At 39.2% G+C, this 245,935-nt stretch overlaps 7 protein-coding genes across 12 annotated transcripts; 3 read left to right on the forward strand and 4 right to left on the reverse strand.

Moving 5' to 3' along the window:
* Positions 1-79,499: 79,499 nt before the first annotated feature.
* On the reverse strand, positions 79,500-109,149 carry NLN (neurolysin). Its single transcript, XM_086479535.1, has 13 exons — positions 109,061-109,149; positions 105,138-105,394; positions 102,757-102,905; positions 97,290-97,397; positions 96,318-96,420; positions 95,426-95,586; positions 93,870-94,005; positions 91,321-91,687; positions 89,741-89,942; positions 87,099-87,285; positions 85,672-85,800; positions 85,044-85,180; positions 79,500-79,634 (listed from the first exon to the last, which is right to left on the reverse strand). Exons 1-13 carry the CDS (start codon positions 109,084-109,086, stop codon positions 79,500-79,502), a joined length of 2,097 nt encoding a protein of 698 aa, XP_086335661.1. The 5' UTR covers positions 109,087-109,149.
* An 8,323-nt stretch (positions 109,150-117,472) lies between these two features.
* On the forward strand, positions 117,473-140,180 carry SGTB (small glutamine rich tetratricopeptide repeat co-chaperone beta). Its single transcript, XM_086479693.1, has 10 exons — positions 117,473-117,572; positions 121,183-121,286; positions 125,214-125,283; positions 129,364-129,463; positions 131,801-131,905; positions 134,738-134,876; positions 134,965-135,027; positions 138,199-138,236; positions 138,482-138,565; positions 140,069-140,180. Exons 1-10 carry the CDS (start codon positions 117,473-117,475, stop codon positions 140,178-140,180), a joined length of 915 nt encoding a protein of 304 aa, XP_086335819.1.
* A 4,064-nt stretch (positions 140,181-144,244) lies between these two features.
* On the reverse strand, positions 144,245-169,903 carry TRAPPC13 (trafficking protein particle complex subunit 13). 5 transcript variants are annotated; one of them, XM_086479184.1, is made up of 13 exons: positions 169,800-169,903; positions 163,150-163,218; positions 161,846-161,945; positions 161,190-161,274; positions 160,300-160,427; positions 160,094-160,166; positions 156,990-157,034; positions 153,774-153,788; positions 151,405-151,538; positions 150,053-150,251; positions 146,050-146,150; positions 144,999-145,146; positions 144,245-144,904 (listed from the first exon to the last, which is right to left on the reverse strand). In XM_086479184.1, exons 1-13 carry the CDS (start codon positions 169,843-169,845, stop codon positions 144,800-144,802), a joined length of 1,248 nt encoding a protein of 415 aa, XP_086335310.1. In that variant the 5' UTR covers positions 169,846-169,903; the 3' UTR covers positions 144,245-144,799. The 5 variants fall into 5 exon arrangements, with proteins under 5 accessions (XP_086335310.1, XP_086335309.1, XP_086335311.1 ...); XM_086479183.1 differs by having other exon boundaries at positions 153,771-153,788; XM_086479185.1 differs by having other exon boundaries at positions 144,999-145,149; positions 153,771-153,788.
* On the reverse strand, positions 165,961-169,833 carry SHLD3 (shieldin complex subunit 3). 2 transcript variants are annotated; one of them, XM_086479189.1, is made up of 2 exons: positions 169,800-169,833; positions 165,961-167,632 (listed from the first exon to the last, which is right to left on the reverse strand). In XM_086479189.1, exon 2 carries the CDS (start codon positions 167,495-167,497, stop codon positions 166,748-166,750), a length of 750 nt encoding a protein of 249 aa, XP_086335315.1. In that variant the 5' UTR covers positions 167,498-167,632; positions 169,800-169,833; the 3' UTR covers positions 165,961-166,747. The 2 variants fall into 2 exon arrangements, with proteins under 2 accessions (XP_086335315.1, XP_086335316.1); XM_086479190.1 differs by lacking the exon at positions 169,800-169,833 and adding an exon at positions 169,135-169,159.
* A 457-nt stretch (positions 169,904-170,360) lies between the features above and the next one.
* TRIM23 (tripartite motif containing 23) lies at positions 170,361-197,461 on the forward strand. The gene is made up of 11 exons (XM_086480301.1): positions 170,361-170,462; positions 171,355-171,517; positions 182,031-182,152; positions 183,422-183,700; positions 184,330-184,512; positions 185,056-185,271; positions 186,350-186,484; positions 192,361-192,490; positions 192,608-192,718; positions 194,153-194,277; positions 194,629-197,461. The coding sequence occupies exons 1-11, from the start codon at positions 170,361-170,363 to the stop codon at positions 194,806-194,808; spliced, it is 1,746 nt and encodes a 581-aa protein (XP_086336427.1). The 3' UTR covers positions 194,809-197,461.
* Positions 197,462-198,539: 1,078 nt separating this feature from the next.
* PPWD1 (peptidylprolyl isomerase domain and WD repeat containing 1) lies at positions 198,540-212,452 on the reverse strand. Its single transcript, XM_086479200.1, has 11 exons — positions 212,305-212,452; positions 211,131-211,233; positions 210,385-210,485; positions 208,977-209,097; positions 207,027-207,474; positions 206,260-206,450; positions 205,581-205,770; positions 204,056-204,237; positions 201,271-201,352; positions 200,513-200,695; positions 198,540-199,443 (listed from the first exon to the last, which is right to left on the reverse strand). The coding sequence occupies exons 1-11, from the start codon at positions 212,450-212,452 to the stop codon at positions 199,300-199,302; spliced, it is 1,893 nt and encodes a 630-aa protein (XP_086335326.1). The 3' UTR covers positions 198,540-199,299.
* Positions 212,453-212,607: 155 nt separating this feature from the next.
* CENPK (centromere protein K) lies at positions 212,608-238,547 on the forward strand. Its single transcript, XM_086479663.1, has 10 exons — positions 212,608-212,640; positions 215,212-215,313; positions 217,326-217,382; positions 223,279-223,351; positions 227,679-227,725; positions 229,578-229,660; positions 229,763-229,861; positions 230,194-230,335; positions 234,443-234,496; positions 237,471-238,547. Exons 1-10 carry the CDS (start codon positions 212,638-212,640, stop codon positions 237,627-237,629), a joined length of 819 nt encoding a protein of 272 aa, XP_086335789.1. The 5' UTR covers positions 212,608-212,637; the 3' UTR covers positions 237,630-238,547.
* Positions 238,548-245,935: the final 7,388 nt, after the last annotated feature.

Genomic DNA, 245,935 nt, shown 5'->3' on the forward strand with positions numbered 1-245,935 from the left:
CTACAAAGTTGTTTCATTTCTACTCCATTTGCCACTGCCATATTAAATTATTAAGCCTCTTATATTAGATATCTCTTGCACCTAACTCCAAAGAAAGTTAAGGAAAAAATACATCAGAAATTAACAGAACATGAAAAGAGCATACTTCTGCATCATTAACTTCAGGAATTTTTTAGAAAGTTGCAACACATTTAAAAAGGCTTATCAGATCACTGATGCGATCTTCACTGAAGCAGAACAATTACAAACAAACAAAACCATCCAGCATATTCAAATGAACACATTCAAAATTAGTGGATGGACCTATGGAAAGGATAAACTTTGCCTCCAACAAAGACAGAAGTAGAACATACCTTCCAAAGAATTAAATGTCGCTATGGTCAGACAGATCATCTGAGCATGAAGTCATGTAGCACAGCTAAGAAGCTGAGTCATGCACAGTATAATCTGTCAAATTCGTAGTACCTTGAAAAAAATTTATATTGCAGGGAGCACAGGTAGTAGCTTCATTCAAAGGATTTACCTATAAATGGAACTGTATTTCATTTCTTTCCAATAAAAAGCAGAATCAGGCCATCATAAAATCATCATAAATGTGTCCTCAAAAAAATCCTAAAACAGATTTAAAATCAACATTGTTCCAGGAGGAATGGAAGTTCCTTGGTTTGCGGTAAGAAACAAGCAGCAGTACAATCAAACAACAATGAACTCCTTTGGAAGTCAGCATTACCCCAGCAGGATTGCGCTATAACCAACTTTCATGTGTTTCATGTCCTATTGCTCATTCAGAAGCCACTGCTGCCAGTTTCTGCATTTGTACCAGATCAACTCCACTGCACTATACTGCATAAATCTATTCATTTATTCTCAACAGGACAACCAGAACATTCAAATAGCAAGGGGAAAAATATAGGTAAAAGCAATACTAAAGCCCCAAGGCTTTCAAGCTTCCTGCTGAAAAAAAGCCTCTATCAGTTCAGCCAGCCTCAGAAATACAGAAGAGCAGCACTCAAGACAATAAAAAAGACTAAGAAAGACAGCAAGGATCAAACCAGATTCTGAAACCTGCTGTCTTAGGGGAGAGTCTATCAAATTGCGGTGTCCACATGCTTCTTTCCTTTCCCATAGTGCTTTGCTCCTACAGAAAAACTATTTAATCTCTACAAAAGCTATTCAGAGGCACTGTACACAAGCTCCCAAACAGAAGAAATACAGGTTTGCAATAGCTCTGCTAGGATAAGCAGAATTAATCCAGAGAATACAAGTGCAGGGCTGGATCTGACAGCAGGACAGTCAGGTGATTGTGCCTCTGAAAGAAAAAGACCTAAGGGTCAAGACTTTGCAGGCAGAGCATTCGGACTAGAAAAATGATCAAAGAAATAGCTAGGCCCATAATCATCACAAAAACAATAAACAAAAAGGGACTACTCTTGCATCATTTCCCGACACCTGTTAGGCTGCCTCTGTTGAAATGGCCAGAAGAATAAAATCCAGTGGTAGGGAGCCATTACTAAATCACAAACTGTTTGCAGACTTCCAAACCAAGCACGAGGAACTCATCCGATCCCAACCATCCACAGGAGATAATACAGCAAGTGGGATGTGTGCACACGGGGAGAAGAATACACACCACTACCTGGATATTTCGGGTCATTCTGCTTTGGAGTTTAAGCAGCTATACACCGAACAAAAGACAGCACGTGCAGAATCAGACAGGAACAATCAACTTGCTGCAACTGATGTCAACTTAATGTCCTTGAAACTGCAGCACCAAGTCAGATAAGCCTTCATCAGAAGAGAGCATCTAAGACTGAGTTGTAACTACTACTGTAACCACTGATGAGTCTTCAATAGCAGGAACCTTCAGGCTTCCATACATTCGCATCGCCAGGTCCGGTTTGCAGGAAAGCACAACAAGCTCTCAAAGAAAATAGGCCAAAAAAAAAATTCAGAGGAGCTCAAGTTAGCCATGCACTAGGACCTCAACTAGCTCAGATCACCACTTTCCTACTTGTTTTACAGAAACAGTAACAGGTGCTTTAGATGGCTAGTTATAAATTACCCTCAAAGTAAAAATACCTAATGAAATCTTATTTAACCCTGCTCTAGCACATGGTATCAACCACATCAGACCAAGTCTCAGTATCTGTTAGGTTCCTCCTACCAAAAAGGCACAGCAGAATAGGCTTAGCACTCAGCTTGAAGTGTGGGGAGAGCATTTGGGGAAACTATCACATGTGTTCACTGTGTTCTTACACTTCTTTGTGTATAACCCAAGCACTGCTAGAAAATGCTTGCCATGGACTGCCCATCTGCTTCAGCGCAGCTGATCTGATCACTTCACTGCACCCTGGAGGCTGCTCACATCTCTAAGTATTTCAATGCCAGTTTACCACTGGTTTTAGACAAGTGAGGCCTGCAATTCACTCAAACATCTTTCTTACTATAATTTTCACACAAATACCTTTCACCTCAAATCCTCATTATTCTTTCAATTGCTTATTGGAGGACTTTGACGTACCCAGAACACTAGTGGCAAACTTTCACACAACAGATCAGGAAATAGGATTATAATTAAGTACACTGACATACAATAAGTAACTCCCAAGCAGTTTTTACTTTCTCCAGTCTACTTAAAAAAAAAAAAAAAAAAAAGGAGGGTGGGGAAATCACAACACTTACGCTCTTCATTTAAGGAAGGGTTGGAAACAAATATCTTAAAAACTGCTTGCTCAGAGACATTTCAGGCAGCCTTTGGCCCATGACAAGCATTCTTCTTTTTTAACAGTGAAAACAGTAAAAACAGTGAATTATTTCTTTAAATAATTCCAAGACAGTATTGTAGAAGCCAGATTTATCTATCTTTGCCCTTAAACATCCACGCACATTCAGTGAGAAAGTATATTTAGCTAAAAAGACTTCAGAGTGATCAAGATTATCCATAGCAGAGAGGCACATTAAGCAGAAATAGATCCTATACTGCAGCACTCAAACCCATCTTTTAAACCAGGAATAATTTTTGGGAAATGAGATTAGTTAAATTTTTTCCTTTTGTAATGGGGACTAGAAAGATAAGGGGTTCTGAAGCAAACCAAAGAAGTGCAACTGTATGCTCAATCAGTATCACTGTCCTCCATGAAGCACGTTTTGCCTGCACAAGGATAGTTAATAAAAATATTCTGGTTATGGGTATCAGAGGAGTATATACAGATGTGCATAAGCATTTCATATACAACAACAATAATGATGTCATTAGTCATTTAGTGTCAGTGGTTACTGGCAAGATTCTGATTCAATCACAACCTGATACATAGGTGAGAAATGCGCACTTTACAGTGACATGAATTTGAAAAAAAGAGTAACATATGATCTTTATTGAGGAAATAAAAGATAAACACAGCTGGCAAAATACTGATCTCTAGTCTAGATTGTGTACCTTTTGAAATCAAACAGACATTTCACACCAAGTAGGAAGGTCTACAGATCACAGACAGTTTAGTTAATCTTCAGACTCCCACACTGGGGAACAGGGAGGGGTAACAGGTGAGGACCAGGGAGACACAAAGGATTCAGAAACCATTCTCAAGAAAGAGAGCATCTTGCTTTTCCTGGAAGTAGATGCTGTCACCACGTGTTGCTGTTTCTCATTACTTTGGTGTCTGAATTAAAGCCAGATGTTTAGGGTGAAGCAAAGAAACAATCTCTGCTGCATGGATTGTCTCACTGACAAAAACCCAAGAAGCGGCACTGTCTTTCCACTGGTCTTCAGTGGATGAGTCCAAGATGTTAATTATGATCCACAACCTTAAGCAGCACAAGACTGACCTACTTGAGGACTTTTTTACCTCCCAGTACCAATGCTGTCGCAGCTGCTGACAACCAGAATCCTTCAATGCAGAAAGAGAACAGCTGATGGAGCATTCTCAGTGAGCACGAAGATTCAAACTTGCTATCAGCATGCCCCAAAATAACCTGTATTTGGCAACACTGTTGGTATACTGCAGGGGACATGCAACTGAGAAGCATTACGCCAAGTGATACAGGTATGCTTATCAACAACAATGGAATGGAAAAGGCACTTTCATAGGACTGGCTAACTTGCTAAACAAACTGTATTAAGAGTTTCATTGTTTTGCCAAAGTATCTAGAGAATTTCTAATTATCTTAAGACTGAATGAAATGCCTAGAGGCTAGCAAAATGAAACTTTGCTCATTACTTGCAACACTATTAAACAGTACTTTTGGACAAAACAGTTAAGGGACACACATTTGTACCTGCACCTAGCAGATAAACCAGATCTGCTGAACTTTGCTGTTGACTGCTTTCCATGGGGGAAGATGGTCAAAGATGGGTCTCCAAGGCATAAATGAAGATTGCATTGACCTCATTTTTTTTTTAAGAAACTATTTCCAAATCATTTCTCCCACCTGTGTGAACGTAGCTGCAAAAACTCTCACTGTGTAAGAATTCCGAGTGCGGAAAAAGGTGTGGTTTTGCAACAAACATACAGAGATACAGAAAAATTGCCTGGGGTTCAAAAGCCCCCTTTATAGTAGTGCAATTAGCGCAGATATGGCTGAGTTTGACCTCACCAGTGAAAAACTGCTGTAATGCACATGCACGAGATGGGAGGAGTTTCTCAACTCTTAAAACTACAAGGAATCATTTATAAACTGATATGCCTGCTTCTCAAAGCATAAGCCTCAGCATGAATGCTCTGAAAAGTTCTTCTACAGTAAGAATGAAATACAACCCTGTTATTAATCATAAATATCTATAACACCATCAGAAGTCCTAGACGGGGCAGATAAGTAACCACATTGTGGCTTTTAACTACCTTTAAATCCAATATTCCCCCTAAAAGCAGCAAGACAGAGCACAATTTTCCCTGTTTACCCCAAGTAATTAAAACTGTAGAACAATGGATGCTTGAAGGGACCTTTTCAGGCCATGTGGTCCAACACAACAACACTACGACATTAGGGCCAACTTCAATATTAGAACCGACAAAGTCAAAAGCTACTTTTGAGTTAAGGTCAATGTCAGTATGTACAAAGAAAGCAGGTCGGCTGGCTTTTTGGGAAACATTTCCAGGGGAGAAACTTGAGATTTAGTGTTTTTCGTGAACCATGGAGACACATGTTTCCGTGCTTCCACGCTAGCAAAATTACCTAGTCAACGTAATTGCTATTTGAGATACTCTTTTCCAAGTCTTACTAAAGCAGCTGAATAATCACACATTGATTCAATCATTCATGAATTCATGATAGACAATGCTTCATCTCACAGTAATTCCAGTATCCTTTCCTACCATGGAAATAAAATTGTCAGGAAACCCCTTTTATAGCACCAAAATGGCTTATATCCGTATCCTGGCTTATAATCATATCCTGGGCTGCATCAGAAGCAGCACAGCCAGCAGGTCAAGGGAAGTGATTCTGCCCCTCTGCTCTGCTGAGACCCCACCTCCAGTGCTGTGTCCAGCTCTGGGGGACCCAGCACAAGAAAGACATGGACCTGTTTGAGCGAGTCCAAAGGAGGGCCACAAAAACAACCAGTAGGCTGGAATACCACTCCTATGAGAAAAGGCTGAGAGAACCGGGGTTGTTCAGCCTGGAGAAGAGAAGGATCCAAGGAGACATAGCAGCCTTTCAGTCTTCAAGGGGTCTCTAAGAAAGACAGGGGCAATCTATTTACCAGGACCTGTTGTGATACGACAAGGAGTAATGGTTTTAAACCGAGAGAGGGCAGATTAACTCTAGATACAAGGGAGAATTTTTTTACAATGAGGACGGTGACACATTGGAACAGGTTTCCCAGAGAGGTGGTAGATGCCCTATCCCTGGAAACATTCAAGGTCAGGCTGGATGGAGCTCTAAACAACCAGATCTAGTTGAAGATGTCCCTGCTCACTGTAGGGGCATTGGACTAGATGACCTTTAAAGGTCCCTTCTAACACAAACCATTCTATGATTTTCTATCAATGGACAGAAACAAAATTAGAGAAATCACTATTTAATTGGAAATTATTTCTACTTTACAGGAGGTAACAAATGCATTCACCCAAGCAGGTCCAGTGTTCACAGACTTGCAAATTATTCATTTCTATAAACCAAGAACAGTAAATGTGAGGAGGATTGAATTGTTACTATATACTGTTGCTAATAATTCTGCTTAAGGATTTACTGATGTTTACTGGCTCTATTACTGTGATGCCATTGCACTACCTCAACTAAGCAGAGACCAAGCCAGGAATGAAAATGTAGGAAATAGAGATATGACACTGATTTTATACTCCAAACTTAATGTCAAAAAAAAAAGAATTTTAGGAAGGCTTTAAAACCAAGCATTTGTAATACTAACATACCTGGCACCTTTGAACAACGTATTCATTTAATATAGGCTTTTCTTATGCAAAATAAATAGGTTTAGTGATCTATTTTCATATCAACTTATTCCTTGACTCTGAAGTACACAATACAGCAGTATCTGAACTTCAAAAAAAAAAAAAACAAAACCAAGAAACAAACCATGCAGAACAGAAAACTATACGAGGTCTTCGAACAAGGAGACACAGCTTCCTGGACGACTGAGTTTGACATGTTTAGGGATGCTTAGGGAGAACCAAACCAGTACGTCTCAGATCAGCAACAGTATGCATCCCACACACTATCACAATTCTTTACCAAGTTATTTTTCTCGAAGTGACATTTATGCTAACTCACTGACTAGAAGTAAGTAGCTGTGCCAAGCTGCACACCTAATTAAGCCTGAGGAAGCTTTGTTGTTAGTGGTAACATGAAGAATCCACCTTGACTCAATCTAGGAATTAAAAGGCAAAAAACCCCCATCCTTTCTAAATTACGACAACTCTCACCCAAGCTTCAGCCATTTCAGAGATTCCAACCACTGCTACAGAATTAACAACTTCAGAGAGGACTGGACATACGTACATCACATCAGGAGGCCAATTAGCACCATAAACAACGTGACATGAGCAGCCAGGATAACAAAAGAGGCTGCAAATCCATGAGAAAACTATTTAGGGTGTCCTCACCCTTTGCTCCTATGCAACCTCCTTCCTTTTCACCCTTTTTTCCCCACTCCATTCTTACGAGTTTCCCATCAGCACATGGATCCTAGACAGTGACAGCTCCAAACAGTCAGAGCTTTTTCAGGCCTATTATTGTTAGCCACAGTAAATGTGCTCAGACCTCAGCCTTCTTTCACAGTGGCCCAAGGGAGTCTGATGATGGGAAAGAGGAATGTGGAAAATTTGGGAAACATGACTAAGAGAACAACAAGAAACAGAACACACCAATTTAATTAGTAGTAAGATTTGTAATTAAAAACGTGAAAGAGTCATGCACAAACTACACCAGAACGTATACCACCATTTCTAGAAAGTACACATTTGATCTACATTAAATAGGTGGTTTAACTTGATGCTATTATTACGACTCTTACCTGTTTTTCCCTACTGCCTTTCATCACATAAACCCTTTTCCCTCCTCTACTTCATCACACCCACATCTTCTATTAGATACTTTAGGGAGGGACATATCTAATTTTATTTGCATAGTACTTAGGAAATACAGGACCATGTCTTACAGGGACCATAGGCACGTATAAAATGCTGGTGGCACCCAACATGCACAGTTCTTTGAGCAAGAACTGACTGGCAAATATTGGATTAAGTAGATGCTGACTCGCACAGATAACCTGTTAACTACTTTGTGAGAGGAAGACAGAAGTGATCTAAATAATGAAATGAGTATTACTACCAAGCCTGAAAGAAAGAGAAAACACAGGGAATAAGAACCTTTGGCAAAGATTTTGGGCACAGTATTTAACTGTATATTGAATTCTCCAATAGCAACTTGTGAAACTTAAACAAGAACCCAGATGAGTCATCCATCTGAATGACCCCAAGACTGTCACAGAGTGTTCATTCCTGTCCTAAAATACGAATGACCTGAGATTCAAGTCCTCTTGGACAACATTTAAGTATAGGTTTCCAACACCCCAGATGTACAACCGATTACTCATATCCCCTATTAATAAGAACAATAAAGGTGGTATATTTATCTCCATTTAAAACTTAGGGAGACAGATACACTCTTGATACATCTCCTCTATCAGGCAGATGTTTTGTCAGTTATGCCACAGCTTATGCACAAAATTAGATCCTACAGCTGTTTCAGGTAACTAAAGAAGGCTGTGGATGTGTGCTGCAGCAGAAACCTAGATATAGACAGAATTCAGACTGCAAATTTTACACATTCTGTGAGTATTTGTGGCACTCTAAATGCATGAAATTGTCTTGGGCCTGTGGCCTTCTAGTGCTACTGGCTAGTCCAGGAGATTCTGCAACACAGTTTGAGCTGCTAACCAGCTGAGGCTTTATATTTGAATTTATGAATTTATGCATAAAATACTGAATTGTTAGAACAAATAACCACCTAGTAGTTGTCTGAAATAGGTTAGAAAACAGGTATTAGGAATTGGATGGATCTTTTACATTTTCCATATTTCAGAAACACAATTTTACAGTATAATGGAGATTTCAAATTAAAATTGTTTTTAAAATAGCAGAAACTCACAGCAAACAGTTGCTATAATTGTATACTTAATTACAGATCTCACTCTACAAGCCAAGTCATTGTTAGGGTATGTAAATTCCTGAGTTCCCTTTCCTTCCAGGGCAGAGGTAAGCAGTGCTTGTTAAGCAACACTTAAATCTACCTTTAGATGTGATTTTCCTCACACACATGCACAGGCATAACCTTCCAATTAACAACTGCTATCATGAACCTTCTACTTCTTCCTGCATTTATTTTGCTCCTCACTGCTTTACAAAGTTGAGTTAGGAGACATCACTGACCAGTCGTTACAGATACAATTAGCAATCTGAGAACCTGCTTGTGACATTGCAAAACATTCATAGCTATGAATGAAATTAACCTCAGATGTACTCTTAATGTACAAACTGACACAAAAACAGTAGGGTGTTTTGCTTGCTTGAGCAGGTTTAAAGAAAAATAGAACTGTCAGATACTTTTTACAGCTTCAACTGCCAATTATTGTGCACATAAATTCACTGTCATAACAGTATATCATTAATTCACCCGATATGCACATGATTAAGATCAATTCTTGACTGTCAGTGCTCTCCATAAACAATAACAAAAGATGACACCAGAAGCAACAATACGCTTATATATTCAAAGGAGGAATTTGATAGTGGAGCAGGAATAACGCAGAATCAGAGACATAAATTTTTAAAAATGCACTGATTTGAAGTAGGGATATTCTCTCAAGGCAAGTGTTTGGTGTTAAAACATTTTAGTAAGCTGTGAACGATTGAACAGGTGTCTTACTGGAAGTTGAAGTTTCCCATTTGAACTGATACTAAATTTGTAAGTAACCACAACAGCTACTGACTGTGACTAAACATACAACATCAAACCAAAATGTATTTTTACTCTACAACACTTCACACAGGCATGCACCATCTGCCACTGAGGTATGATCCATTTCTCCGTGACATTATCACATTACTCTTGAAAAGACTAATCCTGCTGCTTAATCTCATGGTTTGAGCCAATTTCTAAATACTAAGCCTTGGCTTGCTGTCAGATCTCCTCACTACCTGCCTGAGAATCAATGATTGAGCAGCAGATTGTCACTTTTTACCATATAATTTAAAGATACCCAACCCCCTGTTGCAAGCTAATTTACATTCTGCAAATACTGTTCTAGAAGTGATTTGTTTCACGAATGGAGCTGTAAAATCTCCCCGGATTTTTACTATGTAACAGGATAACAAACCTCTTCTAACACACAAAAACAATCCAGGACCACAAGCCACCTGAACTAAAATATGAACAGTTCACTGAGGTAAGGATTTCTATAATTCAAAATTGCAGAGCTGCAAGGTAATTAATCCCCAGCTCACAGGAAAATTTAAGGAAATTAGTAGGCCAAATACAACTGATTGGAAAATAGTCCTAGTTTTTTCTGTCTAAAAAAAAACCTTTCTGCAGATTACACTTGAAGTAACCAACGCAAAGATAGCTTCTGAATCTGAAAAAACAGGAACAATTGTTACTTAAAACCCTGGGTAGAAGACTGCTGTGCCTGGAAAAGAACAGGACACAAGTCTGCTGTGTTCCCTCTGATAATGAGGTTATAGTGAGGTTTGCTTTGCCTCAATTCTTAATGGTGTTTTATTAACCTTAATCAAAACTAACACAGCACAAGTGTAACATGCAGAAACTGCTGTTTGTTTGCTAGTAGGCTTTTTCTCATTCCCAATTTCTCATTCTTTGAAGGGCTGTCTTGGAGAAATATACTGCCTGGAGTAATGTGCCCTTGACATCGAGAGAAGTGCTACCAACCTGCATGTCCTAAAATGCATTTTGAAGATTATAATGCAGTTGCCCATTCCAGTTCACAGTATCTTCCAGTAATATGTCAAATGCATTATTAGATCTGATTGCCAAACAATGGAGGTTTGTTGCGTTTTAGATACAGCTCCATCCTCACTTCTAAGTGAAGAAAGAGACAATGGATGTGAGCTCTAAAAACAACCTTACATCTGTTTAATCTAAAATGAGTTCTTCTGGATCTTCCAGATCTTCTCCAACACAATACAAGATCTAAACAAAACCATTGTCTGTATTTAAAGCTTTCATAGCCATAAAGCAATCAAACCTGTTTCCCTGCAGATTATCAAACTCTTAGAAAACCAGACATTTATTAACCTCCATTAGGTGACATCTCTATGCAATACTCTGTCTAACAATACGACACTGCAACTAAAAAAAAAAAAAAAAATCAACCTTTTCCAACAGATTGATTTTTAACATGTCAGTCATCTTTGTTAACAGCTGAAAAACCACTACAATTTTTTCTAGTATGGAAAAGTCTCAGTAGCAGAGATCAGTAGTGAGACTAATGGACTAATTCCATTCTAGATACCAGCTTTCATTTTAATAGCATTAGGGGATCAGAACTGAGACAGACTGATAACATCATGGATAAAATCATTCAACACAGCTTTAATGCATGCACTCTATGACAATGCACATACTCCAGTTTTCCCATAAAACTATATAAACCTAGAAAACGATGCAGTTGAAGTTAACAGTTCTCTGGTGTTCACACCAGTAAGAGACTGGGCTGAGAATAAATGCTACCGTCATGATGTATAAAAACCTGGTCTGTTTCTTTATTGTCCCAAATAGCAGCAAGCAAATATACAAATCAAGTTTGGAAGAAAATAAAATTGGAGCGAAGATATTCACTTCAGTCCTGACTGTCTTCCAACATAACCAGAAGAATGAGCTGTGGGCACCAGCCCACAATTCTACCTTAATATATGCTGACAGCAATGACCAAAGGCAGTAGTTGAGCAATTTCCTTGATAACTGAAAGAAGGTGGAATTTTTTTCCCCTTGTGCTCCAACAAGCTCAGTTACAATTGTAGAAACTACCTTCATGCTTTCATAGAATCATAGAATGGTTTGGGTTGGAAGGGACCTTAAAGACCATCTAGTTCCAACCCGCCTGCCATGGGCAGGGACACCTTCCACTAGACCAGGTTGCTCAAAGCCCCATCCAACCTGGCCTTGGACACTGCCAGGGAGGGGGCAGCCACAGCTGCTCTGGGCAACCTGTGCCAGTGCCTCACCACCCTCATCATAAAGAATTTCTTCCCAATATCTAATCTAAATCTCACCTCTTTCAGTTTGAAAACGTTACCCGTCATCCTATCACTATACTCCCTGATAGAGTCCCTCCCCACCTTTCCTGTAGGCCCCCTTCAAGTGCTGGAAGGCCACTAGAAGGTCTCCCCGGAGCCTTCTCTTCTCCAGGCTGAACAACCCCAACTCTCTCAGCCTGTCCTCACAGGGGAGGTGCTCCAGCCCCCTGATCATCTTCATGGCCCTCCTCTGGACCTGTCTGAGCAGGTCCAAACTTTCAGAGAGTTTTTCATTTGGATTAAAGGGGAAGTATTTCAGCTCCTAAATAAATGAACACATTTGTAACTGTGAATGGAGATTTAGAATATTCCTGGAATACTTTTTACTTGAAGTCTGTATTAGCACAAAAGTAGGGAAGGAATGCAGTACCATCAGTAGCCATATAAGCATCTAAATCGAGTAAGAGAATGGCTTGAGTTCTACATAGCCTAGTACTGGCAAAAAGATCACATAGGCTTCCTCATCCAGCCAAGAACGACAGGCGGATCAAGCAGTTTCATGTCCTCAAACAGCAACAATAACATGCAAAAGATAAGCAGTGCTCCTTTCTCACATATGCAACTAGTTCAAGGAGGAAAGGAAGGGAGAGTAAGAATAAAACATTATTTCACATCATATACTGAGGAAAATATGAATCATTTAACCTAAATCCAGATTGAACCAAATTAATTATAGGACTGTAATCCAATAATTTCCTGAGTGATCAAGAAACTTAAGCGATCCACTTGTCTGTTGAACAAGCCTACAAAGGAGTCAGTTTGATCATCAAGTTCTCCTCAATCTTCTCAGTTATAAAAGTCTCCTATTTTGCCCAGCAACTGAAATATATCTGTTAAGTATAAAAAAACACAGGGTTGGTATATTTATCTCGTTCTAAACCACCTTAGTGGTCCTAACACTAGCATCCAGTATATTTTAGGTGTACTTCCTGCAGTCTTTAGCTTCTAACCCATAACTCATTGCTGTAGCTTTTTTCCCTTCACTTGACTAACAGATGGACACTTTTCACTACTATGACTTTACCCTGCTTTAGATTTGTTGTTTCCTAAGCATCTAATAGAACACCCTTTAACTGATTTCCCTTTAAAACTGGAGTAGAAAAGGAATTTCTATACAGATGATTTTGCTGAATGGCTTCCAAGTGCTCTTTTTAAAATGGAACAAATAAATGCTGATGATTAAACTTTATATTTATTACATACAATCAAAATCAATTCATAGCCATTTATACTTTACCAAACACAAAGAGGTTTTAAAAACGCAGTTTGTCACTTGGCACCTTTCAACGTCAGATGCAACTTCAAATCCTTCCACACTGACTTCTAAGAATATTGTATCCATCATCTTTGTTTAATGAACATTTTAGTATTAGCAGCACAAGGCTACATGCACAAAAAAATTTTCCTGTACTTATGGAGTTAGTCATCCTGTATGTGACTGCAATTTGATGGTCCATAGCAAGCTATTTATGTGGTGGCTTACAAGAGAGAATACCAATTAACAGCTATTAATTTTTTTTGAGTTCTCAAAAGTCAAAAACTTGTAAATAGGTAAAGCTCATTTAATCAAAATAGCGCTATGCTTTTCCCTCACTTTGTCCTTTTTAAACAAAAGAAAAGGAGGAAATCGTCAATGAGGTCTGTGAGTGACACAGAAGCCGCATCTTAACTGAAGAAATAGGGACCAACAATCTTGAATCAGCAAACTGTATTAGCTAAGACCTTCAAAAACAACTGTCAAAGGGAAGTTTACTTGCATACATTAACTAGCACTTAATTCTATCTCCACTGAACTACGTATCTGGAAAAGGAGAGAGGAAAGAGAACAGGAATCCAGAAGGTCCCATGCTATTCAAATAAGTTAGAAGTACTCTCTGCATACTTCTCCTCTGAAACCACCACACACGTTTACAGCACAGCCCAAGTATTTGCTAGTTGCTGAACTGACAAATAGGATTCAAGACTGCTTACGCAACGACAGAGGGAGTTTCCCAATACCTAGCCTTTGCACAGAATTAAACAAATTTGCCTACGATGAACACCATTTTCCTTAGAATACCCAATTGTGGCCATGTGACAACCAGGAAGCTTAGCACACGAGCCAACCCTCTGATAAACTAATCTTGTTTTAGACAGACTGTTAGCAGCGCACACATTTTAAGTGACAAACGAACTGCTATCCTTCATAAGTCCTTAAACTAAAATAACATCCAGCAAAGCAGTCTAAAATATTTTAATGCTGAAATGCCCACGGGCCTGAGAATCATTTCACCTATCAAGGCAGCTTGTCCACACCTCTTCTGTCAGGCTGGTGTTCCCTGTAGTACAGAACGATGAGTTCCCAAAGTTCATTGCCAAGATAAAACACATCTTGTGCCGACTGGAATAACCTTCATAGCTGAACCACCTGCGATACATTTGCGAGGCACTTCGTGCCAGAACTTGTCAATAGAACTAGGAAGGGGGAGATTTGGGCCAGCATTTACTGCTACAAGGAGAAATGAACCATCAAGTCAAGAGGGCTCACAGAGTAAATAGGCAAACCAGAGCTTGTATAAGAAGCTTGGAACTTGTCCAAAACCTATTGAAATAAAGGAGTCACAAGAATACTGAAGGGACAGGATACATGGGGCCCTCTCATGCAATGTTGTTTTCTTTATTCAGGTGGAAGTCTTGATGGCAAGACAATGAAAATAGGATTTTTGTTAACTGACTAAATTACATTCAAAACTGCATCGTTAAATAAAGCAGTCAGAAGACCAAATATACTCCATTGCAAAAGAAGCTGCAATACTCTGTGTAAGTGAGGATTTCAGGGACTTGTCAAATTCACCTATTAGACAGAGTATGGATTAGGAAAAGTGGAAAAAAAAAAAAAAATCGAACAAATTTTAGTATTTAACATTTGATCTTAAGGTTCTTTCATATATTTCAGCCACACAAGTAAAAACTCATTTATGGTCTGTATGTTCACCATGTATTTCAATACCTGTAAATAAACATTGGCACATTACCTTCACATTTGACATAAGAATTCAGCAGTGTACCTGTTATGGATTTAGCACCTTGACAAATCATGGCACCTTTTCCAAAAACCTATTCATTACAAAACTTTGAGAAGCTGGAGAACACACACTCAATTGGCAATAAGAAGCCTCTGATACCTACAGTAAATACTTCATCACAACATGCTTTACAATTAAACTATTCAAGATCCGCCTGCAGCCACAAGCCTATTGCAAAGCCAGCATTTGCTTCCCAAACCTGTTCTTTTTAGCTAGTAGAGATTTTCTTGCCCTAATAAAGGTGCATTAATCACGTCTGCTAATGAACCAACAGTTAGGAGAGAGAAAGGGACTAGACCTAAGAGCAAACTACTGCAAAGCAACAAAAAATAAACTCTAGATTAATCATTCCATTTGAATTATCTTAGTAAGATTTAATAAGCATTTCAATGTGCAAACAAGCAGATCCACAATGTAACTAGGATTATAAAACATGATTCTAATTCAACATAAATTATTCTCAATATTCAAACGTGTATCAGCCTATTCTCTTACACATACTAGGGAATATTATCAAACAATATGAATAGCTTAACAAAGGACAGGAACCTTTCTAAATCCAAGCTGTGCACTGTTGCCTGAATTTCCTGCTTTGTTATTGTTAGCTTGGCAGTAAAGAGGACAGTAATAGCTTCTTAAAAGTCTCAAACTATCCACATGATAAAATCACTTCTGTGAAGATTTCTTCACAGTATCACTCACTAGTCAGAGAACTGTGAAAAAATCTCAAAAGTTTAATAAAGAAAAACGGCATTTTATCCAATTTTCTGTAATCAAGGCTCTAAAGAAAGAAACAATCATTCTGAAGCCCTCACAAAGAATATCAAGTCATTTTAATATAATTAGAATTTTCCTCTCAAAATAAAAACTGTTCCTCAAAATAAATATTCTTGCCTTTCCTCTTTGCTAACCTTTTTTATTAAAACCCACTCTTTTCCCACACACCCATTTATAAGCAGAAAATCCAACACTTGTACTATCATTTCATAATGGTTCCTAATTTAAATCTCACAAGACACCAAGCACATCATTTCTACAATACTATTAAGCATTTTAAACAGCATTTTTTCTATTAAAGTATTTCCCCTCTCAAGAGTCATTCATTTTCTGTGGATAGTTAAATATATTTGTGAGCGTATTCTACCTACATTCTTGAATCAGAGCAAGAGATGGAGAGACCAGAGTGAAAAATGCATTTGCTCAATGGTCCCAATTAGGACTGACAGTATATTAAGATCACATTTATCCTACTGGAGAACCTACTCCAGTATATTAAGATCAACACATACTGCAACCTACAGATCTTTGTGGCACTTCAAACAGGCATACACTTACTAAAAAAAGGCCACATCATTCTGGTTATATTGTCCCCGTAATTCTTTACAAGGAGCTATGTGCATAATTATGGGATTAAAAATGAGTTAAGCAAAAAAACCCCTTCAGTCTCAGCCTCACCAAACATACCACTAACAATGTAACAAGCATACAGAACCAAAACAGTACATGCTTGCAACTGAAAAAAAACCCAAAGCCAAAGCCCCTCAAACCAAACAAAAACAACAAAAGAACCCCCCAATCATATTAAGTTTTCTCTAGCTATGGTAACAGCATTTAAGTCAGCTTACCCAGAGCAGAAGTATTTGTTTGAAACTGCTTTTATTTTTTCAGAGAGCTACCTGAATACATTACCATAAAAGGGGTTACTACCTTGCATGCATTATGTAGCATTCAAAGTAAACAAATAATGCAGAAGCAATGGAAGCCAGGTTGCCTACACACAAGTGTTCTCACAGAGCCACATTAACTTGTTAAAACTGCAGGCACACAGACCATGTCCTGTGACCCAAATGCAACAGACCATGCCGCTGCAGTGAATATCCCTAGTGCTTCCTGACAGAAAGCAATCACAATTCACAGTTCTTATGCATCTTCCCTACAAACTACTGTAATACAAATTCACAATTAAAACAAAAGTTTGTAATTCTTACATGTGAGAGTGAGAGAAGATATTATTAGTACACTGCAGGGTAACTGAAACAGTAAGTGTACCCAAAACATTTCTTTCCCCTTATCTCGTTCAACACATCTGGACAGTCACCTACCCGAATCACTCCACCACTTCCAATTCACACCATAGGAGTCTGAATCAGTTTCTGAACTTGGACCACAGAATCACCAGGACGCAGAACAGAGTTTATTAAACCATCCACATCGATCTGTGAAAAAGAATTAAGAAGAGTTTTCAAGATGACAGGTATAAGGGGCACAAAAAATAAGACAGTTTCAAATCCACATTAACTTTGTTTTAGGCTAGAATTAAACACAGAAGTGGTAGTATGTAACCTACCACCACAACCACCATTCTACAATTACTCATTTTTGTCCTCTGCCAAATCTCAAAGTAATGCAAACAGAGAAAGCAGTCTGCCAAAACACAAGAAAGGTAGAACTGATTATCATCTCCTCCTTCTATGCCAGCCAAGAACAACACACATGCATTGCTACCAAGCTTGAGTTCAAAACAGCTCCCTTTCTGCTACTTGTATGAATGGAGTTTTAATGTAATTATCGGGTTAACAAAATGTAACCAAAACCAACAAGAAGTTATGTGCAGGACCTCAACTGGATGACTTCCTCTTAAAGCACTTCTGTTCTGGTGAGTCTCAAACACATTCTCTGAAAGAGAATGTACACCACCCATACTGTCACAAATACTCCTACAGCCCTCAAGGGGAAATACAATTCCTTGCAACAGATGAGGCTTTAAAAAATCTGCAATTATTTTAATTGGACTTGCCAGCTGCCTTTCATTTAGCTTAACTTGAAGTTTTATTGAAATCTGCAGCCACAGCCATTGGCAAGAGTGGAGACAGTTGCTTACAAGTAAGTTGTATCTATTTCTGAGAAGCTTACTCTGCCTGGTGAGCTTTTGTTGAGTATTGCCATATACTCTCTATGTTGAGGATACAAAGTTTTATTATGTGGTCCTGGCTAGTGGGCTGGAATAATGCAGTAAGCCTAAAATGTATATGGAACACACCTATAGCCCCATCTCGATGACATTTGCTGGAGCGAGTTCAAGTAAGGTGCCAAAATACAGGAGAGGACGACAAATTACAGGAAAATGGTTTTGACATCTGATTTTAAACCAGCAAATACATCCCACCAAAAAAAAAAAAAAAAAAGTCTACGTTTCTAAGTCGATAACCAGAATCTTTCCTGAAAAAAAAAAAAAAAAGATTCTTCAGGAGATCAGATCCTGATTAACATACTAATTTGAAAAGGCATTCAATACACAGCTTTCATGATTCCTGAAGTTTCTAAGACACCAGAGCAGCAACAGAATCGTCATCAATATAACTTTCTGCCACTTCCAGAACACTCTGTGAGACTTAAACTCTGAAATCTCCATACTGATATAATTGTTTAACAGATCTCAGCTACCTTTTCCAAAACGCTGCTGGTATCAGTTCCCCATGGTCCCATGGCCAGCACAGCTACAAACTCTGAAGGATGCCAGAGTTGATAACTATACCGCTAACTTTCCTGGCTTGCACGGGAATAAAAAATTTGTGTTGCTGCCCCTTATAGTGGTGGCTCTGGAAACTTCCTTCTGAAATTTTCCTACTGCTTTCCCACCTATAGCCAAAGTTTTTGCACGGCTGAAAACACCAACATAAGTATCATGCTAAATCAAGTTTCTATCTGGCCAGCAACTCCCTTCACACAAACCCTATTTAGGAACTGCTGCTCTGACGTAAAGACTGAAACAGCTTTCTTAGCTCTTAACTAACTAAGAAGAGCTGAATAACTTCCCTCTCCCTTGTCTTGCAATCTTCCATAAAAGGTTAAACTTCCAGCTCAACTCGAGATAGAAGTGGCATCCTTACAGATAGACAGCAGACTGCTGAACATGCTGACCCCTCCAGATTACACATTCAAGTTTGTGACTACCTCCATCAACCCTTGAATTCTGTGGTACCTTCCATTAGTGCTTCAAACACTGACCCTTCCACCGTATGCAAGGTAGCAAGAATACAGTAACTGTAGGGCTATAAACAACGGACAATTGCACAGACCATTACATAAAAGATGATTATCTAAGCACTACCTAAGGACTGGAAAAGAGAACTGAAACACTCCTCCATCCTCTGTTCTCTTCCCCTACTGACAAGCTAAGATGCTGTTACAGAAGTCTGAAAGACAGACATAGGTTTCACTCCACTGGCAACTGAAATACATTTCCCATGACCATTAACCACCTTCATGTTACTAGGTCAAAAATTCAAGACTTCTTTTCTTCCTTTCATAAAAAAAATTACTACCCTGGCATACACGCTGCAAGTGCTCAGCGTTAAGCTAGATCCCAAAAGTTGAGGGTTGGGGAGGAGCAGAAAAATAAGCATTATACACATCTTTAAAAGAAAGATCTTTTGCTCTCATGCTTATTCCACGAATGCAAGTTTTTCCCACAACACGGTAACTTAGAAATTAAGGAGAACTAAAGCTACAGTCTACTTCTAGATTTTTCACTACCACATACTCCTAATTTTTAATTAAAACACATGCTGCCTAATTAACACCAAGACCCCATTCCAACTCAAACCCCTGACGGGCAGATCACTATGTGAAAAAGCACCCATATTACATTAGTTACAAACTTATTTCAGAAGAGTTATGAACAACCAAGACTGTTCACATAATCACACAGAATGTTAGGGGTTGGAAGGGACCTCAAAAGATCATCTAGTCCAACCCCCTGCTAGAACAGGACCACCTAGAGTAGATCACACAGGAACACGTCCAGGTGGGTTTTGAATGTCTCCAGAGAAGAAGACTTCACAGCCTCTCTGGGCAGCCTGTTCCAGTGCTCTGTCACCCTCACAGTGAAAAAGTTTTTTCTTACATTACTGTGGAACGTTCTATGATCAGAACTAGGCAGATTTGTACCGCTGAATGCACAAATATCATCCCCTGCAGACAACATCTGACAGAGAATAAGTATTTTTGTGGCTGCAAAGACAATTACAGGAATCAACTTGGATTTTACTCCACCACCACACTTGTGAAAAATCATGCTGCATTTCAAAAAGTTGTGAATTAAAAAACAGAAGAAATTTTTTTCTTTGTACTCTCTTTATAGTCCTGTGTTCCTGTTGTTCCTTTTTCTTCAATAGCTCTATGACACGAAAGATCAGGGTCTGCCTAGCTACATGAAATTTTCTTTAGATATTGCAAAGAAGGTGAGGTTAATACTGCTATCAAGCACTTCAGACTTCGAAAGCACATACCCTAGACCCCATGCTTAAATCACTAGTAATAGTACATTACAATCCAAGACCTTCTATCACTTTATTTAGACTTAATGGCAGAAGATGCCAGATGGAACACTAAGAGACGCTACTCTCATTCCATTACACATTCCACACAAAACCAAGAAGCATCATCACACCACTCTTTTAGTAATACAGGTGATAGCAGTGAACAACAGAAACTATCACTAAAAGCAGCAAAATTAATTAGAAATATTCCATTAATAAAGTTTAAATAGGGTCAAAAAGACTATTTATTCATTAGTCAGTTCTACTGAGTCAGTAGATCAATGTACAAAACCGAGCATTTTGCTTTCATGAAGAACAGAAAAAACCCAAACATTTACTACTACGATTCTTACCTTTGCATTTTCTTCATCTACCACGACAAAGTAAAAAGGGATATTTATATTTCTTTTAAGCATAGTTTAAGTGAATCCATAGTCAAAAACAAGGGAAAAATATGAACTTACAAATTCACAAACACAATTACAAGGCGTGCACACACAAAATTGATAATTTCACAGCTACATTAATGCAATCGCATATGAACAGAATAAACAAAATGAGTGTTCTCCACAATTACTTTCTGAAAGCAATTAAACACTTTGTGTATCTGATTTTTTTCCATTAAGTGGGACAGAGGATGCATACAATTACAGATGACACACACAAATTAGCCTAAATTACAAGAAGTTGTTTTGACAGTTGTTTTTAAAAAATCAGGAAGAAGCGCTTAAACATACTCAGCTACTATCCTTCAAAGTGTTAACAAGATAATTTGGTTATACAGAAATTCAGATTGCTAGAAGCTAGGTGAGTGACAGGAGAAGGCATCAATGTGAGTTTAAATACTGGCCACTGAGTAGCTGAACTAGTTTTTACATAACCTAAACAGGTGAATTTGACATTGGATCCTAAATTCTTCTCCAGATGAATGACTTGAGGGGAGGGGAGAGGAGGAAGGGAACCCTCTTCAGCAGCGTATGTTAATCTCACTAAGCTCAGCTTCACTACTGCCTAGAATTTCAGCATGCAAAACTTGCAGTTCATATTCAAGTATAAGGACTGACACCAGAAAACACAGGACCTTAGCAGAGAGTCATTTCTATTTTGGATCTTAAAATAGCTTAAATCTCTTATTTCAAGATACATAGGTATATACATGTATGTCTAAAAAGCAATGTCCAACTTGTATTCTAATTACACAGCAGAAGAAATAAATGTAAAAATATCTACACGGTCATCTTTCATGAACCTTTTCTGCCCAGCATTTTAAGACATGACAGATGCACTGAAACTAGCCTCCAGTCCCTCAAAAGTCTCTCTGACTCTTCCCCAAAAGAGACAACACTACATTGTGGGGAAAAAAAAAAAAAAATCTACTTAATGTTTTAAGTTAGAAAACACCAGAAGATAGATAACTTTAAAAACAGAAAAAATGAATGCAGTTCATAATGTTTCAATCACATACTCACTTGGAAGTGGAGAGAGGAATACAGACATGAGGTTATGCCAAGAAAAGATACACACACCCTCAGGTTCAGAATCAGTTCCAATTTACCAAGCTTTAGATTCTTATTACAGATAGATGTTCACAAATGAAGTAGACACATGAAGGAAACATGAAAAAATGCACAACCATGCCCATCAATGCCACCTCCTCCCTACTCTATTGGCTTGGCCCTTCTGAGAGAAAGAAGAGAGAGATCAGATTTGTCACCTGCACTTCATAAGTGCAGAACAGTCAAATGAAACCACTACACATGGTCATGCATCAGGGTCACACAGCACCTTCACATCCAAGCAGCAAACTTCCCAGAAAATTTTTAGAATGATGAAGATAAATGCCTTCTATTCTTCCATCTCCTGCCCTCTAAATTATGTTGCACTTCTAACCCCTCCATGAATGAAGGTGGTCCTACATTGCCCATCTGAAATAAAAAGTAAAATACAATAATGGCATCCCACACTATCAGTGACAGAATACCTGAGTCCACCATTCTACCAGTGATAATACATAACATATGAATACTAGTCATACTGACTACCCATCACCTGTCAGTTCTCCATTCACACTAGCCTTGGGGTCTAATCTGAAAGCAGAGCATCCCACATTCAAATACTGTTGACCTACACATTTCAATCAAGAGAGGCCTCCAGACAAGGAAAAAATGTAAGGCTACCAGAAATCCCTAGGAACTAAAGAGACTAGGTACAAAAGTCTCAAGAGCAAGTGTTCTGCAAGGTAGCTTTCAGGAGAAAAGGAGTTAATTGCTGCTTCTCCTTTTCCAATTTCAGTTCTTAGCACGGTTAGAAATTTCCCATCCCTGCAGCAATTACAAACCATTTTACAGATAGGCATGAAAATTCCCAGCCTACTCTCCAAAGTCTAGAAGTCAACCTACATATGGCAAAAAAGCAGGAAAGGTAAGACGTGGTACACATCAAATCTGCCCCAAAAGAGATACAATTGGGTAAATATCCCAAGTTTTAACTGCACTTCCGACATTCATGGAATGATTATTGAGGATCAAATCAGCAATGATGAAAGCAACATTTACTGTGATCAAGAGAAAGACTATTACAACCCAGCAACCGGAAATCAAAAGGCAAGTCAATTCCCGTTGTGCTTAATTCAAACTACAGACTGCTAAAGAAAGAGTAAGCCCTGCTCTCCCCTCACAATGGCCTTTTATTAAATCTAGGGTTTGCATATGCACATTGCATATGTCACACCATGAGTCTAATCAGTAACTGACCCAAAAAGCCTAACCCTGCAAGATACTGGGGGGAATTTTCTTCCAATTAGAACACCTTGCTCATCAACTCACTGATCCTCAATACCAATTCTTCACATACGAAGCAAAGGACCTGCACAGGAAGGAAAGAGGAAGCGTACTGTCCACTGTCAGAGGAGATGCAGCAGAATGTAAGAATATACATTCAGTCACAGGCTTTTTAGATCAAGACTCCTTTAAAGTAAAGGTGATAACTTCATTATTACTGGTATTTTTCTCAGTACAAAAAAAAAATGCATCAAAAACCCATATGCAAACATATTTTAATGCTCACAACAGCACATACCGGTAGCAAAATTCATTCATGTGCATCACATTTTACAATTTAGTCTGCCTTGGATTCATAGTTTTGGTGGTTTTCTTCCTAAAAGAATCAACCAGTGAAGACACAAGTTTGGGGAGGGAGCAGGGGGGAATAATTTAAAAAAGAAAAATTAACCATGCCACATATCTCTAAGCAACCAAGAAGCAGCAAAAACACACAGGTCAGTAAATAATTATGGTCCAGACAGTGACTGTGTCAGCAGTTTGTGTTCTACACGCCAAGTTCAGAACTGAAAGAAATATTTACAGAATGTGGTCTTCTTAACTGCAAGACACCCTTGCTCAGCAAGTGCTGCACACGTTTATGTGATAAAGTGACTTACTTGCCCACAAAGCAATGCTTTACATTTATAAAAGGTTTGAGGGAATGAGACTAAAGTATACAAAGCAGACCACCACCCCCGACGTGGTACGTTAAAAATTTATTTACGCTTACTTTCTTTTAACCAAAGAAAAAGCCCTCTTACATTCTGAAGTGACCTATACAAAAAGATGCCTTGTCAAGAAGTGCTCATGATAAAGAGTTTCAGTAAATGTTGAAAAATATTCAATTAATATCAACCTGTAATTCAAACCCTGAATACTGAATAGATTTGTAAAAAGAAAAATTGAGACTTGAAATACATAACAGTGTCACTGATCTCAATGCATCTTTCAGCTGTCCCAGTGCTCTTCAAAAGTAACTGAAGATACATAACATGCTTCCTTCAGCATCAGAAGCTGCCACTTCATAGCAGATGATGCCCATTACTTAGAGCAGAATGCACCCTACTTTCAATCTTAGGAAAGAGTATTTCTTCTGTATGAAGTCCATGTAATAAGACAGTTTGTTAACCTTTAGGTGTTTGGATGTAAAGCAAGTCTAATAATTGGCAGGGATGAAACAAGTCTCTCTGCAGCACACATAAGCTTCTCATCCAAATTCCTCTTCTACTGCCCCTCCTACTAACTGGTTAAGTGCCACCCACATCACATACCTGAAAAACACAATCCTGATAGGAAGAAAAGGAAACAGCGCTCTTTTTTTAATTAAAAAAAACCCCAACTCTTCCATGATTCCGTCTTCTGGTCTGCTCCCAAGTCAACATTATCAGTGTCTTGGTGAGCCTAAGAAGAAGGGACACATTCAGGAAGAAACCACAAAGGATGAAACAAAGCATAACACCCAATATGCTTTTAAAAGTCACATCAATTATATGTCATGGTTAATTAAATCACACACAGCAAAATTAAGTTGCAAAGGACCGTAAAAAAAAAATCAAGACAATTTTTAACGGAGAGGCAACAAGACAGATACTTGGTAAATCCACGAACTTGGTTCTTACAATGCTATCAAAGCACAGAAAGATGTTTGCAGAAAATTTGGAATGAACTCCAAAGATAGGGGAAAAAAAAAAATTAAAAAAAAAATAAATAAAATCGGTAGACTCCATAGCCTTACTTATCTATTTAAACCAGAAATGTCAAGGGCTTTCATGAGAGCTTACAGTGGCCGAACAGTGCAAATATACTGCAATTTGCCACCATTTACAGGTTCTGAAGAGCAAACACCAACCTTGTGTCAAGATTAGGTTTTGGGGAACTGCATTAACATTATGATAGTAGCAGTCCAACCTGAACACAGATGTGTGAACTAATTTCCAAGTTCATTTGAAAATGAATTCCTGTTAGTAGTGGTGAAAAGGCTGAACTGGGAATAAGTTTTAACTTCATACTTCACAGTGAAATGTCAGCAAACCAGGCCAGTCTCTAGAGAAATAACAGGTATCTCTAAGATGGGGGGGAAGAAGGGGACATCCACAGATCCTTGCTATGGTTCACTGGAAGTATATTTCAGAAAAACAGAAGAAAAACATAGACCTGATAGAATATTTCTTTGCGCTACTATTTCTGGTACTTCCTACAATCCAGCAGCTACAGAACAGTGCTGTAGCAACTGATACCTGGGAGACAAGTAGAAACATTGGAATGAATTATGCTCAAGCAGATCGGGCCTCCCTTTGCTAGCAGGACCACTATTCATTCATGAAACACAAAATTTGGTCACTAGAATGAAGATAAATACCACACTTCACAGAAGAACGAAGGCTGAGAAGGAAGAAAGCTCTTGTATACCTGACCACGTCTTCTACAGATTCTCTCATAACTATCCCAAAGAAGGCTGAAACCAGACAAACTAACACACATCACAATAAGGGAAGACACGTGGACTGCCAGAACAAATACAAAAGCACACAAGAACCCAGCTGATGTGGACCTAGACACAAGCAAGTCCAGAAGCTGTTTTGGACTGTATGCCTCATCTCTCAGCAGATGAACACATCCTTAGTTGGTGGTATCATTACCATAGGACACCTAAAAATTTCAGGGAGCATGAAGGGTAGAATTTAAAACAGAAAAAGAAACACCAGCATCTCCTCATTCAATCCAGCAGACAGTAACACATCTAGCTTCCAACTCTGCTTCACAACTGAGCTCTTGATATCACAAAAATAAAGCGTAGGAATGATGGTAATTATGGCCTCTGCTACAGTCAGGCTTCAGATGAAGCTATTTTATTATTAAATGTTTGATTTAAATAAATCCATGCCTTCCACAGCTATGAAAACACTTGCCCTCACTCTCCTATTTTCAGGGACCCACCACTTCTTACACAACACAGAACAACAATAAGGACCTTATGTAAGATAATTCACTGAAGTTAATCTTTAACTGTACATCTAACCATAGTGATGGAAGAGAAAAAAACAAGAGAAAAACAACATTCAGAAAGGACAAGCAAAATTGCTTTAAAGATACATACTTCATTTCCCTGGGTTTAAAACCGCTATAAAATCAATGCTTTCAAATTAATTCAGATAAGAAAAATCTATGCAAATATTTGTTAGAAACCGACCAAACCAGCTTCTAGAAAGACATGTATTTTTCTGTCAATGCAATTTTTAATATCTTTGCCTTCCAACTAGGAGGAATCAAAGCGACTACCACCTCTTCTGCAAACAAGGAAGTAATATGCAACAAAACACACTCTGCTCTGGTCTTGTTTCTTTACCATAATAAAATCCTGTAATATTTGGAGCTATTAGTTGTAAGTGTTTCCACTTCCTGTCTCGAGAACCTGCTGGAATTAAAGTTTGGGCAGAAGCAACACCCTTTGCTGTTCATTTTTGTTTTCATCAGCCCTGGTTTTCTACCTGCAATATCAAGCAATTACATACAACTCTCACAGAGATGTAAAGAAACACAGAAGCTACCAACCTTAAAATGAAAAAAGAAGAAAAAAGCACCCAAACCCCACACCAAAAAAAAAAAGAAAAAACAAAAAACCACACCAAAACATTGTATAGTGCGCACAGGCCTAGATATCCAAGGAGGAAAACATAATACTCTTTTTCCTACACAGCACCCCTATTGATAGCCTCCTTGTTTCAACTGCCATCTATGGCATATGTTAATCAAACTAAAAACAGGGTATGGGGAAACAAACAGCAGTGAAAATGCTGAAAGTGTCAGTCAGTAATTGGTATTTAATACTATTCTCAGTAGAAGTCCTTTTTAACCCCTTAATTCATGAAAGAAATCAGATTTGAAAAACCTAACTACCACATTCTGCTTCACATGAGCGTGATATTTTTATTCATTTGACATATGTTGCTTCCTGAATGGATTCAATGTATTTTGGCATTCCAGAACAAAACTGCTCTCATCGTGTTTGGCACTTCATGTACAATGCAGCCAGGAAACCACTCCTTAGACTATGCAGCCATCTGCAGCAGATGCCAAAGGTTTTTCAACAGGCAAGCTGCACTGCTGTAAATATGTAGTATTTCTATATAGAAAGACAGTTCTCATCTATTAACCAGACTCTGCATCTAATTGTCTGCAGATAAGTTCACACAATCTGCAACACATAACTGCTCAGCATAAATGAAAGGAGAAAAGAAAATAAACTATTTCTTATCAGAAGATTCCTGGTTACTTTATTATTTTGCTTTCTAAATTGTGTGCTCCCTATATTAAAACAAAACAGCCCCCGATGCCCTGTTCTACACACACCCTAAAAAAGTAATGGCCAGAATTCCTAGCTAAAACTAGGATTGATCAAACAACAGAGGTCAGAAGAACACAGCAGGCCCAAAACAATAGGAGACTCTCAGATACAAAGCAAACAGGGGTTGGGTATATGGGTGGAGGAGGAACCATTCAAAACACTCTAGCTAGTCAGATGGATAAACTGCCCAGAAAAACTGCTACTCCAAATCTAGACAGGTTACACAATTCAGTCTGTGGTAACCAGAACACAAGTGGAAACACATTCACAGATCAGAGTTCAAAAAAGAGAAGCACATATGGGTATGCATATTCATTCTCTATTTTGGGAATGTTAGATTTCAAGAAAATATATCCCACCAAAGATGCGGCCCAACACTTAAAACACTATGCAGTGCCCTAATGAAAGTCACTACCTAAATAGCATATACAACTGGATTTCCACTTTAGTTTAGAATACTTCCCTCTCGAAGAACACACCTGTCTCAGTCTTGTGTCACCCACCTTAATAAGACATCTTGTTTCTTGCTTTTTCATTTGTTTAGTTTAATATGCAGTACTAAAACCAGTAAGCTTTTATTTACAATGCAGCTTTAGAAAGAGTTTTACTTTAATACACCTTTTTCACTGCTATGACAAGGAGTAGCCACTATTTCTATACAGAGCAAAAGTTCAAAACCAAAAATCATTTGTATTTGCCAGATTCTAAGCATCTCCTCCTTCTAGTTCACACAATCTATGACACATATTAGCTCAAAATTCTCCTCAGCTGTTTTAAAAGCTACTGTCCTGGGCAAATAAAGGAATCCCTGAACTGTACCTCTGTCTACTGTTTTCTTCTACATTCATTTTACAACTGATAGATAAATCCTGATGCATTCCAGTCAGTTGTTCACAGTTGTGGTGCACAAGAATTACTCGTCTTTGCATTAACCGTGGTTGTAACTACAAGACTCTTCACATCTCCCATGTGGCTAAGCACCATTATTCTTGTCCTCTATTTACTCAGCTCTGCTCTCACAATTCACATTTGATTTTTGACAACTTATTCTCTCTTTTCACTCCCAACACAGTAATGAAACATTTAAGCTAATTCTTTTTGTATTATATTATTTTTCTCTTCAGTGTTGTGTTCCTCTAAGCCAACAGATGATGATCGAAGAAAAAATAAGAGCTGTTATTTTTATTTTACTACATCAAGCATTTCTGAGATCAGAGAAGTAACTGTGGTAAAAAAATTAACAGAAGGCTATTCTTGAATGGTTTCCAAAAGCATTTTTGTCTCTTTAGATGAGGAAGAATGATTACTGCTCACAACAAAAATTTCAATAATTACTTGGAATTTAGACAATTATATTGAAGTACAGTTTCTCTTAAAGTACTGTTATCAACACATAATAATTCACTATCAGAAGTCAAAAACAAGCTTCTTGATGGAGGTTTAAGTAGAACTAAGATTCTTCCCACCCATCACAGTGCAAATTACAGCCTCAAAACTGGATTCAAAGTTGATTTAATAATAACTCAGCTTAAAGTGTTACTTAACTTCTGACATCCTGTGCTTTCTAGCGAGAGAAAAAAAGAGGTACAATACTACTTTGACACTATTGAAGCAAAAAGTGGGACAGGGTCGTGCTGATTTGCTATTAACACGTCAACCTCTTTCTCAGAATAGGCAAATGGAACCAAATAGCACAACGTAGGATTTTTAGAATATTTCATAACTGATTTCCAGAGCATACCTCCCTTCAGACTTTTTAAAGATTAAAAAACAAGTTAATACAAGTTTGGGGAAAATGAGTAACACACTGATTTTGAATGAAGGTTATTCCTCTGTAGATATTTCATACTCTGAAGCTGAAATTGAAAACTTTGTCATGATTTAACACAAGTGGAATGACGGGTGATTCATGGATGTAAAATGAGCAAATATATCTTTGAATTCAGTGGAAACAGGAAGAGGCTCACTCCATCTGGGACATATGAGAGAAAGCAAGCACCATTTTTAAAAGTTTAAGGAACAATTTTTTGGTTCTTGATCAGTTGGTTTACGTAGAGGTAGAAGTAAGAAAGCAGATGAGAAAAAAGTACTGATTAAAGACATGTTTCTCTCCCATCCCATAATACTTTCTTTTAAGCTGCTCCATTGACAGGGCCATCATCTTTGCCTTGAGGCGCCACAGGCTGCTGCTGCAAAACCAATTCATTAACACTAATGACATGAAAGACTACAGGACATTCGAAATCTTGACAATACCTGTCCCACAGATTTCCCACAGGAAAATCCCACAGAAATGTTTGTCTGCTCCACTCTTTCTCTAGTAAAACCAGCATTGCAAAAAGCACACAGGAAGGCCATGATCCTCAGCACTTCCGCTTTGCTTCAGTAAAGCAAGACAAAGTAAGTGTTCTTTGAAAAACAGAGGAGGTCGCACAGATAAACAGAAGCAGAAGAGTAAACTATACTCATCTAAGTCTACTAAAATCTATTTTAAGTCTAGCTTGCCTTTCTAGCACTTGTATTGTTTATATTTTCATTTATTTAGACGAAATCTCTGGTACCAGACCCAAAGCATTAATGTCTAGATCGAGAATAATACACTGGAAAAACAAGGTTTTCTAATAGCCACAAAGCTCTTTCCCTCACAAAACATTGTTCAGAAAAAAAGAGTCTCCTAAAAGAAGACACACAAATAAGATGCACTAGAGTTAAACAACAATATAGTAAAACACTAAAGCACTGGTAGTTTCTCCCTCCACCACATCAACGTTTCTGATCTCATCCATCAGAATCCAGAGCCACACGGCTTGCCAAATTCAGAGCTCTAATTGATTTTCCCCTTCTGTCACATTCCCAGAAAGGATGGAAACGCACAGGTTTAACCATCTTATGCTCCTCCTCCTACTTAAGAGTCCTTAACACAATTGTTACTTTGTTTTTAGCAGTTTCCCAACACCCACGGGTGAACCAACAAAAGTGACCTTAAAGTAAAATTCTAGGTTTGTTCCAGATATTATTTTCTAGCATTTTACACTCAATTCCCTCTGCCTGTAATTCCTTCCAGAGGAGAACTACTAAAGAACTCATTAATTACTTAGAATAAATCATCCTGTGTAAGTTCACTAAAGCTCAACTGAAACAAACAGTATAAAGGCTGGACAGCTACGAATCTGAAAGATGCGAACTTTTCAATTTTCTCCCTCAGTGATGAACTTTATTTCTAACATCCCAAAAATAAAGAGCACTTCAGAAATCAAATGATCTGCAGGTCCAGGGATAACATCACTTGCAACAATGTGATCAGAAGTAACCCAAAATGAGTACGTTCTCCTAAAATGAGCTAACTACCAAGCTGACATTCCAGGTCACCACAGAGTAACCTGCCACAGCAAGCAAACGTAGCAGCAGCAGGGTATCAGTGCACACCAACAGCTGTCTGCACATTCATTTCTTCCTTCAGGTACACCCATCTCATAGGCCAAAGTGGAAACTAAGTAAATTCAATACCTGTGTATTACACTCTGTAGCATGAGCATGGAAGGTGAGTATTTACAGAGCATTTAAGTCATGAAACATTTAGACTGTTATGCTGCCATACTTTTCCGTCTGCTTTTACTGAAAATACAGGCCTCAACCTTGTAAATACAAGCTTTTTGTTTGTTTTAATCACATGCATGTGTAAGCACGTAGAGATTATTAAGCACAACATTTCCACAGAGGAAAAAAATGCTGTAATTTGCGTTAGTATAATTATTTAAGAGTTCTCCGATACCCAGTTTCAAATACAAACCTCCATCCTATCCTCACGGTTCCTGTAAGACAGAAGACCTGCAGCAATTTGATCAAATTTCTGGCAATTGGATTGATCTTCTAAACTACCCCTTCTCCCCTCAGGGAGAGTAATGCCAGGATGACCACAGTCACATGTTGGGGAATAAGCAGCAGTTCTCAAAAAGTTTCTTAGCAGCCTACGAGAAGTGGTCCAGACAAGCCTCAAAACACGTTCCATCATCCAAACACTTAAGATACATCCATAGTCATTTTGGATGACTGAACCTGTGACTGGGAGTCACAGGCATCTGGCATGGCATTTCAGATGTTTGTTCAGATGTTCTGACATAGCTCGAAGAATCTACGCCCTCTCCTCTCCTTCTCAGGAGGTTTGGAAGTTTTGTAAGATCTGCCCTGGTGAGGGCACACCTGGAGTACTGCCCCACTTCAAGAGTCCATCAGAGGGATAAGAAGATGATTAGGGGACTGAAGCATCTCTCTTATCAGGAAAGGCTGAGAGACCTGGGGCTCTTTAGCCTGGAGAAGTGAAGACTGAGAGGGGACTTTGTCAACACTTATGAATATCTAAAGGGTGGGTGTCAAGAGGATGGGGCCAGGCTCTTTTCAGTGGTGCCCAGTGACAGGACAAGGGGCAACAGGCACAAACTGGAGCACAGGAAGTTCTGCCTCAACATGAGGAAAAACTTCTTCACATTCAGGGTAGCAGAGCCCTGGAACAGGCTGCCCAGGGAGGTTGTGGAGTCTCCTTTCCTGGAGATATTCTAAACCCGCCTGGGCACAGCCCTGTGTGACCTGCTCTAGGTGGCTTTAGCAGGCGGGTTGGACTAGATGATTTCCAGAGGTCCCTGCCAACCCCCACCATTCTGTGATTCTAGGATATGTACAGAAACAATTCAAGGACAAGGAGGGCAAGGAAGGCTGAAGAAATAATTTCCACAACTATACTAAACTTAGACTCCGTCTTATGGAACTGAGGACTAAGGAAGAACACGAAACTTTTCTTCCAGAACTGTCTGTGAAGACTGAGGCCCCTACACAGCTGCCCAGGAACCTCTCATGCCAACTAGAGTTGAAAACTGATGAGAAGGCTCCAAAGCCACTAGTAAAATTCAAAGCACAGTACATCAGACATCAAGACCATCCTTCTGCACCTTTAACATACTAACAGAACTCCAAATATTTTCAATTTAGTTATTAAAATTGGAGCTTTCCCCACCAAAGAGAAGGCAGTCCTGGTCACTTCACAGGGAGATATCACCCATTCCAAATTAAGAGTTCAATTATAAGTTTAATTTCAAGTGTTTGTAACTTTTACTAACACTTCAAACCACTTCAGAGCTATTTCTACTCCTAAAGCTAGCCCCAGACAACTGACACATGAAGTAGCCACTAAGCACTAGAAGCTCACAGGAAGACAACTGAATCTTCATCTAAATAAGGGGATCAAAGAATGCAGTTTTACAACAACTTTTAGCAGTTGTTTTACTTTGCATATATAACACAGCCTTATGCTTGCAGAATTAAATTATACAAAAGCATGAAACAAAAGCTTTAGAAACTGTAAAAAAAGTTGTGCATGTTGGAATGATTTACCTTCTTTCTGGTAGCTCTGCTCTTACAGGGACAGAAGGTGTCCTTACTATTATAAGCAATCTTTAATGTTTAACCTGTGCCTCATCATTGGATGGATACAGAACAGAGGAAGGCACAAAGCATTCTCCCTCCTTCCTTAACCGAAGTTGTGTCTCATTACCTAACGTTTTCTTGGTCATGCCAAAAAATAGAAGAGTATGGCCATCCCATACATTATCTACTGAAGTGGATAAAGAGGGGAAGAGAATACATGCTGTCTCATCTAAGATGACCGAGCCTTGAAACACAAGAAGCTCCCTGTAGCCACTGTGTAGGGGGAAGCTCCAAAGGTTAACTTCTGACCTTATTACAACTTCCAGGACAGCTACAGCAACCAAGATCGTTCACATTGTCCTCAGACTCTGCTTTATCATCACTTTTTGCTCCTATGTATAACGATCGCTTAGTATCAAGTATCAACAAATTAGATCCAGATATCTACTTCTCAACTTGAACTACCCTAGGCAAGCTAGTCATAAAGCTGATGTTCTACAACATACATACACCTCAGTTCGACTCCATTTTGACCAAACAAAAAGGTTTCTTTAGATTTATTTCTCAATTGCGCAAAGTCACAATGTATTTTTAAAGGTAGAAGGTGCAATTTAGTGTTGAAATATGCTCCTCTATCACCTATAGGGGAAGTACAGGTGAAGTTAAACAGAGTAATAAGCCAATTACCCATACTGGAATTTAGGCATCAGAGAAAACAGTATCTTAAATAGAACTGGTAACTAATGAGGGAGAGCACCAGAAAAAGCAGAATTATCCCAAGATTACTATAAAATAAAAATATTACCAATTCCAGCATAGTAATGTTCACTTTTTCCATTTTTCTTAGGCAGAGGTCAAGATTTATAAATCTCTCCTAAATCAGCACCCTTCTTTTCAAATATTAATATTTATAAAGTTTTACCCATAACAAATACATGAACATTGTATTCTTAATCAGAAGTGAGGGCTGTATTTCAATAAAGTAATGTTTTTACAACAAAAAATCCATCAAAAAAACTCCATACCCATCTTGCCATTAGAGCAGTCAAGTTTCTCCATATATCACCCAACCCCGTATAATCTTAAACTCAATAGAATTGCTTAGTCATTCATTATTACTAAAGTATACTAGGCAGTGTTATTTAGACCCACAAACTTTTACCGATATTTACTGAGCAGGAGACAAGCACGCCAGCTGTGCTGATACAGTGGGCTCTGCATGCCACCTTCACAGTTGGAAACTGCAGTTGCTCCCCAAGAGATGAAGATAACTGTAAGGACCATGTTTGAAGCTTTCACAAGACCCATCCCATCAAAAAAAGTACTTCTTGTCCAGATGGGGCCAGTCTACCATGCAAGCAGCCACAGAACTGTTCAAAAGTTACCCACAGCATTAAGATATTCCCTACACATTCAAAACATCAAGCTAAACTCTCAAAATCAGTTAAACTTTTAAAAGATGTAACCTATACCTCCTAAGTGTACATTGGACTTCACAGATGTTCCTGAGATGCTAAGCTAGCAATGTGGCAGGTTACCACAAACACTGCACTTTCTGCACATGGCGGGGGGGGGGGGGGGGGGGACACAGGGGGGAGTGTTATCTATGGGCTATTTACTACACAAACTGATAAACATGTTACCTTCAATGTTTTTACTCGTCTGATGTGAAAAGTGTTGTCTGATGTGAAAAGTGTTGTCTGATGTGAAAAGTGTTGTCTGATGTGAAAAGTGTTGTCTGATGTGAAAAGTGTTGTCTGATGTGAAAAGTGTTGTCTGATGTGAAAAGTGTTGTCTGATGTGAAAAGTGTTGTCTGATGTGAAAAGTGTTGTCTGATGTGAAAAGTGTTGTCTGATGTGAAAAGTGTTGTCTGATGTGAAAAGTGTTGTCTGATGTGAAAAGTGTTGTCTGATGTGAAAAGTGTTGTCTGATGTGAAAAGTGTTGTCTGATGTGAAAAGTGTTGTCTGATGTGAAAAGTGTTGTCTGATGTGAAAAGTGTTGTCTGATGTGAAAAGTGTTGTCTGATGTGAAAAGTGTTGTCTGATATACTGTTTTCCTCACTCAAAAGCTGACAAGGTAAAACAGCAATGTTTCTAAATCTTTGTTTTCCAGATAATTCACATTTAACTACCTACATCAACTGTTACCATTAACGTGTGCATGCTCACACAGGAATAGTCTACTATTTCCACATCCGTAAGAGTAGCTTTTCCATCAACTCAAACAGTTACTCATTCAGAAAAGGTTAGATTTGTGATTCCTCTACATGGAGTAAATGGTCAGAGCCTCTTTAGCAGATCAGGTTATTCCACAGGGACAATCTGCTGAAGAGATGACATATCAACCATTTGAGCCTTATGTAACGTTTTCCCTAGAAGATTTTCCTTTTTGCTTGGGAGGCAGGAAGGACAAAAACAAAGCAAGAAAACAAGTGGACAGCTAATGATTCATTATACCCCTACAGGAAGGCCGAGTTGAGGAATTTGCTCCCATCCCCTTCTATTTCTAGAACATACCGCTAACATGCTATGTATAATGTTTGTTACATATGCGCAAGCCTTTCCTTAGCTTTGATGTTCCAAGCATGGCTCTCTATGCCTGGGACTACAGATTCTGAATGAATTCCTCTGAGGAGAAATCATAACACTGTTTTCTTACACCGTCAGCTTAATACACTATGCAACTTTCTATCAATAACTACCTTCCCTGTAGAGCCCCCTCATCAATTCTGTATGAATGAGACATACAAATGGATACCTATAGAGCACTATGTTGATACCAAACATTATCTACTGGACAGCTTATTCATAAGATAAACCTACTCATATTTTTACTTATATGATACTCATCCTAATTATATTCCATAGTAACACGATCAGCTGTAACTTCTAGCTCTTTGATTGCAAGCATAACTACTTAAAATTACCAATGTTTACCTGAGCTTAACTTAATTCATGAGCAAGGAACAGCCAGGTCAAAACAATGTTTCCCCAAGCCATTGACACGTACCTATGAAAGTGTTGTTTCAAGCAACATGAGCTACCGTGTGTATATTTAAATCATTTTATTCATAATATGAGTAACAGTGCCAGCCCGATTTTTAGTTGAGATGGTTGATCTCCAGAAAGAATACACTCCTTCATAACTCTTAAACTATGTTAATGACATGAATGGCATTCTATGATATAACCATTAGCTACAAGCAGTACTGAATTACACTTTCATCACTAAAAAGGGCCTTATCCATAGCTACCATGGTGACAAAACACGATGGTAAAAAAGTTGTGGCTCCACTACAAGGATCTATTCTTCTACATGGCATTGAAAAGTATCAAGTGCATCATGAGAAACACAAAAGGTCTGAAAAGAAGCAAAATTGCATCCATTAGGAACACAGTGGTTTACAACTAAATTTGTCATGCATTGCTACAATTCCCCACCCACACCCCTCCCCAAGAATCTCAAGTCACTATTGGGACCGAAACACTGCTTTGGAAAGTGATCGTTCTTTGTAAAAGGATTACTCTATTTAGACTTCATTGCTTTTTCTGCCAAGCATCAGCCATATAAGGAAACTTAAGTTCACTGCCATTTATTTTGTTCGGCCCTTTATGACGCCTAAGGATAACCCTTTCTGCTGCCTGGAAAGGTAAGTCTACAAATTGCAAGCCAAATCATTTACTTGTTATCAGCCACAGAAGCCACTTCAGGTCAGTTAAATGTTAACATTTTTTCCTCCTAGTATATCAAACAGATGGAGTTGGATGAATAACTTTTTCCTCAAACACTACATACTTTATACCGTTAACAACTACATATGCAGGAGTGTTAAAAATTTTGCATAGAAATTACTTTGGCTAAGCCTCACAAATTCCAATACATCTCAAGACACTTGAGAGACTGAAGCATACACATCCTATCTGACCAAAACGCTGCTTTCAAGTTTGACAAAAAGTAACAAAAATTTAAATAAGCTAGCACAGACCTATGGTTTCTAGTGCATTTTGAACATTCACAATACAAAAAATTCCTTGCCTTCACAAAAGAACTAACCAACATTTGCCTCCTTGAGGCACGTGAAATGAATCTGTGGTAAGCGATACTGCTTTCAGTACATGCAACTAGTTAGCTGATGTAACTTAAGCACCAACACCACAAAACCGTACTCCAAAACTTCACATTCAGTTTCTCCTCCAACAGCTTCAAACGGGACTCCTTTCAAAAATGACAAAGGAGAAAGTGGTCACCAAAATCAAACAAGTCTACATGAACTCGTAGGTTCAACGGCACACGCTTCCAAGAAATCAGACCACTAACAAGCTTTTTTTTTAAAAGGAGGTTCTTAAGGTAAACTTTGCAAGGGTCAAAATTACAATACAGACTTCTCCTATACAAGCTGAAAAATATGCAGTCCAACTCGTCATCTCGAGGACAGAGAGGGGGTGGAGGGGAGGAAGAGAGGTGGCGGCAGCAGCCGAGGGGAAAAACTGCGCCAGCATTTACAGAGGACTACGAGGGCACATCTGTATAAATAAATTTAACAGCTATCTTGAAACAGACCGGCCAGACACTAACAGATGTTCCAGAAAACAAGGTGAAAGACAAACAAGAAGCGGCCGCCGCAGGCAGCGCCGAGCCTCAAGATCTTTCGATTAAATAAAAGATACTACCTCCTTTAGGACTTTCTTATTTCCCGAGAAGTTAATTACACTCGCAGGGTTCCAATCGTTTTGGAAGGGAAGGAGCTGAAGCAGCCGAGTCACGGAGTCGAGCAGTTTCAGTTCAATACCTTCCCCGACCGAACAAAGAAACTTCTGTGCCTGAGAAGCTTAAAAACTTTCGGTCTCCCCAGACTCCTTCCTCAGCCTCCATGAAACCAGCGACTACGTTCATAAAAACAGCATTTAGGTGTGAGGGGGAGAAACACAAAGAACAGCTAAAATACGCAAGGCGGAAAAGACAGAAAAATAAAGGCCAAAAACAGGATATCAAAATGAAGCGTGAACTCCTTCCTTTTTCCCCACCCCCTTCAGCAGAGGAAGGATTTTTCTGTTGTTGTTGCTGCGGCTGCTGCTGCTCCCCAAGCCTTCTCCATTTAATTTACCTTGTCTGTCGGGCGTCTGAACCAGATCCAGTAGGCAGGAGTTTCTTCCGAGCCCAAGGAAATGTATTAAATCCAATCGAGTTTTCTTCTCGTCAAGGAGGAAAGCGGCAGAGGAGAACTGAGGCGAGGAAAGGGGGGGGGAAATGCAACAGCTTTTGACGAGGATGGGGGCGTTCGCGGAGCGCGCGACGTGCGTCTGCACGGGGGGAGGCGGCAGCGGAGCCGGGCTCCTCCCGGCCCCCGCCGGCGGCGGCGGCGCCGGGGTCTGCCCCGCGGGCGGCCCCGAGCCGCGCCGGCCCCGCCCGGCGCCGCGACCGCCCGGCACAAACGACGCCCGGCGGCAAGACCGCAACGCCCCCCGCCACCCAGCCGGCCCCGGCAGCCCAGCCCGGCCCGGCCCGCCGCCGCCCCTCGCCCGCCGGCCTGCCTGCCTGCCTCCGCGGCGCGCTGGGCGCCGCCGCTCCGCCCCTAGCTCCTCACCCGGGGCCGCGCTGCCCGAGAGCGGCCGCCGCCCCACACACCTCCCCCCCCCGCCGCCGCTTCACCGCCAAGGGCAGGAAGGGAGCGGGATGGCCGCCTGCCTCACCTGCCCGCCCGCCGCCGCCCTCTCTCCCCGCCTCCTTTCGCACACTTCCCCCTTCTCCCGCCGCTTCAGCCTCCCGCCCACCCTCCCCGGCCTCGACGGCGAGGGGCCCGGGGGGGCGGCGGAGCTGTGGGGAGAAGGAATGCCCCGGGGGGGGGGGGGCACTCGCCGGGGAGCGGGGGGCGGGAGGTAACGGGGGAGGGGGAGGCCGCCGCGCCCCTGCGGCTGGCGGCGCCGCGCACCGCCGCCCAGGTCGGCGGAGGCACTGCAGCGGCGGGGGGGGGGGGGGCGGGGGCGGAGCGGGAGCCGGGGCCGGGCGGAGGCGGCCGCGGGCAGGCGCAGCCTTCGTGCCCCACTGGCCGTGACGGGAGGGGGGAAGGGACAGTCGGGTCGCGCCGCCGCCGGGCCTCGCTGGTCTCCCCTCCCCCCGCACCGGTGTGGGGCTGAGCGCGGGAGGCCGCGGCGTAGCCAATCGCGAGCCGAGGGCGTCGTGAGGGACGGGCCGGTGCAGCCAATGGGGCTCGGCGGGGGGCGGGAGGGGGCTGTGGAGTAGTGGGGCGCGGTGGGGTCTGGGGGCGCGGGGCGGCCCGGAGGGCGCTCGGAGCGGCGCCCAGCGGAGGGGGCGGGTCCCGCGGCCGCGGAACGAGCCCTCCTGCTTCTGCCCGACGTGCGGCCCGCCCGGGGACCGGGCTGGGGCCTGGCCGCGGGCCGCGGTGGGGGCCGTGCATGGCGCGGCGGCCCTCGGGACTGAGAGGCCCCTGGGGGGGGGGGGGGGGATTTTCCCCGCGGTTTCAGTGCAGTTTGTCTGTGCAGGGGCGAGTTGGTTGCCCAGGCATATTCAATCCCAAATGACAAATGTTTCCTCGGGCATAAGCAGCTCCGCTTCGTAGTTTAATAATCGCACAAATTATGTCCAAATTGCTGAAACGATTGATCACCTATCAGGCGTTTTGTGACTTACGGTCATGGCCGTCCCAGCGGCTGCCGCTCCATTGCGCTGTATGCTCCCTGACTTTCGGTAACCGGGGGGAACAAGCACACCTGGGGGGGAAACTAACAACCTCCACCCAAACGTGCTTTTTGGATGTGTTAAACTCCGAAGCAAACAACAATTAAAATAATGCCACTGATGCAGTCCCTCTGTTCCACATAAACCGCTGGATACAGTTGTATTTTCAAGTATTTCAACACCCTCAGTACAGTACTTGTGTTACTGAAAATGCGGTTTACCCTAACATAGTCGTGTACAAATATGTTTGAAAAGCTGCCAGTGGGTTTACTGTAGGTCACACAACTTCGACGTTGGTGTTCGTTGGATCTCAACAGTACATTGATGGAAATGTGTTTCTGTTTCATTTCCTTGATTGTTTGAAATGGGTACTCGATAGCCTGTTGTGTACACAATATGCCATTTTAACAGTCCTGGAGCCCTGAGTTCTGCTCAGCCCCAAAACCATGCACAAAGCTGACAGCAGGGTGGATTTGTACATGCTGCTCACCTTATGCTCCTTAGTTGTGTTCTGCAGAGACCACGTCTAAGGACAGAGGTAGTTTTATTTTCATGCCCATTTAATCGCTGGCTTCTCTGCTGGGACTGCCACTAACTAAGCTGGGATAGTGTTCTATTGCGATGACCTGTTTGCTAAGAAATGGACAAAGTGACAAAAAATGCCATTTTATGTGAGCCATTGAACAGCAAAGGAAAATGGTACGTCAGGTTAGTATTGACCTGCCCTGGTTTTAGCACACAGCTAGGTATGAGCGGTTCTTTAAACCCTCACCAGTCCCTGAAAGTGACTGCAATTTATATTTCCTGTTCAGCATTGTCAGTTGCTTCATCCAGTTTCTTATGGGGCTTTGGGTGAAGAAGGTTTGATTTTCAGCAACAAACACACAGCTGATGACATTTATAAAAGTCCACGATGTTTAACAATACTGCTATTTATTTAAAACTTCTTGTCTGTGTATGGGATTTGCATGTCCAAGTACACAGTTTGTATCCAGATATGAAAATAAGAATGCATTCCTACTAGGGTAATAATATTCACTTATTGTTTCTTTACTTTTCTGTGAATCCTCTCTCCATCTTTACAGAGCATACAGTCCTCTGCGGGGACTACATCTATGCCTGGATCTAAATAATTAAACTAAATTAAATATAACCATCAGAGTTTTTAAAAAGTAAAATTATATACATATATGTATTAAAAAGTAAAATTATATACATATATGTTTTTCCCAAAACAGTAAATCACTTCCATTTCTTCTTTTTCAGATAAGCCATTTTCTTCAAATGAGTCAGCTTTGGACTAAGGCCAAGTATGAGAATTTCACCCCCACTGACAACAGATTCAGAATTTCTCATTGTAGTGCACTACACTGATGTTACAACAAAATCACCATTTTTTTTATCTCATGCAAACAATTGATCATTCCTGTCTAACAGCCAATAATGTATCCTTACCATGATTAATATGAATGGCTTTCTGTAACTGATGTCCTCCATCATGAACTCTTCAAGGCACCTCATTTATGCATGAATTACATAACTTTTAATGTGAAAATGTTCTTTGGCAATGTTTACTGCAAATTGCTCAATGCATTTATTAATGCAGCAGGGTAATGTGTCAGAGTGTGGGAAATTAATAGCAACTGTTGCTCCTATGTTGAATCTACTGTAGTTGTAGTGTTAGTTTTGATCTAAGATACTACTTAACTTCCAGGTTTAGTCACCAAAAATAAAAGGCTAGCCAAAGTCTGCTGAAACTACATCTAGCTAGAACACAGCTCCTGAAGACATTTTACACAGACATGACACAACTATCTATACAAATTAAGAAAATACCAGGAGTTATCCCAGGGATTTGAAAGTGCTATAAATACCAAGACAGTATTTAGATTACAGCTTCAAGAGAGTCCCCAGCAACATTAATTCCCAGAGTTGGTATCCCAGTTACCAAATAATTACAGCTTAAGTGCACAAAGTACAAAATATAGAGTTACATAATAAGTCTTTCAAGTGAGACTATGCAACTGATCCCACTGAAAGTTTAAACAAATTTATGCACGATTTCACAGTAGACACCAAGCCCAAACTCCACTCATTCAAATTTCTATTTTTATATTTGAACAGGAACACCAGTAAATACTGCAACATGCAGCACAACTGAAAGAACAGTTGGTGAAACAGCCACCTCTATGTTTGTCCCTTTCAAGAGTTCAATAGCCTGAACAATGTGTACATAGTTTTCAGAGTAACAGGGTTTAATTGCTGGTTTTCCCCATTCTTACAACTGTTCATTACATTCGTGTGTTTCCACTTTTCCAGGGGCTAGATTGAAAGGCCTCCAGGGTAAGCGCTTCTGCTTATTAAATGTTCAGGTAGTAACTTGAACAGTGGATTTTAACTTTATCTTAATTGGGGCTTCTGCAATATAAATTGCAGTATTGAAATATAAATATTAAATAATAATTACTGGAAGTAATAACTGCCTGAAAGACATAAAGGGACAATAAGTAATCTTTTCTTTAACAAGCATATATTGAAGTTTATTTTAGGTACTCAATTAATTTAAATTTGCATATGGTCCATTCAAAATGTCTTACTGTAACATTTTCTGAATTGATCTGGTTCACAACTGGGTTAACACTTATGTTACAACATAAACACAGGTTTATGCTGGTGAAATCAACACAAAACTGGTATAATTCAGTGGCAATTAAGTCTTAGAAGTATATTGTTATGAATTCCTAAATGCATAATGCCTATCTACTATATTTAAAGAGAAGCTAAGTAAACAATTTCTGTTGAGTCTTTGGTACAATCCCAAATTTATGCTGGTTAAATATTGTGTTACACCACACAAAGAAGTGTTCTCTGTATTTGGTTGCATTATTTTTTAAATAGTAAAATCACACAGAGCAATGAACATAAATGTATTGTGTGACTACATTTTGGAGCATTATGCAAGTACCAATAGAAAACCCTTGCAACACCACAACCTATTTTGTATATGCTGTGTTCCAGAAATGGTTAGGAATCTTTTAGAGCTATTTTTAAACCTCATATTGTGACTTTTTGTTTGTATTTCTCTTCCTTGGTTACCATGGGTGAGCTCCTGAATTCTGACTGAGGAACAGTTGGCACGGCGTTTCACATGGAGGAGGAAACACGAAAAGGTGGTGTTAAGGCAGCTTTACTCTTCCCTGATTTGGACTGCTTTGCTCCTGGACAGGCTCCTTAAGACTGACTTTAAGCTCTGCTGCAGCCTCTTAGCCTAAGAGTCTGTTTTGACAGCGTGTGCCTGCACATAAATCTTGTGCTGGTCAAAACAAATGCAAAGGAATGAAAATGCAGCCATGCCGTGTGAGGACACGGACATCTGCGGATCGTAACCATCATCCTTTGCTGACAAGCTCTTGCAGAGCTGCTTCTGGCCATGCTGTGGACAAAGAGTTAAATGTAAGGTTGGCAAAAACAGACAACTGTGAAGTTGCCTACAATAAACTACTTGCTTAGTATTTGGTTTTGGACTGCCTTTGGTAAGATTCTTGGATCCAAAAAGGGTAGCAATGAATGCTGCTGAAGATATTCGTATCCAAAAAGCAGTCCTAAAAGAATACTGTACCAACTTCACGTCAGATCTGGAATAGCTTTTCTATAGGAAGTCAGTTACACTAGCTCTATAGTAGCTCAACAGAAGCTCTATACTGGTTATATTGCTCTTCCAAGGTCAGTAATTAGTGCTGAATCCTGCAGGAAAACTATCACTCCTCTCTCTCTGCACTGGTAGGAAAGAATTTCTGTGGCAAGTTTGTTTAAAATTAATTATGGTGGGTTTTTTAAGCTGATGAAGACCCGTGAGAATATGTTCTGGAGTAAGAAGTTGGTGAATAGGTGGAGTGTAAATAGAAACTGTAAATGTTACCATAAATATCATTCTGCAGTTGTTTTATATAGGCACATTTATGATGATGATATCCATCATGCTAATCATTAAATAAATCCAGATTTCTCTAACTGCAGTATGAATCGCATTTGATTTACATTTTATGGCTTTCTTATCTCTATTCTGAACATTAATTTTTCTTACAAGGGGTAACACTGACTATACAAATCTCTCAAGTAGCTATTAGCAACACTGTTGTATTATGTGCATACTTAAATACCTTACTTTGTCATTGATTTTCTCTGAATGATTTCGGTCACATAAAGACTAACAATATGCGAATTCCTGGCTTCAGTGCTGGCTCAATAATATTTAAGGTTGAATTTCTTACGGACTACCGTATTTGGAACCACAGGTTAAATCCTTTTGAAGCAAGGAGAACCAGACAGTCCAGTGAGGTGAACTATCCTGTCTATAGGCCTGTTACACTAACAGATTGTACCTTAAGTAAAGAGGTTTTGATTTGTAGAAAAGCTACTGTGGAACATTTTTAGGAGAGTTTAAAAACCAATCCTTTTGATTGTCCTCCATCTGCAAAATAGGGTTTGTGATAAAAAATTACTTTAGTTTAGGAAAAATAATAACTTTTTTCAGAATCTGTTAAAACAGTTGTAGATTTTTTTCATTACCTAAGAAATTCGATTTAAAGTGTAATTAAACAAGAATCAGTTTGTCTTTGCCATTTCTCTTTATGAAGTCTTCAGTTGTCTTTCTTTAGTTATTTTTTCCCTTTCTTCTCCCCACCCAACAAATATAAATGACATAGTTCTAAGTGCCAAAAAATGTTTTCCTTTTTAAGTATTTATCTGCTCTCCTTCAAACAAAATATAAAAGATCGCTCATGTATGAGCAGTGTAACTGAAAACCATTATAGACATGTTTAATTTTCCTTTGGCAAGAATAGTTTCAGAGTGGCTTTTCAAGATCTAAACCAGACCTTTTTTCAGTTCTATCTGTCCTAAGGCATGGTAGTTGCAAACAATAAAGCTAAAGTGATATTTTTAATGTTTTAGTTTGCAGGTTTCATCTCCTGATGGTTTCTTCCATCAAAAGGATATTTCAGTATAAACCTTATATGGCAGATATGAATAAACATGCTACATCAGTGAGGAAATACTGACTTTCCAGGCCACAAAGTTGGGATAGTTGTGTACTAACTCATTTCCATGCCTGCAAACAAGCAAAAACTTTCAACAGAGAAAGTGGCTTTACCAAGTGCTTTGAGGAGAGCACTTATGTCTAGAGCTGTAATTAGTCTTTATTATGATTTCTATAAATAAAATCTTTTAAATAGTTTACTTTGAAAAACTAAGGTTGTGAAAACGCGTAGATTCCGATTAACCTTGCTACAAGCAACATAGCAGGGTTTACAACTGACCATCGTGACAGCATCAACACATTTTCATGAACATACCCATTCCATTTGCTGTAAAAGTAGGAGAGAAGTGTTTCAATGAAAAGTTTATCTCACTTCTGTGCATTTTGAGAGTACAGTTACGATGGTGTCTATTATACTGTGTGATATGAGTGAGACAAGGTTTGTAGAAGAGGTGCTATCTTTAATTAGACTAATCGAATAGAGCTGGAGAAAACAAACTTTTGGACTTGGCTGACATCCATTAATCAGATCTGACAAGTAGCAAAATCCAAACTAAATACAAGTGGGATGTGATTGTTCTTAGTATAATAACATTTTTTTAATCAGTTAAACCATTGGAGAGAAAACAGTTGCTAACATGAATGTACAGGGATGAATCAGCAAGAAAACTGTAAGCTTTAAAAACAATGTCACTACTGAGTTCACAATTTGTTTATCCACCGTTAAGAATTTAGTTCCCAGGATTATTTTTTAAACATGGCTTATAGGTCCCCTGTGAGCATCTGGACTGTGCAAAGGGTAGAATATTTTCTTTCTGAAAAAAATATTCTCCAATCCTTTGCTGTGTTTCATCCTTGATCAGTTATCTGTGTGAGTTCACCGTAGTGAATGATGGTTGATGAGTTTCTTGCACATAATTCTCAAGCACAATGTGATGTGTTTCGTGTAATATATCACGTGTTTAAAAGTGTATGAAGAAGACCCATAGAAATTAATAGTTCTTTTGGGCACTGACATCAATTATGTTAAATACATCGTTATTCATGAATTTTGATTTGCTGTGCCAACAAGGTTTGGTTCTAGTAAGTGTTTCTTAGTATAGGGGAAACCTGATTTGGATTGTGAGTTTAATACTGGAAGTGTTATTTGAAAAGAGAAGTGGGAAAGGGCTCCAGGAAGAACTTCAAGGGTGTGTTTTAGTAGATGCTGTAATTATTTAACAATTTTCTGTATATATACTGGCATCAAGTGGTATGTAATAGACAGGAAGGTACTGTCAGTGAGGGTTTCCTTTTTCTGTTACCAGATTCATAGATAGTATTTGAGTGATTAATTCAAATACAGAGCCTACTCCTTGCAGGGCAGTTCTAGAGAGGTTTTTTTCTAGTGTGTACTGCATGGTGGATGATTTTCTGAAGAGTTTGTTGATTTGTGGTTTCCTCTACAGGGTAATTTGTAGTATTGTCAGCCATGTTATCTAGAAAGAGGATGTGCATACTCTAGTACAGGGAGGGCAATAAATATTGAATTAGCAGTGGAAATCAGTGGAGAAGTTCAGGTGATAAAAATGTGTATCTTTTAGAGACAGAGTAGGTTTGGTGGTACAGTTCTCTCAAACACCTTCCCATGAATAGTTCATGTAAGTCTGCCGTTACTGTATGCAGGACGCGTTTTAAAGTATTTTCAAACTATGGTTGCCCCACCCTATTGATTTGAACAGTTTTTTACAAGTAGCAGCCACCTCCATCTGAAAACCACTGATTTAGGTGTAAAAGCATTGTATTACATGAGAGAAACAATTGTACTGTTTTTCAGCTTGTTCTTTACCTTTGACAGAAACCATCTTGAATAAAGCTGCTGTACAACCAAGAGGCCTTTGGGAGAGAAATACTCAAAAATGTGAATATTTATAAATTACTTTTGAAGATGTTCACATGTTAAATGGCACTGTCCCTGTCAGGCTATTCTGCATTTCAGATCTGCACAGATGTTTTCTTATGCAAACTCTGAAGAAATAGGAAATTGCCAGGGTATGATTGTGTTCTTTTCCATGACATATCTGTTTTTACTGTATGCACTATTTTGCTTGCAGTTCAGCCATGTATTTATGTTTCAATACAACCATTAATAAATAGAGTTCTGGATATATATATATATATGCACACACATCCATCTGCTAAACCCTAAATCTGAAATATGATATATGAGACATATATGTGTATAAATCATATGTGTTGCATATATATATATATTGCACAAATATTTAAGTGATAAGCATTCACCTTTATAGTGTAAACCACCTGTAGCATTAGTTTAATTAGTCTATAATTTTAAGGCAAATAAAATAAATAAAAATGTACAGACATGAGAGCTATGTGAATCATGTAAGTTTGGGAAAAATTAGTGATGTCACAGGAAGTTAAGTAATTTAACAGGCATGCTGCTGCCACAGAGATTTAAAATATAAGGATTTGCTTTTTCAAATGCAGATATTTTTCATATGAGTAAACTTACTGCCTTCACTGAGCTTGCTAATAGATAGAAATAGAGTTGTACACCTGACTCTAGATCTGTGACCTAAGGGCTTGTTTACACTGAATCAGAAAAGTTTACTAAATCTACGTACATTGAAACACCTTAATTTCATGTGATAGATTTTTAGTACATACTAGCTGTTGAGATAGTGTAAAGCCTATATACCCGTTTGAAGCTTATGAAATGAGAAACGTGTCGTGTTTTACTGAGCTACTGCCTTCCCGCCCTTCCCAAGCTGAGGGCAGCCTGGAGGGGTTAGGAAGTTAAGAAAGCCCCTATTTGCCGCTGAATTCCGCTTCTTCATTACAACAGTGGAGACACACGACACAGCACTGCAAGTGCTTTTCATCTCCTTGCTCTGCAGAAATCAGATACCGGGCTTCAAAGAACACTTATGGACCCTCGTGACAAATGCTCCCCTCATACAATGCAATGTAGAAGGAGCTCAGATATTGTTGAAATGACCCCATCTATCTCTGGCTGCCATAGGCAGCTCACCACACTTGTCGTGCTGCTCTATTTCCATGCCAAATAAAATACAATCCACTGCAGGAGAATAAAGAATAGATAACCAGCAATCCTTTCATTTGCGTATGTTAGGAAAAGCCTGACTGGATTTTGTCACGGAAAGACTATCAAAGTCAGATCGCTGTAGACAGTGTTGACGCTAGTGTACACAGCGAGGACTCTGAGGCTGACACACACTGTTGTGGAAAAGACTCATGTAGAAGGCAGGACCACTTTGCCTGAGTGCCTGTCCGAGAGCTTGAGTGTTGGCTGGAGACATTCAAGAGTACCAGAACAGGTACTCAATTTTCCCGTCTTATGGACTACTTGGGCTGGCAATCCTGGGAAAGGAACATCACCAGTAAATCTCCTTGTTTTGCCTGGTTAATATGTATTAATGTGAAAAGTTGCACGAGAGGTAGCAGTGTTGTAGTTCTCACTTGAGGGATTATGACTTGCAGTGTTGCTGTGGGCATTTTAAATTTCTCTGCTCCTAGGAACCAGCTGCACCTCTGCAGATCTCTTCATTCCCTAGCTGCTCCCTCCAGTTGCCTTCATTTGTATGTTCCAGGCAGTGACCATGCCAGAAGTTTCAAGAGCTATCTAAAAATAATGAGGTCTCAGCAAATATAATGGTTTACGCACTCTCAGCTGTTAGTGGAAAATACTCCTTTCTTTCCCTTGCTGTCCTCTCCCACCTCACGCATTTTCTTTCCTCACTTCCCCCTCAAGTGCTTGAGCTCAGAAGGGAGAAGTCCTGAAAATCTCAGTATTGCAGCAAACAAGTCAAAGCTTTCTGCCATCACCCCTCACCAATAAAAGAAGAGGCAGAAGCCACTCTTAGCTACTGAAATTTTGAATAGCCAAGCTTCACTGGAAACTTGAAACATTTTTTAGGGGAACAAAGTTTGAATTTAAGATGCCAAAAGTATTATTTTACAGCTGTCTTGTCCTCATTCCAACATTGAAAGTGATGCCTTCCCAGTCATATGTGACTATGCTTCCAGAACACATTAAACTGCTTCTGCTCAACCACCTATAGGAAACATCCTGTGAATTCTTTCTTCCTACAATGATTGCATGAAGAGGGAAGTCACCTGGAGTGCAGTGCTGCATTCTGTCTCCTATTTATGGGACTGCAATAAAAAGGGAAGTGTTTAGCCAGTACTGAATACTGAAGACCTTCCTTTCTTCCTGGAGCTGAATTAAGTAGTTCAGCTGACCTTCAGAAAAGGACCGGCTTCAGAAAGGTGAAAAATAGAATGTTAAACAGGGGTGTTTTGGTCCCAGGTGAAGAAGAGTGCTGCCTTGGGAAGAGGAAAGTAAGTCCAGGCGGACCACAGTGGAGTGAGTTGAAAAGGCCAGTTTTATCACATCTGAATATCATGCAGGTGCCCCAACAGTTGCTTTACTTTTTTATGTGTGAAGTAGATGAAAGTACTGGCAAATTTCACTCGTGCTGCCTGTGTATACAGGCTTCTGGAAATAAAAGAGAAAAAGCAGATGTTAGTTCTCTTGTAAAGGAAGGATCAGCACTTTGAAAACTGTGGGAGTGATTCTTTAGGAAAGAAATGCAAGTAAAAATTTGATTAAGAAGGCTTTAGTGTAGGTAGGAGTTGCTGACACTGAGAAACATGAGGAATAATACTTAGGAAGTAATACCTGTTGGTGACTGCAGAGGAAATAGATGTGAGTAGTTAGTGTGTACTCTCAAATTAATGTACAACTGCAAAGAGATGAAGGAGATAAGTGAAAATAAATGTTATTGAATAGAGCAGAAGGATATCCAGTGGTCTTCTCAAAGCCTTGGGAGAACAGAGAAGCAGTTAAAAAAGGAAATGAAAGGAGGTGAACTAATTTTCAAAATTAGCATAGTCACATGTGGCTGGGAAAGTACAGGCACTCTGCAAAATCATTCAGCAGCATAACCAGAGAAATGCAATTAGTTGAACACCATGTGAGGCAGAAAGCTGCCATGTCCGTTTTCTTACTGCAGTGGCAACAGTCATAACACCCTTTCATCAACTAGTCTGTCTCTCTCTTCAAGGTAATTTGCTTTTTTCTCTGATGACTTAGTTGAAGAGCGAAGTGATGGTCTGATGGAAAATGAGGTAAAGACAAACAAAGGACTGGGAGAAGGGAGAAGTCATTAAGTCTGTGGGTGAAGAAGACTACAAAGGAGAGAGAGATTAGTAAATGAAGGGATAGAGAGGAGGGAAGGGTAAGGGGAGGACAGAGGAGAAGGAGAGTTAATAAAATACCCACTCTCAGCCTAGCACATCACTCCAAAAAGAAAACCCCAGACCTATGCAAATATCATACTCCCCTTAATGAAGTAAATGCATATGTAACAACAAGTCTCTGGAACTTCTGGCAACAGATTTAAATGGGATTTCAGTACTTTCCCATTTTCAGCCTTACACTGCTCTGCCAGAGCCTTGTGGTTGTTTACAGCTACTTGAGGATTAAAGACTGAGTATGTATTAGAGACTTTTGAATAAAAGACTAGATCCTAGATCCAATGAACATATTTTGGCATTTAATTCCATTCAGTTTAGGGGAAGTAAGATTCCTAAATACTTGCTCTGATGTGGGCTGGATTTCTTGCTCACAAAAAGGACATTTACAATGGCGGTCCTAGGATTCTGCTAATCTATCCCACTTGATAATCCTCATCACAGATGCAGGAAAAATCAACTATGCCAGCGCCATAGTGCAGCAAACACAACCCATCTACATTGATGACATTTTGCTTGTAGTTAGTAAGATATACTCAGAATATGCTTTGTTAATCCAGTGCCCAGTTTAAAGAATTAAAATTTTAGTTGTTCTCTAATGTGTGAAATTAATTAGTCAGGTGTTAAATACCATGTCTGTTTGCTGGAATTAAAAAGCTGAGGCATCCAAATGAATCATACTGCACACAACCATTTCTTTATGTAACTTGCAGCTTTTTAGGTGACAGAAGTACTAAACATTTTGCAAGTATACTTGTAGTTTTTATGTTTTGTATACTTTTTTCATTTCTCCTTACTTGACTACTGAATAATAAAAATGGTGTTTCAGTTCATGTGAGCTTTGCTGTCTGATTACCTAAATTTTAAACAGATCCAATTTTTTTATATATATAGGGAGGCATTTATTCACTGGTTGTTTTTACACCAAAAAAAAGTGTGGAAATAATCCTTTTTGTTAGTTTTTTTTCTCTGGTTTGTCTTTTAAGCAACATTTTCATATATATTGAAGATGACTGTTATGCCTTTTTTAAAGAACAATAACTTTTTGAAGAAGGCTGCTAATTCTGTGTAGCTGACATAATTGTAAAATCCATCTTTTATACATACTCTGCTTTGACATACTACCACTGCTTGTTAAACTTTTTTGATAAAAATATTAGAAGAGTGGACAAGTCACACTGCAGTTAAATAATTACCTAGAACAATCCACATCTGTCTTACATGATTCCCATTTCCACTGATGGGAATTTACATAACACAAACCTAAATTAAAAGGAATTGCTTGTGCTGTCTTGGGCGTGGCAACACACAGAAATCCTCTCCTGTTTCCCTCTCCCAGACTTAAATATTTTTGCACAGATTTCAGATTTCAGTTACAAGATAACAAAGTAAACACAGCATTTAAAAAGTGAGCTCGATTTAATCAAGCTTAAATAGAGCCTGCCCCCTTCTTTTTTTTTTTCTACAATACACAACCATCATTTTTCAGGTAGGATGTCCCATGGTGAAGAAACACGAGACAAACCTCCTATCTGTGTATTTATAGACTACCTAAAACTAACTTGAATAAAAAGATAGCATTTCTAACGATACTGTTGTGCGAGGTCAATCTTCTGTTTATCTACAGTACAGACTGTTATTTTACAAAAAGTGAAAGAGAAAGCTTTACATCTGTCAAGTGAGTATAGAAAATGGTTACTGCCCTGCACCAGCTTGACAGCATAAGGAAAGAGAAACAAAGATGGAAGTTTAAAAGCTACCAGTTCTGCTAAGCACACTAGAACAAAGGTCAAAGACAGACTTTTACTGTAAGTCTACCTTTCTTTCTCTTAATAATGTTCTTTAAAAAAGTTCTAAAAATGGCAGCCAGATCTCATTAAGAAACAACTACCCCTCCAACACAGCTAGCTTCATATGGGAAAGATGATAGACTGGCCTACTCTCTGACCCACATAACATCATCAGACGATTCTCGTATTTTCCGAAATCCCAGTGAAAAATGGGTTTGGTTACAAAATAAATTCACTGTTATGAGTATTACATCAGACTTGATCCAGAAAACACAAAATCAATATGCCTTAAACTATCATTAATTTAGCTTTTATATCAAACATGAGATTTAAATAATTTTATCTTATATTTTCCAGCATTCAAGATTTTGTTTTGAAAAAGGTATGCTGGATTTTCTCATTTAAACCATGCCTCTCAGATTCTGAGCAGCACTTGTTAGTGCTGGGAATTTCCTGCTGACTTAGACCTCGAATTAAATTGAGAATTAGAGTGATAAGACTCCCTAAACCCTGTTAGTAGTTGGAAAAAGATAGACTTATTTAGATCTCTTACTGAAAAATGGACATGTTTACATTTTAAGTTTACATTGTGAAGAACTATTTTTTTTTAGGTTAGGATGGAGAAGGAATGTGTTTTTTAGTGTAATAAAGTAAGCATGATACGGTGAAAGTACAATTACATTTGGTTAGAGTTCTTTGGCATGACACATTTTGACTGTAAAATACAGGCTAACCATTCAGAAGTTAGAGGTTCTAAATGAGATGCTAAAGGAAGCAGAGGAAATTAATTAATTCCATTCTGATTGTTGGTTTTGTTACACAAGACCCAGTACTATTTTCTCCAGTAAAATATTTTTCTGGATGCATGTACCATTTGAACAATGAAGAAATTAGAAGATAATTCTTTCACATTCGCTAAAGTACAGGTTTTATGACATGTATGCTAATACCACTGAGGTAATGTGGCAAGGATGGGAATTCCTTTTTTGACCAGCGGGAGAAAGAAAGCAGAACATGTAAGGGTTTGGAGGTTTCTTGGTAATTATAAGTAATCTGATTTCATAGGTTATTTAAAAGAACTGTTTAGGACACAGGAAATCATGTTTTAACATTACGATAAACAGACAAAGCCCTGTTCCAAATCTGAAGCCTGTGCAGTAGTTATTCCATGTATCACTTGTGGAAAATGCTTTAAGGAACACCATTATTATGCCATGTCATTGTCACAGATTTAAAAGAGACACTAGAATATTTTTCTTAGTAATTCAGCTCCATTAAAATATTGAAAGATCTCTTACAAATAAATGCTAATATTTATTGGCTTGAAAAATATATATCAGTGGTTTACTACTTCCCTTAGCCTTCAGTTCAGGAAGTACTGCAACACTAAGGTGGGCAGTTCACCATTACTTTTATTACTCCTCTGTCTTTGTGCACTGAGGCTTTTTTTTTTTTCTAAACCATTTTTCTGTTTGATTAACTGCTAAGTGGGATTGTGCTGTTTCCACCATTACCCCCACCGAAGATGCTGCACTTAGCCTCCAAGGAAAAATGCCAGACTTTTGCAGAGGCCTTAGAAATTGAGGAAAACACAGTGATAAACACCCAGGATTACTGGCCATGTTCTAGCCGTATTACACGTGTCACTGGCTTTTGAGAAGAAAAAGATCTCATGGAAGGGGTGTGCTAAAAATGAGCATTCAATAAGCAAATAGCCAATCAGATAAGCAGAATAGTCTGAATATATAACTAAACCAGGCTAAACTGAAGCAGCTGTAAGATTTTCTTGAGTTCCTGGACCTCTTAGGCCCATTGATGTTTTGTTTTTCTAAAATACTCAGGAGGATGCAAATTTTCCAAAGTCGAACTGGTAAATTTATATTTTTAGTGCTCTGCCTATTTGTAATACTCCTACCCCATTGCTTGTTAACCTTAATTACTAAACATTCTTTTTGTAAGAATTTATTGTGAATCTTGACTGTATATACATGTGCTAGATAATTTAAGAAACATATTCTAACTTATTTTAATTTGATAAGTAAGATTAACATCTTATGAAATTCCCACTGAGCGTTGGTCCTGGCATATGTGTTGAGCTCTAAAAATTTTCCATTTTAAATCACTAATATCTTTAAAATAACTAAGGCTTTTCTCCCCAGTGTTCATGCGCCATTTTCCAGGCAGAGAGAATTGAACAAGTGAACTGAAAGTGAAAAAAGACTGATATTCAGGCATGTTTAGACCAAAACACAGTACAGAATTGTCAGACAAATATGTAGTGTAATTTAAGATTCAGTGTTAACACCATGTATAACAATGGTTTGGAAAAGAAGAAAAGAAATTTCATGCCAACGGTTTATCCAGTCATGCAGAATCAGAGTCTCCCCATGCAAATAGTTCTATAATGAGCATAATGAGGTGAGACTTTAAAGGTATATATGCTACATCACAAAATTTCGCACAAGGACTTGGATAGCAGCAGAATCTGTATATTCTTTTCTCTGCAGATTCACAGTTTTCAAAGCTAAGACACCCTGTGAGAATAAAGGAAACTTTTCCAATCCTCCATCGCAGGCAGGCTTTGTGCACGGAGTGTTGTAACAGCAAGAGGAGACTCTTGGCTCCAGACCGACGGCCGTCACCACAATTTATACCCCAGGTGAACAGCGTGCCTGGGACAGAGCAGGCAGCGGGGTCCCAGCTGGTGGGAGTGGGAGTGAGTCAGTGCTGCTGCACAGGCAGACCCTCCGGTGTCACGGTGTGAGGAAAGCAACAGGCATTTTCTCCCTGCTCCTGGCCCCGGCTGCAAGGTTTGCACTTTGGCCCTGACTAAGGCATGGGCCGCGGCATCGCGCACAAGTGACATTGGCTCTTGTTGTTAGCCAACGGGCAGTGACAAGGCATGAGAGAGCCCACGGGGAGGGCTGATGTTTGACAGCTGCTCTGCTGGAGCCTGATCCTGCGACATGTGCAGCAATGTGCTGAGGGCAGTAGGACGATTTGCAAATCTATAAAATCCGTTCCCAGAGTAAGGACATTCCTAAGGCAGTCTAGATACTGTATATTTCTGATTTCAACCTACAGTGGCTTTCATACAGGCAAATTATAAACATCAGGGAAAACTAAGGGAATGATACAATATAGACGTGAATTTAAACACCTAAAAATGGATTTCAATGGGAAAGTGGGAGTTCCTTACTCTGGGACTATGGTAACACTGGGAGATGGCCATTAACCATCAGTATGGCTCTGCTTTCCCTCATCCTCATTGTCTGCCTGAGTTTTGCTGTAAATGCGAGTCATGCTAATAAGCTAAATGATCCAGCAATGCAGTACCACAGAACTGGGCTAGGATGGATTTTTATTATTATTATTAATTTAATTTTGCTGGATAGCATGGATGTTCTTTCTCAATGTTACAAATACTGATGAGAGCGCAGATTCAGTCCTGTAAACTTGTTAAAGATAGTTTTTCCACTGCTCATATTCTTAATATACAAGTTTCAAGCAAACACATCCACAATTAGGTCATGTTTTCTCCCCTCCCTCCTCAAGGCTGTGCTATGCGGTCCTGGCAGCTCCTGGGCGCAGCCACCGTTGTACTCAGAGATCAGCATCTAGAGCGCAGATGAAGTGCCCTGAGACCAGGTCAGGCCAACAGAGCCTTTTAAGGAGGCATTGGAGGAACACATGGACAAAGCTCCTTCCATGGCATGTACTGAATTGAAATCTGACATGATGAAACCCTTCATAGTCTCCACCACATGCTGAGTGCACATCCAGCCATATGACAGGGGACAACCGCTTTTGGCCCCACAAGGGGTACACAAGTACTCACATGGCAGGATGTGCCCCCCCCAACAACACACATGCCAGGCAACGCAACGGGTACGCTGTTGTGTGATGGTCACGGATACCCATCCACCATGTTCTGGGATGAGGAGAGGCACTTGCTTGCCCTGACAGCTCTGTCATCACACTGGAGTGCTGCTGTGGTTTGAGCAAAGTGTGTGGAAAGGAGCACACTGCTCAAAGTCATGCATGTGCTGCAACTTTGTCACACCGGCAAGAACCTTGTCTCAGAGGGACCACTGTTGCTTCATCCTCAGCAGACCCTAAAAAATATAGAGGCTGCAGGTGGCAATATTTTAAGGAAGAAAGAAATGGGTCTGTTGGAAAAGGTGGGGAAGTGGAAGGAATAGGGAAGGACCACCTCTGCTGCAAGAGAAGCTAGGGAAAGCGTGTGGCTGGAATTTTGTGAGACCAGCTTAAGTCTCCTTTGGGTTATGGCCTTCTTTGCCAAAGGTATGTTTTAAACATAAGGTTTGTCTGTGACCTTTTCTTTCCCTGAGACAATTCATTATTTTGGCCTAGCTTTATCTACTATTGCTTGTGTGTAAAGCAATCCTTCATATACACAGGTTGTGAACATCAGGAAAGAGCTTTTAACAGAAATTCAGAGACCAGCCTAAGTGCCCAATACTGGCAACTGCTCTGTGGTGCTGCATGCACCCAGCCCTTTTTAAGGAACCTGGCCCATTAAAACTCTTGTTTATGAAAGACCCACCTGTTCTGTCTGGCTTTCAGTGGCAACTAGGACGTCAGCAGAGCTGTTGATCAGGACAAACTACTGCTTTTAATGCCATTAAGCAGAAGACTTCAGTGTTGCAGCACAGTGTATTTAAGTACTGGGACATCTGCTCTTTCATGGAACAAGTTATTTTAATTATGAAAGTATTCATAATGTCATGGGAGCTATTAAAAATAAAAGACATATCAGTAGTATAGCTTTCAAACAGCCTCGCAACTGACATGTGACTGTATCTGTATGATCAAGGTAGCAGTTTTACAGAGTTGTGGGGGTTTTTTTGTAAGTGTACATGCAATATAAAATCTAAATGCTTTACAGTTCCAGGCGATTTAATGTAACTTAGTTTTTGGGTGGCCTGCTGTTGTCAAAATCTCTCTCAATCTTGTTTTCAGAGTGAAAGGATAATCTTGTTAATTTGCTGATCTAGGATTTAGAAGCTCTGAACTCTGCATCCCAATCTGCCATGGACCACGTGTAGCAGGAGCACTGTAATCTCTCCAGCTTTGGATGGTACACAACCAGGGAGAGGGAACCTCCCTTATTTAGTATTTGCAGTACTCGGTACACCATTGTAATACAAATAATAGGTGTTGCAGTGCGAGAGGAACCTGTCAATCAAAGTTGTTGAACTCTTCTTGGTCGTGTGCCAATATCTGCTGAACCACTGAAGGAAATGTGACTGACAGAAGCAGCTCGGTCACCCAGCACGGGGCTAGGCTGCAGCAGCACGCCAAGCCCAGCCACCGCTTCTGTCGGCAGGGCTGGGCTGTCTGGCGGCCGCTGTGATGTGGCTAGCAGAGTGCGACTGCCCGCAGGGGTACAGTACCTTCAGCTTCTGGGATCTGATGAACAAGTCCTCCAGAACTGCTGGCCAACAGCAGAGCTGCTGTGCTGCCCCCCTCCTGGCTGCTGAAGGCCCCAGGCAAACCACGAACTGCTTACACCTGGCAGGGAAACAAGAAGAGATCAATTGAACTAAAAGGCAGTTCAGCTTGATAAACCGGATAAGTTTCTACACTTGCAGGCTCGTGACATCTAAATATTATGAAAATAGCTTGCCAGCAGGATGGCAAAAAAAAAAGATACGTGTTTTCTTTAGCCATTCAAAACCAGCACGGCCCTTGCGTGGACTTTGGCATGCCACCTGTCTTACAAAAGCCTGCAATGCTGCGCTTCATTGTTCAGGCGTGGTGAAGGGCACAATATGGTCGTGTTTTGCTGGTTTTTTCCCTGTAAGCCAGCCTCAGGCCTATGAGAAACAAATATTTTGCCAATTTAGCCTGCCAATAAGAACAGGTGGTTGCACAGCTTCCTCTAAAAGGTGCAAAAAGCCACACAGCCAAGGAAGCACAAATGGAATAAATAAAATTATGTGGGGACAAGCTCAAGGGCAGAAGCAGCCAAGGTGAATGGTTTTGTCATCAGCACAATACAGCTCCAGGGCCTCATTACTGAAGGTACAAATGAAGGCTAATCCAAACATGGGAAACACGTTTCAGTGGGACACGAGATGCAGTGTGGGCACAGTGGGTTCTCTCTCACCTGTGATCAGTCATAATAGCATTTATTGGTTTGTTTCCGTAAAGTGGACTTAGACACGAGTGCCAATACATGGAAATAGTTCTCCAAAGTGCCAATCTGGGGCATTTGCACCATGTGCTAGGAAAATGTCCTACCTTCTCCCACCCCTTGTGCCTTAAGCTTTTCCTTTTCACTAAAGCACATCCTTATTTGCTTTTCACACGATTCTCTCTCTCCTCCTTTACTTTTTTTCCTTCAGTATCCTCTACTTCTGCTTCATAAGATTTCTGCTTCCAAATATAGAGACTTAGAATTAAGTCAGTGAAATTATTAAATATTTGGTATGTAAATTTTAAATGTCAGACGAAGCAGATCAACTGTCCATTTCACCAACACAGCAGTCTGCAGGCTTGCTGTGTTAGATTCCCCATGTCCAGATGACAGTTTTTTGCCCGCTCTGCAGAATGCAACTGAAGATGAGCAGAGTATATTGTTGTATATGCAGAACAGTTTTTCTTTCAGTTTTTCAGTTTCAGATCATTGCTTCTGTGTAACCCAATTAGGGTAAACATCCTTAACTCTGTCACTTCCTTATGTAGACTTTTGTGAGTACATTATCCCTGGTTTACCCTAGACACTGGGTCCAAAAGTTGTGCTAACTTTCTCTGTGAGGGTAATCTGGATGACAGCCATCTCTCTGCCAGCATGTAAACTAACATCTCATTTAGCCTGCTTGTTTTCCAGCAGTGGAGAACTCTCTGAGTTTTTTGAGAGGTGGGACATCAGGCTCTGCATTCAATCAGACCAGCTACAGAAGAGCCTCTTTGTCTTTGCAGCTGTGGAGATTTATAACGTATCAGTTTTCTCATGTTTGTCTTCTCAGAAGATTTCTTTAGAACACGACAGATACGAGTGAGTGAGATACCTCCTCTGCTTTAGTCCAGCTCCTATGGGGCTGGAACATTTGTCAGAGAGACATGTCCCACATGACAAAGCAATCTGTAGCTAATGTGCAAGTGCAGAAAACACAAGAGTAACACGGTGGCCCTTTAACCCCGAGTGTAAGGACATCAGTAAAATAATAAGAAGCCAAATGAGGACAAGAGGATGGCACAAGATGTCTTCAGCTTCATACTGTTGCCTCCGTGTAAATACAAAATCGAACTTTGATACTCAGTAACATGGTTTGTTTCAGGAAGTGAAAGGATCCAAGAAAAGCACGCAGGCTCTATAGCATAAACACCCTGAGAAGAGAGTACATCTTTCCGTTTGTCCGTAAAATAACAGCAGCACTGTATGAATGTTATTATCAACAATTCTTTCTCTTTCCCCTGGCCCCAAGATTGCTAGCCATCAAAACTACTTTTTATTTTCTTTTTGTCCAAATGGTAAACCTATCAGTTTGAGTTTTGTCCTTTGCTAGTACATTAAGGATTTTGCTGGGTAGAGGACAGTATAGCTTGTAAAGTTGTGAGGTATTTCACCATGGAAAAGCCCTATGAACTTAAATCAGTCTTTCTTTGCTTGAAATTAGGGAAGATGAAACATGCCTAAATATTAACTCATTAGATATGCAGAATTAGAAAACTGATGCTGTGTCATAAAAGCAATGCCAAGAATAAAAGGAAATAAAACAAGTGCAAGTATTTCAGGTACTACATTCTGACATAAGTAACTAAAGTGCCCTAGTCTTCAAACTTGATGATTATCCAGTTCCTCCTTAAATTCTAAGGCTCCATATATTATTTATCTATGTTTTATCTATTGTTCTTATTTATTTTAAATAAACAGGATAGGCATAATCTCACTGTAGACAGCAGACTTGCTCAACAGTGAAATTTAGTATCAATTGCAGACTTGAATAAACTTTATTTAGATTAAATAAAAAGAAATGTATTAGCTAACAATGTATTTTCTTTTGAAATGTATCAGTGCCAACTGCAGAAAAAAATTCTATTTCTAGATATTACTATTTCCAGAAACATGGTAAAGGAATCAATACTACAGAATCCTTATGATCCTTAATTGCATTATGATATTATATTTTAAGTACCCTATGGAGGCACCTGTCTGTAAAGCCAAACATTTTGCTCTCCCTGTTGAAGTGCTCTTGTTGGAGCTTCTTTTGAGCTCTGAAGTTCACCTAGGCAGAAAGTAGGATACCTTATGATTTTCTCTCACTCACAACTCCGCTCAGATCACTTCAGAACTTTTACTCCAGCACTCCAGAGCACAGAAATGTCATGCCTGGTTTTGCTGAGCACATGAATATCCACCCATGACAGTCTGGAATTGTTGCTGCTTCATAAAGAAAATGTGAGTGATTTGCATTTACAACATGTGGGGAAATACCACAGTTACGTGCTAAAAGCCTAAATATCTAGGAGGTTGCTGCAGCTGACGGCGGCCTAAGTTCAATGCTGACTGGGAGTCAGTGACATAAACCACTCCAAATACAGTCTGTTTACCATTTCAGACACGCTCGAAGTGCTGGTGGGAATTTCTTTTTTGAAGTTTGCCTAGCAGACAAAGCCCAAGAGTCAGGAAGTGGCAAAGCTGTTGTTCTCAGCCCAGGAGCCTGCAGAAAAAAAAAATAGTTGCTGAGTCAGACAGAATTTCCCCTGAGGACTCTGGCTGCAGCCCAGCCTTTAGAAGACCTGCCAGCTCACCTAAGGGTAAAATCAAAGCTCTGAAAAAGCCTATACAACTCACAAAGAAGGAATTTGCTTTTTAGGATAGCTATTTCATATTTTAAGCTAGATCTGTAGCAAAGAAATATCTGGAGTCTTGGAAAATCTGCATGCACGGTTTGTATGGTATCTTTCCAACCTCAGCCACCACTGACGTAGCCAAGAGCTGTGAGCTGCTCAGCTGAATGCTGCTGTACCTGCTCCTGTTACCATGGAAATGGACACTGGCAAGAACAGGGCAAAAGCTTTAAAGTAATTACCAATATAATTAGCACTTTCACATTTTTGGAGATTGGGTCCCCCAAAGCCCCCAAATAGTGTCCAATTCAGACTCATCAATGCAGCAGCTAGTGTTTAAAGAGGCATCAGTTAACATGATTGATATGGGAATGACACAAGAAAGGAAGGCATTGTTGGAGCCGAGAAACAGTGGGTTCCTGTGGCCTTCTTTGCTTATTACTAATAAGAAACTTTCCTCCTTCGCTATGAGTCACTGTTCCAGTTTCACCCTTAATTAATTCACAGTCAAGAGAAAGGGCACTAACGTGGAGAGAAGCTCCCAGTGATGGCTCAATAAAGTTTGCAGAAGAGAGGAAGGGTAAAGAAGTCATTCTAGTAACAAATCTTGAGATAATAGAGGAAGAAACCTCAACAGATACGCTGCACACCAGCCATACTGGGAAGTCCAAGTACCAGTGTTTTTCTTTGCTGCAACTGTCTGAATGAAATGCATCAGACAATGAAATCCTCAGCAGCAGCACTACCCAGCCGTCATGCACACCATGAATCTTTCATCCAGGCACCAAGTACATCAGTTAGTACACAGTGATCTGCATCTGTTTCTGCAGCTTCTCAAAAGCCATCAAAGGCCTCTCAGCTTTCCCAGAAACATCTCCTGTACCTACAGAGGAGTCGGAAGGGAATTTTGGTTTCTGGTATATAATTTCACAGTTCTTAGCTAAAAACACAATAGCCTGCTTGTATTCAGGTTGAATACAGAACTCACCTTCAGTAACCAGTGAAGTGACTGCTTGCGTAATTGTTACTGCTTCTAAGAACATTTGGCTGGATACAGCCTGAAAGGTTTTGGCTGCGGTTATCTAGCAGAAAGAAATGCACTTTCAGAAGAAACGGATGAATGCTTTGAAAAAAGTTAGGGCAAGATAGCAGGTAAAATTTTGTAGTCCATTTCTTGGTTTACTAGTGGATTTTGACAATCCTTAAACACACATTGCAATTAAAAAAAAAATATACTAATTACCTCTGTTCCATCTCATGCTATTCTTTCAGGCTTCATGAGGCTGTGGGCTGCCTATGGGCAGGGCTGGGCAATAAAGCCAAGCTCCAGGTAGAGCCATCTGAAATGAAGCTGTGTCCCTGCCAATGTCTTTTGTGCAAGTCCTACTCGCTAGCGTATCCATCCCCCCACCCTTCTTACTTAAGTGCAGCCTAGTCACCGCACAGCAGAACAAACTTTGTACTTCCCACCCCCATCCAAAAGTAGCAACATTCAACAGCACTAGGTAATCTTTCACTTTGTTAGCTAAATACTGGGGTTTTCTGCTTTCAGCTATGTATTGCTGTACAGCCGTTGCTCATGCATCTGAATTTTCGGGACCCTGTAAGCCGACTCTTACTTATTCAGTGCAGGAATTTTTCTTAAAGACACTGAAATCCAAAGTTGCTGTTATTCTTCATCCAAATACTGTTGAGATGAAAGATTATATCATCCAGATGCATTTGTCATAGTCTGTCTCCCTGCCTACCGCCGTTAAGTGTTTTCACATGGGTGTGAGGGTTAGCCTAAGTTCTTCCATTAAGGGCAAAACATCGCTGTGGGTGGAAACTTCTCTGCTTTCACCATGATGACATAGACCTAACTGGCTGGACAGCTTCCTTCCAGTAGAGAGCCCCTTGAGACATTTGCACACGTGAGACATGCACATTTTATCATGTCTTGTTTCAGAGAAGACCAAGGGTTTCTCCCACAAAGAAAGGTAGGTAGGGGCAGGACTGGCGAAGGTCATCCAGACGGAGAGCGCTGGAGGGAACTGTCATGCCATGTGACTCTGGCAGGAGGTACCACGGCTGCTAGGCACCGTGGTTTGCTCCGACACGCAGTTTGGACAATTTCCAAAATGACACTATCTTCTCCAGACGTTCTGAGACACTTCCAAGATTCCTGGGCTCCCTAGCTGCTACCCTGAGCCCTCCTGAATAGCTCTCATTCCCCAGAAAAGCAAGACAGCCAAAGCCCAAAGACAGCTTTACTCTCTTCAAATTCTACTGCCAAATTTCTTCACTAACTAGCTTAAAAAAGTTAAACACACAGAGAAAACCCACTGACGCTTGCATTAACCAAGTAGCTGTCCTTAGCAGTAAGAGGGTCACAGCTGATACAGCCATGGTGTATTTCATCGGCCAGCAGAGGCACACCAGACTGAGTTCCAAGGCAAGCACTCAGAGTTAGGAGGTGCTATAATTAAGGTACATAAGGTTAGGAGGTGCATAATTATGTTCAACCATAATTACACCCACTGGTGACTGTGCCTTATGATATAGTCTTCAATTACATGACCACCTCCTTTCTTCTTTTCCCTATGGGATCTCTGCCTGTGTCAGGACCATCTCCATGGTGCAGCGCTGAAGGATTGACCAAATTGCCATTAAATATGCCATATAGGACACTGGAAAGTACAGTAGGATTTGCATTGTACTCCAGGACAAACAGCCTTCGTGTGAAGTTCGGCGCACGACAGCGATGTCTAAGCCATGAGAAGCCTGAGCTCACAACTTAAAAATGCTCTCATGCAGATTAGCAAAAATTTGCAGACTTGCAATAATTTACAGATTTGCATGTCTGGCTTGCATATTATTAAAGACTGTATTTATAAATTTCTACTGATATGCAGCATCTTTATAAGCTGCTTTCTTAACTATAGGATAAGAAGCTACTTACCAGGACTGAACTTTTTCACACAAAATGCCTTATCCAGCCTCTATTTGTGTGGTAAAATCCTTATTGACTAAAACGGGAGCAGGATCATGCCTCTAGTACCTGCTATCCCACACTGCTCCCAACAAAGCACTGTGCAGTTCAGCCAAACCAACAGGAAAAACCCTACAGGAGTCATTTCTCAATTCATAGCACAAATACATGCACATAGCATGACAGACTGAAAGGCTATTACTGTTGCTTACACTGAAAACGTGAGCTGGTTTTTCAGATATACCTGTCAAATCTTTGTGTGCACGCTGAAAAGCAGAATGGAGCACTCACCTTTTACAGGCACTCACATGTCAGCATCATGAAGAAATATTTACATTGTGAACAGATAATAGCAATCTTTCGTAACTGCTGCTTATTAACATCTCCATACTTTTGAGGCATGGTGGAATCATAGTTTCAGTGATACTTTTGAAATAACTAATGCAATGGCAACACAGAAATTTAACTATTCATAATCTTAGGCTGTCTGTCTGAAATGAGTGTGAATAATCTATTTAGCAATTACATTGGTGGTACCAAAACACAGTACCAAACTACATGCTAACCTAAATCTGATTTTTAAAAAGATACCATTAAACTAGGTATCTCCTTATAATGTAAAACTAGACAACTAAATCATGAAGCCTGGTCTAGAATACAAGTATACTTGAAAATTCAAGAAGATTACATGCACCAGGTGAAGCATTTAAAAAGCAGTATAACTAACCTCTGAAACAGAAAGAACTGAAAAAGAAATTAAAAATACACATCTATCAGACAAATATGCAAAAGTAGTACAAATTTACCAAGGGAGTCCAAACAAGAAGAGACCACAGATTTCAGAATTATTTTATTTTTAATTTGCTGTGACCAACTTGGGAAATGATTCTATGAAGTAACTCAGCGAGGGTACTTGCCTTCCTGCAGCAGACCACTTGGCATGGCATTCTTGTTTAGCACCACAAATTCCACCAATAAAATCTCAGTAAGATTTTTGGCAGCAGGAACAGAACGATTTCAACCTTCCTTTAATCACCCTGGACACCCAGAGCTGTTATGATTTAGTGCCCTCGGAACAACCGGAGAAGGTTATCTGATATACTACATTACACCAGGATAAATAAGATTAAAGATCTTATTACGTATCTGGAAACAAAACCAGTGTTTCCATAAAGTTGTATTCCCTTCCTCCATCTCCTTCCACCACGATAAATATTTTTAACCTCAGTCTCTCATTTATATCCCATTTATAAATACACATTTTTCTTACCAATATCTCATTTACTCTAGTTCATACTCCTGGTGATACCTTTTCATGTTTCCACTTTTAAAAGTTAAAACATCATGATATCAGATTTCACTATCAAGGAAGGATTAACTCTGAAGTTGAAGATTACCGTCACCTTCCTATAATTACTAGTTCTTATGATTACTACTCATTCAAGTGTCATCCCATTTTTAGTTTCAACACATCTTCCAATGAAGTACACATGGTTATTTGGCAAGTTGCTTTCCTGCCCTTGGCTTCTTTCTTAGTGTGTGATGTCTACATTTGCATCTGTCAGCCTGACGTCCCTTTATCCACATCTCCAAGTGTTAGACAGTGAGGAGAAGGCACGTGGACATCTAGCCCATTTTACTTGCAGCAGCAGCCTTGTCAATAGCTGTTCTCACCAGTAACTGCCAGTTCTGGCTATAATGTCATGTGTTATGGGTTCACTTCTGGGAGACAGTTCTAAGTTCTTCATTTGAGCATACCACTGTTTGAAATAATTGCCTTGATCGTTTCCTTAGCTGCGACAGAATATCAGGCTTTTTGCTTTACAGCTCTTTCCACAGTGTGAGATTCCAGGTTTAATTGAGAACCTAGAGGTAGTATTGGTACATGTCAGTTAAATAATATGATGGCTGGAGTAAATCTATCCCTTACACAAAACACAGTATTTTCTCTTTTTAAAGTTAATCAGAAAGTTTCCTTAGCAAACATTTAAACATTTGATGATCCTCACAGTTAATTTATTCTGTTAATGTCACAGCTCACTTAACATAGCTCCACTGACTATTAGCAGACCTGCATCAGTGAAACCCTGCTGAAGATTCACTTCCATACAACAGCCACCTGAAAACACATCTTATGCACGTTGCACTTACCTCTAAACCTGACCATTCTACTAGCATCTCAATTAAAAATTCAGTATTTTTCTGCACTAATATTTCAGTAAAAAGTCTTACGGAGTTTTTCAACAAGTCCTATCACTGACCAGAATCTAAATGATACAAAAACATCTGATGAAATAAATGTTGGAGAAAAAAAATCATGTTATCGAAATCCACAGCTCCAATTAAAAATATATGTCAACATGAAAAATATTAAAACATTTTAACCAGTACCAACTGTGACAAACCACACCAAGAAACTCTTTCTCCACCTTCTTTTATAAATTATCATCTTACACTTACAAGTTACATTCTATACGTGGTAAATTACAGTTTGGGCTTGTAGACCTGCCTGCAAATTAGGTTGCCCAACACTTCCTATTGTAATAGCCTGTTTTCAATTGCTTTTAAATTTGCCAAACTATAACTGTTTGAGCTGAAACTCTCTATGCTGAATATACTCCCAAGGCTGCTTTTGTTGTGGAAAATTTCAGCTGAATTATTTTGGCTGCTTCTGAATCAAAGCAAGGTACTATACATACTGTATCAGTAATGAAAAACATCTGATATCCATGCTTTAGAGTAAGATTTGAAATTTGCCAGAGAAAAATTTTGTTTTGAAATGTCCTTTTTGCTATTCTCATGAAGATACACGTATATTTACCCAGCTTATATACCTCTAAGAATATGCAGTTCAGTGAAAACTTGCTGCAGTCATATACCTAAAAATCTCTGAAATCCCTTGAAATGCTTCAACCTCCCATGGCTTAAGAGCAGGCTCAACTGCAAATGAGATATTTTATCCCACGCAGGAGTTCCCTCCAGGCCACAACCACAGGGCTGAAGTTGGGCAGACTATAATAACAGCTGCTAACCAGCTCAGGCTACAGCAAGATAAACCAGCAGAACTGTGGAAGTGCAGCTTGTCCCTCGTGTGCCCTCAGTGACCGACTTCCTGGCATCACATAAGGAGGTGGGAGGGAGCTCGATGCTAATGCAGAAGGAACAGCTTGCAAGGGGACTGACTGAACAATCTTTCTAGATCTTAAACCTAAGACACAAACTGTAAATTGTGAGCTACGGTAAGCTGTTGCACATAAATCAGTGTTGTAGAAAAGATTATCTAGAAATAGTATCTCATTATTTCCTTTACGTTCTTAGTGGACTGTGCATATATAATTAAAACCCAAAATGTACTTTGTGCCCTGTGTTTCCTAGTGTAACTTAATCATTGTGTCCTTGTGAAATGTATTTGAAACAGGTATTATTTCTCTCCATGTCAGAGACGTTTTTTTTCCCCAAACTGATCGTCTTGTCCCTCAGCGGCAACCACACAACAGTACCAGCATCTACGATCTCTGAAACTAATAGCGTGAATGTCTGTAATGCCCAGCATAAAGGGCCCCAACTCTCTTCACTCAAGCTCATCAGCTTCTTTGCTATAAGAAAATTCAGTGCCATAAGCAATGAATTACAAGGCTTACAATTTAAAGCTCTTTAATCAGCAGAGCATTTGTTCAAGTGCTGTCAAAGTAGGGGTGGACTTGAGCACATGTCGGTATGCATGCTGAATCAGGCAGAAGGCAGGCAAAGTAAATCATTCTTTTCTCAGCAATTCCTTTTGGGTATTTTGGTCACTGAAATTGTACTAGTCAGCATAAAAAAAAATATTGCTGCTTCCCCCATATGAAAATTACTTCAGTACTTCATATGCCTCTTCTTTATAATAGAATACTGACCCTTATTTTATATTTTTGTTATATAATAAATGATGCATTCACATTTTTGTTTTCTGCTGAAAAGTTAGAGCTACACAATCCTTCCAGTGAAAGGAAATTTTATCATCATGTTACTGATCTCTCCCTATTCACATTCACATCTCCTACAGTCACACCAAGTATCTTCTAACTTTTCTGTCTGAACTGGATTCCTCTTTTTTTTTTTTTTTCCCTCCAAATTAAATCTTTGATGGCACCTGAATACAGGGTCTCTAAAGAAAATGGAGATGCCATCATCCCCGATAAGTACAGCATAAGGAGACAGGCATCTTGCTTTTCAAATCTGAGAGACTCGTTGCCAAAATATGCACCTTCTCTAGGTCTCACTTTTTACATGTAGAGCGGGATACTCTTATCCTTGTTACATGCTTTAGACAAAAAATTGTCAGGAAGAGGAGGACAAAAATTTTTAGATCTTAGGCAAGTCACCATAGTATGATTTTCCAGCTCCCTTAACAACGGCTCTCAATAGTTCCTCATTCTCTGAGAACCACATTGACTTAAATAACTAGCCTTGGGCTCTGTGGTTTAACATGTAAAATTGTAGCCATAAAATGCTGTTAATAAATACAGGTTACACATACAGGAGTTAGACTTTGTGCTTGAGGAAAAGCCAAGCAGTTATTTGGATTCACTCCCTCCTCTTCTGCCAGGAGAATGAACGAAGTACTTAAAAGACATTTCAAGGTGGAAGTGGCCACAACACAGACAAAGAGGCTTCACAGAGGCATAACTGCTACCAGAAGACAAGGCATAGCCAGTACTTATGAAAAGACATGAGGGGAACTTGTAACCTTCATGCTCAACCTGTAGTAACAATTTAAGAAGACTTAGGTTCTCTGATGACAACCTGATTAAAAGTGAGTACAGCAATGTTACTTTAAACTACTCTGCATTCTGAAGGCTCTTTTAGATGTATTAAAGACATATCAAAAGAATCATATATTATTCAAAGGTGTGCTGTTGCTTACACTGAGGTATCAATTTGCCAGTCACGTACAGAAAGTTTTCAAGCACTGTCAGAACCATTCCAGAATTCACTAGCCTGAACTCATGATATTGTCCAATTATTGCTAATGCCTCAAAATTAGGTATCATCATACCAGTTAGATGTAAGCTCTGGGATAAAACCCTGAGTGAGATACTCCACACTAGAAATGACAAGAGATTTATTCTCTCACATCTAAAATTTTGCTTCTGAAAATTCCAATTCTGCTGCTGCCTAAATTTATTATCCTTTATTTTTATGTTAACGTCTACCTTCTTATTGTGATGCTTCTGCAGAAAGCCAAAAATGCGTTCTTTGTAATGAAGTCAGCAGCATCTTTACACCTTTGATGCAACTTTCCATTTTAATTAATGTTGTACATAATTAAATAACAGGAAAACTGTATCAGCAACTGAAACATCTTTGTTATCATGAGGAAGTAATCTAGACAGGCATAATTTTTGCCACAGATGTTGGCCAGCAACAATAAAAAAGTTTCAATACCCATTTTTAATATTTTAGGAACTTTGTTCCTAAAACTTTAGAAATTTAGGAACTTTGTTCCTAAAATATGTTCCTAGACAAATTAGGGGTTTATTTGACAAATAATTCTACAGTGGCATAAGAAGTCACACCTGTGCAGCTTCCCACACAATGTACTGAGTTACAGAACTGAGCCCATATTGATGAAATATGCATACCAGGCAAGCAGGACTTCTACTCTCCAAGGCTTCTCCAGCCCAGAAAGCACTTAAGAGAGGCTTGAATTGTCTCTTTTCCTCTTTTTGTTTTGAGATGGTCGGTCTCAGTCTCTGCTTTGGGTGTGGACTCCAAAGCAAAAAATTCTAAACCACAAAGCTACTCTGTCACCTTTTCAGATCAGGGGACCCTATCACCTTCGGACACCAAACAAGAAACGGCACCCCTTCTGCTGCAGAACCAATCTGTCTCTTGGACCCTTGTTAGTCATCTTCTAATTTCAAGGTGCTTAAGGAGATAGTATGTGATATAGCAAATGTAAGTCTTGCCATTTCAACCCAGGCAATTTTTATCATTTGAGAATTTACAATGCCCATACCCTGTCCCAGGCTTTAGACATGCTTTTGCAGAACCCGGATAGGATTTTCCGCTTCAGGCTGAATTTTTTTGCCTTGAAACCTGTTATAGTGGATCTGCTTCTGTCCAGAAGAAAGTCCATGAGATATAGACTAAACTGACTAGATTTTTCTTTGCTGTGCAGATCAATTTTCCCCTTCATTCCCTGTAATGAAGGCCTTGTGCCTTCTGATCCTAGATCATGTCTTGGAATTCATTACCCAGTTCTCTGTGTTTTCTCAGTAATCACCATTAGCCTTCTGTAAAGACTGGTTTTTCTCTATGGCTGGGCTTACCCAGGGTTTACCATGCTTGATGGGAAAGAGAATGAGCATGTCCCTGTAATAACACATAAGGCATAAGCATACTTGGGTATAAGCACATTCATAACGTGAATATGTATACAGACAACATATCTTCACTACCTTTCAATTTCTGATGATTTTCTTTTCCTGTAGAGAATGCGAGCTTATTCATATAAAAATAAAACTTCATTCTAAGGGGCAAATGTTATTAATGCTATTAAGTTTAATTGCACTATATTAATTAATATTTCACAGACAGCTGATTTAAACTGTAATCTCTATGGGTCTTAATTCTGAATTTTCAATAGGATAATATTCTCTTACTTCTTGACTGGGCTTGAAATATAAAAATACACGTTAAAAAAATTATCAAGGTGACTAAAATGTGTTCCTCGCAGTGCATCCTCTCAAAGCACAATGTGCCACACACATGGGCTTTGAGACATTTCTCATTAATATTTTAGGCCAAAGCCCTTTCATGTTTAGAGTATAGATTCAATTAGTCTTTGTAAAAACCTTCTATTACTGACAATATTCATAGCATTTTATACATTATATGGTTGTATAAATCTGACTAGATTTCTGATCTTCTGCCTACTCTTGGTTGCAACTTCTCTTGGATTCTTCAGGTACATAAACAACAAGCAAAAACAGAAGGACAATGTTGGCCCACTGTTAAACACAAGAGGTGAACTAATCACCAACGCTGAAATGGCAGAGGTTCTCAGCACTTTCTTCACCTCTGTCTTTACCAGCACTGTTGGGCCCCAGGGTTTGGGAATAAAAATCCAGGCTGATGCAAACACAGACCCACCACCAGTGAAGGAAGAGATGGTATGTGGACTATGACAGGAGCTTGACACCTACAAACTGATGGGCCCTGACAATATCCACCCAAGCGTGTTAAGAGAGGTGGCTGATGTTGCAAGGCAGCTCTCCGTAGTCTTTGAGAAGTCATGGAGATTGGGGGATGTCCCAGAAGACTAGACAAAAGCTAATGTCACCCCCATCTACAAGAAGGGCTTAAAGGAGGACCGAGGAAATTAGAGGCCCATCAGTCTTACTTCAATCCCTGGGAAAGTTATGGAACGAATCCTCCTGGGGGTTATCACAAGTCAAATGAAGCACATGATTGGGAAAAGCCAGCATGGATTCACCAAGGGCAAATTGTGCTTGACAAGCCTGATCGCCTTTCAACAAAGTAACCCGTGCAGTTGATGGCAGGTGAGCGGTGGACATTGTCTACCTGGATTTCTCCAGGGCTTTCGATACGGTTCCCCACAGCCTCCTCCTACAAAAACTGATGCGTTATGGTCTAGACAAGTGGTCTGTGCAGTGGGTGGGGAACGGGCTGACAGGCTGCACTCGGAGGGTGCTGGTAAATAGCTGGGTTTCATGCTGGCAGCCTGTCACAGGTGGGGTCCCCCAGGGATTGATATTGGGCCCAACACTGTTTATTATCTTCATAAGTGATCTGGATGATGGGCTCAAGTGGACACTGATGGAGTTTGCTGATGACATCAAACTGAATGGAGAAGTGGACACTTTGGAAGAGATAGCCACCTTGCAGGAAGACCTGCACAGGCTGGAAAAGTGAGCTAATAAGAACCTTATGAAGTTCAAGAAGGACAAGTGTAAGGTCTTCCACATGGGAAAACATAATCCAGGAGTCCAGCACAGGCTGGGATCTACCTGGCTGGGGAGCAGCTCTGTGAAAATGCGCCCGGGGGCCCTGGGGGACAACAAACTCAATATGAGTGAACAGTGTGCTGCTGCGGCAAAGAAAGCTGACAGGATGCTGGGTTGCATCAACAAGGGCATCACCAGCAGAGATACAGATGTCATCATCCCACTCTACTCAGCACTTGTCAGGCCACACCTGGAACACTGTGTTCAGTTTTGGTCCCTGCTGTGCAAAAAAGATGTGGACAGGCTGGAGACGTTCCAGAGAAGGGCCCCAAAGATCATCAAAGGACTGAGAAGCCCGACACATGAGGAAAGGCTGAGAGAAATGGGTTTGTTCAGCCTTCAGAAAAGAAGGCTTAGGGGAGACCTTATCACCATGACCCAGTATTTAAAGGATGGCTACCAAGAAGATGGAGACTCCGTTTTTACAAGGAGTCACACGGAAAGGAGGAGAGGTAATGGGTACAAGTTACTCTTGGGGAGATTCCAACTGGACACAAGAGGAAAATTTTTCACAATGAGAACAATCAGCCATTGGAATAATCTCCGCAGGCAAGTGGTGGATTCCCCAACACTGGACACTTTTAAGATTCAGCTGGAGAGGGTGCTGGGCCATCTTGTCTGGATTATGCTTTTCATAGGAAAGGTTGGACCAGGTGATCCTTGAGGACACTTCCAACCTCTTATTCTATGATCCTATGATTCTATGGTAAGTTTTTAGTCTGACAGTGAGTTCAATCAGAAAGCATTAGCTCTGCAAAAAGGAGTAATCCGTGAAAGCCTAACTAAAACGTGGAAATCCAAAAGGACAACTCAAAGAAGAAAAAGCAACTAACTTTGGCTAGTTTAAAATCCTATTAGTAACAATAACTTGGGAACACTACTCAGTTTCTACTTTCTACAGAGAAAAATATGTTCTTCAACCAGAAATCCAAGGATAAGTTTATCCATCATATAGAAAAACATATGTCTGCTCGGTTTTCTTATAAAAGCTTGTAAATCTCACAATTACAGCTAAAGAAAACTACTTCAGGTTAAAATGTCCGCTTTAGAAGTACTTTGTCCATTTGCTTTTGCTTTCCACTAGTGGTTTATAAGGCAAGAAGTCCTCAGCAGTAAATTACATTGGGTAGTTTTACACCTGTGCCCTGCATAAACATGCAACAAATTTTTGCTAAGCTAAGATTTAAGGAATTGTAGAATTTTAAAGGGAAAAAGGCCCATGAAATCAATCTGGTTTGTATATTACCAGCCACTCCATTTCACTCAGTTACTCTGAATGAAGCCTCATACATTGTATTTGGTGAAAGCATATCTGCTAGAAGAGTTTTCACTTTTCTTGGTTTGAAGACATTAAGAACTGACAACTCTACCAATTTTCTGAGCAGTTTGGCCCAACAGTTATTTTTCTTCACTGTTAAAAATGCTGTTATTTTCTCTTTGAAATGACTGGCCTCAGCTTCCTGCTGACATTCTCCCACTAAAGAGCTTTTAATACATAATGGCAATACCTAGAGACTATAATTAAGTCATCACAGAATAATTTTCTTTTTTTGCTAAGCTGAAAAGATAAAGTTTTTAAAAGTCATCCTTTGACAGTTCTCCACCTCTCAGGTAAGCTCTGTGGCAGCTCACTTTCTCAAGTTTCCATACTGGATTAAATAGCAGATTGATCTGATACAGTACCCTATCCCTAGCAGTGACTGAAAGCAGATGCCTAAAAGAACTATGAAAAGGGCTGACATTTATGGTATTTCCTTCAATAGTCTTCTGATCTCCACCCTCTACTTTGCAGGGACTTACTGAAGATGAAAAGGGTTTTATGTGTTTAAATATCCTCCATTGGCTTCTCTTCTAAGACTGGAACTTGTTGAGTCTTATTTTGAAACCACGTAAACCTGTCATCTCCACAATATCCTTGGCAAGGAGGTCTACAGCTTAACTCTATTCTACAGAATTGACTGTATTTATTTGGAATAACAAATCCTACTAGCCCCAGTTAAAAATCAAGACACCAAAATGGCATGCAATTGCTGTGCACATTTTACTGCTATGGTATACAGAAATAGCATCAGTGACCTGCTCTTATGCACTATTCCTGCACTGATCCATCATGAGATTGCTATAATCTCATACCGATTCAGACTGAACTGACTACTCTAACCAGTCTCTAGATACTTTCACAAGCCAGTACTTTCTAGAATACAGTCCACCAAGCTGTACTTTAACCTACATTTTTAGTTACTACAGGCATGTTACATGTTACTTTGCTCATGCTACAGAAATTTTTAGGTTGAAAGCCCAAAGCTTTCAAACAATCCAAAGAATTCTGTGTGACTGCTTATTTTTTTGTCACTTGCTTATAAATTCTGTCACCAGTAATTTTGGCCTCTACTGATCCCTGAAGCGCTTAGATCACTGTACTCTGTTCAATGGTAATTCTACACCAACAAGTACTCTCTGAGGACAGTTAGCTGTTATTAATCCATTTTACATATTCTCTATCAATACCATATAGTGTTATTTCAAATGAAAATATACAGCACTAAGTCAAATACCCATTACATAAATCTCTTTACAATCACCTTCATCAGACTTGTAATGGCCATAAATGATTGTAACAGGCTTGTCTGACAAAACTTGTTTATTATAAAATCACTTGCACTGTATAAATAACACTCATTGTTTAAATCTTCAGCAAGAGAACCGTATTTATTCTTTCCCACTGTTTTGCTGAAGATGAATTTCAAGCTATGTGACCAATAGTCACCTATTTACTCTTTCTGAAGTAAAAACTTCAGAACTCATTAGCACTGTTTTAGCACAATGGCATATGTCTGGTATCCCAAGATTAACAGCACTGGGAAAAAAATCCCTCATCATCAATTCTCGTAGGTCCGTAGATTGCAAGTTACTCAATCCTACTCATGTAAAAATGCTCATTCTTAGTAGGTGCTGCTTAATATCCTCCTCACTTAATAATGGATGGGAAAGTACCCCATTGTTCTCCTATGATAGGATTACATCAAGTTGCTTCTTTCTAAATGCAGAAGAGAAACAGTAATTAAAATTTATCTTTTGTTTGTAATTTGCAATATTAGCATTTCCATCTACTAAAGGGTCTGTAACAGAAATGGGGTTTATTAGTTCTTTATACATTAAGTTACATATCTTATTGGCTATAATCCTTTCAACGATGTTTTTTTTTTCTTGACAGTCTTAGCCTTCTTTGTTGTTTTTAACACTATATAATTCCTCATTTTATAACTATTTCCTACTCCTGAACCCCAATTCTGTTTTGTTTATTTTTAATTTCAGTTTTTACTGATGAACAGATCGGTTCTTAGCCAGAACTGTTCTCAAAAATTTTTAAGTTGCGAAATTGTGGGATGTTGGCCCACTGAATTTTAAAGACATACCATTTCTCATTCACAATTTTTCTTCGAATTATTTTACTCATTGGTTCTCTTTAGCCTTTTTAATTCATCAGGACTACAGTGCAAGCAAGTACTGGTTGAGTCCATCTTCTGTAATCAATAGTGAACAAAATTAGGTCATGATTATTGGTTTCTAGGCAACCACTAACTTCCAACTCATTTAATTAATTTGTCTTTTTCTATCCTAATTAGGTCTAAAATAGATTGATTGTTGTTTGGTACCATGTCTTTCATATCATCTATACTTTTTATAACGGCTAATGATGATTAGCTGGACAGGATTTCCAGCATAGGCCCCACAAACTGAACTTCCCTCATAATATTGGACATGTTTCCTTCCACCATTGGAAAAGATTATTTAAAACATATTAATGAAGAAAATAGTGGTGAGACAAGAATTAATCTCCAGATGTCAGGAAGAAATAAGTACAAGTGTTCAAGCAACAAGCTGGTACATAATGTCATGTACTTTGGTATGCAAATAAAAAGATAAGAAATCTATTCATAGACAAGCATGTCTTGTTTTTAATTCATAAAACAATCAAAAGCATTCAGTAGCCTTTCATAAATCAGTATGCATTAAGCTACTGTCTTTTTCCTGCTATCTGCCTCTGACATCCACTCCAACCCTTCTAGAACTATTGTCAAAACACCCTTCTCCAACTTCCATCTACTGCTTTCCTTCCTTTTCCTTTGACTTGTGCTACCACATAAGCTCCTGATGTCTAGCCTAACCCCTATCAGTAACCACTCGCTATGCAACCAGCTCTACACTCCTAGAAAACTCCTCCATTTAACTCAACTATGCCCCACTATCTCTGAAGGTACTTGGAAATTGTTTAATTTTTTCAGAGAGGAAGCTGAAAATCTTGATCGTGTGATTCACTTCTTGTTGCACTAATTTTACTTCTCCACACCAAATGGCTACAGCCATTAGAATTAATTGCTGCTCGATTATCTGTTAAAACAGCATTTAACAAAGTTGTTTGTCAAACAAGGTCAGCAGTTAACTGACCCTGATTACCGATTAAAATGAGGAAGATTTTTTCTGCAATGTTGTTTTACTACTAATAATATACAACAGAGAACTACTTATATACGAAAACTAATTGTAGTAGTATTAGAATCTCAAGTGACAGTCAATACTCCACCTATGTCTACAAACATTAACTCCGTACATCTTAATGCTCTCTTTATTAATTCAGCATAACAACCAATAGCCATCACAGCTCAGAGAGCAAAGTTTACACCTTTTCTTCAAATTGCTTCTACCATCTAGGTTTGACCATATGACTTGCAAGCAATCCAGAGACAACCTATATGCTGGACCTGTGTCGGACAACTAGCAGCAGGGGCTGCTGAGGCCATCACCTAGCCACTCTGTGACCCAGCTGCATGGCCAACCTATTCTATCTTTTGCAGTGTTGCAGCAGAATGAGAAAGCTATTGCCTATTATCCACCTACTGAGTGGTTATCAATACTCTCACCTGAGTCTCCCATTTTACCCTTACCCTTTCATTTGAAGCTTTTCTTGTGAGGCCAGCCAAAGTTCAATGTGAATTTCTGACAGAGGAAAAAATTAATCCTAAATACAATGAAATTTTAAGAAAATACAGTACTAACTTGAAAACACAGCTGTTTGTTACAGATTAAGATTACAAGTTACTTTTTTATTTATTACAGGGAGTACTTAAAGTTGGGTTGGAATACACAGGCTTTAGCTACTTTGAAATTTAATTAGTGGAAGCATGCATCTAGCAACTCTAGAATATGCTGGGTTTTGCCAGATAGCTACCTCTTGGCACATTTGAATGTATGCGACTGTTTTTGTGCAGTGTCAAGGCAATTAACTCATGTTTCCAAAGCAGAAGAAGTGTTCCCTGTTTTCTTGGGGGAATTTATTCCACAGCCTTGGAATAGCATCAGAGTAAGTTTTTTCCTATACAGACAAAGTTTCATGTCTATGATGGAGGGCTGCAAAACCAGAAAAGATTTCTTTCTCCAGGTTATCTTTTCCACCCCAAGATCAGGTCTTTATAATAAGAAAGGTGAACTCAAATTTCATAGAATCATAGAATAGTTTGGGTTGGAAGGGACCTTTAAAGGTCACCTAGTTCAACCCCAAATTGATTCAAAAGGCTCTGTGAAGCCAATATAAAAATTAGCAGACAAGTTGATACGTCACCACATTAAGACGTTTCAGAAGCACTTCAAAACATATCTGTTAGTCTTCTGTGTTGAGTGCAGTTTTAGCCATAAGATGATCTGCCTTAATTACTGCCTGATGCAGACTGAGGGAACTGGCTTCTACAAAAACAAATTACAAAAAATCCTGTTCTTTGAGACAGGTATAGAACACAACACTTTCATTTGTGGCCACAATGTGGTTTAGGTTTTTCTCCTCCCTACGTACATGGATATCCAGCTGATACTAAACTAACTGTATAATCATGTAGGCATTTTCACATACATGTAATAGCACTCATTCTCTTGAATTGCAGTATCTTAGTTACTATATACACACACACTCTGTAAAGAACAGGAAAATAAACAAGTCAAATTATCATCATTAGCATCAGTACTGTCCCTTTAAATCATCACATAATATTTTATCATCATATATTTTTGCACATGCAATCATCTACCTTATTTTGAGACTGCTGGTTTATGCAGAGAAAGGTCTCCCTCATGTGGAAATCTGCCTACCAGTTGTAAAACAAAAACTTCATTTTGCTTCCTAATAAAGGTTCCATTGCTCGGATTTGCAGATTCATTTTTGGAAAGTATCACCTTGTGTATTTTTTACAACATTTTAGTTCATCAGAGTTATCATTACAGCGTGTAAGGAAAAAACCTTTGATAGGATAGGATCACAAAAATTTAAACATGTTTAAAAAGAAAGCAAAATACATTCTGACTGGATTTGGAAGTAAGGTAAATGAATCTAGGCAAAATTCACAGGTTGTAGGATGATCTTGCATCCATCAGTTTCCTCAGCTTTCCATTATAGCTGTTCTGAATACCATTCAACATATTTTCATATATGGTGTTTTCAGGTACTGCCTTTTCATGACCCAGCAGAACTGGGATCTAAAACTGTAACTGACTATGAGATTTATAATTGACTGAACTATACAGTCTGGTAAGACTACATAGTTAATATATATTGTTTTGCCTACAAATATTTATGTTTCCTCACATCCATAACCACCGTCATTCAAAAATAAGTCCTGTCAAATTTTTCATTTCAGAAACTAAAATTTTATTATTAAGCTAATTAAGCTTATTTTTTTCCCAGTTTAAATGCCTTAAAAGGAAAACACACATAAATAAAGTTTCAACTGAACATCCAAAATTTTGGGTTTTGTTTGCTGTTTTTTCCCACCCCTGAAACACACAGATTTGACCCAAAGTGAATGCTTTCAGTTTTCTTTTGCTAGAAAAAGAGGAAGTCTTTTGAGTTGACCAGGCACGTTTTCTGACTTTGCAGTTGAACAAACAAATAAAAATACCAATCACATTTACAGCTATGGTTCAAATGTCTAAAATATATCAGCTAGTAACCAAAGTTTGTTTATATACATGTTGAAATACCAAAACCAAATACCAAAGTAAGGTACAATACCTAAAGACAAGAAAAGTGCACTTAGATTAGCTGTTTATTTGGGTGGTGTAGAGTTGGCTTGTAAGACTCATTTTTCCTACCTTGCAGAAAAACTGCAAAATAATTCCTTGGTTACTTTCACACTCCCATAGCTGAAATCCCATTAAATCTATGAAGCTTTTTTGTAGCACCTCTGCATGCCACACTGGAAAGGAAGAGGAAAATCTTGGACTGACTTTTACCAACCCCACCAGGTACATCGTCTTCCCTTCCTTCCTTACATGTATCTCAAAATACTTCATAAACCAACTGAAACCATTACAAATGCTCAAGTATAACTTTTCAGTGCTGGTGTTGATATAATTTGGAAAACAAAGACCTGACTTGTGATCATCAATAAAAAAAAAAAGTGGTGGAAGTACTGCCAAGGTCACAGATTTTGGCTGGTTTTCCTCAATGAAGGAAAGAAACTGGTAGCTCAAATGGTAGTTTTTTTTTTTTTTCTTTTTAGTTATACTGTATAAGTTTATAAATGACACCAGAATTTAATACGCATCAGAATGAAGTCTAAAAGTGTCTCTGCTGTAAAGCTCTCTGGTGCAGGTTCTCAGTCTTGAAATTGGTCGGGAAGCGAGACCGAACCTAAACCATGATGAAACCAAACACACTTCCTCTCCATCAAAGACACTGGTGAGCCATCGATACAATAGAAGAATACAGAATAAGAATGAATCTGTTTCTTTTATTGCTGGTTGTGCCCTTTTTTCCCCCCTCCAGTTTGAAAATTCATTCACATGACATAGAGTTTAAGTGCATCTATTAAAAGAGAAACATGACATCAAATCCCCATACTGATTAGTAGTATTTCATAACAATTAAAAAAAATTACCATCCAAATTCCTCAGCTTCTGCACATCTCAATATTTTTCCCTGTTGTGTTGAATTTTGTAGTCCTATGCAATTTTTAAAAAGTCACATTTTAATTTATACAATTTAAAAAATCATCAAAAAGTGACCCAATTTCCCTAAAGTGATACATAGTTAAGATGGGAGATACACTGACATTTCCAGCTCATTCCATACTTATATACCATTACAAAGGAACAACAATTTTACTGAACACATAATCCCTTACTCAACAGGAAAGCTTTCTGGCTTGGTTTACGCTCCAAGAAATTTTGTAGCATATCCATCCCATCCAAAGACCCTCCAGGTTTCAAAATAAGGTTTCTGTATTTCATTCCAGCCTGATAAAAGGTAAAGCAGAGTGTTAGTATTTCTTATCTTGTGAACTGCTTCTTTTCTGTATTTGTTGCATATTCAAAAAATCTATTAATGGTTAAACACCTTCTCTCCTTCCAGATTTTCTTAATACCAAATCAGGATACACGACAAGTATAATTTAGACCTGCTGGAAGAAATCAAGAGAGCAGAAATTTAACCTATTCTCAAAGAAATAATTTTTCTTGTGGTTTCACACTGTTTTGAAAGGCACAACCACAACTTGTCTGGAAGACATTCCATGAAGCTTAACACACACACTATCTCCACACAGTTTTCAGTGACAGATTATACCCGTGACTGACTTGCAAGAAAAGGGAAACTAACATGCATTCTTTTTTAACTGATGATTTCTTTTTCTTTAATCTCTGTCTGGAAAACAGAGATGATAGTTCAAAGATAGATGGATAATGCACTGAGGAATCATAGAATACTTTGAGTTGGAAAGGACCTCTAAAGTCCACCTAGTCCAACCCCTGCAGTAAGCAGGGACATCTTTAGCTAGATGAAGTTGCTCAGAGCCCCGTCCAACCTGACCTCAAATGTTTCCAGGGATGGAGCTTCTACCACCTCTCTGGGCAACCTGTTCCAGTGTTTCACCACCCTCATTGTAAAAAAATTTCTTCTTAAGTCAAGTCTGAATCTACTCTCTTTCAGTTTAAAACCATTACTCCTTATCCTACTCCAACAGGCCCTATTAAATATGCCTGCATCTTTCTTATAGGCCCCTTTAAGTACTGAAAGGCTGCAATAAGGTCTTCCCAGAGCCTTCTCTTCGCTAGGCTGAACAACCCCAACTCTCTTGGCCTGTCCTCATAAGGGAGGTGGCTCCAGCCCCCTCATCATTTTTGTGGCCCTCCTTTGGACTTGCTCCAACAGGTCCATGTCTTTCCTGTGCTGAGGACTCCAGAGCTGGACACAGTGCTCCAGGTGGGGTCTCACCAGAGTGGAGCAGAGGGGGAGAATCACCTCCCTCGACCTATTGGCCCAGGGCATGGTTGGCCCTCCGGGCTGCGAACGCACACTGCTGGCTCATGTCCAGCTTTTCATATACCAGTACCCCCAAGTCCTTCTTGGCAGGGCTCCTCTCAACCCCTTCATCCCCCAGCCTCTATCAATATCGGGGATTACCCTGACCCTGGTGCAGAACCTTGCACTTGGCCTTGTTGAACCTCCTGAGATTCACATGGGCCCACTTCTTGATCTTGTCCAGGTCTCTCTGGATGGCCTCCCATCCCTCAGGCGTGTCAACTGCACCACTCAGTTTGGTGTCATCTGCAAACTTGCTGAGGGTGCACTCAGTTCCGCTGTCTATGTCATGATGAAGATAACAAACAGCACTGGTGCCAGTATGGACCCCTGAGGGTTGAATGACATGGCACATATACACATATTACATGTATAGTAGGTTGTAGTAAAGGAGGTTGTAGTGAGGTGGGTGCATTTGGGGAGGAACAACCCCATACACCAGTAGAGGCTGGGGGTCAACCTGCTGGAGAGCAGCTCTGCGGAGAAGGACCTGGGAGTTCTGGTGGAGAGAAAGTTGGCCATGAGCCAGCAATGTGCCCTTGTGGCCAAGAAGGACAGTGGTGTCCTGGGGTGCATTAAGAAGAGTGTGGCCAGCAGGTCAAGGGAGGTTATCCTCCCCCTCCGCTCTGCCCTGGTGAGGCCACATCTGCAGTACTGTGTCCATTTCTGGGCTCTTCAGTTCAAGGGGAGCAGGGAACTACTGGGGAGAGTCCAGTGAAGGCCTACTAAGATTATGAGGGGATTGGAGCATCTCTCCTATGAGGAAAGACTGAGAGACCTGGGTTTTTTTAGCCTGGAGAAGACTGAGAGGGGATCTTATCAACACTTACAAATATCTAAAGGGTGGGTGTCAAGAGGATGGGGCCAGGCTCTTTTCAGTGCTGCCCACTGACAGTACAGGGGGCAATGGGCACAAACTGGAGCACAAGAAGTTCCGCTTCAAGATGAGAAAAAACTTTTTTATATTAAGGGTGACAGAGCACTGGAACAGGCTGCCCAGGGAGGTTGTACAGTCTCCTTCCCTGGAGATATTCAAAGTCTGCCTGGACATGGTCCTGTGCGACCTGCTCTAGGTGAACCTGCTTTAGCAGGGGGGTTGGACTAGGTGATCTCCAGAGGTGCCTTTCAACCCCCACCATTCTGTGATTCTCTGAGTTGGTCTCTTCTCCCAAGTAACAAGCAACAGGACAAGCGGAAATGTCCTCAAGTTGCACCAGGGGAGGTTTAGATTGGACATTAGGAAAGATTTCCTTCACCAAAAAGTTTGTCAAGCATTCAACAGGCTGCCCGGGGAAGTAGTGGAGTCACCATCCCTTTAGGTATTTAAAAGATGTGTAGACATGGTCCTTAGGGACACAGTTTAGCGGTGGACTTGGCAGTTTTAGGTTAACGATTGGACTTGATTGTCTTAAAGGTCTTTTCCAACCTAAACGATTCTATGCCATATAATATATACAAACACATCTAACTCCCCTATTAAAGTATCTTAAAGTAACAGAGACTTAACTTGGATTTTATTTTCAGGAAGAAACATTATTACTTCAGAAGGTACGAATTTCTTCAAAAAGAATGAACCAAGTTTCTGAGACAACAGTAAGTAATGAGGACTTTCTTAGCAAGAAGTCATATTTTAAAAAACATATCTGGATAATTTTCAGCTTCTGTGATGTAACTATCAATAAGAAAATACTATTTTGTGTGCAGAAGTCCCAGACGCTTCTGATATTGAAGAAAACAATGTTCTTCCTTTTAGTCACTGTCTATACACATACGTACTTCCCTCACACGTCAAAGCTATGAGATTACAGGACCACACCACTTCCTGATAGCTGTAGGTAATGCAAAAACAAGCATAGGTCTTTTTAACTGATGGACTTCCATGACTTAGTTGCATCACCAATTGCATTGTCCGAATTACAGCTCGAAAAAACTAAACTAAAATAAAAAAAAATTCACAGAAGCATTGCTTATACTTCAGTATTTATGTTAGTTTCCTGAACATCATCAGCAAATGAAGATATTGTTCCTTGTACTTTAAAAGTGCTATTTGAGCAGACGTGAGTCTTTGCTGTTGTCTCTCCAGAGCCAGCACAATGCTCAGTTCTAGGAAGACCAGTGGTTGTTTCAGATAATGTGCAAGAACTGAGGAGTGTGACAACCAGTTAAGATAGTTAAGTGTTCGCTGAAGAATTTATATAGGTACAGTCTCTGAAACTAGTTTCTGTAACTGTTGCTGAAAACAGGAAGGGAGGTTTTATTCTAACAGGAAGAGGTAAGCCAAATTTCTAAAAGCCCTAGTCATAATACTGTAACCATTTTCCTTTCCTGCTGTTCTGAAGACTGGTCTAAATCTAGATACAATGAAGTATGAGCAACTACAAAAATCATACTGGTATCTAGTACTTGTTTATAAAAGATTTGTTTGTCCCATCCTGTGGAACTGTATCACACTTACACGGAACGCAAATAAGGAAAACGAGTTGAAACAGATCAAATTTAAGAAGACAGCATTGCTCTAAAAAGGGAGGGAAAATCTCTACAGTTACCCCTGAAGTTACATCAGCATTCAAGCAAAGTGTGTGTGCGCACACGTATTCTAGAGAGCAAGTGACACACACAACCATTTTTCTTCCTCACTGCTTAGCCTGGATAGCAGGCTTCACATTAAAAGAGGCACTAGTTGCTTTTTAGCTGAACCATAGCAAATACTCACTCCTAGCATAATTAATTTATTCTCAAAGCCTCCCATACACAGACAAAGAAAACAAAAATCCTCACAAAAAAAGTCAGAATAAAAGACGCCTTCATCCCTCAGAAGTATCCCCAAGTAAAGGTCACAGAGCAATTCTGGCAAACTATAGCTTAGGGTTTTGACTATACAATCACTCAGAAGAGTTTTGAGATGAGGGAGTAAAGCTAACAGAAAGAAGGCCTGTGATGACGTGGAGGGATGTGTGTGTGTCAGAACAGAGAACTAACACAAAGTCCCACAAGTCTGGCTCCAGCACCCTTATCCACCTGTCCCAACTGCTAACAGCTAAAAAACCCCAGCAAGTCTAATCCCTCCCCAAATGCCATTTGTAAGATCCATGTGAACAGCATTTTATTAAAAAAGTTATTTTATTCTCCCAACTAACTCGCCTTTTCGTCTCTCCTGCTCCTATTTATGACTGACAACATTCTCATAGAATAAGCCGGTATGCTTATTCTCACATGTACTTGTCATGAATCCCTAGCACTTCAAAATCGATCTTGACCTCCAAACCTTTTGTCACCTCTCCTCTCTAACTATTCAGTTTGCCGCTTTTCTTCATAAAATCCAAAAGGGGTTTTATTGGCCTAACCACCCCATCTCCTCTTTGGATTCTTCTCTTTGTCCAGGTCAAAGTCTAATCTTGTTTACTTTCTCCACCCTCTACAGGGAAGGGCAGCACTAGAAGTTCTGCTTGCTGTGATAAGAAAAGGGAGGAATGAAGGCAAATTCCAGGAGAGGAACATTACAGAGGAACTTTCTACTCTCTCCTTTACATTCCCCTTGTATACATTCACTGAAGGGAAGACGTAGTATTGGCTGCTAAATCCAGGAGACAGATAAGAGGATCAGGAAAACTGAAAGGTCTCCTCCATGACAGAACTGCAGCATCTCAACAGAACTGCAGCACGTCACCTCATGAGTCTAATACTATAATCTCTGAAAAATAAAAAAGGTTGCCACAATTGGCAGGACTACTAACCATATCACTAACTATCCTTTCTTTCCGCTGGAGGCAGAAGACGCTGACAAACTACACAAGGGAAAAAAAAAGTCCAGTAAATCTAGAACCTGTCAATGATTTGAACTTCAGAAGCCACTTGGCAGAAAAACTAAAGAGGAAAAAATCTGCGAGTTATACTGCGCTGTGAAAAGAGAAAGCTCAAAATAAATTCAGTTTTCTCAATAATCACTACATAAAACTACCACACACACTATTAATGGAAATAGAGCACCATTATCATACACCTTTCACAGCAGAAGAACACGCATCTGCTTTTGCAATGGAGGAATATGTTTTTTTCAGTCTAAAATTATAAAGCAAGGCATTACTCAATGCGACATAATGTCTTAGAAGTGTCATAATACAATAAATATATGACTATGTATGAATTGTAGTAAAATTCAAGTGCTCTTGGAAATTAAGATGACTTTCTAAAGAAATTTACTTATACATCTTTTTTTCATTGATCTGAACTTCACATGTACAGAAGAGCTACTTGAGATGTTATACCTATAGAGCATGACTGCAATAAATGTGGTTTCAGAGACAAAGTGCAACAAAAGTCTTTAGTAAAAAGTATTCATCACCTACCTTTGGATTCATTATTCCTTCTTGCTTAAAGCAGCTATAAAAAATGTCCATGGAAAACACCTCACTCCACAGGTATCCATAGTACTGACCATCATAACCACCTGCCAGATGTCCAAAGGTAGCTGGCATGTTTGTTCCTTGAAAAGTAGGTTAATATTAATTTACTTAAATCAAATGCAGTTATTTCTTTGATGTATACAGCACTTCAACTTTAAGAATAAATTAATAAGGAATTTATATCAACTACTTTGAAACTTCTAACACAAAGGGTCTGAGTATGCCTCAAAGTACTGGCCACATTGTGTTGACTACAAAGGAAACTCGTTCTCCCATTTTTGACTAGTTGCATATCCAACACAGATGTGACAGAACATCTAAAGTTGTATTCACATCATGTCATCTAAAATATAACCTGCAAAAGGTTAAGTTATATATTTACCTTAATCTTCCTTCAGAAGAGAACATTAAGGTCACCCCAAGTTTCAAAGTAATTATTTCAGCTTCATAAAGTAGATTCTTTTATAAACAACAACTCTGGATTTTTTGTATGCCAAGCATTATTGGGAAAGAAAGGCACATTTAATCAAATCATTTGGACATGCTGTATAAAAGCTTCAAACTGACATACCTGGGGTGGCAGGAATTCCTAGAATCTCCATACAGTATTTAGCATATTCATCTGCTGGGTCAACAGATGGCTTTGTATGCAGTGCCTGGTCAACTTTGCTCAAAACAATCTGACGGAGGGTTAAAAGGCCTAATGGGGTAAGAACGTTTAATTAACTAGCATCAAAGTAGCTGGAATTTCTTTAGCACCCTTCATTCAAAGATCTCAACATGCATCCTAAATTACTAGAATTTTAACCATGGGAAAAATTTGGAGTTATGTCATTGCCATCCGAATTGCTTCTGTTACAAAATGTTGAAAGGCATATTTTTAATAAAGCTCCATCTTTTCAAATGTTATTTTCCTCACAGATCAAAACCAAAATCAAGCAGATATTTTAAAAGCAAATTTCAGTATTTAAAATTATGTTTTCAGCTGTCTTCACTTCCAGTATACAATTTCATTCAGGGCTTGCACAGATGGTAGTATGTGTACCTACCCTAACACACTTCAAAGAACACAGCAAGAACTGCTGCTGCAGCTGCTGTAGGCTTTTTCGAAGAAGCTACAAGATAGGAAACTTTACTCAGACAAAATGCTTATGTAGTTACAGAGCCTATACAAGGCAGAAGGACAAGGACTCCTTGTTCAGGATAGGGTATGAAATAAACAGCAGTGGCTTAATGACAAAACTGTACCATAAATGGGTAAGACTATGATATCGGGGGAGTCATGATTACAGGGACAGAGGAGTGGGACCGGCAGAGTAACGCTAAGATGACAGGTAATGACAAGAGATTACAATCTCAGTTTGGAGATAGATTTAAGGTGGTTCAAGATGTGGAAGGAGAAAAGAATTGGGACCTTAGTTTGAGAAGGCAGTATATCCACTGGGAAGGTAGAGAACATGGACTTAAGATTCTGGGTTGAGAAGTTAAGAGGCAGTTTAAGCAATGCAGGGCTACAACACTTGGGTCTGGGACATCCTACGCATGTTCAGTAAATTTGCAAACAACTTTCATGTCTGTCAAGTGTCATGTGCAAATCAAATGTAGATAATCTGATGTTGTATTCATGCACAGTGCCTGCCCTAGGCCACCAGAAAAAAAAACCAAACAGAAAACCTTCCCCTCTGCCCCTCTGCCCTCAATTTTAAATGAGCAAGTTGGTAGCTAAAAAAGTCAAATGGAGAGGAATGCAGAGGTATCTTAGTCCTGTGGGTAGTCTGGAAAATCAGAGCTCCTACTGTTCCTGCAAATAGTGAGGTCTTGTCATCATAGCCTTTATTAATGATGGTACACATGCAAATAAACTCAGAAAGATGGTGATAAGTGTACACACAGAAGAAATGTAATGGGCTTGTTATGGTTGTCTTTAATGTTTCCTACTGATTTTTTAAATTACATTTTTTTATACATATACTGCGGGGAGAGACGGCAGAGAGATACCTGTATTAGCCAGTCTAGAGGCAGCAAGTTTCTGAAGGAGAGTGTCTCCAACATGGCTCTCATCTTTATAATGTCTTGACATTTGCTGTAGTGATTCTTTTTCCCATACCCAGTTCTCAAACATTTGTGAAGGTACCTCTACAAAGTCTGTTTCCACATTAGTTCCACTAAACCTGGCAAAATCAGTCTAAAAGGAAAAGCCGTTGTGTTAATTTAAAATAGAAGCCAGGATTTCTAGCAGAATATAAGCTTTCAGGTGCCAAAATTTCAGTGTTAATCACAGCAAAAGGAATAATTTGAACAGGTCAATAATAATAACAAAAAAGTGAATTTTAAAGAAAGGAGGGCAAAAATCCAGATATAAGACTATTACCAAGCAACAAAATAGACTACTCTGTAGTTATTTACGGCATTCTTTACTGGTGTGAAACAGAACTTCAGTTTTCTTAATATTACTGATTTTTACTTTTTAGGTTATGACAGCACACAAATGTTTCTGCATTGCCTTATGACAATGATATAATTTGTAAATTGTTATAAAATAACACAAGAACTTTTTTTTTTACTTTAGTATGGTCAATCACTTCATGTTTAAAAATCCCCCCCAATACAAATTTTGAATAAAAAAAGTTTTGTACAGTTAAAAATCTTCATTAAGATATATTTCAAACCCAAAATAATTCTAAAAAGGCAGTCACTTCTGAAAGACAGTTGTTCAAAACAAAAAATATTTGGTCTTACTCCACACTGTTCTGTAATAAGTCTACCTCATCTTGTCAACCCAATTTTATTGTTCTTCCCTTCTCAGCAACATTCTAACAGAACACTTGTAGTGCTAAAATAAAAAGAGAATTCTCAGTTTGCCAAATGACCTCTCTAAGAGCTGTAGATATTCTTAGGTTCCATCCTCCATTGGAGAATAGATGCCCACAAGAGCACTGGCTTTCGAACTTACTTTCTTGCAGGGTTACCCAAAAAAAGCACGTATTATATAGGACATACTACTGAACTGACAGCTATGTCACATGCATGTATCTTCCCCTTATGTCTTCAGAAGAAGAGCAGAAAACTAGCATAACATTTGCCTTCATTTATGCTTGTAGGTTACTCAGATCCATAGCTGTAACAGGCTGGCCCTTCTTACTGTGCTTGCTGAATAGCAGCTATGAAGAAAAGCTAGGCAGCATCAGCAGGGAAGAAATGGTGACAGAAGTGCAAGAGTTTGTTGGCCTCCATCCTCATTTACCAATTCACAAGTGTACCACGCCAACAAAAAAAATATTAAGACATTTGGTTCAGGGTACTTCAATAGCTCTCCTTCCCTAACAGCATAAACAGATCCCCTCCCTGCCCTGGTATCTCACTTTTCAGCAGGCCCCCATACACTACAATGAGTATCAGTCTCCAAAAGCTCACCTTTACCAGCAGTTCATAGATTTCCACCCAGTCCAATCCCCACACACCCTTCAAATGTCAAGTTTTAACACACTTAAACAAATCATCGTATCAAACAAGACAGTGATTTGCACACACAAATCCGAGGACAGGATGTTTTACATTGGACTAGCAAGCTATTTGCAGGCGTGCAAGTAACAATTGATATAAAACGCAACAGCAGTAAGCATTTATAGACACCTTCTAGGTTGTTTATAAGAAAGAAGAAGTTTTACTTCTTCAGAAACACCTGTCTTAGGGTGAAGATGATAAAACAATCGTTACCTTCAAAATGACACAAAAATATCTAAGCAAGTCTAGCCATTTGTTCTGAAGTTTGCTTGAATGTCATTTGTTTAATTCCAGATTTAATATATGGATTTCTATGACTTTGTTTCTTTATTCTACAGTCCTCATCTCTAGGATCAAGGTCAAGAATTAAAATCTAATGGGCGTCATATTTATCTGATTTTATTATTTGGTACTTGTTCTTCTTTATAAACAAGAAAGCAGTGCTACACAAAGTCTGGATTTGTAGATAATTATGCAAATTTTTTGGTGAATGAATACTGAGACTTGCCTCTCTCTGAAACATAACATTTTCATTAGGCAAGTAATAAATTTATCATCTGGCAGAAATCAATTTTACATGTAAGAAAGAATGAAACCAGCAATTTTACACCTCATTGACATCTCGACACAAAATCTGCAGACTAGCTTCAGTTCTTTCTGGTCACTATGAGAACCCTGACTGGCAGATAGGAGAGCAGAAAACACAATAGCTCAGGCAAGACCTGTTTTATGCTTTTGGTGTCAAGAGTGATAGCTCTCAAGAGTACTAAATGCCAAAATGCTGGAGGTGATCTGGATTCACAATTCATTTGCATTCCTAGGTACAGAAACTTTTTTTGCTTCTAATATCTAGCATGCTACTAGAAGTAGTAAAGAGCCCTCTGACAGCTGTAACAGAAGACACTACTGAGCAACCGAGCACCTTCTTTACATTACACATGGATCTATTCACTCCTCACAGGTACATGCATGGTGCAAATGCAAAAGTACATGTTCAACATGCCACTTTGAAAAGTAACAAAAAACCTGTATATGTACTTTATTAAAACTAGAAACCACCAAAATAGATTTACACCTTGCTTTAAGACAGTGGAGAAAGAAGTTAAGTCTTACACTGGAATTGAAACATCACTAACCTGTGCACATATCTGATGCATTACATGACCAAATTCGTGGAAGTAAGTCTTTACTTCATCATGTCGCAGCAATGATGGATGACCTGATGCTGGTTTTGTGAAGTTGGTTACCAGAGCAGCTACAGACATCATTCTGCTGCCATCAGAGAGAAGACAGCCGGGTTGGAGACCAAAGCATGCTGCATGCCCATACTTCCCCTCTCTGTGTAAGAAAATATATCAGACACTATCTTCAAACCATAAGCCTGATCACCAGAATGGTGAAGCCTATTCAAGAACAGGGACAATCAGTTAGTGTCTCTTTAAGCTTTACACAAAGAAATTACATCATTTGATGGCTTCTAAGACTCACTAGTTTTAAGATCCAGTTAAGAGCACAAGGGGAAAACCCCCCCAGTACTTAAATCACATCAGTTTAAGATTCACAGCAGCATTTACAAGAATATGATTTTTACTCAAATACTGAAAGTATATACCCTATAGTTGTCAATTCTACTTTAAACTTCTACTGTAATAGGAAGGACTAGGTTCTGTCCTCTGAAGAAGTATTTTTTCTTTCATTACAGGAGACAAAAGAATACAGTTTACTGCATTTTCAGTGTGATCCAAAAGTTTAAAGAAAAATTAATTTGAAATTTTTGCCCTAAACCTGAGTAGTTAACTGGGTAGTTAAGTCAGAAGAGTCTTTCTAACAAATAGTTTCAGCAATCCACATTATGTGCAGAAAGAGGGGAGAGGGCAAACAGGTGAAGGAGATAACATGTGCCAATCTTACAAAGAACAATTTATGTACTACTGTATTCACTAACATAATTTTCTTAACCCAGAGAAGACTTAAGTCCATTTTTATTAAAAAAAGTTATCAACCAATTTAGAAATTACTAAAGAACAATTAAAAAAAACCAACAAAAAACCCCCTCCGAACAGTGAGACACAGTCAAGGACGACTAGCTAAGAATAAGTCCTGTCAAATTACTCTAGTCTCCTAATCTCTCACAGAACACAGACGATGTTGTAAATAGCTACAAAGACAGCTGGAGAGCTACAGAGATCAACCTGGATGTACACTTCAAGGTGTGCTCAACAAGAATCTATTCTTGGTCCTGATCTATTTGATATTTTCTTTAGCAGTCTGAACAACCGGGCACAAAATACACATTTAAAATGTAAAGAGGAACTGGGAGAAACTAGGAACACTTGGCAGATAGGAATATAAATGATCTGAACAGACTGGAGTAATGGTTCAACATAAACTAAAAAGTAAAACTATTATTATTAGGAAGGAGAAATGGTCATAGAGGAAAAACTTGTGAACAACTGATTAGACAGCAATACTACAGAATATGAACAAAGGAGTAATGCTTCAGAAACTGAATAAAAGCAAGAAATGCAGTAGTACTGGAAAAAAAAAAAAAAGTGTAAACAATCTGAAAACAGTCCAGAGGACAACTTAATGAGCGCAGTAATAGCCTTGTCAGTGGGACAAATATTTACTTCCAAATGCATTTAATTTCAACCACACCAGCAACCGACTAAGACCAATTCAATTTTAAACAGGTAAGTAAAACACTCATAATTACCTGGGGTAAAGGTCCAAATAGAACTGCCCTAACATTTCTCCTGTTGTATTGTCCTTTACCGTATAAAGAGTAACACTGTCATGCCAAACATGAGCACTTTCTACTTGCTCAAATACAAGTCCCAGCAGCTTCTGGTAAATATTCAGTAAGCCTTCTGTAACAGCCTGAATTGGGAAGTATTCCTTCAGCTTTTCTTGATCTATGGAGTACTTCAGCTCTTCTGTTTTGTTCATATAATAATGAAGATCCCATGCATTGATTCTTCCATCATAATCAAAGTTTCTTTCTTTACACTCTCTTTTCTTCAAATCTAGAATGAATTCTCTTTCTTCCTCAACCAATGGCTTTAGCTTCTTACTTAAATCATCTGAAACAAAGATTGCCTTGGAATCAACTTCTGTGTTCCTTACTATAATGTGTATTCCCATAAAATACACTCATGACTTTAAGCATGTTCCCCAAAAGTGGATGCCAGAGTTTTCCATTTGTTGACTAACAGCAAGCAAACTGTCTGCTTTCTTGTCTTAATGAGTTTTAACTGCAGGCATGGTAAAAATAATACAGGACTCCACATAGGCCTAGTAGTACTGTGAAGGTTTTGGTAAATTTAGACTTTTTCAAAGACAACAGAAATGGAGAGTAACACTAGACACTTTCGCTTGAAGCCTTTGATTTTACCTCATGTAATCTTAGTTCTCTTGATGTCTTTCTACAGAAACAGCCAACCACTACAACTACTATTAGTTACTGGAAGTGCAACAAAATATTCAAACACTAATTTTTCTTCCAAGACTTTCCAGAATACGTTATGACCTGCTTCTGAAGTCTTATAAAAGAACGAGATACTAAAGAGTTCTCATGTACACAATGGCTAGCTTCTAGACTACCAAAGCTACTGGATATTCATCTCCATGATCCAAATTTTTTCCAATATAGCTTTTATTGGACAAGAAAGGCTCACAGCACTACGGATCCACTATATTGAATATAAAATATCTGAGCTTACTGAAACTCCTATAAAGTACATACTGTACATATTCTCTTGTGTTTCTGGACTACCAGACACTTTTTTCTTCCTTAAGAATTCAGATAATGTTCACTATTGGTATCTAGAGTGTAAAATTTAGGAATTGCCACTCCTGTTTCTAGGAAGACTGTGAGGTGTTATTTAAGTAACGAAACTAGTGTTTGCAGCTCGTATTATGCTAAATTCAGAATATGTCATAGGACAGAATGCTTTTCTTCCTAGTCATAAGATAGGCTTATGAACATTGATTTAAAACATATATATGAACAAAGCAGAGCAAATCATAGTGTCATGCCTGTAGCTGAGGATATACCAAAAGAACTAAATTAAACCTGACAATTAATTTGATGAATATTCTCCCTAAGAACTACCATGAAACATGGTACTTATTAATAGAAAGGTATATGATCTCATACTGTAAGAAGTTAAAGTCACAACAATAACTGTTAAATTATGAGGTGTGTCAGCTTTAAAACAAATGAAAAAACAGTATTATATAAGCCCATCTAGATTACAGAAATATAATGGAAAGCGTCCAAACTACTTTAAGTACACTTAAAAAAACTGGGTAACTCACATTTAATTATAAATCAAAATTAAGTGTAAGTTCATTGACAAATATATGGATAACTGGTATTGTCAAATACAGTACTGACCTCACACGATAACAGGAGAAATGCAACAGAATCACAGGTGAAGGAAGAGGTGCATTTGAACCTCTATTGATATATAAACACAAAAAAATCACTACCACCAAACAGACTTTACTGCTGTACTAAGTTATTTATACAATATATCCTAAGTGGTGTTAGGACACATTAATAAAGGAACACATACTATTCTGTGGAATTACATAATTCCAGAAAGTAGAAGTTAACTCAATGCACAAAAGCGGGCTCACTGAGGTCAACAGGATGACTATAAATCTGCAAACAGCTCAGTTTAAAATTTTAAAGATATTGCTGTTTTCAGATCCAATTCCATTAGAGGGCTTTTGAATTCCAGATTTAATCTATCATTCCAGATTTAATTTTTTAATTCTGCTCATGGAAGTTGCATCATCACATACAGCAATCTTTCATTATACTTAATGCATTGTACCAGAAAAAGACACTCAGGCTACAGATGCACAAAAAGTTGCAGCTAACCTACAGGAATGAAAAGCTGCATCTGTGACACAACTTCTCGAACTGATAAAATCACTTAGGCTGCACATGTCATTCTGGTTCTAAATTAGGATAACTGCATTTTGGGACTGAGAAAGACATGACCACTTGCCTATATCGGCTGCCACAAAGTAGTTATTTTCAGATTTTTGTCTTGCTCTTCCCTGTTTTGGAGCAACTGCATTTGTACAGCTATGGTCTAAAAAAATACATGCCAGAACAGAGTCAACAGAGAGTTCTTTTTCTAGCTAAACATGATGGACACTGTGACCCAATTATGTATTTAAATTTATCTTGGCTGAGGAGTCATGTTGCCATACCAAATATAAAAGTATTGTTTATAAATAAGAACGAACCTAAGAAGGCTGTTACGTTATCTGTGCTCTTCGCAGTGTTTACTTCCAGAACAAAGTTGGCATGTGTATTATAACCAAGAAGCCCTGCTACTTTCGCCCTTAGTGGAAGCAATTGCTGAAGAATTTTTGTGTTCTCCTAAAAAAGAAAGGAGACAAAAAGTGAAAACAGAAAACACGTTATTGAAACAATTATCCGAATAATATCTGTAATCATAAGAAAGAGCAAACATTTAAAATTAAATACTTTAAGAGGTAAATATAGACTAATGTAAGTATATCTAGATTCTTTAGGTTTTTTTTGTCACAGCACTTAATTGCAGACAGCTAGTTTTCTAGTCAATCTGAGTCATTACTCTCTCAACCGTAATTTATCTGCTTCAATTAATCAAAAGATATACCATTTCCTTTAAGGACAATAACACATCTTTGACTGTTGCAAAAAGTTTACAATGTTTATCAATCATTTAAATGTGACAGATAACAGGGAAAAGGCTGACAGCAGGCTTAATTGTTTGTTAGTGGTGAAGACAGACTGCAAAGCTATTGTGCCAACACTCAAAGCTTGTGCAAAGTTCTCTCTTTTGCCACTCTGACAATAGCAGCCAGAAAGAGATCTAAAACACAAACACCCCAGGCCCTGACCTAAATCCTAAATGTGGTAGAGGATCCTTGAGAAGCTGAAAATTTAACTGTGTTAACCTCCAGTTCTGGAAAAGTGAGATTTCTCATGGAAAAACCTTTTTTTCAAGCACTAGGTTCCAAGACTGTCCCACAGTTTTAACAGCAAGTCCCTTTAAGTGTGGTGACGTGCGGAGCGTTCAGTTCTGGTTGCCGTTTTATCTTATGTTGTACTCTTCACATTTCCCAGCACTTCAAATACAAAAGCTCAACTCTGACATTGTTCTCTACTGAATGGTTGGTACAATTGCCTAAATGACACTTTTATCTTTTCGAGCATTTTCATTATCTTTGTACCTGTCTGTCTGGTCTCACCACTATCAAGCAAATTCTTTGTGAAATTATTTCTTTTTATAAGGCATGTTTCCAGCTATTTTTCAGACAATTTAACGAACCTTTTATAAAAATTAGAGGTTTTTTTTAACATCTAAGTAAAATTCTCATCAATATGCAATGTGTTAATTTCACATTTAATCACCCATATTTCATAATTAAAACATGTGCTTAAATAACCCCTCTTATCCTCAGGAATCCCAAAGTACTACAAAAGCTACACTCAGACATCCTTCTCTGGAAGGAAAGTGCCAGTAAGCTGCTTCAGAACACTATAAGGAAATTTGCCAAAAGATCAAAATCCTACTTCTATTTACAGCACCAATGAAAGTTTTAAGATACATACATGCACACAGGTGGATCATCAACTTCTAAGGTCTTTCAATATCAGAATAAATTGGAGCAAGGAACTGCTAATGATCACACTGATAAGTTTTGGTTTCATAGTACTAGACAATGTACAGAACTCAAATCTAGCATTTGAATGTTTAGCTCCATTTTTGAACTCTGTCATTACCCTGTAAAACAGTCAATATAGGACATACCTCTCTGCATCTCGAGTTAAACGCAGATTCCATTTTCCTCCTGGTTTCTGAAATGCAGCACTTCTTCATGACAGGAAAATAGTGGGGATACTTTAAAGTAATTTTATATTTGTCTTCCTCAGTCTTCTCTAAACTTTTAACAAAGTCATCAGGAAGGCCTTCTACAGAACACAATTTAATAAACAATGTTTACTAGAATTACCTACTCCCCTCTCTTTATTGTGAGATTGTTGCATTTGTTTTGTTGCAATCTAATTTGACATCAGAAATCTCCATGGAATTATCACCCCTCTTTTTATAACTATGCGCTAAAACTTTTTCAAATCACAACCAAGCAAAATAAAAATTGGAAACACTTGTGAGCAAAAGAGAAATATATGTAAGGCTACCACAAAAAAACCTCAGTATGACATAAAAAGATCTCTGGTGTTATTAAAGCACATTTTATGCCATGCCCTTCAGATAACGAATCCCCAAATTCTCTGTCATATGAAATCTCTAGGTCAGTTTAAATGATTGAAGTAGCTAAAATACATTGCAGGGCAGAAAAGTTTTTCCAATAATTGCAATGAATACAATACACAGAGGATTGCCTAACAGTGGAGAACTGAGCAAAGAAGCAGAGAAGAGTAAAGTTATGAAAAACAAGGAGGACAGATGTGCTAACTTGATCCAAGGCAAACACTTCAGGAAGCACAAATCTATGAAGAGATCATAAACACCTGCAAAGGGTAATTCTAAACTGACTTTGGGGAAGGATTAAGAACGAAACAGAGAAGACGGGAAAACGGTCAGAATTTCTCTTGATCTGACCATCACTCACTGGGCCAAAAACGATTACTCGAGTAAACAGGAAGGCTGAAGACATGGAAAGAGCAAACATACTACTCACCAAGTTCTTCCTTGGAAAATACAAGAAACGTGTTTTCCTCATTCAGGTTTTTGTTAAAGTCTATACACAGCTCACTCAATTTTTTCTTCATCGTCTTTATTTCCTGTATTGGGGATAAATTGAATTTAGTGGAAAAACAAAAACCAAATCTGGCAATTACTACCCTCCACACGAATAGTATTTCACTTTTTCCAGCTAGGCTGTCTACTAACCAACAGTGAATACCAGCATTAAGCAAGTAACACACTGCAGGCAGCCTCATAATTCACTCTGCCTCAGTCACCCTTTTATCTTTCTTTTGGCCCTGGGCAATATGGTTGCCAATGAACTCTGGGACAGGGCTATCGCTCCGACAACACTTCAAAGGTCTTCTCAACTCAGAGGGGACTGAACACATAAACATGTCCTCTGAACAGCAGTATGCGCTAACATTCAATTATCTTCTTTTATTTGAAAAGTCTAAATTACAATTTTAAGTGTAAAATTATCCACTAAAATCTTGGACACATTTTACAATAATTAATGGTTAATAATTGAAATTAAAATGGCTGTGTCTTTGTAAAAATTATACATACTTCCAAAGCTTGTACTCACAAGTAACATTTTTGAGAGGCCTCTTCGTTAGGAATCTATCTAATTTAGGCATTCTCTGTAATCAGAATATATAATAAAACTCTTACAGATAGGCTTATTTTACTCTGGAAGGCTAAGAGAGATGATGCATACCACCTCTGTCCACTGAGTACTGTGGGTGTCTAACAGATTAGTAAAAGTCTAACATTAGTAAAAACCTCAAGGTAATTGAAGTTTAAAGGATGGATCTGGAACTAAGAACTGCTAAGATCAGAGCAAAAATTAAGCAGGTCCAAAAGCACAAAGCTCAATTATATGCTGAGTATAGCTATCCAGCTGTAATTTCATCCCTTCAACAGTTTGTCACCTTTGCTTTATAAACTAATAGTCCATATTTACATTCTGCACTTCTTTAGGAAGATGGAGTCCATTTCTTTTTCCCACTTGAACTGATTTCTCTAGATACCGCTTTGTTTCAGGCTTTACATTTTCGAGATCGCAGGTTTGCTGAAACGACAGTATAGAATAATTGAATGTGCAACATGGTGCAAGAAACATACCAAGCATTAGAAGGGCCTGAACAGACCTGTTCTTTAGAACACCACCATAGCAAAAAAGGAACATTCCAGATTTTAGTGAGAAGGACTTTCCAAAACCAATTACCTTATACAATAGTATGCTTAAATTAATGTAGCATGGTTTTAAAATAATTTTCCAAAATACTTTTAGTTTATCGTACAGAGCACTTGAGCTTTTTCTGTAGAGACAGCTTTCTCATACATACTTGAAGAAAATCAGTGTTACAGGGTAACACTGTACCTTAAAAATTAGAGGGATTAAAAAACCCCAAAAGATTAGATGCGTCACCGAAGGTTATCAGATGGCAAAAAATTTGAGCATATAGCTCTTCTCTTTCAGAACAAGACAATCAGTCACAACAAAGAAAACAGCTTCCTATGTCTGTTCATGCCACTATGAAGATTCTTGAATGGTCAATTCCTAAAGCAACCAAGATTAAGAGACAAGATACTCATTGTAACAGAACATCGATCAGTCCTGTGAGGGTCTTCCTTCAAACTGACTACAGCATAACTGTTTAATTCAGAAACCTGACACTGTCCTAAATTGAAAATAATGCTGTACACATTCTAATTTTATCTTCCCTCATCTAAAAGTGAACATTTAAAAAAGGTATTATTTTACAGTCCTTGTAAAAAGGGCATGCTCTATTTCAGTTCACCTTCAAATATGAACCTGTTGATATTAGCTCTGACTTGTCTTAACAACCTTCTCGGCAGCTTACCTATATACAATTAAATCTTGACTAGCACCTCTGAAAAGTAAGGATGTTGAAACATGCAAATTTTATGAAAGAGTAACACAACTGTGTACAGCGTTACAACCTGCCAGTGCAAATTACAGAGACAGGAACCTAATTGCATTCCAAGAGAAAATAAGTAAGAATAAAAACTCTGAAACTGATATTCTCCCAACTGTAATTTAAAACTAATCCACACAACAACACACGAACCATGTCTACAGTCCCACCAGTGCAATGCATATAGGATCAAAAAATTAGTGGAAATTGGTTTTCAGAACCATGAAAGAGCTTAGAATGGGTTAGTTTTGTTTTCACTCTGCAAAGTCACAAGTCCCAGAAGCATCATGCTACAGCAGGACTGCTAAGCATTAGTACAATTGTGCCTAAAACTCTTACGCATATGCAAGAGTTTCTAAGTCCAGTGAAAAAAAAGACAACAATCATTTCACTTTGTGACAAACTAACTTTTCTAAAAAATAGCCAGATTTAACTTAGTTTACTGATACTATCATATGATGAATATTTCTTATTTTTAATATTATCTGCTCATACATAATTTTTAGAAGAATCCACAGACTCATGAAAGGATGATCTAACTACTATAGATCACCACATAGCTAGTCAATGATGATTGAGCCATGCCATTGCATGATGTACCCTTGAACATGGCTCTGATTTTTTTACAGCACTCAGCTGTCGCTTTGTTTTGTTTTGTTTTTAAATAAAAAGATGTAAATCATGGAAATCTCCTTTTGGGAGGAAAGCAAGTGAAGAAAATCATGCCCTCTGTCCTCTCCAAGTCAAACCTCACATCTCCACCTCATTTGTGATATATGTGTAAGGCAAGTCACACAGAATGTTTCCCAACAAAAAGATTAAAAGAATGCTATTACCCTACCTCTTGCGACACTCAGGCTTCCTGCTCTGCTTCTGGCAATGAATTCCCTGAAATTCTGCAGCTTCATGAACATATTTATGCTACCAAATGCTACATCTAGGAGTGTCAATGCTATGATACTGACTACAAAAGTATTTTTAACAATCAGAATTTTCAAATATTGTTTTTCCACTGGACAAATCACAATTCCAGGGTTCTTTTTTCTAACCTAAGACCAGTGTGATAGAAAAAGCACGACTTCAGAAATACAGAGTTGAAAAATGCAGATACCGTCACCACATTAACATTTATACTGTGCTATCTGTGCTGCAAGGCTCAAAAAACAGAAAGGCTGAGAAAAAAATTGAGTATTCTAATCTCTATAAAAAGACACTGCTTTTATTACAGTAACAGTTAAGGACAGAGGATTGTGAAAAGTCTCACTGAGCTATTTAGGCATTATGAGGGATCTCCCAGTCCCTCCATTGGGCATACGGAACTGTCATGCTCCTGAAAATCTCCTGGGCCAAAACCCAGCAAAGATTTTAGGCAGAAGAAGGGAATTCACAAACAATTAAAGCCAGTGAACATTGGCTCCTTCTAAAGCTAAGAAAGAGAAAGATTCTTTAGGGAAAAACAAGGAGAAAACTAAGTTAGTGTTCTTCATCATTCCCTTGATGACTATATATCTCTCCATACACTTCAAAAGAAATCAATGTAAAAGAGCTCCTAGTCTCAGTATTAGCCTTTGTGAAGGATGATGCACATTCAAAAATACCTGTCAGGTCTTTAAGGATAAGCAAGAGTATAAACTGTCACAGGCACTTGAACCAAGTGTGTTCTGTGGTTGGCTCTGAATTTCAGTCTGGTCAGGACGGTCTATGTCACCCTGTGTTTTTTTGATGAACAATTTCCACAACAGCGGTGCTAATTTCAACTATACTACACACATGAAATTTTGAAACTTTCTAGAAGTATTAGAATGGTCATGGTTGATGATTTTTTATACCATTTCATACTTGTTTTGGACAACCATGCTACCTTATTCCATGAAGAAATCTTCAGGCAGAGTAAAAAACAAAATCTACTTAGAATATAATGAACAAAACCTGTAGCAGCTGTTCACATCAGGCTGAGTTTCCTGAAGGTGGGTGGGTGGAGAAGATTGGCAACATTCTTAAGCATGCCTCTGCTAGCCAACATGTGCAGACGTCAGGAGTAATAAAATTTAAAATTACAGTTTCACTACCATATTCACTTTTATTCCAAACTTCAGACCCCCAAATAAAAGTTTTCTAAAGAAGATCTAGAGCATATTCAACATAAATTTATGCATAATTTTTTTCCCCTAAAGTATGGGGAAAAGAAAGAGATCAGATTATTTTCAGGGTTTTTTGGTTTTAATTAACTACAAAAACCTCACACATCTTCCACCACCAACAGTTCTCAAATAAAGCAGAATTTAGAAAGAATACCGAACAGTTGTTAACTTAGAAAAGTTTAGCCCTCATTAAAGGGACCAGAAACATTTGGAATGTCACTGAGACCAAGCAGATTTACTCATCTTTTAGTGGACTGACTGTATGATAACAACATGGGAGTGTGAGGGCCCTGATTCTCCTCACTGCATTTTAATCTGGCCCCTGTGCAGGATTATGAAACTGATTTAATATACCTGAACTATTAAATCCTCAGCCAGGCCATGAAAAATGTGATTTAATAAAAATGTTTTACTGGCTCACTTAAACTGATAAAATTATTTCAGCAAAACATTTCTATTTGTGGAAGTCCCTTTTTTTTTTTTTTTGTGCGCTCCTGGAACCTCATTTTTCAACTAAGAGTTTCTAACAAGAGAAGGCATTAGAAATTTGATAAGAGTAAGATAAAAATAAGAAGAACTTTGTGATTTGGAAATAGCAAGACAATCAGTCTGGCACTGATTTTACATCTGTTCTACAGCAAAAAAATGCTACTACTGCTACAACTTATTATGAAGTTGATATGTGCTTAGAGGTTGCATCTCTGGAAAACTAATTCTAAAACATGCTCATATGCTGCAGTCAAGCCAAGAAAAATCTCTAAAAAACTTAAATGGAAATTTAAGCAACAACTGTAACCGTTACAAAAGCCAAGTTTTGCTGCAAAGGAAAATGAAGTAGGAAAGCAGCAAATGAAAGATTTCTTTAAAAAAGATAAGAAAGTAGTACTAGCGAATAACAACAATCTGTTTTCACTAGCTACTATCAGAAATTCTGGTAAATTAAAAAACCATAGATACACAGATATAGCAGATTAGCCCTAAATGTATCTGTGTATACTATACTGAAGGGTAGGGAAAATCATAGCAAATAATAAATACATATCAAACCATTTAAGTAATAGCAACAGAGCAGGGGAAAAAAAAAAATCAACATAAGGCATCACATGCCAACACACAACGGAAGGTCCTCAAAATGGCACAAACGCATAAACAATACCCAGCTAGAGGAGAACACTTGGAAATATGCCTAGAAAACACAACAATAGAAGACAGTGATATTGGAAGGCACTTTAATAAGGTGCTGCAAATATTATTCTGGTTTTCAGTCAACACTGCAAAATGCACAAAAAACTCCAAGAAACAGGGCTCCAAAATATCATCAGCATCACAAGAAGGTCAAAAATCAGTGGGGGTGAAGAGAAGATGCACATCTGAAGCATGGACAAATGTATATACTCTAGTTTTCACGATGGATATCTTCGTTGAACTATCTTTAAATTACACTTTTGGAAAATTATTACTAAATGCCACTAGTTGCATTTGAACAAAACAGAACATTCTTCCTGTATAAACTACAAAATAAACAGTACAAATGAAGCATATAAGATTCCTGTAGGTGCTCAATTAGAAGGGAAGCTAAACAGAAACACAAAGGGGATAGAAACTAGTTAAACAGTAAATGTATCTTTTGACTTAGTTTTAATTTGAAGTTTAAGCAACACAGGAGGAGCAGTATATAATGTAGCTGTCTATAACTAGCAGATCAAGAGAGTTAATTTTGGAGGTCACTCCCAGTTATATGTTCTCATTAACTTTCATAACTTAAAACTCAACTTCAAAATTTAAAACTCTCGACAACTTCAGTAAAGCACAATTTTGGACACAAATTCAAAAGCAGTATAAGCCAACCTAAATGCATTGCTATATTGCCTCTTTTCTTCCCCTCCTCTTGGTGATGCTCTGGGCAAACCAGTGCAGGGAGCTCAGCCAGCAGAAAACAAGACATTTAATTTCTGGTAAGTTTCCTTCTGTCGGTTTAGCTTCCTTGTACCAGCCCACTGGAAGATTAAACAAAAGTTAAAGGTATTGCAACAGAGAGAGAAGGATACAGACACCTAGACATGAGAGGCAAAGAGTGGGAGTACCAAGTTACACTGGCTCAAGTTTTTGTGGAACCACAGCGTTTTTGTACAGCTGCATCCCACTGGAAAGATTTGACTGGTACGGACACAGGGAAACACACAGAGTGACGGGGTTCTTGAAAAGCACTGTGGATGCTATCTTCTTTAGAGAAAAGTTTTTCACCACTGGAATTTTATCTACATTTCCACAAGTTATGCAGATATTGTTGTGATTTGCCTGCAAACAAACAATTTCCACAGGTTATGAAGATACCGTTGTTACTTACCTGCAAATAAACAATCTTCTGAAACACATCTTCTCTCATGCTCATCTCCACATCAAAATTAGAAAGCTTTTTGTCAGCTTCTGTACTTGCCAAGCGTACTTCTTTGTCAGGTGAGACATGCTGAGGAAAATCCAACATGCTCCTTTCCACTGTTTAAATAAAAGGCAATGAACACTTACACAGAAGGCTAGAAACTCTTTAAGGACAAGGAACTTCTCTGCTTCTGATATTTATGGATGGCATAAGAAACAAGTACCCAAAGCAACCTGACACTTCAGATCAGGCTTGAAGCAAATAAAGTGATTACAGATAATGTAAAAACAAATAGGTGAAAGGACAAACCCACACACCATTATAACAAATAACCATTTCAAAGAAACTATTACTTAAGCCTAATTATGTCACCTTCTTACTTCTACAAGATCAACTGAAAGGTGTATAAATATGATACATGATTTTTGAAAGATTAATTATTTGTAAGTGAAGACTGACATTGTTTCATAGCCACCACAGATGCTTCCATGTCAGCATTTAAAGTGAAATGCTCTGAATCTTTAAACAGGCCCATCTGTCCTGAAGTTATTTTTACATTGTTATGAGAAGTGTCAAATTCCCATCCTTGCTTCTGTGTTTAAGGAGAAACAATAAGGCAAACACAGAAGATGCTGTCTATATGTTCTGAACTTCTAGAGATCAGAAGCTGAGTATTGCCACTTTTTTAGAATACACTTTTGAGATTAAGTAAATCCTTGCTTATTAAAGGAATATTGCATCTTATACGACGTTGTATAGAAATCCTAAAATAGAAATTGTTATTACCAGCTGAATTAATTTAAAACCGATTATAATTTCACTCCCCATCACCTCCCCAAAAGCACATTTTAGAATAACAGTATTTTAGAATGATTTAAAGCTTTGTAATTTTATGTAATCTGAAGTTGTTTTATCAAACCCTGAGATGCTCTCAGCCCTTCAGAAACCTTTGGAATGCAGACATGGGCACATGGTTCTTCTTGAAATCCATAGGAAACTTTTTTTTCCCCTCCTCCTGTCCTCATGCCAAGATGTTTCAAGATGCTGAAGTGAGTTCTGGCGGCTTCCAAGTGAAATGTATGGCCTGTTGTCATCTGTGTCTTTTCAGACAGTAAATTCCAGTTACTAGGGTAGGTCTTTCATGCACATATGAAAGGGACACACAGCCCTTAAAAATCCAAGGTTCTAATGGAAGTCTTGCTGTACCTACACATTCCTATTATATGTCATGGACTATTTCACAGGTGAGTCATGCTAATTTCACATACAGCTTTGAAGATTATCATCAAAAGCTTAAATATAACCCACTACTGTGATAGCATGTAGGAAAAAAAATATACATCTTGGAAGATGCAAGTCCTGGTAGCTATGCTGAGAAGCTGATGGCCACTGTTTTCTGAATCAAACAGATTTTTCCTTCTAATTTAATTTAAAGCAGAGAGTTTTATACCTTAGTGAAAAGGCTTGCAATAATTATACCAAATACATTGGTACAATTAAAACTGAATTTGACAGGAAGCTGTTTGGATGAAGATTACTCAGTCTTTCTGCCAGCATCAATTCCAGTCAATTCAACTGGATGTGCCTAAACTGTAATTCTAAGTAATGTGAAAGCCAACTAATATTACACTACAAATATTTGAGCTGCAGTCTGCTCTTTTTCGCTAGGTGAAGATTTTGCCCCGAGCCAAGGTGGCTGTTTTCAGCACTGCTGTTGCTACTGCTGATTTTTTCAGAGGACTTAAGAGAACTTGACATTTTATGTGACTACTTTTTGAGAGTCATGCAGCCACCATCTTACAGGTTTTTCGAACAAAGCCAACCAGAACACGTTGTTATTTTCCCCATCTCCTCTGCCTGACAATTATTAACAAAGTAACTGAATGACCTGTGTTTGACCATTAAACCCTATACTTGTACTGGTATGTTGATAATTCATTCAGAACAATCTAGATGTGACCGCTGACCAACACCTCTCCCTGGATTCTTCAAGGCCTTGCAGGCCATAATGTAAAAGCAAGCAAGTAAAGCAGTCTTCTTGCAAAAAAGCATTCAAAAGTTCGCCCATTCTCAACCATCACATTTTCTCCACTAGGAGCTTATCAATCTTTCCATTGTTCTATTTGACTTGCTTGTCTCAGATTCTGTTGTGTCTGAAAAAAGCACTGCTTATCAGGTTTGAATGCACTATCCATTCCGCAGAGGCTGCAGTCTACACCATTGCACATTGTGCCCTAGCTGTTTTATACCACGGACCACTATTGTCAGCAACAACTATCTTTTCTCAATGTTTCTTCATAGGCAGATGGAATGCTCTATGGAAATAATCACAGAAAACATATACTAACCTGCATATTCCACTTCTATATCTGCCAAGGCCTGTACAGTATTTTCATGTGTTACTTCTCCAATATCTAGCAATCCGACACTGTCGTAGACGTGCTTTGTCTTCCTGATTAGTTCTTCTGTTCTTGTTCTAATTTGCTCTGGTGACAGGTCCCATCTCAAAAGGTTTCGGCCTGATGCTATGTATGAAGAAGCCTTGAGCTGGCTTGTAATTTCTGCTCCTAATGTCATTCTCAACAGAAGCCCTGGCCCAATGGACCTGAAAGTACAAAAATATCTTTGCATAGCAAGATAATAGTTCAAGAGGTCGTTTACAGTAAATGTTAAAAAAATGCAACAGACCTTTAATAATTACAGAATATTTTTAGAAGCAAGACCAAAGTCTTTATTAGAGCCATTGCTTGTCCAGCAGGACCATACATAGCCATTACCCTCATCAATTAAGTATAATTTTAAATAAATCAGAAGTCTGTCTTCTACTTTTTCCATCCAGAGGACAACTAAGTGTGGACAGGGATAAAACCTTCACTATTGACAAAACCAGACAGATTAAGTTACTACTCAATCTTCTAAGAAAAACAGAATTATAGTTACTGAAACTCTACAGAAACAGACAGTATTTGCATTTTTGAAATAAGGAATAAAACCCACATGGTCATTTGTAGATTATGAAGTTCATGAACTGCAAAGATGCACAAAACAAGACACACAAAAAAAGGCCATTTGGTCATGTTCATTTAACAAATAATTTTATATTTATATGGGATGTCTGCCACATAATCAGCCACGGGAAGAAAACTTCTAGTTGTAACTCACTTGATAATTTATTCCTATAATTGCTGTGGATTTTAAATACACAGTTTCACTCTATTGCCAGAAGAGGTACAAAAGTTTACTGTAATTTATGTACCATTAACCCTGATTATATAAATCAACCTTATTTCAACCTTAGCTAGCAGAAAAGTTTACATATGTAACTGATCTCACTGTGCTGTGCAAGCAATGGCTGTCTTTTCAATAACCTTTTTGATAATACTAAAAAAAAAAAAAAGTGACTCGGAGCACTGAATCCAAATATAGGTTAAGAAGATGGTTCTGGCTTCAGAAATACAGGCTTCTACCCTCGCACTCCAACAAACCAACACTCAACTTGGTGTATAAAGGAGATAGATATAGATATATACACACACAGGCAACAGATTGAAGTGGGGCTAACAGAAACCCACACAGTCCACAAGACGTTTACCTGGCGACTACATTAATAATTCAGTTATATATGAAGTAGTTGCTGAGGAAGATAATAACCTGGTAGTAATTAAAAGACAGCTTGCATTCAAAGAGAAAAACTTGCTGCAGTGTTTAGTATCATAGGAGGATCTTTGGCTGGCAGACTTACTATATGCCTCCCTATTCCAGTCAGATAATTAAAAAAACCCAAAACCCCAAAACTACACATTGTTATGGTAATGACTTTAAATTTTTAACCATAACTAAAGAAACAAAAGAACAGACAGAGAGGGCTCGCTACTAAAAGGGATGTTTACTTAGCACTGTTTTACATTAAATACCTTTTTCTCTTAATGCTAGCCACTGTACCAGTATTAATTTTATTGCAAAACCAGTCTGGTACGTGCGTAAGTGCTCAGATAGGTTTTGGCATACAATGCAGGGAGCATGCATAAAAGGGCTGGCAATTTTAGCCTGAAGGAAAAACAATGAGTGAAATGCCAACAATCCGAGCTGTACACAGGGCTTCTGTTTGAAGGCAAGACTTTTTGTCAAAAGTCTCACTCATCTATAAGAGGAATTATCTAGAAATAGCCTAGCCAAAATTACTTTTCTGCAAGACAAAAATGAAAGACAACATTTCTAGCTACGCCTTATGTTGACAATTTTTTTTTCCTTGTTACCACAGTTTCTTGAAATCCTCCTATACCAGTGTAGGCAAGACATTTCCTTTTCCCTTCTACTGGCACACGGAAACATCAATGTGCAGCATATTGATGATTTAACTCCAAAAATGAAGCCTGCATGAAGAATATTCCCTCCACCTCTGTTTTATCTCTGATACCAACTCTGTTGCACCTTAGTAGCTTCTCCACTGGAATACTGAAACTTTGAATCTCAGTTAGAAGTTTATGATGCATGAAGCTGCTTTCATGAAAGCAAAAGATTAGGTATCAGCATTCTCAGAATGCATTAGTTTCCCATTCCCCAAAACCACTGATTTCTCCCCTGAACCTACAAATCTGCTAAAGAACAGTATTTCATTAAGTCATGAACAGTTTCCCACTGGACTGCCCTGTCTCGTTGTTCACACATCACCAGTGCAGCTCTAGTACAACCAACCTCATGGGAGCTGAAGGGCAACCTCCTCAAAAGCAGATTCAAGGCTCTGAACTCTACCTGCCCCCTGCCTCAAGAACACCAGAAAGAATATGAAATGTGTGAAATTAAGGTCAAAATGAAAGTAAAATAGACTCAAAAAAAAAGAAAAAAAAAACCCAGCCTGAACAACATAAAAGCTGATGACTACGCTAAAGTGCACGGCATGAAGCAGATTATTTTTTTTTTAAGGGAACCTACAGCTTTCTGTCATTCATTACCTTCACCTAGACACGTAGAAAACAGCCTTGTCACTGACCAACTACATCTTATCAGAAACAAACACTAAAACAACCACAGCACCAACAGATTATATTAATTTCAGCCTGTCCAACAAGTTTAATTAATAATTAAAGTTAGATTGATTTCATGCATTTGAATGCAAGGTCCCTGATTACTGCAGAGCACTACTTTTAAATACCAAAAAAGATGCCACCTGATTTTCTGACTGTGTTGGCTAGTTGCATTGAGGAATACTCACACAAATTTGACAGCTGCATAAATCATTGCAATAAAGGCCAGCAAGTGGTTGTCTACCTGTTAGGGACAGGAAAACACTGAACTGCCTAGTTTCGAAATGCTGGTACCTTGTCTCCTCCTGCTGATGCAAGGAAGCAGTCATTTATGCAGATTAACAAAGGCAGCACAAACTCAGAAAGACCTGTAAGCCTTTCTAAATGAAGGTGGGCCTTCAAAAACTGTAATATAACATTTCACATAAAACCAATCACTACATGCAACTCTTCAAATAATCATTTACAGACATGGGTTGCTACCTTGCTACAATCAGATTGTACTTAAGGCCAATGTAACTGGCATCAGATTAATAAAAACCAATGTAAGTAAAAATACATGCACAGGTGAAATCTCGGCCATTTCTTTCATGACTTAGTATTTCAGATTCTTTGCCTATGTAAAACTATAAATAAATAAATTCCCCAAACTCCACATACCATAATGCAAGAAAATTGATAATTTACTGATTTTATCTTATTTGTTCAAGAAAGCAGCAAAGAAAGAATGTCAAAATTAAAGATTAAATAGTCTATAAAGAAACAAGAAAGAAGAGTATAGCTAAAATAGCATGACTGTTTAAAAAATGCTCTGCAACGATACTTGTCATATTATTAGAGAGAAAATACTACAGTAGATTGTGTCACTGAGGGAAACTTTAACTTTCTAGATATAAACTGGAAAATAAATTCTATTAACAATGGTAGGAACCAGATGCAACTGCAAACAGCTTTCTGCAAATAGCAACTGAACCAACAAGATGCAATTATTATTTTAGGCTTGTTTTTGGTATCTGGCAGAAACATTATAGAAAAGCCAATCAGTGCTGGGACTGAACAATAAGAAGTTGATCCAGTTTAAATAAGACAGAAAGATGTAGGTCTGTAAATAATATTAGGTGTGTACTGCAATTATCTTACGGGGCCATGGGTAGAGTGTTGCTAATGCCTGAACTGACCACTTCAAACCCTTTCAGACATTACACTTAATCTTGCAGTGCAGTGTGGAACGGCAGACGTATCTAAACAAGCCTGCCTTAAGGATAAGGTTCATGTCCAGCAGCAGTATTGCCTTAAGATATTATTCTTCTTTCCGGTTCCTCCCTTTGCTGCTCATTTCTGTCCCTGTACACCACTCCATCAATGACAGCAGCAGAACTATTGGCAGGGTCATACTTTGAAAAGAGTCAGGGCAGTATACAGTTAAAAAAAAAAAAAAATTTGATGTGGACGAAAAAAATGCAGGGGGGCAGCTTTTTTTTTTTTTCATCTTATCAGTTTCATCACCTATTTGATGTGTGACTTCAAAACAGCTGAGCTGGCCTAAATGAAGGATCAAGTGTCAATAGCCACCTAAGCCTGCACTACTGCTAGAAACACATAGAAATTTATGGACTTAGTCTAGCAAAAACGTCTGAAGATGATAGCTGTCATTAAGTATACCACTTACACCTCAAAGTGAAAAGAGCTATTGATGGTAAGAGGCAATACTGACATAAGAACAAATTAGAGTAAGTTGTCTAGAATTTTAAGAGACATTTGTAACCGTCAGGGCAGCAAGACTCTGAAACAGCTGCCCAGTGAGCACCAGGAAGTGAAAACACCTCTATTTATAACGTGGAGCTTGACTAGCTTATAAAATGGATTATATTACGTTGTTACCTAAGGTAGCACAGGACTAGACTTGATCACCCCAACTGTCCCTTCCAGTCTCTATGTTTATTCCTGTGAGGTCCCTCAAAATTAAAGCACCTTTATTTACATTGCATTTTTACTATGAATATCTAACTGGTCTCTGTTGGAAAATTGCACTCCCTTTTTCTGGCGTGAGTCCTATGGCATCTAATAATGTCAGTGGAATAACATATAGGGCAAACTAAAATACAGTGTGAATTTGTGCACTACATCATTCATCTACGAGAAGTTCAGGAGGAAAGGCACACAAGGTTTGGTCTGGACTTTCAGCTACAACAAACAGTATTCTAGAAGCAGCTGTTTTCACAAATTATGGTATTAATCCGCCAATCCCAAAAGCAGTAAGAATGATAATTTCTACCAAAAACATTGTAATAACAACTGAACAACAACTTAAAGGCTTAAAGAGGATTTTTAAGAAGAAAATGAAGCTTCTAAGTTACAGACCGCAATCATTGCTATTTTTGCTAGGATGCCAGGTAATTTATTTTATCAACAATTTCATTACTTGCTGCTTCTGGAAAATATAAATTCGATTTGATTTTAGAAAGGAGAAGGACCTTCATAATACTCTATTACAGCAATACAGTGGCCAACATAACTGCTGCAAAGACAAACAAAGCAATTGAATTTGCAGACGGATACCTAACTTCTGTGGTATTTTATACATATTAAACATTTATGTAAGTCTGGTTTTGTTTAGAAAAAATTTCTGTGTCTGGAATATGCCAAGCAACTCTTTGTTGTCATGTTCCACAAATGCTATTAAAAGAAAACAAGAAAGCCATAACCTGTAAAGCAGAAGCACCAAAGGGTAGTACCAGCTTTAGAAAATACAAACACAAAAACCTGCAAGCTTGTCCAAAATATGCTCCTACTACTGATACTCCTGATCTAGGTAAATATGTCCTTGCTCACTGCAGGGGTTGGACTAGATGGCCTTTAAAGGTCCCTTCCAACCCAAACTGTTCTATGATTCTATGACGATAATTACTTTATAATACAGTCGAGATTTAAGCCTGCTGTCTCATTTAACTCTGATTACATACGGACAGCTATGACTCCATCAAGATTCTTTAACAGTGCTGCCAGTTTTCAAGATAATCTTCACCTAACAGTATTAGCTACAATAATAAGTATAATTTTACAGAACAAAGTGTATTAACAAATGTATTTCTGGGAAATGTACACACAGACCAGTTTATGGCACTTGCTAATAGATCTGACAGTTCCATGTAGCCACACAAAAATCAAGAGTATATCAGCTTTATATAGGATGGAAAACTATATTCTCTGCTGACAACAGATCTGGGACAACAGCTTCAGGGGTAAAGTAGGAGCCAAGATTTTAAGAAGAGAGAGAAAGAGAGAGAGGGATCTCAAATTCAGATAATTTAGTCATCTTGTAGTTTTTAAATACTCCAACGGGAAATAAGATTAAGTTTTTCTTGCGGCACCTTATGTATACTTCAGGGGATGCTCCTACGGATATAAGAGCAGATTTGCAAATCACAACACAATGAAAAACTTTTTCAATCAGTAATATACTGTATCTAGCTTTGTAAAAGCTACCAATTTAACACTAAGAATTTGGTCTTTCTATCTTTTGAAATAGCAGATCTTGGTTAAACACTCCCTAGTCTTACAGGCCGCAGGAGAACCAGCGCTGCATGCTAGAAGCCAGCACTGTGTTATGTGAAGACCATATCCATCAGGTACCTGCAATCAACATTCACAGCGTTTCAACGTTTTGACTCCACCTAGCGGCCCTGTTAAAAAAAACCACCACCACCACCAAAAAGTTCCCTGAAAACTAGACATGTCCCATTAGGGCAATATAAAACCTGACAGTTTGCCTCAGGACAAATTATTTAATACTTGAAAAATACGCCATATGTTGGCATTTCCCTGCAAGTAAGACTCAAGTGTTACCAAACATATATATAAATGAAAGCAGGCAGGAACAGTTTATAACAGTCAAGCTTCCTATGGAATGGAACACCTTTTTTTTTTATATATCTAGAAGGTAAAAGCATTTCAGAAACAAACCACAATGAGTAATCATCAGCATCTAATATAATGTAAGATACCTTGCAATCAGTCTGTGTTCTCAGGATGGATTTTAAGACAAAAATTTAATAGGCTAAAAACCTTGTATTATTTAGAGATATTTAATTTGTGCTTGAATTTTAAGTATATCTCCATATTGTTTCACTTCTGACTCACAGTTTCAGACAAGAAATAATTGTATATTTTATAGTAAAGCACAGACAAAATTAAGCAAAGGAAGCAGAGGACTGAGTAACCCAAGGCAAAATTAAGAACAGGGAAAAAAAAATAAGTCCAAGACAGAACAAGTGAAGTATAGTTAAATAGCTAAAAGATAATAATCACAGGGTAACATTATTTCAGTCGAGCCAAAAGAATGAGACTACAGTCCCACAAAGTAAGTCATCACTTTTTCCTACTGGACAAAGACATTGAGGTCCTTGTTACACTTCGCTTCTCAGCCCTTTCATCTGTTTGACTCTTGACAGTGTATGGAAAAGTGAATACATGCCTTGAATTCCTTGGGAATTTCATTGAAAAAATGAATTTCAATCTTAAAAAAATGTGAAGCAACACACACTTCTGACTTTACAGACACAGTGATGAGCTGTGAGCTGATCTAATTATTGTGGAGACATAGCAGTTTAACAAAAACATCAGCTGAGAACCAGCTGAGAAGGAGGAAATGATGGGATTTAGTAGAGGTGGAACAGAGAACAAGACACAAAGATTCATTATATCACTCTGCAATAACATGAAGCACCCATATGTTATGTGCAGATCTGATCCTCCCAACAAACTCTTGTCTCCCACCTGCCAAAACCTTTTCCTGTTCTACCAAGTCATGATGAGTTAGTAACAATCAGCTGTAGTAAGCAATGGACTCCACTCAAAGAACAACTAACTAGACTTGCATTCTTCAAGCTGGCGGGGTGGGGGGGGTGGGCAGGGAGGACAACAGAGGAAGTGCTTCAGAGATTTATACAATCATAAAGAGGATGGAAAGAACTAAGAGGGACTCGCCATCACCTCTGACATAACTCAGGAAGAGATTAAACACAGTTTTAGGAGGCAGTTTCAAGGTAAAAAGGTAATTTTTGTACAAGATCACAGGGGACAACTGCTTCTGTGTTGGTAAGTCCCCAATTCCTACACTGTTCTGAAAAGGTACTACTTAATGTTCATCCTATCCTACATGCTTTCCAAGGTGCCTGACCATGGCTCCTGTAGAAGAAAGGACAGACTTTTCACAGACTCACAGAATGTTAGGGGTTGGAAGGGACCTCGAAAGGCCATCCAGTCCAACGCCCCTGCCAGAGCAGGACCACCTAGAGTAGGTCACACAGGAATGCGTCCAGGTGGGTTCTGAATGTCTCCAGAGAAGGAGACTCCACAACCTCCCTGGGCAGCCTGTTCCAGTGCTTTTGAACTAACTCAAACCATTTAAAAGAAATCTTTCCAAGCCATACATTTATTCCTTTATCAAGAGAATGACAGAACAGGTATGTCCTCAAAAGACATTAATTGCATTGCTTAGTGTGGTCCAAGTGGTGCTCCATGGGTCAAATTCAGTCCACAAAATGCTTCTGAGCCTGACATCTTTGTCTCAGCTAGACCAGGGAACAATTTTGTTCTGGAAACTCTGTCTAACAGACAAATTGTTCTTCTGGAGCCTCCTGTAGTTAGAAAGTTGGCAGCTGTTGCTTTTGACCACAGAAAAAATTTGCTGCTGCAGTACACAGAGGAGGTTGTGCAGTCCATGGAGCACAGGGAAAGGGAAAATGTTCCAAGTGTCCTGTCTGGCCACTGCTGAGGTGTTGGACCTGATAGTTTAATGAAAGCATATGCTACGGTGATAAGCATGAAACAAGAAAGTGACTATAAATTTCTTCTCATTTCTTTGCCTTCCAATGTCATTCCTCCTCCTGCCTCTTTCCTCCAGCCCCCATTTCTTGCTGCTGTAACTCCTCATCAAGAGAAAAAACAGTGTTCAGAGTTTCTCTCCAGTGATGGAAATCTAAAATTAGACCTTAAATATAAATTCTAGTTTTTCCAGAGTCTACGTACATGTATTGTCATATTAAAAACCTGATTTTGAAGATTTTCAAAGAAAGACTCCAGAATTCAAAAATCCTAGAGAATTATTTTAGGACACTGAAATTATTTAAATCAGCGTATCTACTTTTATTCATTTTTTTCTATTTCTAAGAATATCTTCAAAAAGTAAACAGACTACTGCACTTAATTAATCTACATCTTAGCCTGCCTTTTTGATGCATTTTATTGAACTAAATACTAATCTTTGAATCTTTCAGTTTCCAATGGGAAAAGTATTTAATCGGAGATAGCCTCCCTCCCAAAAGTTGCCTATTTTAACCAAAAGAATGAAACACTTAATGTAGTTTTATTCAACGTAAGGCATGATACTTGAAACTTGCTAAGAATTGTCGGTTTTTATCTCATGTTAAGATGCCCTTGGAAAAAACAGAAGCTGAGAAGCTTTGCTATTCAAGACTTCATTACCAACTGCTCAATTTTTGAAAGTCAGAGGTCACTAATAGGCATTCAAGATCACTCTGTTTTGTGAAATAATTATTTGGGCACACTTAAATGATGACTAGGAAAAAAAAAAAATCATTCCCCACTGTACTTACAAGTGATTAAAAAAATATTTAAATTGATACCTAATACTATACTATTACTTAAGAAGAAGGTATCCTTAGTTTCAAAATGCAAATTGTAAACAAAGATAGGCCTTTAAATTATTTTCTAAAGAAAAAACCTTCCATCCTTCTTTTCCTTCCTTTCCTTTCCTTCTTTTTGCTGGAAAAATCTGTAGGACAAACAAGGACAGTCAACCAAAAATATGGAGAACAGTAAAAATTACTACACAAAAAGAATGTAAATGTATACTAAGCAAACAGTTGTGCACTTTATTCAAGAACAGTACATTGGTCAATTAATTTACAATAGCAGGAGCCTTATGAAAAGAAAAGATTCTGGATCTTATTTTCTATCTGCTAGTACCCTTCAATCCTAATTCGACCTGAACAAAGGCTGTGAAATAGGACAAAAATGGTACATTTTATGCAGTAAGCACACAACTGTAATTTCTCAAAAGTCCACAAGAGGTAACCATCTTCTGCATTTTACACTCAAATTCACTTGCATTTCCATTACCACAATGCATTCATGCTGTGACTCTCCTACTATTTCCATAATTCCTATTAAATATGGGCCTTTGCTTATATCCTTCTGCCCTCTCACTTTCTCCAGTGATGCTCATATGTCTAGACCATCTACAACTGCCTACAAGCCTTCTTCAACACTGGTTTTCCGCGTCCATTTAGACCTACTATTCATTACAGATAACTGAATTAATCCCTTATTTTAAACCCTCGTGGATCATATATTTGTACCCAACTCACTCCTCATATAATATGAAATAGTGACACGCCTTTTTATAAAGCTATTAAAAATAGGTTGCCCCATCTCGCTTCACATAGAAGAGCCTCACTGCTATAGCCTTAATCCTCACTCTATTGTTTTCCTGCCCATTTCTCCTGAGGTTCGTCTGACACTTGGTGCAAGAATTACAAGGCGGAGACCTCGCCTCACCCGTCCTGCCCACTTGGAAGTTGCACATGACGGAGGTTCTTTAGGGAAGGCGATCGGCGGCAAGCACGCCAGGAGCTGAGGCAATAAACGACACCGGCTGTAAAGTTTCCTGCCTCATTGTCTGCCCGGTCCCTCGCAGCACGCCCCGCACACCTGCAGCCCACCGCCCGCTCCGCCCCATCGGCCAGCGGGCGTCTCTCCTCAGCGCCGCCCCCCAGCTCCCCCCGCGTCCCGGCCGCACCGGGGTCAGGCAGGCCCCACCGCCGGCGCCACGCCAGGAAGCCCGGCCGCACCCCAGGCCCAGCTCCCCGAGGGGCGAGGACCTCCCCGTCAGCCGCGGCAGCTCGGAGCTCTCACGGCTTTCAGTCGGGCGGCCCGCACGCCGGAGACCGCCCGCCGCGGCTGGCCGTGACCCACCCCCGGGTTCCGCGGCGCCACCGGCCCCTCCGTGCCTACCTGCGAGCCGCGCCCGCGCACAGGGCCAGCATGGGGAGGGCGGCGCCAAGGGAGGCGGGCTCGGAGGAGGAGGAGGAAGAAGAGGAGGAAGGGCTGGCCTCACGCCCGCCGCCGGCCCGCCCTCCCGCCAGCACAGCCCTCGGCCCCGCGCCGCCGACCTGCGCATCCGCTTCCGACGCCGCCGCCTCCTCTTCCTCACGCCCTTCCCGCCGCTACGGAGAGGGCGCGCGCCCGCTGCCACCGCACGCGCCTCCTCGCGCCCGCCCGCCCTAGCGCCCCTTGTCTCTGCTACCCGGCTGCAGCGCGGACAGGGACAGGGACGGGGACGGCGTTTGCGGCATCGCTCGGTAAGGGCGATGCCCTGTCTCTGTGGCGAGCGCAGCTTCGCGGGGGCGGGGAGGCTGCGCGCCGCCTCCCCGGAGCCCCTCGTCCCCGGAGCTCGGGGGTAGGGGGGAGGATCGGGCCCTGGGCGGGCGTTCGGTGGGCCCGGGGCGGCGGGAGGGGTCGGGCGACGCGACTGTGGCCCCGACTGCGGCGGGGCGCCCCGCTGGTGTGGGGCAGAGCTGTGCGCGGGGCCTGGGCGAGCGGCCCCGGGCCTGCCGCGGGAGCGGGCGGTGGGCTGCGGGCGGCGGGCAGGGCTGGCGGCCCCGGGCCGCGCCTCTGGTGCGCGTCCCAGCCAGCGGGACCCGGTGCTGCCCGTCCGGTGGGGCGTGTCGGCGGCGGCTTCCTTGGCCCTTCCGCGCGGGGGCCGCCGCCGCTGCGCACCCCCGGCAGCCGCCCCTCTGGCGGGGGCAGCCTTGTCCCCGTCCCCGCGGCGGCGGTTGATCCCCCGGGGTGGGTTTGGCCGCACGTCGATTCGCTCGGGGCTTGTAGAGAGAGCATAATTGAGCGAGGGCTGGCCCTGGTCATGCCATTCATTTGACTCTGTTTTTTAACCTGCTTCCCCTGGCGACTGGGTCGGGTTGTGCCCTTTTAAATCGGAATGGTCTAAGGAAAAATAACTTGAAAAGTTGGAACTAAAATTTTCCTCAAAGTTATGTAACTCCCAGCTGATGCTGAATGCAAATCAGAGTCAGCCCGTAGTGTCTCTAATGGCAAGTGTGCACTGAGGTCGCAGTGTTCCAGTTTTTTGTTCAAAGTGGGCGTAGACCGTTCAGCAGCACAATGTCGGAAGAAATAATACCTTTTATTAAAGTGTGTTTCTTTATGTTGCTATGTCAGCGTGGTTTTTAAGTTGATTTTGACTTCAGCATGTGCTCCTGCTTCCAAGTGCGTATGTCGTAGAAAGAAAATCAAAATTCTTAAAAAAAATTTTAAAAATTAATTTCCTAAATTGTTTTAGCCTCAGTGAACTCCTACAGGAACGAATCTGAGGAAATATGTGCTCTTTTGCTGGTAGTTAGACTAGGTAATCGTAGGAGTTCACCATAATCCATACAATTTAACCACTTGTTTCAAGACATCGCTTTGTTGGGCTTTCATAGTGGGAGATAAGCTTTCGTGTATTGTGTTTACTTCTTGCTGAGGTCCGTGGGAGGTTGGGATGCTCTAGGAATTCCGTTTTTCTGAAATAAAGAGATCCTGTTGTTTTTAAGACGCAGGAGAAACTCATCGATTTCAAAATGTCATCAGTCAAACGCTTGGTTTATGCAGTCATCCATTTCTTGAGGGAGCAGAGTCAGATGGATACTTTCACTCCAGATGAACAAGAAAGCTTGGAAGGTGAGCAGCACAGGTGCTATAACACCTACCCATATGTTAAATTGCTTGATGTATGTTATAGAAAGTAACTGGAGTGACCAAACTGAAACTGCCACCAAATATGATCTGTGAAGAAGATCATGATCTTAATGTTTCTAAGATTATTAATTTTAAAACACCTCTGATTTTAAAAATGTTCTAAAGTTACAAAATGCATGCTACCTTAATTTTGTGCAACAGATACTTTGAATCACATCAAGTTAAGCAGTGCTATAATGCAGACTATGGTAATGTTGTATGCATGTGTCCAACAAATTTTTGCCTGATGATTCTTTTTACTTAAATGTTCAGTTTCTTTCTGCATTTTGTGTCTGATAGTAGCTGTGCTAGCCACAGAGGAAGTAAAACAATTACCATGTGTTTGTTTTGGTGTATGGGAAGAACTCTGGTTTCATACTTGCAAGAATTTCATGTGATTTATGAGGGAAGGCTAAGAGATCCTAAGAATAAGGAAAATTAACATAAATGCTTTGCATTTCTTTTTCACTTGAATAGTGATTCCAAACAGAGCACAGTAGTGAATACTTTCAGTATGGCATAGTTGCTACTGTATGTCCAAGTCCGTGTATCTGTAGACATAGCTACAGAATGTAGCTGTATTCCTCTGTTGACGCTTTCATTAAGTCTTGGCAACTTCATAGTCTTTGTCCTTCGTATTGCTCTCGTTCCTTTTCCTTGATTCTTTGAGACTTCATGGCAGGTGGTATCACAATGTGGAATTAAGCAAGAGAAGAACAAAAAGTCTTAATTCTGCAATGCACTTTTCATAGCATTTGTTTAAGAGACCTCTGCACTGTTTCAAGCAGTCTTTGGTTGTATCACTCAACCAGAGGAGGAATTTGGAGGTAAGGGGGGAAGTCTAGGACCAGCATTGCAATAAGCAACATCCAGACAGTTGATCATCGAGTTACCTGAAATCTGAGGTGTGGAGAGGAGACTTTCCTAAGGTGCAAACCGAGTCCTGCTTCTCAGAGGCATAAACTTAAAAAGACAAACCTGGAGCGTGCTTCCTTCCGATGTCTATTGATTTTACAGTGTAGTTGTTCACTAATGTAAGCGAGAAAGAAACATTTGTATCATGGTATTCAAAGGATACTCACAAAAGAATAACAGCAAAAGATTTGGTTTTACATCAAAATCTGGAGCATTTTGTACATGTGAAAAGTGGTAGTCATCTATGAATTTAACCTGTATCAGGTTATGATGATGTTCAGCTGATGAAAGAAAGCAATGTTTTTGTAAATCATACGATGAGGGATGAAAAGTATTGCTTTTGTTTTTGTAATAAAACCGATAACATTGGGTTATGACTGAAAATTCACCTCATAACCTGTTTTAGAGCAGCCTTAGCCCATGTCTATATGAAGGAATCAATTTTAAGATTTTGTTTTCTGAACAAAAAATAATATAAAACCTCAGTTGTGCTTAAATGCTGATGTAAAATTTACCATTTTGATACAGATATGACATACTAATTTTAGAGCTGTACCCTGCCAAAAGCATGGTACCATATGCTATGTGTTAGAGGATAGGAGGCAGGCATTGTGAGTAATTGACTCATTTTAGTTGTGCGAAATGTCTTTAGTGCATGTGGAGTAGCAAGTTAGGAGCTCTTAAGGGATGAATCTGTAGGTTAGAATAATAACCACCGGTTAACATGCAAGCCAACAATAGAAACCATGTGTAGTTTTACATAAATTTAAGATACAGCCCCCTCTTTTATCTTTCTACAGTCATTAAGTCTCTGACACCAACTATTATACAGGGTTTTTTGCAAAGTGCAGCAATGAAATTATGCTTAAACAAAATAATCCTGAGTATAATATTACTACTAGTAAGCATTTCCATGAAATGATCAATTGATACAGTGAACTCCCACATTTCTCCTTTAACTGAAAAATTGAATGTATAATCCATCTACCACAGACAAAACTACACATGAGGTGAGGCATTCAGGAAAGGGAAAGCCTTTAGGTGAAAGGAAGTTTGAGGGGAAAATTGGTAAGTATACTACGGCAAGTGGCTTCTTACTAAGTTATAAGGAAAAACGAGATATATAATTCCTCTGACTTTATGATAAGCCTTGTACTAAGTACTATTAATACATCATTCAGAATTCGGCATAATCAGTGCTTACTTTGCAAGAATTAAGTTTTTCTACATAGCAGGAGACAAAGGAGTTTGACACAAATCCTTCAGTGCTCTTACTGGGTTGTTTCAAACCTGGCAAATTGATACATTTTTAGTATTTATAGGTTATAGGAGCAAGTTGTATGCGTGTTTAGCAATGTGTTCAATTGTTACATGTTATCAACATAAATTTTTTATCATACTTGACTTTTGCTGAATAATTTCTGTTGTATGTTATCAGAGTTTTAAAAAAAATTACATCTTCCAGGTTTTACTATTTATTTTAAAAGTATACTTTTTTCCCCCCTTCTCCCAGCTGTGCCATAGAAAATAGCTGCTCAAACTGGCCTTACTGTTGTTAACTTCAAGTAATTCTACTTTTCTAATTTTGAGTCAGTGTTCACGTTCATTCTAATGCAAATAAGAATTCAAGTTATATTTATTATATTAACATTGCACTGAAATTCAATACAAATTCTAAGAATCAGTTCTTACTGGTATTTAGTTTGAATTCAGCTACTCCTGGTTGTCTGTAGTTCAAGTTAAAAAAGTCATTTTTCTGTTCAAACTAGTCTTTACAAAGATTCTTCTTTGTTCCTCCTCAGTTTTCAGTCTGAAACATTTAGATGATATACCTTAATAAAAACATTCTACTAGATTCTCAAGATGACAGGGAAAATAATGATATAATTCAAGATACTATCAGTAACAGAATACATATATCTACAGAATTGTGTATAGTAATAGCCATTGATCTTCTTTTGCCTAAAAATATGTAAGCACGTTTGAAATTTCAGTTAGGTATTTGGCTCTGCTTTAGTTAGAATTGCTTATGGTGAGTGTATTTGCATTATTGCAGGTTTGGGAGGGACATCTAGTCCTTACACAACAGAACATGTGAAAGGATGCTGCAGATAGATTTTTTTTTTTTGTAGGATAAAGGCTTGTGATTAATGAAGCATTTTATTAATAAACTTCAAATTAACATATTTTGTTCCAAAAAAAAAAAAGAGTAATAAGTATCTTGCATTTATCCTTTACAGTAAAGATGAGACATTTTCTTCCAACTATTATGCCACACAAATAAATGGCAGTTGTGGTGTTTTGAGATGGGGTGCGTGACGTGCATAGTTGTATATGAACTGTGGTGCTTTTGTTAAATCCTCATATTTTTGTGTTTAAAAAAAAAAAAAGTCATTAAATAATTGAAAGAATTGAAGTAAAAGTTTTAAAGAATAATGGCCAAACTATGTGTGGATTCTTTATAGCTTATACTGGTTCTCGGCAAGTCAATTCTATGGGGATCAGGTACCCTCTCTTTACTTTATGACATATTCCAAAGAGCTGCTTATACTAGCTGAATAGGAAAGTGAATCATAGCTTTATATAGAAATTAGTGAAATTAACACTTCTGTTGAGAAACTTTTTTTTTCCTTTTAAGTCGCAATTCAGTGTCTGGAGACTGTGTTTAAGATTAATCTGGATGATACTCATCTTGCACCTCCACAGCATTTGATAGAAATGTTCGCAAATTCTTTTCACAAGGTAAGAATTTAATTTAGATTCTGGAGTTACTCTGCCCATGTGTGCTAAGATTTCATATTGTATACACAACCTTAAAGTGCCCTGTAGGTCAAAAAGACGTGGAAACTTAAGGAAAACATGAAAAGAGGGGAATTTTCATAAAAGCTAGTAGAATGAGAATCTTTTGGGGCAGTGGGAGGAATTTATGTCAGCTAGACAAGGACAATTCCATATAGAAAATTACTAAACAGTGGATGTCTTGTTCTCACTTGAAGGATTGGAATGTTGTCATGGCTATGTACTCTTTAGGAAAAACAGGCTAACTAGGTGAGGTGGAGGAGTTGCTCTTTATGTGGGAGAGCACGTGGAGTGTATTGAGCTCTGCGTAGGGGGGAGATGATGAGCGAGTTGAGAGCTTATGGATAAGAATTAGGGGACAGGGTAAGATGAGAGACATTGTTGTGGACATTTACCATAGGCCACCTGATCAGGATGAGCAGGTAGATGAAGCCTTCTACAGACAGCTGGAAGCAGCCTCACAGGCCCTGGTTCTTATGGGGACTTCAACCACCCTGATATTTGCTGGGAAAGCAACACAGCCAAGCACTCACTGTCCAGGAGGTTCCTGAAAAACATTGATGGTAACTTTTTGACTCAGATGGTGGAGGAACCCACGAAGAGAGGTGTACTGCTGGACCTCATACTAACAACCAAAGAAGAACTGGTCGGGGATGTGAAGGCGGGGGGCAGTCTTGGCTGTAGTGACCACGAGATGGTGGAGTTGAGGATTCTGCATGGAAGAAGCAGGGCAGTCAGTAGGATTGCAACCCTGGACTTCAAGAGAGCTAATTTCAGCAACTTGAAATACATACTTGGAGGAATCCCATGGGCTAGGGCTCTAGAAGGTAGAGGGGCCCAAGAGAGCTGGTTGCTATTCAAGCACCAATTCTTCCAAACCCAAAACCGATCCATCCCTATGAGGAAGAAATTGAGCAAAGGAGGCAGAAGGCGTGCTTGGATGAGCAAGGAGCTCCTGGAAACACTCAAAGGGAAGAGGGAAGTTCACAACATAGAATCACAGAATGGTTTGGGTTGGAAGGGACATCAAAGCTCATCTAGTTGCAACCTCCCTGCCACGGCAGGGACATCTCCCACTAGACCAGGTTGCTCAAAGCCCCATCCAACCTGGCCTTGAACTCTTCCAGGGAGGGGGCAGCCACAACTTCCTTAGGCAACCTCTTCCAGTGTCTCACCACCCTCAGGGTGAAGAACTTCCTTGTATCTAGTCTAAACCTGCCCTCTCTCAGCTTCCAACCATTACCCCTCATCCTATCACTGCAGGCCCTTGTAAAAAGTCCCTCCCCAGCCTTCCTGTAGGCCCCCTTCAGGTAATGGAAGACTGCTGTAAGGTCTCCCCAGAGCCTTCTCTTTTCCAGGCTGAACAGGCCCAACTGTCTCAGCCTGTCCTTGTAGGAAAGTTGTTCCAACCCTCTGACCATCTTGGTAGACCTCCTCTAGGCTCACTCCAACTGTCCACTTGGGAGGAATATAGAAATACTGCCAGAGTATGCAGGGATGCAACAAGGAAGGCTAAGGCCCATTTGGAATCAAGTCTGGCTAGGAATGTCAAAGACAATAAGAAGGGATTCTTCAAATACAGCAGTGGCAAAAGGAAGACCAGGGAAAATGTGGCCCCCTGCTGAATGAGGTGGGTGCCCTGGTGACTGAGGATACAGAGAAGGCAGAGTTACTGAATGCTTTCTTTGCCTTAGTCTTTACTGCTAAGGCTGACCCTCAGGAGTCCCAGACCTTGGAAGTAGGAGAGGAAGTCTGGAGGAAGGAAGACTGACCCTTGATTGAGGAGGATGGGGTTAGGGATCTCTTAGCCAGACTGGGCACTCAAATCCATGGCCCCCAATGGGATGCACCTGTGAGTGCTGAGGGAGCTGGCAGATATTATTGCTAAGCTGCTCTCCATCATCTTTGACAGGTCATGGAGGACAGGCGAGGTGCCTGAGGACTGGAGGAAAGGCAATGTCACTCCAGTCTTCAAAAACGGCAAGCAGGAGGGTCTGGGTAACTACAGACCTGTCAGCCTCACCTCCATCCCTGGAAAGGTGATGGAACAGCTCATCCTGGCTGTTATCTCTAAACATATGGAGGAAAAGAGGATTATCAGGAGTAGTCACCGTGGATTCACTAAGGGGAAATCACACCTGACCAACCTGATGGCCTTCTGTGATGGCATGACTGTCTGGGTGGACGAGAGGAGAGCAGTGGGTGTTGTCTACCTTGACTTTAGCAAAGCTTCTGACACTATCTCCCACCACAACCTCATAGGGAAGCTTAGGAAGTGTGGGACAGACAAGTGGACTGTGAGGCAGATTGAGAACTGGCTGAAGGACAGAGCTCAGAGGGTTGTGATCAGTGGTGCTGAGTCTGGCTGGAGGCCTGTGACTACTGATGTTCCCCAGGGGTCAGTACTGGGTCCAGTCTTACTCAACGTGTTCATCAGCGACCTGGATGAAGGGACAGAGTGCACCCTCAGCAAGTTTGCTGACGATACTAAACTGGGAGGAGTGGCTGACACGCCAGCAGGCTGTGCTGCCATTCAGTGAGACCTGGACAGGTTGGAGAGCTGGGCAGAGAGGAACCTAAGGAGGCTCAACAGGGGCACGTGTAGGGTCCTGCGCCTGGGGAGAAACAACCCCATGCACCAGTAGAGGCTGGGGGTCAACCTGCTGGAGAACAGCTCTGCGGAGAAGGACCTGGGAGTGCTGGTGGAGAGAAAGTTGGCCATGAGCCAGCAATGTGCCCTTGTGGCCACGAAGGCCAGTGGTGTCCTGGGGTGCATTAAGAGGAGTATGGCCAGCAGGTCAAGGGAGGTTGTCCTCCCCCTCTGCTCTGCCCTGGTGAAGACACATCTGGAGTGCTGTGTCCATTTCTGGGCCCCCCAGTTCAAGGGGAGCAGGGAACTACTGGGGAGAGTCCAGCGGAGGGCTACTAAGATGACCAGGGGACTGGAGCATCTCTCTTATGAGGAAAGGCTGAGAGACCTGGGGCTCTTTAGCCTGGAGAAGAGAAGACTGAGAGGGGATCTTATCAACACTTAGAAATATCTAAAGGGTGGGTGTGAAGAGGACAGGGCCAGGCTCTTTTCAGTGGTGCCCAGTGACAGGACAAGGGGCAACAGGCACAAACTGGAGCACAGGAAGTTCTGCCTCAACATGAGGAAAAACTCTACATTCAAGGTGGCAGAGCCCTGGAACAGGCTGCCCAGGGAGGTTGTGGAGTCTCTTTCCCAGGAGATACTCAAAGCCTACCTGGGCGCAGTCCTGTGTGACCTGCTGTAGGTGAACCTGCTTTAGCAGGGGGTTGGACTAGATGATCTCTGGAGGTCCTTTCCAACCCCTACAGTTCTATGATTTTATCCTTCAGTTATACATTTGGCAATTCCCAGACATAAATGTCTGTGAAGTGCTTGAGGTCATTCATAGTTTGCTGATGCTCTTCACTCCCTTCTGGTAATAATGTAGTTGTTCAGTTTTAAAAACATCTCCATGAACACTAACCTTAAAATTGGAACTTCAAAAATGTGTGCTCCTAATGTGTGCTATCCAGGATCCTCAGTACAGAAAGCACAGGAACCACCAGGATGGCAAATAGGAAAGTCAGAAGTAAGAAAACTACAACTGTGGAGACATATTGGCTCCCTTCCCCTTGACTTCCTTGAAATATGTGATGAGCCATAGGGTTTCTTTAGTATTAGAAAGCAAGCTATCTTTCTCTTCTATGGACGTTTTTGTGGTGTTTAGTTCTTTCCTATTTCCTGTGCACTACAGAAAATCTGTTTGCTTGTTGATGCAATGCTGCCCAGGATGAAAGAAGTTTTTAGTAAAATCAGAACTTACATTTTAATGAAAAAAATTTTGGTTTGTTTACATACAGAATGACATGCTGCCTCTCTCAGATTCTTTACCAGAGGATGTCGAAAAGGCTGACCAACTGAAGGATGAAGGTTTGTAATAAACATAGGAATAAGATCTTACGCTTTTACTAAGATTTTTGAGTTATCATGGATAGTGCTAGTATAGCAGCTGGGCAACACACATCCCCTGCACAAAAACTTAAGCTTATATTCTCTGGTGATTCTTACGTTGTAAGAGGACTAAGTGATTTGCTCCATCTGGGGTTTAAGAAGATGTAGTCTATTCTGTCCCTTGCTCAGGAGATTGCTTAAAAACTAAGTGATAACACGTGAAGTCCTGGGCAACATTCCTGAGTAGTAGAAGCTTTGAAGAATGAGCAGTTATGGTTCGGATTATTATAGATTTCTCTGTCCATGGAATTGCTATAGAAGTTTCTACTTTTTATTGAAAAGGTTATGTAATGTCAAAGCTGAATATTAAACCATTGGTAAAAAGCTGACCCAGCTGAAGCCAACGGAAAAACTGTTCTGAACATACTGGTGTTGTATTTCACATATGTGAAATAATTTGTGTACTCTATAAAAATTGCAGAAAAGCCAGTTGTTTATTTTCCCTTTGATAGATATTATTGCTGTTATGTGAGGAAAAGCAGCTGTACCATAGAATTCTTCACTAATGCTACCCAAGAAGGAATTAATTTTATTTCCTCCCAAAAAGGAGGCAGGGGGGGAAGCCGTGTAGCATTGATAACTGATATGAATTGTTACCAGGTGGATTGATGCTTTATAAATCACATTTTTTGTGACCTGTTGGATTCTTAGATATTTTTCTATAGAAAAAATAAGAAAGTGTCTAACTGCACAGCAGATGTAATCCTCTCAAAAATTTCAGGATAATGATGTGGAAAAAGTTTTGGGTTTGAGAATGAGTTCCATGTCTGTCTTATCTTTAAATTTGGTCATCTGTAGTCATGAATGCAGTTCATCACTGGCTCTGAAAGTAAGTTTTCCTAATTGTTGAAGTTGCTTATTAGCTCTTTGATTCTAAGGATAAGAGCTTAAACAACGTTAGGTCACAACTGAAAAATAGTTCATAAGTTGTTACGTACCTGCTGTGGATGCTGGCTTTTCACTTTGCTGTCTGTTACTGCCAGCTCATGGAAAGTGAAGAATACCTGCAGCACTTAGTATGGTTATTAGACTGTAGCAGGTGTGGGCATTATAGCAATGTTTGTTTTAGAGCTGTGACTTCTGTCTTGTCAGCCTGCAGGGGTTTGTGAAACAGACTGAGGAAATGAAATTAGTGTATGCTATGTGCTAGTCTTTGTGTGGTGTTACTAAAGCAATTTCGTGTCTCTACTCAAAAAGATTGAAATGGACTAAACTTCGACAAAGGGCCATTTAAAGTGTCAGCTGTTGGGGCAGTAGTAAGCAGTTTGGAACTGCTTGAAATGCCTCTGGTTAATTTTCCATAATAAAATTAAAGCTTCCTGTTCTGTTTTCTAATGCTGCTCTGTCAAATTAATCCTCCTCATTTTCACACACTTCTTATCTGTTACCACTATCATGCTTTTCAGTTATGAGTATTTTCTGCCCTGACTTAGGGAGATAGATTAGATAACTTGGGGAAGCCTGGTTGATCCATATCTCTTATACTACTGTAATTCTATAAGTGTCATTCCCTCATTTCTATCTCTATGTTCTTACCAATGGAATAACTTTCCCTACCTTTGTGGCTACCAGTCTACTCCTCCTCTCCTCTCAAACCAGCCCTAGCATGTGTAGAAGTTGGCTAATGAATGGCAAAGCAAATCATAGAACTGTTTGGGTTGGAAGGGACCTTAAAGACCATCTAGTTCCAACCCCCCTGCCATGGGCAGGGACACCTTCCACTAGACCAGGTTGCTCACAGCCCCATCCAGCCTGGCCTTGAACACTGCCAGGGAGGGGGCAGCCACAGCTTCTCTGGGCAACCTCTGCCAGTGCCTCACCACCCTCACAGGAAAGAATTTCTTCCTAACATCCAATCGAAATCTCCCCTCTTTCAATGTGAAACCGTTACCCCTCATCCTATCACTACTCTCCCTGATCAAGAGTCCCTCCCCATCTTTCCTGCAGGCCTCCTTTAAGTACTGGAAGGCCACTAGAAGGTCTCCCTGGAAATATAAATCAGATAGGTGAGTTTTCTTTCTTGCTCATGATAAAACAGGAGGTAATATACCCTCCAGACTAGTAAATACTTGAATTTACTTGCCTCCCCTTGTATATCACTTGACACTTCAGCTTAATGTGAGCTATGTAAGAGCACAGATTATGTGCAGGTTTGTATAGTGTAAGAGTGGCTTGATCCTAAAAAGATCTGGGTATTTTATACCACAGTATAAATTATAACAATAGGTAGTATTTTTGTTATAGAGGACACACATTTAAAAGTATAACCGTTTGTGCAGTGTTTTGTTGTGGGGTTTTTTTTTTGTATTAAGAATTTTTGTCTGGCATTAAAATATTATTACTTTTCATTTTGTTCTGAATTGCTTAATCTCAACAAAAATAGTAGCTCTAGCTATTTTTCTGTTTTCCTTTAGCCAGTTTTGAGGTGGAGAGTGAGCAAGAAAGGTACCTAGTGACAGCAGCTCCAACTTAGCCCTGTACCCCAGATCATCTTTAGTTCAGAGCCGTATCAGAAATTCCATCTTTCATAATCATTGATGGCAGTTTTGTTTTAGAAAAATGTTAACGGCTGCAATCTCATTAAGTGCAGCTAACTTACAAGTCTTCTATGCGACAGCAGGATTTAGTGTACAGACCTTTACCTTAGAACAAAGGAAAGACGGTGGGCCTGTAGAAATGAGCGAAATACGGCTATATTCTGTATCTTTTGAAGGTATACATGCAATTACAATTTAAGTTGCCTTCTCACTGGCAGGGATCGCTGACTATAATTACAGTCTAGTATATCACGGTAAGAGGTAATTTGTTCTACCTTGATGATGCTTAGTTACTTAAACCTCCTATTGTTTGTTAACCTCTCCATGTTCACAAATAAATGCAAGTATAGTTGTTTTCAGCTAGTACAGGCACCTAGGACTGCTTGCTCCACAGTCTTTTCTTTCTATCAGAGACAAAATTTTGCACTGACTGAACTTTTCCAGCCTTTGCTTATGCAATTATCTACAGCTGTAGTAACCTGTTGACCTACCCCTTCTCAGGCATATTTTGGAAGAGGGTTGAAATATTTTGCCCAAATAAAAGGAAGTCAGTGGAAGTCAATGATTTTCCTGACAATTTTTTGACATTTCTGAGAAACCAAGGCTTCTGTAGGATCTAGCAGTCCAAAGATCCATAGTCATAGGACCAGGAACAACCTTAAGCTTGGGCATTCTGAACTAGGACTTTTTCTCTACTACTCTGTCATCAGGAAAGAAAGAAACTACCAGGACTGCCCTGTTTTGGGGGGGTGGAAAGAATGTATATGGTATCTTTGGTTTTGAAAGACCTTACTCCCGTGTTTTCTTTCCATAGAAAAGTTGTATTTTTCTATTTTTTTCACTGGACTTAAAAAATATGAAATATGAAACTTTATTATAGAGTAGAAATTCTGAGCTTGGTTGGTGAGAAATGTTACTTCTGAATCATTTTAGATTGCCTGTGTTATACATCTCATTATTTTAGTGAATGAATTATGTGGCATCACAAAAGTGGGGCTTACATGCTTAGTTTTGCTTTTGTTTGATTTTCCGTGTTATATGGATAGTCACAAGCAAGTTACTAGGACATGAGCAAGTGAGGCCAAAAAAGGAATTAATGTATAGCCTATTGGATTATGAGGCTTGCAAAGATAAAGTTAAGACTGATGAATCTATGTTGGAGTGTAACTGCAGTTACAGTTACACTTCTCAACGGTGATCTTTGCTTAACAGCAGAAACTAGCTGGAAAGTGAAAAAGCAAGATGAGAAGGGGAAGGTTTGTGTGGTGTACTACAATGTACATAATAAACTTTACAGACTATTTTTATTTGTATTATTCCATGCCAATCCTATTTTAAAAAATGTCTCTCAAAGTGCAGTCATAACTACCTGTTGTAGGTGCTATAATGTGGCTGCTCTATTTCTTTCATACATAGCACTGTACCTTTTAACTACTTAAGAGCTTTTTATAATTTATTTCAGGTAATAATCATATGAAAGAAGAAAATTACGGTGCTGCAGTGGATTGTTATACTAGGGCTATAGAACTGGATCCAAACAATGCAGTCTATTACTGCAACAGGTAAAAACAAAACAATACACACTTTTCATTCCCAAACTTCATTAACATTATTTTAAAGATAAATTGTGAAGTGGATCAAAACAACTTGAGGCTAGAAAACCCCACTATTCAGAAATTTGTCATGTTACATTTGTAAAAGATCAAAAGTGAAAATGAGCTCATTCAGCATATCTGTATCAGTTAAAGGTGTAATATGGGCCTTAAAATAACTTGAAACAGTTGTAATCAGGTTGTTGTGAGTTAGGCTGTCTATATTAAATCATAACGTAGGCTGCGATTCTCAGTCTGTTGAGAGCAAGAGCCTTTTTTTACTAGTGTTCTAGTGACTTAGCTGCTGTTGCTGTCTCCCCTAGTATTGACTTTCCCTGGAAAAAGTATTAGCAATGGGGAAATACCTTTCTGGAGACTTCAAGCACTGTATAAATACTCAGTGTTTTTATGCATGACTTGTTGAAAAATAACAAGGCTGTGTTGTATACTATACAGTTTCACTGAGTAATTTGTTCTTCATAGTGAAGACATAGTGACATGGGAGCAGATGAAGGCTGGAAGGGCACATCAGCCCAGTAGCAGAAGTATGCTCTTTCAGTATACTGCCCAGAAGACCAGCATAAGAGCAAAGGCAGTATAGTCTATGAGCCCTACTGGAATTAGCCTGCCTCTAGAGTCTCTCTGCTCTCTGCTCTTCAATGCCTCCATTACCAGAAGGATATATTAAGTTAAGGGCTGTCAGTCTGGCCTTGTGGCACTGTACCCCATAGATTTTTCTATTTTTGGAGCTATGCTTCCATTACTCTGGAGTTCAGTATGTGGTACACACAAACAAAAGATTCAGTGGGAAGCAAAAGAGAAAGGTAATGTGCAGTTTACTAATATTTTACATCTTTAAGGTGGCAGTTCAAAGTGTAAATCGTGTATTTTCCTTGAGAAAACTGATCACATAAGTGATTTTAGGTATCAAAGGGAAATAACAGACCAGATTCAAAAGACTCCCAAAGTCACTGGAAGTTTCCTCAGGAGAATGGGCTTAAGCACTAAATCTGTAATGGCAAGAGCAGAAATACTTCACTCTGTGTGTTACACCGTTGGATGTCACATTTGTGAGGACCAAAATGAGTCTTGATGTCAGTAAGCACAGTATTGTGTGAAGTTTTTTAAAAGAAGGCAGGCAGTTGCTTGAAGTTTTGTGGGTGATGCAGTATTTGAATAAATGTAAGCCTTATCTTTCTTAAGCTAGTTTGGGAGCAATGGAGACATATTGCCATCAACAGTATTACTTTTTGCTCAGCAATGAGAAAAAGAGAGAGCTGAGATGCCCCTGAAGTTTTACCTGGCCATATAAATCTTTTGTAAACATGGAAAAAATATTTTCTGTTCAAACACATGAGCAACTAAGCGTTGTCCCCAGCTTTTATCTGGCATCTTCACTGTCATCTGTGGAGCTGGGTAACTGCTAAACAGCCTAAATATTTAAAATACCTAAGTAGTCCCATTCAGAAGATATTTTAATCAAAGTCAGAAAAAACATGCACTTTGGAGGTGATAACAGGAGAAAGGGTTGAATATAGTGATGATTGTAGCATCTGGCATTCCTAATAAAAAATAAGAATGCTTTATGCAATGGGAATACTGTGATTTCTACTATAGCTTTTTAATCAAGAAAGAACAAATTAGAGTAGAGTGTTGTGAGACCTTTCAAACTGAGGAAGTTTTGATTATTAATCTGTTCTAATGTCCTTTTTAATTTGGGCAAGTCTTTAATCTTACTGTATAAATGTCCGCAGCATTTAGTATTTTTACGTTATAGAGGTACAATTGTAATTTAATAATTCAGACATGACTGAGAAATGTTATCCCAATTTACCTGCAAGCATGAGTTGCCTGCTAAAAAATGGAGCAGGGAAAAAGCAAAGCATTCCTTTGAATGGCAGTAAACCAATTGTACAAAATACTTCTGCTTAAACAATGATTTTATGTAAACTACCACTCAAGAGTTTCACTTCTTGTAATAGGTTTTTTGATGTATCTTGTGCATAGTTATATGCTGGATCGAAGTCAGTTCCTTAGAATTATTTATCCTTTGTGTCCTCAAGGGTGAGTACATGTTCTCCAAAGCTCTAGTCTAGCAACGTACTTAAGCACATACTTAATTCAGAACAGTTGCTTGCCCTACTTAATTGAGGAAAGCTGAGCTCACTAAATAGTGAATGAAAAGTCAGTAAGCTTAAACAAGTCTAAAGTTAGTCATGGATATGTGAATATCTAAGCTTGGTTTTTTTTTTCCTTTTATTGTTTTTTCAATAAAGCTTTCTCCCTTCTCTTCCATCTTGCTCTTAGGGCTGCTGCTCAAAGTAAGCTCAACAACTATCGTGAAGCAATAAAGGACTGTGAGAGAGCCATAGCAATAGATCCAAAGTACAGCAAAGCATATGGGAGAATGGGGTAAGTGAATACAAATCTGAGTAAACACTGAAGACCCAAGTGTAAATCTCCATAGATTTCTGAAATAAGTGGAGCTAGGTTATTTTACTCAGCTGACATTCTTGTTCTGAAACTGTAGCAGTTTTCTGAAGATGACCCTGGCAGGCTGTCAGCTTTAAGTTTTATGTGTGTGTTTGATCTCAGCGTTTTCATATCAGATTTTTTCTTCTCTTTCAGTTTATCCACTTTGCAAATTTAGTTTAGGAAGTCATGTGTTTTTTCTACTTCTATCTAGTTATGAGTAATCAAAATTCTGCGGTTGGAACAGTGAATCTGTTAATGATGCTGTTAGAGAATAGAATCCTAAAAGTACTGGAGCTTCACGCTAGCAGGAATAGAGGCTTATTTTCTCTGTGGAAGCAGATATTTTAGCAAAACTAAGCTATGTCCCTTTAGTAGTTTTTCTCAGTCATGTCTGAGGGATTAACAGTATAGCCTCATTAGGTGGTGGGTCTGATTAAGTGCTATCCGAAAAAAAATGTCAGGAATGTTCTGAATGGGTTATCTACCTTGAGTGAAAGGCCCTTCTTCCAAGATGGGTAGCTTTGGATTTTCAGTAATCGGAACGTATCATGGGTGTGGGCTGAATGCTGCATATGGCTTTTAAGATTATATCTCAAATAAAAAGTCAATTAAAAAAAATGCTTGGGCTTGTTCATTGGGTCAGCTGTCACAAAATGGCCCATTTCCAAGTTACTAAAATCTAGTTTGCAGTGTGGAGTGGCCACATCCAAACTGCCTATTGCTAAATTGCATTTGCCTGTGTTAAATTCTGAACTATGCCCCAAAATCATCTGGGATAATGCTGGGACAAAACCATGCGAGGGGTCATTTATTTAAGATCAATGATGGAATTTTATCACTTGAAAACTTTCCACGATACAGTTTATTTTACTAATACAAGTGTAGCCTGACTGGCTTTTGAGATGATTTTAGGGACTGTTGAATTGCTTTTGTCCTATTTAACTCTTCAGATTGTTTCTTCATATGGCACAACCAGGGATCCCCTGATTTCAGTGAGATGGAGGGAAGCTACAAGCTGATTTAATTTGAAATTGGAGGTTATTTTAGAGCTTTGCGTTTAAGACCAGTGTGCCTTTTGATACACAATGTAAGTGGGATCATTCTTGGGCCATCAGACTTCTCTTTTTTTGATTATCTGGTTGTTTTGTTAGAGGATATATGTTGAGCTACAAGCCATTGCTTAACTCAGCAGATGGATATAAGAATACATTTGGCATAGGCTGAATGAGGAAACAGTGCTTGTTTAGTAATAACTGAAAAAAACAAATGCAGAAACCACCTTCTCAACAAAAAGTCGTTATGCGAAAGCTCTGTTTTCTGACTGCATTACACAGGCATATCAGTTTTTCTCAGGATTTGACAGAACCTCTTTATGTGTCATAGAAAGATGTAGAAGTGCCACAGAAATATGCAGAGATGGGAGCCGTGTAGACAGTTAAAGTGGTATTTCCAGCATGACCCTGAGAGAGCACTTGTCTGGGTAGGAATTGTGAGCTAAGAAATTGTCACCCACTGTTCTGACTTGTACTGTGTTCCAAGAAGAAGAATTTTACATACTTTCTCTGTAAAAAAACACGATTGCATCACAGAAATACCAGATTGCATTTCTCATCTGGTCAGAAACTATTTTGGCAAGTTAATGGGCCAAAAGGGAGAATGTTTTTTGTGGGAGTAATGGTCTTAAGAGAGAAAGCATTTATATTGCTTGAGTTCCTCCAGGAGCATTACTGGAAACTACCGGAGTTTTACGCTGTTATTGAGTTCGCCATCACTGACAGTGATGGCTGTCACTGATGTATCTAACATGCTAAGCTCTCTTGCCTGAGAAACAAGACTAAGGTCTGTTAGTGGGTGTTAGCATAGGTTTATCAACCCAGTCTGTGTAGCTCAGCACATACCAAAGGGGGACTGGAGTAATAAATAGGTGAATGGGCATTACACAGATCTTTCACGAAATGTGGAAAAGATCAGTTTGGTTTTGTGGTCAGTATAAACTGAACATACAGTAGAAGATAGAATTGAAACTGCAACCAGATGGACGTCTGGAATAGCTCGAAGAAAGATGATGTTTTAAATGTAGTAGCTAATCGAATTTGAAAATAAATCTGTTTCAAAAGTAGATCTGTCCTGTGCTCTCCTGAAATGCTGGAGAAGAACCTTTTTCAAAACATTAAGCAGCCTTCTCTCATACAAGGGTGTGTTAGAGCTTCTTACAGATGTTACTGTTGTCCTGTATAACCCATTTGTCAAGCTGTTTAAGTTAGAAGATCCAAAAGGAGAACCTGGCACCAATCCTAAGACAAAAATCTTGTAGTTCCAGTATTTGGTTTCTTGAAGGTGAAGAACTCATGTTAAGAGTATCTTCACCCTACTTACCCATGTACCCTTCTGAATAATCTCTTGGATCAAAAGGCCTGGAGGAAACACTTAGAGGAATTCCTGAGCTTATGCAAAAAGTCACAGATGCTGGATCCAGCTTGTGCTCTCAAATAGAGGCTAATCACTTGATGATGCCGAGTTTTTAATGAAACTTGCATATATATGGAACAGACCATGCAAGATGAGCTCTTGATGGATCGGATCATGCTTTCTGCAAAAACAAGTGCTTACACTAAGCAGTAGTAGCACAATAGCAAAACTTGCTTTAACTTAGTGCTCAAGCTAAAAATTAGTTGTGAGATACTGTTGTACTTACTTGGAACAGAACATGTATCGTTATCTTTTGACGGCCATTTATGTTCTACCCGGGATTTCTTTATTTCACATTAGGTTGGCTCTGACCTCAGTGAATAAATACGAAGAAGCAGTTACCAGTTATCAAAAAGCACTGGATCTTGATCCAGAGAATGACTCTTATAAGTCAAATTTGAAAATAGCAGAACAGAAACTAAGAGACATGTCCAGTCCTGTAAGTTAGCTCTGTATCTATTTATTTACAACAGTTTTAACTGGGATTTTGTTGGTAAACTTAGCTTCAGTTGCACTTTTTTTTGTAGACTGGAACTGGGCTGAGTTTTGACATGGCAAGCTTGATAAACAACCCTGCCTTCATTAGTATGGTGAGTATATTTCAAGCTTTACATTACACTGTTTTTAAAACTGAAGTTTTAAGAAGAACTCTTGTTGTTTAACCATACAAATAATTTTAATGCTTATTATAATGGCAATGGTTTCACTATACTGAATATAATTATAAGTCATTTTACACTCAAAAGAAGATGTGAAGCATAAATCTTCCGTAATGTCTGTCTTATTTCCAACTGATTCTATCTTACGAACAACAACATGCACAGATTAGCTATGCTGTGTTTATAGACGGCATGATCGTAAAACACTTGTCAACAGCAGGGTGAAAATTTCTATTCTCCTCACAGCAGTTAACAGTGAATACAAAGAAATTGCCTGTTAAGTTGTGGTGGGTTGACCCCCACCAAAGCTGCTCTATCACTCCCCCTCCTTAACTGGACAGGAGAGAGGAGAGGAAAAAAATAAGAACAGGCTTGTGGGGTTGAGATAAGGACAGGGAGATCACTCAGCATTTACCGTCACGGGCAAAACAGACGCCATTAAAGGAAAAATGTAATTTATTGCAAATTAACTCAGAGAGGAGTAATGAGAAATAAAACCAAATCTTAAAACACCTTCCCCCCACCCCTCCCTCCTTTCCCGGGTGTAACTTTGATCCCAATTTTCCTCCCTCCTCTCCCCCAGCGGCACAGGGGGAAAACAGGGAATGGGGGTTGGGGTCAGTTCATCACACTGATGTTTTCTGCCGCTTCTTCCTCCTCAGGGGGAGGATTCCTCACACGTTTCCCCTGCTCCAATGTGGGGTCCCCCTCACGGGAGAAAGTCCTCCATGACTTCTCCAGCGTGAGTCTTCCCATGGGTTCAGTCCTTCAGGAACCGACTGCTCCAGCCTGAGCCCCCCTCACGGGGTCACCGGCAGCAAACCTGCTCCAGCGTGGGCTTCTCTCTCTCCACGGGCCACAGGTCCTGCCAGGAGCCTGCTCCGGTGCAGCCTTCCCACGGGGTCACAGCTTCCTTCAGGCATCCACCTACCCCGGCGTGGGGGCCCTCCACGGGGTGTAGGCAGTCATCTGCTCCACCGCCCATGGCTGCAGGGGGACAGCCTGCCTCACCGTGGTCTTCACCACAGGCCGCAGGGGAATCGCTGCTCCGGCGCCTGGAGCATCTCCTCCCCCTCCTTCTGCACTGACCTGGGTGTCCGCAGGATGTTTCTCTCACCTATTCTCACTCCTCTCACTCGCTGCAATTCCTGCTGCGCAACAACTTTTTCACTCTCTTAAATACGTTATCACAGAGGCGAAAAACGCTGTCGCTGATGGGCTCGGCCTTGGCCAGCGGCGGGTCCGTCTCAAAGCCGGCTGGCATTGGCTGTATCTGACATAGGGGAAACTTCTAGCAGCTTCGTACAGAAGCCATCCCTGTGACCCCCCCCGCTACCAAAACCTTGCCGCGCAGACCTGTTACACAAGTGAGGAGCAGTTGATTCAGATGCAGTCTGCCCAAGACTAAAGTAACTCTGCTCGGAGAGAACTAGCCAAGAGACCTTTCTGTTCTTACTCTTTCAAATTATCCCCGACATCCTTAAGTGTGCAAAGCTTCATGAAATGTGCAAACAACGAGTATCAATAACATATAGTGCATTTCTTTATTTCCAGTACAATGGCAAATTGTAGTTCAGTCCCTCAGTTTTTCTCTGTGCATGGCTTTCTTAGATAAACGGTATTAATTAACTTCGAGGAATGGAATTTGGAGAAAAAAAAATGCAAAAAATACTTATTTCCTTTGAGAACTCTGTTAAAACTTTACTGCCTCTCTGGTAGCTTCATTAGGACAGGACATTTCAACCAGTGCTTCCGTGCGCAAATGCACCGCATGCAAGTGAGATCAATACATCTGGTCTGATACTGAGATATAGAGATGGTAGGCAAGGAAGAAGAGAGCAAGTTCTCTGATGGCATTACTGATTAAACATCACTGGAACTCTTGAGTACCACTTCACTGGCCACATGAGACAATCTGCATCTGTTTAGAATCAAAGATGTACTTTTCAATATGGAGCTAACTATGGAGAATGGATTTATTTTTTTTTCTGAATCATTTCCAGAGGGTGACTGGTCAAGTGGATAGGACACAGGGCATTCAGCCAGGAACAAATGAATTATTTTCCTGTGGTGTAGTTTTTTGTTTTGTTTTGAAGGAAAAAATTGACTCACTGTCTGACCTTGAGAAGGTTACTTCTAGCCTCCATTTTAGGCCCCAAACCTAGATAAGACTTGTTACTGACGGAATAAAAAAAATAAATCCTATATTACCCATAGAACTGACCTGAATTTTGGATTTTATATCCAACTGTAGACTAAAGAAAACAGTTGATTTACTTTTGAGATATACATATATATATATGGAGGTATATTGATCAATAAAATTAATATTGTATATATCTGGGTTTTGTAGTACCTTTAATTAGAGAGTGGATAAACACATACTGCATCATGCCTTTTGGTCTTGTATTCATGCAGATGCTGATTTCTGTAGGAATTATGTTACTAACTTTAAAACATCACCTGGTTTATTCTATAGTACCTGTCCATATACACCCTTACACTATGGTAAACACAATATAATTTTTGAGGTATCTTGCCAATAAGAAATTCAAGTAACATCATGCCTACTACAAAGCAAGACGACACATGTTGCCACAAAACGGTGCAACAAAGTCAGTCCACACTATGGTTTACTCTGCAATATTTTGTGGCTGTAATCTTAACACTTTATACCCAGTAGTCATAGTAGTTGCAAAACTGATTTATCCAGGCTGAGAATCAACAAAATACAGATCTTTCTCCAAAAAGCCCAATAGAATACCTTTGTCCTTGGAAATCTGAGTTTTCTGGAAATTTTAGTTTTCTGGTACTGGGTTTTTATGTTTAATGTTGTCTTGTCATATTTTTCACATCTAAATCTGCAACCACGATATTCATCTAACATGTAACCAATTGTCTCAGCTTCATATACTTGAAATATTTTCCTTAATGATTCTTTTTGCTGGAGACCATACATCTCTGCACATAAACTTAACTTAATTTTGTAATAAAACAAAAATACAGCACGTGGTTTTGGTTTTTTTTTTTCCCCCACATTTTCTTCAGTGATTCCTAAGTAGTAAATGTGGTATAATTTCAGCTATATATTTTCTATTCTAGGCAGCAAGCTTAATGCAGAATCCTCAAGTTCAACAACTGTAAGTATTAAAATGGAGTACCATTAAAACAAATGTCTTTAGGCATTTGAATTAATAAGAGAAAAGGTGGAGAGTACTTTGTTCCTGAAAATGCAATTTTAGTTTTGCTTACTGTAAATAAAACTACTGCAGGTTCTTCCTCTTGCAGCTTATTTCCTTCCAGCAATTCAAAAAAAGTACTAGTTTCTTGCTTACTGTAAAGGTCCCTGCATACCCCAATGCCAACACTGTGCTAACTGTTCCAGGATGTCGGGGATGATGTCAAACGCCATTGGTGGCCCTGCTGCGGGTGTTGGTGGCCTGTCGGATTTGTCCAGCCTGATCCATGCGTAAGTAAGAATTGCGTAGTTTTAACTGTTACATTTGTAGAAGCATCATTGTGCAACACCTATTTAAAAGGGATAGTGTCAAGCCAATGATGCAGTGGCCTGTCCCCATTGTATGCCTGATTATTATTAAAACTAAGAATTTGAAGACTTATTTTCTACTATCTTGTTTGTTTGCTTTATACATGTCCATCAGTTGGAATGACTGAACTGTGTGCTCAGTTTCACTTTCTGGTTCTCATATACTGTTTACTTTCTAAATGCCACGTACCAATAACGCTGCTTTAAATCTGTAAGTACTCCTACACGTGCTTTCAAATTGTGTTGATAAATTTACTACCTGATATCCCAGACACTAGTTAGAAAAGCTACAGATTTACTTAGCACAGGTTGCAGCAAGTTCTGCTCTCGCATCCCTCCATTTAGACTAGGAAGGCTTCAGGGAACTCAGCATAATGAGGAGTAGTTTTTACAAAAACCAGGACCCAACTCTTTTCTAGTGTAATAATGATAATCCATCTGGTGATAATCCATCTGGAAGAACCTGCACAAAAATATACCATTTGCTTATATGGCAAGACCTCTTAAAGGGTGTACAGTTTTACTTTATTTCAGCATTCTAGCCTGTTTCAAACTATTTTTTAAGTTTTGCCCCTTCAGGGCAAATGTAATTTATAATTCACATCACAGACTGGAATGTGCCCCCCTCAAAATCAAGGGCTGTTTTCACAAAAGCTAAGTACTGCACCTAGATCTATGAACATGGTGGGTTTCCTTCAACCTGCACTGTGGTTTAAAGGAGTCCTGATAATTTGTTACTTGGGCAAAATGCAGAAATTATGCAGAAGTTAGACAGAAGCCATGACAGGCTATTCATGGAGTACTATGTTTTACTTGCTTTTCCTAGTAGACCAGTGTTATGCTTCTGTTTTACACAGAACTAATCCCACCTGTTAATTTAACTCTTAAGCTACAACTGCTACGGAGATGGATTTATCATTACTTCAGTCATACAAGACATAAAGATGTAATTGTATGCTTGCTTTCTACCAATGACATCTTGCTCACAAGTGCAAGTTGGCAGTCATGTACTGTATTTCTGGAAAAACTAATATGACGTTGCACTTCCAACTACAAGAGTAGTTATCTTAAACAACTAGAATGGATCCTCTGAAAAAGAAGGGATAAAGTCACTGGAGCAGCAGATTTGTTGCTAAATTTTAGTTTTACCAAGTAAGATAAGACTTTTTCCTCTGTGTTATCAAGTAGAAGTAATAATCCTACAGAATGAAAATTAAGATCTGATGGTAATCCTGTTTGGAGAGACCTGAACTAGATAAAGTCATAGTACTACAAATATCTTGTTTAACACTATACAGCAAGTTATCTTCAGTCTTAACTCTTACATGATGCACCTTTCAGTTGTATTGGGATATCCTATTTTCTTACAAATGCTGCTTGTCCGTTTCTCCAGTTGTTGATTTTACTTAAAACTGTTCAACGCAGGGGGCAGCAGTTTGCACAACAGATACAGCAGCAGAATCCAGAGCTCATAGAGCAACTGAGGAATCATGTCCGGAGCAGATCTTTCAGTGGCAGCACTGAAGAGCATTCCTGACTTAAAGGAGGCATGTGAATTGGAATGGTATATAACCCCAACATGCATACCATAGTTAGTAGCAAAAGCACCATTGTAACTCTTCTGCTTGAATAGAAGACAGAAAATTCTTTGTGCGTGTTTGCAAACAAGAATAAATCTGTTAAACAGATCTATTGCACATAACTTGGAATATATCGTTTATGTATAGTTACTCCTCTGGAAATTAATACACTAAGTAGGTGATTTATTAAAATCCCTAAGTACAAGTCATTTTCAGTATGCACATTAGATTGATCTCCAGGGCTATTGAGTGGGGAGGAGTTTTGTAGTGGGCTGATCTTGCGTAACAGCTTAATTCTGAAATTTCAGTGTGAAAGGCACCTTATTCTTATGATGAAAATCACTATGGCTGTACTTCCTGTACTGAAACAACAGGCCCATCTGATGTGCCCTTTTATAATGAGCATAAGTCAGTGTTGGAGTATAGAGTGTACTTAAAACTAATGCTTGAAAAGCCTCTTTCTTTAAGCTTGCGGAGGGGCTGTCATTAGTAACATGAAATATTTTTCAACTTCATTGGGCAGGAGGGAGATGATTGCATTTGAAGGAGCACCACGCATTGTGGAGAAAGAGAAGACGCTAATCTTGACTAGGATAATTAGCAGAAACCAAAATAGAACTTGGCTTGGGAAAGGAAAGAGTATTAAGAAGACTTAGGCTTTTCTACTGCCATGATATCCTCAAATTATGATGGTAGCCCTGGAGGTCAGCATTATGGCACTGTTTTCCTAGGCATGGCAAACTGTATTACATTCTGTGTGTATGCAGTATTTAACATACGCTTACAATTCTCCACTGTAATAAGCTAAAACTGATCCCATGACTGTACAAATAACTAGTACTGAAAATTTATCAAAAAATAACTGCCTTAGAAAGAAGGATTCTCTTTCTATTCTTGTGTGTTAAATCACTGGCTTAAACAATTAAGGAATATTTTTATTTAAGTGTCATTACACAATTGTATCTTAAGTGATGGTTATATGGCCAAGTTAGTTAAAGTTTTTTCCATTCTATAGTATTCCTGTTCCTACCCTGGCTTTTCTTGCTCAGTTAATCTTACTCTTTCACAGACCACTGCTTTTCTGTATTTTTATTATGTTAACTTTTTTTATTCTGCTTACTGTTCACACTGCTTTCTGGTACAAAGTACACTTGTTTTTACTCCAGGGCGGTTCTCAGCACTCACTCTTTCCTCTTTGTATATCAAAGCTAATTTAAGGAGCCCGCTTTGATTCCTAAGACAAAGTGACATCTGCTGGCCAGTTAGACTGGAGAAGGTATGTGGAGGAGTAAGAGTAGACTCACAAATGGAGAAATACACAGGAACTCCTGGACCTCCTACATTATATCTGATTCATCTTGTGGTCAAAAAAGAGCACCTGAAGTAGAAGAAAATGCAAAATTGGGGGTTAAGTCACGTACTTGACTCTAACAAATGCTAGTTGTGTATCTATAGTATAAGTCTTCCCATACTGAAAATGCATATGGATGCAAGGACAAACAAAAAGAATTGAAGAAAACACAAAATAAGAAATCTGTATTACCATCTGTTGAATGAAGAGGTAAAGCTTAATCCAGCAACTTAAACAACTTTAAGAGATTTCATGCTTTATTCAATAGAGGTTGCCTATACACAGCAGTAAAATGCTTTTTAAAATTCTCTGTATAAGTTGCTGTAGAGACACCTAAGCTTTACATTAAGTGCATTTCCACGTAACAGCTTCTGACTTAACATCTGATGACAAAGAAGAAAATTCCTAACAGGATCTTTTTTCAGAGGTAGTTCAGATCCTGAATCTAATCCATTCAAGAAAACAGCTACTTAAGTTCAGTTACATTTAATAGGACAGGATGCTATTTACAAGAAAGATCGGAGGAAGCTGTAGGTGGGCTACCACTACTGTGCAAACACTTTTTGGAGTAGTGTGTTGTGTCAGAGAGAAGCATATCTCTTGTTAAACTTCACAGTTCCTCTTTACTCTCTCTTTCATATTTTCAACTGCTCAAAGTGAGTTTTACTGACTTTGATAAGGGAAACCAATAAATCCAGAGCGGACTGGACAGCACCGCAATCTCTCACACTCAATTTATCCTTGCTTTGCGACAGCAATCTTCATGCTGTCTGTTACCTTTCTGCTTTAAGACAAGAGTATCAAGAACCTCTTGAGAGTTCCTTAAGAACTACAAAACATGATAATATTCAAAGACTGGCTATAGAAGTTGTACTGTCAAGTACAAGCCCTGTAGCTTACTGGATTTATGGGAGAATTATCCCCGAGGTTAGATGGAATGAAACATTGGTTAGCTATCTGAAAACTATTCTTGAAATCATCTCTATAGAGTGATAATTTTCATTTCACATACTACAATATTGTCATGTTTAGGTTTTACCCCAGTACAGATAATAAGCAACCAGAGTATTTAATAAAACGTTGAAGGCATTAGCTAACCTTTTAGGAATGTGCTACAACTGGCACAATACTTAACTTGTAAACATTCTTTGTTTCTTGTATATTAACAGAAAGGGCTTTATAGCCTAAACAAAAAACAGTGAAACCAGTAATAGGAGCTGTCATTACATGCTTTTCCATTGAAACCAGGAACAAAGGGATCATTTGTGCTAGAGTCTATTTTGCCTTGAATAGGCTGGATTGTTTCAGAGTCATGAAATATGTCTTAATCACAGGGTGAGGAAGGAATCTTTTCCTGTGTAATAACTGCACTTTATTTTGCACTAAAATTTTTCATCCTGCTAGATCAATTGGTAAACCACAATCCCCGTAAATACTGCTTTAGTGTAAAGGTCAGTTGCAGTTCATCATTCAACTGAGCAAATATGCATTTAACACCTAATTGGTTTTTGTATCAGTACTGTTTCATCAGCATATAAGTGTGATAATTGTTAGAGAAGAAAAGGTTTTGCACTGAAATTGTAAACTCCTGTAACCTGCTTGCATGAAGTATATTCTTCTAACTATGCCTAATCATAAAGACGCCTAATGAAATACTCAGCTTAGAAATACTTCAGTTGCACTTTTGATTTTGGAACAAGTACAAAGTAAAATCAGTCATGCACACTGAGAAAGAACTAAGTCTGCAGCTTTGGATTCATACACTGTTTCAGGGCTACAGAAAGTCATACTGGCAAAATGCAACTTGTCTACCATTTCTGTATCTCTTCTACCTCTCATTACCATATGGTTACATCTCCTTCAACTTGTGTCAGTTTAATTATAATTTAGATTATAAATAAAGTTATTTACATTTTTTGTCTGGATAGTTGTGGTTTTACTGTTGATGTATCTAGAATAACAGGTAAATTGCATTCTTTGAAATACCTGTTTATGTTGGTTGCTCTGCATTTTATTAGATGTGCAGGATATAGTTTTAATTTATTTTTTTTCCCTGATGGACTCATTCCCTCAGTTTAGTAAGCTGGTCCTAAAGTTGTCCAATATTTTAAAATTGAATTGTACATTTAAAATTCTATACACAGGAAAGCCTAAGTAAAACACTGTCAAAACTCACTAAGGTCACTAAGTGCCAATGTGGTAGCTGAGAAATATGACAAGCCACGGTGTGGTTTAACTAGTGTTAAACTAGGAAAGCCAGTCACCATTTTCTGTATTAAATGGCTACCTTTGCGTGACCTTAGATATTTCAGCCAAAAATATTTCCATCTTTTGTCAAAACAAATCTAGGGAAAAGTACATTTCAGTGCTTAACAGAGTCCTGAATTCCTTCCTGCATGCACTTTGGACAACTTGATCTAGGGCAGCCTTGCAGGGGTTTTCTCCTCATTTTCCTCAAAATCTACTTAAAATGCCTCTGGGATGGGAAGAATAATTTAATGATAAAAAAATGCCTGAGTTCTGCTCTTTTAGTTTTCAGTTCTCTACTCATTGGGAAGTAACATGCCTGTTCACAACATGCCCTGTATTACAGCGACGCACAAGACTGCAGCTAACTGGGACAGATGTGCTGTATTACTCCTTTCCAAAGACTGAGACACAACCAGCACGTTCTTCTGCCAATGCTTTATTTGCCACACCTCAACAGTGCCAGCTGCACTCTCTTACACCTCATGCCTTTATCAGGCTGTACTGCTAGTGGCTATGCACATGCCATGCAAATACACTGCTGCACCAGGTACCCCAAAGTATTTCCATTAGGGGTCTGGTTTACAGGAACTGGTCTGTAAAAGGCCAGGTCCTTCAAACAGAATGTCTTTTGTCAGAACGACAATTTAAAAACTGTTTTTAAACAGTTTTTAAAATAACAAAAATAATTATGAAGTGCTATTTCATATCAATCTCACCTCCTTGCCCCAAAGTGATGTTAACTATGTATAATTTGCTAGAGCTAGTTTTTTCAAAGGCTTTATTTTCAGTACTTAAAATGCATATTCATATTTGTAAAGCATTCAAGAAATTAAATAAGCAGTTATGTTTATACATATATAGGGATTTTGGGGGGTTTTTTGTACACATTTTAATATGATTTGGATGCAAAAACATCAAGAAATTGGTCCCAAAAAAAATAAAATAAAAGCCCAGCAGAAATACAGAATATTTTCTTCAGCTTTGTTTGACTTCTGAAGAAACTACACAGACTTGTGCAATATCATCGTACTCATATGTTCTCTTCAAAAACGTGTCTGTAAGTCTTAAGCCAGAGACGCTCTAGAAAGGGAAAATATTTATAAGAGTTATTAAAAAGAATTATTAAGCTTATAAAACAGACACTTCATAAAAAAACTATGCTATAAAGACTTACTTGCAATCCTTGCACTGAAGACAACAATGTAAGTGCAAGATGGAGGGATGAACTTGGATGCAGCTTTCCAAGCTGCCTTCCTGAAACTCCACACCAGTGAATGGAATTAGTATTGCACATTTCTAAAACCAGATCCATAGTCCTTTCACTGCTAGAGGAAATTGAAAACCAAGAATAAACCTGTGGGCTTTTTTTAAGCACTGAAGAACTGCAGAGATGTAAAAGCTCGATTACTTAATTATTCGGGTTACAATTAATCAAGTATTTATAAATAATTATAAGGTGGCAAGCAAGATTTACTGTGATGCACAGGAATTCAGTTGCACATAGCTTTGTCTGACATGAGTGTCCTGACATGGGTTTAGCAATACCGGAGAGCATAATACTGCTCGCATTTTGGATGGTTTTTGTGAGAACTATCTGCGGACCAGATACACGCTTTAGTCCCTTGCCTCAACTTCTATTTAGAATTATTTAAATGTCACTCTTGCAACCCTTTTATAAAGGGCTACCATAGATCCTAGTGTAAACACAAATCAAGTCAAAACATGGATACAGGTGTACAAAAGACTACAGGGACAATGTTTAGTGAGCATTCTAGCAGTGGCACAGAACTAGCAGTAAAATCAGACTAGATACAAATGGCATTGTTTATTCTGATAAAATTACTTGTAGTTAAAAAAAATCCCACATATGCACTCATTTTGTTACTAAATTTACTAAGAAGAACTGAGATGATTTGTGATTTAAGTATGCAGTTCAATCTGAAATGATATTGCAGTCAGTTCCATGGAATTCCACTGCAGATTTCTGCAGATCTCCTAGTTCAAACAGTATTAACAGATCACGAAGGAAGGGGTTTTTTTGTTTCTTGGGTTTTTTAAAATCATCATAATCCAAAAAGATGTGTTTCAGTTAGTTTCATGTTGCTACAATGCCTAGTAAAGACCAGGTTTGAGATGTTTCAGGAGAAAGCACTGAAAAAATGAAACAAAACCAGCCACAACTTACCCACTCAGGGAAAAGCATGAGAATCACATGACATCATTACCTGCAATTTGTTATTTTACATGTAATGTCAAAAGGTTCTTCCAAATTTACAGTGTCTGGTATTGTCTCCAGAGCAAGCCTTACATCGCCGTAACCAGGAGCCTGAGAAGGTACAAGAATGTGTATTTTCAGATGCTGGATAGTAAAGTTGAAATTTTTACTCCTCAAGTTTTCATTTCCTGCAACAAGCTTGGAATACGAGGAATTTGAAGACTGACTCTCTGTGGTTTTGATTTGCACCCAGATCACAGCAGTGCACCATCCTCTACCGATAACCACCTTCTTTATAGGTTTAACAATTCCTTGACAAGGATGATATTTATTAAGTTTTTCAGACAGATTGAATCTTTAAAGTTTGAATACCCAAATACAGTTCCTGAGAAGACCACCTTTATTCTAAGACCTCTCAGTTAGGCAGATAACAGATAATACTATTGACAACCTAAGTCTTGGTTTCCTGCATAAACCCACCAGTATTCCACATCCTAAGAAATAAGAGACTGCTCATTCTCCTTGCCATTTCAGTCGTCCAAGCTTCTGCCAAAATAATTGACTGCCACCAGTTAGAAAGGCACATGATATAAACACTTGTTACCTATCCAATTCTGTCAAGAACTGAACACATTTCATGTTGTCTACTAACAAATATATAATAAATACCCTAGTTACTACCAACCCGGGCTGATTCAAGATGGTGGTAATCTGCAGATAAAAAGCTTTAGATTTTCAATCCCTACAAATTATAGATCGTAAGGAAAAAACAAGGGAAAAATTTCTCTTGCCTGACAAGGCTTAGTTGTGACACATAGTCCAATTCTGCTTGCAGAAGGATGCCGTAGTAAAAGCTACATTTACAGCCTGATTAAAAGATATTCCTGAATATGTCCAAAAAGCCAATGACTGACAGGTTGGGAACAGGTTTTAGTCATATACAGTTCATTACAGACTGAAAACAGGTGACATTTTAGAAAGCGTATTAAATGGGACATTAGAGTGAGCAAAAGGATGCCAAACAGATGGAGATTTCAGATCAGGTGAGCAGTGTAAGTTTGGAAGCACTGGAAAAAGGCACACATTTTCAGCTGTATTAGGTGACAGGAAGGAATCTACTGGGAAAATTATACCCAATTCCCTAAACAACAGGTAGTTTTCCATAACATTATATCCTTCTTTTAAGAGAGATACATTAAGGAAAAAAACCCAACTAATAAAAGCAGTATTTTCTAGAATAAACTTATCAGCAATTGACCAAACCAAGACAAGATCAGAACAGGTGAGAAGGCCTAAACCAGTGTTGGCCTTAACAATAAGATACTTGCAAGAACTGATAGCTAGAAGCAAAGGCCTCACAGTAACACCAAAATAAGGAACAGTTTTCATCCAAAAATGAGATAACAGAATGAGAAAATGAGAGTATGGAATCAACTAGACAGTTCCTTGCTTGTGCTACTCAAGAATAATGTTCTTTTAACTTTGGACTCATCCTAGTCTAGTCCTGGATTGAATGCCTGTGAGCATGTGGAGCACCCTTGGCATACTGTGGACATGCATCTGTCTGGTTTAATGTCACCCAAAAAGAATGTAGTTGTGAATTCCAAGATCACTCCACAAAAAAAAACCAAATTATGGTATGTAAGTGTGACCCTGGATACTTGTTTCAAAAGTGCATTCATTGATCTGAACCAAAACAATGATGAACAGTATAGGTAAAATTTGGGCCTGTGGAGGAAACAATGGTTATAGGGCTAGTAAATGGATTAGGAGGAAAATGATGCAAGGTGAAAGCAGCCTAGAAATGAAATAATCTGATAATGCTTAGAAGATGAGGAGAGAGAGTTGCACTGCAACTCTCAGGGGAAAAAACAAAAAAACCTATTTGCTGCTTTTCCAAAGAGAGATGTTGCTTAAAGTACACAAAATAGCTCATGTTTCTCTGTTAATCACTAGCACAAAACAATGATGGACTGAAACTAGTCCTGGAGTGTGGAGGTGTGTTAATTACCACTGTGTTTCAAGTGCAATTCTCAAAGGTTCAACAAGAAGGGATGCAGAGTGACAGAATACTGATTTAGGGAGGAGGGGAAAAAAAAAAAATCTGTCTTTAAAGAGGAATGATAGGAACAGTCAGTTGAAAATGAGCCATTTTATAGTTAAAAAACAAGTTTTGAAGTAATGTGAGTAACTAAGTTTAGAAAAGAGGGCAGTTTCTAATTTGATGGTGTTATAAGATACTTAACACCTCAATTAAAACCAAAGAGAAGTTTTAGTGACTTAGCTGTGAACTTCCAGGATCCAAGTTTGCTTGCCTAGTTCCAAGTCAATGTGATTTCCCTACAGAATTGCTCGATTTAGTAGAAGATGAGGGCAGGGGGAAAGACAGAGGCAGAAACTCAATTACAAGCTTTGTAAACTCAGGCCGATTCAATTGTCAAAGCTTTTTTACTTCTCTCATATCACACCATCAACTCAAAAAACACAAGTCAAGTTTAGGCATTAGAGTAGACAGGCTGTGCAGCTGACTTAAGTGATATAGTTATCACAACTTAAAATTAATGAAAATTTCTAAATCAACCAGAATAGATGTGAAGGACAGTCTGATTTTTTGCCTTAAACAACCCATTTTGCAGATTCGATGTATGTGTCTTGCACAAACCTGTTTTACAGTGCAAGTTTTATGTATTAGCCCTAAACCCAGGCTGCTTTCCAGGCAGGGAACAAGCCCTGCGAAGGTAGAGCGGTGCTGCCTCCTTGGAGATAAGAGGGTGAAGCGGTATTCTCCTTCAGAAGCTTTAGTTGGGGCAATCAATATAGGGGGGCTTCAGTTGGAGCAGCTACCCAACCCCCCCCTATACAAACGCACAAACCCTGCAGAAGAGGGGTGTACACTGGACTTGGGGAGGCCCACTTCCTTATCTACAGGCGGACACTAGACTTGAGGAGGGGCACTCCCCTATCTATAGCAGACAGAACCTCCTTGGAGACCCCAAAGTGTTGTATACTGCGCCTGCGTCCTAATTACCATGAAAAGCGAGGAGGGGATAATGTGAACAGGACTCATGAGTATTAATGGCAAGGGACAATACAAATACCAGTAATCAAGACACAGGTGTGCACCCACCACCGAAGAACCAAAGATCAGACCGAGCCTGCGAGACATCGCTGGACCCCAGGAGTGCTGATATTTCTTTCTCTCTTTCTTTCTTTCCTTCTATTTTTCACTCTTTTTTTTTTTTTCCCCTCTCTCCATATTATTAGATAGAATTAGAGAAAGCCATACCTTTAACCGATCTGTGAAATATTACTATTAAAGTGTTATTGCTGCCCATCTACTGACCAAAGAGCAAAGGGTCTCTGCCGTACAGAAGAAAACCTCTTTTAAAAGGGAGGATACAAAAGATTCACCTACCCTGAAACCCACTGAGTGGGACAACAGATTCAATCAAAACTGTGGACATGAAAGATAAATAGTGTACATAAAAATTGTTACTCAAAGCTAAAGTGTCTGTACGAGTTAGGGAGTAGACTTTTGTGTCAACAGGTGACATACTTCAAGGAATTCTTTTGTTAGTGCTTTTCAGTTTGTTGCACCCAAGAAGTTAATTTTATTCTAACCGATGTATTTTGCTACATAGGTTACTTGATTCTGGCAATTCAAGTGCACAATCCATTAAGTTATGTTGTTCACTGCTGTGAAAAAAGAAAGAGGCATTTTATGTGCCAGAAAACAAATCCTCAAGAAAACAAAAGATGTTGCCATTCACATGGCCAAAAGAAACAAGAATGCTTTTTTGTTCAGCTACAGTCCCTCAGAATAGTGGTTGTTCCACACTTCACTGATGAAATGTATTAAATAACTTTCTCAAATATGTATAGAAACATGTGCATTCAGAATGAGGTCCAGAAAGTAAGCAGCTTGAACTTCTCCTTCAAGTTATTATTAAATTGTTCATTGAATTGCCTTAAAAATGGATGGCAAGTTAAACTGATGCTGAAATTAAGCTTACCATTCGTTGGAGCTGGCTAGTTTGCAGCCTTCCTCGTTCACCCAGGTTAGTTTTCCATACAATGTCTAGTTTACCAATCACTGTTACACCTTTTATTACTCCAGCTTTCTCTGCAAATTCTTGCTTTGGTTTTAGGCAGTATAAGTATTGGCGTGTATCCATAGGTTGTAAATAAGTCCTTGAGCCAAAAGTAGACTCACTAAAAGAAAAAAAAACATTGAGTCTTAATTTAAACAGTTATTTTTAAGACAACTTAAGAACCTAACCTTTTTTCTCCATCCCTCACCAGTCTTACTGTGTGCGTGTATTTTATTCATGGCAAAACACAGAATATTTTTGTATTTTCACAACAGAAAATGATTCTGGAATTTATGTAGCAGCAAGGGCCAAGGCAAAAAACCCAAACAGATTCATCTCAGTTAGAGAAAACAGAGATGGAAATCCACTTTGCTACATTATGATTTATTATCTGGCATCTTAGCATTTAAACAACAATGCTGGTATTTTTACTTCTGCTATTTGGTTCCCTCCCAGTAAATCTCAGTGTCATGAGCCTAAGATTCCCGTTCATGATAAGAACCATGACAGCGGATGCAAACACTTTGTAAGAACAATGCTCCGCTATGCTGCAGGTGAACCCTTCAACAGGCAAGGAGTATACAGAATTTTCACTTCAGACACCACGGCAGAAGCACCCTAACATCACCTTCTTGAAAAACCCAAGCAACTGCAAAGCACAAACAGCCAAAGTTAACTTGTAACCAGATATCACAAGCTTTTGTATCCACAACAGTTTACTGAACACAGTAGAAACTTCTTTTGGTATTTGGCACATTTATTTTATTTCAGCATGAGAAATTTTTATATTGTAAGATCCTATAATGGCATTGCACTGGTTTACCTTGACTACTGCCTTGCTAGATCTTGACTAGAACAATTGAAACCAGTTACCAGCCTACCAGAAGGAAGCAAGGACAAGTCAGATGGGTCCTGTAAAACTAAATATGTATATACAGATCACAGCAGAACCAAATGTGGGCTAAATTTTATACAGGAGATACCGAAGAAATAGTATGTTTCCGTGTTACTGTGCCATCCATGTTACCAATTATTTGAGGGTTAAACTGGGGATTTCTCTAGTAGATAGAATTACAAAGTTTTAAGAATTGTTTCTATAAAAAGGAAACTGTAACAGCTATTCCAGCTGAATACAGAACAGAAATTTGATCTTTTTAATCAAGCAAAGAAGTATTGCCCTTCGGTTACAGGTAACTCACTAACTGTAATGCTTACATCTCATGAAATCATAATACAAAGAATTTCAAAGTCAATTATCCTGAATATGAACATACCTTTCCCCTGCTGTGTCAACTGTGTTCAGTTCTGCAACGTTGTACATCATAGATGGCTCTAAAGAAACCTTCTCCATAAACATTGGAGAGGTAGTGATATTCTGAATCTGAGCTTCCAGAAACACTTCATCTGTCTGAAAAAAAAGCAAAAGTGCAAGTTCATGAAAATGTGATTAGTGTTATTAAAAAGAGTAGACAGTGCTATTGTTAAAAAAAAAAACAAAGTCACATGTGTTTAGTTCATGCCTGCAAATCAAATTAATTAATGCAAGAAAAAAACCTTAATCCCAGTAACAATAGGAGAAAAAGTGTTAGTCAACAGGTATCTTTCCAAACAATGGATGTGGGATAATTTCGCTATGTTCTAGCTATTGCTTATTTGTAATGCATCAGATATCGCTTCCCAAGACTTTCATCAACTCAATAGCAACTCAAGATTTAGTCCAAATTATTAAAAAAGAAAAAATAGGATCAATTGCAAGAAATTGCAGTGCACAACGACATGCCATGCCAAATTACTAGTGCATCAAGCAGTATTAAAAAAAAAATAAAATAAGTGTGTGTGTTTTTCTTCAACTGAAGTGAAGTAGTTCAGGTACATGCTCTGAGATTTTACTGTTATTCCAAAACACTGATGTACTGGCTAAAAAGCAAAAACCAGTCTCCCCTCTCGCTCAGCTGCATTGTGCCCATGGTTACCAATATTATATGCATCCAACAATTTAACTGGTGCTCTACCTTCAAAACATCCTATATGACATATCTGTTAAATGAAGCTAAACCCTGCAGATAGTATATTACGGACCAATTCTAATACAGGAATGAAAGCTACAGACTATTAAACTTCAGAAGCTGAAAAAACATAGAACTAGAGAGGTTTTTGCCTCACTGCTTCTGTGGAATTACAGACCAGCAAAGTCACTTTGCAGCTCTAAAATCTCAGGATAGAATAATTATGGAAGGGTCAGTCTACTAGAGATATGAGCACCTGAAGAAGTGAAAAACAAAACCAAAGAAGTGCCAATTAAAAAAAAAAAAAGGGGGGTGGGGAGCAGGGATCTCTACTAAATCTGCATTTACAAGAGAGCTACTGATTCAGGCAGTTGGACTAGATGATCACTGTAGGTCCCTTCCAACTGAAATTCCATTCTATAAACTCAGTATGAAGTAGTTTAGGTATTTTGTTATAATAATAATAATAAAAAAAAAAGTATTTTTATGGCGGACATCGAAAGAAGCTTACAGTTTCTTTTTAATCAGTCTAAATAAATTACTTCATTATACAAGTGGAGTCCTGCTCATAAATTACAAAACAAAAGTGGAACAAATAGTAAAAATACTTTTAGTCTTAAAATGCATTGTGTTAGAAGGAGAAATACAGAACGTACTGGAACTATTTGTTGTGCCTTATAAACACGATAAGCACAAACCAGATGATAGCATATATATAGTAATGAAAATGATGCAAGCTCCATGGGTTACGGACAGACCTCACACTTGCAGAAGGAGCTGGAAACAACCCCAACTAAAACATGGCTCTTGGTAATCATTACTACTACCACCTGACTGTCACTTAAATTGATAGTGTTTATATCCCATAAATCCATTGCTCAAAGTGTCCATTTACCCAAATTTTAGTTGTTTTCAAAGTGCAGCAACCATAGGCAGAAATTTAGAAAAAGCTAATTTGAAAGGGAAAAGAAAAATCAAGCAGCATAATGAAAAAGCAAGTTAGTTTTGTGTTATTCCTAAGCTGGTTTAATATCACATGTTTTTCTTTAAAAGAAAAGTCCTCAAGTACTTCAGAAGAATGCAGTTTAATGCAAGGCACACCTTAAAGTGAAATCAGACTGCAGAAGTGTCACAGTAACTCATCAACTGTTACATGCAGTTAGAAGTTGGAAAGTGCAGTTCCAGCTAGCGAAAAGAAGGAAGAACATCCAACTGCTGCTCTCTCCTCAAACCCACTGTCTCCACCAACCAGACGTGAAAAGTTCTGTCACAGTTTAGGTAAGCAGTGCTGTAGTAAAATCTACATTTCTATGGGTCAAAAGCAAAATTTTAGAAGGGATTAATTGCCATTTTGAAATAATTAATCTAGTCAAATTTTGGTGAGGTATTTTATAGGACCGCCACAAGCAGGAGGGCTGTAATAATCAACTTTTAGTTTCAACAATGGGTATTAAAGAAAGAGCTAACCATTTAAATGATTAGCTGCACGTATAAAGATGAGAAAACATCAGTTCATGATATGCAGAACAAACATTGCTTTTCCATTATGTTTTTAAAAGAATGTCAACAACAAGCACAGACAGATAGGCAATTAAAAAAGCATACATATTTATAAAAAAATAAATAAAAATTACCACAGAACTGAGGTCACTCTAATGGGAAAATAAAAAAAGAACACATTAGAGAAATTAGAGTTAAATGTTAAAGAAAAAGGAGGCTAACTTTCCAACAAAATGCATTTCTGCATTTTTTTTTTGCACCATCTAAACAAGATAGCATTAGTAAGACAGAAACGTAAATAAAAATGGATGCAAACAAAGATGACAACTACTTTTCTAATCAGTTATAGCTAGTATGGTTACATGGTTTACTAGCTTTGCTTCAGAACCAATCCAAAGTAGAGCCTAAGGCACACAAGTCACAGATAAGATATGGTAGAACTGACCCCCCCAAAAGAATTAGTTTTTGAGCAAGATAAGTTTGTTCTGAATTGAAATCCATGCAATGGGTTACATACGAAATGGAAAACAGTCCTTGTTACTTTACAGATAATTTGAAGTATCCACTTATGTAAGGTCTCAAAATAAACTAATGTGGTAATGTGTTCTAGCAAAGCTACAACACTGCAGCTTGTAAGAAAATTTGGCATAACAATCACGAAAAACTCTCTTTTGAATATCCAGCCTTCCAAAACCCCAACTTTAATTGCAAACTTTGTTTTCTAAAGTGTCTGCTATTTGTCTCCCTGTGCCTGTTTGCAGGAACAGAACCTTTTACAGAGCCTTTTCCAAGACACACGAAAGTCAGTGAGAGACTTTATACAGAGGGGGGCAGGTATTTCAACCTCAGGATTGCAGCAGATTAGGGCAACAGGGCATGTGTTCTATGCATGAATTTCAGTGATCAACTTGATTTGGATGCTACTGCAATATGAGCAACAAGCAAGAAAATTAAGGTTCAGCATAATTCCTTTTCTCAGAAAAAATGTAACTACAGATTATAATTTCTAGTAGAAAGTAATTTTAGTGACAGACTTCATGAACAGGTAACATCACACCTGTAATATTAATGGTAACAATTTAATTGGTTAGTCAACCTTTAAAGACCTTTAGTTAACCAATAACTAACACATACTAGTTTTTTTTCTCCCCTGCTCCCAAGAGTAACAGTCTTTTATAATACTCAGGATGAAGGTCTTGGTGCTTTGACAGCAATGTAGTATCACATACAACATCTAACCAAAGACTTATTTCTACTTTTTTTTTTTTTTTTTCTTCATTTGCTTTGACTTCTGCGGTTGCAACACATAGCAGCACTTTATGTTCTTTACAAAATGAAATATGAATGGTACTATGTCAGTTTGCTATGGAATTTTAAGTCCCTTATCAAGGCCAGCCAGTACAACAATTTTGTAAGAAAATAATACTTTTGACCCATGTCAAAATTTTGACCAGAATTTACCTTAAAGAGGTTTTTATTTCCACTTGTTACAAAGTATTTCAGCACAAAAAATTTACACAAGTATAGAGAGACAGCAACATTTAACTTATCTGCCCCTCTTTCCCCTACCATATATTTTTTACCTGAAACAATAACATAATCCACACACAAAATGGAGGTTTATTTTGTTCCCAGAAGAATTACTTAATTTCTTAGGATTATTTTTAATCTTAAATCACAGCAGAAGACATTTCCAGACATTCCCATTTACAGATAACACCAGTTCTATACAGTACTCAAACCAGTGCTATGTGCTTACATGCCAACCCTACTCAGGTATCTCACACCTGGTCAACCTGAGGATTGAAGCCCATGGCCTAGAGACACGCACCAAGATATTTATAGGAAAATGTTTTCTCTTTTCCTCTGTGCTATAGTATGTAAATCACTTATGACCTATGCCTTAATTTATACTCTCTCTAAACAAATTACATGGTATATATATTAAGTGCCTCAATTTACATGCTATTCATTCACAGCAGAGAAAAATCTTTACGGAAAGTTTCCTGCACAACTCTGAACAAGACAGATCTTTGCATCTGGAATCCTCATTTGTAGAGCAGAAATTCTTATTGTTATTTCTCCCTTCCGTTTTCCCTACTGTCAGGAAGTGAAAGAAATATACCTTTCATCTTGCATGATGAACCCCAGATGTGACTATGTTGGACATAAATAATTAGAACAATAGCTTTGGAGACTCTGCTTTTCTACACGCAAATTCATAGCACATGTATCTGCGTAGTTAAGAACAAACAGGAGAGCAAAATATTTTCTACTTAGCTTAACACAAGTTGTTTTTCAAACTGCCAAAATTCCATATTTTTTCTTCTCCTCTCACTGACACTTTGGGCTTTTTTTCCTCCCATCTACTACCCACTGCAATATAAAATACCTACAACTTCACTCTATCTTTTAAACTATTTCTAACAGTTTAAAAATAGGGTTTTCAACCAAATGACCAGCAGTGTAATAGTTGACCATATTTCAGGTGTTATGGAAAAAGTTTAATACTCATAATGGAAGCCCTCAAAGTACTTTACAAGCAGTAGTCTGAACTTTGTACAAACAATACAGAATACACTGCTCACAAAATTAAGCTCCTTGCTCACTATCACAAAGCAGGTAAGTGATAATGATGGAAACAAATGTCCTAATATCCTAAATTTCTAAATAATGTGATATTGTGGAAGTTTATACCCTACAACAGACTTATAATATATCCACAGGGCGTGTCTACAAATAAAAAGAATGCTGTATGTAATTTGTGAGAGTTTCCACTATCTATCTGTGTGACCTTCAGTTAAAATTCTTCCCATAAATAGCCAAAGACAGATGCCTAAGTATGTCCAAACAAATATACAAGGCATATATAAGGTCATTTAGTTTTAACATACTGTATATAACTGTCACAAAACTAAAGATTAAATTATTCAACAGAGGGGTCATATTTGCATTGGGGAAATTTAAATTTCAATTTACATTTCCACAATCTGATAAATTATCTGCTTTGTGAACAATTAATCTCCTTTACAGTAAGTACTCTATCAGTCTAAATAAACAAGCAATAACTGAAAGTATTTGAGTTCACAGGAAAGTGGAAAATATGCAAAATTGTAAGTCAGTTGCATTAAGGTCCTGACATGTCTCCCTTAGATACCATCTTTCTCCTCTTCATCAAAAGTATATTTAGTTTTAAACTCAATGATACAAACACACCACCTCATTCTTTTCGTTTAGAACTGATCATCTCTCAGAAACATACACTTAAAAAGCTCTTTGAATTTAATCGAACCACCTGATGTGATAAACCCAGTTCACCAAAAGAAACACAAATACACACAATTCTCACATACCTCAGCATTGTAGAATTTAGTTTTCACATCTAGTGGTTTAAGAACCTGAATGAAATGGAAAAAAGACAGATTAACAATTGGTTTCTCAGACATCTTCAGCATAAACTGTTGATAAGTGTTAGGATCTTTACTAAGTGTTATTTTTCTTTTTGATCTTACACAGAACAGGTGCATAATGGAATATATAATACAACCAACTCAGCTAAAACCTCACAATTCAGAGTATATGGTTGATGCTCCTTATGTGCACACTTGACTGGCTTTGCTACTAAGCAGTTTTCTCAGATTGAAACCAAACACTTCTCCACCTAAGCACTGGCCTCTTACAAAACCAGACAAATCGAGTACACTAAGTAGATCTGTCTCCATCTTGTATCCTGAAGTGGTCTGCACTTGCTTTCAAGAGCGAGCAAGAACCATACAACATTTACGAGTTCTCCAGTGTTCTGCAGCAAAAGTTGCTGAGGGCTTCTTTAAAAATAAATTGAGAACTATTCATGTGATTAGCTTAAGCAACAAACCATTACTAGGCTTCACTTCCTTCTTGAAAATGCAATGGTTTCCAAGAAATAAAAAAGCCAATAAATAATTTTAATTGCATGAGATTAAAATCAGCAAGAGAAAGCAATTTGATGATATAAAAGGTGACCATAAAGTGTTGGTTCTTAAGTGCTTGAATTTTGTGCATAAAGCCACTACAGCCAACAAATTAAAATATGAAATGGATATACACTGATGTAACTGAAAGAAATAATCTCCTATTATACTTGTAGGTAAACATATTTAAATTAACTTGAAGACATTTATTTCCCTTCACACGGGGAAACTTTTCTTTTGTTTACATGTAAGTGTCCTGCATCCTGAGAGACCCCTGAAGTTCCAAGTTGTGAATAGATTTTTTAGCCCTGAAGAAATCAAGATCAAAAAGTAATCATTCTAACAGGCATAATGTTCAAATCTTTCAAGTAATCATAACTCTAGTCAGAAAAAAAGTCAAAATTTTAGTTTAGGTGTTTGTTGGTTGAGTAGGTTTTTTTCCGCCAAATATTTTACTTCAGTGAGCTTCCTATTGATTTTCCTAAATGCTGATCTTTTCTCGCTCTTTCTGATAAACAGAGTCTTTCCATTCATTACAGTAAATTTCAAGTAGCATTCCAGCAAAAATCAAATCATTATTGTGAAGTTCACACCCCCGCCTCCAACCCAAACAATGACCTAACCCTAAAAAGAATCATTCCTTCTCCATATAAACACAATCGTGTTAATTACTGTGAGAAAGCTTGGGAACAAAAGGGAACTACTGTTCAGTATTAAACTACATATAATGGTTGAAAAATAAGCTGTTTAAAACCAACTGTAACACCAGTTCAACTTAAAAGATCCCCAAAACATAACTGAAAAAGCTGATAATCTGTCAAAGAGAATTTTTTTTTTTTTCTTATAAAATAGCTGGTGGCACCTTCATCACTAGCAGCTATCAATTCCCAGTGTAAAGACATTGTTCCCTTTTCTGTAACATTTCTTTCTGTTTGTTCTCAGATTTTCTAGCTGGTGTTTCCTTGTCAAATTTAAAAAATAACAACCAAAATCGCTCAGTTAAACGTTTTTCTCATAATGAATCAGCCAGTATTTAGAGAATGGTGTTAAAGTGTATATATATTTTTTGAGAAGATTTTATGCTTCCTTCTTCGAAGGAAGAGCTTCAAATTTGACAGGCAGCTGGCCTTAGCTATTTTGACATTAAAGTTGCCTGTGTTGGATTCAGTTAAAAAACAGAAATGACAGTATGCATGTAGACCCCTGAAAAATGTGCACAAGTAAGTTTCCATATCAAATCTAAAGGACACAAATTGACATCTTGAACAAGACTCCAGCAAGAAAAAGGTTAGCAAAAGGAAAGAAGGTAAGAACTGCAGATGTGTATGTTAGTGATCAGAGAAAGTCTAGAGTGACAGAATACCCAACTCCTGGGCAACATAGATTGGAGAAATTGAAAGGGAAACAGTTTCACAAGGACAGCAATACAAAACACACATAGATGAAAATCAGCTTCAATAAAGACAAAGAAACACTGCAGATTTTCTGGGTTCAGAGGAGAGCGTAACATGAAAATTGCTACAGAATGATTTTCCCTAGGATTATCTGGAAACACCTTTGACTAATCAATACCTGCCATTTTAAGGCCCACAAGTACTAACAGCACTCAGGTGTTCTTTGTCTGTAGTGCATGGCAATTTAGCCTTCTAAAGGCTGAAACGCTTTTTTTTCTGAAGTATCTAGATAGAACCCTAGAAAAGAACAAAATGAAATCACCCACAACTTGCAAAATACACAGGTCTCAATTATATAATGCTCCTGTACTGCCAAATACTGAGACAGGATCTAAAAATGTATTCAAGAAAAGCATGTCACCTAATCCTCCCTTCTATGGGAAACAGTCCAAAATTATCCAAGTCTCAGCATATTTCTCTAGAAAATAAACATCCATTAAATATACAGCTAAAATAGACTCTCTCCTGCCAGAACCAGTCCACAGATAATGGTAATTTCCTGCTTTCCTCAGTTACTCTAATCTCAAGTCTTGAAATTCGTGTGCTGGAACAAAAGGTTTCAACTCTATCAATTACCTCAGTGGCTATTAGTTAGATATAATTAAACTTCTTTGCTTAGTTTCTTTAAAAAACAAACCACTAAGTTCCAATTTAAAAAAAGGTTACACAGACTAAAAGAAAAACCAGAATTTTACCATCTAAACTTGAAGGTTAGACGTGCCAGTCAGAAGGAACAATACTTGTTCTGTTTGAAAACAATCATAGATCTGGCTGCTATAATTTTTTTTTTTCTAAAAAAGTAGATTTTTCTTTCTAAATAAATTAATAAAGCTGTAAGATGTAATATTTATTATTTCTGAAATGTTTACCTGCATGGTAGTTACAAACCATCAGTTCATGTGAAGTTTGAAGCAATGTTTTTTACTGGTTCACTTTTAGAAATCAAACAGAACTTTAGTATGTAAAAGTTCTTTTGAAGTACCAAATGTTTTAAAATGGGTTTTCCATATTCACCTGCTTATTAAAAGTATAGTAGAATACTTTGTGCAATACCTGAAATTTGAAGAACTTTCTGAAGTACATCTTCTCTCCTGTCTGCGTAGTGTAACTCACTGCACAAACTAAGCTGAAAGAAACAATTTTTTTAAAACATATTTTTGAATTACTTTAAATTTTGTGCCTATATCAAAGCAGCAACTGAATAGTATGTGTGCTGCAGTTTCATTCTTATTTAATCATAGAAAAAAGTAAAACCTTACATGTGTGTTCCTATCTCCTTTACTTCATGATGGATCACATCATCAATACAACAGTCAGGTTTAAGTTCTGCCACTGCAGCACTAGAAGCTGAAAGGTTCAAGCGCTGAGAACTTGTCTGAAGATCAGCCTAGGGACAGAAAAAACAAAGCATTGGCTAGAACTGCAGCCACTTAAAACAATCTAATGAAAAATAACTTACGTTATAAAGTACTAGGTTCATTAAGCATTTTGTACACTACATGCTTTCATACATATAACTAAGATATGTTAAGATGATGAGATACTTGTCAAAGCTAAAGAAAAGTTCTAACATATATAAACGGTCCAATCCTTTAACATGCAACTTAAAATCTCTTTTCACTTTTTACATTGAGTTCCACAGTGACTTCTGGAATTTCTGTTCTCAATGTATTATTTGTTCAGTAGAAAATGCAAAAAAACCCGATGTACTGGAAAAAACCTCATTTGAAATATAAGTAAAATACAAGTCAATGCATGCTTTACGGATTCTTGCTTTGATGACCTCATTGAAAATGCAAGTAAGGAAATATAACCCCCATTTTTTAGTTGCTACACCAATTCTCCAGAGAAGCTTTATAACATATCCATTTTTTGACACAATTCTGGTTTTTCATTTTAAGCTTTAAATATTTCTATCATAATTTCTTTTTTTGTGTCTTATTGTTTCCCATTTCCAGCTATATTTTCTGGATTGGAAAAGTGACAGATATTTCCTAAAGTCTATATATTAGCACTAAACATAAAAGATATTGTCAGAAAACATACTCAACATATTTTGGTGGGGTTTTTTGGTGGTTTTTTGTTTGTTTGTTTTTTGTTTTGTTTTGGTTTTTTTACAAATCCAGTAAGCAGATTTATCTTCACATACCTTCACCAGTATGTCCTTGACAACTTGATTACTATCATTGTGTACACTAATGTAACTGGAAAACGTCTCTCCCAGGAATATATTTCTGTATTTAAAAAAAAAAAAGTGTTTAGTAACAGTTACTAAAAAAAAAAAAACAGAACTTTTCAGTGAAAACCCTTTAAGTTCTAGATAAAAAAATATATATACACACACACGTGTTTGCCAGACTGACATTTTCACACCCATACTTCTAAATGTCATCCTTCTAAGACAAACAACTTCAAAAGAGAACAAACGAATCAGAATTTTTTTTCTAGATAAAAATCTGAGAAGAGTAAGAAGATGGCTTACAGTGCCCACACAAATCACTGTAGTAAACTCTGTTAGTATATGTTGTAGTTTATAGTAGTGAATTACATCAGAAATTCACCTACAGCTGCAAATCTCTTTCAACTTTCAATCCTTATTACATTCAGAGTCAGGCTACAGACAAGGATCATAAGGCAGCGCATATTTATATATTATGTCACCCTATAAATCAAGCTACAGTTTATTTTTAAAACAATTGAACATCCCATTGCATAGTAATGATGTTCAAAAAGAAAGACTAATAAACACATTATCATTAAATGAATCCTAAACCTTGCACATTAGTTACAATAATTCATTCTTACCCAAAATTTTGAGGCAAAGTCAGCATTTCTCCTAGCATCAAAGTTTCTGCTCCTTTTACAGTAGAAGGATCATCTTTCATGAGCTGATTAAATAGATTACCTGTAGAAATATCAAATTGCTAGCATCTAAGTATTTGCTAAGTCTAAAACTTTGTCTACATTGAAGTTATGACACTTAATCACTTATTTAGATGTAATTTATTTTAGGCATACTTATTTCACAACCAACTTGTTTAGGGATAAAATACATAACTCTAGGCTTGTCTATAAATTATAACTTCCAGGCACTTGTTTCCAATAAATCACTCGGTATGCATATTGAAGGGTGCAAGCCCAAAGGCCTCGCTCAAATTAACATTAAAGTTTAAGGAAATTCTGCCCAAGTAAAGCACATTACATAACAGAACTAATCAACACCACTCAATTCCCTCCCCTGCTTGCTTTACATTTATTTCCACACAATTCTCTTTTCCTGAATCTTTCGTTTGCCTCTTTCTTATACTTGACTTCTAGACTGCAGCTGTTACTGGAGGACAACCCAGGGGTTTCCAGTTTATGACTGTACACTAAACATAACACAATTCAAAAGCAATTCTTGCAAAATAATTTTCCACAGAACATTTATGTGTTTGTTCTAATTACCAGGGCATTTTCTTCAGATAAAAACAGGAATGTGTAATTATAGAAAATTTGGTGTTACTCCCTCACAACTGCCTTCCACCTTAATTAATTAATCATGTTAATTGCTTGGACTTCGAGGTCACACGTTTGCAGTATCACCTCATCACTAAATACGTAAAGGGTGAGTGTCAGGAGGATGGAGTCAGGCTCTTCTTGGTGATGGCCAATGACAGAACAAGGGGCAACGGGTGCAAGCTGGAGCACAGGAGGTTCCACACTAACATAAGGAAAAACTTTTTCACTGTGAGGGTGACAGAGCACTGGAACAGGCTGCCCAGAGAGGCTGTGGAGTCTCCTTCTCTGGAGACATTCAAAACCCACCTGGACACGTTCCTGTGTGACCTACTCTGGGTGTTCCTGCTCTGGCAGGGGGGTTGGACTAGATGGTCTTTCGAGGTCCCTTCCAGCTCCTAACATTCTGTGGTTCTGTGATCACCAAGCTCTTCAAAGCTGTAGGTCAAAAGTCGTAGTGCACACCTGGTATTTTCCTATAGCCATTACCAAACATAAAACATATTGCTGTTTCAGATTACCGTCTATGGGAGGTTGTAAGACTCCTCTGACATCTAAGTCTCTGATGCTCACATTGAATACACACATAATAATCTGTAGAAAAGACATACCTGGCAAATCTCTTTCTTCACAAGTCACTGGAATATTAGTGAACAAAGTAGGTTTGGTTAGCCTCATCACTGCAAAAAATCAGAAAATAAACCATAGGTCAACTAAAAAAGTATTTTAAAATTTATTTTTTAAAAAAATATAATTTTGTCTTGGTCTCCTTCCACCAAAAAAACCCCACAATGACCAAATCTTAGCCTGAAAAAGGGTAACACCTTTTTTGATCACCTGGCTTTTTTCAATATAAAAAAAATTCCCTGCTACTCAGATCCAAGAACACCGTTGACGCCATTAGTCCCTCTTGCTTTATTCCCCTGGTGCACTGACATCTACTGCTTTCAGTCTTACGTGCCAAATTTCTTACAGCTGTTACAAGTGTTGTTTTGTGGACTTCAGGAGAAGTGTACCAGTTTCACTTTTTTTGTGGACTCTTCTAGGCTAAGTGCCTGTTCTGTGATCCTGGTTGTTCTAGAACAGGACATGATCACTAGTATGGACCCTTTCAGTGAAACTCCAGGCTATAAGGAATTCCATTTACACCCTAACCTCCAACACGTACCCAAGATAGTCACAAGTCTAAGCCTACATTATTTACATAACTGTTCTTTCTTTTAGTCAAACTTTAAACTCAAACCAGCAACACCATCACAAAAACCCCAGGACCACACTTACAACCCCCTCTATTTTATGGATACTGACAAAATAAAACTAACGGAGATCTCGCTCTTAAAAACGTCTACTTCAAGGAAGTGGTATTTTCAAAGGCTATTTTAACTCAGAATACTCAAAATTACATGATTTTTTCTTGTATTACAGATTTAAGAAGTTGCTTCCTGAAAGAATTCCTCCCTATTCATATAAACCAATCTCCCTGCTCTTGTCCAGAGCTTCTCATGAAATCATTCGCATGAAACAGAGTTGAGCATTTGTAACCTTAGGTGCTGATCTGAATCCGCAAAAATCACCAATTTGTTTTTCTTCAAAACTTAAACATAAAACCATATAATTTCCAAAAACTCAAACTATAAAAGTATTTCTCTTGACTGCAACAAGTTCATCAACATCCTTGCACTGATAAACGTATTGTGCTTTTGTCTTTGTTGCACTTGTGTACATCTTATATGTCCCGCCAGCATTCACTCTTTCCAGTTGTGTAAAACATTCAATTATTTCAATATACTTTTGGGTGTAATGGGCTGTATTGGTTCACAAGAACTTACACTACCATTTAGCAGACCTATGCAACTTAGCACCAACACAAACAAATCTCAGTTTTCACATGAAAGAGGTAATACATTCCCTTTGTTATGGCAAAAAGTTGAAAAACATGACCTCTGTAAGCTTAGAACCACGAGATGAAGAGAAAGCCCCAAAATACACAAAACAGACTAAATGGAGAACCAGATTTCACAATGAAAATGAAAAGGATAAATAGGGAATTATACATGCCTATGAACTAAGCATTTCTGGAACAGTTCAGGATGAAAGTTTGGATTTTAGATTGTACACTGGTGCTACCCAAGACTGTAATAATTGTGTAGAGAAAACAAATGTGGTGTTCGCTTTTTACTACATGACAGGTATTCAGCTGAGGTGCTCACAGCTAGCGGTACATGCATCATTATTCACATAAAAGCCAACCCAAACCAGCAGAAAGGTGATGGCTACCACTGAACAGGGACACCGACCTCTCCTTCTGTTTAGTAAGATGTTTGTTTAGCTCTTTTATTGGTATATTAAATAAATACAGTGGGACTGTATTATTGGCTGTTACTCAATTTTATTCAAACCTTCAGTAAGCCCATATAAACTAGTACTTGCTGACCGTTTCTAAAGGAACAGTTACATATCAAGTTCAGTCATGTTTTAGACAACAAATAAATAGATCACAGAATGAAGTCAAAACACAAATAAATTAAGAAATGTAGATCATTATATTTAATAGGACTACTAAATTAAAATTAGGAAATATTGTATCTTTGCAGGATGACCTCTCATCTTTTTTCTTCTAAGATCCTAGACACAAAATACAACATTAAATAAAACTCAAATCACACTGTATTCTACTCCATTAGATCTTTAAAAATGCTGACACAAAAAGAAACTTCATTAGTATTAGCAATAAGCTCAGAAAAATAATTTCAGTGAAATAACTTGGCTATATAAACTTTAAAACTAATAATGACCCTCAGTTAGTCTCAGGACAGCATTTTACATCAATTTTGCTACACGGTAACAACGAATGCCCCAAATCTCACTATAACACTCCCTTAACATTCAGTCAAAGTTTATAAATACGTGTCAACAGTCCAAACTGAGCAATATCCTTAATTTTAAGCCATAAAAAGATATGTAATGCCTTTAATAAAATATCATTATTGCAACGTAAGGATGTAATCAAAATAAAAATGTAAGTAAAAGTCCAGGGGGATTTTATTTCATTTTTACACAGAGGGACCTCCGTTATCTAATGGGCACTTTTATTTGACCTGTGTTAATGATAATCTAACACTCTACATATATCATTGACTTATTTTCCCCCTTTGCCAGATGCCAGAGACCTTGACCTCCAGCTACAGCACAGTTATCTGGAGTTAGTAGCGGTGCCTAAGAGACATACATACCCTTGCAGCCATATCAATCCCAGTTTAATTGCTCTACTGACCCTCGAAACATTGAACGGAGCAAGGACAGCACGACCTTTAAACACTTTATTCTTTCAAGTGACAAAAAGTCATGCTGAACTCAGCCTTTTATCACCATAGAATGCATTCAAATTCTCAGAGACCTTTACCTCTCATAACGACAACAGATGTTTACAGATAGAAGTCTGATTTCTTAGTTTTCTGACCTGTAGGTGGAAGTTAGTGCTTTCTTGTTCCCCAGTATAGTTAGAGACAAAAGACCAGAAACATTACGGGGGAAAAAAAAAAAAAATCTTCTTGCCAAAGTCATAAATGAGGAAATGCTAAGTTGTTCATTATTTTTCAGCACTCAATTTCCCCTGAAGATTTCATTACTATTTCTGGGAAAAATACAGACAACATCACCACAACAGTGTATACATGCCATAGAAAGTAAGTTTGTATTTCACACAAGGGTTATGCCTTCATCAAGAAACCCCCCCCCCCACTACTTTCAGGAAATCATCAGATCTTGAAAGTCTCAAGGGTCAAAAATAATTACAGAGCCTTATAGCAATTATAACAACTCAAAATATTTTTCCTTCTCCTAATTTCAAAGCAGCACAGTGAGGTACTTTGCTTGAGTGAAAGCATAAATTTTATTATCTGACACAGCTTACCATAATAGCCTGGAATTTTTACTTCAATTTTTTCCTTTAGACCACCAAGGTAGAGAAAAGCTACAAAATGCAGTACTAAGCCAAACAGAAACTTACTAATCTTAATAGAATCATTCACAAGTCTCCTGGCAGAACAAAGCTAAATACATTATTACAGTTAAGAGACTGTAGCAAAGTAATATTAAGTAGTTTCCTTCTCATTAATTCATCAGTTGTTCTAAAGTTTGTATATGCTGAGCTGCTTAAAAACTCTAGTACTTCAGACAGCAATTTTACTATGAAACTCTATTTTACCACTATAAACTAAATATAATTCCAAATTTATGTACAAGCAAATTCATTTTATCAGTAAGGCTTAGCTTTTCCCTAAGAATATTTCTAACATATTCACAGTATAATATATCACAGAAAATCCATATCTGTCCCACAGATCTTTGGATAGTAGCATTGCAAGACGGCAATTCATTCTGCTTGATGAGTCTATTCAATTTTATCCAGATGTCCTCCAAATTCTGGTTATTACAAACAGACTGTTCAATTGTCCACTTTGCTCTATAAAATGCATGCAGTTTTAGTCTTTCCAAATTACTTTGCAGTTCTTGAGATAACGGAAGAATCTTTTCTTTAAGCTTAGGGCTATGGAGAGAGACACTCCAAGACCTTTTCAATTTTTGTTTTCCACTAGGTGGTAGTTCTCCTTTATTCTCCAAGTTAATTGGTCTGTGAACAATTTGTGCCTTGATAAAAGTCTGCTCATGTTTCACATTAGACTGAAACTCAATGAGATTTTTTGTGCAGTCATAATCAGCAGATCCTGTAACACACTGTGAAGGTGTAGAAAGTTGATTCAATTCTTCTGCTTCCTCATAAGAAATAACAGGTGGCTGCTTTCTTGGTTTGAGGGGAAGTCTGTATAAATCATTTGGAAACCACGGTGTAAATCTTGGTAACTGACGAATGGGAAACTCCTTCACTGCTGCTTCTGCAAATTTCTGCAGTTTTACTAGATCATTCTGATATGGTCGATAATGCAAGACCACTTCCATGCTTGTACAGTAGGAATCCAGTTATTCTTAAGAAAAGGAACAGTCTCTTGATTAGGATTCTCAAATCTAGACTGATACATCTTATTTACAAGAATTTCCTTGCCCCATGCTGTAAAGATCAGTGGAAAACAGCACCTAAAGCAGAAGCATTATAAAAAAATAAGATACTACCATATGAAGAAAAACTTTTATAGGATATTTTACAAAAAAGCAACATGTAGTATGGATAAGAGAGGTATATATCAGAGCATTCTACCGAACATCAGCAATTGTATTTCATCATTACTATTGTAACTTCAGTATGCTGAACATCATTCATATGCATGCAGCTTGCTCAACACTGTCCCTCCCAAGAGTATTCTTTTACTGTCACCATCTCACAGTTGCCATCCATCATTATTCTTGCTATATTCTTGTGATGTATATTAAAAGACATACAATTACTACCACCTGTTTTCTCAAATTTACCAGACAAATGTATTCTTTTAAAAAAGAGTTTTCTTCCTGCACTTCAATGCTTTAAGAGAGGGCATAAAAAAGCAACTAGAAAATTCATGTGTTACAAAAACCCTTCCTGAAATAGTACTGACCAATATAGCATTTTATAGTCACGGGTTAAAAGGGAAGTGTTATAGGCAAATTAAAGCTGCCTGCTTTCATTTCATATCAAAACTACACATTTAGTTTTGGTCTCAGAGCTTGCGAGCAACAACGTGCAGCCATCCTTTTAGTCCTTAACTCGAGGGCCTGATAATTTCTTAAGTTATTAGACTTCTAGAATAACTAAAAGACTCATTGAGTGCTTAAAGACTTTATACTTTCACAATTCATTGCTTTGTTTCATACAGAGATTATACTACGGAGTGGGGTGGGGAGAACTAAAATGCTACTACGAAACATAACATAATGTGCAGTGGTTTGCTACTGTATTTTTCCCCCCTAAAAAGTTTGCAATCATTTCAAGTTCCTTGCCAGAGAGCAGCAATATATAATGACATTAGAATCAATAAAATCTAGGATTGCTTAATCATTATACCATCGAGATTTTGTTTAAAATAGTCACAATGAAAAGAAACTCTGATAACTTTCTCACTCCTTTTGCAAAATCTATAGCCTGGACACTGCATTAAACTCAATGTAAGCCTAAGGATTACACCGGTTTCTTACAAAGCAAATGGTCCACCATAAAACTTTTTGTCTCATATTAATTACTATCAAAATGCATTTGCAATGTCAGCCGATGAGGTTTTGTGTTCTCAGGTTTTTGGCTTTATTTTGTGTCTGTACATATACGAAAAACGGCTTGTTGATCTTTGAATTACGGTTAACATAATTTTTTTTGCTGTGACATGCATACACCACCAAAAAACTCTCTCCAGGAGTGTTGTAAAACTAGTAAATGCGCAGATTTGCTCCAAAATCACCTACACACCTGCACTACTTTATCCATCTGCGCAGCCTCACTGATTTAGAATGCTTGCAGAACTGAGATTTTAACCAACTATTTATTACTCCTCCTTAACCAGTAGCATTTACTTTATAAATAAGTACAGTTAGAAAAAAAAAATATTATATCTGTTGACTGAAATAAGGTGAAACTACATTCACGCTTTTCAGTGTTTCAATTGCTGACTTACTGGTACGCAACGGCCAGCAGTAATGATCAAATTCTTTACAAGGCTCTCTTGATTTCTGTATTAATTCTGCAAGGTGTGCAAGAGACATATGCATTTTTATTTTCACTACTCGTGGTTCTTGAATCAAGGATATAAGCCCGGTAGCTGTACATTAAGTACAAGAGTAAAGTGGCAAAAGCCATTAAAAGGGGAAAAAACCCAAACAAATAAACAAAAAAGACACCAGGGAACTGGAAAGGAAATTAAAAAAAAAAAAATTTCTTACAACTGCTGGAAGCCTTGCGCAAAATGCAAACACATCGAACAGCCTCGACGGCCCCATCAAGCAGGGTACCACTTAAAACAGGCCCCCCCCCCCCCCAGCCTCCCTTCACCCTCGGGCACCTCCCGCCTCGCGCCCCACCGCCAGGCGTTCCCGCTGGGCCGCCCCCCACTCGACCTTCCTCCAAAAGGGAGGGACGAAACAGCCTCGCCTCTAGAATCGACACGGTCTTTCACGACCAGGAGCCCGCACTCCCTCGGCCTCCCCAGCCCGCGGCGCCCGGCCGGGCCGCAGCGCCCCGCCTCTCCGCTGGGCCCGGCCCGCCACACGCCTCGGGGCTGGCCGCAGGGCAGGCAGCGGGGCGAGAACAGGGCCGGCGAAGCGCGGGCCGCGCTGTCGATACCTTTCAGAGCCAGCAAATGCTCCTGCTTGGGCTGGTTAACGTCCATCGCGCCGGCCTGCAGCCCTACGGCGGGGTAAAGGGGCCAAAGCGCTGCCGGTGGCGGAGGACGCTCGGCCGGGAGAGAGGGGATGAACCTGCCCGCAGAGCCCGGGCGCGGTAAACACCGCCGCAGCCGGAAACAGCTGTCCCAGGATGCAACGCGGCACCGCCACGGCACGGCACCAGCGCGGCGTGGGAACTACAGCCCCCAGAACGCACCGCCTCCGCGCCCGGCCGGCGGGCGGGGGTGGCGAGAGCTCTGTGGGCGTCCGGTGTGGCCACCGCCCCCTTCTTTGCATGCCGGGATAGGTAGTCCCGCAGAAGCCGCTGCCCCGCAGTGCAGTGCGGCACCACGGGAACCGTAGTTCTCCGGTGCGAGTCAGAGGAAACGGGGGCAGGCAGGCCGGCCGGGTGCGGCGGCGGGGGAGCGCATGCGCCTGCCGCCTGAGGGGCGGTGCCTGAGGCGGGGGGCGGCTGCCGCCTCCTTCCTGCCGGTGGCCGCTCTGCCCCGCCCTCCCCAAGATGGCGGCCCTGGGAGTAAACAAGGTCGGGGCTGGTGCCGGGCAGGACGGCGGTCGGGGGTCTGGTGGCAGCGGCCGCGGTCCGACTGGTGCCGCGGTGAAGGTGAGACGGGCTGCTCGGCCCTTCGCGCCGTCTGGCTCGGCCGCCTCCTGGGGCAGGGCGGGCTGTGGCGGCCGGGCTTGCGCCGTCGCTGCCCGAGCTGGGAGAAGGGGTAGCGCAGGAGCGAGGGGTCTCTGGGACAGGAGCCGCTCCCTGAGGCGGTGGGCTTCGGCGCGGGCCGCTCAGGAGGCCTTTTACCCGCGCAGAACCGCGCTGCCGTGGAGTGCCTCGGAGCCGGGAGGCCGCAGTGTGAGGGGAGCTGGGACTGCCTCAGAGCGGGGAGCTGTCTCGGAGAAAACGTGACGCCTGGGCTCCCTGAAGTGGTTAGCTGACGCTGTTGTCTTTTGTCGGGTGTTTGGGGGTTTTTTCTAAATAACGATCAATTTTGCTTTTCGTTGGCTGTTTCAGTTGTTTCTGTCCCCTGCTGTTTGTTCCTGCTAGCTCGATGCTGTGTTTCTAGCTTCATAAATGGCTAACTTGGCGTGCATGACCTTTTTATGTGTGTCAGCTATGAATGGAAACTTTCCGGTAGCCTGCTTTGGCAGGGTCTTGTCCTCCGTTTCCTTTTCCTCCGAGGACGTTTCAGCTTGCTTAGTTGTGCTGCCTTGACCAGTGGGCTTTTACTGTGGCAGTGCGTTAAGTGAAGTGGCGAGAAGTAGTGGTGATCAGGTGGGACACTGAAGAGTTAAAATGTTCTGTTCATGTCTATTTATTTTTTTTTTTAATATAATTTGTATTATCTCTATTTGTGCATATAAATCACACTTAATGACTAGATCTATCTGCCGTGATTGCAGGAGCTTCTGTAAAACTATCTGTGTCATATGGCTTACTGTGTGACGTTTTGCTTTTTTTATCAGCTCCAAGCCAAATGTGGTCTTCTCTCAAATTATAGGTTCTTGAGTGTGGAGTCTGTGAAGATGTATTTTCTTTGCAAGGTGACAAAGTTCCCCGCCTGCTTTTGTGTGGCCATACTGTCTGCCATGACTGTCTTACCCGGCTTCCCCTTCATGGCAGAGCAGTTCGTTGTCCTTTTGATCGACAAGTTACTGAACTAGGTAAGAAAATGTAAGTCTAAAGTTCTTAAAATGTCAGCCAAGAAGATCTAGAAGATAACGCTAGATACAGGTTGTTAATGATCCACTCAGTGATAATATTTCCAAACAGTAAATGTGCCCAGTTCCTTTTAATTCAGAGAACCTCACAGCACTTTTAAGCACTAGTAAAATAGATAGCTTAGAAAAAGAAAGTCAGGATTTTACCTTTATGTTCTCGAACTTGGGCTTGCGAGCTTTATACCTTAAAGTCTTTTCATACACCTATATTTACAGAGGGACTACTCTGTTTTAAATTAGTGTCTAAAGGTTCCTGAATGGGTATTAGTTTCTGACTAAACTGTGCAATTAAATAGGTAGTGTTTTTGACAAACAGATTTGTCTGAATTCATGAAGAAGTGATTATATCAGTGATAACAAACCTGTTCTTTAAAATCTGAAGTAATTCTATATATGCAATAACTGATAGTGGCAGGCTATCAACAGGAATTCCCCTACTGTGGAGGGTCTGCAGACAGTGTTTGAGAAGATAAGATGCAGCTTTTATCCAACAGTGGAAGTTTATTTTAGGTCAAACATGACAGATGCTTGTAATTCCTTCAGGATAGGAATTGCCTGTTCAACATAGAGTTACAGAGTTACCAGAATTTGTACCAAAGAGAATTGTTTAATAGAACTGGCTCTGGCAGTTTTGAATAGCACAGGGGAAAAAAAAGGTGTTCGAAGGGGGAGAATCCTCATGGAAGGACATGTCTAATCTAGTAATCCATGAAAGAAATGTTTACATATCAAATTTGGTCAAATAAGAACTTACTGTGCAGTAAGAGAATCTGCTAGATTGTAGACCAAACCGAGAGGAAGATTAAGGCAGTCTGTGGGTTGCTTCATGGACATAGGAGCCGGGAGAAGAAATATCAGTCTTATATGAAAGAACAGTTTGTTTTCTGGTGGAAGTGAGGTGCTAAGTATGAGCATCATGAATGATCATCAGTCTAGGAGATGTGGTTAAGAGTCACGATTTCTTGTACTTCTTACCTATGATTGCACAGCTGCACGAGACTTCTTAAAGTGTGCTTTTAACGGGGAGACTGTTAGAGCACAAGACCCAACCCCGCTGTTGTAAAACATTTCTGTCCAAGACCACTGCTTGTGTCTTTTAAAGTAAAAGTAGCATTGTTGTTATAAGGAACTTGTCACTTCTTAGTTTTTATTGTGCATTTTTTTGCCAGGCATCTAAAAGTATCCTATCATATTTTTTTTCTGGGTTTCAGGTTTAACAAAAATGAAGTTTATAAAAACGTTTAGAGTTTTTTTCGTCTTACATAATACTGAGGAGCTTCTGATGAAACACAGTGAAATGTTATTAAACTTGTAAGGCTCCTGCAGATAGGAAGAGGGAAGAAAAGTTTCAGCTTTTGTGTCTAGGATAGTAGATTTGCATCCTACTGGCTAGTACTAGAAAGAAGGATGATATGCTGCGACTATCAGTTGCTCAGAACACTTGATAGGTAGAAAATTTTAACAAAACAGATTGAGAGTAAAAATACTTCAGTGAATACAAATGTTCTGCCTGGTGGTTTGCGGCAGAAGAGGTTCATAGCCATATCTAGTCTTACCAGATCCATAGGAACTGTCTTGAATGTTATTGCTTCCAGCATCTAAAAATGGGATGTTTTGTGGAGGGCAGCTCATCATGTCCCATCTTTGGGGCATCTGTGCATTTGTTGTCTTGCTGTAAATCACCTAGTGGTGACTACCGTTGCTTAGATCTGCTGCACTTGTAGTTCTGTTTCCTTCTGAGAGCTCAGGAGTAGAGCTGGGAGGGAGGCATGGCAACTCTGGGCCCAGGGAACTTCTCATCCTTCCCTCCCCTCCGTTTGAGGGTATGCGAGAAAGCAAGCTCTATTTTCACCCATTTCTGCAATTGCCATTCTGTCATTTAATGAAGGACTTTTAGGAAACTGTTTAGTGTCTAAATCTAGATTATAGGGTCACTGCCAAGAGAAAGTTCTATTGAAAGACAAGCTGTATAATCAGCGTGTAAAGCTACCTGTGCTGAAGAAAATTTAATCAGTAACTGTGTATTTTATGGATGCCTTTAGTTGACCATTTAGCCTATACAGTTCAGCAGATAGACTTGCTTGTTTTCCTTTGCTGTTATTACTGTATCACTTAATCCTATATTCATCCAAGTTTTCCTAGGGAATCTTGGGAATTTTTTAAAGAAATGCTCAGGGAACTATGTATGTATAGACATAGCCGTACTTTCACCATTCTGAAGTAAAGACTTGGTTTAAATTTACTGGCTTGTCTCTTCTATATACACATATATAACCATATGGGAAGGCAGATTTAGAAGTACTTTGTCAATCAGGATTTCTGGAAATACAGAGTCTGCAAGTGAAAATTGACAACATGTCATTTACATACTTAGCAAAATATTCTAATAGTTCATAAAATCTTGCTATGAGAGAAAATATTCAGTAATGAACTGGTAGGACTAAAGCCTGCCCAAACCACATCACTTTGCAGAGTGGACTAAACAAAGCTCCGGGTTTTGGTTTTGGGTTTGGTTTTTTTTTTTGAGTTCTTTAATGAAATTGCCTGTGCTTAGTCTCCTAGTGGAGGATTTTAAATGAGTGTGTACATGTTGAAGATATGTGAGCTATCTAGTGCTTATCTTTGACTGGTTTTAACGTTCTTTAACAGAAAAAACCTCTTCAACTTTCAAAATTTTGAAGCCATATATTCTGGAGATTGTGTTGACTTGAACAATTCATTTGGAGAAAAATCTATAAAATGGTCTTTGTGGAAGAGAGTCCTATTAAAGCCTTTTTGTTGAAGTATCTTGATTGGGGAAAGAGGTGAATAATTTGTTGCAAACTGCTTTCTGTCTTCTTCCTGCATTGGTTTAGTGGGTTGTTTGTGTGTTTGGTTTTTTGTTTTGTTTTGTATACGTGGACCAGGGAACTATTGGGAAGGATGTGCTTATGCAACAGCTTTGGAGGCTCTGGCTTTTTACTTTAACTAAGCAACTCTGGTAAAGAGCCCTTAACAGTTTATGGCTCATGTGAACTCTCCTTACCGTCATCACGTTACAGGACTGAAACTATTTTCTGTCATTAGAACTTGTTGAACTGGTGTATGCAGGTGTTGGCAACCGTCATAGAATCAGTCCCTTTGCTATTGCTTACATTTATATGTTCTTTTGCTGGTGTTTGAGTGCTGAGATAAAAATTCAAACATTGTGCAAGAAAATGTGGCTATTACATAACATTCTCTCAGCTTTGTTCAGACATTTAGACAAAAGTTGCTCTTTTATTCCTTGCATTATTTATAAACTTTTTGCAGACTAGCTTCATGCTTTTGAAAATGACATCTGTAGTTGGCTGGAGTCAGTCTTAATATCTTCACTCTGTCACTATCTCATTTCTGGCTGACACACTTCCTGCTATTCATGTCTTATTCTTCTTTTGAGAAGGACTGTCAGATTGTGTAGAGGTTTTGTAACGGCTGCAATCATCCCTTGTACGCACAAGGATGAGATCACTAGGCGCTCTTACATTTGTGACCAACGCAGAATTTCAGCTAAAGTCCGAGAGATTAAATAGCTGTATTTCCATGGCTCATCTTCTAGTGTTTTTAAATACAAAATAAACACTTGATCAGACATGTTGAAAATGTGTATGTTAAGTAAGAGATAATTTTTTTAGTAGATACAGTGTAAAAGGAAGCAAAATGACTGTTTCTCAAAGCATCCTTATGGCAGATACCAGTGAAATGAGACATGACTTTCTGTATCATAATGCGTGTTTTGTAGGGTGCTTACTGGCTATAAATTCTGTTTCAGTAGATTGATAGTTAATACGTAAGCTTTGCCTGTTTTTCTGTTGGTATCCCAGATGGACAGTGCACTGACAATGTGTAACATCTATTAGTAAATCTCTGGATATATAATAAGAAGTTAAAGAAAGAATATAAACTTTGTGTGTAACTTTTTCTCCTGACAACTTCAGGTTGTGAATTAGAAAATAAACACAGAATAGCTGCAGTTGTGTCTTATGCTGGTTACGTTTCAGTAGATTAGTTCTGCTTTGACTTTTCTGGCTTGGCTTTCTCCTTTTGCTAAGCATTGAGGAGAAGTAATGTGATTAAAATCAGATACGGGAATGTAAACTGAGGAGAGTATTTAGTTGGGTTTTTTTTTGTTTGTTTGTTTTTAAAAGAAATTAAAACCTCTGAAACTAAATACTTTTGCAACAAACTGTAATGATTGAATGGCTTTTTCCTCTCTCAGTATTATCCAGTGTTTGCTTAAAGGCTAAGACAGTGTTTGCATAAAGGCTAATTTGCTGTTTCGTAAATAGGTTTATCCTTTTGGTGTGTGTAAATCCATATATACTCTGCTATTAATGACTATCTGGATTAGTGGCTAATCTGGAGATACAAGGTCCACATTAGGATCAGCAGTCCTTAAATTGGTGTGTTGCTATTGTGAGTATTTTATATACTGTAGTAACTGCAGGTTGTGCACAGTCAGTTTGCTACAGGACAGTGCTGTTCTAAACACTGTAGAAGAGAACTGTCTAGCCACTTCTCTGTGGTTTACTTTCTGGGAGTTAGTGCCTAGAAATCTGTTTAGATACAGTGTCAAGAAATCTAGACTCAATTTACAAATTGGTTTGACATAATTTAGAGTCTAAAAGTGGATGTTGTGGTCTGTATTTCTTCAACTTGTATTGAGAGGTGACTCTTTGCTCTGGGTTATGAAAAACACTGGCCTGCTGGGAGTGCTAAAGCTAAACAATAACTAAGCTCTGAAGTCAGAATATATCAAGGTAGATGACTGTGCTGGTGCTAGCTGTAATTGTGAAGGACAAGAATATAACTTCTTTAAACTCCTTCAAGATCTGTGGCAAACAAAAGTTAAAATACTTCTTTTTTTGTTCGTAATTTGTTTTGTGGAGTGCACTGAGCTTAGATTGAGTGTTGGTAGTGCTGTCTGTACCAGAGAAGGCTTCCACAGTGGAAGGGATAACTGCAGAGAGCACTAACATGCCCTTGCTTTATACCTAACTTTGAAGTTCCTAACAAGTACCTTGATAGGTCCATTTCCAGAAACAGCAGATTTGCTAAAATGAATGGTCTGTTACTGGTAAGCATTTTTTTTAAACAGGTAGTCAATGTTGGTTTGTACCAGTTGAGGGTGTTGGAGGGGAGAATAACTTATATATGCTCCCATTTATAGCTATGGGAAAACAGTATTTGTCCATTTATCTGCTCTCTGAATTCTGCCTTTTATCTGTGAGGCACATAACTTCTGTTGTCAGTTTGGCCACTGATAATACTGATATTTGATAATATTTGATAATATTATAGTCAATGGTTTAAACTGTGTGGAAAAATGTCTAGGGAAGCAAGTTTCATGTAGCAAAATTGGAAGCTACATAAAACAATAAGGTATACAATGTTGGTTCCTGTTCACATCCCTCTTCAGAGATACCTGCCCTCACTTTAGCCAGATGTGGCATGCACCTCATGAAACTACTTGTTTCGTTCCCCTTGATGGGAAAACAGTTGGCATGTGAACCATTCAGTCTTTCAGGTAATTGTGCCTAGCTGTGTAATGCAGCTCTGCTCTTTCAAACAGTATTACAAGAAGAATGTTGTCAAGTAGTAAAAGCACTTGCATGTGTTTAAAACAAGTTTTGAAGTCTTAAGATTGAAAGTCAGTCTCATCTTCCTTGTTTCATAGCTCTTGACATAAAAGAATGTTGTGCTTTAGCCCCAATGGGCAGCTCAGCCCCTCACAGCCTCTTGCAGACTCTCCTGCAGTGTGACAGGAGAAAATTGGAAGGGCAAAAGAGGGTTGATACAAAGACAGTTTAATAGGTAAAACAAAATCTGTGCGCACAAGCAAAGCAAACTAAGGAATTTGTTCACCACTTCCTAGGGGCAGGCAGGTGTTTAGTCGTTTCCAGGAAAGCAGAGCTCCAGCACCTGTAGTGGTTACTTGGCAAGACAGACGCCATAACTCGGAACGTCTCCACCCCTTTCTCCTTCTTCACCCCAGGTTTATTGCTGAGCATGGCATCCCATGGCATGGAATATCCCTGTGGTCAGTTGGGGTCAGCTGTCCCAGCTGTGTCCCCTCCCAAGTCCTTGTGCACCCCCAGCCCACTTGCTGGCAGGGCAGTGTGAGAAACAGAAAAAGGCCTCAATGCTGTGTGAGCACTGCCCAGCAATAGCTAAAATACAGATGTGTTATCATCACTGTTTTGGTCACAAGTGCAAAACATAGGTCTACACTAGCTACTATGAAGAAAATCAACTTGATCCCACCCAAAACCACTAAAAAGAATAATTCTAAACAAGCTGAAGACAGGAGAACTTGCAGACCTGTTTGGTTTGGGGTTTTTTTTTGCTTTTGTGTATGCTTCCTTATAAGCAATATTGTAACATAATTAGCTCTTAAAAAAGCATTGCCTTGTATGCAGTGACTAGATTTGAACAGTGTTTGTCTAATCCTAGAAAGAGCCTTTATAGCAGTCTGTGCTCTCTCTGTGCTGCAAATCAAGACTCCTGTGTGAGGTGAAGATCCATATTCTTAGAACCATGAAAATGCTGATTATTCTCTGGCTATGCGTACCAAGCTGAGAAGCAGTGAAACATGAGTATTTGAGATGGGCATTTTCCTTTTTCTGGTTCTTGTAACTGCCTGCTAGTCATAGTAGTTGATGTCTGTTCATTTGAAACAGCACTTTCACTGTAATGGTACATCAAAATCTATGGAGTGTTTGATAAATCTCAGTATTAAAGACGGAAGACTTAATGTCTGTGTAGGATCAGTGGGATGGTATCTGAATTCCAGAAGGATACAGAGTGCATACACATGCTGGACCACCACAGGGCAGCATAATTTAGGAGTTATGAAATGGCACAGGAGAACCAGACAACTCTAGTAGCCTGGGCTTTCACTTCAGGAAAGTGTGTGGGATGCAGTTTCTGTGAGTTCATGTCAGATGCAGACTTCTGTCAGGCACCAGGTATGTTCTTGTGTTAAGAGTAAGGGTGTGATGTTTGCCTGTCGGAGTCCTCTCGGTGACTTTCACTGAATGAGTTTTGCAAAGTTGCGAATACAGGTAATTTCTTAAGGCAACAGATATAACGGGCGGAATTGATGCTGATAAATGCACTTACTGCAATAGCGCTAATACGCTATAATAATGCTGGCCAAGTTTTCCCGGGTATTCTTCGCCAGAGGTGAAGGCATCCCTGTCTTAGGTGGAGGAAGAGCAGCACAGCCCGTCGATCATCTCTTCTAGATCTTCAGTCCCTTTCTCCCAATTTTTACCCCTTATTCTCCTCTTTTTGTTCTCTAATTCTTTGTTTCCCCTTCCATGAGTGATAAAAGGAAGACTAGGGAAAATGTGAGCCCTCTCCAGAAGGAAACGGGAGACCTGGCTACCTGGGACAGGGAGGAGGCTGAGGTACTCAGCAACTTTTTTGCCTCAGTCTTTGCTGCCAAGTGCTGCAGCCACACAGCCGAAGTCTCAGGAGACAAAGGCAGGGACTGGCAGAATGAAGAACTGCACACTGTAGGAGAAAATCTAGTTCAAGACCACCTAAGGAACCTGAAGATGCACAAGTCCATGGGATCTAATGAGAAGCATCTGTGGGTCCTGAGGCAACTGGCGGATGAAGTGGCTAAGCCACTATCCATCATATTTGAGAAGCCATGGCAGTCTGGTGAAGTGCCCACTGACTGGGAAAGGAGAAACCACCCCCATTTTTAAAAAGGGGAAAAAAAGGAAGACCCGGGGGACTACAGGCCAATCAGTCTCACCTCTGTGCCCAGCAAGATCATGGAGCAGATCCTCGTGGAATCTATGCTAGGGCACACGGAAAATAAGGAGGTGATTGGTGACACCCAACACGGCTTCACCTAGGGCAAATCGTGACTGACAAATTTGGTGGCCTTCTGTAGTGGGATTACAGCAATGGTGGACAAGGAAAGAGCGACCAACGTCATCTACCTGAACTTGTGCAAAGCATTTGACACTGTCCCGCATAACATCCTTGTCTCCAAACTGGAGAGAGAGAATGGACCACTCGGTGGATAAGGGATTGGCTAGATGTTAAGTGGCTCACTGTCCAAGTGGAGATCAGTGATAAGTGGCATTCTTCAGGGGTTGGTATTGGGACTGGTGCAGTTTAACATCTATGCTGGCCATATAGACAGTGGGATTGAGTGCACCCTCAGCAAGTTTGCCGATGACACCAAGCTGTGTGGTGCAGTCGACATGCTGGAGGGAAGGGAGGCCATCCAGAGGGACCTGGACAGGCTGGAGAGGTGGGCCTGTGCAAAGTTCATGAAGTTCAACAAGGCCAAGTGCAAAGGTCCTGCACCTGGGTCAGGGCAATCCCAAACACAGATACAGGCAGGGCGATGAGTGGATTGAAGCAGCCCTGGGGAGAAGGACTTGGGGGTGTTGGTGGGTGAAAAACTGAACATGAGCCAGCAGTGTGCACCTGCAGCCCAGAAAGCAAAACGCATCCTGGGCTGCATCAAGAGAAGCGTGGCCAGCAGGTTGAGGGAGGTGATTCGGCAGAGGGGCACCTCTGCTCCACTCTGGTGAGACCCCACCTGGAGTACTGCGTGCAGCTCTGGAGCTCCAGCATAAGACAGACATGGACCTGTTGGAGTGGGTCCCAAGGAGAATCATGAAGATGGCCAAGGGGCTGGAGCACCTCCCTTATGAGGACAGGCTGAGAGAGTTGGGGTTGTTCAGCCTGGAGAAGAGAAGGCTCTGAGGAGACCTTCTAGTGGCCTTCTGGTACTTCAAGGGGGCCTAGAGGAAAGGTGGGGAGGGACTCTTGATCAGGGAGTGTAGCGATAGGATGAGGGGTAATGGTTTCAAACCGAAAGAGGGTGGATTTAGATTAGATATTAGGAAGTTCTTTCCTGTGAGGGTGGTGAGACACTGGCAGAGGTTGCCCAGAGAAGCTGTGGCTGCCCCTTCCCTGGCAGTGTTCAAGGCCAGGTTGGATGGGGCTGTGAGCAACCTGGTCTGGTGGAAGATGCCCCTGCCCATGGCAATGGGGTTGAAACTAGATGGTCTTTAAGGTCCCTTCCAACCCAAACCATTCTCTGATTCTATGAGTGTTGCCAGCAAGTCCAGGGAGGTGATCCTTCCCCTGTCCTCAGCACTGGTGAGGCCACACCTGGAGTACTGTGTCCAATTTTGAGCTCCCCAGTATGAGAGATGTGGAGCTACTGGAGCAAAAGGCCAGTGAGATAGTGAAGGGACTGGAAAGGCTGACATATTTTATAAATAGCTAAAAGGAGCGTGTGTCTAGTGACAGAACCTGAGGCAATGTGCACAAACTGAAACAAAGTAAATTCTGTCTGCCCATAAGGAAACAATTTTGACTGTGAGGATAACCAAGCTCTGGCACAGGTTGCCTAGAGAGGTGGTGAAATCTCCCTCCTTGGAGATCTTCAGAAGCTGCCTGGGCATGGTCCTGGGCAACCAGCTCTAGGTGACCCTGCTTGAGTAGGGAGACTGGGTAAGGTGATGTCCAGGGTTCTCTTCCAACCTCAACCATTCTGTGATCTGTAATGACTAAAAATTAATGATCCAGTGCTGAAACATAATGCTTCATCTCTTGAGACACCTTTACCTTCCAACAGAGAAAATGTCTATTAAATTCATGACAATGATGCTGAAAGAAATCAAGGGGTGATGCTTTCTTGGAGAAGCAATCAGGAGGGTTCTCATATGCTACATGGCCTGTGCAGGTAGCATTTAGCAGCAGTCATTGGGATGCAATTCTGGTTTTTCTTCTCATCATGTTGCTTCATGTTAACCTCTACAAAATGAGGATGATACAGGAGGAGACATGGACTTCTGCTTTGCTCTAGGGAGTGTGAGATACCTTCTTTTTTGCTGTATCAAATAGTATAGTATGTAGGTCTTTTTTTCTGAATATGGTTTTAACTCTTAATCAGGTTTTACTGGACTGAGATCTGCAATAGGTATTGCATCTTGTGATTCAGGGAATATGAGGTTTGTCAGTGTGGATTCTTCACAGCTTCTGTTAGTACAGTACAAAGGTTCACTGTATGTAGTTATGCAAAATATTAACTTTTATGACACACATTACAGTTTGTGTGTTCCTTGTAGTCTTTCTTTATTAGCTATTGCAGATTATTTTACAAGTGGTTTTAGTGAGTTTTTGTAAACTTTTAATAATCTTGGCGTATTTTAAATGGGGGAAATCTGCATGAATATTAAATAGTTCCATGACAGAAGGAAGGAATAGGATGAAAAGGTAGTGTGAGTTTACATAAAAAAATGGTAGTTGTATCTCACTCTAGTTAATATCACTGTAGTTAATGTTCTTTTAATATTTCTCAGACTCTCAACTGTGGTTTGTGGAACTTCTCATGATCGTATTTGCTTGAGGTGTTTCTTCCTCTCCTCCCCTTGATTTATCTCTTCCTCAAAAATAGGAGATTCTGGTGTCTGGGGCTTGAAAAAGAATTTTGCTTTGTTGGAACTCTTGGAGCGGTTGCAGAATGGACCTGCTGGGCAGTGTGGAACGACAGAAGAAGCCATTGGTCTGTCTGGAGAGGTACTGAGTTTTTTTAAAAAAGCAAAAAGTTACATTTGCTTAAAGTTATCTCTTGATAGAAAAAAAAAAAAGCAAGCAAACAAAATGAAAATCCATTCTTTGTCCAATGTAATTTCACTAGTAATGCTGTTGTTTTTTCACTATCTAGTGTTAAGGCTTCAATTGATTGCTCCGTAGTTAAATGCTAATCTGTACTGACTAAAGCAGAAAATAAAAAGATACTACTAAGCATGCATGCTCTTTTCCCCTTTTTTAGGCTCTTAAGATCCTTAGAAAAGGCTACTCAAATGGATATTTCAGTTATAGTGATTTAAGGACAGTTTTCTAAAACTTCTTAGAAACTCTTCTCGAAGACTTGAACTCTTCTTCTCAAGTAGTTGCTTTTTGTAGTCATTTCATACCACTACATCACGTGATAGTTTTAATCATGACGTACTATCTGCTTTAGTAATTTCAGTATTAACAACTGGTATACAAAAAGTATCATGCAGTGCCGTTCTAGGAATAGGTAACTGTACTAAGTGCCTATTTGTCCATTGGTGTTTTGTCTGTCTGCAACTTTGGAATTCTTTTTTCTGTAATGACTGCTTTGGAAGAAATTACTGGAGCCTGAATTGTTTTATCCTCCAAACCTTTACAACTTCCGCTTAACTTTGGATTTGGATCACTGAACACCTCTAGTATAATTTACTGGAGTTGACTGTAAAGGAAAGTATTTTATTTTGTAAAGATTTATTGAGAACTTAAAATCAAGTTTTCAAAGTAGTCCAAATATTTATTTGCGGAGACGGGAGTTTGGAGAATCCACAAAAGACTCAATATGAGTTATATCAGGAAGCTCATTTTAATGTGCAGATGCACTTTCTTATATAGCATAATTTTCCAAAGTCATCATGATTTGCAATTTTCATAAACTCCAATTGTGCTATACATACATCAGTCATCTGCTTCTACCTATCACTTTACTATTAATACTAATATGTTCCGCCTCATACGGATGTTAGCTCCTCGTTCTTCTATTCTGTCCCTCAAGGTTGAAGCGTCCTTGAGGCCTACTATGTTAGTTTAGACAAACTGCTCAACAGAGTTTTCCTTGTGCAGGCCCTCTAGCATTCCATGCCTGTTTTCAGCGAGCTATGCTCCCACATTTATTAGTGTGTAACTTTTAAAGAAAGTCTGTCTTCAGGCTTATGGTGTCAGGTCTTCTGATTTTCCTTAGTTACTGGGATTAAATGTTAATAAACTCAGTTGTCTGTCTTTTTTTTTTAGAGTATCATTCGTTGCGATGAAGATGAAGCCCATGTTGCATCTGTATATTGCACTGTTTGTGCCACTCACCTGTGTGCAGACTGTTCCCAGCTTACTCACTCTACAAAGACACTAGCGAAACACAGGCGTGTACCTCTTGCTGATAAGCCTCATGAGAAGACCATGTGCTCCCAACATCAAGTGCATGCCATTGAGTTTGTTTGTTTAGAAGAGGGCTGTCAGGCGAGTCCTCTTATGTGTTGTGTCTGCAAAGAATACGGGAAGCATCAAGGTCATAAGGTACTGCTAGTAATCCCGTTTCTACTCATGCCATGGGGTGGCTTGCATAACTGTCCAATTTAAAGTACAAAAGATTATCGAGAGAGGAGGGTAGATTCTTGATATGTCTTTGCAGAAGTGACTTCATACTGTTCTTTTGTTCTCCCTTCATTTCAGGTAACTGCCATGATAAAATTACAAGGAAAAAACCCGTTATTTCTAAGACCACGATAACTTATTTTATCCATATTATATATATGTGGACAGTCCCTTTATCTGATACTTTTCTGAACTTTTTCCCAACATGAAGTCACCAGTTCTGAAACTTGTTTTCTCATGCAACACTAGGTACACCCAACCTGGTGCGGTCTAACCACCCTTCTTCTTTTATAGTTTATTGTGGTAAACAGGCAAATTTGTATGTTTACTTGTGTAATTGCTAGGTGTCTATCTTAGTCCTAGCCTAATCTGTAACTCCTAATTGCGTTTTAAATTGCAACATGTTTTTAAATTCTTATTTACCTTTCCTGTATGTATTTATGTATGTATATACACATACGCACACATATATTAAATATGTAGTAAAATTGAAAAGATTCTTAAGGAATAGATTTATGATTGATCTTTGATATATTTCTTTTAATTAATAGCATTCTGTCTTGGAACCAGAAGCAAACCAGATTCGTGCATCCATTTTAGACATGGCCCACTGTATAAGAACTTTCACAGAAGAAATCTCAGATTATTCCAGAAAATTAGTTGGAATTGTTCAGCACATAGAAGGAGGAGAACAAATAGTTGAAGATGGAGTTGGAATGGCCCATACTGAACATGTATGCTTTTCTCTTTTTCCCCACATGCACAGAATATTTGCTTTTTGTAATAACCAAGATAAAGAATTTCTTTGAAAATTATACATAGGTTTTATAAGACAAGACCTTAAGTTCTTATCTCTGCCAGGTTAGTATTGAGGCTTAAGCCAGCAGATAGAGGGGAACTTTTAGCCTGTTACAATGTTTTTAGGCTACATGAAAATAGAGAGGCACTAGGGAAAGCTGTGTAACTACTTGTACAGTATTGAAGTACTGTGACAGAATGCATCTGTTCTCAGGAGCTGTGATACTGTTGAGGCCCTTCACCCTGGTCACTTTTAGTAAGGTGTGTATACACACAAATAAGCTGTCTGATGGTTGGAGTAACATCTTGGAGGATCTTGGTCTTAGGGCTGATAAGACTTTCTGTATAACTGGGGATTCAACTGTGATGTAGCCAAGCAGATGTGAACATAAGTTAGAAACTGGAATAAAATGAAAAGTGTGCTTCTGGAATCAACTGGTGTCCTTAATCCTCTGTATCTCCTGCCTGCAACACTGTAGGTACCAGGGACTGCAGAGAACGCTCGCTCATGTGTCCGAGCCTATTTTTCTGATCTTCATGAAACCCTTTGTCGTCAGGAGGAAATGGCTCTTAGTGTTGTTGATGCTCATGTGAGAGAGAAGTTGATTTGGCTTAGGCAACAGCAAGAAGACATGACCATCCTCTTGTCACAAGTTTCAACAGCTTGCCTTCATTGTGAAAAGACTTTACAACAGGTAGGTTGGCAAGTGAGCTGTAACATCTAGCGAGATACATGGAACTGGAAATTAAGTTTAGGCTGCAAATGAAGAGGTTTGATGGCGCTCTGTGTTTTTACTTCCTTTACAATGTTAAAACAATGATGATATAACATGAGACTGAAGTATTCATTGTTAGGGGGTGTTAGACAAGGATAATCAGTACAAAGCCATCAAGTCCTCCAGTTGCTGGAAATTCTGTGGCATGATTCTCTTGGCTGGAGTAATTTCTGGCTGTTTTTGAGGTTAGTGGGAAGGAGGGGTGAAACTGAAGCAAAAACACCTACAAGACTTATGGGATGGATTTTACCGTTACCTATACACCAGTATAGGTGTTTGAAGACAGTTGTTACATGAGTCTGGTAGGGAAAAATGTTTTAGGACCGAATAACTCTCGGTAGCACTTGTAATTTGGGTAATTCAACATATTTAATATGTGAAGAAAGTGGCTATATTAAAGTGTCTGGCTGGTCCGTTATTCACTTAACTTAGTGACATCAAGAAGTAAATAGTATAGGTAGTGAACAGTAAACTGAGTGTGAGAAAGTACTTAATTAGTGTGCTATTTGTACTTTTTTTTTAATTAGTTCAGAACTAGAGTCTGTTTGCTTAGTCAAATGTACTTTTAACTGTACCAATGTTCCCATCATTAAAGGGTGAATATTAATCTTTCTGTGTTAAGTGTGTTTCTGTATGCTGCAAAGCAGTTGCTTTATTCTAGCTACTGGAATGAGGCATGAATGATATAAATATTCTTTATAAATTACATGACTGTCTCTTATAATTTATATTCTTATTCCTACAGGACTAAGAAAGGTCAAGGAAAAAGTTTTTTAAATCTGCAGAACTGCTTAGTATCTATTAGAATGAAGGAAGAAGGACAAGGGCTTCACATTTGTATTGCAATTTTAAATAAATCTATTTTGTAAATGTGAGTTTCTTTAACTAGAGTATTTCTATTTAAAATGCGTTCTTCCCAGCTATCATATTTACATTGTGCTTGGTTGTTTCAATTAAGTTACTAAAGGAAAGGCATGCTTTTGTTTTCTTTGTTTAGGATGACTGCAGAGTAGTGTTGGCCAAACAGGAAATCACAAGATTGCTAGAGACATTACAGAAACAGCAGCAGCAGTTTACGGAACTTGCAGATCACGTACAGCTGGATGCTAGCATACCTGTCACTTTTACAAAGGTATTCTTAATCTCATGAAAGTACAGCTATCCAGTTTATGAAATCCCAAATGTAATTTAAAACAAAGCAGGAATAATATATGTTCATTATGATGCTGTATCTATAGCAGCGAATTTAGGCAGTTCAGTGTCAGTTAGAGCCACAGTATCTTATGTGGTAAGTGCCATCTGGTGTTTAAGCAACAAAAGCACTGTGCTGTTACAGTTAGCGTGAGAAACATCTGTTTCACATTTACTGTATCAGTAGCTTTGTTTGAACATTACCTGCTTTCTTTCAAATATGTAAGACAGAATTTGTGAATTCCTTTCTTTGTAAACATCCCTGATCTGTTGTACGTTCAACTCAGACCAGTAATCTACCCTCTTTTTTTCCGTATATTTTTTGCTTTTTCTTGAGGACAGCGTAACTTCTGCAGAATGTTTATTATTTTATTTCGCGAAAACTGAGCACCTATTTTTAAATGCAGTAATGCTGTTATAACTTTCAGTTTATAATATTAAAAATAATGTATTTCTTTCCATTCATTAAATGATAATTTGTCTTATAGTTGCTTTGTATTCACTCATAGTTTAGACACAGTTCATCTAAGTAGGTTTTTGTCACTTTGGTATCATTTCAATACCACCTATTCTTTGAAAGGGATGAAATTATTTGGAGTTTGATAATAGTGGTACTTTTCACGTGGGAGTGTAAATAAGTTTGAAACTGTACTCTTGCCTGGGGGTGCTGGTCGACAGCCGGCTGAACATAAGCCAGCAGCGTGCCCAGGTGGCCAAGAAGGCCAACAGCATCCTGGCCTGTATCAGCAATAGTGTGGCCAGCAGGAGCAGGGAGGTGATCGTGCCCCTGTACTGGGCACTGCTGAGGCTGCACCTCAAATACTGTGTGTGGTTTTGGGCCCCTCACTGCAAGAAAGTGCTGGAGCGTGTCCAGAGTGGTGAGGGAGAGAATAGGTCTCCATCAGACCTGGAGAACAGGTCTGATGAGGAGTGGCTGAGGGAACTGGGGCTGTTTAGTCTGGAGAAGAGGAGGCTGAGGGGAGACCTTATCGCTCTCTACAGCTACCTGAAAGGAGGTTGCAGTGAGGTGGGGGTTGGTCTCTTCTCCCAAGTAACAAGCAACAGGACAAGAGGAAATGGCCTCAAGTTGCACCGGGGAAAGTTTAGATTGGGCATTAGGAAAAATTTCTTTAGTGAAAGAGTGGTCAAGCATTGGAACAGGCTGCCCAGGGAAGTGGTGGAGTCACCATCCCTGGAGGTGTTCAAAAAACATGTAGATGTGACACCTTGGGACATGGTTTAGTGGGCATAATGGTGTTGGGTCAGCAGCTGGACTTGATGATCTTAGAGGTCTTTTCCAACCTAATGATTCTATGATTCTAAAGAACAAGAAGTACTTTGATTTATGGGGTTTTTTTTTTGGTCCTGAATTGGTGAAAGAGGAATAGGATTTATTGTTGCTGAGATGAAACTGAGGAGTTAACTGTTGCTCTTGAAGCTTTTACTGTAAGGAAATGGATGCTTCTATGGGGATTCTCTCCCAGTCCTTGTTGATGTCAGAACTTCAATTTCTTCCCAATGATTTGTTTTGTAACTTGAGTATATTTGAATTTCCATGTAATAACTGCTTTGTCAGATCAATGATCGCAACATTTTCACTTCTGCCCCTCCCTTCCCGATTCAGCAGAGACCCAAGTTAGTAAGGTCAGGCAGACCTCTTCTGCAAACCCACATTGTTCCATGAATGAAGCAGCATTCACATTTCACAGATGATGAATTGCATTCCGTGTATTCAGAGTTGATTGATGCTGCCATCTCACAGGGCTGAGTCAGAGAGGCATTTTGGATGTCTGGTTTTGCCTTTAGGAGCTGTTAATCTGACTTAGAAAATTTTGATTGCGAATTTCTGAGCACTTGGAAAGAGGATGGTTGCAGCCAGCAAAGCTATAATAGGACATCTGAAATAGGTCTTGGCTTGGGGGACCCAGAAGTCTTCCAGTGTCTTTCTACACCTCGGCTGCCTTTAGAAAGAAGTGGGACTTCTATTGTTTCTCTCCTGTGACAAATCGGTGGTTTTATGAAATCTTCTAAAGCTTAGATTCTTAATTTCAAAGGTGCCAAAGCAAATGTCGTTTTTTCACAAAAACAGAGACAGCCTTGAAAAAACAAGGTGAAAATAATTACTTCAGTCTCTCACTTTTTGTTTCCTCACTTCTGACAAAGTTTAAAGCTCTCTTTCTAAACATTTTTCTTAGAATACTGTCATGCTGGTGGCCACTGTTGTGACTTGTAGTGAGTCTTGTTGTGCCTGAAAGTTCTGTGCTTGGCAACAGATTTCAGACAGAAGTAAAATTTTCAGATCAAAAACTGTAAAGTTACTATATCTCAGGAACCCTCATGCGTGGAAGGCTGCATCCATTATAAAATTAAAAAAAAATTTGAAACAGTACCAAATCAGAGGAACATTCCATATCCAGTGAAGGCTGTGGAGATTTAAGGAGGGTAGGGAGAAGTCCTTTTCACTATTGAGAGTGAGTAGGTTTTATCACATTTTTGTGTCATCAGTGAAAAAAAAAAACATAGATAGTGCTGTTTCTTCCTCCTAAACCATCAAAGGAAATGCCACATAGAAAGCTCTGGAGGGAGGATTTGGAGCATTCCAGGACAAGATGCTGAAAATCTTTCAAGAAATATGGTAATACATAATGATTTTTTTCCCCAATGCTGTTAATACGTTGTTTCCCATGAATCCTTATTTATCTATGTATTTATGAGGACTTTGGCTAAATGAGGTTGAGATGTCTTCGTGTACTTAGCTTGTTGGCAAGAAAATGGCCCCTCATCCGGGAGTGTGATCCTTACTTGGAGAGAGATTGCTGTTTTGTCCTGGTCAGATGAGCGTGGTGGCTGTGGAGCGTTACATACAGGAATAGCAACTGTCGTTCTAAGTGTTTGTGTGTACCTACTGGGGAGAGTGAAAATGATTAAGAAATGAGTACCTGAGATAGTAAAGGGCACTTACCCATCAACGTTGAAGCAAGTATGGGAAACCGCTAACCCTTACCAACACCAAGAGTACCCAAGAAGACAGTAATCTGTCAGAGGGAGAGCACTTAACACTATCTTGAAGGAAACCTATATACAGCTTTTGTCACATCAACAAATTTCTTAACAAAGACAAAAGCCAAGGAGAAAAAAAGCAAGTGATCACAGTTGTTGTGTGGGTTTTTCTTCTGCGCTTTCTGTACCGAGATTTAAAAAACCCCAAGTTTTACTTGAACAGAAGTCACAGATTACCTGTTTTTAAGTATGCTGTCAAGTTATGCACCTGCCAGAAATGCAGACACGAAGAGACTTTACTGGCCAGATTTTTTTAAATAACATTTTTGATTAAAGGTGCTGATATAGTTGATGCAGAGATGTTTTTTTCATCTGCCAGTTGCTAGCTGTGATCATCAATAGTCAATTATTTCTGACTCGTACTACAGGTGCTATACACTGTTTTCTGAATGGGAACTTTTCTTGCAAGGTTGTTCCTGAAGTGACAGAACTACTCACACAAAAAGTGGAGATTTGGTGTCCGTCACAGGTTGCATTGAGAGTACACAAACATACTAAGAACAACCTGTTTTCACTCTAAACCTTACAGAAAGCAAGCCACAACAGGATGGCTGAATTTGACAAAATCATCCGTCTCTTCCACTTCCCTGATGCTTTAAGTTGCACAGGCCAGCACTGCCTCTGGCCCTCCAGTCATGGGAGCTATAGAGGTGACTGGTGCTTCTGGTGGAGCCCTGAGACGGTGGCCAGGCTGGCTTACTGTCAGCAAGCTCTGGCCATAGCCAGGGCACTGCTTCCAGCAAGAAAAGTATAAACTTAGCAGCTCTATCCACAGCTGCCTCTTTTCCTTCCTCCTTCCTTTCAGGCACAGAGTAGAGATTGATGCCCAGAAATTTTAGACAAAATCAGAACTGAGGCTTGAGCATGAAAAGGAAGGAGACATGGAATTTTTTACACTCTTCAGTGCCTTTTGCATATTTCACGTTGGTTCTCTTTGCCTGCACCTTTGCTGCTGACATGCTTGTCAAGAACCTGCCTGCAGGTTTTTCTTCTCTAAAGGAGCTAACCTGTTCTGATAACATGCTGAGTTGCTATGTTGTCACTGAATTTGGAAACTTCAGCTCTGAATCCAAGTATCTAGCACTTAGAGGAAATTTATTAAAAAACAAGTAAGAGTCGGTGTTTTGTTTTCCAAATCTCAAATATTCAGTTAGTCTTTTGATTTTGGAGTGTCTGCCTTGTGCTGTGTCAAAGCTGTAGCTGAACTGCTGAACTGAAACTGCTCAGTTTTTAGAATTTTTTTCACAGATTCAAATTAAGTCATTTTTTCACAACAAATAGTTAGCCTGTGGAGTTCTATGCCAAGGATCTACTGGGCCCAAAATGTCTGTGGTTTCAAGAAGCAAACAGACAGATTCATAGATCAGTGATACATCAAGATCTTTTAGTTGCGGAAACCTCACTGTTGGCTCAGTGAGTCCATGAGCTGCAAGCTGTTAGGCGCAGGGAGGGTGTTTAGGGGAGTTATCGCTATGGGCTTTCCCCATTCCTTACTTTCACATGTATCCATCTATCTAATTTCACACAACATCCTAGATCAGAGGGACCTTTGATCTGACTCTTGCGCTTACAGTTGTGATGTTGCTGACTTTTGCTTTGTGGTATTTGGATATTTTTTTTTTAATTTTTTGTTTAGAAAGCATTTTCTCAGTGTTATTACTGTCTTTGGAGATTGCAATAGCATAAGGTCATTGAATTTATCTGTATTGATTATTCTGGCAGTAATGCTACTTCACCTGTGACAGAGGGGAGAATGGAGTTGTGTCATGATGACATATATCTAGCTATATAATGGATCCTGTGTGTGTAAATGTATCTATCTCAAGTCACATGATGCAGATGTTTGTACATCTGGTCACACTGGTGCGTGTTGGACTTGTACCAGGAGAGGTTGTATCATTTTTGCACTCAATAAACAGCATTTCTAGTGCAAGAAGAAATAAGAAGCTATGCTGTCCAGATTTTGCAAGAAAACAAATATATTGCCACATAGTTCTGATGACTGATATTTCATCAAGGTAGCATTTCTGAGTACTTCAAAACATATTTCAGGGATACATAGTGATCTCAGCCTGTGTCGTTTATTTTACAATGTACAGTTTATTGGTGATAGCACTTGATCGCACTGTTAGCGCTGGCTTGTTCAATGCTCACGGTAGCTGTCTAAGCTACAAACAGGAAGTTGATTCTCTTTCCTTGCCTCCAAGCAAGGCTTAGGGGTGGTTGGTTGGTTTGTTTTTCTTCACTATCTTAGATTACTGCTTAGCTAGCAATGTTGCTGTTGTAATGTGGTAAAGGTTTGGAAATGGCTTGATATGAAGAGGCGTAGCTATGGAGCCTCCAGCAAGGAAGTAGTTCAAGCGACAAAACATAGTGGAAAGCGACAAAACCAATGCAGAGTCCTTTGGTCAGAGAATTCTAACTAATTGCTACAAACAACTTCCATGTGGTTTGAGGCAAGAATGATGAAAGAATTTGAAAGAATTTTATCACATACAGACATACTAGCATGAGATTGGCTGTCTTTATAAAATGTACGTGGTAACTCAGGGAAAAGTTACAGCTTCACTACAGGGATTGTTGGATATGTGGGTTTATATCATCGCTGGAGGTGATTGTTGATTGTGCCTTGTATTTTTTGAGTTCATCCATTTAGTCACTTTACAAATAGTGGCAAGATAAATATCTTAATCATAAGGGTTTTCTAGTTTGAATTTCCTGAACTTGCTCTTGTTTTGTGTATGCTGTTTCTTCTAGGACAACAGGGTACATATTGGACCAAAAATGGAAATTCGGGTTGTCACTCTGGGATTAGACGGAGCTGGCAAAACAACTATTTTGTTTAAGTTAAAGCAAGATGAATTCATGCAGCCAATTCCAACAATAGGTCAGTAGCAACAATTTAAATGTAATGATTTTTCTGAATGTTTAACTTACCTGTAGAATTTCATTATTTTATATTCATACAGAACAAGACTATAAAACTTTAATATTTTTATTCTAGGTTTTAATGTTGAAACAGTGGAGTACAAGAATTTGAAGTTTACTATTTGGGATGTAGGAGGGAAGCACAAATTGAGGCCCTTGTGGAAACACTATTATCTCAATACACAAGGTGAGACTAATACAACTTTTAAACTGTATTTTGTTTTCTAGCTTGTATTTTGGAGCCAGAAAAGATTATTAATAGGAATCATTTATAACTATAGAAACTTATTCATCTAATGCAAAGTACACCGGCTAGATTCATGAGCTCAGAAATTTCAATCCAGTTAGTTGTAATGGCTGCTGCATGATAAAGGTGCACTCTCCATAAATCCATCAGAGAGCTCATGGAGCCAAACAATATTAGAATCTCTATGTAACTGTTTCTAGCTGACAAAAGACAAGGTGCAGTGTTCCAAAGTTCACATAGTGAGAAGCAGTACTTGCCAGACATGAAATTTAAATAGCACTTGAAAGGAGAATACTCAGCCTTTAGGAGCCTTTAGTTGGCAACTTAAAAAATTCTGCAAAGTTCTGTAATTTCTGACTTGGTATTGCAGTGTGATATCTGGTCACAGACTAGATTGCTGATTCTGAAAACATTGATCTAAATGGTGCCGACTTAGAAATTCATGCTGTCCTTCCGTAAATCCTCCATGGTTGTTTTCCAAGGGGTTCCTCTTCGTTAATTCATTGAAAATTATCTGGAATACTTAGGAATAACAAACACCAGTTTACATGCTCCACTTCATGCATTATTTCAGCCTTCATTGCAAACTTCAACATTTTAAGTTGTTCATCTTTCCAAACTTTTAAAAATTGTATCTCGGGATTTCTGTTGTCCATTCAAAACTTACCATGTAAACACCAGTAGCATGGAATCATGTCTGCCTTGAAGAATTTTGTGTTGGAGAGAAATCTAAGCAGTTAACCTGGTGCATACCTGCAGTAAGTTTTGTTTAGCTTTGTGTTGGGTTTTTTTTTTTCATTGCAAAAAACATGAGTTTAAATTCTGTCCTCAAGCTCTGCCTCTCCAATCCTGCAGTTTTTCTGGCATCTTGGTTACTTCCTGTAGCGGATAGTAAAATCTACTGCTGCTGTCTCGGGTCTGTGGCAATCTTCTCTGGATTGCATAGTCTGTAGCTGAAGGTAGCTGTGCCAATTTGGCTGAACCTTTAGATTTTACAGCCAGTTAAAGGAAACTGGAACAGTTGTGTGGGAGTTGATTTGGTATAAATGGATGAAGAAATGGTTTAAACTGAGATACCAAATCCACCCATAGTAAATCTGGTTTTAGACCTAAGTAGTTAAAATAACACAGCCTTTATGTTAGCCTAGGCAAAAAACTTCAGACCTTTTTTCCCTCTTTTAGGGTAAATTCTAGATTTTTGTCAAAAGTATAGGGGTGCATAAGGCATTTCTCAGTCCTCCTGAATTTGAAATTGAAGTTGTGCACTGCTGAGAAACTTTGCGTAGAAGACTGCTAGAAAAAATTCTGTAAGTTGAAAGGTAATTTTAGAGTTTGTATTTGAATGTTTGTAAATAATTTCTCTTTCTTTCATAGCGGTGGTGTTTGTTGTTGATAGCAGTCACAGAGACAGGGTCAGTGAAGCACACAGTGAACTTGCAAAATTATTAACAGAGAAGGAATTGCGCGATGCCTTGCTCTTGATCTTTGCTAATAAACAGGTACTTGTGATTTTTTTCACTCTATTACTCTTTTCCTCAGCTTGTGTATTGAGTTCCAACTTTCTGAACCCCTTGCTGTGGGTAGGGAATGGGAATGTGAAAGGCATAAAATGTAGATGTTTTCCTTATGTTTAATGCTGGTAAACTAAGTGATGCTAGCCTGCTTAGTAGATTTAACAACCGTTTTTCGTTTCATAGCAACAAGTAGTAAATGTGTAACTGTTTTATTCGTCTTTTGTGTTTGGAAAGCTTTTATGTGGTCTGTAGCTTCAGTCTGAGCCATCAGTTAAAAATAAAATGCTTAAAATGTAATACAGAACAATTGAGTCTTTGTATCTGATTCTGTTGCAGGATGTAGCAGGTGCACTTTCAGTAGAAGAAATCACAGAACTGCTGAGTCTTCACAAGCTCTGCTGTGGCCGTAGCTGGTATATTCAGGGTTGTGATGCCCGAAGTGGTACAGGACTTTATGAAGGATTGGACTGGCTTTCAAGGCAGCTAGTGGCTGCCGGTGTACTTGATGTGGCTTAATTTCACAGTAGATGCAATTCAAGGTTGTCATTTACTGTTTTGTTTTATTTGCACGATTTAGGATGTTGTAGCCAGCTCTGCTGTATGAAAGGGGACTTTATTTAACTTGGTGGTTACAGAAAAATACAAGCCTTTATCCTAGATTGGATAATTGGTTCCATAAACTTGTGCCGTTACAGCATCTTTGGAATTTGGTATGTTTGCAAGTAATTGAATGGGCTCGTTACAAGGGTGCCTTGAAATTCTTTTTGGTGAAATTAGATTGTTACAATTTAAAATTCTTCCCTGATAAAATATGCATTGGAGTTCATCTAATAATTATAGCACGGTTACAGTAGCTGATTGGTGTCAGAAAAATTTTGAGTGGTTTAGAAATAATTTCCAGCAAACTCCAAAATCTGTTTCAAGATATTAGAATAACCAGCTCTGTCTACTAGTCAGAAATAAATGGTGCTACTATTTAACATCTAAAGAATGCCTTCATCTAAAGGTGGCATTTAAAATTACACACAAATACACCACAGAAAGAAAATATTTCCCCCATCGTTTATTAGCTTCCCTGTTTTTTACTGGAAAGCAGCGTAACTGGGTAAAGAAAACTGAGACTAGGGAACAGTGTTGCAGGGGGCTGTGGCATTGTTTAACTGGTTGTTTTCTAGTTGGGGGGAGGGGTTAGTTGGGTTTTTTTTGTTAACTGTACACATGCTAAATTATTTATGGGCAAACTATAGTGATATTGAGGTGGAAGTACTTTGTGCATGCCTGAGGACATAATCTGCCTTTAGAGATTAAGTTTACACTCAAGAAGCTTAAAAAAAAAAACCCCAAACCTTCTTAAAGAAGCAGTGTGGTGTGATGTCAATCCAGTTATGTACACTTATGTAGAAGTTGTGCTTCCAGATTAAGGTAGTGGCCATAAAATATTAAATAACACAATGTAAAAGCAGTGTACACAAATTATAACTCTTAACTTAGCAGAGCAGATGGTAAAATGTGATATGAACCTTCCATAACTAGGTTTTCAGTTCTCTCTGTATCTGCTACATGGAACTGTCACCAATGCCTCTATTTTCGAAGATTCACAAACCCAGTAAATACCGGTGTAGTGCTGTCTTAAATTTAGAGAAGGTTGCAACAACTTAGCAATGTCTCTTCTGCTGCACATAAAACTCTGCTAACGATTTTATCTGTCTGGTACACACACCAGAACCTTCTGCCCTCCTCTTTGAAGTGCGCAGCTGTTGCCAGTTGAACCCATGCCGTGGACCTCTTCATGGCAGTAGAGGAGCTACGAAGAGCATGGGCAGTAGATCAAAACTGTGTATCATCGCTTTTCTTACTGGAGTAGAGGTGAATCAGGAGAGCCAGACAGTGGAAGTGAGCATGGTCATTTCACAAATGAGTAGGTATTTTTGCCATGCTGAAAAGTGCATTTACCTTAGCTCTGAACCTCACCTGGCAAAGAAAATGTATACCATTATCTGTGGCTTATAGGCTTTTATGGTAATACTGATTTTATGATGTTTTCCCACTACATACCTTAGGTAAAGCCAAGAATGTATAAACAAGTAATTTAGTACACTTGCACTTTTCTTCAATAGGAAGCAGTTAAGGCAACTACTTCCTCATAATGATGCTCATTTGTAGTTTTCTCTTATTACTTTTACAGTTCATCTAAATGGTGTTAAATGCAGCTTCAGATTCATTAAGTCTGATGACTTGAATAGTAGCTGACAGAACACTAAGCTTTAGTTAAACGTGAAATGGGTTTCAATGCCTACATATGTACGTAGGTACTGAGAAGGGTATTTACTCTTTCTTCAGATAACCTGGTAAATTGGGGCATAGTTTACAGTGGAGTGAAAGGTGCTTTCTTGCACCTGCCGGACTAAAAATTGTTCACCCTTCCCAGCCTGAGCTTCTTGCACCATAGACATTAGTTGATGGCTTTGACTTGAGCATCTACTTCTTCTGTACTACAGAGCAGTCCTGGACCTAGTTAGAGCTGACTGTCCCTTCATAGCTCTTCTTAAAATACGAACACATTCTGCTAAGCATGGTAGATACTTTTTCCTGAAATATTTTTAACAGAGAAAACATACATTCTTTAGAAAACCCCAATTCTGTAATTTTATTTTAGCTTGCTTGCGCTTCAGTTATACCTGCCTCTCAGTATAGTTCTGCTTCTGCTTTAAAATGTTCAAGGTGACCAGGTTGGATTTTTTTGTAACATTACATTTGAGGGCAGAGGAAAAATTCTCACTCATGCATATTGTTGAGTACAAAGGACTGCTTGTGGCATGTGGAATGCTGCCACAAAAGTGTTTTTAAATGGAATTTATTTAAGATGACTTGAAGTAACTGTGAAAGTGTTGAATTTTCTGTGAACGTTTCAGTGTAAACAGGTGCACTAAGATTTATTTGTATTATAAACTAATACTGCATATAAACTGCTTCAGTTATAAATTTAAGCTTGTTTCACCAGTTTTCCTGAACTTTAGTTTTTAGTGTACTGACTTATGCGATATGTAATTGGGAGTATTTCCTCAACTAGAACTCACTCAAGCATTATTGTGAGGGTTGTCTGAAAAGACTGAGTAACTTTGCATAGGATTTTGACTTAATTGTGAAGCGAATAAATATACAACATCCAGTGACTGTGTTGTGGCTTTCTTTAAAGAGTCTCAGCTCAAAAATACTATGTCTAGGCTAACTGAAAAATGATGTTCTATCACTAGAAGTGGTCTTAGTGCATGCTACCTTCAAATTTATTGTGGACTATATGGTACATAAGGAGGGTTTTATTCTGCAGTAGTTGTTAGGCTGAGCTGTTGGAGTAGGTGGATGTTATGTAAAGAGTTCTTGAAAGAAAGGGCTCTTCTAGTGGAAACAATTCACAAGCTGCTGCAATTTGAGTTGCCCAGAAAATGAATTCTTTTCAATGAAAGTATCTAAAACTTTGAGAATGAATTTTCATAAATTTGCCCTTGTTGTTAAGGTCAAGGTCAACTCAGAATAAAGGTGTGCTACATTTAACTGACTGTAGAATATTTCTTATTGATCTCTGAAGATATTCCTTTATCTCACTCAAGATAAGCTTCCTTGTGGTAGCAGCTTGAGGGACTGAATTTGATTAGCATGTGTCACATCTCAGTTCATGGATGAAGTTACCAGAACTGCAAACTCCTGGGTCTTGCATGAGTGCAGTGGTGTTAGGTGAACATAAACAGTCAAAGTTAGTTAGGTGTACTGTAAATACAATAGCACTGTCCCATATATTAACAGGACTGTATCTAGCACAGATTCACAGCAGCTTGAGAAGCTGTCTGAGCCTTCATTGAGGACTGCATCAGAAACACCTGATGTACTTAGTTCAAAATACATGATGGCAATCATGCCAACTAAGCTTATTTCAGTAGGAGTAATGGTTGTAGGACTTTGGGTAAAAATGAAGCCAGAAACAGACTTCCTGGCTAAAATAATGAGAAAGCAAACACTGAAAGAAAAAACCATTATTGGCAATGCCAAACAAGTTGCACAGGACTTTATACATGGGTGTTCCAAGAGCTGATCATTGCTCTTGGACACCAAAGACACAAACACAACTGTTTTAAAGGACAGAGGTAGGTTACATACCTTGTCATAGCAAACAAAAACTAGGTCAAGTTATGATATTGATGCATGTACATATGACTGAAGAGTTAACTCACAGTTGAGGATTTCTTTTTCCTCTGGTAAAGATTTCAATACTGTGAAAAGGATTAATTAGATAGAAAATATGCAAATAAACATGAAAAAATTACAAAATTTATCCTGATCCTATTTTATAAACATTATCATGACATGTTGTGTGGGTTTTTATCTTCAGTTTTGCACAGAATAGATGCAAAAAAACAGTAAACTTCGTAAGAAATGTGCAGATTTTTACTTTTAAAATACCAAGTTACCAGAAAGACAGACTCAGGGCACTTTAGGTACATTAAAAATAGTAGAACTGGCAATTGCTCCGTCCTTGCACTTATATTTAGGAATTATTAAAAATGTTTCTTGTGGGAGCGTAGCTCGCTGAAAACAGGCATGGAATGCTAGAGGGTCTGCACAAGGAAAACTCTGAGCAGTTTGTCTAAACTAACACAGTAGGCCTCAAGGACGCTTCGACCTTGAGGGTCAGAATAGAAGAATAAGAAGCTAATATCCATATGAGGCGGAACGCATTAGTATTAATAGTAAAGTGATAGGTAGAAGCAGGTGACTGATGTATGTATAGCACAATTGGAGTTTATGAAAATTGCAAATCATGATGACTTTGGAAAATTATGCTATATAAGAAAGTGCATCTGCACAATAAAACGAGTTTCCTGATATAACTCATATTGAGTCTTTTGTGGATTCTCCAACTCCCGTCTCCGCAGTTCTGTTCTTTCTAGGTCCATTTTTGGGTCCCATTATGCCAAGTTTTTTCTGTTTAAGCTGGAACCTTCAACTCCTTGCTTACTTCACTGTGATATTAATGATGCTGATATCCTCATAGGGTTTGTCAGTTTTGGGATTGACTTTCACATTTGAGATTCTCTGGACAACTTCCATTCCTTTAGTCACCCGTCCAAACACGCTGTGCTTGTTGTCTAGCCATGGCTGTTTAAGGGCACAAAAGGAGAAAGAAGAACACACTGAAATAGAAGGCAGCATGCAGGTTGGAGGTACCCAACCAGAAAGAGACTGACCTAGAATAAGTGAACCTGGAGACATTTTGTATGTTTGGACCATGAAACTTAACACCATGTAAATACTAGCATGTAAGTAAATAGAGTGCAGCGAACACATACTCATATGTGTTTAAACTCACCTTTTCCATTGTTTTCTTGAAAGTACTACAGAAGTCAAGTTCTAGCAATGCAGCAGCATTTCATGGTTTATGATAAAGTGTATTCTCAGTTCACAGAAATGCTGTTTCAGTCTATTTCATGGTATTTTCACAGCTGAATTGTAAGTGCTGGTCCAGAATACTACTTAATTCAAAGTCAGTCATACAGTATGCCCAATTAGCAATCTGAATATAGGTACTGGTATAACTTGGTAAACCTCAAAATCATGGTAGATGGGTGCTTTTTAGAAAAAAAAAAAGACACATGATTTTGAAGAAAGTGCTATAAGAATGCAGTTTCTGTACATGTTACCTTTAAGAATTTGGTTTGTATCTGTTAGATTCACATACCAAAATTTCTTTTTTTGGCTCTGAAATTAGAGATTAAAGGAAATCTTTAACCCTGAATATTGGCTTCTTTGTATAGCTATAATTAGGCAATATTAAGGAACCATCCTAGCACCATGTTTGAAGTTTTTGGACAATCTAAGCCATAGCTAGATTTCCATCAAGTTTAAACTAGTATATTAATATAAAATACTCTAGTAATACACAGTAGCAAACACATCTGATTTACTCAGAATTTGGTATTGCCCTTACTCCAATTAAAGGCAAAAGGCCTCTTGATCACAACTGACAGAAATGTTTTTCTATTTTTCAAGAATGGTTTCAGTCAAGCCTGCAGCGTATACATTATTGGGTGCAGCATTTCTTTGCAAAATAACAAGAAAAGGTTGTTTAGGTAGTACTAGCATGTTCCTTTTTTCATCCGAAAAGAATATATTGATACTATCTAGTTAGCATCGTAAGCCTTAAATTGCGCTTTTTAATATTACTTACAGTTGGCACTACTGTTATAAAAAACTGGGATCCATTGGTATTTGGTCCTGCGTTAGCCATGCTGAGCGTGTATGGTCTGTCATGTCGTAAAGTTGAATGAAACTCATCTTCAAATTCTCCGCCCCAGATACTTTCACCTCCCATTCCTGTACCAGTTGGGTCGCCGGTCTGAATCATGAAACCCTGCACAGAAATTAAATGCTATTACATTATCACATAGAATAAATAAGCAAAAGTGGTTTATGCAACGTGACATTATTTTAACTGTAATTCAAACCTTTCAACAAAATCTAAGTGTTAAAATGCTGTGGATAACGAACAAAGCACTCAGGGCTTCTAAGTGGTAATCAAGTACTTGTTAAAAAACAAGTTCCTGCTTGTCCTGAAGGACAGAAACCTGACCATCTGTACCTTCTGCAAACGCTTAGGCTGTATCGGCTTGATTCTGGGGCAGCAGAAGTAAGAAGTCTTACAAGAAATGCCTTCTGACACAAAACAAACCCGTAATTCAAGCAGGATTGCTGAACCAATCTTTCACTTCTCAGATTTCTTCCACCTTGTCAGCTGCAGCTCAACTGTTAAATAACTTCAGTAAGTGACAAAGCTGTTTAGAATCTCAGAGTTGTTCAGACTTTACAGGAAATTCTGAAGCCACTCCAGAAACCCTTTGTGCAAAAGGGAAAGGAAAGGGCCAACAGAGAGGACTGACCACAAAGTTGGTTTATAAAATGCACCAAAACTAACTTTTTACAAGTTACCTTGATGATACGGTGAACTATGTGTCCATTATAATAACCATTTCTGCTGTGCACACAGAAGTTTTCCACTGTTTTGGGGCACCTAAAATCATGTAACAGAAAATACAGGCTGTGACAAACATTTAATTGTATGGTGGCAAACCATAAAGATTTCAGCTGAGACTAAGTTCCTGTTGTACTAAGCAATGCTTGAGCATGCTATAGGAAGGGCTTTCATCAAATAAGGAAAAAAAAAAAAGAGAAAGCAAATCCCCACCTCCTCAAACCCAGACCTGAAAGCAAAGAAACGCAAGAGTACGAGGTTGCGTGACTACACAGGAAGGCAGCAGCAGTATTGATGACACAGGGATGTTTTCGCTATTGCTGGGCAGTGCTCACATGGCATCAAGGTCTTTTTCTATTTCTCAGGCTGCCCTGCCAGTGAGTGGGCTGGGGGTGCACAAGGACTTGGGAGGGGACACAGCTGGGACAGCTGACCCCAGGGATATTCCATATTCCAAGTTATGGCGTCTGTCTTGCCAAGTAACCGCTACAGGTGCAGGAGCTCTGCCTTCCTGGAAACGACTAAACACCTGCCTGCCCCTGGGAGGTGGTGAATGAATTCCTTAGTTTGCTCTGTTTGCGTGCATGGCTTTTGCTTTGGCTATTAAACTGTCTTTGTGTCAATCCCTGAGTTCTCCCACTTTTCCTATTCTCTCCTCCATCCAACCCAGGGGGGCAGTGAGCGAGCCACTGCGGGGGGCTCAGTTGCTGATTGGGGTTAAACCACAGCAGTCAGGAAACAAATCTATTTCCTCAAAGCCTAGGTTCAAGGCCCCACTGATTAGATGTTCCTTTCCTGACTTTCTACTTATCTAGTTTATTTACAAAATCAATTAAGGAGCATCTGCTACATAAGCAGAAAGATGTTCACTCTTTTACCTCTACAATTCTGTTAAGCTATATACATAAGGTGTCCAGTGTTGCATACAAAAAGTAAAATCTAAAACCACAACGTTCTAATACTATAGAACTTGCAGTCAGCAGAGTCAGTTATCCTCCTCTGAAACTACTCACAAACCTTGTTTGGAAGCAGGGTGAAGAGGTGCAATATTATTGTTGCTGGAATAAAAACAGAGAAAAAACAAACAACCCCTTCACCTTCATGACTTGATTTTTCACTTCCAAGAGATTTGCTACCAGAGTGAAAATTCTTGTGATAGCTCTTCCCACTAGTTTTCTAAAATGGATTAGTAGCCAGGGTAGATCTATACTGACAGGTTTATGCAGTCACACATGTTTTTCCCAGCAAATAAGACAACACCCAAGTTACTTTAGCTGTGACAAGGAACATTATCTTGGGCATAGTGATGCTCTTAACTGTCTCGTGAAACCAAGTGCCAGTGGCATAACTAATGGAACAGACAAGGTTATACTCCCAGTTCCGGCCGAGCAGGACATAGCAATTCACAACTTTATTCCACAAACAGATGGCCAAAGATTTAAAGGGCAAACAAAGCCTCATGCTATATAGTCAAATTTTTAATCCCATTCATCTTAAACAGAGTTTAAATTCAAAGCTCAGCTGGTAGGAAATACTAGAACAGAAAAGGTCAAATCTAACAGTAACCAAACCCAGTATTACTGTATTTACTTTCAAATTGCATACAAAACATTGCAGTGAAGCACCCAGTAGCACTATGCAGGCAAACACAGTGACTCACTGGCAGGAGAATTAGAAAAAAAAAAGGGAGAAATAATGGAGCTTGGCCTGTCACTCACTGGCAAGGGCTGTACCGTTATTGCAACCTATATGCCACAATTATGAATTGCAGAAACCAGGGCCTGATGCGAGGAGACACTGGTGAAGAGCATAGTAGAAGACCAGCAGCCCTACAGGGTAGAATTGAGCCTGTGCTCCTGACAAAACATGAACTTGTTTTTGGAGAAGCATGGACTACACTTAAATGGTTTAAGTTTCAATGTATAGCGATATAATATATTATACAAATTCACTGCTTCCTAACAAAATCTTTGCATATATTAGCATCAGAAAGGAGAGATGCTGACACAATAACTTTAGCAATTGTGCTGCACAAAACTTTTTAAGTTACATGTCTTGTTTTGGATATACACAGCACTAATATTATATGCTGGTATAGACTTTATGTTGCTCTCAAAGCAGCTGCAGTAATGTCAAATGTAGTACAACGGCCACATTTGGAAGTTGCAAGCTACTATTCCTCTGGCTTACACAGACCTACTGACAAGTCTACTGCTCTTGCCAACATCATTATTCTTTTTTCAAGATGGACTCAAAAGCACTGCCTTACAATAATATGTTGCTTACACAGAAGCGCATCATGACCTATCCAGAAGCGCATCATGACCTATCCAGAAGCGCATCATGACCTATCCAGAAGCGCATCATGACCTATCCAGAAGCGCATCATGACCTATCCAGAAGCGCATCATGACCTATCCACATCTGCGGTTTAGAGAAAGAATGAAAGTTGAGAGGAATAAACTCCCTAAACCAATAATTAAATAAAAGCAGAAAATATAAAAAAAAAACCAACCTGTGCCCCCAACTGTTATTTAGATCTAATTTTATCCTACTTCGTTTGTGTTTGTCAAGAGTCACATTCCTAGCTTGATGTACTAAGAAACTGTCAGGAAACAAGGACAAAAAAAAAAAAAAAGACAATAGAAAATGGGGAGCTTGAATATTAAGTCTTGGATACTGCCACCAAAAACCACAGAAGGAAGGAAAAACAAAATAACAGAAAAACTACCAAATACATACTCAACAGGAAAAAGCTTGATATGAATATCTCCCATGCTTGTGTGGATGATGGCACTGTCTGAAACTCTTTTGGGACCTTCTGCTTGAGTGGCTGCCATGACCTCTTCTTTAGAAGGTTTCTCATTAAATACATCTCTGTCCGAATCTGCACTCTTTGTATCTTCTGGTTCACGTTTAGTAAACTGAAGAACAAAAGAACAGAAGGTTAACGGATTTTCTCCTTTTTTCCCTTATCTTACACGCTGCTGCTCTGCACCCAAGACATCGATATGATTGTTCGACCTACTAAACACCCAACTAGATTTGAAATCTAGGGAGAGAACTCACAGTTTGTCCTTGCATTTGTGTTGTACGTTACCAGCATGTCTACAGTCACAAATTCCACTATGATTCATGCAAATCCAACTAACTTTTTATAATCTCTTATCTTTAAACTTCCTCCACTTTTAAACGGAAAGCCCACAGTAGTTCAGTATCTTTTCTTTAAAAAAAAAAAAGTGGAGAGTATCAATGTGTTCTGCTATAGTCAAACAAAACTGGCAGTTTCCATCACAAAGCTTTTAGTTTCAATACAAAGCCAAACTAAATCCTCTTATTCCAATACTTCATTAATAGAAAACTACAGAAAACCAGCAAAATTAACTCAAAACAGTAGAAATTCTCAGAAGTGTAATTTTTATAGTACTTATAGGAAAACATAGAATAGATATACGAGTACACGAGCATCCGCTTAAGTACATTTACATATGAAATGGCAATCACTAATCTTTCTGCATGCATACAGTCATGTGTTCTCTAACAGTGACTAATGCTTCCAGATATTTGTCTAACTTTTCGTCCTCACTTGTCAAATCATTCACAGTAGTATATTCCATTATATACTGCACGCTAACGGCACAAAGCTCTACAAAGTATACTTCCTTGCTCCACTGGAAAAATGACCAAATTCAATCAGAAGTAAACACAGACCAATCTCCAGCCTCTGTGGTGATCACATCCCAGATCAGCTACTAACTACTCTGGAATTGCTTGTCTGTTTGGCTTATCCATTGCATCCCACCTAAAACCTACACTGTAAACAGGAAGATGAGTCCTGTCTTAGTTATTTGCCCATAATGTTCTCTGTGCTAGCAAGTCCTGATGCTGCTCTGAATTTAATTATTTTTTATTATGTATTTTATACAGTTAATTATTGTTTCTTTAGCAGTATAAGATCTGGTTAGGTTTTTAAAATGTTCTTTTACTTTTTTTTTTTTCTCAGCTAGAACAAAAGCATATAGCCTTCTATAGTTTGGACAGCCAAAACTATCCAAGTTTAACTGCTTATGCAACAACAACAACAACAAAAAATAATTTAAAAAAAAAAAATCAAAGACTACAAGGCTTTAGGGATTCCTCTGGAAAAGTTGTGTTCACAAATACTCAAGACAAAAAGCACTGGAAAGATGCAAGGAGAAACATAAAATCTCATGAAGATTAAACATCAATACAAGACCAGAGTTACTTAAACAGAAACCACACACACCATGTAAAACCTATTCTTTTTAAAAGCTGTGCAGATTACGGTCGGATCTGCTTGGATGTTCTGAAGAACAGGATTTTCAGATGCCTTCATCTCTATAGTGATTGCAGCACGATGTTTCTTTGCTGCTCCTTGGAACAAAGCTAGTTGCATCACCCTGATGTTCTCTTGTTTTCCCAGGATACGAATACACCTGAAGTACAAGGAAAAAGGTGTAACTACTATTAGCTGCTCACAGTCAGAGAATGTCTCCTATCTGACTGCAAGACTGAAAACAAAATTCCAAAGCCTTCTCAAAATAATTTACTAATTGTTTTTATGATGCTTCTCTATTAAACTTGCTACACAATTTACTACCAGTCAGCCTCCTTATGCAATAAAATCCCAACTGCATGATCCACGTCTACTTTATGTTATCACATCCAGTTAGAAGTGTATGATCAATTCATCTCCAGCTAATACACATACGCTTGCCTTATCTCCTCCTCATCTTACTAAGCTTCAAACTGCAACGACTCATTAGTAAGTACTCGGGTATCTAATGTAAGGCTCCCAAATAGTAACATAAAAAAAGTTCAGAGACCCCCTCCAGTCATATCAATTTTTAAATAAATGATAAATGTGACTGAATATAGACTATGAAACCAACAGACAAACCTCACTGTGTGTTATTAGAACTCACCTATTAGTCTCTACGTTTATGACCTTAATGCCCAACATTGTCCCATAGAGAACAAAGTGTCCAGTTTCATCAAAAACTATATTAATTAATCGTACTGCATCTACTTTCTCCAGTTCACGCTCAACTGCCATACGTCGGCCAAACTCCATGTCTGGTAGTTGCTGTCTCATCTGCTGAAGTTCCGTAAACATCTACAGACAAAAGCAAAAAAACAAATCAATATTACATGAACGTATTTTAAACTTTTGATCCAGCAAAGCACTGACATACATGCTTAGAAAATACAGAACTCAAGTAAGACTACTCCACTCAAACTTAACTGAAGAATTAAAACAAATACAAATAATACTCTCTTTACTTTCATGACCCAATAGGCATGTTGTAGTACTAGGCTTAAGCAAAGAACGCAAAGCACACAGCTGTCTAATGAAGTCAGAAGACAACAAATTTAATTCATTATTTTGATGTTACTTGAAATGGGCATTTTCCATAATTGCTTTCTAGTAAAAAGAAATCTAGCTTAAGAAAACACAGATGAAAATTGACAACTTGTTCTTCTGCATAACTAACATAAATGAGTAAGAATTAATTCTGAGGCAAAGCAATAAAGAGGCAAGGAAGAGAACACAGAAAATCTTTTCTGCAAGAAAAAGACAGCAATGAAGGTCAGCGTTAGAAACAGATGATAACTTAGGTGAATGTACTAGTAAACCAATTCAAGTAAGTAGAGAAAAAGCCTCAAAAAAAAGAAGCAAGAACAAACTCACACTCAATGATTCATCAAAGACTCGCATGAGCTTCCCTGTCAGAAAACGGAAAATTCTAACTCTTCTGTCAGACCCAAGAGTAGCCATTTTCTTGCCATCAGGTGAAAAACTTATGCTGGACGGGTAAGCCTTGCATTTAGCAAATTCGTATAGATCAGTATCTGTTTTATACTCCCAGTTCACATTCTTCGGAAATGTATATTCGTGAGGAGTACCAGTCCAGTACTCGATCATTCCAGATTTGTCAGAAGACACTACTACTTTGTAGACAGGGTTCAACCGTATCTGAGTAAGAGAGGATGTATGGAGTTTATCAAAAACATGAAGTGGCTGGTTGTTCCCTCGTCCGTCATATACGAATATTTTTCCTGTGCTCTTCTCGGATGTTGCAACAGAAGATATGGCATCTCCAGGGCAATATACCCATTCACACTGGCCAGGGTAGTAGCTGCAACAAAGAGTGGAAGGTGAGGTGGGTGTGGAAAGGACTGGTGTTACTTAGATAAGAATTTAGTTACACTATCAAAGCAGGCAACGCAAGATAACATAAGCCGAAAAGAGCACACAGAACTTATGATTCTATGTTAACCATTGCAAGCCTGAGCAAACAGCTGTGAAATTCAGGCACATCAACAGACACTATCTGCTCAATAAACAGTAATCAGATAAAAGAGAGCACAACAACCATTAAGTTTTAAAAGGCTGTTCAGGACCATGCTTATATTACAGTGGTATACTGTTCTCTTCATTAAAGAGCTCGCTTGAGGTAAATACCAATTATCTCTGAACAAAATATATGGGGAGAGGAGGGTCTTGATTACTGAGGCTGAAAAAAATCTAATTGAAGATAAACCATGGAACATACTATAGGAAATTGTTATAGGCAGCATTCTTAAGGTATCCCTGAAGTAAAATGGATTTAAATTCCATCTGTTTCCCCTCAATTCTCAAACAGGGAAAAAAGCACCTTCTATTGTAACATCAAATTAAGTTTTTTGTAATATTAAACTATTTTTTTTCATCCTATAATTTTACCAATTTTGTAATGACAATACAGGGCTGCTAAGTAGCAAAGACCAGCAAAACCAAAAGACTACGACTAACTGGAATTTTTCCACAGCAGATAGCCAAGAGGGAATTAATTCCATAGGCTAAGTACATTATCTGGAGGATGATACTAAAACTGTAATCAGCAAAGCAGATAACAGAAGGTTTTACATAGGCATTCTGAAAAATTTGGGGCTGGTTTGTTTGCCGTGCTTTTTTTTCAGTTTATACTTTATTCAGTTTCACAACTAATCAATAAATACCAGACTCCAAGGAATAAGTTTTCCAATTTTAAAAGGCTGGTAGAAACATCGCTATTTCCATCAGCATTCAATGATCCTCCAACCTCCAAACCCCCCCTGGTAACCGTGTGGGGCTTGTTTTCCTCTGGTATTTTTATAATTCCAGTAACACCCATTCCTATTTCTCCTAGATCCTTTCGCTAACTACTGAAATTGTACAACAGCAAGACTAAGGAAAACAACATTCTTTCAAACCTAAGAAAGAAATTTCTATCCCTCTGTCAACAAATAAGACAATACGTACAGACCAAATTCCTTCTCTACTGGAACTATTAGTTGGCTGTAATTTCTAAATTCAGTGCCAAACAACAGAAAAAAAAATTACATCTAACTAAGTATTTTGACAAACACATCTTTGTGCATGGTGTTTGACACTGAGGACACATGCACTCATGCACTGTGCCTACAGAGTCATAAATTTTTCTATTCAGGTCAGGCAGTCTCCAGCCACTGGATGCATTTCAGGTAATGCAACTTACTCAGCTTCATTGGACTAGGGGGCAAAAACCCCTCAAAAACCCCCAAATTATTGATTTAACTCTTACAAACATTACCACATTTATAATCCCAAACAAACATTTTCAAGAACTAAGCAACTTACCCAAGTTTCAACATGTTGATCATATCAAAGTTGACTACGTCAAACACCTTCATTGCTTTGTCATCTCCAACTGAACAGAACAATGCCCCCTCTGAACTAACAGCGATACTCTCAATAACACCTATTAAAAAAGTTGACGTGCTATTAAGACACAAGAAAAGGACATCCTTGATTTCAATATTCCACAGGAAAAAACCTAAAGAGCTTTCTCAGCTGTTTCTCAACCTTTTTGACCTAAAAAACTCGATGACTTTAACAAAACAAAAAACAACAACAACAACACCACCAAATCTAAAACCCACAAACCAATATGTTGTATCCTATCATTGTTTAGAATCAGGTATGTGATAATGAACTACTTACCATATACATAAATGAAAGACTATAATTGCAATTATTTTCATTTAAAATGTTCATTTAAAAGAACTGAGAACAACATTACGGTATGGTAAAAATTATGTGCTCTTCAGCTTGCGTCTCTCAAAATAGAAAAAGAAGCAGAAGTCTATTACAGTCCTGCTGCTAACACATATAACACTCAAAATTATTCAGCCTTCCGTAAGTTTTCCACAATACTTATTTTTGTTTGGTAGGCTTTGCTCTCACATTTTTTTTCTCTATATAATGAGAAGCTGATAGTTAAGATCAAGAACCCACCATAACATTTGTTTCTAACTCTAAAAACAAACAGTACTTTTACTGCCTAGTCTTCATACTGTTCTTACTGTAACAGTCTGCATATCAAATGGATTTTTTTTCCATCAGGCATATCATCATTTCTAACAGCAATGAGAACCCTGTTTTCTGTCCAGTCTACGTAATGCTTAGCATAGTATAGAAGAACTACGTGTACTTACTAACTCAGAAAACTGGGTTCAAATTATTAATTCTTAATTGCAATTCAGCTGATAAACATGACAACGGTGCACAATTCACCCTACAGCTGCAATAATTCCAGATGAAAATAACAATATTTTTCCCCATACTGCAGGGGAAAAAAGAAAAAGATATGGGATGAAAGTAACCTTACTTAAAGTAACATCTTTTTAAACTTCGCTGGATTTTATGTACCCTGTTATGTACTTTGCTCACTTATTTTTAAACAGACAGTTTCTTCATGCCCGAGATGGGACACATGTCCCCCACAGGCAGGGCACCAGGCAATACAAATGGATCTGTGCAGGAGTCCCACATGTTTTATTCTCACCCTATCCCTTCTGCAGTTTGAAAGCAAAAGGTAACAGGACAGGGGAACGAAGTAAGACGGGTAGACCTCATTTAACCCCTGACTGCAGTTAAATGAGTCACAGAACCCCTCTCCTCTTTATTTGCTCCCCCTCTTCAAAAGGCCAAGAGCAAAGGGGAGGAAAAGGTTAGGTCCTTTAGGGAAGAAAAAGCAACTTCTCACCTAGGTGACTCCGGAAGTGTTTAACAAACTCAATCCCTTCTTCTATTTTTTTCCAGAATTTTACATGTCCATCGTGACTGGCTGTTATGATAAAATCTGTCCTACAATTACAAAAGAAAAATAACAACAATGAAAAGATACACACGTCATGCACTTTCACACTAGACAGTAATTCGCTCTATAATTAACGCTGTGTAGAGAATGAACTTTAAACAAATCACTGTGACAATCTGTCTGAATGGGTACTATCACTCCGGGACAAGCAAACAAGTATTTCAATGTGCTCTGGATTAACCTATGAAACAATGAAAAGGCAACAGCCCAAATGGAAGAAATATATAAATACATAATGTAAATTTTACTCCTATTCTAGGTCTGGTTTCACAGTAGTTACTACTTACTAATGTACATGTGTGTGTATACATATAAAAGAGAAGAAAGCTATCTCCTCAATCTGCGCAGTTCTGCTGAACCATATTTTGTTCAGACGCAGTCAGCTGCTCTTATTCCTGTATATATTACACATTACAATAAGGATTTTAAGATCCTCTTTTACTCTACTTAAACAACTTTTATTTCACTTCTCAGTCAGCCCTTTCCTTTACACTTAATTTTCAAAAAAGCCTTAAAATACCACCTCTGGACACAGTAACTTCCCACTATTACACTTCCGCAAGGAAATCTTCCTAGCATTTACAAAAATACATCCCTGACAATGAGACACAGTGGAAAAAAAAGGTACTTACTTAGTACATGCTACATGAGTAATGACATCTCTGTGCATGTAACTGCGTTCATACATCGACGCACATGGCAGATTCTCAAGATAAACATGTTCAAATTCAAGAACTAAACAAAATAAAAAGAAAAGTCAGGAAATATTTCTTTTTTCATAAAGGTACATTAGCTTCTGTTCTCCCTTACTTATGCTAGAACAGCTTACTCCCGTTTTAGTGAGGACCACGCTAGGATTTTGTGCAAACATAATAAAGGAGGCTTCCACTGTGTCTTTGTCCTCAAGATTTATAGATTCTTTTTAGAGTAAAGCCACTTAAAACCCGCTTTAACCCATACGAATGCCCCCTTTTAAAGCAACTATTACCTTGGCTGTCTGAATGTATTAAAAAAAATCGATAGAAAAATTTTAAAGTTACTGATAGAAAACAGAATATATCTGCACCTCACTTGCTTCCCAAACTAAACGTATCCATGTTGTTGTTAAGAGGCTGAAGGTCCCACGCAGACCTTGTAGCTTAAATTCTAAGTGCTAGCACCTACCTAGCTCCTTGTTTAACTGGCCCGCCTATTTAACCCGATTTTCTGCTTTTGTCTCCGAGTTTTACAGCCTAACCGTTAACACCTGCGCAGCGGCACTTGTTACTGAACCAGCAGGTTTGCATCCGTGGAACGCGGCTGAACTCCTATTTACATCACAATAGCACCCACAGAGCCGCAAGCTGCCGGACACATCAATCCCACCTGGCAAAACACAGCCTACAGGCTTCTCCTCGTCCTCCAGCGCCGGGCCCTGCTCCAGAGGTCAGCCACGCCCGCAGCAGCGCGGCTGCGGCCACGCCCGCGCTGCGAACAGGGGCTTCTTAGCCCGAGGGCACCCGCCAGAGGAAGCAGAAAGGCGGCGTCACCACCCTGTAATTCCGCACGCAAGGAGCCCCTCCGCAGCCCGCTCACTTCACGCACAAGACTCCGCTTCGGGCAACGGCCTGCCTTCCACCCGCCCCGGGGGTACCGCCCGAGAGCGGCCCAGTCCCCTCCGCCCCGCTGCCGGCGGGGCCTCCGGCCCGGGGGCGATCGCACCGCCCAGGTACCGGCCCCGGCCCGGGGCAGCGCCACGGACGCCCCGCGAGCTGCTCCCCAGAGAAGCGGCCGGCGGGCGGGCGAAGGCTCCGTTCATCCCGTTACCTCTCCTCCTTTTCGCCTGCGCGGCCTCCCCCGGGAGCGGCCCGACCCAGCGCTCCTCCTCATCCTCCTCCTCGTCTGCCGCCGCCTCCTCGCTGCTGCCCACCATATCGGCCTGCTTTCGCTTACGCTCCGAGTCGGACGACTCCATACCGCCCAACGTAGCCATGCTGCCGAACGTCACTTCTTCGCGACGCTTCCCGCCCACACCACACCCGCTGCCGGGCGCTTCCAAAGTGACGCCTCGAGGCGCAGGCAATGAGGGCGGAGCGCGCGCAGAGGAAGACTGCGCCGGGCCGAGCGGAGCCGAGCCGAGCCGCGCCGAGCGGAGCCGCCATGGTAACGGGCAGGCAGGGGGCGGCCGTCCGTCTGTCCGGCTGCCCTGAGCGCCGCCGCCGCACCGAGGGGGGCTCCCAGGCTTCCGCGACTGAGCGGAGCCGCTCCTCGGCTGCGGAGCCGGGGCAGCCGCGGGGCGGCGGGCCGGTTGCGGCCGTTAGGGCCGCGGGGCTGCCGGGAAAGGAGCGGGCGGGCCTCTGCGGCCATAGCTGCGCGGGGCCGCCTCGGCCCTAGCCGGTGGGGAACAGCCGCCTTGGGCGTGTTTCCCTGTCGCTGGTGCAGCCCTGGGGCTTATGTCGGTGAGAATGGGAGCTCCCTGCCTGGTCTCTTGTGTTGTCCTTTCTATCCTGCTTTTATTATTCTCCTTCCGAACGTGAACCCCGGGTTCCTGTCTTTGTTGTTTTTCCCCCTCTCAGTTTTCCTTGTGTCTTTCCCTTCTCATCTCTGAATTTCTTCCAGCTGTTGGTAGCTTTACATTTGTCAACATGAAACGTTTCCCGTGAAGCTCGTCGGTTCGCTTGGCTGGCAGAGAGTCCGCAATGCATTCTTTTCCCCGCGCGTATTTCTTACCTAATTATGCGGTTCTAAAATGAGAAGAATTTGTAGATCTAAAAGGAGACTGCAGGAGGAATAACATGTTGAAACTAGAATTTATTAATATTAATGACATGCAAAAAAAGCCTTCGGTTTTCAGTTATGGTGTACAAATAGAAACCTAGTTTTACCATACAGAATTATGGAAAACTAAGCTACAAGGAAAAACGCCTAAACGTGACGCTTTGATGTATATACTTTATAAGGTAATTTAACAGCACAGTGTTGGGGGCAACAGGTCCGTTTGGCTTGTGCTACAGGGGCCCGTAGTGTTTCCTCATAGTATGTACATTTTGAAACTCTGAAACGAATAGTGGAAATTTCGAAAGGTCGACAATAATAGTCATCATAATAATTTGAACATTTTTTGGCTATTTACTCAGATGTTTACTTCATATAATGTTTTCATGCTGATGGATTGTATTATTGTGGGGGGACACAAGGAGATAGGACCCCAAGACCCCTTTTGAATTTCCAAATGTTATCTCATTTTTTTCCTCCTTTCTTCCCCCCCCCCCCATTTCAGGACTTCTTAGCTCTGCTCCTGAGCCTTTTTGCCATGATGAAAATGATCTGTTCAGTTGACAGGTTTTGGTCTGAGGAAAAAAAAAGTACATTACATCTCACTACTGCTTAGTTTCTTTGTTAGACTTTTGTGGGGGACTTCACTGGAGGCATTTCAAAAATTTTAATAAATTATGTGAGCTAATTCTCTTCCACGTTATGGAGAAAGTTCAAGACTCTTAAGGAGATAATGATTTTCTTGATGAAGCAAAAACTGCTCGTTAGACCTTATCAGATCTTGGCAACCCAGATTTTCTAGTGTTCTGTTTTTAATTATTGATGCAACAAATTTGCTAGTTGCTACCTGTCACTTCTCTAGAAATCTTACAGTGTTCAGTGAGATGTTCTGGGTTTTTTTTTCCTTAGCCACTCTGCTATGGCGTACTTGAACTTTGGAGGACCAGTTGAGTATTTCACTCCTCCAAAATTATTTGGGTTTTCAGCATTCTCTGATGCTGTGTTTTTGTTCTGAAACGTTGAGTCAGGAATTTGTGCATCATTAAGAAGGCACAGGTGTTTATTATTTAGATCTTTATCTTTTTTTTAATGTGTCTTTTTAATCTCTAAGTATTCGGTGGGCTTTAGGGATCCATTGAAGTATTTTTGAATGCTTCCTGCATCTTGTACATCTAGGAAATTCCTGTTGGTTGTTTTACCTTAAAAAAAAAAACAACAACAACAAAAAAAACACAAAAAAACCCACATTCCCTTTGAGTGCCATTTGGCTCTTCTCGTTTTCCTCTCTTAATTGCTGCTGTTGTTCATGTATCTCTTTAGAGATTTAGCTAGAATTAAATTTCCAAATCTGTATATGTGTCTATTTGACCCAACAGTTTCTCAAACTTTTTGATTTAACTCGGGTTGATTTTTCTCTTGACTGTCCTAGTACCCTCTTTCCTTGGTTGCCTGCATATCGTTCAGGCTCTTTTGTTTGTTTCTCTAGTAACCTCCAGGACACTTTAATTTGTTAGTCAAAAAAATTCTGAATTCAATTTGCCATAAGGAGAAACAGATCAGGACATATATTGGAAGACAAAGCAGAAGTAACTATGCTTAAGAACTTTGCAGATATATGGAAGAAAAGCGTGGCTTTGTAGATGTGATTCTCATTATTTCTTTATTGAAGTTGCAGAAAATAAAAAATGCCACTGCAGATAATCAAAGCAGTTTTGAAAATCTAGGACTTTGTGAGTCAGTTTTAAAAAACTTTATTAGTGTCTTCAAGTTTTACTATAGTAATATAATTAGCTTTTTTTACTGAAGTTATGTAGAAATATACAGAGTTAACTGAAAGCTTTGGATTCAGAGGGATTGCTCTGAATTGCATATCTGACCTGAAGCAGCAGGTATGATTCAGTAACCTGTTGATAATTGTTGTAGATCTACGTGATAACTGTTCTGTTTGCTTGTCAATAGGACGAATGTTTACCAGAAGTCACCGAAGGCTCAGCTTGCCTTGTAAAGGCCAAGGAAGAACTGTTGGATGAATGTGAGAGTATTTGGAAACAGATGGAAGAGGTATGCAGATCACAAGTGACAGACTAGATTTGTTATAAACTTTCCTCAGCAATTTTTATCTCCCCATCCTTCACTGCATGCTTTACCTCATCCCCCTCCAAAGAAACTGCCACAGCAAAACAAGAATAAAAAAAAAAAGGGGGCGGAGGGAGGGGCGTGGGGGCAAAAGCGAAGAAAAGTTCTTCAGAAAGGCCAAAGGCAGAAGTGCTAGCAGGGGTTGAAGAATGCCTTGCAGTGTTGAACTTTGTTTACAGTGCACTGATGTTACGATTTGATTAAATAGAATGGGAGTTTATGTTAAAACAGGGGAAAAATTGAACAATTTACTTGTGTTCTGGTAGTACCGGCACACTGAGGCTTGAGATCCTTCTTTCTTTAGCCTTATGCAAGATGGGATTCAACTGCTGTTCATAAGTACTTTGGATCTTAAAGGAGAGAGAGAATGGGATGAGAAAGAGGCTTAGAAGGATGACAATATTAGCATGTGCTTATGCAAACTGACAGTTAAATCCTCAAGAATAAAGTTTATCTCTCTCAATGTATGGTCCAATATGCTAATAATAACATTTTAGGGCAAGTTATTTTTATTTACAGGAATCCCAGGAAAAATAAACTTCTAACAGTTCTGGGGGAATGCTATGCATCGTGTAAGATTCTGCTAAGTCTAATGAAAACGCATGTTCTAAATTATATTTTGAGAGTTTCAATTGCTTCACTCAATTTGATGTGGTATTTGTATGCTATCTGCTTGAGTTCCCAGTTGTAGAGTCAAAGTATTAAAAGTATCAGAAACTGAAGCAAAAATACTTCCAAACTTAAAGCAGAATAATGTATAGACAACCCACAGTGCAGTACAGAATTAAATTTAAAAAGACTAATGTGCTTTTATGTGTCGTTACATGTAAACTTAATATTGAACAAGTGGCAGGGAATACTGTGTCTACGTTTCTGAAGTACTGTAGTAAGTTATCGGCAGAAGTTTTGTTTGGTACCACTTCAGGGGATGTGAACTTTCTGTGACACTTTCAGATCAGAAGGGAAGTTAGAATGTTTATTATTTTGAATTTAATTGAAAATCTTTGATATTTTGTATCTTGTTCTCAGCATCCCCGAAACAGTACAGGAAGCGATAATGTGTGTAATTTTTGGAGATTGATAAAAACAGTAGGATTTTTTTATCACTTTGATTGTGGCATCCTGGATGCAGCAAAAAGTTTAAACAACTAACAGTCATTGAATTAGCTCCTAGGTTATGTGGTTTACGATGCAATGTTCCAGTGATTGTGTGTCAGCCTTAGCAGTTTTTAATGGAGAAATCCTATAGTGTGTTTTGGTTCCAAAACAGTAACAACAAGGTTTCCAAAGTACTGCTCTTAGTAGTGTTACTGCTTAGCAGAATATATCCTGCCCTGTCATGGGACAGGTTAAATTGCTGACAGTTATAAACCAGAAAGAGTTTAGCAGGTGTCTCCTGCTGAAGCCTTGGATATCTGTGGTGGCCTGAATTTCAGACTTGATATACATCCCATTGCAGTCATGGGAGCTGATGTAGTACGTGTCTGAAAATCAGACCATTTCTGAAGTGTACAGTATATTGCTCTAAATGAGTTTAAACTAAAAATACATATTACAATGCGATTGCTCATTTTGGAGAGCCAGAATAGTAGCAGCAAGTGTGTTAATTTCTCAGCAGCTTCCCTATTCAGCCTTGTCCATGACTTTCTCTTCCCAGTTTCTCATGTTCGTCTGTTCAGTGTCTTTCCCTGTATCAACTTTTCCCTCAAATTATACATCTTTCCTTAGCTGCTACTTTTCGATTAGTTGAAGTTCTACTATTTTTACTGTGGTATGATTTCACAATATTTCTTAATTTACTGTTCTGGGTTAGGCTCTAAGGGGTGTCATAACGCTTTTATTCATATATTAACTTTTGTTGGAATTTCTAATCATTGTTTCTTACAAAAGGGAAGAGGAAGTAAACATTATTTGTGTTTTGTTTGTTTTCTAACAAGTGTCAGAGCAAGACAATGCTTCTAGGAACAGAAACACTGCTAAAATCAGATGTCAAGGTAAGATGGTATTTTTTGTTTATTCTTCACAAATTATTTAGCTTTCTGTAAAGATATGGTGCATTTCCAAAAGGAAACTAAAATATCTTCACTTACTCTCTAAAGCTGACAGCTTTACTCTTACCAGCTTTGAAGCTGTATTCTGAAGTATGTGTCTAGCAAATACTGAAAAATGCATTTATGTACAGCAAAAAGGTTACATGCACTCCTGCCACACAACTGATGACTTAAGATAGGCAGCAAAATGGAGGAGTGTGTAACTTCTGATCTAAGTATTTCCTGTATGTGTTTGTTGAAAAGACAGTTCTTGGTTTAATGTTGCTGAATTGTAGTGTTAATTTCTTGGAAAGGCTTTTTTGTCCAGTTACTGAAATATCCAGAACATTTTGTACATCCTTTTTTATCAAGTTTGAAGGAACAAAGAATGAGCTGATGGTGCTGTCAAGAGTAGTGCTGCTTATGAAAGAGATGACAGCACCTGATCTAGAAAATAAGAAATGTTTGTATGGTGACTATTTATTTTGTTTTGGGTTTGTTTTCTTTTCCTTTATCTTAAAAGATTGTCTTCTGAAGGTCATAGAATCATTTAGGTTGGAAAAGACCTTTAAGTTCAAGTCCAACTGTTAACCTAACACTGCCAAGCCCACCACTAAACCATGTCACTGTGCACCTCATCTATGTGTCTTTTAAATACTTCCAGGGATGGTGACTCAGCCACTTCCCTGGGCAGCTTGTTCCAATGCTTGATAATCCTTTCAGTGAAGAAATTATTCCTAATTGTCTTAAGTTTAGCCTGTACCAGGGCTAACCTGTAACAGTTGCTCTATCACCCAATGAACCCTCACCAACCAGGGAGGGGAATTGGGGGTGGAGGTTGGGGGGAGAGGGGGAAGAGGAGAGAAGACCCATAGGTGAAAGTACAACAGGTTTAATGAAAACACCACAGTAGAAACAGAAAATACTTAGTCAAATGAATATGCAGCTGTCAGGATGCACTGTAGAGTGGTCCTCAGCAGAAGCAGAGGAGGAGCAGGAATCCAGCAGGGCTAACCTCACAGGAGCTCCCTCTCCTCAGTAAACCACCTCCCTTTATAATGAGCATGACATTACAGTGTGGGCTGCAGCTGTGGCCAGCTCGGGTCAGCTGCCCTGGCTGGCTTGAGCCTGCCTAGCATGGCTGGGCTGTGATTATCCCAGTTAAGTCAGGGCAGAATTCCACCCCTTAGCCCATACCATTTAAGTCATGCCCACATCACTCATATTCTTTCCATTTTTCAACACATATATACACACACAGTTACTAGTCTTCTGTTCATAGATTATTTGTCCAAAAGTTTTATTGAATGTGTCCAGCCCAGTGAATTCCATCTATCGTAGCAGTCTCTCAGGGCAGGAAAAGATAGTACAAACTTCATCATGGTTCATACCCAGTGGATGCCAGTCCATCTCACAGAAGTTGTTGGATGTCACTCAATGAGGCCAGCTCCAGTTGTCATGGTGCCGTCTCACCAGTGCCCAGTGGGGGGCACGATCACCTCCCTGCTCCTGCAGACCACACTATTGCTGATACAGGCCAGGATGCTGTTGGGCTTCGTGGCCACCTGGCCACACTGCTGGCACAAGTTCAGCTGGCTCATGTCAACCACCACCCCCAAGTCCTTTCCCGCCAGGCAGCTTTCCAGCCACTCCTCGCCAAGCATGTAGCGCTGCCTGGGGTTGTTGTGACCCAAGTGCAGGACCCGGCACTTGGCCTTGTTAAACCTCATAGCATTGGCCTCAGCCCATCGATCCAGCCTGTCCAGGTCCCTCTGCAGAGCCTTCCTACGCTTGAGCAGATCCACATTCCCACCCAATTTAGTGTCATCTGCAAACTTGCTAAAGGTGCACTCAGTCCCCTCATTCAGGTTATCGATAAAGATGTTAAACAAGACTGGCCCGAATGCTGAGCTCTGGGGAACACCACTTGTGACAGGCCATCAAATGGATTGAACTTCATTCATAACTGCTTTTTGGGCCCAGGCATGCAGCCAGTTTTTTACCCAGCAAAGAGTATGCCCGTCCAAGCCATGAACAGCCAGTTTCTCCAGGAGAATGCTGTGGGAGACGGTGTCAAAGGCTTTACTAAAGTCCAGGTAGACAACAGCCACAGCCTTTCCCTCATCCACCAAGTGGGTCACCTTGTCAGAGAAGGAGATCAGGTTGGTCAAGCAGATCCTGCCTTTCATAAACCCTTGCTGACTGGGTCTGATCATCTGGTTGTCCTGTAAGTACCGTGCACTGGCACCCAGGATGAACTGCTCCATAACCTTCCCCGGCACCAAGGTCAGACTGACAGGCCTGTAATTCCTGGGATCCTCCTTCTGGACCTTCGTGTCACATTTGCTGACCTGCAGTCAAATGGGACCTCCCCGGCTAGCCAGGACTGCTGGTAAATGATGGAAAGTGGCTTGGTGAGCACTTTCACCAGTTTGCTCAGTACCCTTGGGTTGATCCCATGCAGCCCCATAGACTTCTCTATGTTTAGGTGGTGTAGCAGGCCACTAAGCACTTCCCCTTGGATTCTGTGGGCTTCATTCTGCTCCCTGTCCCTGTGTTCCAGCTAAGGGGGCTGGGTACCTGTAGAACAACTGGTCTTACTATGAAAGACTGAGGCAAAGAAGGCATTAAGTACCTCAGCCTTTTCCTCATCCTTTGTCACTGTTTGCCCTGGCATCCACTAGAGCATGGAGATTCTCCTTAGCCCTCCTTTTGTTGTTAATGCATTTATAGAAACATTTTGTTGTCTTTTATGGCAGTAGCCAGCTTAAGTTCTAGTTTGGCTTTGGCCCTTCTAATTTTCTCCCTGCATAACCTAACAACATCCCTGTAGTCCTCCTAAGTGACCTGCCCCTTCCTCAAAAGGCCATAGGCTGTCCTTTTTTTGCTGAGTTCCAGCCAAAGCTGTCTCTTCAGCCAGTCCGGTCTTCTTACTCACTGGCTTGTCTTTTGGCATGTAGAATGCCCAGCCTTCCTGGACTCCCCTGCCTTTCAGGACCTTCTCCCAAGAGACTCTGTTAACCAGGCTCCTAAACAGGCCAAAATCTGCTGTCCAGAAGTCTGAGGTGGCCATTCTGCTGACCCCCCTCCTTACTTCTCTGAGAACTGAAAACTCTATTATCTCATGATCGCTGTGTCCAAGACTGCCTCATGCCATCGTATTGCACACAAGTCCTTTGAACCATGTTTGCAAACAATAGGTCCAGCAGGGCACCTTCCCTAGTTGGCTCCATCACCAACTGTGTCAGGAAATTATCTTCCACACACTCCAGAAATCTCCTAGACTATTTCCTCTCTGCTGTATTGTATATCCAGCAGACATCTGGTGAGTTGAAGTCCCCCATGAGAGGACTAGTGATCATGAAACGTCTTCCAGCTGCTTATAGAGTATTTTGTCTGCCTCCTCATCCTGGTTGGATGGTCTGTGACAGACTACCACCATGACATCTGCCTTGTTGTCGTTCCATCTGATTCTTACCAATAGACAACCCTATCATCATTGTTAAGCTCTAAACAATCAAAACACTCCCTAACATAGAGGGCTACCACACCACCTCTCCTTTCTTGCCTGTCCCTTCTGAAGAATTTGTAGCCATCCATTGCAGCACTCCAGTTGTGCGACTCGTCCTACCGTGTTTCCATGATGGTGACTATGTCGTAGTTTTCCTGTTGCACAATGGCTTCCAGCTCATCCTGTTTGTTGCCCATGCTGTGTGCATTGGTGTAGATGCAATTCAGTTGGGCTATTGATCTTGCTGCCTTTTTTGGGGGAGAAACCCCACTTCCTACATGACCTTTCTTGGGTACTTCTGTGGTATCAGACATATCAATAACCTTCGTGTCTTTGCTGCCACAAGGGTTTCCATTTCCTGCCTCCACCGAGGTGGTAGTCTGAAGGGCCTTGCTTGCACACCGTCCCTCAATCGTTGATGTGCCTCCCCCAGGCTTATCTCTAGCAAGCAAGCCTTTTCCCCTTTTGAGATAGGTGTACCTGATCTGTTGCCATCAGGCCTGGTATTGTGTAGACTGACCCATGATCAAAAACCCCAAAGTTCTGCCTGTGATACCAGTCTCAGAGCCAGGTATTCATCTGCTGGGTCTTACTGTTTCTTCCCTTGTCATTTCCTGATAGAGTATGACACGTGGGGACAGCCTGCTCCTGTGCCTTCAGGATTTCCTTTTTGAAGAATGCCCAGCCTTCCTGGACTCCTCTGCCCTTCAGGACTGCCTCTCAAGGGACTCTGTTGACCAGGCTCCTAAACAGACCAGAGGATGCTCCTAAGCTGCCTAAAGTGTGCAACTGGAGGGGTAGAGGAGAACACTACTTGTGCTCCTGGTCCCTTAACCATGTGTCCCAGAGGCCTGAAGTCTCTCTTGATTGCCCTCAGACTTCTTGTTGCCATGTTGTCGCTGTCTGCCTGAAAATTCAACTATGGATAGTCATTTGAGGGCTGCACCAGGGTGGGAAGCGTACTCTTCACCTCTTTAAACCTGGCTGCAGGGAGGCAGCAGGCTTCCCTAAGGAGTGGGTCCCATCTGTGCGTTGGAACTTCCATTCCCTTCAGAAGGGAGTCTTTCATGACAATGACCCATCTTTTTCTCCTTCAGTTTGATTCCAGTAGTCTGTTTCTCTCTCACATTCACTGACACTCCTCCACCACCACCACCTCCTCCCGGAGCTCTGTCCCCAAGCAGAGGGGCTCTTCTCCCTGGGCACACCTCCCACAGCGGGACTCACTGCTGCCGCCCGAGCGGGGCGGGCCTTGCAGCTGGGCACTGGGGTGGCAGTGTGTTCCCCATGGGGCTCTCTCCGGGCAGCTGCGTTGGTTGTGGTGGGTGCAGAGCTCAGAGGGGTCGTGGCCTTCTGCCGGGCAGTACAATCGCTACCTGGGCAAGCTGGTAAGGCCGCCCCGCCACCAACCGCCCTGCCTGCGCTCCCGGATCCCGCCGCTGCTCACCGCTGCTGTTGCCGCGTCCTCAGCGATCGGCAGAGCTTTTTGTGAAATGCTTGACCACATCAGCAGTACCTGTTGTATGTAAACGTATGCTTCATTTCTTACCAGGTTACAAGTGATCTGGTAGCTTAGGAGCAGCTTAGGAGCACACTCTGGCCTGTTTAGGAGCCTGGTCGACAGAGTCTTTTAGGAGGCAGCATGTAATTTACAATGTATTTGAAGAAAAATGGTAGGTGTAGTCCTCAGTTTCAGGAAGTGGAATAGTAATATAATAGATATATTCTTTCTCCAGAACATAGTAACGTGTTAAAATAAGGACATTTTTAAAAATCTATGGTTCTTTAGTTTGGGATTTCTACATAAACGTTTGAGTTGGTGTTTTTTCTTATTGTTGCTATATTTTGAGTGATTACTGTGAGCTAGAGCACTAGTTCTAAACCACTTTTTGTTGAGTGCACAGATGTTGTTTTGATAGGAAATTTCTTTGCTGTTTTTTTTCGAAGCCATACTCTTGTTTAGTCATCACATACCAAGCACAGTCCATTTAACCTTAGATGTGTATCAACCATGTATCTAAGGAGGAACTGGGATGTGAAATATAGTCATTACTTCTAGTGGCTTACCTTCAGTTGTGGTCATTGTCTGATATTACAGAGGAAATTAGGGGAAAAATGCCAAACCTTGACTACTTCTGGCTTCCCTCTTTTGAAAAAAGAATAAAAATATTTCTTATCTCTGCAAGTCACTTTTTAAATCTTCTGACGGAATAAGTGGTCTATTGTAATAGATGCTCTTTTGTTTTCTGCTGCATAAACTCAATAATTTAATTTCTATACCATTCTGTCTCATTTTACTCCAATGTAACTCAACACACTTCAAGAGATGCTTCTTTTCTTGTTATACAGCTTTCCCTGTTAATGGCACAACTGAAGGCTTTAACAGCGGAACATAAACAGTGGCAAAAAACAAGTCCTGAATGTAAGTAACTGCTTCCATCTAAGGTATGCTCATGTAAACTTCTGCAAAGTCTCTTTCATCTAGACATCTTAAACTGGGTATATATTGAATGTCTGTTGATTGTATTTTCATACCGTAACTACTTAAAATTTAAATACTTCCCACAGTAGCATGTATGTTTCGTTTCTAGATTCTTTTTGCATTTTAGTTCTAAGTGAACTTAGAATTCGAAGTGTATTCTACTACATTTTAACTTGTGATTCTGGACAGCTAAATGCATGGTTCATATCACCTTTCATCAGTCAGTTAAATGGAAAAATAACTGTTAGCAGGTTTCCTAACAAAATAACAAAAGTTCATTATGCTGTTACCTTCCTTCTGGTTTCTGTGATCGTTTCTTCTCCAACATTTGTTTGTATTTCCTTTTTAGGACAGAACTACTTTGGCAAATAATGCCTTCATTTTTTTTATCTTTGCAAGTATTGCTAATAAACTAACAATAATTTACCCAAACATGTTTTTAACCATATTAATACTTCAAAAAAGAGTATTGTATTATGATGTACTAGCTGATACTTTGAAGTAAACCTTTAGTGGTCGGCCTGTTACACCGTAATAAAATATCTATCTTGGATTTAACAGGGGTCAGAGATTTCAGGTCAAGACAAGGTGGTAAAAGACACTTCAGTATACTTTAACAACACAGGAATCTGGGTCACTTGTTGGTCCTGAGAAGCACAAACCACTGAGACAGGTGGTAGCTCTTACATTTCTTAGGAATTATCAGTCAAAAAGTATAAATTTCTCAGTTCTTCAGAATTCTTTTTGTACATAAGCACCAGTGCTGACTGATTTTACTCTGTTGCAAGGCCGATGTGGCCAGACACTGAAAATGAAGCCATTCAGAATCTTAAATGTGAGTAAAGTAAGCTTTTTTCAGGTGTCCCATTTGGAGACTTAAAACAGCTCACACTATCATTAGTATTCTGGTAGTGCTCACTGTTATGTGTCTTATCAAGGATCTGTTAGCACCTTTCAGCCCAGGAAAACTTAATAGTTAATCTTTAAATGGATACATTGTCTTGTTTGAATAGCAGAGGCTTGAGGGTTTTTGTGTTTACAAAATTACAGGACTGTGTTTTAGGCAGCGAACGGTAATTTCCAATATTTTGTCATCTGGCCAAGTTGGAATTCATTTTCAGCTGAACGTTAAAGTCACTTCTCCAGCTATAGGAGACTATCTAGCAGAGAGAGAGCATACCTAATATAGACATAGAGGAAATAAGGGGTGAATAGTAGGTACTAACAGACACTGTCACGTAGAGCTTGTAACCAATCGCATAAGTAAGGTAACTGCGTGCTGGGTGGGTGGACAAAGCGAGATAGCCAATCTGAAAATGTATGATCACATGTACGGAAATAAAACAGTATATAAGACGCAGCCAAACGTTCAATAAACAACTTTTGCTTGAAACTGTATTGGTTGGTATGCAGAGTCCGTCCTTGCACAACCACATCCAGCTTTTTTCAAAGGATACGTACTTGCTGCGTATCTTGATCAAATAATAGCAGCTGGAAGAAAAAATATTTTGTATAAATAGATGTTGTTGCTGTATCAGAACAAGTTCATAGTTCATGTGCTTTGTAAGCCTGTCTCTAAGAATGGTCAGCCTCAAATGCTTCTTAGAGGTATGTAGACCAAAAGCATGACATTGAATTTGGGAAATAGTGGTTCTTGGCTGCTGCTTGTAAATAAGCTGCTGGCTTAAAGCAAATGAATTGAAAGCACTTAGAGTTTTTATCTGGGTAAAATACCTGGAGATGTTACGTTTCCTTACTAAAATATGTAATTATTTTAAGCTTTAAGCTAGTTGCTTAAAAATATTCTTGGGGCTTGACCTATTTTTATTGGCTTGCTGACTTGCTTTGCTCAACCATTTTTACTTATTCCCGAGTGACAAGATTTATTATTAGCAATCTTAATTTTGTACTAGAGAAATGATGTATGCATATTATAATACAAGTAATATTTTGCAGCCAAAGCTTTGCTTTTTTGGCTACCTTTCTGAGGGAAGAGAAAATACGTTGCTGCTAAGAACTTCAATACAGTGCTTGCACGAAAGTGAGGAGTCTGCTGTGCTTACATCTTCTCTGTCCATCTTGGCTCCTGCTGTTTGTTTGAAGGAGGAATTACTCAATTGAAAACACTTTCTCAATTTATCTAAATAGGAATAGCAGAAATACTGATTTCATACAATTTACTAATAGAGCATGCATGTCGGTCTCTCACTTTGGTTTCTGCTTTTAGTAATGGCCAGTTCATGTCTTGTAAATGAGGGCCTGTCAGCATTTAAATTTTAAATCTTATTTTCAGAGGTTATAACTTGGCAGTTCTGCATTTTTTTGGGCACAATATTGGCAAACATACTTGAGTCCACAATGCAAATTTTATTTTTGCAAAGCTTTTAGTTTAGTCTCTTGTTCTTTCTCAATTTCTCATACTATTTATGTAGCTCTAGAGCTGCTAAGTCAGCTGAGTTAAAGCTTTTTAGGAGGCATTTGGCTCATAAAAATAGAATTTAACTTTTACCTTTGCAAAATAAGGAAGTGGAAGCAACCATATTTTAAACCATATAAAACAGTTGTGGTCTCTGCATAATTTTATTTTTCTTTGCAAAATATCTATATTCTGCCAAATTCCTCTTATTTTAATAGGAGTTTCTGGATAAACATGTGCATAGTAGTTGCTTTTACATTCCTAGCATCTGGTAGTATTTTGCTTAGTAATTGTACTGTGTATCGCTAGGCAATTCTGTTTGACATTTGATTTTTGCAAGTGTAGTGATTCATAACCGAAAAAGCTTTAACTGATAGCAGATAGAGCAACCGGTGTTCTTTATGGTAGCACCTGCCATAAATCTGTTGTTCCAATGTCTTAGATCTGCACTGTTCCTTCACTAAATTAGTGCTAGTGATTTCCGTCCGAGGAAGATGTGTCCTTCTGTTCTGATACTCACACAGTATGAATATGGAATGGGAAGCACATACTTAGGATTAGGTATCTAAAATGAAGACGTGTATGCACGATATTCACGTCCGTAAAGAAATCTTGCTCTTACAATAGCACAAACCACTACCTTCCACAACCTGTAAACATAAGCTTAATTTGGGACCGCTCTACTCAAATTTTGTGTCAAGATGTAGAGACAGTAGTTCTCTACATAAAAAGGATTTTATTGTGATGTAATTTAATGCATTTTGAACTCTAGTTTTGCTGATTTTCATCTCAGAACAAACACTGCTTTTAAAACTACTGATCTAAGGCTTCTCAAAATTTGTGTAGATAAAACTATTAAAAAAAGGTACTTTAAAAACTTTATGAAATAACTGTATCGTATTTGGGAGATATTTAATGCTTTTATGGGAGGATTAAGGGTTTTCCTTTTTGTTAAAGGAAAAGCTTTTATTGAAGTAATTATTTTTAAGATTAGAGATTTGGAGCCCAAGCTTGGACAAAAAATGTTCCTGTCATACTAAGGTTTAAATCTGCTAGAGTAGCTTTTATTTCTCATGTTAATAGGTTCAAATGCTTCACTTTTTCAAAAGCCATACATTTATGCAGATACTGCAGGTTGACATGGAACTGAGAACTATTTGAGTCCATTGAAGGCATCAAATCCAACAACTCACTTTGTATTCAGAAAATCCATAAGCCATAAATCATTGCATTTTGTAAACTGTTCCAAGGAAACATTACCACTTCCTTGAACAGCAGTGTACTTTCCCTTAAATGCTGCTGTTGCTCAGCGTTGGAGTTAAGATATTGGCTTTGCTGGGTCTTTCATCTCCCTGCATGTAGCTGTTCTTGTGCACAGTAAGGATGGTGACATGCTTTTTAAGTTCTTTAAATCTGATAGGTTTTACAATCCTGATCAGGCATTTGGGAGGCTGATTAGCAATGAATTGGAAGACTGGAAGAATTTGATTGGCCACATTGGTAATGTTGATGGAATCCCTTCACTGAAGAAAATCAGGTGTGCTTTTCTTGAAGCATGACTGTACTTTGCATTTCAGTATTATGTACCTATACCTATACACCTGAGCTAGTTCAGGTATGAAGAATAATGCAGAAGCTTTAACACCACACCTTTTTCAGTCTAATTTCATTTGCTCGAAAGTGACAGTAGGTTAGCCCAGCAGGACACCACAAAATGTGGTTAAATTGCTGCTGATGGCCAAGCTAGTTTTTTAGAGGCTACATAAGTTTCTCTCCAGCCAGGCTACTTTTCAGTGTAAACAATATATATATCATCCACTGCAAAAAAACCCAATTCATTTTATTTTGCAGTAATTTCTACCAATCCAGATGTACTGTTATCATTAGGAAAAGAAGAGGTAAGTCTATTTTTTTGTTAAAAGATAATAAAATTTTGTTGAAAAAAATGTAAAAAAAAGAGTATACAATTGCTGCATTTTCCTATGACTCCTCTTGTGGTGGGCTGCTACTAAGATACTGTGTATGTTTCTTCAGGCATTGTGGTTGTTCTAATGTTTTTCTTCCCCTGTATTGTAACTACTAAAATTTCCTAGTTGTAATGAATGGGGAGAGTCCAGCGGAGGGCTACGAAGATGATGAGGGGGCTGGAGCATCTCTCTTATGGGGAAAGGCTGAGAGACCTGGGTCTGTTTAGCCTGGAGAAGAGAAGACTGAGAGGGATCTTATCAATGCTTATAAATATCTGAAGGGTGGGTGTCAAGAGGACAGGGCCAGGCTCTTTTCAGTGGTGCCCAGTGACAGGACAAGGTGCAACGGGCACAAACTGGAGCACAGGAAGTCCCGCCTCAACATGAGGAAAAACTTCTTTACTCTGAGGGTGGCAGAGCCCTGGAACAGACTACCCAGGAGGGTTGTGCAGTCTCCTTCTCTGGAGGTATTCAAAGCCTGCCTGGACGTGATCCTGTGTGACCTGCTCTAGATAAACCTGCTTTAGCAGGGGGGTTGGACTAGATGATCTCCAGAGGTCACTTCCAACATCTACCATTCTGTGATTCTGTGAATGATCTTTTAAACAAAAAGTTTTCATACATTGCATTTCATACTTGATATAAAATAATGTAACATTATGTGTTACACAGAAGAGTCAGTATTCTTAGATCTAGAGTGGCAATAATTTGCAAAGAATTTGTTCAGTTCTTCCAGCCTTGGAAGAAAGAGCAGATCAAGAATGTCTTAGGGGTAGTATTATACTATATTGATTGGACATTGGTATGCAAGATGACCTGAGAATATTCCTGAGGTTATGCCTTAAAAAAACCTTTTTTGTTTTCTTCTTCCTAGCAGTGTTCCTCCTTCTAGTATCACTCACAACAGGGAACCCAACTGCTTTTAAGTGTCACTATTAACAAGTTGTTTGGTTCTATGCTTTCATTTGACTGTATTGCTATGGCATATTTGATCTAATAATCCATTTTTTGGCCTATTTTGTTGAGGAGTCCAGGTTTTTTTCAGATGTTGCATATGCAGAGTGTATTTGTTTCTGTAGAATATTTTCACAATTTCTATTTCTTTGAGCTAAATAGAAAAATTCTCATAGTTTGTATGGAAGGAGACAATATACATCCAAATCATAGATTTATGTTAAAAAGTATGTAAATGGTTAGAAATACTGCTTTGTAAAACATAATGCAGTAATGAAAGACCCCATCCAGTAAGAGTCCCCTGTTCCCTATCTTCAGCAGCGCAAATAGCTTCTGGATGCAGTAGTTTTATTTCTCCATCCTTTCCAAATATGTCCATCTTGCTGAGGACCATTTAATTCTGGGATGCAATTAGTATTTCTTTGCAGCATCCTTGTTTTGAGTGCTATACGTTTTATGTTGGTGCAATTAGCGCAGATTCATTCTTGCAAGCAGCTGCAGTGATTTAGACAATGCAGCCCTGGTGCTGCAGATCTTTTCTCCTCAGTCTTTCATCAGATGAGCAATTCATGTGTGTGCTTCATAACCTCCTTCAGGTAAAATCGACTATGTTGTTTTACAGAGCTTCAATAAGACACTAACGAGCAGCTGGTGGCAGTAACATTTTTAAATAGCTCCAAGGGGATTTCAAACTAGTGTGTCACTCTATAGCTGTATTTCTTAAGAAATTACAGATATTTTTGACCCTCTTTACCAGATTCACAGATGTAACCTTACATAGAATGAATACTGCAGACTAGGCTATGTGCAAACTTTCACTATTTAATAGGTGTGGAAAGTAAAGAATGATCTTGAAATGCTGCTGTCAACAGTTCAGTCCAAGAATAAACGATTGGAAGAAGATCTGAAAAGGTAATACAATAATTTGGACTTATTAATGCTGTAAGCTTTTTTGCCACTGTCCAGGAAAACTATTTATCTGTTGTGCCATTTCCTACTTCTCATGTTTCAAAGAGAACAGCAGTGGCTTGAGGAACAGAGTCAGATACTAGATGCTCTTAATAGAATTGAAGAAGAGACAAAAACCCAAGTGGAACAACTTTCCAAAACAAGGTATTTCTACAGTGTTGTGTTTTTATATTGAAAAAATTAAGTATCAACAAGAGCAAATAAGCAAACAAACTCTTAAAACATACTCCTTGTTTTGTTAAATAGATCAAATAATAGCTCAGTAATCTGTATTTGAAACATGGAAAATATTGCTACTATCTGTTTATATACTGTGATTGGGGTTGGACTAGATGACCTTTAAAGGTCCCTTGCAACACAAACTATTCTGTGATTCAAGACGCTGAACTTGCAACAATAGAAAATACGTGACTTGTTTACTGAAGAATAACTTTAATTATTTTATTTAATTTCATATTCTATTACTGTTTTTTTAGTTTGTGTACTAGGACAGCTTATGAGCTGCGAAGTAAATTGTTGGAACTGAAGATTTATAAGGAAGAACTCTTGCATGCTCTGGGTGATTTCCTAGGAGAACATTTTCCCCTTCCATTGGAAGATGGAAATGATAAAGAGAAGGTAAGATTTTCTTAATAGCTATCAAATTTGGAATGTTCAATTTCCATTTAATTAAATGCAGTATCTTTTTAAAGTCACTAGCAGTTATATTTTGAAATAAATATAGTTCTTACAGCTGACCCTTTAGGTTTAATTGATACTTTTCAGGTTGGTTTATATTATTTAAGGCTGTTCCCAGGTGGATATTTTCTTTTTTAACACGTATATCCCTTACCCAATGAGTTGCATAGCAATGTATTGTATTTCTTACTGAACTGAAAGCTGTGCCAAATTTGGAAATGGTAAGGGGTTCACTCCAAATTGTTCCATTTTCTTTTTTACTGGACTAGGCAAGTAGATTCATATTTTCCTTGGCAAAGCAAGTTTTAATTGTCTAACAATGTTTTTGGAACTGCAATAAGGACAAGTGTTTATAATTACAGTATAGTTTGGAATGTTAACCATCAGTTTCTGTTCAGGCAAACTGGGCCAAAAATTATCTTAAAACTTAAGGGAAAATAGGCGGTCAGGGGGTATTTTGCATAATAAATTCAAAGTCTGCAGTAAAAATAAACCTTTTACCATTACTATTTGAAAGAATAGTTACAAAAAAGTGAGGGGTTGATTTTGATTTCAGACATACTTAAGAATACAGAAGCAGGATTTCTTTAATCCAGTTCCCTGTTATTTCAGACAGCCACATAATTGCTTTAGTATTTTCATTGAGCTCTGTTTTAAAACAAATTATTTTTGTTATTACTGTTTCTATTGGGTTTTTTTCTAGTACCTCAGTACTCTGGTTAGAAACTGTCTCCTAACTTCCAGTCTAAATTTATTCATGCTAACACAGATCCATGTATTCTTACATCAGTATTGTCCTTAGAATAGCTCTCTTTCTTGTGTTTATTCCTCCTGATGTATTTATAGACAGCAAACATATACCTTTCTTTCTTTCTTTGTTTTCCTAATTGAACTGGCAAAGCCTTCTTGTTCTTCTTCTGTAAGACAGTTTGTTTTCAGTTGCATGGCTTATCCTAGTAACACCCATTTTCTATATTTCTTTCCACTTCATCTCTTTTGGAACCTGGTAAAACCCAGTATTATAAACAAAACCACTAGCTCAGTCATCACAAAAGCAAGCAATTACACCCTTGTCTTTTTCTTCCTGTTATTTCCAGCTGATGAACGTTGAGCTTTTAACTAAAAAAAAAAAAAAAAATAAATCTTGTTTTCGCACAGAAGTACATATTTTGCACATAAAAATACCAAAGGGAGCCTTCAAGGCATGATGTCTGTTTTCAAAGTCTTATTCAGCCATCTTCAAACATCTTATTTTATGATATCAGTGCTTCTGCATATCAATGCCCTCCAGTTTTCTGCTGTTACTGAATACGATAAATTTTGCTCCAACATTAAGAAATTGAAGCTTTGGGATTAAATTAACAGTCATCTTTCAATCATATATTTCCTGAATTCACCTGATATGTCATCTCCCTATTTGCTAGTTCTTACTCATCTTACAATTGTTCTAGGACATGCCTCTTCAAACACTAATGACTTTCCCAGATGTATTTTAAGCAATTGTTCATTTTTCCCATATATATTATTACTGTTTCTTTAAAAATATATTTTCTATAATGAGATACACCAATTTATTTGCTTCTATTTATGATGTGATGTCACAGAATGTGATGTCATAGAAAAACATAGGCTGGAAATTACCTCTGGAGATCTTCCATTCCAACACCACCATCGAGGTCCTGCCAATGTCAAAGTTGGATCGAGTTGCTCACGGTAGTATCCAGCTGCATTTTAAATACAGGAAACAGTAAATTCATGTGTTTCAGAATTCTGAGCAAGATTTGATATAAAATCTCCTGCCCTGGAGCAAAATCAACTGCTTGAATTTTCTGTTATGCTTGGAGATTCTTACTAGCTACTCTGCCTTCATCTCTCTTCCACGCGATTTTCCTTATTAAAATCTAAAGGAAAAAAAATAGTCAAACAAGGTGTCTGGGATTAATCAACCCTTCTCCCATGCATAGGAGCTCACCTTCTACCTTTTTTTTTCATTTTGCTTAAATGCAAAATTAATTTTTATAAATTGCCACGCAAGGTCTTACCTTGTCTTAATTTTGTTTATGCATTTCCTGAACTCTTAAACACAGTTTGTTTTCTGATAAGTCTTTTTCTTTCCATTCCTTGTGAATTCATAGCTTCTATCTCTTTTGACTCATTTGGATCTCAATGGCTCAACTGCAGGTCCCCTGTAATCTGCATCTAAGTGATGAACTGTAAAGGCAGGAGAGACAGCCATTTTCACCTATATTGTTGTCTTTATTGTGTCAGAAATACAGATTTTTGGCATTAGCAATGAAATTTGCTATTATATTGATTCAGGAGAACATGTTATTCACCTCTGTTATCAGCTTGGTTCAACACTCTGGAAGCACTGAACTCTTGACTCGGTATATCAGTAATTTTGCTTCACTTCATGAAAGCTTCTTACGTTCTCAGTAGCTTTGTGTGAGGGCAAATGTGCGGGGCTGACATCTGTAGGGCACGGCTTCAGAGTTGTGTGAACTGCTCCAAGCTTTGCTGTTCTGGTTCCACCTTCCTTTCACCAGGTGCCTGTGTCTGGGACTGGGAGTGGGAGGGAAGACTGAATCACAGCAGCCCAGGTTAGCTTCTGTTGCCATGGCCCAACACCTTTAGAATAGGTAGAGATTGGGGTAAGACTTATCTTGCATTTTAAATCTCAGATAAAAAAAGTCTTGTTTTTTTTCAAGATAAGAAATACAAAAAGTCATATGTTGAGGAATGTTCTTTTTGCCAGTCTAGCTCATGGAAGGGAGATGAAGATGCCTTTCAGGTTAAATAAAAAATGCTGAGCATCCTGCTTAGCAGCGACTTTATAAGCATTACTTAATTAGAGGTGTGTATATCGGTGACACTTAAAATATGTAAGTGATATAATTTTACAAAACAATATGTACCACATATATTATAAACCTAGCAAAATAAGTTTGCTAGTTAGTTCTGTGAGACTGAAAACTTCTTTACACTAATATCCTTATGATTTTATTCTTTGAGTATCAGTTTTAGTAATTACTGAAGTCGGAACCTAATTTCAACTTTGAAACACTAATATTGAACCCACTACCTAAGTTACAAAGTAGTATTTTTGGCCAGGGAAATGCAACAGCTGAGGGTACGAAGCATCTTCATGATTGCTCCAAGGAACCTTTTGCAGCTTCTTAGTGTAGATTCTATTTCCTCAGCCTAGTATCAAGATAAAGGCATTATCGAGCCCTAGCTCCATGGTTTGCAAGGTTTCCATGGAGCAGGCAGTATGTCCCCCTTGTGGCTTTGTGAAGGTGAGAATATTAACTGAATGGAAAAAAGGAGCCAGAACTTGCGTTTCACAAATTCTTCTTTTTTGCTTATATTCTTCTCTTCCAGAAGTGGAGTGTGTATAAGGTGCTGCACAGCTGTTAATATCTTAGGACTTAAGTTGGCATCCAACAGCAGAGCTGAGTAAGCAGCCACCAGTGCTGTGTTATCTCCTTCGTTTTGTTGAATGTGAAGCGGATGGGGAAAAAGCACAACACTGAAAAATAAAAGAATCAGATTCACTGTGCAACAGCACAAGCAATTTTGTTGGCATTGCTGCCTACGGAAAAGTAATGAAAAATATTAAGGCACCATGAACTGAAGTCTTGAGCTGTGTCAAATTTGCATTGTAAACATTTTTCTAAAGTTCACAAAACCCATTCTTTTTTCCTAACAGATCTTATTCATAGAACGTTTTGCACGGTACATTATAAATATGATGTACTTGGATTTATTTAAATGTAAACCAGGGAAATACACTATGATCACTTAAGTTTAATATTTTTTTAATAATTACTTCAAAACATGTTACATTTAAAGACTATGATATTGAACTGGTAGATTTAAAAACTACTTTGTATTTCTGTCATGACTAAATCTAAGAAAAAGTCTTCATCTTTTGTGTACTATGCAATCAAATAGTTGTGTGAATATTTTTCTTTGTCAGTTAACGTTTTTACTGACTATGTAGGTTTGGTTTTTGCTAATTTGGCGGGGGTGGGGTTATCTTTGCAGAATTCTTCTGAAGAGCCAGCTGTACAACTAGTAACGCTGCATGAAATTTTAGAGGTAAGATCTTTTTTTTTATGTAGAGATTTGGGGGATTTTCCAATACTCAGATCTGATCATAACACATTAATAAGATAAATAACAGTATATGACAAACAGTTAAGATAGTAGCTTGGAAAGTGAAATGTTTAAGAATGTTATGTCAGACTTCTATTTTAATTCCTATCAAATTAAACCCCCAATTTTTTGCAAAACCTGTGGCAATAATTTAGATAACTAAATCTTCAGTTAAAGCTGGAGAGTGATTATCCCTTATTTCTTAATTTTCTAATGATTATTTTTAAAGAAGTTTTATGAGCATTAGTGGCTCATATTAGGGGAGACAAATGCTGTGCTTAACAAAAAAAATGAAATGTTCCGTTTCATGCTATGTTTTATACTGTTTCAATAAAAGTATTTCTGAAATGTAATACAATAACTGTTACAGAAGGACAAGCTAATGTGTAATGTCATGTGTTAACTGGATTATCTTCCCATATGAGGGAATCAATGAATGATTTATGCATTTCTATGTGATTTTATAAGTATGCCAGCATTGCTTGGTGTGCATTTTATTGCTTGGTGTGCAGTTTGTGAATTTGAATTGCATAATTTTGAAGAAGCATTAAAAATCTTTTCACTAGCATTGTTCCTTCTTGTCTTAAATGTGGCATTTGAAGTTAAATTTGCTATTCTTCCTCCATCCTCATTCTTCAGACGGTTGTACGCATCTATGTGTAAGACCTTGCTAGGGGAAGAAGTTTTTTCCTGAGGGAGAACTTGATTAATTACAACTTTCTGGTATTAAGATGCTATGATCTGGTCACTATGACATTATTGTACTTTAATTTAAAGGCCAGACTTTCGGCTTACATCATCAAAATCATTTTACATGCTTCAAGTTTGTTAGCATGCCTATTAATGCCAAATTAGACAGAGCTTGAAAACAGATTAGAATTTAAGACAACCACATTCCCTATGGAATTAAAATTTTAAAGCTCTCCTAATGCTTTAAAAGTGCCCTTTGTATTTTTCTGATATTGTTAATCTCCACAAAATGTGAACACATCCAAGAAATGTCTGATTTCCAACTGGAAGAACATGCTACTTCCAAAAGTTCAGACATTTTAACTATCTTGGCGTACACTGTATCTCTTATCTTTGTTTTACGGGAGGTTGGTTTTTTTCTGTTGAGCAACTTGGTTCTGCCTTCAAGTGCAAAGTGTTTTCTTAGATACAGATAGTAGTTTCTTAGAGACAAATGCAAAGTCATCTTTGTATTATAATGACAGGTTTAGGATTTGGTATTGTACAAAATAATTCATTCACAGACTTACAATCAGTGCATGTGTTCCTAACCATATATCCCCAGTCTCCATGTGTAATGGAAGTGTGTATTTTTAATAAATCCACTTTGACAAGCTAGGTGTATACATTTGTATTATTCAGGTATATCAGTACTTCATTAAATTAGCGTGAGTAGTAAGCAAGAAGCATACTCCTTTCTCATGCAAACCTCAGAATTTTTATTATACTCCTTTTTATTCCAATAATGAGCTGTCATTTTTTAGAAGTGCAGTAATTCTTTTCCATTTAAACAGTTTGAGGATTATTCCTTTCTGATTGAGAATGTAGTGAACTAGTTTAATATTTGAAAGACTTTATAATACAAATGTATGTAAAGTTACAGGCATAAAGGCTATTTTGGAATATCAGATGTCAGAAAAGACTAAGTAACAATTCATCTGAAATAATGCATTTGGAGTAAATACTCAGAATTTGGGCAGGTAAGTGCAAAAGACAAACTGGAACAATTCTTTGGAATGTTCAGAAAAAGAAGAGCAGTATTTTTTTTAATAGTAATGCATAGGAAAGAGTAAAGTCTGGTAGTGAGAATGTTGACTTTTTCTTGAGCAGTGAAGAGGCAGACAGAATATTTTGTGCCTACTGAAACTGGGAAAGCTATAACACTTAGAAGCTCTAAATAGAAAGATGAAATATCTGGGATGAATAGAAGGAACACCATGGGATGGGTGAGATTGTTTAATCTGTAATGTCTGCGATATTCTGTATGAGCATTATTATGAGGGCATGACCATGGTCTCCAAGAACAGAAAAAGAATGTCAGAACTGATTTTTGTTTTTTAACTCTATTAACTAATTCTATATTTAGACAAGGAATGAAGGAGGATAAGGAAGTATCAAGAGGAGGTTGTAAGGTGTTTGCCTTGCCCAAATAAGAAGTAATATTAGAATTTGGATAATCCAGTGAGCATAAGCGAAACCCAAATGAAATGAGCAAAAAGATTTGATGTGCAAACATCGTGAAGTTAAAGTAGGTCTATGATATTTAACGTTTCACAGGTGTAAACTCATTTCTTTCTAACACAACCTACAGAAGGACACAAAATACAGGAAAACTAATTCTTCCCAATCAAAGAAGAAAGATTTTTTTTTTTAGCTTATTAGTGAGATGAAATTTAGAAAAACTGTAAGATGGACATTCTTTGCTAAAATCTGAAAGAGTGAGGGAGAAATACTATTTGTTGACAGTAAGTCATTATGGTTTTGAGGCAAGTAATTCCCAAAAATCTAGCTTTCTCTCTTTAATGCTTTTAACCTTAAATTAACAGATACTGATTTTAAAGATTAGTTCTATAAGGATTTACCATCTTCATGTTCAGTTTTTTTAGGCATTTACAATCACACTATCTAAAATCCACCAAGAATTTTTGACAGGTGGTGAAAAAATAAGTCTGGATAAAAGGAGAATTCTGGTTCTAGTTTTTACATCGGAAAAGATGTAATGAAGTTAATTGGAAGTTATTTGTTTTCCTTCTACCTTGAACAAGTCTTGTATTTCTCCTGTAGTCCTGTATTGCTTATGTTGCCTACATAAGTGTCTCATTACAGTAATTGGTATAAATGTGGTTAAAAGAGATTAAAATCTAGCTGTTTTGTTAATTTCCTAAATCTTATCCTTTTGGTCTTCCAGATTCTTCTAAACAAATTATTAAGCACACCACATGAACCCTATGTCACAATCAATGACTCATTTTGGCCACCTTATATTGAGCTGCTGCTTCGAAATGGAATTGCCCTGAGACATCCAGAAGACCCAAACAGACTGCGCCTAGAAGCCTTTCACATGTAGCGTGACCGACATGCTTACCTTAAAAATAGAAAAGGCACCAGTACTGTTGCTTGTGGCCTAAGACATACTTATATTATATGATTAGCTTTTGGGGGTGATTTGAATTTTTTTTTATTATTTAATGAATTGGTCAGAGTGTGAATTAAGGCAAAAGACAAAAATTTCTATTTTGACGGCTCATAGTTACAGTTGGCTTTCAGTTTTATGGCAAGTGATAACAAGATTTGCGTTGTGGAGCTTTTTTTTCATTAATAAGATGCAAATTCACATAGTAGACAAAGTAATGTTTTTCACAGTATTTTTTATTTTAAAAATAATAATTTATACATTACATTCACGGTTTAGGTTAATTTCTTAGATTTTTTTAAACACTTCTCAATTTCCTTGGTACTCTGCAGAGCCAAAATTTGAAGTAACAGAGCTCCTTCTGCACGTGGTCGTGCAATCATTTGGAACTAACAATGAAGTATCATCTCAAGAATGGGGGGGGTGTTTTTTCTGTGAGTTGGTTGTTTGATTGGTTGGTTGGTTGTTTATTTTTTTTTTTCCAGAGCCTTTGCAAACAAATTTATTTGCTTTAAGAACACTTAGGAAAGCTGACACATCTTTCTGTGCAAAAGGCTGCAGATGTTGAGTGTGCAACTGCACGCTTCCTAAACAGTCCACGTTGTCTTATGCTGTATTGCCTAACAGTATCCTTCTTCACTGTTTCAGATCTAGTTTATCAAGGCTTATAACAGATCTCTGTTCTGTTGATAGCTAGAGTTTTGAAGTTGTGTTAGCTGAACAGTTACCTTCTGAATAAATGCTGGCATTCTGTGTCATCCTAATCTGCTTTTCTTGTTATTGTAGTCCATGGCTGAACAAAATTCTGCTCTTGCATATCTATAGTGACTGTAACCATAGGAAATAAAATACGCTTTTTATTAGCCATATTTCAGTTTATTTATGTAGGAACTTTAATAGTTTTTAAATTCATAGAAAAATAAAGGTTTCTGTAGAATCACAGAATGGTTTGGCTTGTAAAGGACCTTAAGAATCACCTAGTTCCAACCCCCCTGGCAGGGACACCTTCCACTAGACCAGGTTGCTCAAAGCCCCATCCAGCCTGGCCTTGAACACTGCCAGGGAGGGGGCAGCCACAGCTTCTCTGAGCAACCTCTGCCAGTGCCTCACCAGCCTCATAGTGAAGAAATTCTTCCCAATACCTAATCTAAATCTACCCTCTTTGAAACTGTTACCCCTTGTCCTATCACCACACTCCCTGATAAAGAGTCCCTCCCCACCTTTCCTGTAGCCCCCTTGAAGTACTAGAAGGCCACTAGAAGGTCTCCCTGGAGCCTTCTCTTCTCCAGGCTGAACAGCCTCAACTTTCAGCCCCAATCATCTTTGTGGCCCTCCTCTAGACTTGCTCCACCTGGTCCATGTCTGTCATATGCTGGGGGCCCCAGAGCTGGACGCAGCACTCCAGGTGGGGTCTCACCAGAGCACAGTAGAGGGGCGGAATCCCCTCCCTCGACCTGCTGGCCATGCTGCTTCTGATGCAGCCCAGGATGCGATTGGCTTTCTGGGCTGCGAGCACGCACTGCCAGCTCATATTCAGCTTTTCACCCACCAGCACCCCCAAGCCCTTCTCCCCAGAGCTGCTCTCAATCCACTCATCGCCCTGCCTGTATCTGTGCTTGGGATTGCCATGACCCAGGTGCAGGACCTTGCATTCAGCCTTGTTGAACTTCATGAAGTTTGCACAGGCCCACCTCTCCAGCCTGCCCAGGTCCCTCTGGATGGCCTCCCCTCCAGTGTCAACATCACCACACAACTTGGTGTCATCGGCAAACTTGCTGAGGGTGCACTCAATCCCACTGTCCGTGTCCCTGACAAAGATGTTAAACAGCACTGGTACTAATACAGACCCCTGAGGGAACCCATTTGTCACTGGTCCGTACTCAGCTATCAAGCTGTTGACCGCAACTCTGAGTGTGACCATCCAGCCAATTCCTTATCCACTAAGTGGTCTGCCCATCAAATCCACATCTCTCCATTTTAGAGACAAGGACATCGTGCAGGACAGCATCAAATGCTTTGCACAAGTCCAGGTAGATGATGTCAGTTGCTCTTCCGTTATCCACCAATGGTGTAACCCCATCGTAGAAGGCCACCAAGTTTGTTAGGCACGATTTGCCCTTAGTGAAGCCATGTTGCTGTCACCAATCACCTCCATATTTTCTGTGTGCCCTAGCATACTTTCCACGAGGATCTTCTCCATGATATTGCTGGCACAGAGGTGAGACTGACTGTAGTTCCCCAGGTCTTCCTTTTTTCCCTTTTTGAAAATGGGGGTGATGTTTCCCCTTTTCCAGTCAGTGGGCACTTCACCAGACTGCCATGGCTTCTCAAATATGATGGATAGTGGCTTAGCCACATCATCTGCCAGTTCCCCCAGGACCCATGGGTGCATCTGTGGTGGGTTGACCCTGGCTGGATGCCAGATGCCCACCAAAGCTGCTCTATTTCTCCCCTCCTCAGCTGAACAGGGGAGAGAAAATGTAATGAAAGGCTCATGGATTGAGATAAGAACAGGGAGGGATCACTCACCAGAAATCATGATGGGTGAAACAGACTTGATCCAGGGAAATTAATTTAATTTATTACTAATCAAATCAGAGTAGGGTAATGGGAAATAAAACCAAATCTTAAAACTCCTTCCCCCCACCCCTCCTTTCTTCCTGGGCTTAACTTCACTCCCAGTTTTCTCTACCTTTTAAGCAGTCCACCTGGAGGAGCACCAGGGAACAGGGAATGGGGGTTGTCGTCAGTTCATCACATGTTGTCTGTGCCACTCCTTCCCCCTCACACTCTTCCCCTGCTCCAGCATGGCATCTCTCCCATGGAAGACAGTCCTCCATGAACTTCTCCAATGTGGGTCCTTCCTGTGAGCTACAGTTCACCACTGCTCCAGCGTGGGTCCCTTCCATGGGGTACAGACCTTCAGGAGCAGACTGCTCCAGCGTGGCTGCCCTGTGGCATCACAAGTCCTGCCAGCAAACCTGCTCCAGCATGAGCTCCTGTCTCTACAGGTCCACAGGTCTTGCTAGGAGGCTGCTCCAGTATGGGGTTCCCACAGAGTTACAGCCTCCTTCAGGCATCCACCTGCTCCAGCATGGGGTCCTTCATGCACTGCAGGTGGATATCTGCTCCACTGTTAACCTCCATGGGCTGCAGAGGGACAGCCTGCCTCACCGTGGTCTTTACCAGGGGCTGCAGGGGAATCTCTGCTCTGGTGCCTGGAGCAGCTTGTCCCCCTTCTTGACCTTAGTGTCTGCAGAGTTGTTTCCCATATGGTCACTCCTCTTCTGGGTGCTCTCTGCAGCAGGTTTTTTTTCCCCTTCTTAAATACGTTATCACAATGATGCTACCACCATCATTGATGGGCTCAGCCTTGGCCAGTGGTGGGTCAGTCTTGGAGTTGGCAGGCCTTGGCTCTGTCAGACGTAGGGGAAGCTTCTAGCAGCTTCTCACAGAAGCCACCCCTGTAGCTCCCCCACTACCAAAACCTTGACACACAAACCCAATACATGTCTCATCAGGTCTCATGGACTTGTGCACATTCAGGTTCTTTAGATGGTCTTGAACCTGATCTCCTATGCTGGACCCTGCTTCATTCTCCCAGCCCCTGCCTTTGAATTCTATGAATTGGGCAGCATGGCTGGAGTACTTTGGGGTGAAGACTGAGGCAAAAAATGTGTTGAGTACCACAGCCTTCTCCATGTCAGTTGTAGCCAGGTCTCCCATTGTGCTCATCAGGGTGGGTACAGTTTCTTTCATCCTCCTTTGTTATCCTGTGTACCTGAAGAAGTGCCTCTTGTTATTTTTCACATCCCTAGCCAAGTTCTGCTCCAGCTGTGCCTTGGCTTTCCTGATCCCCTCCCTGCACTCTCGGGCCATTTCCCTACAATCTCCCCGGATGTATATCCTTGCCTCCACCATCTATGCATTTTGCTTTTGCATAATGAGAGGTCTTGACTTAGTCAAGCTGGCCTCTTGCCTCCCCTGCCCAGCTTCTTGCACTTCGGTATTGAAAGCTCTTGCACCTTAAGAAAAATGACTTAAGTATCTCTCAGCTCTCACTGGCTCCTTTGCTTCCAAGCTCAGCTTACCGAGGGATCCCATGCACTAGCATTCTAAACAGCCAAAAGTTTGCCTTTCTGTGGTTTAGGGCCCTGACTCTACTTTTTACCCATTCTGTACTTGTCAAGATTGAGAATTCCACCAAGGCATGATCACTGCAGCCCAGGCTACCTCCAATCTTGACCTGTCTGATAAATTCATCTGCATTAGTGAGCAACAGGTCCAGCAGTGCCTCTTCTCTGGTTGGGCTCTCCATCACCTGTACTAGGAGGTTGTCTTCAACTTCCTAGATAAAGAAACTAAATGCAATGACTGAAATCAGGCTATTTTTTGCAGTTAGGTCTTGCAGATACTAAAAATTGCTAAGGAAGTTCTGAAAAGGACTCAGCAGATTATTTCACGACTTTTACAAGATGATGTAAGGATGCATGGGGGAGGAAGGGGGGACCAATGTAAGTGCTAGCATAATTGCCTTTGTTAGCCCTACTAAATGTTAAGCAAAAAAATAATTACATCTTGTGTGGTTTTGAGTGAATGCTGTTCATTTTACCCACACAACTGGTGATTAGACATGGGTATAGATCCCTGTGTGTGCTGTTGTGCATGAACATTGAGTTTGTTTTGTTTCATACTGCTTGCTCAACTGCCCTCCATTGTTCAAAGTCCAGCTCTAATGTCTGACTAATCTATACACATTTACCTTACAGTATTTTAAATTAATTATTCAAATAGCTAAGTTGCTTGGCTTTGCCTTCTAGCATTGTCTCGTTCGATTTTTTTCTTAATTTTTTTTTAAATACTTCGTATTCTGCTATCCTTTCACCTTATTACTAATATTACAAAGTTGAAATACTTCACTGACCCTGGATGCCTGCTTCTGTGGTGACATTGTTAAATTGAAGAAAAAATGTTAAACACCAAGTAACTTCTACCACCACCCCCCAAAAAACCAAAAACCACTGAGAAGGAGATAGGATTGTCTGTAAATGAGTGCTCTAGAGAAGATGCATTGTTCGTTATTTTTCATAACACAAATCAAATCTCATCCAAGTAAATTATCAGAATAGATTTAAAAGAAAGTGCTTCATATAAAGTTTTATATTAAATTACGGAACTCACTGCTATAAAATGTTGTTAAGGTTAAGTACAAATTTTTAAAAAATGCAAGCTTATAGAATTTAGATTCATGAGTGGTTATTAAAGAAAATTGGCAGTCAGCTGTTTTAGAAATTCCTATCCTGCTAATTTTTGGACTCTGAGAAGATATACATAGAGAGACACTCTCCTGCAGCTCTGCAGTATTTTATTGTGTTCCCTAAATCCTTTCTGCTCAGGCTTGGAACATGCTCAGAACCCAAAACTTCAATGTAGAGCTTTTTCCTTAGGCTTGATTAAGACATTTACTCCAGCAAAAGAGAAGCTGTAGAAAGAGGTAATTAATTTCCTCTCACGGACTAAAATGCATTATCAGTTTTTAAGGGAAACTGGTTCAGACTGAAACAGAGCTATTTGGAAGCTGTAGTGCCTAGAAAAATCCTGGCAAGTAAATGGAAGAAGTTCAAGGCAGTAATGAAGAACAGATCTTCCTTATGAGAAAACCTTGGAATAGGATCTTCCATCAATAGTATCAAGAATCAGGAACGTTGGGGATTACATCTAAAGACAGAGCAGTGTAATTTTTTTTTCTCCACCCATGTCTAAGTGACAGTTGTTTAATTGGAATTAACACTTCTGTAAATGCTAACATTGGGACTCTACCTATGTGTGTTCTATGAAATAAGGTTTTGTTTAGCTTAATGTCAATTTTTAATTCTACAAATCTTACATTAAAAATGCTGGGAAGTTAAATGAACATTGAAAGCTACAAGCCTAAGATGAAAATTTGATCTAACCCAGAGTCACCTGTTCTTTGATCGTGACCTTTTAGTGGGTTGTGTGAACATGGATAGTTAGGAATTTTGTTAGAGAGATACTGACAGGTTCAATTAGCTGGACCTTCCTGTCACTTCACAATACTAATTTAGTGCTTGGTCCCAGTCAAGGGCGAACAATGAGCAACCTGCAATTACTTTATTTAGATAAGTATATCAAGTATATTTGCTAGTGTATAAAATAATACACAATTACAAAACACTTAATTGTGAAAAGGCCACAAAGGATCAGAGGAAAGAGGTGAGCTTTCTGTCCATGGTAAGCTGTGGCACTAGAACAGCTTGACAGGTGCTTAGCATCCAGTGTGTTGTTGAGTTTTGAAAAAGAGCCTGGGTGTATGATTTCAGCTGCATGGGCCCGGAAGACAGCCAAGTCTTTCCATAATCACCAATGTGAAGTCCTTAACTGAGATTCCTATACCTGTGTCTAATCCCTTTTTGAATCCATGTCTTGTGACAAATAATTTCACAGTTTATCTACCTATGACCTGAAGTAGAATATCCAGTTGTTTACCAGACATGATAATATGTCCTGTCCTGGATAATATCAATAGACATTTTCTGTCAGGACACATTTTTTACATAGATGAATTGCACTAAGCAACTCAGAATATAGAGGTCTACACAGCAGATCTGCTTTAGGATGCATTTTGATATCCATTTTTTCTGCCTTATACTGCTGGTGAGGAAGGCTATGCACCCTATTCCTCCCTACTCAGTGTTCCCTAGGCTTCTTTTCTCATTTCCTGCTACTTAGGATAAATTGTCCTGGTGATGAGAAACCTCAGTGGAAAGGGGTAGACCTGCGCAGTGAATATTAAATATGTCACTTGAGTATGCTGTCCCGCTACATGGAAAAAATTCTGTTTTGAATGTGGTTAGATGTAGACTCCATTGTACATACCTTTGTACCTTAAGTGTGCAAGTTCATAAACTCTTGAACAGCTTTTTCTTAGAGCTGTGTATACACACCTCATACATCAGTGCGAGGGAAAGGTCGGGATGGCACTGAAACTTTCCCTCTTATTGCTCATGGCAAGAAGTCGCAATCTGCATTGGTATGAGTTCAAACCCTATCTTTGAAGAAAAAAAGTACTGTAGCTTTAATAAACTTTTTTTTTCTGGATATGTTAGACTCTTGCTCCCCCAAATAAGTTAGAGACCACGCAGGCATAGACACAGATACTTCCTCCCACACCTTCAACTATTGATAATGGTTGAAATTAGTCTGTCATAACTGTTTCACATCATTAATCAACAAATATAGCAGGTATATCTTCTGCCCAGAAAGAGTACACATCCCTGACAAATGCTACAGCCATTGCTCTTGCTCTTTTTCATCCTGCGCCTGAATACTCAGATACAGCAATTGAGCTATTCGTATGTGTTACTGTCCTTCAGACAGATTTAAGAAGCTTTAGCAGTTACCCTTACTTCAGAATAAGAACTATGTAATTCCAAGGGGAAGAAATATAAAAAGCATTGTGACCATTGATACCAGCATGTTTATAATTAGCTGCACCTTGAAGTCTGTGACTTTGGCATTAGTTTCAGCAGCATCTGCTCTGTGACCAGGAGATCATATTTTCAGTTTCACATGCTTTCACACTCTTGAGTAGTGCCATATTTATAAATTAGTACAAATGCATCCAACTTAGAACAAAAAGTCAAGCAAAGCCAGTTCATTAAAACATTATGGAACAATAACAAAAGACAGGGATAATAATAAAAAAGTGTTCACTGCTTAAACAAAGTATACCAGCCTAGACAATCAAGTTCTTCCTGGTACCAAAATATGCCTTTGAAAACACTGTACCTCTTGACATACCTGATATGGTAGTAGTAATCACAAAACTAAAGTCCAGAAAGCATCCTATAGTGAGGTCCAGCACACGAGTGATGGCAAACAGACCACCTGTGGATCGCTGTAAATGTTGACATCCTTGAGATTTCACTTTCTTAAAGTTCTGAACTAAAGCTCTGATACACATCTTGGAAACAAACAATGTGTTTCCCACCACCTACAGGTGATGTTTTTTCAGATAGTTTTTATTGTATTTAGAGGAATCTCTTGCTGGAGAGAAGTGTGGCTCAGGAGAAAGTTCATTCCTTTCCATCTGTTTGGGAAATTTAGTCTGTCAGGCTGCTGATAACCTACAGATCTTCTAAGAGCGGCTCTTGAAAATAATTTAGAGCTTAAAATTAAGGCAACGGTTATCCATGAGAACGTACCCAGCTTATTATTAC

The sequence above is a fragment of the Leptosomus discolor genome, chromosome Z, assembly GCF_034619465.1.
Source record: "Leptosomus discolor isolate bLepDis1 chromosome Z, bLepDis1.hap2, whole genome shotgun sequence".
In the NCBI taxonomy this organism is placed as follows: domain Eukaryota; kingdom Metazoa; phylum Chordata; class Aves; order Leptosomiformes; family Leptosomidae; genus Leptosomus; species Leptosomus discolor.

Bases quoted from the DNA above. Each gene is read 5' to 3' on its own strand.
- NLN (XM_086479535.1), bottom strand. From the start codon at position 109,086: ATGAACCTTATCCTTAAGGCAGGCTT. The intron at 97,398-102,756 runs GTAAGTAACAAC...CTGTCGTTTCAG, and splicing joins AGAAGATTGTTTATTTGCAG to CAAACCTGCGATCTCGAAAA. The intron at 85,801-87,098 runs GTATCTCTCTGC...TTACCCCATTAG, and splicing joins CTCTAGACTGGCTAATACAG to GCCTTTTAACCCTCCGTCAG.
- SGTB (XM_086479693.1), top strand. From the start codon at position 117,473: ATGTCATCAGTCAAACGCTTGGTTTATGCAGTCATCCATTTCTTGAGG. The intron at 121,287-125,213 runs GTAAGAATTTAA...GTTTACATACAG, and splicing joins TCGCAAATTCTTTTCACAAG to AATGACATGCTGCCTCTCTC. The intron at 129,464-131,800 runs GTAAAAACAAAA...TCTTGCTCTTAG, and splicing joins GCAGTCTATTACTGCAACAG to GGCTGCTGCTCAAAGTAAGC.
- SHLD3 (XM_086479189.1), bottom strand. From the start codon at position 167,497: ATGGAAGTGGTCTTGCATTATCGACCATATCAGAATGATCTAGTAAAA.
- TRAPPC13 (XM_086479185.1), bottom strand. From the start codon at position 169,845: ATGGACGTTAACCAGCCCAAGCAGGAGCATTTGCTGGCTCTGAAAG. The intron at 146,151-150,052 runs GTAAGCTTAATT...GTACCTTCTCAG, and splicing joins CTAGCCAGCTCCAACGAATG to GCTCCTGGTTACGGCGATGT. The intron at 144,905-144,998 runs GTAAGTCTTTAT...TTCCCTTTCTAG, and splicing joins CTTCAGTGCAAGGATTGCAA to AGCGTCTCTGGCTTAAGACT.
- TRIM23 (XM_086480301.1), top strand. From the start codon at position 170,361: ATGGCGGCCCTGGGAGTAAACAAGGTCGGGGCTGGTGCCGGGCAGGAC. The intron at 184,513-185,055 runs GTATGCTTTTCT...GCAACACTGTAG, and splicing joins GAATGGCCCATACTGAACAT to GTACCAGGGACTGCAGAGAA. The intron at 192,491-192,607 runs GTCAGTAGCAAC...TTTTTATTCTAG, and splicing joins GCAGCCAATTCCAACAATAG to GTTTTAATGTTGAAACAGTG.
- PPWD1 (XM_086479200.1), bottom strand. From the start codon at position 212,452: ATGGAGTCGTCCGACTCGGAGCGTAAGCGAAAGCAGGCCGATATGGTG. The intron at 200,696-201,270 runs GTAACTTGTAAA...ATTTCTGTGCAG, and splicing joins TAGTTCACCGTATCATCAAG to GGTTTCATGATTCAGACCGG. The intron at 199,444-200,512 runs GTAAGTAATATT...GCCCTTAAACAG, and splicing joins TTATAACAGTAGTGCCAACT to CCATGGCTAGACAACAAGCA.
- CENPK (XM_086479663.1), top strand. The intron at 215,314-217,325 runs GTATGCAGATCA...TTTTCTAACAAG, and splicing joins TTTGGAAACAGATGGAAGAG to TGTCAGAGCAAGACAATGCT. The intron at 229,862-230,193 runs GTATTTCTACAG...CTGTTTTTTTAG, and splicing joins GAACAACTTTCCAAAACAAG to TTTGTGTACTAGGACAGCTT.